The following is a 243793-nucleotide window of genomic DNA, read 5'->3' as shown; positions in this document are numbered from 1 at the left end:
CAATAAAAGCCTTGTCTGGAAGCACCTTTAATCTTTTGAGTTGAGCCTTAATACTTTCAGTTAAGCACACACACACATGTTCAGATAAAACTTGTATGTTAGTTTAAGTCATATACAAGAAGGTGAATGGAAAAGAAGGGCCTGGCTTCTTCCATTTTAGCAATGCTACAAACCGTACACAATGGATGTTCAGCTGAACTGAATGCAAGCACTTCTCTGCCCACTAGTGGAACTAAAAGTAAGCTCCACCAAAATATGATCTCAGTTCTTGGGAGGAGAGCAGTGACAAATCTCGATAAAATAGTTAAGAGCAGAGACACCACACTGACAACAAAGGTCCGCATAGTTAAAGCAGTGGTATTCCCCGTAGTAACCTATGGCTGCGAGAGCTGGACCATAAGGAAAGCTGAGCGAAGGAAGATAGATGCTTTTGAACTGTGGTGTTGGAGGAAAATTCTGAGAGTGCCTTGGACTGCAAGAAGATGAAACCAGTCCATACTCCAGGAAATAAAGCCAGACTGCTCACTTGAGGGAATGGTATTAAAGGCAAAACTGAAGTACTTTGGCCACATAATGAGAAGACAGGATACCCTGGAGAAGAGGCTGATGCCAGGGAAAGTGGAAGGCAAAAGGAAGAGGGGCCGACCAAGGGCAAGATGGATGGATGATATTCTGGAGGTGACAGACTTGACCTTGGGGGAGCTAGGGGTGGCAACGGCCAACAGAAAGCTCTGGCGTGGGCTGGTCCATGAAGTCACGAAGAGTCGGAAGCGACTGAACAAATAAACAACAAAGATCTGTTCTCAAAAGTAGCAAAGCCTGCGGCAATATTCATATTATTCTGACGTGCTGTGCATTTCTGATCTGACTCATGCCTTCCTCCTTGCTTATGACTCTAGCCAAACTTTGGGAGTGGCTGGAATGTCGTTGCACAGCATATTTGTAGCCTACAAATGCTTTGATTTCCCGTTAGTTTGCCTTGCTTGTCTTTAGTATGTGCAGAAGCCCTTGTAAACTCATTGCCATTCATCTTGCACATGTGGGGCCTGCTGGCGCAGCATTGGAAAGTTATTGAGCCACAGTCTGTGTCCAAATCTAATTTTTGGCTGCTTTCTCCATGTAGCATTCTTTCCCTTAAAGATACATATGGAGTCACCTTCAGTTTTCAGAAATCAGAGGAATTAAAACAAAAACATGCAATGATCACAATGTCGAGCAATGTGAAAAAATTCCTAGCAGACTATCTCGCTACCACAAAAAAGTGATAGCTGTTAGCTTAGATGTCTTTAAAACTGGATTATAGACATTCATGGAGGATAGATCTGTCAACAGCTGTTACGATGGTTAAATAGAATCTCCAGTTTTTCGAAGCAGTAGGCCACTGATTGCTGGTTGCTTCATTGTGAACAGCAGGGGCGTGCTGTTCTTATCTCTGGACTTCCATAGGGCATCTCATTGGTAACACAATGTTGAACTAGAAGAGTCTTTTGTCTAACCAAGTAAAGATCTTATGTACCCTCAGCACTTCTGCTTTTCTCAGTCTACTCAGCTTCTTACAGCCCCCCCCCCCCCCGCCCAGAACAAAAATCATTGTCGTTTCTGGATACAGGTGGAGACTGATGATGGTCATCACTTGTGTCTGAGTAAGATTGTCTTCCAGAGTTAGAGACTGTAACGGTGGGTCCTCAGATGACTGGCTCCACACAGCCTCACACAGTGAGGACGCAGGTTCCCAGATGGAGGACAGTCGCGATGAAAGTTTGCTTTACATGCTTAGCTCTTTTGTCCCTTTCACCCTGTCTTCGCTCTTCTTCAAAATCCATAGCACCTTTGGTAATGCCAATTTGAGGTGCTTGCAAGGCCAGATCTTCCTGGCTTTTGATGTTCATTTTATTTATTTATTTATTTTTACAATATTTATATACCGTTTCCCATTCAAAATTTCGGAGTGGTGTACAAGATAAAATTCAATAAAAACAGAACAAAACACCTTAAAATAGATTTTTAAAAGCAAAATGAAAGGTTTATATTTCTTCAAGTTAACTTTGAGGATGTCTTTAAACATCTTGTGCTGTCCTCCAAGGTTAAATTTTCCACTCTTAAGTTACACTTACAGGGCTCCATACTGATGATGTGGAATTACAGCTGAGAGTGATTTTCCCAAGGCTGCACAAGGAGCGCTTGGCAGTGGTGGGATATGGATCAAATTGCTCCAAGACAGAGTCCAATGCCTCCCCACCCACCCAAGTGGACCAGCCTAAAACTTGCTAAAATCTTAATGGTGTCAGAGAGCCTTCTGTGCAATTATTACACCTAGATAATAATTTTGTAAGGGCTTGGTTCTAGTTCACTTCCTTGTTTGCTGCTCAATGTATGTAAGAAGTGGGAGCTCCTGGCATCGCCCTTCTTATAAATCACACACTCACACCCATGAGCTTTGCTCTTAATAGACTTCCAGAGAAGGTGTAAACATAAGAATGTGAAAGAAAATTGCCTTAGGTATTCATCCCATGCCAGGAATAAATCATAGCTGCCTGTATTCAACAAAGTGTGTACTGAAGCTACATGTGTAATTAAAAACAACTACCTAGGGCAATCCTAGTTCAGCACAATCACTTTCTTTGGTAGTCTTGGTGAAACCCTTAAATTCAAGGGACAGAGACAGATAGTGGGATAAGAAGTCATCAGGACAGTGGAGGCTGGTGGCTCCAATTTCATTGGGGCTGTGAATCCACTCTGGGTTTCAGTCAGAACATTAAAGGAGCTATCCATTGCTGGCAACCAATCTTTAAAGTAGTTTCAGCACCTTGGATAGCTTCTTCCCCACTGAAATCGGAGCCACCAGCCTCCACTGCACCAGGAGGGGCCCAACTGCAATGAATAGTCAGAAGGCAGGACTAGAACCAGAAGATTTCAGCTAAACATTAAGAAAAAGTTCCTAACAGTGAGAGCTGTTTGGCAGTGGAGCAGACAGCCTTGGGTTCTCTTTTCCTGGAGATATCTTAAACAGAGGTTGGAAGGCCCTCTGTCAGGGATGCTGTAGGCGCGTGCTGCATTGCAGAGCCTGCACTGAGCAAGGGGGTGGACTAGACAACCTCCGTGCTCCTAGCTCCATGATTCTATGATGAAACAAATGATTATTATCTTTCTGGTCTTCTGATCAAGATTCTCAGATTACAGATAAGAGAGGCAGGTTTTGTGCAGCTGCTAGAGCTTGCTGCAAACTTTTAGTGAAATAGTGCTATTCCTCTAGGATAAAAGCTCCATCACATCTAGGTAGAAATGTGTGGTTCCCTTCACTTCTCTGTCGTCACTCCAACGCCACTTCCTGAAAACAGGAAGTAACGAGGCCCAATCAGTCCAGCAGGAGAGAGCAGCAACCGGACTTTTTTTTGGGGGGGGGGCGTTGCGGCGCAAGGAAGGGCAGAAAGGGCAGAAGACACGCGAGAGGTAGACGACGTCATGGGCGTGGGTGGCCAGTAACAAGCGTGCAGTAAAACGCTCGTCGGATGGAGCTTTAATACTCAGGTCATGTTAAGGTTTTGTTTTGTTTTTAGTTTCTGTATTATATACATTGCGTATAACTACATGGACATGTAAGGTGCTGCTCAATGATTGTAATGAAATCTATCTATCTATCTATCTATCTATCTATCTATCTATCATCTATCTATCTATCTATCTATCCATCCATCCATCTAGGTATCCACTAGGATATCAGGAATTAGATGCAGCGAGTGGGTGGGCTAGTGAAAGAGGTATGGAGTGTTCCATGAGCATTCCCACATGGAAGGGCACAGCATAGAAACCAAGCAGGCTGTCAAGGGAGGGATGACTTTGATTGGTAGCTCTAGGACCCCTCTGTCTGAAAGCATCCCAGGAGGCTAGCAAGAGCAATCCTTCACTGCAAGGCACAACCATTCACATATTTACCTGTAACAGATTAACCCATGAAGTCCCCACCACAATGAGCCACAGGTTCACAGCAGGTGCATTATAAGAAAACACATGCACAGCAAATGGATTCAGTTCAGAACATGTCAGGGAAGGCTGCTTCCAGGCGAGGCTTCTATTGTGCCATCACCCTGCCTCGTTTTACTAGAAATCCCTTTGCCATCATCTTTCACTTGTAGCCCTCCCATGTTTTCCTATTACTTCTTCCATCTTTTTACTTATTGTAGAATCATAGAATCATAGAATAGTAGAGTTGGAAGGGACCTATAAGGTCATTGAGTCCAATCCCCCAATCAGTGCAGGAATCTACCCTAAAGCATTCCTGACAGATGGTTGTCCAGTTGCCTCTTGAATGCTTCTAGTGTGGGAGAGCCCACAACCTCCCTAGGTAATTGGTTCCATTGTCATACTGCTCTAACAGTGAGGAAGTTTTTCCTGATGTCCAGCCAGAATCTGGCTTCTTATAACTTGAGCCCATTATTCCGGTCTTGCACTCTGGAATGATTGAGAAGAGATCCTGGCCCTCCTCTATGTGACAACCTTTCAAGTATTTGAAGAGTGCTATCATGTCCCCCCCTCAATCTTCTCTTAACAGAAATAGCTACATCATGCCTTCTGACTATTAGCACCAGGACCTCTCTGTCTGGATGCAGTCTACCTGAAGTCAATTTATAATTCCAGATCTGATTGTTCATCAGTTTGTTTCTTAGATAGGCCTAGTGTGGATAGAGCACTAACAGAAAAAAAGAAAGAAAGGGCTGATATAGAATCATGACAGAATACTTTTAAAAAGTGTGTATGGGTGATGAGGGCTGGAATTTACTTTCAACCATGTGTCTAAACATTGTTTTTAACCCACGGTAGCTCTGAATAGGGGCTGCATCGGTTGTATGACACCACTGCCAATTCAGAGCCACCATGAGGCAAAGAAGCAAAATTGCACAGGAAAAGAAGTTGGGGCCTTCCCCAGCTTTTCCTGCAGAAGTGAGGTCAACACAGCTCTTCCACCGTCTTTCCTTGCTCTGGCGCTGTGCCGGGAGCATTCCCACATGGAAGGCAACCTTGGATTGGTCGCCAGAAGCCAGGCGAAGGGGAGGGGGTAGGCCTGGCAAGCTTAATGGCCACTGGAAAGCCCGCGCTGCATCCCTCCATCAAGATTGCTTGCTGCCACCCCACAGCAGTGATACCACGGGGTTGGGTGGCAAAGTGGCCTCAATTTGGCGCCATGAAGGTGGCCCCCTGGTCACTCGGATAAGGAAGCAAACAAAATCTTGCTTGTATAACAAAGGAACCAATTACCTAGGGAGGCAGTGGGCGTTTCCACACTAGAGGCATTCAAGATGCAGCTGGACAGACATCTGTCAGGGATGCTTTAAAGGTGGATTCCTGCATTGAACAGGGGGTTGGACTCAATGATCTTATAGGCCCCTTTAAACTCTACTATTGTATGATTGGAATGAAACATAAACTGAATCCCATGTCACCCACTTATTCTATCAACAGATAAAGTGGAAAAGAGAGGGGAAATTCAGATCGCAGACTGTGGAAAATGTTGTTTATGGTACTCAAGCAGAAATCGCACAGCTTCCAAACAAATGTATTTAGGGTTGTTTAGGAATTTAGGGATGTGGTGAATATATTGCCGTTAGCACACTGCTTACCTGACATGGGGGTGGTGGAACTTATAGAGGGAATATGGGATTGATTGAAAAGAGAAATGGGACTCCAAGGGACACTGAGCACATTTTTCTCGAGGAGGGTGAAATAGTTGCTGTTTCCTCTGCAAGTTGGGGACGCAGAGTGTTTGGTGCTTGCCCACATCCTACAAACTGGTTATTATTGGCTATTGTATGACTTACGGGTGGGGTCTGGGTAGCCAAACCTGCTTGGTGAGTCCCTAGCCTGACTCACTGAAGAGACAGGTGGAGCCCTGCCTGGGCAGCAGCCATCACACCTGGTCAGTGCTGCGCTGAGCCAAGTCCTGGCAGCACCATGGCCCTGAGCGTGAGCGTCAAGAGGGTCACCCAGCTGCCGGGGACCGGGGAGAGGCAGGTGCAAGTCAGCTTCCGAGGTGCGGAGTATGGGGAAGTGGGAGAAAGGAGGGGGAGGGGGAGGGGGTGGCCTAGGACTGTGTTTACTTTAGGCTAAGACGATGCTTGAAAATGCAGCATTCTAACGGATGATTTCCTAACAGTTAATAGCATGGATTATGCATGCCTAGGGCTACCATATCCCTTCCTTTCCTTTCTCAGTTTCTGTACCTAAAAAGACCAGATCTGTTATCTCAACTCTTTTCCTATTCATTCTGTCCTGGAATCTTGAAGAAACCTCTGAAACTGAGGGCTGCTTTGTACACGACAAAGACAGCACTTCCTTTAAGGAGACTGCATGCATCTGTGTGTATATTATCCCGTGCGACAAACACACTTTATATCTACTTCACTGCTGTGAAAACTGGCCACCCATCAGAGATTCCCAGAAAGCATTCATTCAGTGAAATAGTCAGATGTATTTTTTTCATATCTGATATAAACAGATATAATTCCCCTCATATGGATGTGATTAGCTAAATAGGGAATTGGTCATCTTTAAGGAAGAGAAATCTTTCTCCTCTGTTTCCCTACTCCAGCCCCTCAGAATGGAAGCACCTCTTCCATTTTACAGCCTCTTGGGAACCACTAGCTCTGCTTTTAATTCTAACTATAGCTACTCAATACCAGCGACAAGATATGGAGGCAGAATCCAGAATCTTGGGGGTGCTTCCAGATGGGGAACTCTAAGCATTATCAGTTAAAAAGCATTTTGCCTGTACTCTGTCTAACAACAGAGATTTTCTGGTAAGAAAAAAGATGGAAGTGGTGTGAAAACAAATGAAAGGCAATGATGTCTGGACCAGCCCACTCACTCTGTAAAATTCTGTGTTTAAGGCAGGGTGGTTGCACAATAAAAGCCTCACCTGGAAGCACCCTGGATACTCACTCACCAGGGAGTAAGTTCAATAGAACTCAATCAGATTTACTTCTGAGCACACACTTATAGGGTTGGAGTGTGAATCACTTGAATGGCCAGCCACAGGATTTTGAGGGCCCCTTGGGCAAGACATCTTCTCTCAGTGAATCTACCTTCTCACCATCATTGTCACCAGCTCTTATTGCTCTTCTTCCTCTGTGAGCATCATCAGATGAGCGTTTTATTGCACGTTTGTTACAGGCACTCACAATTTTTTTGTGAGTCCTTTCGACAATGCTATCTGCCTCCTACGTGCCTCCCACCCCTTCTGCTCATTTTCCCATTGCAAAAAAAGACCCGGAAAATCCAACTTTTTCAGCTGTAACAAAATGTCCCACCATTTGCTGCTGTGTGCAGAAGAAGCAGAGGGATAAAAACGCCCACTGAATGGGCCACATGGTCATTGACTACTTCCTCTTTCTTCCCTGTGTAAAGAAAGAGGAAGTATTGTGGGACAGAAGCGGGGGGGGAGGGACGATAAGGAAATGCAATTTTCCGCCTGTCTGATGACGCTCTTTGCTGCCACTTGCTTGCTTGACAGGCATGGAGCTAGTGAGCAAGAAGGCAGTGGCTTCTACTGCTCCATCTTCTCACCACCAGAGCAAGAGGCAGGTGAACAAGCAGGTTGTAGTAGTGAAAAGGAGGAACAACTCCATGGGACTCCTCTCAGTGGGACCCTGCTGAGGCATGGGCCCTCAGCAGATACCTGACCATGCTTACCCTTGATGACAAGAGCATTTGGCACTGGAATGAAAGCAAGTTGTAGAAAGCTGTAGAAACCAATACTGCATCTCGATAATTAAATGGAAATCAGTTTAACTGATATCAGTGAGACGTAGGGAATTCTTAACACACCCTACTTTTCCTACGAGATTACATCTGTGTAGGAAAAACATAGATATATGAAGTAACTTTTTCACTAAGTTTGCTTAGGCTTCCAGGATGACTCAGGACATTTACCCATGGTTCCGGCCCATGCTTCCACCTCAGAAACATTCAACTTCTCTATTCAAAGCAAAAATTCTCTCATAGGCTTTTTGTCAGCCAATCATTTCCTCTTTGGTCTTTATTCAAGTCCAGTAGTTGTTGACTCAGTGACTGATAACAGTCTGGCATCCATTTCATGCATTCTGCTGCAATTAAACCTTTGCTAGATAAGATATTTATTCCCATCCCCTGTTAGAAAGAGATGGTGAATTATCAGGGCAGGATCTACACTACTGCTTTATAATGGTTTATAACAGTATTGACAACTGTTTGGGCCCATGACACATTCCATATACCATTTTCAAACTGCTTTCAAAGTGTTATATCCTGCTTGGTGTAGAACTTACATCTTAATTACAATCATCTCCATGGTAGGCTTTGTTCCTTTTCAAGGGCCAGTCAAATCTCTCTCAGAACCCAGGAATAGGAATTGTTTTTTGTCTAAAACCATAGTAAGGTCATATATCTCACCTAGCAATGTGTCTCTCTCCTCCTGATACTCCCAGAAACTCCCAATATTCCCAACCTCTTCCTGTGGTTGTCCAAATTTTGAACATCTGTGACATACAACAGCTTTTAACACTAAGCAGATGCTTCCTCTCCACAATGTTTCTGCTGAGGGATAATTCCCCCTATGTTACAGGGAAGTTATCTGTGTACAAGAATCTAGTACTACAGTACTAGCTCCAACCATCAAATTCTGACTGGAGTTTTGCTTTCACTTCTGGGAGAAGCTCCTTAAATTCCCTTTATTAGCTATTAATTTATCTTACAAGTATTGTGTCTAGAAAAATAAACTAAAATATTTTGTCATCTGTAATGAGGACACCAACATTGCAGTGTGATGTAATAGCTGGACCCAACCACAATGCTTAAAAGGTGGCCATGGGCCAGTGAGTAACCATCTTTCAGGCCCAATCTCCCTCACAGGGTTGGGGTGAGTATAAAAAGCAAAAGGCCATGTACACTGCCCTCATGAAAGAGCATAATATTAATAGTAGTAGTTGTGGTAATATTTAATAACAACAACAATGGCAGGACTGTGTCTGAGGAACCACCAATGAGTGTCTCTTCAGACAATTGATCACCAAAAGACTCTTTAGATAGCAACTGGCTAAAGTTTCATTGTTTGCTAGGCCTCCGAGAACATTCTTTCCTGAGGTCCTGTTTGGAGCTAGATTTCTTTCTATAAGAAGATGCGCATTTTGCACAACAGTGATGGTGTAATATGTTGTTAGAACCCATTGACTTTATTGAACGGTTAATCTTATGAGTTTTCCCTGCATAGCAGCATGGATGTAGAATCTCCTTTATCAAGGCATATATGACGGCTTTACAAGGTTACTCAGGTCCAAGGCAATGCATCATCAGGAAAGTGTTTCAATACATGGTGCCTTAGCAAAATCCGTTGGCTGTCTACTATCCATACACATCTTGTTAGTAGCACTATGTTAAGAGGAGAGCCAAGCAACATCTTAAAAATATGAGAGAGTCACAATTTCAGTCAAGTTAGGATCAGTCTCATATTACTCCAATTCAGGGTGGACAATGACCAGAGGTTGGGAGGGGGGCATTGGCCACCCTGAATGGACTGTACTTTTCCCTTGTCAGTGGAAGTGGTGGCCGCCAAACTCCACAATTTTGCAGGGAAACAAGGTGGGCAGAGAGCACATCCCTTGTTCCCAATCAGAACTGGGCTTCTAACAGCCTGCCAAACAGCATTATGCAGAGAAACAGGTTGTGCAAAGGAACCATCCCAGTTTCTAACACTTTCTCTGCAGAACCAGTGTTCCTGCAGCGTGTGTGCCCTGTTTCAGAACAGAATCTCAGTTTCTGCTGCCTGCCAAAGACCTGTTTGGCAAGCTGTTGGGACCCAATTCTGCTGATAAACAAGCTGTATGTTTCTCATGAGCCTCGTTTCCTAGCAGAATTGCTGTAATTTTGGTGGCAATGGCAGTGCTGGAGGAGACTAGGGGGCACCCAAATGGCTATGGTAGGCTGCCTGTTGCCCATCTCTGCTTTAATTTGATAAGATTGGATGTTTTAGGAATTCCTCCTAATGTTATGTTATTTGCTAGGCCACTGAAAACATTCTTTCCTGAAATCCTATTTGGAGCTAGATTTCTTTCAATAGGAAGATTTGCTTTTTGTTTACTGCATTCTTGGAGGATGTGTATTCCCTGACAGAAGATGTATACACACTGTCTAGAATGACAGAGAAACTCTGTATTTTGTTCCAAGGTTTTACTCAGAAGACAAAGAAGATACACTGTGGCCAGGAAGCAGTCTTTGGAGAGGTAAGGAGGACTTATCTCTTCCAGCAGGCCTACCCAGATGAATTTTAAGATGTCTGATTGTTATTTTCATATTGTATCAGTTGTATATGTTTTTTAATCATTTTTATGCATTTTATGGTATTTTTGTATTTGATGTTGTTCCCCGCTTTGATCCAGAGGGAGAGGTAGGTAAGAAATCGTCATCATCATCATCATCATCATCATCATCATCATCATCATCATCATCATCTCAAGGAGTGAGATTTCTAATGTGGCTCATGCGCATAAGTTCCTGAGAGTTTAGAAACAAGCATCTCCTCTTCACACTTTATGTGTTTACCGCAGCATATCAAATGCATGCTTACCTTTGAGTAAACCCTATTGAACAGAGAGAGACTTACTAAAATGGGGTTTACTCAAAGGTAAGCATGCATGGGATTTTAGTATGACTTGGATGAAAATGCAGTTGAAATCAATGGGATTTACTCTTGGGTAAGGGAACCAGCAGATCTCTATTTTATAAATTTGGAGATGCACAGCTTTGCATGATCAAAGGAAAGGAAAATCAATCCTTTGCACTGGTGGACTTTCAGGAAAAGGGTTTAAGGAAAAAAAATTAAAAATCAAGGGATGAACGGATCTGATTCAAATTTGGCATGGCTAAAGCCCGCTTTAAGAGCTATCACCATGCCAAGTTTGATCCCTTTATCTTTAAAACTTACATAGATGTAAGCATTTTGATTACCTTGGAGCAAAGGAGGGGACCTGACCACCTTTACAAAAGAAATTAGTTAAAATGATTGTTCATCTGCCCACCCTTTGAAATGAGCAAAGCAAACCTTCACTCCTCCTCCCCTGTAAACCTTTCCCAACTGGCGGGGTGGGAGATTTCACCGGGAACTTTCCCCCACTTTTTTTTTTAACTGAGTATATGACATGAAGAACTGAGGAATGGCCTCTTCGGAAGCTTTAGGCATTAATTCTCTTGTTCACTTCCACTTTTAGCTCTTTCGCTGGCCACATTATGGAAAGCTCATTATGGAAGAGATGTTGATCGTTAAAGTTTACAACTGCAGTAAGGTATTCAGTAACAGGTAGGTTCATATTTCTTTCAAGGGGGTAATGAAAGGCACTAGGCAGGCATTTGCTTAGTGAGACAGTAGCGCCTGGTTAATATCATCAGCAATGTATGATACTGAAACCAACACATACCTGCATTGGGAAAGTCATTGCTGTACTTGGCCTCAGGCAAATTGCATTCTTTCTGACTTGATGGCCTTGTAGTGGATCAATTGAATGGAGCTAAAATACGCACCCTTAACTTGCACAGTAGCAGAACTAAATTCTGGTAATTTGACTGTCAGAGTATTGCAAGCTATCTAAACCAGAGCTGGATTAAGGGACATCAAGCAGCTGCCTATACGCCACCAGGTCCATGCTGCATTCCTCCTAAATCCCACGATTTTGCTCATGTGGGGAGGCATCTGGTAATCCCTATGCCAGGTTGGAGTGTGCGGTGTCTGGTGATCACCCAGATACTGGAGCCACTACCATCCTCTTCCTGGCTTCTGGCAACCAGTCAGCAGTTGCCATCCACACGGATCACTGCCCCCCCCCCCGATCTACCACAGAGCGACATCAGAGAGTGGAAGAGCTGCGGTGCCTTTGCTCCCAACAAAACAGTTGGGATAAGTAGCTGACTTTTTAGCAGCACAGCTTTGCAGAAAACCCCCATGGTGGCTGTGAATGTATGGCTGCAGCATATAACTGATGCAGCACCGATTCGCAGCAATGGCAGGGCTTTGAACATGTGTAGACAGCCTCCAAGATCCTAAACTGATCTCACCCACAGAGATCATACGTACATGTTTTGTGGAAAGACATAAGTCATCAAGGTTGCAGGAGGGGGAAAGGCAGGTATGTAAGTGCCCACTGAACTGGTGAGAAATATCACCACCAAGCAAGAGTGGACCAGCAATTGCAAGGCAACCCAATCTTGCAGGAGTAATAGATCCTATTAAGGTTGTAAGCACTACTTTTGTCTTTGTATATACTAGCCTTCCCCAACCTGGTAACCTTGAGACATTTTGGACTTCAATTCCCATCAGCCCCTGGCAGCACATCAATTTTATTAGGAATGCTGGGATTTGTAGTCCAAAACATCTAGAGGGCTCCATATTGGGGAAGGCTGGTATATATACCATCTACCATTGTATGGCAAAAAGGATGCATTCCTAGGAGACCCACTATATGCAGAAAAGGAGGAGAAGGACTTAGGAGCTACTCTAATTCTTTCCCCTCCATGCTTAACCCCAAAGGCTCTTAGCAAACACTCAGACGTTTTAAAAGTTCCAAACCAGTATGAGAATCATGGGAAGAGGTGGGTGAAAGCCCTGGAGGAACACTGGGATAGGAGTGTGAGGCTCAGTTACTTTGGACCTGTTAAAGATATTTTCATGATCTCTTGGCTGATGATACCAGTCATATGTGCATCCATAGAATCTTGTGGCACCTTAAAGACTAATACATGTGTCCCTACACATGAAGGAGGGCAGGCTTTCTTTGCCTTTGAAATGTGCAGAATTACCAGCCCATACTTTCATGTTGGTATTTGCGTGTCATCCCTCTTGAATTGCCAAGTATAGTCTATTACTCTATTCCAACATTGCTTATTGTTTGCTTATAGATTGCTTGGTACCTTAGTTATCAGCCTTCAGCACTTGGTAACATCTGGACGACTAAATATCAGAGAGGCTCTTGTTGACAAAAACCACAGCATCACTGGAGTAAGTAATTTGACTATCATCATAAGGCTGGGTTACTTGAAAAGCACCAAAGACGGACAAAAGGCACTTGAGACCACAGGCAGGCCTTTCAAGGCTGTAACTAACTTGATATAGCTGGTTCTCTTGTATAATTTATGTGTATTTAAGTTTCTTCTCTCCTGGATAGAAATCCAACAGAATCTATGGGAGATCTTTTCTACAGAGCTAAGATCCTCCATTAAGAGCATGCATAGATTCTGGTTTTCAATAACCTCAAGTCCATTATTATATTTATTACTTCTTTTAATCTCACCCTTCCTCCAAAGGGCTCAGAATTCAAACCTGGCTCCCCCTCTCCACATTTTAAATTCACAACAGTCCTGTGAGTTGGGTTACATTGAAAATATTAGGGATTAATTGTGGTAAATCTTGGAAGGCCTCTGTGTTTTTCTAGCCTTCACCTAGCTGCCCAATGTATAGTTTCATAGGATGGTGGACGCAAACAGGAGAACATGTGATAATTTGAGATTGTACTATTTCAGGCTGTGGATGGGGAATTACATCCCTGACACACACACCCTGCCCAATATTAAAAACTCCCCATACATAGAAAACTAAATGTCCAGATCCAGAAGAAAGATTTGAGCCCAGCCTTTCCCCTGACACTCTAGTTTTCAAAGTAAACGCTTTTCCCCTCATAGGCCAGCATGCATCTCAAGGCAGAAATGGCATCGTTCAGGAGACAGTGTAGTATGTAATGAGCTACTTGTGTCACTGTTGCATCTCAGCCAATTTAGTCTGGCCCTTGAACACCTCAGGATGCAGCCAACTTAGTGGCTGTCTTGACAACGATGCATTGGCGCCATGAGCCCCCAAAACCCCACGCTTGTGCTCCTGCAGGGTTGTCCCCATGGCAAAGAGTGAGTGCGAGGTTTGCATCATTCAGAGGAGGAGGTGGAGCTGCCGCTTTCCTGTTTGCTGCTCCACACTCTGCTGCACCACCGCACACCACCATGCATCGCCGCATGAGCGCCGCTGCATGTCCCTCCCCATTTCCCCCCCACCTTACTTTGTGGGGCTTGCCTTGCCAAGAATTTCCTTCTCCCCACACTGGAGGAAGCACAAAGGCGTTCCAGCAGCCATTTGGCTCGCTGGCCGGCCCCCTCCCCCCCATCTGGGCAGATGGTGACCAATCCGGGGTTGCCATCTGCCCGGCCACGCCTCCACCATGACTCTGGAGCGGCGACAGATGGCAGATGCGCTGTCATCACCTTGTTCCAGAGAAAACAGTCAGGGTAAATCCCCGACTTTTTTTTTATTTCAGAGCTTCGGGCGAAAGCCCTGGGATGGCTCTGCAGTGGCTTTTGCATTGTACAAACAACACAGCGCCACTGCGGAGCAACCCAGGGCTTTCCCCATGTATAGACAGCCCCTAGCATAGAGCTCCAGCAATGCACTTCCGAAGAGCCTCCATTAATTTTACTCACTATTATTTGCTCCCTCTTCGCTTTCTTTTGTAAGTGATAATTATGTTCTCTGCTGTTTTAAGTCACAAGTATGTATGCATATACTGTAATAACTGCAGGGCCAAAAAAAACCCTCCCAAGGCAGCTTATTCAAATTGCTGTGGCCTTCCTAACCTTTGCCCTTCCTATGTAGATATATGTTGAACTAGATCTGCGATACCAGCCTCCTGATGGCGCCGCAGGGACATGGGTTGAGGAAGATTTTCTCTATCAGATGAAAGACAGGTACTGAGAAAGATGCTGGGGGAAAATGGCTGTATTAGCTTTTAAAATGGAGCAGCTAGGTAATGTTAGACTTAGGGGTGTAACCTTATGCATATTTAGACAGGAAAAAAACTCCAGAATTTCCAGCATTCCCCAGCCAGTCATAGATTGCACCCCTAATGGTCTTACCTAGTGCAGGGAGTGGGGTGGGGGAAGCCCTTTAGATGGTTATCTGTACTGCTTCAGTTGTGAAGCATACAACTGACACGTCTCTTCCCCCGCCCCCACTCCCATCACTCCAAGGCCGTTCCATGCTTTAAAACTGCTTCTAGGTTTCTGCTATGTCAAAACAATAACAATAACAAAAACCCTGATTAAACAACGATAGGATGACTATATTTTGGAAACCAAAAAGGAGGACAACATGTCTGGCCCCCAGGGGGCGTGCCCACCTGAACATAGCCTTGGTCACATATCTGATTTTACAGCACACAATCAAGGCAAATCTGCTCTGGGCCGGATCTACACTAGTCTTATACCGTTGCTAGTGTCCCTTTCTAACATGGTTCTCTGTATCAGTTCTCTGTACCTGTAACGTTACTGCAGGGCACATTGTTAAATCCTTTCGTTGTTCTCCCTCCCTCTTCTCTGAGAGCTGCTGGGTTTGCTCTGCCCACTGCCTGCCTCATTCCTAGCCAGCAGTGCAGGGCAATAGTCATAAACACACACAAACTCCCTCTCTCCCAAAACATCTTAACACAAGTTCCAGGGAATTGCCTGAGTGCATAGGAGCCAGCCACTTTGTTGAAGCTAAGTAGGGTTGGGTCTGGTCAGGGTTGGGATGGGAGATCAAATTGAAAAGTTTTAGCAGCAGCTGTATTTAAGCCCCGCCGGGCATGAGTTTTGGACTGGGACCAAGAGACCCTTGTTAATTTTCCTGCACGGAGCTACAGCGATCCTTTGAGCGCTCCTCAGCTCCTTTGCAAAGAGGGGGGAAATGTTTTTAAAAAATCATAAAAAATCAACCGATGACCCAATTTGATTCAAATTTTAAGGCAGGATGCATGGGAGTACTTCACAATTAAAGCAGATTCTAAGGTGGAAAACTTCTGAGTCCTTTGCAGGCAATTGTCAGTGATTGCACAGTATAATGCTGGTGTGATTTATCTGCTGTAGCAGATAAGATAGCAAATGGGGCGAAGGAAGGAGAACAGGAAGTGGGCGGAGCAAACCCAGCAGCTCTGAGAAAGGGAGAGGAGAATTACCAGTAGGATGAGGCACATGAATCTGTAGCCACGCTGGAACTAAGAAATAGAACCTGTAAGTACGACTCATTTACAACGTTGGAGACCCAGGGTCACGTAATGCTATGCGTCACAGTAACCCATTCAAAACGTTAGAATAACACCAGTGTAGATTCCCACCAACATAACATCTTAACATCATTGAAATAAAACAACAACAACTCTGGGCATGTACAGATTTCCATTTTAAACCCACCTAAATCAGAGCACCATGATGACTGCAGGAATAAAAAGGACTTTGCTTTTGTACCTGCTGTTCTCTGAGTGGACATTTGGGGAGCGCATGGGCTGCAAGGGCCCAGGAATTTGACACCAAGAGCCAACCCTAGCTGCACCACTGGCTACAAGACCTCTTGCTGTTTTTAGTGTCTAAAATGTTCAGTTAGAAATCTCAAGCAACAATTCTCCCATAGCTATGTTTGCAGGATGTTATTTTCACAGCAGTAAATTTTAAGGCATTTCTTCCTGCTTAGAACATTGAAAAGTGAAGTTTTCAAATTTGTTTGAAAGACGTGGACTGAGAGCTGGGATTTTGATGAACACTGTTATGCTGTATAATTGGAGCTTCTATTGAAATGGTACCCAGCAGGGTGTTGGATAAAGCCCTCTGAAATTGTCGCTTTTTGAGGCCATACAGAGAAATGAAAACCTCTAGTATCAGAGCAGAAATGTGAGATTAGCAAGAGGATTTCAGCACATGCAGAGCTCATGCAAGAGCAAACTAGGATGACTAAACCTTGGATAATATGATCTTGCTGCGTGAAAGAGAAATGGTCATGGTAACAGATAATAATAAGAAGCAATGACACCATAGCAACATCTCTGAACTTGCTGTGAACTTAATCAGGGTTTCTGATGACAGGGTGATGCTGATGGTAGAAAACCAAGAGAAGGTGTGCAATCTCTCTATGATGAGAGGCATTCACCAGTCTGGCTTGCTTCCCCCTAGCTCTTTTTTGGCAGAGTGATATCCCTCACTCAGCTAGTGCTCTTTCCAGCCAAGTATTTTATTGTACACTCACCCTGCCTCGTTCAGATATTTTTATACGGGATCCAAATGATGACGTCTTCGATTTGCAGCCCTAATGTTTTTCTGCACACCTTCTTCCATCTTTTTTTCTTTCCAGAAAAAAAAAATCTTTTAAGGGAGAAAGGACAGAATAGCTGTACAATGCCATTTGTATAGTAGCGCTAGGAGCCCTCTGTTTGGACAGAATCAAACCCAGAGTGTCATCAGGCGAGCATTTTATCACATAAAAGCCACTCACCGTTTTTCACAGGTCCTTTTGTTGATGACGTCCGCCTCCAATATGTGTCTTCCGCTCCTTCTGGTCTTCTGTCTGTCACAAAATAGACCCCAGTAAATCCAACTTTTTTGGGGGAAGAGAAACATACCGCTATTTCCTGTTATGTGCAGGATAAGCATCGTGAAAGAACAACACCCACTGAATGGGACACATGGTCTTTGAAGCTGCTCATCACAGAAGCACAATTCAAAGTGATTTGAGGGAAACAGGATTTCCCCCCATCTGACAACAAAACCCTTGCATTTCGGTGCTTTCTATGTTGTCTTCCCATCCTTTAAATTATGTGATTGGTGGGTGGGCTTTTTTTTAGAAAACATATCAATATATTAAGGCGGTGCATAACCATAGTTTTAATTCTGCTTCCAGCAATTGCAGAAGAGCATCACCTCAGCAGGGCTAGGGCCTGAGTAGAGAAAGGGCAGTATCCAATGGTAGTTCCTATGTAGACTAGACCCATTCACTTCAATGGATCTTCTCTATGTAGGAATACCATTGAATACCAAAGGATCCCAGAAAGGTTAAAAGGGATACCAACAGCAAATTGGGTAGAGAGCTACTTTCTATAGCAGCATGCGTTTGGTTTGCATTATTTCTGTTTTATTTCTGTTTATTACAGTTCAGAAGTTATAATCCGCAACCCTGGATTTGAGGATCTGGAGTAAGTTGCTTGTTCTATTTTCATCTTACAGCCTTGGGCCATAAGTTCCTGCTCTTACTAGGAAATACGTTTGAAGGATCAAATTCAGATGTTTCTGGATTGGTGTAATGTTACAAGTTGTGGCATTGCATTTGCATTATGAGTCAACTTGGGATCTTATACCAGCATTGCACTAGCATACAACACTGCAGTGTTGGTGACTACATATTTACTGGGGCTTCAACAGAGGAAACCAATGGTAGCATTGTTTCTTTACTTTGGATGTCATGTTGTGTTGTTTTAATGATAGGTTGCTTGAAATTGCTTGTGTATTTTGTATGCTGCTTATCGTTGGTTTGAGATTCTGTTCTTTTCTTTGAAGGATAATAAGGCTGTAGTCCTGTGTACATTTTTATACTGTGTGCTTTTTATACTGTATTTTGTATTTGTGTTTTTAGACTGTTGGTTGTTTCATTATGGTTTCAATTTTTGTGAACCGCCCAGAGAGCTTTGGCTATTGGGCAGTATAAAAATGTAATAAATAAATAAATAAATAAATAATAAATAATAAATAAATACATTTGCCTATTGGGTAAGCCACACTGTACTCAGTGAGGCTTATTCCTGAGCAAACATGTATAGGTTTGCACTATTAAGGTAGTGTCTATCCAGAGTTAAGCCCTTCTCACTGGTTTCAGCGGGAGAGAGAAGTACATACTTAATTCTCTTGCACTAAAACCAGTGATTTGCAGTGCAATCCTATGCAGGTTTACTTAGAAGTAAGTCCCATTGAGTTCAATGAGACTTACGACTGGGTAAGTGTGTACAGCCGATGTGGGGGTCGGCTATACACACTTACTATACGGCTATACGCACTTTCCAACCAGCAGTGGGTTTCACTCCTGCCACTGCCCTGCTGCTGAAATTTGGTGGCACGGCAGCAGCAAACACCCACTCCCTGGCCTCTTTGCCATCAAAATTGGGCAGCAAACCATTATGGATCCTTAAAGAGGACAAATTTAGCTTGAAAACAAGCTAATAACTTTGTCCTTTTAAAGGATCTGTAGTGGTTTTGCTGCCAAATTTAGGCAGGAACTGGCTGGGTTTTTTTTGGCTCTTGCACAGTACAGCAAGGGGCAATTTCTTCAGCGCGGTGGTGGTGGCTGCAGAAGAGGACAGGGGGCCACATGGTGCCCACTCCTTGTGTTTAATATTGCAGACTAAAATGAACTTTGGTTGCATTGTGGTGAGGATGATGATGATAAAATACTAACAATAAAAAGGAAAGAAAGGAAAACCACAGACAGTGCTGATCATGTTAAGTGATGTACATCTGCCTCTTTTCAAATACGAGGAAGGCAAGATTTGAAAAGCTTCAGAGGCTATGATAGGACTCCGATACAGGATCGCACACCATGTGTGCCTTCATGTTCCCTTTGTGTGTGTAACAAGAGCACGTGGGTGTTGCAGGGCTGCTGATGTGAAACGAGCTGCCGACCTGGATAGGAAGGCTGCGGTGCTTGGCAGGAAGCTTGTGAAAGGCTTGGAGACGGACGATGATGAGGACGATTATTATGACGTGTCTGACATGGAGTTCTCTGGCATTGTCTTCAGCCCTGTGAAGAGGTAGCTTTCTGAATTCCCTTTCATACACAAAAGTGTATTTTTCACATCATAGCTAGCTTAGCATTTCAGTGAGCAGCACTCCGATACCTCATCACAAAAAGAACGGAATGTATAGCAAAGCTCACCTTTCAAAATGTTGGGTGCCTGTGGGGTGTGCCTGGAGGATGATATATTGCTTGGACTACTGTGACACATCATGCCAAAGAGATGTTTTGAGAACCTTTCATGAGGTGCCAACAAGGTTAGCTCCTTTGGAGGTTTTGTTTGGCTTTTATAAGCTTCCTAATAAAGGCCACCACTTTGGATGGCTTCAAAGGGGGGTTGGACAAATTCAGGGAGGATAAAACTAACAATGGCTACTAGTCCTGATGGCTATACGGATGCTACCTCCAGTATCAGAGGCAGTATGGCTATGTACATCAGTTGCTGGGAAACATGGGCAAGAGGATGCTGTTGCACTTGTGACCTGCTTGTGGATTTCCCATGGGCAGCTGGTTGGCTCCCGTATGAACAGAAAGCTGGGGGGTGTCTTCACAGAGCCATGTTGGTGCTGCGTCCCTCAGAAACCCCGCACTTTGCCTTCCCCAGGGTGGCGTCAGGTAATCTGAACACCAAGGAGGGAGTGCAGAGTTTTTGGGGGGCCATCTGGGGACTAGAGCCTCCCCCGCCCTCTTCCTGGTGAAAGGCGACCAATTGCAGCTCGCCTTCCACAGGCACCGCCCAGCCACACGTCTGCTGTGACTCCGGAGCGAGGCTTTGGGGCTGTTTTGACATTGGCTCCAGAGAAAAACGTCAGGGTAAGTCCATGACTTTGTTTCTCTGCAGCTTTGGCAGAAACCCCAGGGTGGGTGTGCTATTGCAGCTGCATCCTATAATCGATGCTGTGCCACCACACAAACACACCATGGCTTTCTGAGCATTTAGATAGCCCCCTGGACTAGATGGACCCTTGGTCTGATGCAGCATGGCTCTTCTTATGTTCTTTTATTCTAATTTTTGCAGTGTTTCCCTTGCTAAGGTTGTCGATCCAATGTCTTCTGCTTGCCAGTAACAATAAACTGGCATAATCTAAGATCATTGTCACTGTGTGTGTGTGTGTGTGTGTGTGTATGGGTTTATTATTCTGCTCTTCCTCCAAAGAGCAAAGACCCTTGGTATACATCATCCCCACACATTTATCCTCACAACAACTCTGTTAGTCAAGTTGGCTGGAAACATGGTTACCCAGAGTGCTTAAGTGGTGTTCACAAATGACACATTCCAGACAAAAACTGTTCTTAGCATCATTTGTAAAATCATCCTGTTACTTACAGCTACCTCCCATTGCCACAAAGTGTTTGGTCTTGAAACCGATTGGGAACAGAGTCTCCTTTCTTAGTTTTTGTGAGAATTTATAGCTATTACTATTCATCCTTGAAGATACACTTTTGAGTATATAGAGAGGCAGGTTGCATTTCAAAAAATGAAATAATAATTTAAAGAAAATAACATTGCTAAGTTATTTAAATTACTACCTTTTTTCCCTGTGACAGCCGTTCTAGAGTCTTCTCCAAATGGGACTTGTATGCTGCTCCCAGACCACAAAACTTCCAGGTGATTTCTTGCCAGTCTTACTGTAAACCATTTAAGGGAATTTGCAGATTAGCATATGATTTCCAGGACTTGGGAAGACATAGTTTTCCTAACCACTCTTCTGTCCTTCAAGTCTCAGGACCTATTCCAGGAAAGATTAAAAGAAAATTCCTGTAGCCCTATCATGGACTTCTTGTGAAAAAGAAGTCTATGATAGCTTGAGATTTGGTACCAAAGCAACTGAAGCAAGCAGTCCAACTATTTTCTCATGTCTCTTGTTTAATTACCTCTTCCATATTGATGACACTTTCAGATTGATTCTAGGAAATGTATTATCTCTACAGATTGGCATCAACATAATTGAAGCCCAGAAGTTGGTTGGGGTGAACATTGACCCTTATGTCATTGTGAAAATTGGAGATGAGAAGAGACGCACAGCAACACAGAAATCAACCAACTGCCCTTTTTACAATGAGGTACGCAATGTACAAACAAGGCTACCCAACTCCATCACTCAGAGCTTCTAGTCTTGTGTCATGACTGTCATTATGTAGTTGACAGCGGGCTGAAAAGGTCTCTGAATCTCAGAGGATTCTCCATCCCTGCTACTTCATTTATTATAAAATGAATTAACATGCAGACCATATATAAATCAATCGCACACTAAATTTATTGTTCTGTGTGCAGCTGCTGAGAAGATGCTATGTGCCAGAATTTACCAGTCCATTTAGGCCAAGTGCATATGAAGCAAATGCCTTGTGTGCATGATCATCAGATATGATTATCAACATATGGGTTGACCTTTTATTCCTACTGGAAAATGCCCTCCCTGGTAGAAATGTTGCAACATGTGGAGAACCCCTACGCATACACAGCTCTTCAGGGAAAGCATCTTATGTATTGTGGGGTGCATGATATCACTCCAGGAACCCACTGCTAAGAGTTCCCCCCTTTTTTCTTGCAGTATTTTACATTTGAATTCCATGAGCCAAGAGATGTTTTATTCCACAGACTCATAGAGATTTCTGTAAGTATATTAGCCACTATTGCTCACCCTTGTGACAAGAGGGCCAAAATAAGCCAATTGCACAGCAACATCAAAATGTACCCTTCCTCTGTGAAATGTGTCTTAATTTCAAATACTATGGTTTAAATTCATCATTTTTGCCATTTCCCATATCCTTTTGAATTGCTCATCCATTTTTGTGGCAATGATCAGATTCTGCTCACCTTTTTACTGCTGTATGTCATTCAATACTGAGGCAGTGGTTTGTATTACTGCACAGGTCTTTCATTCCAAGAAGATCGCATTCCTAGGTACGCTCATTGGGATATTCAAGATTGATCTAGAGACTGTTTACAGCCAGCCAGGTACAGTATTTGGAAGCTGCTCTTGCTAAGCATTGCATCTTGATTCCCTTTCTTATCACTTTGCATTGTTTGCTTTGGGTCTGTGACATGGGCTCCCTCTGCATGTGAGTTGGATCTGACGTCCCTTCGCCTCTTTCAAACCTTTTCTTTCATGATCACTGTCAAGTAACAAACGAGAAAATTTAAAAATAGGTTTCCTCCAGTGCTCATGATCTCAATTCTTTCAACAAGCCTTTTAGTCAAGAATTTGAGCTGGGAAAATTTAGTCCCATCTGGCCAATTTCTTCAGGGGCAATTTGAGTCCTATTCTCAGGGATGCCCCCAAATATGTTGTGGCCTGCTGTGGAGCCCTGACCAGTCAAGGTACATACCCAAGGCTGATCAAGTCATTTTGGTACCTGAGGCAGAAAATCTCACAAGTATTTCTGCCCCTCCCTGGAAGTAAAAATACAATAGGAATATGTTTAATAACTAATAATTTGCTGCCCTTTCATGACACCCAAAATTAGCTTTCTGAGGCAGCTGTCACACACTATCTAAAGGTTGGGCTTGCCAAGTGAAATGCCTGGGTTGACATTCCTACCGTGCCATGGAAATCCTTTAGTAAATGTTCATATTCACTGTGACCATAACTTGTCCTACTGTCAATCTGCAGAGCTCTGATGGTTTCAGGGTTGCAAGACTGATTTATGCTTGCTAAATATTTGTCGTTTGACTGCATAATGGTACTGCAGCTCTATTGGCTACTCTCTCGCTCCATTTTAAGGACAGTGCTGTGCTCTAGGGCTTCGTTCAATTTCTAGGGCAGTGGTTTTTTGTCATGTGAATTAAACCCATAGAAGGTGAACTAGACATTCTCTCTTTATGTCTTTAGACCACAGATTCTACCAGAAGTGGGCTGTGATTAATGACCCAAAGGACACCAGAGCAGGAGTTAAAGGCTTTGTGAAATGTAACATTTCTGTCCTTGCACGGGGGGACGTCATGAGTTCTGTTCCCACTGCTTCCAGTAGTCAAAATGAAGACATTGAAAAGTAAGTGTGTGGTATGGAGATATGTGGCATGCAGAGCAACAGCAAGGCTGGGCCTCAGTACCAAAACCCAGGGCCCTGCACCCCAGGGCCCCCCAAATGACCATTCAGAGAGCAGCAGGTGATGGGGGCAGTAACATGCAGGCCTTGCCCTCATCTAAATTTTGTATACTTTTTATTGTTCGCTGTTTTTTACTTTTGTAAACCGGCCAGAGAACTTCAGCTATGGGGCGGTATATAAATTTAATAAATAAATAAAATATATGACTTCGATAATGCTGCGCCCGGCAGCATGAGCCAGGGCGCAGCCACTTTACTCTCCTTCCCAGTGTCTACATGGGAAGGAGCACAGTTGAGGGTTTCTAGGTGCCGCATCCATGCCCGCCTGCCCGAGTGCTCAGGAGGCTGGTCCGGGGGCGCCTGGGAGCATCCGTGCTGGTTGGTGGGGATTTTAATGGAAAAATGGGGCTGACCTGGGTTTTTTTTTGGGGGGGGGGGTTAGCTGTAAATCCCTCCCTGGCGGGATTTCCAACGCCCCCTTTAAATTTTATTTATTTTTCCTTCACAAGGCTCCACAGAGGCGCGGAGCCTTGTTCCAATCTAAAAAAGTCGGGTTAAATCCCCGACATATTTAGTGCGGAGCAGGATTGATTCGGAGTGGCAGCTGCATCATGTAGATCATGTGCTGCCATTCTGAAGTGATCCAGGAGCAAAGCGCCCGTGTGGGCAAGCCCCTGGATCAGAGTAATTTCTCCACTATGTACTTCTTGCTAGTTGTGCCTTGTTAGTTCAAGATCAGAGAACTGATGGAATGAGCCATTGTACTGATACATTCACATCTTTTTCTGTGCCTCATGTCTTTCAGTTTTGGTTGAACTTGGTTTGCTTAGAGATGTGCTCACTATTTAGTACTCAAATATCTTCCTTTTAGGAACCTGCTGCTACCTAAAAGAGTTCCAGCAGAGAGGCCTTGGGCCAAATTCTGCATCAAAATTTACAAAGCAGACGGTTTGCCCAGCATGAGTGCAGGAATCTTGGGTGGCTTTTCTAAGATTGTGGGTGAGAAGAAAGTCTTCATTGATCCATACGTCCAAATTGCTTTTTCTGGACAGCAGGTAAGCTTAAGTCTGGGCATCTGAATTCTGTGAGATCACACAACAGTCCGATTTATCTATTAAACATGAAAAATTGCTTTTCTAATGTATCAGGAAAAAGAAAGCGCATGTACTGACAGCATATACCAAGAGGCATCTAGTGGGAAGCAGGATGCTGAATGAGATAGGCATGGCCAGATCAGCAGGCTCTTTTTATGTTCTTAGGTTACATCTTGTGCTATTGAGTTCAACTCTGCATTGCGAAAAGTCCTTACTTTTGTCTGTCCGGAGCCAATTTCAAATCAACTTCATTGGGTGATACAAATGTTGGTATTATGAAAGAGGGTGAATTCATAATTTTATAAACTTTGATAATTTCCCCCCTCCCAGATTCTATTTTCTAAATCATAAAGCCCCAATCTAGTGGCAGTGACAGCAGCAGTTTAGCATAAAGAATTCTGTTAGCATGAATACTAACCTGTAAAGACCTTCTCATTAAGGTGAGGAAGAATATGATGAATCCAGAGCGCTGTAACCACAATAAACATTAGAATCCAACAAATATGCAGATGAGATAGTGACTGGATTCACACGGCATGACAACCCATCATGGGTAACCAGTTGTGGTGGGTTGTCATATTGTCCGAACTCAGAGCATTTTCTGCATGGTGGCTTATTTTTTGGTAATTTATAATCATTTTTCTTGTCAATGCCTTTGTCTGTTATCTATGCCACTTGGCAGCTTCCTTTGACAGCTGAGATATATAAGGAAATTGACCAGGCAAAACTCCACTTATCAGACAGCCATAAGTGTGCACTTCCGCACTTGTGAAAGAACAACAACAATAATAATAACCTCAATTGCGCGTTTTTGAGCAACCCCCCCCCCAAAAAACCCAGGAACAAAATAGGGTAGCGATCAGAGTGGAGAAGGGAAGACAAGATGCATTTTGTCACAAGGTCTCCTAGGACATGTGCCAGAGCCAGCTGGAGAACTGAGGGGTAAGGAGGGAAAGAAAAGCCCACGGCTGACATGCGTATTGTGGGTTGTTTCATGAACAACCTGCCCACTGTGGTGTATTCACAGGGTGATTTAGTGTGACGTGTGAATCTGGCCATTTGGTACAGTTCCTACCCTTGGTTTTAAACTGAAATCTTTGCATAATATTCATTTCTTTTTCTGGTTTAGGGAGAAACATCAGTTGAAAGTGGCACCACAGAACCAGTATGGAATGAACAGATCAGCTTCATTGAGATGTTTCCTCCTCTTGTCAGAAAAATGAAAGTCCAAATGTTGGATGATGCAAACATTGGAGATGTTGCGCTTGCTACACACTTCATTGATCTGCAACAAATATCTGACCCCGGAAGAAATGGTGAGTCCCTCAGAGCTCTGTTGGTACTGATGGGCACCCACTCTGATGGTTACATCCACAGCCAGTCATGTTAATTTCTATGTAGTTGCAACATGCCAACATCTGTATATCTTTGAGGGTCATGAAGGACCTTTTTGCCCTTCTCCATGTGGAAGGGGGAGGGGGATATAAAAGTGGAATTCCTAACTGGATTCCAGTAAATTCAGGAATGTGTCTTTTCCCACAGGCTTTAATCCCACCTTTGGCCCAACTTGGTTGAATTTATACGGGTCACCCCAGAATTCGGCCTTGCGGGATGTACATAAAGATCTCAATGAAGGCCTGGGTGAAGGCATATTCTATCGTGGGCGCCTACTCATGGCCATTAGTGTGGAGATTTTCACTGCCACTCAAGCAGCAGAGAAAAAGCCTGTGGAAGTTCTCAAAGGTGCCCTAAGCAAGCTCAAGCTAAAGAAGAAGAGTAAAAAGGCCAAGGAGAAATCCAAAACCTCTGTCAAAGAGCATCAGCAAAGCCAAGCTGAGATGGGCATCCCTGAAGAGGCTGAGCAGCCAAGTGAGGTGACTGTGGAGGTAGAGGAAGTCCATCCTCTCCCAGAGGTGAGTCTCATCTTTAGATAGATATGATATCAGAAAGGTTGGAAAGAGTTAGAGCACCTTGCTGTAGGAGGGCACCAGGTTTAGGAAGGCTGATCTAGCAGATAACGTTTCCCTCTTTCCATCAGATGCTGGAAAGGCAGGGCGACATCTTCCTTAGATTCTGTGAAGGGAATAGAAGAGTTGGATACATCTGTGCTTTAGCAAAAGCCATCCAACACTTTGCAGTATTTAGAGTGTTTGTTTCTAGTAGAAATACTAAGCAGGTGGAGATTATGGTTATAACCCAGCAAGGTATACAGACTTATTCCAAAGAGTTCTGCTCTGTGGCATCACTGTGAAAAGAACATATGAAATTAATAAATCACCATGCTCATGTGGTAGTTCCTTCCCTTGCTGGCCTGGCTGCAGATCTAATAGCATGGCATGAAAGCCATAAATGCAATAGACTGTTGATCTAACACTCTGAGGAAGCCATTTCAAACTATAGGGTCAGTTTGTAGGTACGAGAAAACTATTTTACACAAACAATGTCTTATTTGGATCAGTTCCCTTTGAACTATTTGTAGTGGCTTTCCCCAGCAGAGATGTGGTATGAGCAGAGAGTGAAGGTCATGGAGAACATGACTAACTTTTATACTAAGGGGCAAGCTGCAGGTTAAGGTGCTTACAAATAGAGGACTCCAAGCACTACCAAGCAAAAGGCATTGGTTTGGATTGCATGAAATGCTAACCCATGGTTTGTTGCCCTACCCAGGGTTTATCTGACATATGATCAAGCAAACTATGGTTTGTTTTCTTATTCCATGGGTTGTTTGTTTCCCTCCACTTTCTCCTGCTCCCTCCCTGAATGCCTTCTGACTTTGTGGCACTGTAGCTATAAAGAGGTTGGGCAATACTAGAGTGACCAGATACAAAAGAGAGCAGGGCTCCTGCAGCTTTAACTGTTGTGATGAAGAGGGAATTTTACCAGGTGCTGCATGCATATAAATGTCACCTGCTGAAATTCCCTCCTTTCCATATGGTCACCCTAATTTAACCCATTGTGGATTATTGTGTTGTGTGGCGGTCACCGTGGGTTATTTTGTCTGGCTGCAGAGCTGTGCAACAGCAGTCAGAACAACTGCTGCTCTGCTTTTCACTTGCTCACTGATTAGGAACATATTAAAAGGACCAATCCAGCAGTGTAGAAGAGGCAGGCTATGAGGTTTGGTCCCAATCCTGCAAGCCCCTGTGGTTTTCTAGGCATCTCTCTCTGTTTGGTGCACTCAGGAGTTCTGCTCCTCTGGAGTAAATGCACAGGGATATGACAGTGGTGAGAGGCTGTGTGTGGAGTTTGGTCCCAATCCTGCAGCCCCCAAGGTTTTTTAGCCAGTTTCCCCTTTTGGGGGCACTCAGGATTTTCCCTCCTTGGTTAGTTATTGTGCAGGGGTTTGATGGTGGATCAGGTGCCTCCTAATTGAGAGAATCTGTGTATGAAGTTTTGTCCCAATCCTGCAAGCGTCCAGCACTTCAGAGATAAAACAGCGCCACTGCTTGGGCAGGAGAACTGCAGTTTATTAGCTCACTTGAGTAGTGTGGGATCATGGGCTATTTTTTTTTTAAAAAAATAAGCTACTGTGAGTAGTTTGTTAACCCATTGTGGGCTATCATGATGTCCGAACATGTCCACTGTGTGGATGACACATCCCCAGCTGAGCCACTGGCTAGAGCACTCCCAGCTTAGTCGGGACAGCTTTGCTGCACGCAAGCTTCTTCCAGTGGGAAGGTTCAGCAGAAAATACCATTTGCACTTGGATTTATTTCTGAATTAGTATTCTGAATTATGATTTGCAGGAGAAATGACTGGACAATCCTGGCCTTACTGAACCCTTTTCCTTTTTCTTCAGAATGCCCTGGGAGTGAAAGAAGAATTCCTTCTCTTTGCCTCCTTCTTTGAGGTGACAATGATGGACCCATCAATAGGTACCAAACCTGTGAAGTTTGAGATCTCCATAGGTATGCATGGCGTGATATTTAAGTTCACTTTAACTTAAAACAGTTTCTTCTGAATAGGCTTCTCTTTTCCCTCTTTTCTATCACACATCCTACTTTCTCATCCTCTCTTACACCTTCATCTAAATATTTATCCCTTTGTGACTGCCTCATATGCTATTCCTCCTCTCCCCTTATCATGCATTCTCAAGTTGCAGCTGCACAGCATAGCATATGTTATATCCCTGTTGCCCCCCACCATCACTGCTGCTCTTCAAGCAGCTGGAAAAGTGAAAGCTCCTTAAATGTCCATGCAGGTGTTTTAGAAAAAGGGAACTTGCTGCATGGATCCAAACCACAGATTGTATTGGAGCATGAAGATTGTGAGGACAAGTTGTTAATACTCCAAAGATGTTTGAGTGGCAGGTTTAGGATGATCAAAGAAAAGGTTTCATAGAGCTATAAATATCAAATGACCACAATAACAAAGGAACATGTTTATCTTTAAGGGAATTATGGTAAAGCCAAAGAGGTTGCAACCAAGGCTTCCAAGAAAGATGAGAAGGGAGAAAAGAGTGAAGAGAAGCAGCCTTTGCTGGAACCAAGTTCAGATGATGAGCTGGATATTGAAGTCACACCACCAAGTACCCCTTTGCTTGATAAGTCTATGATTGTGAACCAAAGACCTGAACCCACCGAATATGATGGGTAATTACTCTTCTTTCCACTTGTATCATCATATTTTCATTCAGTCATTAATTCATTAATTCATTCATATCACTAATTAGAAGCATAGATTTAGAAGGAAACCAAAGGTCATCTAGTATAGCACCATGTCCTAAAGAATCCCAACAAATGCCTGTCCAAGTTATAAATATAGGGCAGTATCTAATACAACACTACCAATAATGTAAATTATGTTGTGCTAGCATAAACAGCCTCTGGTGCAGTGGTTCCCAAAGTGGGCGGTACTGCCCCCTTGGGGGAGGTGGGATTGCATAGGGGGGCGTTAAGAGGCAAAGGGGCGGCAGGGGGGTGCTCGAGGTGGGTTTTTCCGTACCAGGGGTTTTGGTTACAGAAGGAAATTTTTGATCGCTATCCTGCACTATGGAGAGTGGTTCAGAAGCTCCTGGTTGCATTTCCAACATCATATTTGGTGGAATGTGGTTTTAGTGTGGTCTGCCTACTTCTCTCCAAGCAAAGAAATCGACTCCAGATCACTAAACGTGGTGATTTAAGACTCATGTGAAGCGACTTTAAACCAGACATTGGGAAACTGGTATCCCTTCATCACATTAAGAATTTGCAGAATAGTGAGGTCCTCTACCCTAGTTACTAAATGGGATATCTAACATTCTTGCTAAATGACTATCAGACTTTGACAAGATGATATCACTGGATCAAGTTCACCAATTATGTTTAATTGAATAAACTAAAAAAATGTAATTGGATTTTGAAGAAATATTCAATTAGTTGCTACATTTTGAATTTTATTGTTATTATCTTCCTTAGTGGGTCATTGAAAACCGCTATTCTGAATAATGATTTTTATAGTGTAGGGTAGGGGGCGTGGGGCATGAGTTTGTTGAACCAAGGGGGCGGTCACCTGAAAATGTTTGGGAACCACTGCTCTAGTGCAATGCCGATAGTGCTTGCTGGTGCCTGGAAAAGCTGTTACACCAGCAAGTGCTATTGGTGTTGCGCCGAAGGCTGTTTGTGCTAGCGCAACCTAAACACATAGGCTAACTTCAATAAATCTTTTCCCATACAAATAATATTTTTTAAGATTATCTTAGGTTCTGCCCCTGCCTTCGGCTTGTTTTCTCACTCCCGCAAAATACATACATACATTTTCAGCTCAATCCTATTCATGTCTCCTTGGAAGTAAGTCCCATTGTGTTCAATATGACTTACTCCCAGGTAAGCATACATAGTTTTGCAGCCTTAGAATCCCTTTGAGCATATTCTGAGCCTAGGAATTTGTTCTCAGTGCCCAGAGCTGAACTGAGCTCAAGGCTCCTTTACCCAAATGTCCACTCCTGGTTGCCCCAAATTTTCTTTATTTTAGCAGCATATTTTAGGTGGGAAAATAACTTGTTGCAGTGTAGGCTGGTGTCTCCAATTTTGGTGGGGCTGTGATTCCATTCTGGGTTTTAGTCCGAACTAACAAAAACTCTAAAGGTGCTGAACCTGTTCTGGGGATAGGGTTCAACACTTTTAGAGTTCTGGCTGGTTCTGACTAAAACCCAGAATGGAATTTACAGCCCCACCAAGATCGGAGCCACCAGCCTCCACTGACGTTGCTGTTTAATCAGAAACCCTTGGGAATGAATCCACTCTAAATCATGCAGAGATCTACCAGTAGATCCCAGTCTAACATCTGCCCACTCGGACTGATATTGTGCCAGTCAGTATAAACCTGGCATGCAGACTGATGTTAGCCGTTAGTACAAGCTGTAAACCTTCTCTGCCTGCTGCTCTTAGCTCTTACAGCTGCCTGCCCATGCTGCATGAGAAGCCCTGTGTGTATATTTGGAGCTACTGGGAAGACTATACTTGGAGGCTCTGTAATTCCAACTGGATTGTCAAAATAGCAGAGCGTTTGGTAAAGTATTGCTCTGCCTGTGAAGATTCTGCCAAGCCCTGCTGTTTTTTCTCACCCATGCTTTGCCTGGAACATGCATAATTATTTGGGCAGAGCACAAGCGTGATTGGGATTAGGAAACTCTTCTTGATTTCTTCACACAATGCCATCCTTATGGCTTAATCATTTAGGCTAATCATTTAGGTGGAGGGGACATAAATATTATTTACACATCTTTGGAGCTCCTTCCTCTGGAATGTACGTTTTGCCCCATCAACAGCAATTCTTAAACAGACTTTTTTGGGTTCTGTTTTGTTTCTGTTTTTATTAAACTCTGTGGATTTTAGGCTAGTTTGGTATTTTAGCTACGGCTGTTGTGAACTGTTATAGTTCTTGATTTATTTTAATTGTATTTTAACTAGATGTGCTTGAGAAATTTAGCCTTTCTGAATTCTGATCAGTGGTGCAGTGTGCAGGCACTCATCATGACATTCCCCATAGTCACCCCACCCCCAAAAGTGAGTCCAACGTTGCAGGCAGCTGTGTTGATCCATATCAACAAACCAGTTCTAGAAGTTTTCATCTCACTAAGGCACAGGTCTTTTATAAAACTATTGACCTTGTTCAGATGACACTCTAAGCCATGGTGATTAAGCATTTTGAGCTAAACATTGCAGCTTAGCGTATCACATGAACCATTCCTAACCATGGTGGCTACATAACCATGGTTTAAACACGCTCACTAATCATTTTCTGCAAAAGGGTTAGCGGCCTAACCACGGCTTAGCGTGTCATCTGAACAGGCCCAGTGGATCTTAATTGCCTGTCCTTGAAGACCGAGTCACCCCCAAAGACTTTACAGCACAACAAGGAACAGTATATTATTGCTGGGAAAATTCATCCCGCCCCCGCCCGCGACTACTGTCAGGATTGCAGCTAAGCTCAGAGGCAATAGGGGAATTATCAAAGGGGTGGCAGATGTCATCAGCATGGCTGCTAATAAAAAAGGGATGGTACTGCGTCCTTCAGATTTAGCACATTTTAAAAATCTGTATTTTAGGATAAAATCTGTTTAGAAATGTGTATTTTTGAAATAAATACATTTCGAAATGCATATTTTGAGAGAACATAATTCAGGAATATGTATTTACACACATATTCATAAACTGATTTTCCTGTAGATTTTTAAAATGTTGCACATTAATGCAGAAATGGGACTGAACAGATTTATAAATGTACACATGTGAAATTGACACAGAGAGGAAATAGACCTAGCCATCCGTCCCTGCTTTTAAGTGTATATTACAGTCTAACCAACCTTGTGACCTCCAGATGTTTTGAAACACATCTCCCAGCATTTCTCACCAATGGTCATGCTGGCTGGGGCTGATGGGAGTTGAAATCTAAAACATCTTTTGGGTACGGAATTGGGGAAGGCTAGTATACAGTATTATGTAATTATTTTTGTAAGCTGCTTTATAAGTTTTTGCTCTGAAATGCAACACATAAAAATAAACAAATTAGTAAATAAATAAGTGCTGCAAGAGCACAGCAGAAGTTGCTTCTGATCTCAACATTGCATTTGTTGCAACAGGAACATGGACTGGAAGATGTAGAGAAGCTCTTGAGGAGACCAAAGTCAAAAGCAGATGAGAGGCTTCGACAGGTTCTGGAGGAGTTTGTAGCTGGATGTAGGTTAGTGCATCCCAGCTTTCTTTTAATTCAACCATATGAATGCCTCACAGTTCCCCTTTAGTCCCTTCGGCCTCAGCCACACACATTGGCAACAGACATGAATACGGCATGGCCAAAGGCTTGAAAAAGATTATCCCTGCATCCAAATCCAGATGTTGTGACTGACTCAGACCCACTTATAGTTAACAAGTTCTGAAAACAGGGGTGAGAGTTCCCTGTAAACAAACAGTGATGTCATGTGAAACTTTGTGAATGTGCTGAGTGAAGGCTTGAACAGCCTTCTCCAACCTGGTGGAAAGCATGCCCAGAGACTGAAAACTGGAAGTTGCAGCCCAACACATCTGAAGGGCACCAGTTTGGGGCAACCTGCACTAGAATATATTAATGTCAAGTTACACCTGTCTCTGGGCATGCTTTCCAGACAATGATGCATGCGTAGCTAGCATAGGAATGTATGTATAATACATCACCTTTGAATACTATTTATGGAAAATGAGACAAGTGCTGGTTTCCTAAAGGGAAAGATTTGTCTCCCAGTGACCATGGGTTCTTTCGGATCAGAAAGCTCTATCAAGGCTTCCCAGGCAGACTCTGCAACAAAATACTAGAGAGATTTTGTTAGAAATAAATGCCAGTCTAATCCTTAAGTTATAACTGCTTCCTGTTTGAAAAAAATAAGTGGTGTTGCAGTAAAGAGAAAAAAAGAGTGAAATAGCAAAAGGAAAATATGAAATATGAGAGAAATCGAAAGAGGTATTATTCACCTCTGAACTTTGAGGGGATCTTTCTAGATCTCCATGTCTGGAGCTAGATCCTGGCCCCATAAAATAAAAAAATTGTCTATGCTGGAAGATGCTTTCTTGATTTTCAAAAGGAAAAAAAAGATTGATTTTAAGTTTTTCTGGATTTTACAAAATATTTTGGAAACAAATAAATACACTGGGTGGAGTGGATGAATGCATGGTAAGAGGTAGGCTAAGATGTCTCACAATAGTATTAAACAGAAGCAAGGAGAACAATTGCTGGACATATGCCTTGAGAAAATTGGACCAGCTGTCCATATAAATATATTTTTGGCACTCTGTACAATATACTGAAAGTTCAGAGTGGGGAAGGGAATGCAGAACACTGATCCACTGTTGGGCAGAAGAAGGGGAATGACTTCCCTCCAATATTGAAGCACAAGACACTTGACTGCTCCCTGAGTTGGTATGATCCATGCCAGTTCCTTTCTTGTTGATGTGATAGAAGATACATTTTTGTAAGATGACGAGGCCTTGACGTCTGCCCATCTTTTCAGCTTGTGTGATACATGGCTGTTGTCAAGAGCTCAGAACTCACATCCTCTTGAATTGCAGGCAGTATTCTCTGAATGCGGATAAAAAGCCAATGACCCGTCCAAACAACCTTGATCGATGCCGGATGAAATCTCTTCCACAAAATATTGTGAGTCGTGTGATCAGGTTGTGTCCTGTGTGTGTTATGGTTCTAGACAGATGGGATGTTTGGCTCTGCTCTTGAGGAGCAAGAGGGAATTAGAATGCTCAGTGAGACAGCAAACCTCCATAAAGCTGTATGTAAATGTGGAACCCCAATGTACTGTCAGGTTCAATGGTGTTCTGAGTTTCCTGGGTCTATATGCCAATGCCTATGACTTTGCAAGGTCATTTGTCAGCTGGACCAAGATGACCAGTTGACATCCCATTCATGTATTGATGAACCTCCCATGGGGAAACCTTTCTCGCACTTAATTATTACTTGCAGCTGTTGAAAAGGATGTCCCAAGGGAGAACTAATACATCACAATACATCAGGTGGTCAGGCAATGGGACAATGGTTGCTAGCATCACACTTGAAAACATAGTCATATGTCTCTCTACCCATAAAAGTTCCTACCAGTGGAAGTGAGGAAGTACTGCCAAAGGAGCATGAACACTATAGTTTATATCCTCCATGCTTTATCCTCCCTCTCTCCGTATTTTGTCTCCTTTTTTTTTAATACTATTTTTATTGATTTTCAAGTAAGGACAAATACAATAAATACACAGAGTAAAAGAAAACACTCAACAACAATACAAATGTTCCCACAGCACCACTATAAAAAAGCATGGGTGTTCATACCTTCAATAAGCACTTAGTAAATATAGAAATCTTAAACAAATCTATACTTTGTGGTACAGAAAAAGATGCAGGTTAAGTTAGAACCTCTGACCAAAAGGATTCCTGAGTCATGTCTCCTTTAACCCTTGTTATGTGTGCATGGCCTCCCTCCCTCCCTTCTCCTCTCAGTTTGCCTTATTTCTTCTTGCTAGGGCTGGCCCTACCATTAGGCAGAGTGAGAAGGTTTCCTTAAGTGACTGATCCTTGTGGCAGGGAGAAGCAGAAGCAGCAGCAAGGTCCCTTTTAAGTTAGCTAGCTCATCACAGGTGTGGAGGAGGAGGATGTCTCACTGCCAGTGTTGAAGTAAGATTCAATTGTCAGACTGGTTGGATGCTGTACATGGAAAAAAAGAACTGCTTTGTCATTCACTTCAGGCAGTAAAAGGCCTTCGGCCAGCCCTGTTCCTTACTATATCCTGCCTTAGCTATTCCATCCCTCTTTTTCCCCCTTCCTATACTATTCTCCCCTTACTGTTTCAACTCCCAAGGTCAAATGTACTCTGAGCCAAACGTTCCCCAAATTATAGTCATTCTTCTCACTTCCGACAACAAAAATTCACATTGCTATAGAGGTCCATCAGCTGAGCGTTTTATCGCTACTGCCCACTAATGGATGTGTGTGTGTCCTTTAGGCGATGACGGCTGCCTCCCGCACGGCTCTTGCTCCTTCCACTCATTTTTCCATTGCAAAATAGACCCCTTTTAATCTGACTTCTTTTTTTTAAAAAAAATGGAATTGCTACAATCTCCTGCTGTGCGCAGGAAAAGTGGTGCAATAAAAATGGCCCCTGAATGAGCCACGTGGTCTTTGTTTATTTCCTCTTCCCCCTCTGGGCAGAAACAGAAAGTAATGAGGGACAAAAGCAGGATGGAGAAGTGACAGTAAGGAAACATGATTTTTCCCCTGTGTGATGACCCTCATAAACTACTAGGAACTGGAGCTTTTCTGCTATGGGACATTTGCAGAGAGGGAGGAGGCAAAGAGGGGATTTGCCTTGAGAAAAGCCAGTGGATGAGAAACTCTGGTCCCCTGTGAGCTTAAATACCTGAGCAAAAGATGTGTGTTTTTTGTTTGTGTTCAGATCCTATATGCAAAACAGGGGCTCCGGATAAGACGGCGACTGACTCGTGCCAACGTTAAGGAAAAAGTAAATGAGACAAAGATAATTTTGTCAAAGCTGCGCTTCCTGGCTAAAGAGGTATATGATGAAATTGTACAAGTGAGGGCACAACCAGGGTTGGGAACCCATATCATGAGATAGCAAGGCCAGGGCTGGGTAATTCAAGTAACTCAAAAGGAAACATTGCATGAAGTTTTGTTGCTCTAACATCATCTAGTAATTCCCTCTGTTTATGTTTTTTTTTAAAAAGTTTATAGTCCTTATGGTAGTGGAGAAAAATATGAAAGTGCATCATGAATTGCAGTTGTTGCTTTACAAATCAGAAGGTATCTGGATGGTGCATGAAATGATCAGGAGTTTGAAATAAGTACCCATTACTGTCCCATGAATCTCACCTTCCTTCCCTTCCATTATCTCAGTCCCTAGCAAAAAGCTCAATCCTTCCTCCCCACAGATATGCCAAAAATAATATTGGCACAATAAAAGTTTGTGCTACTTTCAACAAGTCAAAAATCATTTGATGTTGGTTTTCTGTCTAATTTCTTTCAGCCCCAATGTACTATCCCTGATGTCTTAATTTGGATGTTCAGCAACAACAAGCGGGTAGCATATGCAAGGGTCCCTGCCCAGAACATCCTTTACGCAGTGGTAGAAGAAGAGAAAGGCAAGGATTGTGCCAAGTTCCAGACTGTCTTTCTAAAGGTAGGTATTCCCTTTTGCTCATGACTATTTAAAGCTACGGGTGGGGCGAGGTGGATGGAATGTTAGCTGACATGTGGGAGAAAAGCAAAGAATTTCTTCCACGGTTTTTAGTACAGTTAACCATTCTTGGCCTCAATGTTGTGCAACTGAAAATACTATTTGGGACTTAAAGGTTCCAGGGTCACGCTCTGGGGAGATCTTTGCAAAGCTGGAAATCTATATGTGGCTTGGGATAACTAAATACGTGAAGAACAGCACTGCAGAGCTACCAGAGGAGTTCAAACCAATGTATGAGACAGCACAGCAGACTGCAAAGATCCCATCATACCTCCCGCCCAGTCGACTCAACAGGGATGGTAAGCTGATTGCTTTGTCCCGGTGTTCTGGGAGCCTTAGAAGTAAAAGGGATCATGACTTGAAACCAGTATAGACTGGAAAACTGCAATGTCTCTGGTTCTGTATATAAGTACATCTAAACCATTCCCTGATACATTTTTCATTCTCTCTGTCCTGCTAGTCCAGTATCAGACCTGGGATGGGCTCAGGGGAGACTTTCAGATGGAAAGTTCCTAGCACAGTGGCCAAACAGCTGTTGACCAGGGACCCACAAGCAGGACATGGTGCTACAGCACCCTCCCACCCATGTTCCTCAGCAACTGGTGTACATAGGCATACTGTCTCTGATACAGGAGGTAGCACATAGCCATCATGACTAGTAGTCATTGACAGCCTTCTCCTCCCGGAATTTGTCTAATCCCCATTTAAAGCCATCCAAATTGGTGGCCATCACCACATCTTGTGGCAGGGAATTCCATAGTTTAACTATGCACTGTATGAAGAAGTACAGCCGCCTCTGAAGGTTGGCAGGCCTACTATTTCCCTACACTGGGATTGATTGACCCAACCATATCCAACTCAGACACAGGATATAATTACTCACCCTAGCATAGGCAGAATGGAAGGAGACAAGGCCAGAGCAATACATCATGCAGAGACAGGGGTGGAGCTCTTTGGACAGGCACTTTAGGCTCACAAGAAACAGTTTTTCAAATGTGTTTATTTAACAGGGCAGTTTAGCACTTTCCTTGCAACTGTCTAGTGAGCACAGTCTGTAAAATTTATCGTCTGCTTTAATAGAATATGAAAGCTCCCCAAGAAGATAATTAAAAAAAGAAGATGATAAAGGAAATAAGGAGAAGAGCTGGCAAAAGTCAGAGATATCTATTCCCTTCACAAATAAAAGCTGTGCTGCAGCTATATAGCTGTGTTCAGCTGAGGTAGCTTTGCTTGGGCTACGTTTTTAAGGGTGGCTTCATTCTGCATGAACTCTCACCAGCCCTCTGGCATCAGAGAGCTTTGGCTATTGGGCGGTATAAAAATGTAATAAATAAATAAAAAATAAATAAATAAATAAATAAACTCGCTTACAAAGGGCTGGATGGCAGGGCAGGTCATTTGGCTCCCCACCCTGAAACTGTTCCCCACTTCTGGTTTATGCCATAATAAATTTGTTAGGCATTCAATATGCCACAAGACTCTGTCATTTTTGCCTCTACCTTTCTGGAATATGTTGAACGGAGGAGCTGGCCAGAATCAGTGTAGTCCAGTGGGCCAGAGTGTTGCTGACCTCACAGAGCCTGAAAAGATTGACTGGGTTATCTATCACATACGGGACTGTTTTCTTATTTATTCATTTATTACATTTCTATACCACCCAATAGCCAAAGCTCTCTTGGGAAGTTGATGTCTGTGTCTCATTTTTTCAGACTTCAGTTACTTTCAGCTGCGAGCTCATTTGTACCAAGCTCGGGGGATTCTCCCAGCGGATGAAAATGGCCTTTCTGACCCCTTTGCACGAGTGGTCTTTTCAACACAGTGCCAGACTACACAGGTAAGTTTATTTGTAGCAGAGTTGTGAGTAAGCACTTTTGATGCCCCAGTTGAATGTTGAGAGACAGTGCCCTTCCCAGCCTCATAAGCCCCACTGAATCCTGGGATGAGCTGCTCTTGTTTTAACTGTTTTAACTGCATCTATTGCTTTTAAATTATATATTGTTTTAACTTGGATTATGGTTTAATTTGTTTTTAACTGTATATTTATTGTTTTATACTGTATGTTTTTATCTGTACACCGCCCTGAGATCTTAGTGATATAGGGCAGGATATAAATATTTTAAATAAATAAATAAATATTTTCCTTTGACTTTAACCCCCACCAAAGTAGCCTTAGGTGACTGAGTTTAAGGCGGGAAAGTTTGCTGCTAAGGGGCTGCTTAGCTGTTTCCTCTGCAGTTTTTTCCCCACTCAAACTTACACACACACACACACACACACACACGTTTTTCCATATTTGGAAGGAAAACATACAGATACCCATATATTTTTCTGGGTGGTAGCAATCATTTGGGGAGTGATTTTTAGTGGTAAAATTGTGAAAAGGGAAAGGGCTAATCAGTCATCCCCCTTTGCTTAAAGTCACAACCTCCTGCTTTTGGTTTTGGAAAAAAAGGTGGAAGAAAGATGGACACATCTCTGCATTCCATATATCCAGTTTAGTCCTAAAGTAGCGGTTTCAAACAGCTGTGCTGGGTATCAACAACTTTGTTCTCTGTTAATTCAGATTTTAGAAGAGACACTCAGCCCAATGTGGAATGAATTACTTCTGTATGACCAGCTCATTATTGATGGAAAGAAAGAGGACTTGAAGACAGAGACTCCAATTGCTGTCATCAACATCTTTGACTACAATAAATTTGTAAGTTAGACAATACAAGCAGTTACCTGATTTGTGTGGCTATAATTTTCTCTTTGTGATGGGATAACTCGTCAGATGTCAGGAACTCAGAGTTCTATTATCCTAAGCAGTTTGGGAACCACCTGCAGATTGAAGGAGTTACATAGATGGCATAATGCCAGGCCTGGCGCCAGGTAATGCATGTTGGAGCAAAAACTCCCAGCTTCAGTTATAAGCTGATGGGATCTGAGGTAGCAGTGACAGACCAAGAAAAAGATCTTGGGGTTGTGGTGGTCAGTACAATTAAAACGTTGACCCAAGCCCCGTCTTTATGGTGGCGCTTTGGCACCATGAGGCGCCTTGCTCCCGCACTTGCATTCCTTCCTGGCATCTGCACGAGAAGGAACACAAGTGCTAACTTTCCCGGTCTTTAAAAGTAAAAATAAAATAAAATGGGGGGGGGAGGAAAGGGGCCATTTCTCCCCCCTTTTTATTTTATTGTATTGTCTGTAGCCCTGTTCCTCCCCCCCATTTTTTTTTTTTTACTTTTACAGGTGTGGGTCTTTGATCCCCATGTATTGTCCAGAAGCTTTCATGGGAAAAGAAAATGGGAGTACCTAGAAGCTCTCACTTTGCTTTGAAGGGATCCCAGCTGCCCATAAGAAAGTGTGTGTGTGTGTGTGTTTAAAAGGAGTCAGGGCGCTTTGTCAGCAACCAAGAAAGGTGTCCAAGGGTGCACTGGTACCCATAGGCGCCATGTTGTCTGCCCCTGGCCTATCTAGTCCAGCATTCTATTCCCACAGTAGCCAACTAGATGCCTAGGGGAAGCCCGCAAGCAGGGCTTGAATGCAGTAACACCTTCCTTCTTGTGCTCCCCAGCAAGTGGTACTGAGAGGCATACTGCCTCTAATACTGGGTGTGATATATACCACAATGAGTAGTACTCATTGATATCCTTATCACCCATAAGCCTTTCTAGGCAGTGCTCAGCTGTGTGAATAATCAGCATAAGGCTTTAATAAGCACAGGCAAGCATAGAGAGGCAGGAGCTCGGCCTACTTGTGACAGAGGGTGTTGTGGTCTCAGTGAAATGCCCCTGCATGGTCTGATAACAAGATGGGATTCTGAAATAACATCTTTGTACCTCGTGGCTGTGTCTTCTTCTCCATAGGGATCACCAGAGTTCCTTGGTCGAGCCTTTGCTACACCTCAGGTGAAGCTGGTAGATGAGCCATACAGCAAACCTTCTCTCCAGTTTTTTGACATTTATAAAGGGCATAAAGCAGCTGGTGAATTAATTGCTGTCTTTGAGCTGATTGAACTGGATTATAGTGGCTACTTAGAGGTAAGTAGACTCAAGGAGATACTTGGCAGCTTGAATAGGCTGAGAATATCCCTACTGGGCACTGGATGCGTGGTAAATAGTGTATATCCAAGTCATACTAAACTCCAATGCCTGCTTAAACCCCAGTGAACAGACAGACTGAGTAAACAGAAGTAAGACCTCAGAAGTCAGCATAGGGTTGCAGAGCACTTCTTTCCAGTTCGCTGTTTTAGGGGGGATCTACACTACTGCTTTTAAAGCGCTTTGAAAACGTTTTGAAACCTGTATATGCAGTGTGTCCTGGGCCCCAACAGTTGTCAAAACTGTTATAAAGCGCTTTAAAGCGGTAGTGTAGATCCCCCCACAGACTTTAAAACAAAGCTTCTGAGTGACCACACTATTAAAAGTCAGTTCTACATGTGTTTACTCAGAGGTAAGTCTCTCTCTGTTCAATGGGGATTGCTCAAAGGTAAGCATGCATTGGATTTTAGTATGACTTGGATATAAATGCAGTTGAAATCAAAGGGATTTACTCTTGAGTAAGGGAACTAGCAGATCTCTATTTTATGAACTGAAGATGCACAGCTTCTCATTATCAAAGTAAAGGAAATTTGATCCTTTACAAATGCAAACAGGTGGGATTTTGCATTGGTGGAGTATCAGGGAAATGGTTTAAGGGGAGGGAATGTAAAAAATTCCTAAAAAATCAAAGGATAAACCAATCTGATTCATCCTTGGCATGCCAAAAGCTCTACTTAAGAGCCGTGAAGGCCCCAAATTTCATCTCTTTATCTTTAAAAATGAGGGAGCTGTGGGCAAAGAGGTTGAGTTTGAAGCAATAAAAGGTCCATTCATTCAAACATTGGACACAGAGTGCTGGTGGAGGAGAACTGCCCCACCCTCCCCTTTCATCAGCAAGACTCCATTCAAAGCACACGCCCCCAACAAAGGAACAAGCGAGGGGACAGTACTACTTGGAGGCTTATGGGCGCGTTAAAGTCACTTGGGGGAAATAATCTAGACTATCCTCACACCAAAATAATATGCAAAACAAAGGAAAAGAGGTGAAATGGGTGCAGGACAGGGACAATGTCATGTGAGTCCTGCACTGCAAAACCAGATCCCAGGCATGGAAAGAGTGTGTTAAACCACTGGTGGGATGGTGCTCCACATCTCAGTCTTTGGCCAGTGTATGCAGCCCCTTTACTCCTCCCTTGGTGTGAACTGGCAAACAACCAGGAAGTGTTCAATGAAGTATAGTTTCTTTTTTTATCCCCATCAGGAAACTATGGTTAACAGCTTTGAAACAATCCAGGATATTAAGCCATAGTTTGAAGTTGGTTTAATATCCTGGGTTGTTCTGAAGTGGTTAACTATAGCTTCCTGGTTCTCATAAAATGGGAAACTACAATTAATTGAAGACTTCTCTGTTTGTTTGCCAGCTCAAGTGAAGGGACGATTTAAGAGGCTGCATGCATGTGCAAAACGCTTGTTCATATCTCACTTTATTAAATCAAGATACCTTCTTTTAAACTGCTATGTAGCCTGACTATTGTCTTCTACCCAGCCATCAGTGCCTAATGATGTAGATCCCAAGGAACCGGAATATTTGGGGGACCCCCGTTCTGGACGATTCATTATTCCTGATGGAATCCGACCAGTCCTTAAGGAATTTCGCATAGAGGTAAAATTCTTCCCCCCTTTCCTTCTTTCTGAAGATATTTTAGCAAAGGAATTGTTTAATTTAATAATTGTTTACCTATTCAAGAAGACCAGCCAGGGGCGGGGAGAGATGTATTTTCAGTGTTTGGCATTAATATCAGCCTTAGTCAAGGTCTTTGTGCAGATATTATGACAAATGTGTTAATAGGTTTGAGAGTAAAATTTCCATGCAAGTCTGATTGTGCCCTTGCAGCACAATATGGATATTTAAAATGTAGGAATGTTTATTTAAAAACAAGGAAGCTATAGATTAAGATGCCTGTTCTGAAACTTTTTGCACCTTTTCAATTTCCCCCCCCATTTGGTTAAAGGGTGAAAAGTGGTGGGGGGAGTCTAGGTTGTAAGGAACTCCTCTGGAAAGATTATGTTGGAGCTGGGAGGTAATTCGTAATCTTTTAGAATTGTAGATTCATCACTTGATTGAGTATTCTGGAAGGAATACAAAACCAAAGTCTAGATTCTTGCCCCAAGGTAGAGTTATCCATACATTCACCATCTAGATTAAACCACAGTAATGTAGGCCATGTGCTTCAAACATAAATTAGAAATGAGTAGGTGAATGTTGTACTTGCTTTTTAATCTGGGAAGCAGCTATGAGTTGGCACTGGGGAAGGCATTTCAATGGTGTTTGAGGATAGAATTTTAGAGAAAGAGAATGTCAGTACCTGTTCTCAGTTCCCGGGAAGAGCTGACACTTTTTCCCTTTCTTTCTTAGATCTTGTTTTGGGGCCTGAGAGATCTGAAGCGTGTGAACTTGTTTGAAGTTGACCAGCCACAGGTGATCATTGAATGCGCTGGGAAGAAAGTAGAATCAGAAGTGATGACAACTTACAAAGAGAACCCAAATTTCAATGAACTTGTCAAATTCGTTAATGTGGTGAGTAGAAATTGGGATACAGATTCCAAAGCTTAGGATCTGCAAGCTTTTCCTTGGGATAACTTCAAAAGCAGAGTTGGACAGCAGTAATCCAGGAGCTACCATTGTCCCATTTGCTCTCCACACATACACATTTCTGTTAAACGATGTTCTCATCACTGAGGACTTTGAGGTTTCCATATGATTGATTATTGGTGGAAATGGCTGAGAAATGATCTGCTTGTTGTTGAATGGCAGGTAAGTAGTCTAGAGCAGAGTTGAAGACTTCTGCTATTGTACCTGTGGAAGCTTCTATCATGAAGCAGGCTGTTGCCTATGAAAGCTCATGTCATAATAAACCACCTCTAGTCTTTGAGGTGTTACAATGCTTTTCTAAAATCTGTTTTGTGACACTTAATTGGCTTTTTCACAGGAGCTTCCAGAGCAGGTGTATTTACACCCACCTCTAAGTATTTTCGTGGTTGAGAAGAGAGCCTTTGGACGCTCCGTCATGGTGGGAACTCACATAGTTTCCCATATTATGAAATTTGCTCCTAAAGAGCTGGATGAGTTGGAAGAGGAAACAGATAGCCCATCCAAGAGTGAGTCTTTACAATCTGATTTCTTTTAGGGCACCTTCCTAGGAGGTGGGATAGTGTGTCAACATCTGCTGAGTATGGCTCCTTTCACATTCTATTAGACCTACTCCACTGCCAGAAATCATATTCAATTTCTTGGCATCACTAAGCCAGGAGGTCAAAGAAAGCTATGCCCCAAAATGTTCAGGAAACCTACATCCAGGCAGCATAGTTCGAAAGAAATATGTTGCAAGACAAAACACTTCCAGTAATGAGGTTGCAGGGACATCCTAGGCTTTTGTGTTTTGGAACCCAGACTCACTTCTGCCTTGTACTTAGGTTCTTGGGAAAGTTAGTTTTCTTTTAGTCTCTTCAGTTGTCCTTCTGAGGGATGGGTATTTTGTGACTGGCCATGCCCGTTATGGTAGCCATTTTGTGAATGGGAAGAGCCCCCTCATGGCAGCCGCTTCCATCATTCCAAATATGCCCACTGGCCCAAAGAGGTTGGCAACCCAAAGGGAATTTTAAGATGGGTCTGGCCAATGGTCTATCTGAATGCAACGTCCTTTCTCTTTGCCACCTAGTTTATAAAAATGTTCTGGATAGATGACATAACTGGTTAGTAAAGTTGAAATGATGCAAGAAACTAAAGAACATATTCCTATTACATACATGATTTGTTCTGTTTTCTTTCAGAACGCAAAGCCTCAGCTCGCCCCAACATCTCCCAGTCAGTGATGAATCTCGGTGCAGCTGCTGGGCACACTGTGATAAACATTGGGGCAGCTGCTGGCAAGACTGTAATAAATATTGGTGCCGTTGCTGGTGACATAGGTAGCAAAGTAAATCCTCTTAAGCTTGTAAAGGTGAGTGCAGCAAAGATTAAGATATTCACTGATTCTGCTATTTAAGGCATTTGTGGCTCATAGGAAATATCTTCCTAGTTCCATCCTGCAGAAATGAGATTTCCACAAATCATTGAGAAATCTTATTTATTTATTTATTTATTTATTACATTTTTATACCGCCCAATAGCCGAAGCTCTCTGGGCGGTTCACAAAAAGCTCTCTGGGCGGTTCACAAAAATCTTAGTATGTTCACTGGTGGGGTTTTTTACTAAGTAGTACAACGGGAAAGAGAAATGGAGGGATATAAGCGGGGATATCAATATGAATGGATGACAGTAGCACAGATCCTCATAGATTTAAGTAAGGTTCCTAGGGAAGGCTGTCCATCACTTACCTTTCCCACCACAAATGGGGGAAGGCAGAGAAAGTATTTCGCTATTGCTTTATCTAGCACTAGGCATGGGGGTGAAGGAGTGAGACTTCATGCTACACATGTGCCTGTGGTTTCCCAGTCTTTCATCTGCTCCATGCAAAGAGTTTTTGTCTTTTCCCTCTTTGGGGAAAGAGCCCTGTAGCAGCTGTGGATGGTAATATTGATTAGGGAATTTCTGCCATGTTTCCTACACTTATAATCCTTACAGCTCATTCATTTAGGAATTGGTGATGTGATTAATTCTCTATCCACTATCTACACTATAGGGTTTCTTATTAGATGTGTTTTAGCCAGTCTTGTTAAAATATAAAATTAAAAATGGTTGCTCTTTTAACAAAAATATACAACTTTTCATTAAAATCAGGCTCCTTGCTAGAGGAATGGTATTTATTTAAAATATTTGTAGGCTGCCTTTTAGGGTCAAACCTTCGTAACGCAGCAGGATGCTGTTGGAAGCAGGATGCTGGGCTAGCCCCACCTTCCCCAATCTAGAGGGAACCATGTTGGGGAAGGCTGGGCTGGAGTGGATTTTGGGTCCAGTCCAGGTGAGCTCTTCTGATGTTCCCACATGCCCTTGATGGGTTGAGATACTTTGTCATTTACCCTCAGGAGCCTTTGAAGAAACTCCCTCTTGATAAACTGATGCCAAAGGAGGAAGAATTTGAGGAGGAGAAGCCTGAGAAGGAAGAACTGGATTGGTGGTCTAAGTACTATGAATCATTAAAGGAATTAAATAACCAGGTAATTGATTGGTATTCTATGATGATGTATTGTATTGTATTGAGATGGAGGAGAGTCGTCTCCAATTCTACTGGAAACAAGGTGCTCTCCAACTCTGTTGGGAACAAAGTCCTCTCCATCTCTATTGGAAACTCAAAGACCTTTCCAGCTCTTTTGGATCACAAGGCTCTTTCCAGCTCTATTGATTGGTTTTAAGGTTGGGCTTTGGATAATAGAAGGACTGCTAAAGCCACCCTCCCCTAGTCTGGTGCCCTCCAGATATTTTTGACTATAGCTCCCATTAGCCCCACCCAGCATGACCAGTGCTTTGGGATAGTGTGAGTCATAGTCCAAAACACCTGGAAAACACTAGGTTGGGAAAGGCTGGCTTAAGTGGGCAAATGTTCCAAAGAGTTCTGGCTCTGTCAGGGAAAATACTGTCCAAGTACATTTCCTTTTGTTACAGAGTTTTCTCTATATAACCTGGATTCTTCTGGAAGCAAAGAGTCCCTCGGGAATCAGAGCTTTACTTCTCTGCTCCCTGTGAGAGATGATGCCATATAGAAGCTGCAAATTTTGTTCCCGAGGCTTTCTAAGCTCCACCCGATGAGCGTTTTATTACACGCTCATTACTTGGCACTCATAGAGTTTGCTCAGGTCCTTCCGCCCCTTCTGGCCTTCCTTGCGTGACAAAAACCCCACTCATTAAGTCTGATGCAGATGTATTTTTAAACACGGAATTGCTGCTCTTTCCTGCTGTGTGCAGAAGCAGCAGCGCCATTAGAACAGTGGACTCAATGGGCATCGTGCTCGTTGAGTACTTCCTCTTCTTGAAAGAGGAAGTAACTTGAGGAAGGAAAACATGGGCTGAGAAGCGAGGTAGGGAGCATGTTAACCCCTGGTGTGATGGAGCTTAGAGTTGCAGTTGAGAGAGACTGGGACAAGATTATGGTGGAGTGGAGAGCTAAGTTGGAGCTCTGGAGGCAACTTTCAGGTGCACCAGACCCCTCCTAGAAACCTATTGGGGAACAGAAATCTTCTGAAGTGTTAATGCTGAGATTCCCCATCTATGCTCAACCTGTATATATGTATAAATAAACCATATAGCACAAAAATGCCATAAGCCTCCAGTACTTCATTCCAAGCAAATTGAAACCCAAAGTAATGCTTGCACCCCTCAAGTGTTCAGTTTGAGGAATTGGAGTCTGAGGGCGTAACAGTATTCACAATATGGGGCTAAGATAGGGAACCCCAACCTTTTCTTGGTCAGTGCTCACATTTGGAATGTTGAGAGTGTGTTGTGGGTGCTCTCACAAAATGGCTGACATAAGGGACTTGCCCATTCATACAATGGCTACTAGTGACTGGGATGGCCAGTCACAAACACTCATTTCCCAGAAGGCAAACTAAAATAAACGTAACTTCTCCAAGTATCTAAGTACATGGTAATGGTGGGGGCTGAGCTCCAAGATGTCAAACGGTTCTTTTATGCCAATTAAAGATGGCACTGAGGGCAGCATTTCATTTAGCAATATGCCAGCCTCCCAGTTAAAAAATAAAATAAAGAAATAAAATATTTTAATTTTAATTTTTGTGAACCACCCAGAGAGCTTCGGCTATTGGGCGGTATAAAAATGTAATAAATAAATAAATAAATAAATAAAAATCAGGAGGGGCACCACGTTGGAGACCCCAGGGATAAGATGTGAAGCAAATGCCTGCAGTATAGAGAACTGCAAAGGACAGATAGTAGGAAAGAAGCATATCCACTCAGAAGATATGTACAATAACTGCATCTGATTAATCTATGATGTTCTAAAACAAACCATGATCCTTTAAAAATGGCATTAATTCAAGAAAGTCCTTCTGCATTTATTTTGCTGCAACCATACTGTTTACTTAGCAATAATTTGTGAGGAAGGCAGAAATAAAAGGAATAATAATGGCATGCTGTTCTGCTTGCAGAGCCTCCTTCGTTGATTTCTTCTAGTTACCCTTGAGTTTTATGCTCTGTGTATATTCTTTTCTCTCTAAGATAACTGGCTACTTTTAAAAATCAATGGTGAGCCTTAATATGACACTGCCAGCTATTTTATTGATTTTTGGTGCTATGTGCTTTCAGATGTATTTATATCTAGATCCTTGTAGAAATTCATTTGCTGGATTATTAACCTGTCAGGAAGCATGTTGACTTAACTTAGACTATTTATTTTCTTGGCTCACACAACTCCATACAACTATTTTTGCCCTTGAATAGTTCTAACCAGGCTTCATAATAGAGATAGATCCATTCCCTATCCCCAAAATGCACATTCCTATGCAAAGTATCTTAGCCTGCTATTCTATAACTGCTTACCTGAGAGTAAGCCTCACTGAACTCGATGTGCCTTACTTTTGAATATACATGTATAGAATTTCAGTGTGTTATTAAGACTATGGAAACTTTTTGTTGTTATTGTTATTATTATTATTATTTACTGAGCACCTAAAATATAGGCACTGTCCAGAACAATACCCAACTAGGCTTCTAATCTAGTATAGAAACAAAATCATAATACAAAATAATTAGAAACTGGAAGAAGGGAAAGAGACTACTGAAATGTTCTACCTATTCTTATTATTACACAATTAGTATTTTCTGTCTAGTTATTTTTAGCATTTTGCTGCAAAATACATCCAGCACTTGTAGTAGAAGATTTGTTAAAATAGTGGAATAGTAGAAACTGATTGACATCTGTCACAGTGTGATTAATGGTCATTCTCTTATACAGACTCTTAGTGATGATGAAGAGGATGACCCAAATGATCCAGGTGAGTTCTTCATACTGTACAAATTACCAGAACAAAAACTTTCCAGATCATCTGGTGTTCAAAAAACATAGCTCAGCCTTCCTCAACTGGTTTGGCCTGCGACTCCCATCAGCCACGCTGGCTCAGGATGATGAGGTTGTAGTCCAACACAACTGGAGGACCCCAGATTGGGGGCCTATCTATTCTTAGAGCTATGGGATAGACCCTTTCTAGAATCCATTTCCTTTATGGGGGGCTATCTATATGTGGAGAAAGCTCCGCGGTGGGTACGAATCTGCGCTTCGTCAGTTATATGATGCAGCTGCAGATTTGCAGCCACTGTGGGGCTTTCCTGCAAAGCTGTGTATTGAAAAAGTTGGGGCTTACCCCAGCTTTTTCGGTGGGAGTGAGGTCAGTATGGCTCTTCCAGGGCCAATCCGTGTGTGGGGCGGTCCTGGTGGGAGGTGACCAGTGATTGATTGCCTTCCACCAGGAAGAGGGCAGGGGTACCCGGATGACCGCTGTAAACCCCATGCTTCCTCCTTACCTGACACCACCCCAGCTAAGAAAAACCACAGGGTGGGGGCGGAGCTTGGCAGCCATGGCGGTGGCAGGTTTCTTCTGAGGCTCTGAGCGGCGTTGCCGGAAAAAGCAATTATCTATTTTTTAATGGGCATAAATCTTTGAGCAAACGACAGGAAATGATTATAAAAGCTATCGGAGCTGGAAAGTGTTGAGAAGAGCCGATGGGATGAGGTGAGCTTGACGGAATGTCTTTATAAACTGCAGAGGCGAAACCGAAAGTAACATGATTGATGTCGCAGTTTGAAAAGAAAGAACTTATGCTTGTTAGACGTTGATCTGATTTACAGCGATCCTCACTTCTCATCCTTTATCTTAAGTTGGAAAGATTGAAATACTGGCTTTGAAGTTGTTTGCTGTAATCTTTGTAAAGTGGAAAGTGGAAGCTGTTTGCGGTGTGCCGAGAAGGGGGGGGGGGTGAAGGGGAAGAAACAGCATTCTGTGAGGGAGATGTGGGATTTTGAGAAACTGTGAATGATTGGATCTGATCCCCTCTAGTGAATGCTGTTGTGAACTGAATATATTTCCTCCCCCTCGGGAAGAAGGTGGTGTGTTTGGCACATAGAAGAGAAGCCAGTAAAAGTTGCTAAGGAAGTGGGGGCTCTAAGATTTATGCCCTACTCAGAAGGGTCCTATGTCCAACATTAAAAAAAAGATTAAGAAGTGGGAAAAGTTGAATATACAAAAAAAGAAACCTTCAAATCATAATTTAACCCACCTCTCCCACCTGGAAGATACAGCCCCTGGAACAGACCAGGAAGACGAAGTTATAGACCCAGTTTCTTTGGATACAGTACCAAATAAAGAAAAGAATATGGCTGAAGGGGGAAAAGCAATGGACAGCAACTTTCCCTCCCTAGCAGAAATTAAGGCAGTTATTGTAGAGAATAATATCATCATTTTAAAAAAAAGGATCTGCAAATGAATGAATTTAGACAACAAATGCGTGTTCTTTCGGATAAGGTCTTCAAAGATTGTTTAGTTCCAAAAATAATGGAACTTTATAATAGGATATTATCAGGAGAGAAGATACCTGAATCATGGGAACATTCAGTGATAATTCTGATCCCAAAACCAGATAAAGATTTGACTAATCCCGATTCTTATAGACCTATTTCTTTAATAAATCAGGATGCTAAAATTTTTACATCTATTATGGCCAAACGGCTAAATAAATTTTTGGCAGAATATATAGGAGCAGATCAATGTGGGTTTGTGGTAGGAAGGCATATGCATAATTTAGTGGGTAGAGTTTTAAATGTAATAAATGTAATAAAAAAAGCAAATATTAAGGCAGGTATTATGGCATTAGATATTTTTAAAGCTTTTGATTGTGTGAGCTGGCAGGCACTAAAGAGTATTATAGATAAATTGGGATTTGGAAATAAATTTAAAAATGTAATAGAACAGCTATATTCCCAAAATACGGCGGTAGTGGTGGTAAATGACGGACTTACTGAAAAGATACGACTAGCCAGAGGAACAAGACAAGGATGTCCGCTCTCACCGGTCCTGTTTGTAATGGTTATGGAAGTTTTGGCGAAGGCACTAAGGGAGGATGAAGAGTTAGAAGGAATTGGAGAGGTAAGGGAAATAAAGTTAAACATGTTTGCGGATGACACTTTATTGACCATTAAGAATCCATTAAGAAAATTAGAAAGAATTAAATATCAGTTGAGGGAATTTGAGGAAATTACAGGGTTAAAAATAAATTGGTCTAAATCAGAGATGATGTTGTTTAACTATACCAAGAAGGAAGAAAAGGATTGGGAATTTAAGGGAATGGAATTGAAAGTTAAGAATGAGATTAAATATTTGGGAATTAAAATTACAAAAAATTTAGAGAATCTTGAAAAGGAAAATTTAACGAGGTTAAAGAAAGAGGTATTAGAGAAATTGGAGAAATATAAAAGATTAAATTTATCTTGGTTCGGAAGAATAGCCTTAATAAAAATGAAGATATTAGCTAAAATTAATTTTGTATTTAGAATGTTACCTATAAAAATATCAGAAACCGAGATAAAAAGTTGGCAAAATATTATTAATAAATATTGTAATGGAGAAAAGAGCAAGAGTGAATAAAAATAATTGGTACCTAAGCCAAAAAAAGGGGGGAATGGGTCTCCCAAACATAAAATTATACTACGTAGCAAATAGATTAAGACATGTTGTAGAAGCAATTATGGGAGTAGGAGATTTATATTGGATGGAAGAAAAAACCATAAATAAGGTAGAGATGAATTTGGAGAATGTTTTTTTTAAAGACGGAGGAAGAAAGTGGGTTGGAAGTATAGATAATCCACTCCTGAGGACTCAATGGGAAATTTGGAGTAAATTTAAAGGGAAGCTGCTTCCGAGCAACTCTCCCTTAGCACCGATAATAATGTTAAAGAATTTCCCAGAGGATCTAAAGGGTAGATTATGTAAAATATTAAAAGAGAAAAATAAAATAAGATTAAAGGATTGGGTAAGAGATATTAAAACAAGAGAGGATATGGAAAATTTGTTAAAGGAGAAGAAGCTATCTTGGTTAGAATATGGTCAATTAGAGCAATGGAATAAAAAGTGGATTAAAGATAATAGAATGTGCAGAAAGATGACGAGGTTTGAAGAATTAGTAGTAAGTAAGGAGGAAGGGAAAGGAGGGAGTATAGTTTCAAAAGGATTAATGAGTGAAATATATAAAATATTGTTAGAGAAGGAGTTTAGAGAGAATACAGAGAAAATGGTTTGGGAATCAGATTTGAAGATACAAATAGGGCGACAGAGCTGGGAGGGACTATGGAAACAAAGAGTGTTGAGAAGTTTATCAGTAAGAATAAAGGAGAATTATTTTAAAATCCTATGGAGGTGGTACCTAACCCCGGTTAGATTGAATAAGATAAGTGATCAACATTCAGCAAATTGTTGGAGAGGTTGTGGGGAAAAAGGAACGTATTTACATATGTGGTGGCAATGCAAATATGTACAAAGATTATGGAAGATGGTGTTCTCAGAAATTGAAGAAATAGTGGGAATGAAAATAGAACAAACACCAAAAATAGCATTGCTGTCACTATTTGAAGATATAAAGTGTGGAAAAGGAACTATAGAGCTGATATCGAATTTGTTGGTTGCAGCACGACTGATGGTAGCTAGGAACTGGAAGGTCCAAGGGGAATATTCTATTGAGGAATGGTACAAAGAAGTATGGGATATAGCCATTAATGATAAACTGACATGTAATATTAAGTGGAGAAAAGGCGTAACTAAAATAAATGAGTTCGAAGGAATTTGGAAACAGTTCCTAGTGTTTGTGTTTACTAAGGGAAGTGGGAAACCACCAGCAGAAGAAACGATTAGATTTTGGACTCAAGAATGATCCCGAGGTGGGGGGTGCACTTTTATGTTAAGAACGAAGATGTTGTAGTATGATAAGGTATATGTAATAGTTTTTGATATTTGTACTCAACAATCATTCAATATGTATGCAGCAGATATTTGATGTTTTTTTTTCTTATTGTGTTTTGTTTCAGTTATATTTTGGTAATGTTTATCTATGTTTATATAGTGTTGAAAATGAATAAAAATTTAAAAAAAAAAAAGAAAAAAAAGAAAAACCACAGGGTTTGGGGGGAAGGCAGTGCCAACTCAGCCTCGTGAAAACAGGACTGAGGAGAGAGACAGAGGGTGTTATCAGACGAGCATTTATTGCATGCTCGTTGCTGGGCACTCACGGATTTTTGCGGGTCCCTCTCATGACATTGTCTACATCCCGCGTGCCTCCTGCCCTTTCTAGCCTTCTTTGTGCAACAAAAAAATACCCCTGTAAGAACTTGCTGCTATCTCGTGCTGTGTGTAAGAGAAGCAGCATGATCAAAATGGCCCATAGAATGGCCCACGTGCATGTTGTTTACTTCATCTTTGAAATGGGAGAAACACGTGGGCAGAGAAGTGACAGTAAGGAAACGTAATTTCCCCCGTGTGATGACACTCAGAGAGACTAAGGCAGGATCTACACTACTGTTTTTAAACCGTTTATAACAGTAGTGACAACTGTTGGGGTCCAGGTCACACTCCATATATAGTTTTCAAACCGTTTTCAAAGTGTCATATCCTGCTTGGTGTAGACCTGGCTTGGTGCAGAACTGGCGTCATACAGAATGTAAATGTACAGAATCAACACATATTATAACCATACATGCTATCCATGCTTGTTTCACAACAACATCAGTTCAGTCTTTCAAAACCTTCTCTCTTTCTCCCCACCCCACCCCACTTTCATAGCAACTCTGTTAGCCAAATCCAAACTGCTTCGTTCAGATTTCATCATACACATAGGGCTGGTTCACACATTATCCACTTAATAAGCCTCATGCAGATAGACAGCTCCAGGTTTCTGCAATATCCCCTTGTTCTGACAGTTTATACAAATGCCTAGCAAAGAGAAAATGGCTGCCAGGGTGGCCAGCAAGGACAGTCATGGTTGAGCAGATGCTGAGGGCCCACACCCAAGCAGGGGTTCACTGACAAGAGCTGCCTGGGCTTGCTCCTCCTCTTCATCACTGCACCCTGCTTGTTCAAGGGCCTCTTGATCTGGCCCAGAAAACAGTGGTGGTGAGGAGTAGGAGCAGTAGATGCCACCACCTACTTGCTAACTGGTTCTCTGCCTGTGAAGCAAGCAAGCAGTAGTAATGATAAGAGAAAGGATGAGAATCAATAGCAGCTGGTGTTAATGGTGGTGAGGAGAAAGGAATGGGGCCCTTTCAGGGTGTCTTGCTCAAGCACATTCAAAAACCTGTAGCTGGCACTAATCGCTGCTGTGCATTCACCATCACTACAGTCTTGCTTTTTGATGCTAGAGGAGGTCACTGACATGGCTGCTTTACATCCTTGTTCACTTTTGCATCATCCACTTTCCCCACTGCTCCCAATGGCAAGCAAGAACGGCTGACACTAAAGAGGACAAAGAAGAAAAACAAGCAGTTCATTGACTTGACTGGCGGTTATTAAATGCCATTATAGGCAGAAGCTTTACAAGCTGAGCAGAACTCCCCATTAATATCTCAATATTTTATTTAGATGGAGGAAATTTCAACGTTGCTTCTCTTGATGTGGAAGTGGAAGAAGAAGTGGTTGTTGAAGCTGAGCCAGTCCGTCCCAAAAGGAAACTTATAGCCACATTAAAGGTAAGTCTTCAAAGGTGAAAGTTATACATAAGTTATACATAGTTATAAGTTATACATAAGTTATACATAGATAAGTCATATTGCCACATTTCAATGCCACGTCTCCGCATTTCATATTATGCATATCATTTTCTAATTTTGCAAATCTAGTACATTAATTTGGGCAGTTCCATATTGCCATATCTCACCTCCACACCACACACAACATTGCATATTAGAATTGTTGTTTTTAAATGGATACTGTTGCTTTTATATTGTTTTTTTATGTTTTTGATGGTTTTTAAATTTTGTATACTTTTAATGTTTACCATTTTTAATTGTTGTAAACCGCCCAGAGAGCTTCGGCTGTGGGATGGTATATAAATGTAATAAAATAAATAAATAAATAAATAAATAAATAAATCACTTTCTAATTTTGTAGAACAAGTAAATTAATTTGGGCATTTTCATCTAATTATTTTGGATGAGCAAACCGAATTTCATGAAAATCCAGATTTAAATGGAATTACCCCAGAAACCATCTCTGTGTAGATGGGCCTCAAGAGTAGATTTTTGTGTGACAGGACTATGAGCTCGGTTCTGGTACTGAAAACAAATTCCTGGGCTGATCATGTGTTCAGAGGTACCCTTGTTTTTTAATTCTAAGAGTAAAGGCCCAATCCTATGCATGGTTAGAAAGAAAAAGGTCCTACAACTCCCAGCATTCCCTAGCTAACATGGATGTTTTTCCTGTCTAAACATGCATAGGATCATGCCCTAAGTCTCCCCCCCTGCCCCGGCCACTATTTTTCACATGGCTCCAGTTGGTGGACATTGGGATTCTAGTAAAATTGTGCACTGCCCAGAGAGCTTCAACTGATGGGCAGTATAAAAATGTAATAAATAAAATAATTTTTTAAAAAATGTAGAACCTGCAAACCTGACGTTTCGCTTGGAAAAAAGACTAAGTGGAGACATGATAGAGTGTACAAAATTATGCATGGTGTGGAGAAAGTGAATAGGGAGACATTTTCCTCCTCTCTCTTAATACTAGAACCCGAGGTCATCCTATGAAGTTGATGGGTGGGAGATTCAAGACAGATAAAAAGAAAGACTTCTTCACATCATGCATAGCTAAACTATGGAATTCGCTACCACAAGATGTTGTGATGGCCACCAATTTGGATGACTTTAAAAGGGGGTGGCTAAATTCCTGTTGGAGAAGGGTTTATGCTACCTCCAGTATCAGAGGCAGTAAGCCTATATTAACCAGTTGCCGGGGAGCACGGGTGGGAGGTGCTATTGCACCATGTCCTGCTTGTGGATCCCTAATTGACAGCTGTTTGGCCACTGTGTGAACAGAGTGCTGGACTAGATGGACCCTTAATCTGCTCCAGCATGGCTTCTCATATGCTCTTATGAGGTCTGCCTGCTCCTGCTTTATTATACGTAGTTCTCTGTATGTTTACGTTTCAGTGTGCTAGTATATTTATATCCCACTGTACAGCCTGAGAGTATTGTTTTAATTTTTGTGAACCGCCCAGAGAGCTTCGGCTATTGGGCGGTATAAAAATGTAATAAATAAATAAATAAATAAATAAATATTTCACTGTCTACTGAAGTAAAACTGCTACTGCTGAGGCTGAGCAGATACTGCAGAGAGAGAATGAGAGAGGGGAGTTCTTTAGATTAATGGGAAATCATATTTCCTTACGGGGGCTTTGCTTCCTGTTTCTCTTGTGTAATCATATGGGGCAGTATTACACAGCTGGAGAGGGATGACCACGTGGTCTTTAATGGAAAACATCCCTTTCTCTTGCTGATCATAGCCCTGAACGGGACAGCGCCCCCTAGTGGGTAGCTTGTAGTGCAACTTCCCTTGTATTTGGTAGGAAATCCCAAGATATTTCAACAGAATCAGGATATCACTTTAAAAACAAAACAAAACCGGAGTTACTGGGGGAAGGCGTGGAGGATGTGCAGGACGTTGCCAACATCTTCTAAAGGACCTGTGAACTTCCATGAGCGGCCAGTCATGGGCGTACCTTATTTCACTCACGTGAAGAAGCTCAGAGAAGCAGAGAGCTGCATGTGAAGACATCAGGAGCTGCCAGTAGCCCTTGGGCCTTGCAGTGAAGAACATCCACTTTAGGGAATAGTCCTTTGGATGTAGAACTTTTCTCTTCTGCACTGGTTCATATTAGCAGCTGATACGTCAAGGAAGCTCTAAAGCCACCATGCCTCTCATTTCAGATCTACAGTTCAGAGCTGGAAAATGAGTTTGACAATTTTGAGGATTGGCTCTGTATTTTTCCACTTCAGCGTGGGAAAGCAAATGAGGATGAAGATGGAAATGAGGAGGAGAATTTTGTGGGGAAATACAAGGTAATGAGTACTTTGAATCATATGAATTTTGACTTGCCAGTACCATAGAACATTTACAGCAAATTTTTTTAAAAAAGAATTAAAAACTGTTTTACATAATCTCTTGCACTGTTGCCACAGAAGAGTATAATATTGTAAGGGCACAATCCTATGCATATTTAGACCAAGAAAGGTCCTACATCTCCCAGCATTCCCCAGCCAGGATGGGAAACATAGGGCTTTTTTTCTGTCCAAACATTAAACCAAATGTTTAATGAAGGAGTAGGAGAACTCCATGCTTTAATTAATCTGGTTTCTGGCTGTGAGAACAAGATACGGTTAAAGTCATTTCACAATTAATTAAAATGTGTCAAATCATTTTCTGAGCATGCCTTTTCTAATACAAATTAATGGTTGTGAAAATAGAAACAAGGAAACAATTTATTCCAGATTAATTAATATAGAAAAGAGTATGTGATTTTACAATAACATTGTGTTAATTGCCAACTGTTTAGTTTTTGTTACTGGACAAAAGACTGAAATTCCAAATCTCTCTTTGGATGTTATATTTATTTTGGAACAAAGCCCTAAGAAATCAATGTTTCACAGTGCAGTCTTATACATGTCACTTCAGAAGTGAGCCTCATTGAGATCAGTGGGGCTTACCTCTAAGTAAGTAGGTATAAGATTGTAGCCTCAGTGACATGACCCAGTTATTTTTCAGACGCATAATGATCATTTAGGGCATTTTATTTGTAGACCTGAAAGAAGCAGCTTAGACTCTAAACTTTAGAACTACGCCTATTTTGAGATTTCCTTAAGGTAGAAAGTAAGTAGATAACACCTGCTAATATTTTCTAGGGACCATGTCATGAGATACTATGGTGAACAATTAGTTATCAGTCCTATTCAGACTTTATTATTCCCATGAAGTAGAGATGATGGGTTGAATCCAGAATTAGTCATGCTTAGACTAGACTCATTGAAATCAGTGGGACAAGGCCAACATGTCCCATTAATTTCAGTGGGACTAGTCTAACCATGACTAATTCTGGATCCAACCTGAAGTCCGAAGTACCTTCAGAAAATTTTGCTCTCAAATTCAAACATTCAGATTTCAATCAAGGTGCCTACCTTAGAGCTATCTAAATCACAAAGGGATACAAGAGGCTCCTGACTATAGAAGTTAACCTTTTTATGAGGGGCCAAGAGGAAACATGTTACTTTAGGGCAGGAGCCTTTGCTATGGGGTGGTATATAAATGTAATAAATAAATAAATGGCTTTGTTGTATCCCTGTTGCTATTTGGCATGAGAAACGCCTGAATTCTCTCTAGAATCAAGAAACTGGACCAAAGATATGTAAGATTATCTAAACTCTCTTGAGAATGTGACTACTAGTTTGAGATGAGCTAAAAAAAATCCTGCTAATATAGGGGGAAATTAAGATTGCTTCTGACATGTGTAGGTAGGGCTATTCAGAATATCGTTCAAGTAGAAAGGAAGGCATGGATTGCCACATTCTTGTGTAATCCTTTTATTGCAGGGTTCATTCTATGTATACAGAGCTGAGGAGGCAGGCGCAGAACACAAGATCTCCCAAGGAATCCCCAGAAACAGACCTATTAAGGTCCTTGTCCGAATCTATATTGTTAAAGTAAGTATTTTTTACTGACTTCCATGAGCCTTTAACCGTTTTCTGCGGTTACCAACACATGAATTCATAGCTATCCCATCAATGTAGACCTCTGACAATTGGGATTCTACTATCTCTATTGGCATCTTCTTTGAGCTATAGAAGGCTGATCTCCAAAGTATGTCATTGAAATGATAGAGATTCTATCCTTTCAATTCAAGTTGCTACTTATTGATCTCCTAATAACTGTGCTTTCATGAGTTAGAGATATTATTATAGAAGGAGCATCTTGAACTCCCGGACTCCTGTCTGCCTTCCAACAGTTTGTGACTGTTTGTGCTACAAATTGTGTGTGAGAGGATTCCCATTCTGAGAAGCAAGTTGGATTCTAAAAGGTTCTATATTTCACAGTGTCATCATTTATCCCAATACATCATAAGTCCATAAATGTAGAATTTATTCTTTCCCACTTTAGAATGCTGTAGTCCCATTGATGTTTCCTTGTCTTTGTTTTGGGGAAACAAGGGATTGGCTTACCTCTCAGCATCTAACAGTTCCATGTACTTGGGAAAAGTACCCCCCTCACACACACACACACAATCCTCCTTGGATTGCCTAGTGACTCTTAGGATTTTTTGCTTGTCCTGCAGCCTGAACTTTAGCGTCCTTGCTGGAGGTTTCTGAAACTATTGGTACTGCAGTCCCTTAACTGTGATGGATGTTGTTGTCTCTTCTCTTGCTTGGGTCTGATTGGTAGGAATTAATTTGTTGTTGAAGGGGAAAGTAGCTAATGTTTGAATGGCCCTGTTTCATGGGGTTGTAACTGGTGGCCTTTGGTTCCTTTGTAGTTCTATGATTTTATAATTGCTGATGTTTTGCTCATGCAACACCTAAATATAAGCATCATGTCAATTATTCTTCAGCAGTAGTAGTTATTCATGATGGTGCTTCCAGACAAATTTGTGGAATGCTTCTTCCTGCAGCTGCTATATGGCCCTGGGTCCTATCAACTATACAGTCTCATGTTATGTATTTTAGGCAACTAACCTGACTCCGGCAGACCCAAATGGCAAGGCAGATCCCTACCTTGTGGTTAGAATCGGGCAACAACAGAAAGACACCAAGGAACGATATATCCCAAAGCAGCTCAATCCAGTTTTTGGAGAGTAAGGATGTTATTTTATCTTGTATCAGAGTGACGTCTTCTTCACAATGCTTCTTGCAGACCATGCCTTATCTGTAGGTGACCCTGGGCAGCTGCATAAGGTCATCTATTTCAGAAGACACCCACACCCACAAGCACACATTGTAGATGCAAAAGGAAGGAATTTGTATTACTAACACCAACTAAGTGTACATATATGTGCTCTTTTGGAATGGCAGTGGAACAAAGAAGGGCAACGGGCTTGTTATTGAGTGTCTTTTTTACACAGTATGACCTTTGACAATTGGAGGGATCTTTTAAACATTGAGCACTGAGCCTGACACCTTAAAGGATAAGGGAATTTGTCGATTAAAGATACAGCTGCTTAACCAAGAAGTAATTTATTGAAAGGAATTAAAACATAAATTCAAAGGCAGGAGTCAGCAAGTACATAGAAAATTGCCTTATACTAAGTCAGCCCATTGGTCCATCTAGGTAGCCCAGTTCTGTTGACACTGACTGGCAGTGGCTTTCCAGGGGGCTGTCTATGCACAAGGAATGCCCCGCGGTGACTGTGAATCTGTGCTGAGTCAGTTATATGACGCAGACACAGCTTCACAGCCACTGTGGGGCTTTTCTGTGAAGCTGAGCAGTGAAAAAGTTGGGGATGTAGCTCCGGTGCCAATCCAGGGGCAGTCCCTGGTGTAAGGCGACTGGCGATTGGCCACCTTCTACCAGGAAGAGTGGGGGGGAAGCTCCAATACCAGGATGGCTGCTGGAAACCCTGCACTCCTTGGCTTTGGGTTTTGGAGGGAGGCAGTATTAACTCTGCGCCATGAAGGCAGCCCCCATGTTTTCAGGCAGGGATTTTTCCAGGCGTACCTGGAGATGCCAGGGATTGAACCTGGAACCCTGTGCATGCAAAGCATGTGCTCTACTACCAAGCTACAGCCCTTCCCACAGATTGAAGATAACAAGAGGATTCCTCTTACCACCTAATCCCAAAGCCCACAGTAGTCTCCAGGCCAGGGGATAGTGATTGGGGAGGGGGAGGTTCCTGGGAGAGAAATGAAGCTTCTTTGGGTCAAAAGAGTTGTAGTTATTGGGCTCTCAGGGTATGCCACATATCTGAGTTTAATTATTAATACTCAAACCATGGCTAAAAAAAGAGAGTCTAGCCTCAACTGGTACATCAAATCTAATATGAAGTATTTTCTAGTCTGGAAGTAAACTGGAATGACTATTCTCCTTCCAGATCAAGCAGGAAGGGGGAAAAAATAACAGGACACTGAATGCATTTGCCTGTTGACTGTTCTAGGGCTGGTATTCGGAGCATATTTGTAATTGTGCAAGTGATCTCCAGGGAGGGGAAGAGGTTAAGGGATTAGGCCCGGAGAACAATGTGCATACTAGAGAGGGGTGATGCCCTCATGCCATGTACACAGCTCTGTTTTGAGTGATGGGTAAAGACTTTTCCTGTGCTTTCCCCCAAACTGAAAGGGAGCCTCCTTTTCCAAAATTGGCAGAATATTAGGGCATTTCGCAACAGGCTGAAGCTCTCGGGGGCTGCATTCCAGTGGTGGGTAAGGCTGAAGGCAAAATGGGTGGGGTCAAACATATGAAGAATACCAACATATTTTAGCTTAAAGCGCTCATTGGCAGTAACTGAGCCCTTGGAGTAGAATCTCAACCTTTTAGAATGGGGTGAGGGGTAGGGACTATACGAAAGAATGGGTGGGGAACAGGTTAGGGGAAGGTGTTGGAACAAGGAGAAAGAGGCCATGGCCTCCTGGGGGGACCCCCAGAGAGCTGAATTTGGTACCAAGATTTGAAGTTCTCCAACGATTGCTGTCTAGAACCTGCTTTCATATGCTCTTTAGTTGCCCATTGAGATATCCTCTCTCTCTCTCTCTCTCTCTCTCTTTTTCTCATTCAGAGTGTTGGAGCTGAGCATCTCTTTCCCCATAGAATCAGAACTCACTATATCGATTTTTGACCACGATTTGGTTGGATCTGATGACTTAATTGGGGAGACAAAGATTGACTTGGAGAACCGATTCTACAGCAATCACAGAGCCAATTGTGGGGTGGCCTCGCAGTATGACACGTATGTACCAGAGAGTTTGGGTTGGCAAGGCAGTGGTGAATCCCTGTTGGCACTTCATTAGTATTTTTGTGTTATTATTTTGCAGAGTCTTGCCCTATTGAGTGGCCTGCAAGGGAGCCTTTTAATCAGCCTCCCACCATGGGGAATAATACCCAATGCGCTTGGCTCTACAGGAATGCCAGCACGAAGATGAAATAAACTAGCTTGTTGTCCAAGTCTACATCAATTAAAATGTAATAAGTCTGAACTTGTTCGTTCCTTACAGAGAAGGCTACAACATGTGGCGAGATGCTTTCAAACCCTCACATATTTTGGAGAGTTTGTGCAAAAAGAATGCACTACCCTCAGCTGAGTACAGGCGGGAGGAAGTCAAAGTAAACAACAAGATTTTTAAGATCCCTCCGGAGGCTTTTCCTGAAGGTACTGGTCCATGCTTTGGCGTGTAATGGTTGTTTCAACAACAAATGCTTCTGGAGACTGAACATCTCTTTCCATCAGATCCTGATGGTCATTTAATCAGGGCCTTGTAATTTTCTTGAAAATGTTCCGATCTGAACTAGGCTTAATTCATGCCATTTTCTGTTCGGTTTACAATTCAGGGATTTGCTTTCCTGGCTTTTCTGCTGCAGCAAGCAAATGCTAACCTAGATGAGAGTTTATTCTTTTAAAAACAAATTAAATAGTTCTACGTTTTTGCCTGCATTCTATTTTGTCTCATGCACTAAACGCTTCTATTTCTAGGAGTATAAAAACAGAGTAATTATTTCTAAATCAAGTGTGTTGCTGTAAATTTGACTTCAGTCTTTTTTCTGCATCCTACAATCCCCAATGATCTGCCAGACACAACATGCCACCCCTCCATGGAGATATATATTTAAGAGGAAGAAAACCCATATGCATGTCCATCTATTCCTGGTAGCTTTCTAGAATATCTCCAAAAAAATGTTTTGATACTGTATTGGAATGCCTTGATACTGTAAGCTTTCAAATATTTGAACTGGTTTTTCCTGATGATAGGATTGATTCACTTCTTGTTCTTAACATTCAGTCCAATCACTATTAACATAATAATATTCTGATTTACTTGACCAGCAAATGATCAAAAGGTTGAGTTATAAATAGGTTGAAAGAAGCTGGCCAATTTTCTTGCTGCTTTCAGCCCTTCTGTATTTGACCTCCCTCCTGCTGCACATATTTTTGCATGCATTGATAATGTGGCTATCAAAGGGCTGCGCTCTAATAGCTACATTAGGGCATGCCAGATGTGATCGTTTAACAGCAGACATGTCCTCCTGCCGTATCACAATCTGCTTTTGAAAGTCTCCTGAGTATCAAAATGACTTTGGCATGTGGCATAGGAGGCTGTTGTTCAAGAAATACCAACCTAAACTGCCCTTAGTTGATATAACTAGTTGTACACTTCTCTGGATCCCAACCAGCCCAGAGCATTTCTATACCAGGGAAGATACCACAATTTACCACAGCTTTCTGCTTCTGTTTTTGTCTCACGATCACCACGTGTGCCCTTTACACATACACTTCCATTCCGCCTCCCTGCTTTCCCCTTTAACCAGGAGTTCTATATCTTTCATTTATATAGCCACAAGATGGTGCCAGTCTGCTTCTTCTTATAGATTTCCATTTTACATGCTGAAACGGAAAGGGGATTTTTTTGTTAGTAGTTTCCCCCCTCCCCCGTTTCAAATTAAGGTAAGGAAATCCTTCTAAAGAACAAGAGAGGCACTGGATGTTTACAGCATCATGTAATAAACCAAGAAACATCTGTGAGTGGCCAGTCATGGGCATGCTATAAATTGCTCATTTAGAGAAGCCCTGAATCTCCCTGCTTCGGACCCCCACGGTGTCTTCAATGAAGTAATGAAAGCCTTCTCTAGTCTACCTTGTTGCAAACTTTCAAAAGAGAGAGCTCAGTTCATTAGACTGGTAAAGTCAATGTTACAAGGGTGGCTGGTGGTCATATTGCTCCTCTGTTAATCCTAGACATTTGTGTATTGTTCTTTATCGATTAATGATCTTAATAGGTTAATGATGTACTGATTCTGACTGTCTTAAAGATGTCCAACTGATTGTGTTACATTCTAGAAGCCTTGGTAAAAGACAAGAAAGAAAATGATGATGAAAGCTGGTCTGCTTATGATGAGCACAAGGCTTTGTATGTTCTTCAGCACTGGGATGAAATGCCTGAGTATGGGTACAAATTAGTACCAGAACATGTAGAAGTTCGATCCCTTCACAATCCAGAGAGCCCTGGTCTCCTACAGGTGAGACCAGAATGTTGCTTTCCTCATAGTACAGCATGTTTTGGTTTTGAAAGGTAGTTGTTATACAGTAGGAGTGGGGAACCTGTGACTCTCCAGATGTTGTTGGACTCCAGTTCCCATCAGCCCCAGCCAACATACCAATGGGCAGGGGTGATGGGACTTGTAGTCCAACCCCATCTGGAGGACCACAGGTTCCTCATACCTCTCATACAAGCATTTGTTTTCTTTTGTAGCCTACGAGCTGCTATACAGCAACATCTGCATAGAATTACATGCAAGGGGTTTTGCTCTAGCACAACCACAGCAGCATGGGTTGATGCCATTATATTGGCCACAGCAACAAACACATCTCTGCCATATACAGTACAGTGCATGGAACAAACCCATTATACAGTACAGAAACAGAAAGGATGATGTGGCCAGAGAGAGAGGACGGGGCCCAACTGTCAGAGTGCTAATGCTCTGAACCCTCATCTTACGCACAGCCTGGAGAGCTGTGTAAATAAACATGATATCACGGGGGGGGAGGGGACTATAAATCTCAAGTGACCTTCTAAGGAAAGGGAACATTGGGTAAGGGCTGGAACCCTTAGAACCATTCACCATTTGGAAGTGCAGTGCATCCACATAACAATATGAACAATTATGGGATTAATGCTGATGTCTCTATGTGGCAATTGGTGTTGCCCTCCTATGTTGCTTTATTAAAATGAATGGAGAGAATCTCAAACCTTCAAGAGGCATAACCATATTAGTGACTTGGTTGTTTAAGCCATGGCGGGATGTGGTATGTAAGGAAAATAGAAGGCTGTGGTTTGGAAACAACAACAGTATAACAAGAGTGATAACACTCAAACCACAAGGGTATCAAAATAGCTTTCATAAATGAATATTTCAGAACTTTTACAAATGTACAAAATACAAGCACATCAACAATATTTAACAGAGCCTGCAGTATCAACATCCAATATACATAGGTGAACTATTCACATGAAGTGTCTTTTATATAAACAGTAGTCCGGTACTATTTTGCTGTTTTGAGGGTTCTTCTTCAGTATAACGCTGAAACATAATTCAAAAACACCATACTCAGCATTTATAAGCAATAACATATTACTATGGAATGCAAACAAAGCAGAAAGTATTGGCCTCACCCACTAAGTTTACAGAAGGAGCCACGGCTACAATAGAAAGAAACCCACCAGGGTTTATCTAAAGAAAAAAATAATGAAAATTTATCATTATAAACCATTCACAATCTCAGTAAATGATGCACAGCCATGCTGTAAAAACTATCTAAGCTTACCACCATATCATTCTCGTTTCCTCAAGCCGACAGTAGGCTCTCAGTCCTTTAGAGGGTTTTCAAAAACGCTCCCAGATCTTATAGTATAGTTTATGTGATTTAATTTGCTAATAAATCATCCTAAGGGAGGAAAGCTGTGAGCTCTAAAGTAGCATTTAGTCCGAGAGGTTGAATGCAATTAAGACGATGTATCCATTCAGCTTCCCTTTGGAGAAGTTCCTTGTTCAAATCACGATAATTATACTGAAGGGGAAAGATTCTGTCAATAACAAAAAACTGGAAATGGTTATAACGATGATGGTACTCAATAAAATGTTGAACTAATGGTGCCTCCGTTGTCCCATTTCTAAGTTTTGAACGATGTTCAATAATTCGTGCCCGTACACTCCTCATAGTGGTATGTGCCATGCAAGATTTGTATATTCAATGCCTAGCCATGGCCTGACATATCGTACGAATGTGGGGACCATGGAAGAGTTAAACAATCCTCACATTACCCAACAACAGACCATGGGTTTAACCCTCATGTAATTCATGGGTCCCAGATTCACACAACACAACAAGTTGCGGCTGGGTGTTGAATATTCCAAATGGCTGCTGGCCCTCACTGCAGCCCACTAACCCTTAAATAAGCCATGGTGGGATGTCCAGTCATGCAAGCCATCCCAGGCCAGATCTACACCTTGTGTCAAACTATTACAATCCCATCATGTTAACGCTATATCCCTCTTGTGCATTTATACCTTGTAGGTAGGACACACAGTGACATTTGTTGTATTTGGGATAACGTGGAATAAAAAGCAGGAAATAACGCTATGAAAGCAGTTTATGGAATGTGTAATGTGCCCCATCAGTGCTGTTCAATACCTTTATAAAGCAATAGTGTAGATCTGGCCCAGATCCGTTGCAACAAAAACAACGAAGGATATTGTAGCAACTTAAAGGCTAACAAATTTTTTCCGCTCTGTGTTTCTATGGACACTGTTCACTTCATGAGATGTATGGACAGTGTCCATGAAAGCTTATGCCAGAAAAAAATTGTTAAGTCTTTAAGGTGCCACAAAACTCTTTGTTGCTTTTTCAAAATACCTTGGTTAATTTCCTTTCCCCAGGGATCTCTCCACATGTGGATTGATATGTTTCCAAATGATGTCCCTGCACCCCCTCCTGTTAACATCAAACCACGACTTCCAATCAGGTAAAGACTTCTGTGAACAGGAATTTATTTATTTATTTATTTATTTATTTATTTATTACATTTTTATACTGCCCAATAGCCGAAGTTCTCTGGGCGTTTTACAAAAATTAAACCATAATAAAACAACCAACAGGTTAAAAAAACAAATACAAAATACAGTATCAAAAGCACAACCAGGAATGGGAGCCAGTTTCTCAATCTTTATTTATATTTTGTCTCTATTGCCTGGGAGATCACACCAAAATTTGGATGCTCTTTATGGTGCAATTATGGTTTTAAAAATATCGAATGATCCATCCCAGGACTTACAAAGAAAGACATTATGTTTTAACCATCTCTTGGCTTTTCCATTTCTTTCTAGTTACGAGCTGCGTGTCATTATCTGGAATACAGATGATGTGGTCCTTGATGACGTCAATCCAATAACAGGAGAAATTTCCAGTGACATCTATGTAAAAAGGTGCCTTTGCTGAGACAGGTTGAGACATTCAGAAATAGAAACACTTTTAGTGGAAGTCAAACATTATGAGGATTTCCTTGTTAGACCAGACCAACTTTTCCCAACCTGGCACCCTCCAGATATGTTGGACTGCAACTCTCATACTCCCCAGCCAGCATGACACTGAGAATGATGGTAGTTGAAGTCAAGCACATTTGAAAGGCTCCAGGTTGGGAAAGGTCTATCTAGTCAAGTATCCTGTTTCCAACACAGTGGCTAGCTAGTTAACTGAGAAGCTTACTAGAGGGCCATGAATGCAATGGTCCTTCTCAGTTGTTTTGTGCCAAAGATCTGGTATTCATGGGTATACTATTTGATGTATTATCTAATCTTTTGTTGCATCATCCTTTTCGTAACCCTTTGTACAACCCCATTGTAGTTCTCATCCAAATCCCCTGCCCTATGCAATTAATATAGTTTGGCCTTCCATCAATTTGTTGATTTTTCCTTTGTCCTTTTGTTTGGGGGTTGATCAGTTTAGCAGAAGCTGCATTTTTTACTGGGAGCTTCTGTACATGATTGATTTATTGCACACTGATGATTGGTCATCCATGGAAGTTTGTGGGTCTTTTACACAACCTCATCAACCTCCAGGACAACTCCTGTGCTTTTCATCTTTTTATCCCGCTTTCAAAAAGATCGGAAATAAGCTGAAATAAGTTAATAGTGCTTTATTGGCAGTGGGTAATGCCAGCGTAGCACTATAACTCAGCAACTAGTTAGCACTGTTTCATTGAACATAGAGCATTAGCAAGAAGGGAAGTTTTCAATTCCAAATCACCTGTTCACCATCTAAAGCTACCCATCGTAAACCCAGAAAGACTCTGGAAGAAGAAAGCACAGTAAGGGTGTGGGACTTTTGTTTAATGTTGAGAAGCTCTTAGTAGCAAACGTTATCCTATTGACTTGGCTTGCAGATTTTGTACCAATATGTCCTTTAGCTAAATATGAGAGGATGCACACATGCCTTCTTTGGGACGGGAATGATACACATGTCTGGAAACTATGCGAGTGTAGATCAGTGCTCTGTGTCTCCATTTTCTATAGCCAAATATTCAAACATCCTTATACTAAAACTTTGGTAGATGCTAATGAAGGTTCTTCTGCAGTTGGATCAAAGGGCTGGAGAAAGACAAGCAAGAAACAGATGTTCACTTTAACTCTTTGACTGGGGAAGGCAACTTCAACTGGAGATTTGTGTTCCGCTTTGACTACCTCCCAACAGAGAAAGAGATAACATACAAAAAGAAGGACTCCATCTTCTCTCTGGATGAATCTGAATTCCGGGAACCAGCAGTCCTTGTCCTTCAAGTCTGGGACTATGACAGGATTTCAGCAAATGACTTTTTAGGTATGTTTTTCCCCTCACTTTTTTAAGCAATTTAAAAAATGATTTTTAGACTTGAGAGCCCTTTATGGACAAGCAGGTTTGCAACAAATAGTGTAAACTATAGGAAGGAGGTAAAAACCTAGACCTAACCCTTCTAAAAAACAAAACAAAACCCTCTGCTTCTCTCCCCACCCCCTTTGAAATCTACTTTTTAGAGGCTTTTAGCACCAAAATTCTGTTACCTAAGGCTGCTAATCTGAACTGTGGCCATTGGCAGAGATAGAAAAAAAGAACAGTTTATTACTCTAATGCTGCTTCAGAGTACAAGCACCATAATGTCAGTTGTGCAGATGACTTGCAAGCACATCTTTCTTTGGTCAATCTGTTTTCACCCTAATTTATGCAGTATTTATATGCAACAAAGGCAATCTAGTTCATTTATGTCTAAAATCCCAGTATAGCTATTAAATCATTTGGGGGTGGGGTGGATTATAAAGTTGGCTCACCAGCAAGCCAACAAACATTAAAATGCTGCTCAAATGATTCTTTCATTCACTGTTCCATATTGTTTAGATTCAGTTCCAGGCCCCTTACTGATTAGGTTGCAAGGAAATGAAACAAAACAATATGGGATAATGAATACAATCGTACAGATTCATTGGAATGGCAAACTATATAAATGGAAAACAAATATGCAGCACCATCTAGTGGTTACAAAGATACTTCAGAGTCCTGAACTTCATTGATTTTGTTGGGGCTCTATTACACGGATTCAGAACAGAGTCTGCTGAGGTATCAACTACACTTAAATGATGCAAAGCTGCATTCCCTCTGGTGCCATCTTTAACACATTGCTTATTTCCCCTTTCTGTATCCTTGCATAATGCAAGGATTTAAAACAGCCTTCCACAACCTGGTGCACTCTGGATGTGCTGGTCCCTGGTTGGCTAGGGGATGCTGGGAGTTGTAGAGCATCTGGAGGGCAACAGGTCAGGAGAAGAATCAGTGCCAGCTGCAGGTTTTTGTGGGGGTCCTTGGGCAAGACACCCTCCATGGGCCCTCAGTGAGTTTGCCTTCTCACCACCATTGCCTCCAGCTGCTACTGCTACTCCTCCTCTTTCTCATCATTGCTGCCACCTGCTTGCTTGACAGGCAGAGCCAGTGAGCACCTGCTGCTCCACCTTCTCACCATCAGCATTGACTGGAACAGGAGAGGCAGGTGAACAAGCAGGTTGAAATGCTGTGGAGGAGAAGCAACTCCAAGGGGTTCTTGGCAATGGGCCCCTGCTGCTCCACCTTCTCACCATCATCACCATTCTCTGGGACAGAAGGAGAAGCAGGTGAACAAGCAGGTTAAATTATGGAACTCACTATCACAAGATGTAGTGATTGCCATCAATTTGGGTGGCTTTAAAAGGGGGTTGGATAAATTCTTGGAGACAAAGGCTATCAATAGTTACTAGCCCTGATGGTTGTGTGTTATCTCCAGTATTCAAGGCAGTAAGCCTGTGTGCACCAGTTGCTGGGGAACATGGGTGGGAGGGTGCTGTTTCACCATGTCCTGCTTGTTCATTCCTGGCGGATGGCTGGTTGGCCACTGTGTGAACATAGTGCTGGACTAGATGGACCCTTGGTCTGATCCAGCACGGCACTTCTTATATTCTTATCAATGCTGTGAAGGAGAAGCAACTCCAAGTGGTTCTTGTCAGTGGGCCCCTGCTGGGATGTGGGTCCTCAGCAGTTGTTCAATCATGCTTATCCTTGACACTGGCTCTGGGAAGGATGGTCTACAACAAGCTAATAGCAACAAATCACCTACTAACAAATTCAGAGTTAGAGGAAGTGTTTTTAACTAGATGTAACATGTACAATTCTGGAATAGCTGGGATATCAAGAACTTTAATAAGAGACAAGGACCCTGTTCAGATGACATGCAATGCTGCCCATAGTAAGTATTTTGGTGGTGAAGCATTTTGAGCTAGTCATTATGGCTTAGCATGTTGTGTGAACCATAGAATAGAATCATAGAATAGCAGAGTTGGAAGGGGCCTACAAGGCCATCTAGTCCAACCCCCTGCTCAATGCCATATCTAACCATGGTGGCTACATAATCACAGTGAAAACATGGTCACTAACCATTTGCAGTCACTAACCATTTGCTGCAACAGGGGTAGCGGCCTAACTATGAGGTTCATCCCATGTACATTTTTGTTCTGGTTTACCCTCGAATTATCCCATTTTGGTTATATATTGCTTTTATAGTGCTTATATAGCATATGAAAACTTGTAAACTTACACCTCTGCTGTAGCGCATTGGGGAGATCCATTGAGGTTCACTCACACATGTTGTTATCCCCACCCCCCCAGATCTTCTTTGTACCTCCTCCAGTTTATTGGTTGTTTGAAGTGGGGACAACTCCCCCTCTGACAACAGGGATTGGGATTTCCTTCTCTTGTTACTGAACACCAAAGTAGAATGTTAGGTAAGACTGCAGTCAACTCTTTTGCATGCTTACTCAGTAACTAAATCCCATTGAGTTCAACGGAATGCATTTCCAAATTAGAGCCCCTTGGATTGCAGTTTTAATTTTTGCAACTTTAAAAAGAAAAAAACACGGGGTGGGTGGCTGGGGGGTGGGGAGTGAAGCGAGGTAGGAAGTGGCCATCTCAACTCCCAGTGTACGGAGGAGGAGACTTCAAATGCAGCGCCAGGACCTCCAATGACAGAGAAATTGAGAGGGAAATCACAGTTAGTGAGAGGATTAAGCCATTCCTTCCTATGTGGGGACTCCCAATAAAAACTGGACCTCCCCCATTGTTAAAAAAAAGAAAAAGAAAAAAGTGGGGAGATGCAGGATCCTCCCCCATGGAGAATGTTTCCATCTCTGCTTCCCCCTGTTTGTGTCTCTTGCCATCCCCCACTCAGCTTCACATGCTCAAAGGAATGGAAGTAGGATCTGTGTCCTTTCCCCACCAACTCCGGTTCAAATAAGAATAAGAGCAAGGAGCCCCACTCCCATGGAGAGCAAAGGGGGGGTAGGGGAATGGGGCAAAGTAGGATGGAAAAGGGCACACACACACACACACACACACACACACACACACACACACACACACACACACACACACACACACACACACACAGAGATTCAGAAGTAGCCAAAGGACTTTGTTTGAAACTGACAAGACATTTTGGTGAAACTGACCAGCCTTGTCTTGCTTTGAAGAGTGCTCTTAGGGACCTATGGAACAACATGTTCCTTTGCAATGGTAAATGGTTAAAAACACATAGAGATCTAAAGAGTCTTCCCCCCCCCCCCCGCCACCTTCCTTTCCTCCCTGTCTGTCCTGTCTGCTTGTATATATGTGGGTGAGGATTGCTGCTGCTGCTTTTTGTTGTTCAACTGGGGGATTTAGACGCTCCTGTTTCCCTTCCAGGAGGGAGTGGGGGAGTTCAGAAGCAGGAGGAGGAAAGGATTTGAATTTGCACACCCCTCTCCTTCATCAGCAATACCGCTCCTTGAAAACACGTCCACAATACAGTACATTGAAAATGATGGATGAAAACACGTGTTGAAATTTGAGCAATGTGTTTTCACATGCCCGGAGGAACCAGACTTTCCCCGCACCAAAATATTTCACTGGGGTGGGGTGGGGGGAGAGAACCACAATCACAGCAGGACGTAGTCGACATCATCCGAGTCCTTCGCAGTTAAAGCAGACTATAATGTCAGCGTCATTTGAGTCTTTTGTGTAGATATTGCTGCAACAGCACAATATAAGGCTGGTAGGATAAAGCAAGTCAGCTTAGCATGTTGTCTGAACAGGCCCAAGTTGTTTTGTGATTGTCAGGACAGAGCTCCTCTCAGCAGTCTGAGAGGAGCTAGTACCCATGGGTCATGCCAGAAGCTAGGACCTAAAAGTTAGTAAGAACCAAAGGGCAAACCAGGAAGAAGGGACAACAAGCAAGCCAGGACTAAAGCATAACCAAGGATACAGGAACACGGCAGAACTCAGGAAGGCCTTGTTGTCTGAACAAGGCTCAACTTCAACAGGAAGTCCTCATGTATTCCTTCCTGTACAGGGGACTTCAATGGTCAGCCTGGGTGGGTGGAGTCAGACCAGAACCTGAAGGTGAGATATTTACCGAGAAGCTGCCATTTGCAACTCAGTGTTTAACCACATGGGGGAGTTATATACAGATCCAGAAGCTCCTGATACCTTGATGTGCAAATCCACCCTTGAGGATGGGGTTTGCGCAGGACCTGACTGTCAGGAATAGTTTTTCAACCCCACTCAGATATGAGGTGCTTTCAGACAGAAGGCTTGTAGCACTACCAATCAAAAGACATCGTGGAGCTCTTGCCTCTTTTCCTTCTTAGTGGATTGTTTGTAGAAAGAAAGGAAGCAGCAGCTGGAAGACATGGGAGGGTTAAAAATGAAAGACATTGTAACATTCAATGAAAGAGGCAAAGTGACTGCACAATAATAGCCTTGTTTGGAAGCACCCTTTGAATACAGGCTTCCCTGTGTTTGAGCTTCCTAGCAGCTTGTAGAAAAGGAACTAGGAAAAGCCTGCTGATAAGTTGGTCAGTTGTTCCTGGGCTATGCCTTGAATCTGCTTTCTGACTCATTGTTTCCTTTGCCTTGTCTTTCCCTGATTTCCCCCAAACACTACCCAGTTCTGATTGCACATTCTGTGTCAGTTGGCCTTTGCTTCCCCCGATCCATGCTGCCGTGATGCTTGTGTCTCTGCTTCCTGCCACAGACTAACTGATGCCTTTTGGTTCACAAGGAGTTCTTCCTCCAAGCCAGATTGACAATGACCTCAGACTTTTCATGCTTTCCACTTGTGCAAATGGCTTGGCTTGTTTAATGAGTTACCTCAAGCAAGCCTATCTATCCTGTAAACACTTTCCTGCAGTGCATTTTCTCACTACTTGTATGGGGATGGTGGGTGAAGGCTCCCGTCTTGAGCAGGGAAGGGTTGAACTAGTTGATTGGTGGGTGGGTCCAGTCCAATGGTCTAGTCCAATGGTGATTCCTATAATAATGCTGGATTGTATACATTGTTTCATACCCTAATACAGGGGTGATGAACCTCAAGGACCCAGGTGGTTGAAATCTGAACCACCTGGGTCCCAGTCCAGACCTTTGAGTTCTCTAGGGTGGCCACACACCTTTCTCCTAGGCCCACCTGCTTTCTTGCAACCATGGATCATTTGGTGGTTCTCTGGCTTGGGTGTGGGTGGGTGTGTCCCCCCCCCCCCCATTCTTAAGTTGAACTATCTCTCCTAAGGCTTAATTACTGGCAGTAAGAACTTTAATCTAAATATGCTGGTATTTTGGCTCCACCTCTTTTGCTTTTCGCCCTGGCTCCCACTGGAATACAGCCCCTGAGAACTTCTCTGAAATTTAATTATTCCCTTGGGCTGAAAGAGGTTCGATATCCCTGCCTAACAGCAGCAAGCAAAATTCCTGCAATTCTCTATGGATTAAAAAGCCAAGTTTCAGCCGTCTTGGGAATTGCCTATTATCCTATATAAATGGCCAGTGTCTGAGATTCTCTCTTCTTTGCTGTGTTTCCAGGGGCCATTGAGTTAAAGTTAAATGACATGGTAAGAGCTGCCAAGAGTTCAGAGCAGTGCACCATCAAGATGGCCAAGGAGAAGGCCATGCCTCGCTTTTCCATCTTTCGAAACAAGCGGATGAAAGGCTGGTGGCCGTTCATCAAACTTAAAGGTCAGGAAGACATTGAAAGGGAAGAGAGGGAGGCTAAGCAGAAGAAGAAGAAAAAGAAGAAGAAGAAGTGGAGGAGCTCAGTAAAGCCAGAAGATGTTGAGTTTTCAGATCCCAGTGGAAACATTTTCATCCTAACAGTAAGATAATATACAGTTGTAGGGAAGGGTGACCTGAAAGACTTGTGGGCACAAGCACAGCCATTCTGAAGGGAGGGAACCCTTACTGGGCAGGTGGCCTCCTGATGGACTGAGGTCTTCAAGAGAAGCCCAGTCCCATATCTGAGGAGAGGGTGGTAGAAATGAGGGATACGGCAATTGTTTCTCATTAGCCGTGGTGCTTTCTTTTGGAATTCCCTCTCAAAGGAAACTTGCCAGGTCAGTTCTATCATCAGCTTTCAAACATTAGTTTAAAATAATGCCATTCTAGTAGGTATTTTGTGACAAGAGGAAAGTGGTTCGTGTTTTTTTAAAACTGCACTAATAGTATTTTACCTGTTGCTGTGTGTTCTTTTTTAGTTTTAGTAGGTAATAAGTATTGTTTTAATTGCAAACTTTAAAAAAATACTGTTTTTATTAGTTTTGTTGTGATCTAATAAGATCTCCAGGTTCCCCAGATGGCCATACCCCCTTTCCCAAACTCCAGTCATTTGGTGTTTTACCAACATTTGCGCGAGATTTTCCCATTCTAAAAGGATGAAATGCATTTCCTAAATCTTAGAGCTTCTCAACACAGGGCTTATATTGTGTGATCAAGATTGGTTGCTTATGGACATTTGCTGGTTGTTTAAACCACATTGTTAACCTCCAGGACCCCTCCTGCGGTTTATGGTTTTTATCCCACTTTCAAAAAGATCAGAAATAATGCGATAAGAGGTGTTAAGTTGATCTATTGGCTGTGTGAAATAACGGCATTGCACTATAATCACAGCATCATCTAGAGGCTGTAAAACAAAACATATAGAAACATATAGAACTTGCTGAGAAAGGACTTTCCTCGATTCAAGCCACATGTCCACCCATGTAAAGGAGCCAATCTTAATCCCACAAAGAATCCGGAAGCAAAAAGCCCCTGTAAGAATGAGGGATTTCAGCCTCATCTGATGAACCCCTTAGTTACGGGCAATAAGAGCTTTAAGCTAAAATATGCTGGTTTTCTTGATAATTTTGGCCTGACCCCTTTTTCCTTTGGCAATGTCTACACATTTTGTAAGAAGGATAAATCCAGAGATTGACGTTTCCCTTTTTCTTGATAGTGAATTTGATTATTTTACAGTTAGTTTGCTTTCAATTGCTATGTAAGTAAGCTGGGTTCCTCAGAAACAGGCTGTATGAGAGAGGAATTTTGCTCCATCTGGGATCTGTTCATTTGCATTGGTCAAGCTGGTGTTTTCTTTAAACAAACTCTTGCAATATGTCTGACACTTTTGTATGGTGTGTTTCTCTCCAGGGAAAAGTGGAAGCTGAATTCCAGCTACTGACCATAGAGGAGGCTGAGAAGACCCCAGTTGGTCTGGGGCGGAAAGAGCCAGAACCGCTGGAGAAACCCAAGTAAGTGCCAATAGGTTTGGAAATGGTCCAACTATGCTTCCAACCTGCTCTGCTCTGCCATCAACATGGTGCCACTGAAAAAATGTGGTGGGTTTAAGCTCCTTAGAATCATACTATTTGTGTCCATGAGGAGACAGTTGATCAGAGGATTGGGATGATCTGATGCAGTGTAGCCCAGTTGCACACAGAGGTCCTGATGCTTTGCTCTGTGCTGTGTCCAATTGTTTTGAGTATTACCTTGCACCCAGATGACTGCTCCTTGCACCAGAAGATGTAGGAAAAGAGGCAACAAGCATGCACCCTACATTTACTAAGAATCAACATATGCCCTTTAAAATCACAGTCCTGCTGCAGTTGCCCAGTTTACGACCCACAAATATTAATTCACAATAATGTGAATAAAATGGGATGCACTAATTTCGTTAGAACATACTCTTTTAACTGGTGATATGATTCAGTACAAAGAATCATTTGCTTCTCAGGTGTTCAGGTACAAGCAGAGAATGTTAGATTAGACCAATTCATGGAGGATAAGGATACCAAGGGTTACTAGTCATGATGTCTATATATTACCGCCAGCAGAGATACAGAACAACTGAGGGCCAAAGTCCATTACAGAGAAGATCTTGGGGGGCACATTATACACATGATGGGTGGGGCCAAAGGGAAAGGAGGTGAAGCCAACATTTCATACTAGGGTATTTTGGCTCAAAGCTTTTTCTGCCTGTAATTAAGCCTTAGGAGAGACATTTCCACCTTTTAGAATGGGGAAAACCTCACAAAAGCTGGGAAACCATAGAACAAGTGTGTGTGTGTGGGGGGGTGTCAGTGGGAACCACCTGATGATGTGGGGTAGGGGAATCCTGGAGGGGGATGGATTGGGACCCATTAGGGCTGGATTTGGCCGCTGGGCCTGAGGTTCAACACCCCTGACTTCCAGGATTGGAGATAGGAAGGCTCTGAATACCAGTTGCTGGGGGAAAACAGGGAGATTGAGCCATTGCCCTCATGTCTTGCTCGTGGGCTTCCCATAGTCATTTGGTTGGCTGTTGTGGGAAACTGGATGCTAGGTAGGACTTTGGTCTGATTCATCAGGACTCTTCTTGTGTTTTTAATAGAATACAGTTGTTCAGGGGTGTAAGCTGATCTGTCTTGATTGTGTTATTTAGTATTTGACTATTTTTAGTTTGTGGGTGGTTAACAGTGTGCTACTTTGCTGTTACACTGCTGTCCCAACTCACATTGAATTTCCCCCCTTCTTTCCTCTCTAGCCGTCCAAAAACATCCTTCAACTGGTTTGTGAACCCCATGAAAACGTTTGTCTTTTTCATTTGGAAACGGTACAAGAAGTACATAATTGCATTGCTAATTATTGTAATTGTGACCATATTCTTGGTTCTCATTCTCTACACAATGCCTGGATACATCAGTGAGAAGATAATCAATGGCTAAGCATGCTCTCTCCTCTCTTGCTCCCCACAACTCCCCTCTGAATTGTGACTTGATAAAGAAAGATAACAGTGACTTCTGTACTAAAGATATTGAGAGACATGTGCAGGTGGCTGATTGTGCCTGGAGCACTTTGAAAAGGCATCTGTCAGTGAAAAGAAGAAACTGCCCATATCTCAGCAGCAGTCAGACTACCTGCTCACATCTGTGATGTGAGGACAATAGCTTCTGAAAGAACTTTGAATTATTTGTCTTGCCTATTGGTCACTCAGAAGATGCATTCATATGGAGCTGGCTCTGTGGCATTTTTAAAATAATCTCAAGCACAAAAGAGGGGAGGCCACTGATAGCAATGAGTGTAGAAGCACTGAAACCCAGCTGTATGGAAAAGGATTCACAATTTCATGCCACTGCTATCTGCATTCCCAAATCATTGCTGTGGTAGAAAAAAATTAAATGCAACAATGGATTTAACTGTTAAGCAACATCAACTCTTAATATTATCCACTATCCAGCAAGATGGTGATCAGACAAATTAAGACTTTTTAATAGGTAAAACAACATATGCCAATCATTCAGTTACTATTTTGCTGTTTTACAAATAGTCATTCAGGCAGACCAATTTTAGCCATGCGAAAGAACTTCAGAAGGTGGGTTAAAAATTGGGAAGGAATGGACAACTCCAATTTCCAAGTAGATTGGGCCATGGTGCTGAATGGCAGCAGAGTCAGGATATTGACCTAGTTCAGGTCTGTAAACCTGTGACTCATTGAGCTAAACATAGTCCACAGCTCTCTCTGTTGCCCCACTCAGGTTCTGCTTGGATTTGGAAAAATAGTGGAGGGAGAAAGCACCTGGCAGGCCACAATACATGACTGGCTGAACTGTGAATGGCTTGACAAATCACAAGTTGGCAAGATCCCACACAGCTTGTATTGATAATAAAGCAGTGTGACACAAAACCATTTTTTCCCCTCTAGTGCAAGGGTGGGCAACCGCCTGACCATTTTTGCAGCCCTGGTCACCACCACCATCACCTCAGAAGCACCAACAAAATAAAATAGGCGGGCTGCCATCAAAATCTGCAAGCAAAAATCATGTTACTTTAAAACAAGGCAGGTGGGGAGTGTACAGCTTGGTTTCAAGCAAAATCACAAAATTTTGCTTGAAATCAAGGTGTATGCTCTCCACGTACCTTGATTTAAAGTCAAATTTCCCCCTTTTTGCTACTGCTGTAAAATTGGTGGCAGTTCAGAGGGGAGGGAACCCACAGAACCACAGAAATTATCCACCCCTGCTCTAGAGCAATACTCATGCAAGTGGCTAAATGGTATGATAAGAAACATACAAGTTATACAGATTGGGAGGACTGGGCCTGTATTGTTATTTATTCCACTTGGTGGAGGAGGGCAGCTGGAGTGTTAGAAGAGTAATCTCAGGTTCATGCAATCAAATAATATTTATTTAAAATGTTCACAAATTGGGATGATGGAGGGTAGGGTTATGTTACTCTTCAATTTCACAAGCTCTATTTAATACGAGTCTGTGATCTTCGTGCAATCTCAGTACATGAAATAATGGATTAGAACTAGCTTGTGAAAGTATAACATTCCCTCGTAACAAGATATTACACTTTAAAAAATATGCGGCATCTTGAGAACAAAAAACTGTGTTATCTGCACGTCCTTAATACATGTGACAATTGTCCTTCCAAACTTGATTTTTGATGTGCCTATAGATTAGAATCTGAATTAGTTTTACTGAATCCTTTGAACGTAACTTGTCTTCTATGCACTTTTTAATAAATAACACTGCCACTTTACAAATTAACAGTTTCAGGTGTTGATATTCCTACAGATATATTTCCTGATACAACCAGAGTGATTCACATGTAGAAGCAGGTTTCCAGCTGAAGACCTGCTCTGCTCCATCATAACAGGCTGGTGTATGTGTGTATGTATGTGTGAGAGGTTTAATACCCAGCAACCTTCCTGTGCCCCCAATACAGTAGATGAAGGAGTGCACTATCAGTGCTGTGACGCACTTCTAACTGTAGACTTACTCAATGCAAAGGAAACATGTGATTCCTAATCCTTTGCTTCTTTGTAATGCTGTTGCAGGCTCGGTGGTCATTTGTAAAAAAAGACTCAGTAGTTAGCAGATTGCACTTAATCTTTCCCCATGTCCAGGCAAATGGCCTGGGGCTATTTGTAGGAGGGGTTACATACCCTTCCCCCACACACACCTACTGGTTTCCCCCTCCAAGTATCCACCCCACCCCTTATGCCACCTTCGCCTTGTCTTGGCAAAAGCAGATTTGGAAAACATGAAAATGACGCAGAAATTTGTGTGGCAAGTGATGTCATGGGGTCAAGTACATCTTGATACGGTCCATGTTTTTATGTGTGATGGCATTGCTTTAAGGAAAGCAGAAAGAAATATGTCACAATCAACCTGGAATTCAGAAGTATTAAAAAAAAGACCCTTGTGTCTTCATTAGTAACTGCCTGCATCTTCAAGGGAGTTGACAGCAGGTGACCTAGGCTATTATTGCTGGAGACACCTAGTTGCACTAATATTTTACTATATGGATCATTTCTTCCTTGAAGTACATTTTAGGGAATTGCAAGTTACACATTTTTTAAAGCTCAAAATTGCCTGGGCAGGCTGAGTAGAGCAATTTGCACTACCTACATAGACAAGCCCTATGTGCATAAACCTGCCCAATGATCCAACTATGTACATTCACACTGAGGCTTGGCTGTAGACAATGGATTTTGTGGTGTGTTCTAGGTGGAAGCCCTAACCGTATCTGTTTAAAGCCATCAGATAGAGACTCACAATTTACAGATTTAATTTAGGATTCCTTTCTAAGGAATTATGGCTGGCTGGGGAATGCTGGAAGTTTTAAGACTTATTTCTGTCCATACGTGCATGGGATTGCACCCTAAACATATGCTGCATAAGCAATGTGAAGCCAACACTGCATTAGATAAAATGAAGTAATCAGGGCAGATCTGAACATAGAATATCTAAGGAAATTATTTGTCAATGTCCCGGCTGCAAACAGAAGCAGGAAATGGCATCTTGGAACAACAACAAGAAGAAGAAGTGGGGTGAACCCTGAACATTGGGAAATCTGGAGCTGAGTCAAAATGTACATGTTCCTTGAATCCTCAAAAATCAACATTTTGTGCAACTCTGTCAGCTGTGATTAGTGTGCAGGTTTTGGACAAAAAAATAGACAAAGTTTTTAGGGGCCAGTTGAAAGCACTCAGAAAAAAATACTTCCCCGTAATATGCAAAGTTAAAATAAAACTGGAAAGTCTTTCAGCTCAGCTGTAGCGAGAGCTCTTTTTATTCAATAAAATGACTGTGAAGGCACTTCTTTATTTTCTCTTTCTCTCTCTCTACAAATTCAATTGGAGATGAGTTACTCTGTACACTTCCACCAGCTCAGCTAATGTCAATGTGGTTTCCTGGCTTTGGGGTATTGTGGTAGATTCTGTTAGGAAATATGTTTATGTGTTTGGAAATAGGTCCTTTTCTATTGTTGCCTAATTGCATTCTTCTGTCTGCATATGTGGCCCAATGCAACATACCCATGACTTTAATTCTCAGTATGTAGGTTGCTGAGGATTTTGAGACCAGAGATGGAGCGAGATAATTATACAGCCTGCACTTAATGGTTGTGTGTGTAATTTAGATTGCCATGTGTATTATTTCAGTTGTAAGACACACAACTAACATTTCTCAGCCCCCACCCCCGAATTCTATGATTTACAATTGCTTTGACATTCTTGATATAGTAGAACAGGAAAAGCAAAAATTGTTTGCCAATCCTGAATTAAAAAAACAAACAAGCCATAAAATCTGAGCATGCCGATTTTGCATTTTGAATTCACATAAATCATTGCATAAATTCACATAAATCATTGCATTATCATGACCACAGGAATATATGTTTTCAAGTAAAAATAATGAAATTAGCATCTGTAACCATGCGCATGCTTGGACAGCCATCCCTGACTATAAAATGTTTTTAAAAATAATAAAGGGCCCTGTTGGGCCCTGGCATATCTATCCCGGCTCAGGTACTGATGCCAGCCTTGGTCCAGATCTACCCAAGCAGGATCTAACACTGTGAAAGTGGTTTGAAAACAGTATATGGAATATGTCATGGGCCCCAACAGTTGTCAGTGCACTTATAAAGCAGTAGGATAGATCCTGCCTCGGTGATGAGGCTGGGCTTGTTTGCTGCAGCCCCCATCTCCTGTCACTCTGGGTTGTCATTTCGGCCTGCACTGGGCTGCAAGGCCCTGGACTTCAGCTCTAAGGCTCAGCTCCAACTGAACCACTGTCTGAGGTAATCTTGATTACTCAGTAGTATGACTCTTCACAAGCTAAATAACCAACAGAATACCGGCCTGTTTAGAACTGTAACGCCTCACATAAAACTCCTGTGGCTGTGGCTGAGAGACACCTCTTGAGATTCAGTGCTGGGTATACAAGTAAATATATATATATAACACCTGGTCTTTGGCTAATTGATATTAAGGAAATTGACGGAAGCAATGAGACAGTGTGATTGTATCTGTTTTACCTTTGCATGCCATTTGATCCTTAAAATGGGGATCCCCGCCAATATTTCAAGCATGTACTTTTGTTTTGTTTTGTTCTTAAATAGAAAGTAGTGAGAAAGTAGTCAGTGTGAGGTTGAGAGCTTTCACAGGGGCTGTGTGTGTGTATCTTGGGCAGGAAAGCAGGAGGATGACAGGACAGTTCTGCGCGTCTCAGGGATATGAAGGGACAGTCCTGGGTTCGCTGCTGCTCTGCCTTTCAGATGTTTGTGGCCTCCTCAGCTACCCTTAGCTGCTTCCTCTCAATCCTGTTCCCCTTTTTCTGCGGCCTGACAATCCGGCGCAGCAGCTCTGCTGGACAGACCAGTGCTGTGCTTTAGCAGGCAGGATGGCTGAGCTAATCTCTGTCCAGGACTTCATCTCCCAGACCCAAGAGGATCTGAGCTCTCCGACCACTTCATCCTTTACCAGCCACATGGGCAAATGCAGGAGCACTGTTGGCAGCCTGGAGGAGGTAAGAGGGGAGCAGGGAAGGAAGCGGTGGTGGCTAGGTTTAAGCTGGAGGGAGCAGGATTTGGAACCCCATGAAGAAAATTTGCTGCTGAATCTTCCTTGGTCTGTGTACAGAAAGCCAGGAGCATTTCCCTCACAGCCCCAACAAACCAGGCAGCAAATTTTTATTTATTTATTTATTTATTTAAGCATTTGTGCCTCACTTTAAGGATTTGTGCCTCACTTTTCCTTCAAAAGAGGAAGCTCAAAGCAGCTGACATATCTATAATATTCAATAGAAAGCAACAAATTACCTTAATAAGAACTTGAAAACCCCACTAGTATGTATAATATTAAGAACAAATAGAAACACACATGACAAAAATCCCTTCATCCACTGAAATCAATTGGAAATTTCCCAAGTAAATTGGTAGTATGCAGTTGCCTTCTGAATGACTGAAGGATCACGCCCTAAGAGAAGGTAGTAGCTGTGGGGACAGTCCCATAGCTGTATTACCAATAAGAGGCCCAATTCTTTGCCTTGACAGATTTCACCACATCGGCAGAAGGAACCTAGAGCAGGGTCCCTTCTATGGGTGGAGAATTCACCTGGGTAAAGGCATTCCCTAAGACATGCTGATAAGCTCTTTCAGTATAGTGAGCTATGAACTGCAATTCATTTTTTAATGAGTCTCATCCTTGTACAGCTACTTAGAGCACAATCCTATGCATGTTTAGAGGGAGACCTTGTTGGCTGGGGAATGTTGGGAGTTTTAGAGGTTCCCCCCGCCACAACTTGAGCATGCATAGGATTGCATCTTTAGTGATTTATCTTCGGGCCTTCAGCAACTCTGCCCTTAGTACAGCCTTCTCCATCCTCCAAATGTTTTGGACTTCAACTCTCATCAGTTTCAGCTGGCATGGCCAATGGTTGGGAATGCTGGAAGTTACAGTCCAAAATGTGCCCATGTGGAGAGCACCTATTTGGGAAAGTTTACTGTAGTAGCTGTCCTAGTGGGCAAGTTTAAGGATGCAATTCTGTACCCATTTAACTGGGAGTAAGCCACATTGAAATCAACGGAACTTCTGAGAATGTTTGTATAAAACTGCACTGTCAGCATTTTTTTTTAAAAAAAGGGCCACTGTCATCTGTGAGATGTGCCCATTTGTTTTGCTCTGATACTAATACAAATAGCTCTTGATACATCACTGTGGTCTCTTTCAAAATGCAAAATGTCTTGCAGCTACCTTTGCAGGACAGTTGGAGGCATAATCTAATTTTCCTTTGACTGTAACTTTAAAGTACCCCTTCCCTTCCCACCTTCTCATTTCCTCTTTTGAAATCTGTTGCAAATCTTTGGTTTCCAAATTTCCAAATACTGGACTCACTGGGCAGATTTGCGCTATCATAGAGAGAAAATACACTATAGTGGCTTATTCCCCCCCCCCCCTTTGCATGCTGGTCACAAGCCATCTAATTAGCATGATTACTCTCACCGGTGGCAGGTTGTTGTGATGTTCAAACCTGGTGAGGGTGAGTAATGGGAGTGGTTTACAAACCACTCTGAAAACTCACCTTGGCTTATTTTCCCTTCGTGAACATGCGAACCCAAGATGGATCCAGAAGCTGGGATGTGCTTGATCAAGCTTTGCACAATACAGTTTAACTGACCTAAAATAGAGTAAAAGTCCCTTAGGACAGGATGTAAAAGTAAAATTAAAGCTAGAAACAGGAAACCATTTAGAAATATTAATAGTTTCGAGGGTAAAAAGAAAAGCTTGTAACCTCAGGAAACGGAAATGTTGCAGGAATTCAAACAGTAAATGTGAGAGGCAGTAATAGTCGAAGCATTATCTGGAAGTTGAAGAAAGCACATTCAGACTGTTATGTGATGATAACAGGGATGCAGTAGGAGCCTTGAAACTACTTGATATCTTATATAAGAATATGGTAGTGTAAGGCTTATTATTTGAGATCTACTAGACTAATTTTGCTCGTTTTGGTTTTAAACAGAAGCTTGAGCAGTGTAGACACACAGAAAATTTTGAAAGTTCAAAAAAGTTCAAAGCTGGAGCTTTAATAGCCAAATAGTATGTTTCCTACCATGACCAGGTGCTTGAGGCAGTTGGGGAACTACAGTTCCCATGTAGCTCTGTGTCATGCAGGCATGAAGGGAGAAAAACCCAAAGGTGGTTACAGAGGGAAGACCTTGGGCTTTGCCAGTTGAGCTCGCTCTTCAAGTGGCCATATTGGTGGCAGGGATAGTGGTGGAGGTGGTGGGAAACACTCTGAAGTGGTGGCAATGGAGGAAAAGAAGTAGCTTTTGAAAAAAACGGGGTTTAAAAAGTGGGGGAAGAGGGAAGAAGGTGGGCTTGAGGTCTGAAGGGAAGAAGCAAATGTTGTTCAGTGGCGACAGGTGTGAGGAAGTGAAGGCCAAAAGTCCTTCGTTGCATTGAAAGAAATTAATCTTCATACAGCTTCTGCAAGATTGACATAGTGGGAGTCAAGGAACAGTATGTTTTGCCCTCAGATTACTAGCACCCACGATAACATGGGCTTTACACTAGTATATGTGGAAAGCATCCAACCTGTATTTGTTTTTTTAATACTGCTTGACAACCAGGAAGTAGAGGGATCAACCTTAATAACAGTACCACGGAAAGTGCTGCAGTAACCTGAAGAAGACGTAGAGATTTGGGGGTGTTTCTGGATAACAACAACAACACATTTGTGGTTGTTTCTAACACTATTCTAATGCTGGCTCTATTCTCTGCTAGGACAAAAATTGAAGACCTCGATGGAGATCACCGTTCTTCCCAGTTAGTAGTGGTTAGCTTTCCCAAACCTGGTGACCCCCTGCAGTTGTTTTGGACAAGAGTTCCAGCATTCTCGTCCAATGGCCATTCTGGGCTGGGTCTGATGGGAGTTGGTCCAAAATACCTGGAGGACCCTAGGTTGGGGAAGGCTGGTGTAGGCTCCAGCTCCCTGGGCTAAGACTCTAATTGCCATGTTCCTAGAGCAGCTCAGGTTCCTTTTTCAACCCTCCCTGATGCCCCTGAAATTCACCCATCCACCCTTTCCACTACCACTGCAGCTGCTCCTATTCTGTGGAGGGAGACGTTCTTTCTTTCAAATGGGCATGTGTGGACATCAGAGCTGATGCTTGCTGTCAGATTTTCATTTTAAAGAAACAAATGGACAGTTTCCCTCCTCCTCTGCAGTGTGTGTGTGTGTGTGTGTGTGTGTTGGAGGGGTATTACGGTGTCCCAACACTCAGCCTATTCAGTTACGTTGCTGGGGAATTGCGAAACATGTCCCAAGAAGCACATCCATTGCAATAATGTGCTCTGTAAAATGTTGCGGTGTGAATTGACAAAGACAGAGACTGCTTCTGTTCCCCATATTTCTCACTAAACACTACTAAAGAATGAACAGATCGTGCAGGGAAATGCTTCAGCAGGTGCTACCTATTTTTCTGGAGGCTGTTGGCTCTGATAATAATAATAATGTTGTTTGGACTTTACACTGTTAGTTTTACCCTACCCTGTGCCTGTTTACTCTACCCAGTGCCTGTTTACATTCTCTTCCCCTCCTTATTACTTTACTATGATTTTATTAGATTGTAAGCCTATACGGCAGGGTCTTGCGATTTACTGTTTTACTCTGTACAGCACCATGTACATTGATGGTGCTATATAAATAATAATAATAATAATAATAATAATAATAATAATAATAATAATAATGTCAATGGGGCAGTGAATCCACTCCAGGTTTCATTCTGAACCAGTTAGAACTCTAAAGGAGCTATCCAAGTTGTGGACCATGGATAGTTCCCCTAGAGTTCTGACTGGTTCTGGCTGAAATCCAGAGGGGATTCACCACCCTGCTGACATCAGAGCCACCAGCTTCCATTGGTCCCTATGAGCCAAGGTATATGTGGTGCCAGAGATGTTTGAGCACATTTCGTAATGTTTTGATATCTACTTACAAGCAGCTACAGGGGGTCTCTGAATTTGATTGGACCAGTGGTCCTGGGAGTGGTGCTGAATTTGATTGGGCCAGTGGTGCTCTTCTCCTCCATACTATTTTCCCAGTGCTATTTGCCCCAGTGGTCAAAAATATGGATACTTGGAGGATGTGTAGCATGGCCCCAAATTGCATTCGGCATGCTAACCTGGATAGCTTATCAGTCTGTATATCTATATGTATACCTATTTACACAAATGTATATACCACTTTATTAACGAATACAAAAGTGGTGAACATATATAACAACTTCCACATAATCAAAAGTAACATATAATCCACCTTTCTTTTCCATATTTAACAGGTAAGATTATCTAATATTTAAGATATGCACTGTTTCCAGTTTACCTGGTCTACATTAATTCCAGTAATCAATAAAAGGTGTCCACCGTGTTTGAAAAATCTGTGCTGAGTTTATCTTCCCATACCATTACAGTTTAGAACTGGTGATTTTATTCATAATCATAATAGTCCAGATCTTTTTTCATTCATCAATTGTTATATAGGATATTTTCTAAGCTTTTGCCAGCATAATCCATGCTGTAGTTAACGTAGTTAACATGCACATAATTATCACAATATAATCTCTTGCAACATGATCCTTAAATTGGTTAATAGCAATTCAAACATGCTGCAGCAATCTCAGTCCTCTTGCCTGTAGTGAAGGAGCCTCAAGGATGTGTGTCACACACCATATCCTATATTGCCATTAGAATAAGCCATGGGTTTCAGGGTGGTTTGTGAACCATCCCAGCCACTGCATCCCTAGCTGGGTTCAGACATCATGACGACCTGCTCCCCCACCCCCAGGCACAGGTAATGATGCTAATTAGGCAGCTCGCAACTGGCATGCACAGGGAAGAAAAATAAGCCACTGTGGCTTATTTTCCCTCCATGATCATGTGGACCTAGCCACTGTGTAAAAATCATAGGTAGCTGTTTTGGTCTGTTAGACATCCTCCCACTCCCAACTAATACCTTTGTTAGGACCAACTTTGAGCTATGCAGAACTCAAAGTTCAGTCTAAATGTTAAGCAATATTTGTTTGTTTATTTTGCAGAACACATGTTTATGACCTCTTCTTTTTAAAAATGCTTTTAGGCCTTGGATTCAGATCGAACTGTTTTGCAAAAAATGAGGAAAGCAGTGAAAGCAGAGCACACAACTGGACAAGGTTAGAGCACAACCGGTTACAACAGGAAGGGGGATGTGGTATGCGGTGCCAGATTTAGAAGACTTGAAAAGTTCTCTTTACCTCTAAGTATTGCTTAGGAGTCACCCAATGGCTCTTTCTATGTGTGTCCACTTTTCTAAAAATGTCACTCATTGGAAGGCATACTTTGTATGCTGGTCTTCCCCAACATGCCGTCCAAATGGCCTTGAGTACAATTCCCACAATCCCCTGCCAGCATGGTCAGGCTGGGATGATGGGAGTGGTAGTGCAGACCATCTGTTGAGCCTTCTCCAGCATGGCATCCATGTAGAGTATTCTTTGAAGGGAGCCATGACAGCCAACCTTTTAAAAAACAAAAATGGCATACATGTCACGTGTGAATTGTTTCTGATAAATACTCTTAACTTTACCTAACAGTTACTTGTTTGGTAACAGTGGCTGAACATATGCTTTTTACAGAAAGTCCCAAGTTCAGACCATGGCTTCTCCAGGGAATGTGAAGAAAGACTCCCATCTGAAACTATCCAATGCCAATCAGTGTAGAGAATATTGAGCTCAATGGACCAATGGCCTCACTTGATATAGAGTGGCTTCCCTGAGCAATGAGAAATCCAGGGAGAGGATTACCGGGTTTAGTTTCATGTGGATGAGAAACAGTGGAGGCTGGTGGCTCCAATGTCAGTGGGGTGGTGAATCCACTCCAGGTTTCAGTCAGAACTGTAAAGGAGCTATCACATTTTGGATAGCTCCTTAAGTGTTTTGACTGAAATCTGAAGCAGACTGATCATCCCACTGATATCAGGGCCACCAGCCTCCACTGACAAGAGACCACTGGAAACTTGATAAAGCATGTTGATAACAACTGTTGTTTACACAAAAAGCAAAGGTGAATGTGTTGACCCATAAGAAAAAAAATCCTAACCCTATAGTAGGGCAATACTGTTATTAGGCCATCCAATATATCACAAACTAGTGAGCAAGCTTTCAAGTTCCCTAGAACTCTTTTTCAGGCTAAATGTTAAATAAAGTGGGGGTGGGGAGTGGAAGAGAAAAGCTGGCTGATGTTGAAGCAGATTCCATGGATTGGATCCAGATCAAGAGTTCCATCAAACAAAAGTTTTATTGCATGCTCGTTACTGGGCACTCATGGATTTTCATGGGTCCCTCTCAGGACGTTGTCTGCCTCTCACGTGCCTCCCACCCCTTCTAGCCTTCTTCATGCAACAAAAAAACACCCCAGTAAGTCAGAGTTATTTTTAAAGATGGAACTTGCCACTATCTCCTGCTGTGTGCAGAAGAAGCAGCGGGATCAAAACGTCCACCGACTGAGCCACATGCAAGTTGTTTACTTCCTCTTTCAAAAGAGGGAGTAATGAGGGACAAACACACAGGCGAAGAAGTGGCGGTAAGCAAACACGATTTTCTGAAATCAAAAGGACTTGACTGGTCAATGGTGCCATTGATTTCAGTGGGTCTACTGTAAGGATGACTAAGTCTGAATCCTATTCATGAAAACTGCTTTAGTATCAGTCAAGTCCCCCACTTGACCCCACCCCACCCCATAGACACACACTTTAACATTTAACTTTGACAAAGAATTCTAGGGAATTTGAAAGCTTGCTTGCTAATTTGTGACACTGGTTGGCCTAATAAAGGAAATGGAATTGTCCTACTATGAGTTTTGGAGTGTTTATTTACACTGATATTTTTGTGAACCGCCCAGGGAGCTTCAGCTATTGGGCGGTATAAAAATGCAATAAATAAATAAATGTGAGCAGAGTGCCTTGGAAACAAACAGATTCTGATCCCAGATCAGATTCCCAAAGAGAGAACCACACCCGAAGTTGCCCACTCCCAGCTCTGTATGTCTGCGACCTTTGTCCCTGCCCAAATTTAAATCACAGCTCCTCCCCCCTCACCACTTACCATCTGCAGATACATTTCCTATTGAGGATAAAGTCATTAGCTCCCATTGAGGAAACATCACCCTACACAATTCCCTATTAGTAAGAAATCCCCTTGACAACTCAACAAAACACAAGGAAGCAATCCATTCTGAATTGTGTGCTGTATAGCAGATCCTTTTATATTTCTGAAGCACCTTTAGGCTGCAATCTTATTCATGTGTACCTGTGAGTAAGTCCCATTGAACCAATGGGCCTTACTTCTGAGTAGACACATATAAGATTTAACTTTCAGCCTAAAAGGTCACTGATTTATAATTTGAGGGCATATTTTTGTTTGTCTTAGAAAGAGATGTACATTAATGCTTAAATAACATTCTATTTCTGCAGATCTCATTAGCCACTTAGAAGCTCATATTGCTGCCCAGGAGAAGTTTTCAGGAAACTATCACAACAACAGAGAGGAGAAACTGGCTGAAGCCTTTAGCACCTTTGCTTCATTCTCCCGGGATCTGCTAGATGCTGTCAGGAACCTGGTATAAAACTGTTTTCTCCCACTCACATATTTCTCTGAAAAATATGGTGGTGGGGATATAGCCAGGGGGAGGAGTAAAGGCCCTGGGAAAGTTCCAAAATATTTCCTTACCTTTATTTATCTAGCGGAATTTAGGTATGCAAATTCCTACCAATTCCTACCCATTCCATTTTGACAGGGTAAAATCATCATGCAGTGATTTTATGTGTATTTCTTTTACTTTAATTTGAACATTTATTTTCTCACCTTTCAGTTTAACATTTGATTTCCAAGGTGGGTTAAAATTAAAACCATCAGATCCTAAAATCACAAAAACAATCAAACATCAGGATAAAACAATTCCCAAACCCCGCTCCCCACAGAGGCTAAAAAGAGAGAGCAGCTAACAATAAATTGATTTCAGTTCATTAAAAATGGGAAGGACTTGATCTGGTGCCTAAAATCCAATAGCAGCAGTACTAGATGAGCAGCTACCAGTGTTTCAAAGCCAGGGTGCAGCAGCAGCAGCAGTTGCTGCTGCTGCTGCTGCTGCTACTACTACTACTACTACTGAAAAGGCTGTATCTCTGATTGATCTCTGGGGCAGAGCCTTCAATTGATGGCCTCATATTTATCTCAAGCGTTTCATAGGGTGAACATTCCTTGTGAACAGGACTAACAGTTTGTTTTAATCACACTACTTGGAATTCACTATCACAGTAAATGGCTTTAAAGGGGGTTAGGCAAATGTATGGATGGCAAGCCTATCAATGGCTATACTTCCAGTATCAGAGGCAATATGCCTACATACACCAGTTGCTGAGAAATTGAATGGGAGGTTACTGTTGCACTCAAGTCCTGCTTGTGGGTTTCCCATGGGCAGCTGGTTGGCCTCTGTGTGAATAGAATGCTGGTCTAGTTGGACCCTTGGTTTAACCCAGCATGGCTCTTCTTATGTTCTTAACCATTTTCATTGTAGTTGGTGAGCCTCTATCACAACATTAACTTTTCCCTGGACTCACTGATCAAAGGTGATTTGAAAGGGGTAAGTAAATGCCAAAAATGTTCTATTTCCTTCTTTAGTGATTACTGTGAAACTGTCTGAGATACATTACTTTTGCTTTCAAGATAATAACATCTCACTAAATGGAAGCCACGGCTAGTCTCCTTTCAGCTCTTGGCAGCATCTCAGATTCTTAGGAAAACTTGGTGTGTGTTTTTTCTGATCAAGTTTGTTCTCAACACAACGTTTGAGAGCAAGGAGGTGGGGCCATAGTGGAGGGGAAGAGCACCTGTTCTTCATGCAAGTGGTTCCAAGTTTAGTCCCAGGTAAAAGAATCAGGTAGCTAGTGCTGCCTCTGCCTGAGAGCTGCTGATTATTAGGTCTAATTCAGTATAAGGCAGCCAGTTTCTCTGGTTTAGTTACTTTCTACAGTGTAATTTGCTTTAGCCTGTTTATATCCTATTATGCCAATGTATTAAGGCTGTACTTTGAGTTGTTTCTAGTAAAATGCAATTGTTTAAAATGTCTTCTGTATGATCTTCTGCATTTCATCTTAATCTGTGCATATGTGCGAAGTTAGTGAGCATGAAAGCCTATTTTTGAAATTTAATAAATTTAGGTTTCAGGTTTCAGTCAGAAAGAGTCAGAACTCTAAAGGAGCTATCCAGGGTGCAAAGCAAATTGGATAGCCATTTTAGAGTTCTGACTGAAACCTAGACTGTATTCCCTACCCGACTGACATCGGAGCCACCAGCCTCCACTGGAAATAGACAACAAATATAGGATGTATTAAGAATTGTTTGTCTTTTAATAGGACTTTAAAAAGCCTATTGAGAAAGCCTGGAAAGACTATGAGAGCAAACTGTAAGTTGGCCTGATGATAATACTCTCTTTCCTATTATGCAAGCCTATGGCAGCCTTCCTTTGAGTTGTTTCTAGCAAAATACGGTTGCGCACAGCTGTTAATAAACACCTGTCTGTCTTTTTTCTCTGTTTGAGTGCAAAGATAGAGAAAGAAAAGCGGGAGCTGGCAAAACAGTATGGAATGGTGCGAGCGGAGGTTGTGGGAGGGGAGATTGCTGAGGAGATGGAAAAGGAGCGAAGGATGTTCCAGTTACACATGTGTGAGGTGAGGCAGATGGATAAGTGCTTCTTTCCACACGATGATTTCCAGTGCGAATAGCACATTCTGTTCGAGAAAGCTGCATGGATGGATGGTTACACAAGATGGTATACAGGCAGCCCACTTCCCTATATGGAAGAGAGATCCTTACCAGAAAGTAATTTATATATCTCTTTTGAAAAGTTGCAGAAGCAACTTGCCTCGTGTAACAAAAAAGAAGCACCCCTCAATTCGAGTTCACAAGCAAGACACTTGTAAGCCAAGCAGATTCGAAGAACTTCGCTATTAAGAGCCTTGCTCTCAGTAATTAGTGGAAAGGAACAATGTTTCACAGATGATATTATTATGCCCCATTTGGATTCCCCCCCCCCCCGCTGCACAATCAAATGTTGGTTCCTGGTGTTGTCATGAAGAACATTTGTACACAACGAGGCTTGCGCTCAGCTAGGGTGGGCCCTAATATTAGGCAGAGTGGGGTTGCTGCCTCAGGTGATGGAAGCTGTGGGTTGGGGAGCAGTAGTAGCAAGGAGCTGGAGGACAGAACTGTGTAGATCAAGTAGCTTCCCTGTGCCCCCTAAGGTGCCATGCTGCCCTGAGAAGGACACTGTCCCATTGAAATAAGATTTACATACCAGTCTGATCCGCTTCTGAATGTGAAATGGGGAGGCATCATCTTGTCCTTCTCAGTCAGCAAAATGTCTTGGGCCAGCCTTAGGGTGTCTATGTGTCCTCTTTTGCAGAGGACATTCCTTTATTTGAAGGGGTCCTCTATTTGAAATGCTGTCCTGTCCAATTCCAGTTTAAAGTTAAATAATCATAAGAACTTTTGCCCATCAACAGTAGTATTTGGACAGCAGATTGAAAAGTTAGGCATACAGGTCACCTGGTAACAGTTAATTCCACTGTTAGGTATACAGGTCACCTGGTTACACGTTATGCAAATCACTGTCCTCTTTTTTTAGTGATGCTTTTCCTCTTTTTTTGGTAATTCATATGTGGCTACCCTAATGCTGGCACTGGAGGGAAGGAGTGGAGTGGGATTTTTTGTGGTTTCCTCCTTCCGCCTACAGCCCTCTGAGGAGTTGCTTTGGCAGTTTGGAGGACGCCCCACTCCCCGCCCAGAACAGAACAGGGAAATAGTGCTGGGGGCTGCCAAGGGAAAGGAGAATTGGCAAAAAACCACTGTTTCTAATTTGCTTGCATGTTGCCTCTGTTGCTGGGATATCACATTTCCCCAGCACTTAAAGCATAATGTTTTGTAGCTGAGGAAAATGCAATACTTCCCTCAGATGCATATATGCTTTGGTATTGTGCTTATAAAATGCAATGTGGTTATGTATGTATGAGAGGTACCTTAATATCATACTCACCTGTAGCACTTAAATGTGTTTGCTGCTAGTTATTAGAAAAGAAAACTCTTCTCACACTAGAAGTTGAAAAAATAAGGATTAGTTCATTTTAGTCAAGAATAAATTAAGAATCAATGTAAAATTGTGTAATATCTGCCTTTATTAGGATTTAAAAGACAAAAACGTAAAATGATTTTAAGTTATCCAAATACAAAGTATTGTGTTATCTTCGAAAAACAATTGGTTTGTTTTATAGTTTATGTAATAGATTAACTATGCCAATAATTAAAGGTATAGTTTACAATATATATATATATATATCTATATATATATATATATATATATATATATATATATATGCCATGTCCTAATTAGGTACATAACTGGGGAGAAGATTTGTATATGAAACAGAGAATTAATCACTGCAGAACATAAATCAGCTAAGAGCAGAGGAGGGATAAGCAAACAAACAAAAAGATAACTCAGCTAGTCAACTGTGTAACCTTTCTCTCCAGTATCTAATTAAAGTGAATGAGATTAAAACCAAAAAAGGAGTTGACTTGCTACAGAACAACATCAATCACTGCAACTCCCAGTTCAAGTAAGTGCCTTCAGTTTCCTGTATTCTCATTCCTCACAACTTTAATTAACAAGTGTCCTGAGCACCATATTTTATAGGTGAGCCTATTTTATGGTATCCATTTATTTTTTTCCATTTGTAGTATGTGTTATATATTTATTTATCTCTCACATTTCTATATTGCCCAATAGTTGGTTCTGATCTCCATCTATAGTGCACTTTTTTTTCCTTTTAAAACTTTAACATTCTTCTCCCCTCTATTGTAGGGCTTCCTTCCCTCCATCTCTGTTACGTTTGCAAGAATACTTACTATCTGTACAAGCCTTCAGAGAATTTCTGTTTCTGAACATTGTAGCCTCTATAAAATAATAATGATTGCTCCTTACTTTAGACCACTGCACTAGAGGGAACAGATATCTCAAAATCTCAAAAATTGTATAGGAGCGTAGAAATTGTAATATGAGTCAGATCAAAGGTCCAGTTTAGCTAAGTATCTGTCTGGCTCTCTACAAACTGCAGAATGAGGTGGTAGAATGCCAAGGGAGCAGAATGCATGGTACCACTCCTTGCCCTAATCTACACCAAGCAGGATATTGCACTATGAAAGCGGTATGAAAGCAGTATACAAAAGGCAGGAGCCACACCAAGCAGGATATAGCGGTATAAAAGCGGTATATGGTATGTGTCAATGGCCCCAACAGTTCTCAGTGCACTTCAATACTGCTATAAAGCATTAGTGTGGCTCCTGCCTTTTATATACCGCTTTCATAGTGCTATATCCTGCTTGGTGTAGATTAGGCCCATATTGCATGTGGGGGACACTATCTCTGAACACTTCCTTACATGAAAAAATAAACACTTCAAATAGAAAACTAGCATATTAGGGAATAAGGTTGTTTCCAGCCCTTTGTCTGCTGTGCAATATCTTTTCAACATAGGGGCCCATTCAAAAGTGTGATTTCCCACTTGCAATTTGAAATGACACAGTCCATTCCATTGCATGTGTAAGCTGAGCTTCTACATACAACTGATGCTAATAATTGAAGATGCCCAAAGCAAGGCATCAGCTATCTCCATGACTATCAGAGGTGAACAGGGAAGCATTATTTTCACCCAGTGACCATCACTGAATATAGAGATCTCAAAATTCATGTCTGAATTGGGGATATTATTTTCTGCTATTGTTCCACAGTATTTTTTCTGTTAGTTTTTTCCAGACATGTTTAAAGGCAACAGAGAAGCACAAACAGTTTATAGAAAATCTTACTCCTGAGCTTCAGACTGTGAGTATGCATTGGGCAATTCACCGGCCTCATTCGCACATCATGCAAAACCATGGTGTGGCATGACATGCACAAGCAGGAACAAGTCACAGTGAGTTTTGAGCTCAGATATGCCTCCCTTCTCTTCTCAAGCAGCCTAGAGGCATTGGGAAGTGTTCACTTCTGTTTTTAGTTGACCACAGTTTGCTGTGTTGTCTAGACACAGAACTGTGGTTAACATTAATTATAATTAGTTTAAATAAGCCAGCTTCAGAAACCATGTTTTAAACTTGGCTTGTTTGTAACTGATCATATTTAATGCTAACGAACACAGTACAACACTACATAAGCAAAAGCTTCCAAACTTCTCCTCCTGGCTGCATGGAACGGGAGGGGAGGATCACGTGAGTCTAAGGCTTGCTGCGACTTGTGCGTGTCATTTTGCAATATGTTTTAGTGTGGCATACAAACATGTCCACAATATAGGAGAGTGTGGAAAATTTTGGGAACAGGGGACAGTGGTAGTGAGTGTGTATACTTGTGTTTAAATGGTTTTAAATAATAGGGGTGTGATGCTTGCAGACATAGGAAGCTCTTAAGTGTAGAATGCAAACCAGGGGGGACGTAGCAGCAGGCATGAAACACTCCTTTGCTTGATGGAATGTTTGATGTGATGCCTTTCAGATGAAGGCAAAGCAGGAGGAGGAGAAGCAGCAGCTGTGCTCCCTTCGTGATCGGCTGAAAACGTCTCTGCAGCTGGAGCCTAAAGAGGTAAAACTAGTGAGGGAGAACCTTATTTTGCTTAAGGAAAGACAGAGATGCCCAGTGGCAGTGGTAAATTGTGCAGGGCAGGTGGTCATCATGACAGTCACCATAACCATGCCCCAAAGGAGAGGCTAAAATGCAGGTAGCTGTGTGGATCCATATCAATAAACCAGGAGGCGTCTATCTGCTTTGCTTGCTGATTCATGTCTGGGTAAGTGTCACAACACCTAGCGATCACTAGGAAAGGTGATAAGTGGGGAAGAGTAGACTAAGGGGAGACATGATAGCAGCCTTCAGATATCTTAAAGGTTGTCATGCAGAAGGTAGAGCAGACTTAGAGCTTCTCTACACACAGGAAAAATCCCATGCCTTAATGTGGCTTTCCTCCTCGTGGTAATCCCATCCCCACAACATGCTCCTTCACGTGTCTCTTTTTCTGGATGTTACCACATTATCTGTGGTTGTTGGTTTTTCAAATGCACAATTTCTAGGGGATAGTATGGGCGATGTCCTGGTTATTAATGATGTCATGTAATGGGCCCACAAACTTCTGTGAATGGCCAATCATGAGCATGCTATAAATCGCTTGTTTAGAGAAGCTCTTATTCTTTATTGCAGGGAAGCAGATTTTGGCTAAGCAATAGTATAAATTTCCTAACAGTGTGAGCAGTTTGGCAGTGAAACAAGACTGTCTTGGGAGGTGGTGGGTTTTCCTTGAGCTTGGATAATAGTATCAAATCTGCATGCTTCCAGACACGAGGTGGGGGTGAATACGGAAGGTCCTGTACCTTGATCAGTTCCTATTTCCTGCTCCCTCACCTTCCTCTTCCTTCAGCTCTGCAAACAAGCAAGGGTCATGAGGTCTCTGCAGAGAAGAAGCAACCAACCATATCTCATGCCTTCACTTACTTGCCCTCAGGTTTAAGGGGTTCTTGTAGTTAAATAGTGTTAGATAGCCTTCTCTGATGATGTGTACAAAAACACAAAGAAAGTAAATTGATTTGAACTTCATTTAAAATGGCTATATCCTGCATTTAAATAAATAAATAAATAAATAAATAAATAATTTTCTTCCAGTACTAAATGCTGTGTTGCCAAGTTTTCTTTATATGAGGCAACTCTGCTGTAAGTCACACCAGACTTTCCAACATGTCACTGGAGGTATTTAAATAGAGACTGGACAGCCATCTGTCAAGGATACTATAGCTCAGGGTTGGCTTACAACTCCCATGATCTCTCATCTTTGCTTGTGCTGGCTAGGACTGATGGGAGTTGTAGGCCAAAGCATCTGGGGGACCACAAGTTGCCCACTTCTGCTATAGCTACATCTTGCATTGCAGATCCTGTTTTGAGCAGAAGGTGGACTAGATGACCTCCAAGACCCTTCCAGTATTCATTGGCTGTTTGGAATAATGTTAAGGACATATTCTCATGGAACGTGGATTTTTACATCCCTGGTCATTGTTACACTTGTGAAAAACAATGACATGCTACCAATTGGCCTAATTGTTTTGTTTTCCAACAGGATTCCATTAAGAAACCATTGAGGTACAGCATGCACCAGCTGCAAGGAAATAAGCAATATGGCACAGAGAGATCTGGGAGCCTCTTTAAGAAGAGTGATGGGTAGGTGCAACTGCTTCAGCCCTGTCAATTACAATCATACTTTATGAGATTGAAACAACAAAACCAATGTGCTTAAAACAACAAAAACCATCAAAGATGATGAACTGAGCACTCAGGTCCTCCGGGGAGAACTTACTTCAGTCAACCAAAACTAGGCTGACAACTGTTACCCAGAGGACCTTTTCTTCAGTTGTCCCCAGACTGTGGAATGGCCTGCCGGAGGAGATTCGTCAACTTAACTCTCTCTCTCTCTGAGTTTAAGACAACTATAAAGACTAGCCTCTTCCAGCAGGCCTACCCAGATGAATGTTAAACCAAGAATTTTAAGATGTCTTGATTGTTCTTTTGATATTGTATTGGTTTTGTATGCTCTTTTAATTATTTTAGAGAAATCCCCCCCCCAAAAAAACAGGTGCATTTGCTCAACTGCATGGCATGCAACTGCCGAGTGCCACACAAGATCTTCTCCTGCCCTCCTCTGACAATCTCAGCAGAATATTGAACATCTGTCCTGCCCTCTGCCCCACCAGGCCTAAGGAGCACCAGCCACCACTACATAGAATGACACGCACCCTAATTTAACTAAGGATTCATGTCCACTTTGCACCGACTACCACTTCCCCTGCAACCCCATGTCCCATGTTCAAGAGACCACCATCCTTCCAGTGCGGCTTTCAGGGGAGCAGTGCTGCAGAGGTGGGATGGAGGGCAAAGGGAGGTGACAGGAAACTTCCCTTTCATGAACTTCCTTGAGTTAATTTATCTTAGGATCCAAGCCATAGTTATACTTCTCACATGCACACACCCTTTGCTTGATTTGGCCTAGTGAAGTGGTTGCAATTGGTATATTCCAAGTTGGTTCTCATAGCTATGATTTCCTCTTTTCAGTTTCATGTAAAAAGATACGTTGCTTTTAAATTTCAGGTTAAGAAGAGTCTGGCAGAAGAGAAAGTGCACAGTCAGGAATGGCTATCTCACCATCTCACACAGCACGGTATGCATCTCACTTTGTGACAGAACCTGGTTGGCGAAGATGGTTTAGATATGCTTCTTGGAAAACCAGTTAGTACAAGAAGTACTTCAGGTCGTAATTCTGTGCACACTTTCTTGGGAGTAGGCACCACTGGACACAGTGAGACTTTCTTCTGAATAAACATATGTAGGATTGTGCTGATAATGACATTCACATAAATATATTGATCCACAAAGAATCTGCTGATCAATAAAAAGGAGAGAGGGAGGAAAGTGAGAAAAAATGGCTATGGAATGCCTATTTCCTCATTCCATGCAAGCTCTACTCTTGCTTCTTAGGCAGAGACTATGAATTGGGAGAAAGGCCTGAAGGCTGAGCCTGCTGTATTGGAAATGGTAGAATCTCCATTTTCTGCTATGTTTGTCTATATAACACATCTCTTTCTAAAAGGACACAATAAAAAGCTAGAAACACAATATCACTGCCATTTATTTTATAAGGAAGAATAAGTACGGTCATTATATACTGTTGAAATGGACCTAATGAAACTAGTATCACAGATGACATTCCAGTATCAGAGGCAGTAAGCCTGTATATACCAGTTGCTTGGGAACATGGGTGGGACGGTGCTGTTGCACCCATGTCCTGCTTGTGGGTTCCTGGTTGATAGCTGGTTGACCACTGCGTGAAAAGAGTGCTGGACTAGATAGACCTTTGGTCTGATTGAGTCTGGCTCTTCTTATGAGTTCTAGTGACCTGAACCTCTTTTGTAAAGTGAAGTTGACAGCCCTACCTTATGGGACTTACTCCCATAAGACTCCATGGGACTTACTCCCAATTAAGTGTGCATAGGATAGCACACTTAAATAGTGTGCTTTAATCATTGGACACTATTGAAGTTGACTTTTGTTTGTTTGTTCACTTGTTTGTTTAAATCAACTAGTTGCATCGTCTTCCAGTCAAGCTGAATTTGCTCACTTGCCAAGTGAAGCCAAACGTGGATGACAGGAAGTGTTTTGATCTCATTTCACGTAAGTCTTGTCTAATTCATGTAAACCCTCATTTTCTTAGGAAGGGTTGGATAGAGTAGCTTGTCTCTATGGTGCTTGACAGGAGAAGGGTGAAAATGAGAGACTTATGTGCAGAGTTTGTGGGGACAGAGTGGGTCTTAAGCTTTGTCTTAAGGCTTCATCCCATGTACCTGCTTCCCTCAGATTATCCCCGTAGCGCTAAGTTTTCGTGGTTGCTGTTGTTTTTGCTACCGGGCAACAGCGATCCTTTGCATACCAGGAAGTGAGTTTAAGGGGGGGAATGTAAAAAATCATAAAAAATCAACGGATGACCCAATTCAATTCAAATTTGGTATGCTTAAAGCTCTCCCTAATATCTATTATTGTGCCAATTTTGGTATCTTTATCTTTAAAGCATTTGTTTAAAATCCTGCTCCTGTGCCCCAGCAGCGACTCGGAAGATACGCTCAAAAAGTAGGGGCTAAATACAGCGAATCTTTTTGCTTTATTGCACAATTAAGGCAGGATGCATGGGAGTACTTTACAATTAAAGCAGATTATAAGGTGAAAAACTTCTGAGTCCTTTGCATGCAATTCGCAGTGATTGCACAGTATGACGCTGGTGTGATAAAGCTCTTATTTGTGTTGTGATTTTGTGTCCTGGAATGTCATCTCTTCCTGGGTTGCCGTGACCAGTCACTGTCTTGCAGCCTAATCTACCCCACAAGGCTGTCATGAGGATAAAGTGATATAACTCCATGTACACTACCCTGAGTATCTGAGGAAGAGTAGGATACAAATGTGATCAATAATAATAAACCGATTTCCATTTTGCGAGACATTTAGATACCAGACTTATGAGAAGGAATCTTATTTTGTGTGGAATGTCTTATGTGGCTGGCAGGTCCAGTTACTATTTCATTCTTATTCAGCTACTGATCTTAAATTATTTCTATATTTGGGTATGTGGAAATATCTGTTCCTGTTCCATTATTTTCTATTCTGCTAATATTCAAATACAAACTTGCCTTATTCTGTTTGTCTCTTGATTTTTCAGATAACCGAACGTACCATTTCCTAGCAGAGGATGAACAAGAGTGTACTATGTAAGTATTAGGGAGGAGGAACAGAGGTAGTTCAGAGGCAGAAAGGATACATCTGGGAGAACTATTAGCCTTTTGGTGATGCTAATCTTTGGGATTCTCTCCCTTGAGAGGCTTGCCTAGCACCAACGCTGCTGTGTTTTTGGTGCCAGATGAAGAATTTTTTATTTGCCAAGAAGATATTATGATATAATTTTATTTTACTGGCATGAAGTCTTAGGCAGCTGTAACATCTGCTGCTGTTGCTAATGTTTTGAATTGTTCTGTTGTTTTAATTGTTTTTAATTAATAAGTTAAAGCATAAAAATGAGCAAAGGGGATCGGTGCTAACATCCACAGTGTATTGTCTTGTATCTCTATCCTTAAGGAAGTGACTTGCATGGGGTAGGTTATAGAGGAGAAGGCGGCTATCAATGGCTACTAGTCTTGATGGCTATTTGCTACCTCCAGTATCAGAGGCGGTAAGCCTATGTACACAAGTTGCTGGGGAACATGGGTGGGAGGATGCTGTTACATTTGTGTCTTGTTTGTGGTTTGACAGCTGGTTGGCCATTGTGTGAACAGAATGCTGGATTAGATGGACCCTTGGTCTGATCCAGCAGGGCTCTTCTTCTGTTCTTATGTCCTTAGACACCTTGCAGCTTTTATGTGCATTCATAGGCAGCAGTCCATACAGTCTGCTGTATAGACACCTGACCTAGGAGGGATGCTCTATTGAAAGGATAAAGAAATCCCGTTTACCTGACAACCATTTCCTCCTGCATTGCAGATGGGTCTCTGTCCTCAGCAATAGTAAAGAAGAAGCCCTAAACATGGCATTCAAACAATCACAAGAGAGGGAAGGGTGCAGCATGGAGGACTTGACTGGAGCGATCATCAAGGAAATAAAGCGAATGCCAGGAAATAGCATGTGCTGTGACTGCTCAGCGCCAGGTGCAAACAGAGATCTTAGCTACTTCCCACTCTGCTCCTTACCTCAAGTAGACATGCTCAGTAACCACACTGTAAAAATGGGAAATATGCATGACATACTTGGATCATCCTTTGCCTTATACTATTTGGATAACAATACCCATAATCTCCACCCAGCATGGTCAATGGTCAGGCATGATGAGTTGCAATCCAAAATATCTGGAGAGGACCAGGTTGGGAAAGGCTACTTTATACTTGCTTTAATTTAGGATTGGGACCCAAAGTGGTAGGAGCTCTGGCATGAACGGGCAGGATCTACTTGGCTTGCAGGATCTACTTTGATTTTTTATTAGAACCCAAGATCCACCGACATACACTGAGAATTAAAGTATTCTGAGCTCAGGAGTTTATTTTCATTACCGGAACTGTACTAAGTTCATAGCTCTTCCATACAAAACCCACTCCTGGTGACCCCAAGCATTCTTCATTTCAGCAGTAGGGAGTGGGAGCGTCATTTTGTTGCTGCTGCTGTTAATCAATTGGGAGGGGGCAGGCATCAAGGTCAGCATGTTTGGGCATCTGCTGAGGGCCCACATACCAGCAAAGGGCTCACTGACAACTGTCGCCATACCTCCTCCTCCTCTTCACCATTGCAACCTGCTGGTTCACTCTCCTCTGGCCCAGACAACAATGGTGACATGTAAGAGAAGCAGTAGATGCCACTGCCTGCATCCTCACGGGCTCTCTGACTGGCAAGCAAGCATGTGGTAAAAATTTGGAGGAGAAAAAGCAGAAGCAGGTAACAATACTTGTGAGAAAGCAGACTCACTGAAGGAGAAGGGTCTGTTAAGGGTATCTTACCCAAGGGCCCTCCAAAACTTGGAGCCGGCATTCCAGAGCTCTACCAGTCGATCTAGATTTCCTGTCTGTCTGCCCACCCCTGTGCTATGATATCCGATCTAAACATTTCCCAGTCTGTGAGCTAAGTGCTAGTCTTAGGGCCCAAGCTGGGAGTTGCAGGACTTTTTTTTCTGCGCATAGGATTATGCCCTTAAGAGGCCTTTGTCTGATGTCTTAGTGCTAGTCCTAGAAACCTTTAGTAACCATGGATACACCAGTAACTTCAGAAAGATGGTTTTATACTGTTAAGATCAATGAAATAGACTGCATGCCCATGAATGAAATGGAATATGTTAACAATGTATGGAATTGGAATGTCCAGCTGTTTTATGCAGAGACTAGGGTGATGATATGCCTCGATTAACATTGTCATTAAAAGTCTAAAAGTGCTCCAGGCAGAACCTTAATGAGCTCAAGTGTGCATTTTTGTTTCCATTTAGGAGAAAAACAACCCAAAGCACAAGTATTCAGCAAGAGAGGGACTAGGAGGAAAAGAGATTAAAGGGTCTGACAGGAATTTGCAGAGAGAGAAATCAGTAGTATGGTTTTGCTTGCATATGCACAGTTAACCTTTTCTCTCAGATAGTGGTGCCTGCTCTATAAGAGAGGCTGAGTGAATATTGCAGTGAATAGCCCCTTTCAGACATTCAGTTAATGCATGCAGATGGGGCTCAAGGACTTTTGCTATGACCCTGTCCCCCTGCTGTGTGTGTCTGAAAGAAGTTGATGTGGTGATCTTCAGCCTTTGCAGACCTGAGACCCATCATGGCCCAAATAGGTATTTTGGGGACCTATCTTAGGTCAGACTGTGACGCAATAGTGGGACCAAAAACTCCACTTGAAGACCAATGGACATGCATGTCTTGAAAAACATCCTTTCTTTCTCTCCAGGTGAACTCAAGTTGCCTTCTATTTGACTCATTTGGATTTTTTATGGCCTGTTTCTTTTCAATTTAATTCGGACTCTGTGAACACGAGGTTATCTCAGATATTCTGTATTTGAAGTTCAACTGGGCCGGATCTACAGCGTGTGTCAAATCATTACAAACGTGGAATAAAAAGCAGGAAATAACACTATGGAAGTGGTATATGGAATGTGGATTGTGCTCCAATAGTGCACTTCAATACCACTCTAAAGCAGTAGTGTAGATCTAGCCCTGGTAATTAATTTGTTACAGGTACATTAGGGATGCTAGGAGTTCCATGCTGTAATTGGCTCTCCTGCATTGATGAAAATCTTAGCCCAGCTAAGATTCATAGGTTATATTAACATGGCTGGATATAAGTTTGATTTTATTTTGTTCTTATGTTATTGAAGCTTTGAAGCCATTGGTGGCAGGAAAGCAGCCATCGGGGCTGCCTCAGGGTTGCTGGAAGAGGCTTGGCCTCTTCCCTATCCCGGCAGCCCTGACCTGACCACTGCTTTACCACTGATATTAGCAGCTGCTTCAGGGTCATTGGAGAAGGGAGGAAGTTACCTCAGTGACCCTGACCTGGACCAGATCTACACCAAGCAGGATATAAAACTTTGAAAACAGTTTGAAAATGGTATATGGAATGTGTCCTGGGCCTGAACAGTTGTCAACACCATTATAAACTGTTATAAAGCAGTAGTGTAGATCCTGCCCTGATTGCTGCTTTACCGCCACCATTAGTGCTGTTGTATTTCGCAGTGGTGGCAGTTCTCACAGTGGTGGCTAGGGGTCTTGGTGCACTGCACAACAGAGCTTGGGGTTCTGACTGCAGATCGTGGACCACAAGTTGAACACACCTGTTCTGTAGGAAAGGGAAACTGGGTAACAGTCCATCCCTTCCATTGCCATTTTTGGAAACACACGGAGGTGGTGAGATCATTTCATGAGGTAAATGTGTGATGATTACTTAACATATTGTCCATCCCCTTCAGCATGGTGACACTAACTGTGTAAACTCACTTCACAGATCCAGCATGGCTCTCCATTAATTTGGGAATCCTGATTTGCATTGAATGCTCTGGAATTCACCGAGAGATGGGTGTTCACCAGTCCCGTATCCAGTCACTAGCTTTGGACAAGTTGGCAACCTCAGAGCTTCTAGTAAGGATTCCACTTTATTCTGTACCACCACCTTCTATTCAAAGTTTATGATGCCATTTCCCCTTCCTGGCACAACTGATTCTTCTCCTTGCTAAGCTGGTTTTGGGTACAGTGTTTGTTGGACTTACCTCTCCTGCTAACCCAGTGTTTCTTTCCTGCCTTGTACAATTTGAGTTCCGCAAGGCATAATAACACAGATATTAATAATCACATGTTGCCATAGTTTAAATTTTTTCCTTCTCTAACTTTCCCTTTACTGTCCTTACACCCACCCAACACATGCTTCGTGCTGACATAAGTATGGTTTGCTTCACTGTTAATTTATATCTCATTTGTTTTGCAGTTGGCTAAGAACGTTGGAAACTCACAATTTAATGACATTGTAGAAGCCAATCTTCCCAGCTCGTCCGCAAAGCCTGCTATTGACAGTACAATGTAAAGGAACTTTCTGTTCTTTATCATAATGATCTAAGAAAGAGAGTGGGGGCACAAGCATGATAGTTATGACTCCTCAAGTCAGTTTTTTAAAAAACACAACTATTTGGTGGCACCTTTGAGACAATAAGATTTGTTAAGGAAAGAATTTTTGTAGAGCTTTTTTCATCAGACACATTGAAGTGGTTATATTGGGCAGAATCCTACTGTGTCATTCTGCTAGTGCAAATGATGTTGCACTAGTGGAAACGATCCTGAACTATGCAAGAGGAGAATCCGATTAAAGTTATATTTGCACAAGTAGAGTTGTGCAAATGTTGTGCAACCCAATGTGCAACTTGTTTCACAGCCAATTGTGCAACCTGGTGTGTGACTGCTTGTGCATTATGTTTGTGTGAGCTGTAGTGCAACCCATTGCAATGTGCAAGAAGACACACACCCATGTGCAACCTATTCTGCAAGCACAACACACAACTGCTTGCTCATTGGAAAGATTCAATGGAGCTCCTTGCAAAATGCATGGAGGTTACTCAAAAGCATAATAATAGAAGCTCAACTAAAATGTATTCCACAGGATAGGAAAGGTAGCACCAAGTCCAAGAGGTCACCAGCATGGTTAACAAGCAGTGTGAAGGAAGCTATTGTAGAAAAGAGGGCTTCCTTAAGAAAATGGAAGTCTTTGGCCTAGTGAGGAAAATAAAAAGGAGCACAAGCTGGCACAAAGGTGATGCAAGCAAACAGTAAGAGATTAAAAAAAAAGCATTTTGAAGAGCACATCACTAATAATATCAAGGCCAACAATAAAGAATTCTTGAAATATATCAGAAGCAGGAAACCAGGTAGGGAAGCAGTTAGACCATTGGATGACAACGGAGTTAAGGGAGTACTAAAGGAGGACAGGGAGATTGCAGAGAAGCTGAATGAATTCTTTGCATCAGTATTCACTGCAGAAGATACAGGACAGATGCCTGTCCCTGAACTGATGGTTTCAGGAAGGGAGTCTGAGGAACTAAGGCAAATAGTGGTGCCAAAAGATGAAGTTCTCAACCTTATCAACAAATTGAAAGCAAATAAATCACCAGGCCCAGATGGTATCCATCCTAGAGTTCTCAACTCAAATATAAAATTGTGGACCTTCTAACAAAAATATGCAACATGTCCCTAACCTCAGCCTCTGTACCAGAGGACTGGAAGATGGCCAATGTAACACCAATTTTTAAAAAGGGATCCAAGAGAGATCCGGGAAGTTACAGACTAGATAGCTTGACATCTGTTCCAGGTAAATTGGTTAGAAGCATTATTAAAGACAAAATTAGTAAGCATATAGAAGGGAAGGTACTGCTGAAGAAAAATCAACATGGCTTCCACAAAGGCAAGTCTTGTCTCAAGAATTCTTCTAGAATTCTTTGAGAGTGTCAACAAACATGTAGACAGGGGAGATCGGGTGGGCATTGTTTACTTGGACTTCCAAATGGCTTTTGATAAAGTCCCTCACCAGAGATTCATGAACAAACTTAGCAGTCATGGAAGAAGAGGAGAAGTCCTCTTATGGATCAGTAACTGGTTAAAGAACAGAAAGCAGAGAGTAGGAATAAATGGTAAATTCTCCCGAAAGAGGGAAGTAAATAGAGGGGTCCCTCAGGGATCGGTATTGGGACCAATTCTTTTCAACTTGTTCATAAATGATCTGGAATTAGGAGTGAGCCGTGAAGTGGTCAAGTTTGCCAGTGACACCAAATTATTTAAAGTAGTTAAAACACAAAGGGATTGTGAAGAACTCCAAAGGGATCTCTCCAAGCTGGGAGAGTGGACATCCAAATGGCAGATGTGGTTCAATGTAAGCAGGTGATGCACTTTGGGACAAAAAAACCCAACTTCAAGTACAACCTGATAGGATCTGAGCTGACAGTAACAAAACAAGAAAGAGATCTTGGAGTTGTGGTGGACAGCTCATTGAAAATGTCAACCCAGTGTGCTGCATCTATAAAGAAGGCAAAACACCATCTTAGGTATTGTAAGAAAAGGAATTGAGAATAGAACTGCCGGTATCATACTGCCTTTATACAAATCTATGGTGTGACCACACTTTGAATACTGTGTACAGTTCTGGTCACCACACTTAAAAAAAACATTATAGAACTGGGAAAAGTGCAGAAAAGGGCAACTAAAATAATTAAGGGACCAGAGCATCTCCACTATGAGGGAAAGTTACAACAGCTGGGATTGTTTAGCTTGGAAAAGAGGAGGCTAAGAGGAGACATGATAGAGGTGTTTAAAATTATGCATAGTGTGGAGAATGTGGATAGGGAGACATTTTTCTCCCATTCTCGAAATACTAGAACCCAGGGTCATCCCATGAAGCTGATTGGTGGGAGATTCAGGACAAATAAAAGGAAGTACTTCTTCATACAGTGCATAGTTAAATTATGGAACTCACTACCACCAGGTGTAGTGATGGCCACTAATTTGGATGGCTTTAAAAGGGGGTTGGATAAATTCCTGGAGGAGGAGGCTATCAATGGCTATTAGCCCTGATGCTTATGTGCTACCTCCAGTATCTTAGGTAGTAAGCCTGTGTGCACCAGTTGCTGGGGAACATGGATGGGAGGGTGCTGTTGCATCATGTCCTGCCTTGTTGGTCCCTGGTCGACAGCTGGTGGGCCACTGTGTGAACAGAATGCTGGGCTAGATGGACCCTCGGTCTGATCCAGCAGGGCACTGCTTATGTTCTTATGAGTTCCACTAATGCTATTTGAGTTTGTAGAATGACACCATTGAATACTACCTATTGTGAGACCTGGCAAGTCTAAAATATAAATAAATTTTAAAAATGACTGAGACTACTATACTTTTACTTTGATGTCATAAGGACATAAATAGAGCCCTGATGGATCTGACCAAAGAACCATCAAGTCCAACCTTCTGTTTTCTGCAGTAGCCAGCTAGTTGTTTCTGGGAAGTCCACAAGCAGGACCTGAGTGTGAAAGCACTCCTCATCTATGCAAGGCTCAACAATTACAAGGATGGAATCATTAGATATGTGGAAGAAGATTTGGACAGTAAGGCAGCGTGATTTCACAATAGGTAGATTATACCAGACTAATTTATAGGGGATATCTTGTTTTGCTTATAACACATTATAATCATATGGGTGATGTGGCTTTCCCCATAACTTTGTACAGAGTGAATGTGTAATAAAGATGTGGGTTCATACCTGAGGGATTATGCCTTAGAGCTTGTGTAGACACTGACTTCATAGAATCATAGAACAGTAGAGTTGGAAGGGGCCTATAAGGCTGTCGAGTCCAACCCCCTGCTCAATGCAGGAATCCACCCTAAAGCATCCCTGATTTCCTGCACTCCTGTTTCAGTGTAGATACCCAGGAAAATAGAGTTAGAGAAGAGTGTCAGGAAACAAAAGACCAGGTTGCCTATTTCTGCCTTATATGGAAAAGTGAAACTAAAAGCAGAAATGGACAGCATGGAAGAGAAGCCTGGACTAGTGTTGTTAGGATTGTTCTCCACTCTAGTTTGTGGTCTATAAGTTCTTGTTAACTATTTTCTCATTAGCAAAGAGATCCCCAGAGAGGTCCGTCTGGCGCCTACACTGTACTCCTTTTTATTTTCTCAGTATTTTAACACTTAATTTTAACTTAAATTTAAATTTTACTGTTCTAACTCTGTATTTTAATCTTATATCAATTTTGTTGCTTGGTTTTATCCTGGTTGTGCTTTTTATACTGTATTTTGTAATTGTGCTTTTAACATGTTGGTTGTTTTATTATGTTTTTAACGTTTGTGAAACGCCCAGAGAGCTTCGGCTATTGGGCGTTATAAAAATGTAATAAATAAATAAAATAAATAAATAGATCAATGCTGTCATCTGCTTTTCTGCCAGCTCCTCATCAAAGTGCTCCTTCTGATCTGCAGTTTTTTTTAACTGTGGCTACTTTCCCCTCTTATCTTTACAGGACTTTTCGGAAGGATTTCATCATTTCCAAGTATGTGGATAGGAAGTATGTTGCTCGGAGGAACACATGGAGCCCAGCTGCCAGGCTCAAGGAACTGCAGGATGCCATCAGAGGGAAGGATATATTTGTCTTGCTTCAGGCACATGCTGAAAAGGTGGATTTAAGTGAGCCTCTGTCAGACTTCAGCCAGGTGAGGCTACCTCCAGGAGTGGACAAATATGTACAAGGCCATCCCAAGACATTTTTCTGCCTGAGCAGCAAATGGTGGAAAGACGAAATACATCACCAACAAGGAGGATAAAAGAGGATGCATAGAATGTGCAACGAATGTGCATATGCATATATATATATATATATATATATATATATATATATATATGCAAATTTAGACAGAAATACTAGAATTTAAAAGCTTTCTCCCATGATTTCACCCCTTCTGCCAAGGAGGAAAAATGACTTATCTTTGAACAATACCTGGTCAGACAAGAGATTAGCAGCTGCTCATCAGAGATAAGAGGTTTTTCCTAAAGAGCAGAGGGAGGCCTACAGGGCCTGGAGAGGAACCTGCTGAGTGATTGGGGCAGTTTGCACAACACCACATACCACCAAGGGCTGTGGCTGCCATTTTGAATACCCAACCCCCACTTGGGGTTGCCATGTTGTGAGAACCCAGTGAGTGTGGGTTATGTGAAGGTTAAACAACCTTCGCATAACCCATGATCTGTTTTAGGACTGTTTAACTCTTGCATAACCCACCCATCCAAGATTTGCACGACAAGGGTCCCAGGGTGTGGGTGGGGTTTCATATGAAAATTGTCATTGGTTAAATAACCCATTAAGACTCATGATGTATTGTCCCAATCTGGTCATTTAGAACTTCCTTCTGAGCCTTGACTTGCTGACTTCTGAGCAGACATGCGGAGCCTTGCCCTGTGCGTAGACTTGATGCTTATGCTTTTTCTGAGTAGACATGCAGAGGAATGGTGTTTGGGACGCTATTTGAAAGTGCTGCTGAATGCTTCTTTCCTGATTACTTCTGAGTAGACACACTGAAGTTTGCCCTGCTTACTAGGAAGTAGACATGCTGCTCATGCTTACTTCTGAGTAGATATTCTTCCTAAAATAAATTGGTAACACAGGAATTTGGGTGGTGGTGGATATAAAACCCTACCTATTTTGTTTGTGACCCTCTGCCCACTTTTCCCTTTGACTCCACCAACCACTGGAATGTGGCCCTGAGAGCTTATCCAAAATGGAATCTAGCCTCTGGGCTGAAAAAAATTCCCCAGCCCTAATTTAAATAGAAATATAGTACATGTCATAGTGGGTGACTTGCGTGCCTGATCATCTGCTGTCCAGGTACTGTTGGTATGTAACTTCAGCACCCAGTTCTCACTTTCTGCGGTTCCTTTTATCTTTAAACCAGACTTGGACAGCCCTTCAAAAGAGGATGCCTTCAAACAGAGGACAGTCCTCAGTAAAGTAGAAGAAGTGGAAAGCATGCAGTGCACCACTACCAGCACCCCTTTTTAATGAAGCCTGCAAGAAGGCTTTGTTTCCTAAATCATGTGCTAAGGAGAATAAACAGCCTGGAGTCTTGAAGTAGTATAGCTTGGGTTATTTGTCTGTTTCTTCAAGGTCATTTACTGACATGAGGAGGAAACACTGTCATTTCCTCTTCCTTCGTTTGACTCAGGTCCCCCAGGGTTCATGTTTTCTTCTCACTCTATGTCACTGTGAGGAAGCCAAGAGCCTTTTGCTACAGCTGATTTTATATCTATTTCTCTCATTGCCTCCCATGCCTCCTTTTTTGTCTCCCATTTTGGATTATCTGTATTTGTAAAATTTAATGAACAAATTAATTAAATCATCCCCCCAATTTTTTTTTTTACTAGTGAATGTACAGAAATTTGAACATTTTTCTGTTCCAACATGTATAATAATTGCTAAATTGGAGGCAAGCTATGCCTTATGTGTAGTTCTTTTGTTCTGAGGTTTTTTTTAGTGTGTGTGTGTGTGTGTGTGTGTGTAGCAGGGGAGGCTCCTCAGTGTGGAGAATGCATAGGGAGGGGGAAATGGATTGCTTAGACCTGCCAGCCACTTATTTACTTCAAATTGCAGCTCCTGTATCTTTTCTCCTGTGGGTGGGGGAACAGACAAAATTGTGGTCCCTTTTACAGCTAGTACCTGTAGCTGTACTGTCAAGAAAAAAGAATGATAGAGCTATACCTTAACATATAGCTTATTCTACAGTTTATGAAAGGAATGATTATAGCAAAATATCAGTCAGGGCCTACATGAACTTTCCCCTGAATTTTTTCTTATTGGGTGTTTTCCCGGAGAAGAGATTTCCACATGTTAGTTCAGCATTGATTTTCAAGGAAGCATGTGTATGCATCTTTGCATAATTCCTTTGTTTCTTGTTTATAGGAACCCGGAGAGACACTTCTCCATATGGCGGTTCTAGTATGTGATCGAACTTCTTTACATATTGTGGATTTTCTGGTGCAGAACAGGTAAGTTGACTCCATAGCCCTGCTTGACAGCTTTAGGCAGGAGAGGCTAATGGCTCTGATGTCAGTGGGCCGGTGAATCCATTTTAGGTTTCAGTCAGAAATCTAAAGGCGCTATCCAAGGTGCGAAGGTATCTAAGGTGTGAAGCACCACCGTACTGACACCAAAGCCACCAAAGCCACTGGATTTAGGGTGCTTTCAGATGAGCCTTTTATTATGCAATCGCACTGCCTATTTCATGGAATTTTATAGGTGATCCAGATTGTTTTCAATTTGTAGCCCTCCTGGCTTTTCCCATAACTTCTATCTTTTCTCTTACTAGAAAATAAAATCCATTAAGGAAGGAATGATGGAATAGCTGCACAATGCATTTTGATTGGTAGCACTAGGAGCCTTCCATCTGGAAGAACTCCTGGTGAGGCAATACCCACTGTTGGGTTTTCTCACACCCAACCCCCCTCCCCCTGAGGCGGCTTCCAGATGAGACTTCCAGATTGTTCAATCACTGTGGCCATAGCTAGACCTAAGGTTTATCCCTGGATTGTCCAGGGGTCAAACCTGTTCATCTAGGTGACACACAGGGGATCCAGTGCTCAGGCAGGAGCGAAACCTGGATGATCCCAGGATAAACCTTAGGTCTAGCTGTGGCCTGTGCCTCATTTATGAAATTCATTGTCGCCTTCCATTTAACGGTGTCTGATGGGTTCTTGGCTGACAGCTCTGTCTGGCAGAGGAACCTTGATATGCTCCATATATTTCCTTTCAAAAAGGTGTCTGTATCCATCCTAAAAAAACCACATTTTAGAATGAAGGGCATCTTACCTTTTTGGTGGTACTTCTTAGAGCTCTCTTCTGTCACAACTCAGTGGTTTGTTTATAAAAGCACCCTCTTTGTTGCAGGATTTCATTCAATCTCTTCCCCCAAATTGCTTTACTATTACCAAATAAGAACCATTAGCTGAGGAAGATTTTCTGCACTGCTTTCTAGCTCTTGGGGATGGTTCACACATGCATGTATATCACTTGATGACTCGCAGCTGAATATGTGAACTGACTCTATGAAAAAGCATTGGTTTGGATCTACTTGCATCTCCTGAAAAGTCTCTCCAGAGGGTCTGGTGGCCCATCCTGAGCAGTGTGGGGTGGTGGGGTGTGAGGGCTGCCAAGGGAAGGGGGGAATCACCCCAAGTCAGGCTTAAACTCTAAGATAAGTTAACCTTAAGGAAGTTCATGGAAGAAACATATTCCACCTTTCCTTCCACTGGGAGCTCACTGGGTCCCATACCACATGGTTCAGGAGGGGAGATTTTCTAAAGAGCAAAGGTGGCTGCAGCAGAGAGGAGGTAATGGGAGACATCCCCTCTGTGATCCTTAAATTAACTTATCTTAGGGTCTAAGCCATTGAGTTTAAGTTCCATGAAAGCTCTACCTGTGGTGTTTGATCTATGATGCAACTTACCGTGAGGCTGCAGTCTTCCAGTGATGAACGTGTGTGTGTGTGTGTGTGTGTGTGTGTGTGTGTGTAAAAACTAGGGGTGAATGAATCCGTCAGTTTCAGTTTCTCTCACATTTGATGTTTTAAATCTCATATTCTTTCCATCCTAAATGTGAAGGAATTTGTGAATTTTGGTAAATTCTTATCAAAAATGAAATGAAATGAAAATTTCACCTTTACAGCACGGAAAGGGCCCTGTTGTTGTACCTTCTTGCCATAAATCTGTTAAAGATGAAGAGCCTGTCAGAAAAAAAGAAGTGGCAACCTTAATTAAGCAGTAACATTCAAACCCAGACTTTTGAAAGCTAAGCACTCAGAGTCCTGGAAACCTTCAGTTTCTTCCACTTTCCATTTTTTTTAAAAAAAAATCTCAAATTTTTATTATCCCAAATATGAAGCAATGTGTGAACTTTGGTAAATTCTTATCATATACCAACAATCAAAATTCTCATCCATTCCTAGTGTGAATCTGCCTCTTTTCCAGATTAAAAGTTATCCTATATGTGACATGTATAGGATATACATAGAAAATAAAATGCTGGAGAAAAGCAGAGTGATGTCAGCTGTTACTGCTGAATCTGTGGCAGTAATGGCCAGTTCCAGTCATTCCTGCCTGCCTGATAATTGTATAAAAAAAGATTTGTTACTCCTCTTTGGACCTTAATCCATTGCATAACCAACCATTGTTTACCTAAAGGCCACTGTATATTGCGATCCATGTACATTTATTTGGAGTGTAAATCTTAAGGTGAAGCATTACTAGTGTAATACCCACCAGCGGAATGAAGTTGCCTAAACATGGAAACTGTCAACATGCCTAATAATTGTATCTCATCCAGTGGGAGTCTTATGAAGCAGACATCCAAAGGAAATACCCCCCTTCATTACTGCAGCCTTCACAATAAGCCTGAATGCATAAAACTTCTTCTGCGAGCTAAAGCCAACATTTCAATCAGTAAGTGGTTACCAACCCCCAACCTCCCAAAATTGTTTTGAGTTAAAGGGGAAATGCCTAGTTACCTATCATCCTATTTCACTGTATCACTACAATACATTGTATAGTCCCTGATACTTTTCTTTCACCTCTTCCTTACTTTATTTTTAATCCTCTTCATTTAGCAGTGATGGGAATGTTCAGAACCATTGTTGTGGCTGTGATTATATCCCCTTAAGGTGGCGTACTTAAGCTTAGCCTGTTTCAGTACATTAATATTAATGGGAGTGAAATGGTTTAAATGCAAGTACTCTGATTTAATTGGTCTGTGGAGTGCTTTTAATTTTGTAGTCCTCAAGCCATTTAATTCAGAATAAATTAGTTGGAGGCCCACTAAAGGCGTTGAAACTACTCAAGAGAACAAACATTTGCATTTTGCAGAGATTGGATGTTCTACTTCAGTGCATTCAATGCCAACAAGCAAGACAGCTGCATTTGAACATCATGATAAACCCTGGTTTATGGTGACAAGATCGAGCCTCCCCTCCCCGTGGGCTTGTGTGCTCCCCCTTCCCTTTTTCTCCTCTGGTGCATCTGCAACGGGATGAAAAGCTTTGGCTTCTACTTTTGATTAACCATATGTTAGTGTTACATCTGAACCCTAAACTGCAGTTAATTTTAACTATGGTTTGTTTGAAACAAGATAAACAATTTTAATATTGGTTTATTTCAAACAAATCAGGATTAATCACAGTTTCTCATGTTGGGATGACACAGTAAGCTGTCTTAATAAAAATGAAAGTAAAAACTTCTGAACTCTTCCTTGTGAAGGGGAGAGGGAAGCATGTGAGCCCAGCGGGATGGCAAGGTTTTTTCCCATCACAATAAAGCATGGTTTAACACCAAACAAGGCCATTCTTTGCACTGTTTCTCCACTCATCTGAGCCTTTATGGCCGCCATAGTTTACAGCCATAGATATACTAAAGGTAAAGAGCCCTCGCAATTACTTTAAATCTCAGAAGGAGGATGTGTTTGCAGGTAAGTCCCAGTACCACTGGCAGCTCTGGATTGGGTGTGGGGGGTGAGGGGGCAGTGAGTGGTTGGTGTTGGGGTGACAGGGGCAGTGAGCAGGGAGTCAGGAGTCCAATGGATTCTCAGTCGACCTTGCTCCTGGCTTTCCTGGGTGCCGGCTGCGTGGGTGCTGGCACCCATAGTCGAATTGGGGCCATTTCAGAAGCTCCAAAGTGGCCTCCGAGGTGAGTCAGGGGGCACTGTGCACAGTCCTAATAGAAACCTGCTTTCACAAGTCAAACAGCACTTTTGAAACCGCCATACTGCTTAATAGTGCTAAGTGGGGAAAGAAGCATGTGTCCAAAGGGGGGGAGGGACAGCCCCATCCCTTGACCAGGTCACACCCCTAGGCATGCCAGTATACAGGATTTAATTCAGGGGAATGGGGCACATTGCAGTGGAACTTTGTGGGAGCCACAATTAGGGGGAAAAAGATGCACTAAAAAAACTTTGCAAAAATGTGCCTTTTTGAGAGGGAAGCTGCACAGTTGCTGTGGAGTGGCGATAACGTCGTGTGTCATGAATGACCCTGATGTGCTCTTGCTCCACACTAAATCACCCACGTAGATTGGGCCCAGATTCTTAGAATGTAATTCTGATGGCCTCTCTTCAAATGTAAGTCCCGAGTTACATCTGTTTCTCACCAGGATCCAAAGATAAACTTCAAAACGGAGATGTCAAAATGATTTCTTTTAGGAAAGTCGATTTTAATAAACTCAGAACTATGATAAGTAAGGTCCCATGGAAAATGACGCTAATGAAAAAAGAAGTCCAAGATGGGTGGGAGTTTTTTTAAAAAGGGGGTTTTAAAGGTACAATTACAAACAATTCCAAAAAGGAAAAAAGATAGAAGACAACGGAAGAAACCAATGTGGCTCCACAAAAAAGCTTAGAGATGACCTGAAAACAAAAAAGGACACATATAGGAAGTGGAAGGAAGGCCAGGCTACAAAAGAAGAGTACAGGCAGATAGCACAGAAGTGCAGGAATGACATCAGGAAGGCTAAAGCTGAGAAAGAGCTGAGTCTAATGAGGAATGCTGAAAGCAACAAAAAAAACTTTCTTCAGGTACATGAATAGTAAAAGACAGAGGAAAGAAATGGTGGTTCAGCTACTCAGTGAGGATGGGAAATTGTTAACAGATGACAAGAAAAGGCTGAAGTACTCAATTCCTACTTTGGCTCAGTCTTCTCCCAAAAGCAGGTCTATGACCACCAACCCTGGCAAAAATGAAGTACAAGCTGAAAGGGCAGGATTGAAGCTTGAGATTGATAAACAGGAACACCTAATTTCTTTGAATGAGTTCAAATCTTCAGGGCCCGATGAACTGCATCCTAGAGTAATAAAGGAGCTGGCAGAAGAACTCTCAGAACCACTGTCTATTACCTTTGCGAAATCATGGAAGACGGGTGAAGTTTCAGACAACTGGAGGACAGCTAATGTTGTCCCTATCTTCAAAAAGGGCAAAAAGAAGGAACCTGGGAACTACAGACCAGTTAGTCTGACATCAATCCTTGGACATTTTTTGGAGCAGATTATAAAGAAGTCAATCTGTAAACACTTTAAAAACAAAGTAGTGATTACTAGAAGCCAGTGTGGATTTGTCAAGAACAAATCCTGCCAGACTAATCTGATCTCAGTTTTTGATCGGGTAACTTCCCTTGTGGACTGTGGGAATACTGTGAGCATAATATATCTTGACTTCAGCAAAGCTTTTGACAAAGTACCCCATGACATTCTGATTAGCAAACTAGCTAAAAGTGGGCTAGATGGAACAGCTATTAGGTGGATTCACTAGAGTAATGGTCCCTTCTCAAACTGTGGGGAGGAGGTAACAAGTGGGGTACTGCATGGCTCAGTCCTGGGCCCAGTGCTCTTCAACATTTTTATTAAAGATTTAGATAAGGAGGTGCAGGGACTGCTTATCAAATTTGCAGATGACACAAAATTGAGTGGGAAAGCTAATACTCTGGAAGACAGAAACAAATTTCAAAGTGATCTTGAAATGAGCGTGGGCTCTCCCACACTAAAGGCATTTAAGAGACAGCTGGACAGCCATCTGTCAGGTATGCTTTAAGATAGATTCCTGCAATGAGCAGGAGGTTGGACTTGATGGCCTCCTTCCAACTCTACTATACTATGAGTGGGTGGAGCGCTGGGCTAAAAACAACAGAATGAAATTTAATAAAGACAAATGCCAAATTCTACAACTAGGAGAAATAAATCAAATGCACAATTACAAGATTGTGTACAAGACTGGACAACCATCTGTCAGGGATGCTTTAGGGTGGATTCCTGCCTTGAGCAGGGGGTTGGACTCGATGGCCTTGTAGGCCCCTTCCAACTCTGCTATTCTATGATTCTATAAGATGGGGATACTTGGCTCAGCAATACTACAAATTTATTTTTATTTATTTTATTTAATATTACATTTATATACCGCCCCATAGCTGAAGCTCTCTGGGCGGTTTACAACAGTTAAAAATGGTAAACATTAAAAAGTATACAAAATTTTAAAAAACATCAGAAACATAAAAACAACAGTATAAAAACAAATGAGAAGGATCTTGGAATTGTTGTAGATCACAAGCTGAATATGAGCCAACAGTGTGATGTGGCTGCAAAAAAAAGCAAATGCTATTTTGGGCTGCAGTAATAGAAGTATAGTTTCCAAATCATGTGAGGTACTGGCTCCCCTCTATTTGGCACTGGTTAGGCCTCATCTTGAGTATTGTATCCAGTTCTGGGCACCACACTTCAAGAAGGATGTAGACCAGCTGGAGGGGGTTCAGAGGAGGGCAATGAGGATGATCAGGGGTCTGGAAACAAAGCCCTATGAGGAGAGACTGAAAGAACTGTGTATGTTTAGCCTGGACAGGAGAAGGCTGGGGGGAGACATGATAGCACTCTTCAAATACTTGAAAGGTTGTCACACAGAGGAGGTCTAGGATCTCTTCTTGATCATCCCAGAGTGCAGGACACAGAATAATGGGCTTAAGTTACAGGAAGCCAGATTCTGTCTGGACATCAGGAAAAATTTCCTGACTATTTAGAGCAGTATGACAATGGACCCAATTACCTAAGGAGGTCATGGGCTCTCCGACACTAGAGGACTTCAAGATGCAACTGGAAAGCCATCTGTCAGGTATGCTTTAAGGTGGATTCCTGCATTGAGCAGGGGCTTGGACTCGATGGCCTCTTCCAACTCTACTATTCTGTGATTCTATGATTATATCAACTGAGTCAAATCTGTTAACAGTTATCCTCATTATTACTCATTTGGTGACAACTGATATTTTTCCACAGCCAATGAAGCTGGAGAGACAGTCCTCGACGTTGCTAGGCGAATGAATCATGGTGTGTGTGAAGATCTGGTAAGAAATCGGAGGATTCTCTCCACTTTCCAATTGTGAGATGGGGCCATAAAGCAGCTGGCTTTGTGGATTGTGAAGTTGTGTACTTATTTATCCATACATATATTTTATACACAAATATATTTTATGTTTTATACATAAACATATTTTATTGATGTCCGACTTTTAGTTGGTTTCTGGGATCCAGCTTTTGAGCGCCAAGCAAAATTAAAATATCTACGGCTTTGTACAGATATCTTTTCAGGGATTCAAATGATTGTGAAACTATCATTGTGTATTGTACACATATTAATTTTGTGGTCTCTGATCAAACCAGCTTTTCAGGTTTATATAGCAATTTAAGGCACAATCCCATGCATGTTTAGGCAAAAACACATTCTACAGCTTCCAGCATACCTCAGCTAGCATGGTTGCCTGGGGAATGCTGGGAGTTTTAGGACTTGTTTCTATCTAAGCATGCATAGGATTGTGCCCTTAAACTATTCCCTGTAAAAGCAGAAACGTATAACTGTTGTCGCTGGCTGTTGTATAAAGCTGATAAAGAGTAACACACACTCCCCCTCAACCCAGCCCCCCCCCCAAAAAAACCTGGAGAACACTTGAAAACATAACTTGTGAAAATTCACCTTTTTATCAGGAGATGCAGGAGTCAGTAGCAACAAAGTGAGCACTGCAAGACTTTTGTCCATCCTTGCAAAAGCTTCTGGACTCTACTGAGGGACATGTTTTTGTGTGCGTAAAGGAGGAAGTGACAGAAATCCGGTCACAAATCCGGTCTATCTTGGAGAGCAGATTTTCTTTTCTTGTTTAGTTTTGCCTTATTATATAGGCCTGCTCTGGAATAACCAGGCTTAAATCCAGAAATATTCATTGCCTGGCCGTGAATGCAACGAGTACTACTTTGCAGTCAGGGAGCAATTTATAATGTTGCGATTATAGCCCTGGAGATTCCTTCTCCTTCCCATTTCCCCACTGGAAGTCCTGTATATAAAAGAAAACAGGAAATACTGCAGCAGGTTTAAGGTTTGCCTTGGAATTTTCCCTACGAACTACAAATGTGAGCAGAGACGGGAGGTGTCTTTGTATTTCAGCTATTGCAGGCTCAAAATGACCAATTCAACATGCGGGCTCACGTGGAATATGAGTGGCGGCTGGGCCAAGAGGACATGTTTGAAAGTGATGATGATCTGGATGAAAAGGTAAGATCCTGGCACTCAGTGGAGGCTCGTGGAGGCTCCAATGTCAGTGGGGCTGTGAATCCACTCCAGGTTTCAGTCAGAACCAGTCAGAACTCTAAAGTTGTTGCTTGAATTGCTATTCATTCATTGTTTCCCATTTCTCAGTTGTGTTTAAGACTGCAGTCATATACCCAGTTACCCAAGGGAAAGCCCTGTTTAATTCAGTGGGACTTACTGATGAGTAGACATGCATTGGATTGTGCTTTAACTGAGTCAGAACAGAGTCACCATCTTTCCAACAGACTGGTGGCCCCTTAAAGTTGGGTGTCTGCTCTGGCAGGAATTACATGAAAATTGCAAAATTATAGCAATAGCCATTGGTTTTTCAGAATTGACAGGATCCCAAGAATAATTAACTATTCGGGGTTATTAACAAGAGTAATTTCAATCAATGGGCCTGTTCAACGACACTATGCCATGGTTAGGCCGCTAATCCTTTTCCAGCAAATGGTTAGTGAGCATGTTTAAACCATAGTTATGTAGCCACCATTGTTAGGAATGGTTCACATGACACTCTTAAGTCATAACGTTTAGGTCAAAATGCTTAACCACTGTGGCTTAGTGTGTCATCCGAACAGGGTCAGTATATTCCAAGGTTACAATCCTGCACAAAGTAAGATGTGCTTAAAGCAATTGATTTCAGTGGGCTGAAGCACACTTAATTCTGTGTCAGGTTGAAACCCATATGTTTTAACCCAGTGATTCTTCTTCACCAGGGAGGAATACCCTTTACCATACCCAAGACTACAATAGGTTTAAAAAAGAAAGAAAAAACCAGTTATATTTTTATATACGTTACTATGAACTAATCACAAATATATTATTACTAACATATCACAAATTTGAAAAATGATAAATATAAGAATGAAAAGGATTTAACTAGAAAAATCATATTACGAATAGAGAGCTCTATAATAAAACAACTATGAATGTTCATATCGATGTTATGTTCAACTTTCCAAAATTCAATAAAAGAACAGAATTCTAGGCATAAGTTCCATTGTGTTCAGTGGATCTTTTCCCCACTGTGTTAAATGGGGCTGCAGTCCTATGCATACTTATTAGGTAGTATGTCCCAGTGAAATCAGTGGGAGTTGTTTCTAAGTAAAGATTACAGCTTTAGACCACAATCCTATGCATATTTAGACAGAAAAAAGTCCTACAATTCCCAGTGCTGGCTGGGGAATGCTGGGAGTTGCAGGACTTTTTTCTGTCTAAACATTTATTTATTTATTTATTTATTTATTTATTTATTTATTTATTTATTACATTTTTATACTGCCCAATAGCTGAAGCTCTCTGGGCGGTTCACAAAAACATTAGTCATAAACATCTTGCCTGAAGAGAGAGGTTTGACAGCTTGTTTAAAAGGGCCAATGACCCTGATCTTTTGTGCAGATTGTAACATTTCTGATTCAAATCCAGAATAGAGAGGCATCAGGTTTCCAGAAACTAGGATCACACACTAGGTGTAATTGTTAGTCTCTAATTGACTTCACAAAGGTAAAGAAAGGGGGGGGAAATCCTCACAAAGTTGTTGTTCCCCTCATTTCTTCATTATCATGTGTTGTGTGCATCTTGTTTACACTATTAGCTGTGACAGCTAAAGGGAACTTGTGACTGCTAAAAGGAACCAGCAGCAGTACATCTTTGAATACCAGATATTGGTGACAAACAGTGCTGCCTATTGCCCTTCGTGATCCCCATGGTGGCTGCACAGTGGAGCTGCGTCGTTTAAACTCATGCGTTTCTCCCCTGAAACTGTGCACTTAAAAAGTTGCTGACTTACAGCAACTTTTCATTTACTCCAGGGTCACCATCATATATCAGTGGTGACCTCGCTTCACATCAAGACTGGGGATCAAGGCTTATGATAGGGCAGGGTGGATGCGTGGAAAGGCTGGGCAGAGGGAGGGCTTGATGAACTGAATGGTCTCCAGCACTGCCCAGAAAGCCTGTGCTCCCTTCTGCCGCAGGGATTTGCCGCTCCCATCCCTCAGCTGCAATGCTGTGGGGTTTTGAAGGAATGAGGGGCAAATCAACGCCATCAAGACACCCCTCTTCTTGCAAGGTTCCTAGTGGCTGGAGGCTGTTTGAAACAGAATACTGAGTTAGATGGAGCATTCATTTGATCCACAGGACTGTATCTGTCACTTTTTCTCTAGATAGGGTTTCCCACACTCCCTAAGCCCCTCTTCCCAGATTTACATTAATGTCTCCTGCATATTTTTTTGTTTCAGCTCAGTCCAGTAAAGAAAGATCGCTTTCATCGCCCTCAAAGCTGCTACAATCTGCCTGGAACATTGTCTCAGTCATGGAGAAATCCAGCTGACTTTTCCAAGGGAGCTAGTCCAGCATCTCAGGAGAAATGCCATGACACATATGCCATCCCACACGCCTCTAGGTCTGCTGCAGCAGCAGCATCCTCTCCTGTCTCTGCCTGTACAGGCCCACCGCTACCACCACGCAACACACCCAGAGGTTAGACAGTCCCATTCCATCCCCCCCCTTTGTATCTGTAATTTTATAGCTCTAAAACCACACCAGAATTTATTCCCAGGTTAGCTCATTCCCTTCTGTGCTATATAATTTTTTTCTAGCAGTCTAATTACTCCTTTCCCCCATTCTGCCTGGATAGATATGTTGGGAATATTCCTTTAATATTCAAGTCTGCACAATGTGTTAAGTGTAAACTAGGCCTTAATTTGTGATTAGGGGTTAGGCTTTGTGTTTCCTGCTTCTTTTGCGTGATTGTAATGTGCTGCATTACATGGGCAGAGAGGGCAACCACATGGTTTGAATTGCTGACCATGTGGTCTGTAATTGAAAACTTCCCTCCTCTTGCTGTTCATATCCTAGTGGGTGCCTTGAAGCACAACTTTGGCTGCACACCTTAGGAAATCCCATGATATTTCAAAAGAATTTGGATATCTAGGGATTTGTTTAGAGCAGGCTAACCAGGGGAAGGTGCAGGAGATTGACAATGTCATCTAAAGGACCCACAAACTTCTGTGAGTAACCAGTCACAAGTGTGCCATATATCGCTGGTTTAGAGATGCTCATTGTCTTACGAGTTGGATCCAACTCACTGGCAACCTGTTGCCCATCCTGGTTTAAAGAGTGGTGCGAATTCCATTCTGTGCACCCACTGCCATGGATTAAAAATTCAGCCCTGAAATTTGCTGATCAAATTTGCCAAGATGTGGGACTTGAATAAATAATTCATTTGTAGCCATAGCAACTACAGAACGTCTGAAATAATGATTGCCACCTGGGTCAAAGGAGGGGGCTGCTTCTGCAACAGCTACCCCCTTAGCCCAAGCCTGCTGCTGTTCTAGCACGTTCTGCTTTCAGCATTAGCTCTTCTTGAATTTGAGATGATAAAGACAAAAAGAGGACAGTACCAAGTACAAAAGAACAACAACAAAACTCAAAATGGTACTGACAAAGGTAGGGGACATTAATAAAATATTACGTTGCTCAGCACATTTGGGGTTGAAACCTCAGGGACACAAACATTCAGTATGCTGAGATAGTCTAGCAAAGCAATATCGATCAAGCAGAAATAAATTGGGTTATTTATTATTTATTTATTTTTAAAGAGTTCGATAAATTGTCCAGTACCATTTTGAGGCTATGTTCTTCTTTTGTATTTCAGGTTAGACATGATTATCTTCACAGTGCCACTTTGCCACTCCTTCAGAGTAAAACCCCGTAGTATCACTGCTGCAGAGTGGGGGTGGGAAATCCTCACAGCAGTGGGGAGCACAGGCCTTCCGGCAGCCATTTGGCTTGTCAGGCCCACACCCTGCCCCTCTTCTGGTGACCTATGAGCTATGCCCCCAGCTCGATGCCAAAGTGAAATCTCATGGTGGGAGTACCGTGGTGACCTCGCTTCAAAGGGAAAAGTTGGTTCAGTCCCTGATTTTTAAAATGTGGAGCTTTGGGGAAAAGCCCCGCAGTGGCTGCGAGTTGGCAGCTGTGTCCTGTAACTGATGCAGCACAATAAATAAGTTGTATAGTCAACCCCCAATTATTAGAGCGTTTGTTTACCGTCACTTCTCCGCCCATGCGTTTGTCCCTTATCACTCCTCTTTTGAAAGAGGAAGTAAACAACGTGCATGTGGCCCATTCAGTGGGCTATTTTGATCGTGCTGTTTCTCCTGTACACAGCAGGAGATAGCAGCAAGTTCCGTCTTTAAAAATAAGTTGGACTTATAAGGGTGTTTTTTGTGGCGCAAAGAAGGCTAGAAGGGGCGGGAGGTTCATGGGAGGCAGACGACATCGTGAGAGGGACCTGCAAAAATCTGTGAGTGCCCAGTAATGAGCGTGCAATAAAATGCTCATGTGATGGAGCTCGAAGTCTGTGTAAAGCAGCGTATTTTACCTGAAGATAAGGGCCTTTATCTACACATCTCATAATAGGTTGACCCCACTCTGCTTATCCTATTAATCCATGTCATTAATTTAACAAGAATGCTGTCCTTGTCTTTACTTGTAAGCCCCCAGCTTCCCTCCTCCACTGCCTCCATCCAGCCGGTCAGTGTTCCCTGCAGACACAGCACCAAGAAAGATCTTGCCTCCACCTCTGACAATTAGACATAAGCGGACCTCCTCAGAGCCTTCCCCCTACACACCGTTGAATGGCACCAGTCCAACTGAAGGTAAGGGAACTCACTGAATCCTGAGGAATGGTTTGAGCATGGACATGAAACACAAGAATACATGAAGCTGCTTTATACTGTTTCAGAACATTGGCCCATCTAGTTCAGTCCTGTTCACTCTTACAGTAGACAGCTCTCCAAAGTCTCAGAAAGAGGTCTTTTCAGACCTTGATAAGCTTGTAAAACCACCTGTTTTGCCCTATAGCTCCCATAATCCCTCAGCAACTGGCTCTGCTGTCTAGGTAGCTGTAGGCCAAAACATTTGGAGGGGCACAAGTCGCCCATCCCATTTTAACGGGAGATGCCAGGGATTGAACCTGGGATATTATGCAGGGAAATCTTCTTTGCTATATAACTTTCCAGCACGTATGGTCCTGGTATTTAGGGGGAGGCTGCATTTTTGTTTGAAATATCTTCCCCACTATTCACGTTATCTACTCTACTATTCTCGTATTCAGTGGGTTCCCATGACCTGCTCAAAACCATATTCTATATGGCAAGTACAATTGCAATGAATCTGGGGGAAGAGGTACATTTCTGTGGTAAAATGTGATATTAATGCTTAGAAAATTCAATATCCCCACAACTGAAGGGCAAGAAAAACATGAGTACTATGTGCAACACAGGAGAAACCAATGGATGTTTATTCCACACACACAAATTGGCTGTGCTGGAAGGACCTTAATGTAGTGCTTTGTGAACTTAATATATTGTAAATATTTTACATATTGTACACATGGAAATCCTCCTAAGCTTAGGAAAATTACATGAAAATGCTGTGATAATGTCTATGTTTCAAGTAATCATACGAAGGAGAAATCCAACAAGGACATTAAAGCCTGCTTATTCATCATTGGGAAAAACTATGCCAAGATGCCATTGTTTTGAAATCTGAACATTCAGCTCTGGGTATATGGGATCATTAGGAAAGGAATTGAAAATAAACCGTCAATATCATGGTGCTTTTATACATATCTGTGGTGTGACCACAACTTGGAATACTGTGCAAAGTTATAATCTCTGCACCAGAAAAAGGATACTGTAGAGCTGGAGAAAGTGCAGAAAAGGACAACTAAAATGATCAAGGGGTTGGAGCAACATCCCTATGAGGAAAGGCTAAACGTTGGGAGCTTTTTTTTAGCTTAGAAAAAAGGCAAGTTAAGGAGGGGATAAGTTAGAGGTGTGTGCACAGTGTAGAGGAAGTGGTTTGGCAGAAGATTTCCCCCCTCCCATGAAGCTGATTGGTGGGAGATTCAGGACAGATCAAAGGAAGTACTTCGTCACACAATGGATAGGTAAACTATGAAATTCGCTTCCAGAAAATGTAGTGATGATCACCAACTTGGACAGCTTGAAAATGAGGTTAAACAAATTTGTGAAGGATAAGGCTAACAATGTCTACTATTCATGATGGCTATATATTACCTTCAGTATCAGGAAGCATTTCAATGACCATCTTAACAAGTTGGAGAATTCACAAATTCAGTCACTGCAGCAATAAAAGCCATCTTGTGGGAGCTTCGCAGCATCACTACCATGTCAAAATGGCCATATGACTCACACTGTGACCGACTGTACACTGTATTCAGGATAGAATACTGGACTTGATAAGCCTTTGGTTTGATCCTGCTTGACTCTTCTTGTGTCCTATTGCTGGGAAACATGTAGATTTACCCTTCCCTTCAGTGTCTTTATTTTCAATCACCTGGAACATTTCACACAACTTTTTTTTTAATGTGATGATTATTTTATGACGGTTATAAGTTGAGATTTTGATGTCATAGAATATGTGAGTCATCATGTCTCAGAAGCCTGCAAAAAATAAATTGAACTGGGATATAGTGAGTTAGAATTTCCACTTGTCTGACCATTCAAGAGTTCAGTTTGCCTTGCTAAAATTCCCAGAAAATGCCACTTAAGTATGACTTTAGCACAGTAAGTATTTCCTTTAAGAGTGGCCAAGTATATCACCCCTATGGCTCTGTTATTCCATACACTGAGTCACTGTATATTTGAATCTTCTTTATGTGATAGGTAGCACTATCATCTCTCAGTAGCATTTCCAAATAATCCAGAATAGATAGGGAGGATGTATGTAGCCCTCCCTCTTACATTATAGCAAATAATCTACACCTGATGCCTCTGCATGTGGAGATAGTGGGAATTGAGCACACGTACCCTGAATGCAGAGTTTAGGCCGTCCCGCTAGGACTAATTCACATGACCCTTTTGACATGGTGGTGATGCTGTGAAGCTACCATGTTTTGACTTTTATTGTTGCAACGACTGCATTTGTGAGTGCTCCGACAAGTTGAAATGGTTCAGACGTGTCAAAACATTTACAAAACTAGCTATTATAGCAAACAGGAAACTTAACTCACAGTGACTTTGCTATGTCTCCAACTCATCAAAAGAATAGTTTCCTCATGAGCTTTTAGATACAGTACTCTGGCCTGATCTTTGCTTAGAAACAAAGAAGTAGCTTTGTCCCTGGGCATAATCAGATGGGGGGGGGGAATCATGTTTCCCTACCGTCACTATGGCCTCCTGCTGCTGTCCCACAATAGCGATGATCTCTTTACATGGGGTGAGAAAGAGGAATCAGCAACAACCACATGGCCCATTCAGTGGGCTTTTTTATTGCTCTACTTTTCCTGCACACAGCAGGAGATCGCGGGAAGTTTCACTTTAAAAAAATAAGTTGGTTTTTCTGGTTCTGTTTTTGCAACGGAAAAACACGTGGAAGGAGTGGGAGATGCACAGGAGGCGGACAGCATCGTCTAAAGTACCTGTGAAAAGCTGTGAGTGGGCAGTAATAAGCGTGCGATAAAACTCTCATCTGATGATGCTCTCTGTCTCCTATTAGACACCAGATCTTTTTCACTTCCAAGACGCTGCTCTCCAGAAGGAGCTTCTCCCAGGACTTTGAGGTAACAGCATGTGTGTCTCTGGTGATCTGTCTGCCATGCTCTGTTTTGAAATTGGATGGGCTCCCTCTTTCTGTACATCCTGCTCAAAAGCAGAGATCATGTGTTGTCATACATGATGCTGAAATCCATTCCTGTGCCAATTGGTTGGTAATGGGAATGTAAAACATGGTAAAACCTTTATTGGTTCAAATGCTTATTCACACAATGGCCTTCTGTTCGCAAACCGGGGGTGTGAGGGTCTAGGTGGCAACTGTTATTCAAACATTTCCAATAGGACATGTAGGGTTCTTCAAGGTGAATGAACTCATCTCTCTCTCCTATCCTTCTGTTCTTTCTTTTAGTTCTGAGTCTTCTGAAGCAATGCAGTCCTGGCAGCAAGGTAAGGCTGTTTATGCTAAACTTGCTATTCAGTTGAGGGTGGGGATTCACGTGTCTTTCTTCAAAGTAGGACTCGCACGGAAATAAAATTTTCTAGCACTCAACATTGCAAAATTTTATTGCTGGGAAAATGTCCTTGCAAATTCTTTCACAGTGGACTACAGGTGGATGAGCCTGTCAAGTTTAATTCTGTTCAGTTTCTCATTTTTCATCAATGAAGATTGTTCTGTCCTGTTTCTGCATCAGTTTGCAAATTTGTTTTTGGAAGATATGCATGAAAATCCATGCATATCTTTGTGTGCATTTATTGAAATGTATTCATTTTTGTGTTTTCCAAAATTAAACTATTTTTGTATGCACTTTTCTATATATACACCTTTTTTGCAGTGTCTGAAAAAGTCCTTCATTTTGTCTGTCCTGGATTTCCCACCATTCAGCTTTATTAGATGACCCTGGATTCTAGTGTTGTGAGAGGGGGGGAACTTTTCTCTCTCTCCACTTCCCCCCCCCACATCATGAACTATATTATATACTTCTATCATGTCACATCCTATTTACCCATTTTCTAAACTAAATGTCCCAGATGTTGTAACCTTTCCCCATAGGGGACTTGCTTCAGCCGCTTGATCATTTTGGATATCCCTTTCTGAAACTTTCCCAACTCTGTAATATGCCCTTATTGTATGAACTCTACGGTCAATACTGAGCCTTTCTATATGAGGCTTTTATTGTGTGTTCCTGATTTCTCACTCACCATAGTTTGTGGGTATTTTATACAAAATCACCATACTCCAGGACTCCTCTTGGGCTTTACAACCATTTTGGCAGGGGGGTTTCCTAACAAGTAAATACTTGTATATCTGAATGGCAGCATTAAACCACTGTATATTTCTGCAACTCCACTATATCACATCACCACCTAGTGGTTGTGTAATGGAACATATAGAAAGACAGAAAGAAAAACCCTGGGAGGGGGAGTCTCACGTAAGGACCTGATCTTAATCCTACAAGCCGTGGTAAAGGTGCAGGTTAAAAGCCTCATGTAAAAAATCCTACAGACTGGCATGAACTTTATCTAACTGGACAGTAACTTTCCTCTTCCTCAGAGCAGCAGCAATGAGGAAAAGCTTTTACCAGCTGTAGCAGGTGCTACACTTAAGGTGGTCGTGGGGAGGAGTAGGCAGGTGAGGTTTTCCCAGCAAACATTGTCTCTTCTGAAGGAGAAGATCCATTTCATGGGGACAACATATTGCATAATTAGCACTAACTCAGCGTAACATTTGTAATGGCATTTCTCTCCATTGTTTGTTGGACAGCCTCTGGAAGTATCCACAAAATGACAACACATCTGTTTGTATTTCAGCTTCCACGAACGAAACGAGGGCACCTTCTGAGCCAAACCAACACCCAAGGGAGAATCACTGGGATTCTTTCCACTCACAGGAACTATCAGATGATGTCCCACCACCACTGCCAACAAGGAGAAGTGTGGTGTGTTCTTGGTCTAGATTTTTATTTCCTAACTAAGTTCGTTTTAGTGAAATTGTTAATTTCAGTGTCCTATTTATTTTAGTGTGACATTAGCTAAGCATCGCCATTTCTGGACCTAAGTCACCTTTCTGCCTACTGTAGAAAGTCCAGAAGATGGAGTCCTAAATATATATATATATATATATATATATATATATATATATATATTAGTAAACAGATTATGTTTCTGAGGAACAGAAGGTGGTCAGTACAGTACTTTCAGCATGGAAATTGAGATCTCCATAATGAATTCCTACCCACCACTGCAGCTGGGCATATCATGAATCAGAACTCATTGTGTGCTAGGACAATCAGATAGTTTCCCTGTTCCTCTCAATGGCTGCCATTAATGGTTCAGAGGTGGGGAAATTAATTTTGTGATGGATCTATCTCACATGGTGAGGTGTGTGTCATAATACAAGTGGGATTTTGTTCTTTAATCATTGATGTAAATTGCCTTTAAAGGTACCATTTAGCTCTGCTAGCTAAGGGCACATGACAAGAGCAGCCAAAAAAATCACATCTAAACATGCCTTCAGTTCTGAGCATTTCCTTTTTTGCCTGAAGGTTTGCTCTTGCCTGTGCATGTGTAAGTGACTGAGCACTTCCACATGAACTACGTTCTCCATGTCTGCAAGCTTGACATTGCTTACTGGTATTGATTTTCAGAGGAATCCCCCTCTGCGCCGGGTCAGAGCTCTTTATGATTGTCAGGCTGACCATGAAGATGAGCTAACTTTCAAGGCTGGTGAGATCATTGTAGTAGATGGACAGGAAGATTCCAGTTGGTGGGTAAGTGACCATCTGAACTCTCTCCCGGATGATTACTGGGGATTCCTTAGCTCTGCACTAAACATTATCCCATCCCACAGGACTTGCTCCCAGTTTGAAGGTGCTCCCAGCGACAAGCCCCTCAACCCTGCCCATCTACCTGGCCCTGTCTGCCCAGTTGCTGATCGGCCAGTTGGCTTACACTTTTCTTTGCGCACATAGATGCGCCCATTTTCTCAGTGCACTGCCTGTAAGAGCTTTACAATTGTAACAAAAAAGTGTTACCCTTAACCTAACAGAATACAATAGACAACAAAGAAGTTAAGGAAGAAGATTAAAAATAACAATTTTATAGATTCAATAACAATGTTTAAAAATAATATATACAAAGCATTCTATCACGTGCAAAAATACAATCAATCCATCAGACAGTTCAACAAAGAATGCTCAGTAAAGTTGTTTCCATTGGCCAGACGCGTTTTGACGCAAGGTCTTCCTCAATGGCCTGTGAGCTATGGAACAAATGCAAATATAAATTCAAACATTTGTAAAGGCCAAGGTAAAGGCAAACGCTTGTTACTGTAATTTTTTAGACAAGCAGAATGTTTTTAAAATAAAATTAAAATTAATTAGACCTACCAAAGCTGGTTGGAGCCAATAGCTGTTTTTGTTGTTGTTATTGGGACTGACTTTACAGGTTTCAAATAGTAAAGGAAATAAATGAAATCAAGTGTAACGTCCCACTGTGTAGTTCCTGCACAATATTAAGAAAATAAACAGTTTTTTAAGTTTATATTTCCTTGTAATCATTTTATCCCAAGGACAAAAGGGGAAAAATATCCCAGAATATTTACCAATCATTTGCAGGAAGCCCATACAAAGTGTCTCCAACAACCTCTGCTCAAACACGGTATTGCTGTATCTTAGCTGAGCACTTCACAGAACGAGGTCAGGCAGAGTATGACAAGAGCCCCCAGAATTTCCAGGCACGTGTCTTCTGAAGGTGGAAACTTGTTACAAGCAGCGCACTGGGAGGCAGGCGTTTCTATGCACACAAAGAAGAGTAAGCCAGCTGGTGGTTCGCAATCGGGTAGGTGGGCAGAGAGAGGGAGGGAGGGAGGAATATGCAGGGGTAGCAGTGAGGGGTCCCTGTTTTGGGTGGAGACCTGCCTTGGGCCGGGCCTGTTTGTAGGGCTTGTGATCATTGTGCACATTAAAAAAAAAATGTTGCCTGCTAATATGACCTCTCCTTCTGGTGTTTTGTTTTGTTTTGTTTTGTTTTGCAGTGTGGCAGGATTGAAGGGGAGCCTCACCGGAAAGGTGTCTTCCCAGCAACATTTGTTTACATACTGCATGAATAGAAAGAAGGTGGACGAATGAAAGAACATGCTTATCATTTACTCAAACTATACCCCTCTCTACTTTAAGAGGGCCTCCTGCAGAGAGCAAGCACAAGACTTTTGAAGTGTACCTTTCACACCAACAAATCATCAGTCAACAGGACGGGGTACTGGGCCAGGAATCAGACTCATTGGCGCTGAAATGCCATAGCAGGGCACAATCCACATCCCATTCATTGGTAAAATTTCCATTGATCTGAATAGAAGAGGATTGTACCAAAGTGTGTTAGCTGTTTGATAAACACCTTGAGTGCCATTTTTTTCTTGGTAGAAATGTGAGGTACAAATCAAATAAATACAAAAATGAACTGGCCTCTTTCATAACCATTTGCAGAGGCCTAGGAGCCGCTTCTGTGTGATGCGATCTCTCAATGCTTTCAGGGTGTGGAGTGATCCAGGTGGAGAAACCCTTTTGATTGGACCTGTCTGAGTGATTGCTTCATTCCCACATACTCCCAAGTGGCATGAGATTGCACCGTGTGGGTCCTTGTGAATGATCCAAGTATACATTCTGGGAAGCTCCACCTCTTCTGAGATGATATCACTCCTGCTCCCTTTCACTGCAAAGGAAATTGAAGTGTCCCATTGGAGAGTGTCCTCAACAGTAGATGTATGGAGCTCCTTTTGTAACTTAGAATCATAAGACGAGAAGGCGACAAATTTCAACTTGCTCTAGGTATGCTTCACCCAAATATTAACCAATATAATCCATACTATTACATGCCAGAGGAAGACAAGGAATGAAACAAGGTATACCGTAAGAAGGCACCTGTTGAGCCTATAGGTCAAGATGGCAGAAACAAGTGAGTCAAGATGCAAAGCACAGGGAAACATTTCACCCTTCTTCCTTTCCCTCTTTCCTCTATTAACAAACAGTCAGATTTAGGGACATATTCTTTCTGAAATCCAACATAGCAAACAATCAGTCCCACGGAGTCCCCACTTCCACATCCTCTTCATGCAACAACCTAGTTCTAGCTATGCAATGTCTTGTTTGACCAATGGAGCTCCACCCTGCAAGAATTTGGATGTGGGGAAAGCGTCTACCTGACACTTGTGGCAGGTGGAGGGGGCCATAATTGAAATATCAAAAGGAAAAAGATCACAGAATATTTCAGGCTTTGCAAATGTGCCCAACTCTGCCATGAAACTAGTAAAATGATTGTTTGTTAAGCTAAACTAGAATGACACATATTTAATAATTAGAAGCCTTCCAAATCACCAAACTAGACTTATGACTCAACTACCACTTCTGATATATTTGTAGAATTAAACAGTATACCTTCCAGACCTCTTTCCAATCTAAACAGGAGTTTCTTTTATATCCGTTTGGTTTCATACCAATGATTTCAGTAATGAGAACTGAATTGCTCTGAATTTTTCTTTGTTGAATATATGATCAGAATTAAACACATTGTTCCAAATAAAGTCTTAACGGTGCTTTATAGAATGGTGTTTATATTTACCTAGGGGCTGTCTACATGGCACTGCTTTCACTGCTGATCCCCCCCACAAACCTGCAGTGTTACAATTGCGAAGCAACAACTATAGCGATATATGGGCAGGATTGCATGTGGAATATCCTGCCCCCAAACTTCGCAGGATCAGTTACATGGCCGTAATGTGCAGCATAGGGACTAAGAATGGGGCTCCCAAAGTATGTTTTTCTTCTGCTGCTCAACTCCATAGCAGTGAAAGGATGCCTCCAGGCCCCTGTCCAGCTTCGAATCAACAGGCGCCCACCGTCTCTCAGCTGTGCTCCTTCATAACTGTGAAGCTTTGAATCAACAGGCTTCACCCTCCTCGCTTGCATACTCATAAAGTGAAATGGAGGAGTTACTTCTGAGTAGACATGCATTGCGAATGACTGAACAGTAGCAGTACTAATACTATTCAATCTGTGGCTGTTCTTTTCCTCTCCTTACTCCCTGTAGGTGGGCTGTCTGAAGATGGTGTGTGGGGGAAGGAAATGAAGATGTTAACAAAGAATGGATCCTTCCCACTACTACTAATAATAGCAGAAGCTGCCTCGTCTTGGCCTTGAATGACTGAGAGCAGCATTAGCTGCTGCTGCAGTAGCAGCAGCAGCAACAATTCCATTAGTCACATCAGTCATTCGCATCACATAAAAAAATTATATGGAAAACCTTCAGAAATGGCCTACCAAAATATATCCACACAACATCCAGAAAGCAGTCATACTTAAAACATGTTCAATAGTCAGGAAATTTCTGAATTAGTAAAAGATAGCATGACTTGGCAAAGCCCATCATGTCCGTCTAGAAAAACTGTCACGAGTGAGAAAAGAGAGATGATAATAAATAAATAAAATAAATAGTTTAGAACAAGCGAGGGCCATTCTTGCATTTCTATTCCTCCCCTAGTTGTGACTGCAGAGAAGAGACAAAGGGGAGGGGGAGAGGTGTCTACAAAGCACGGATCTTTTGATCCTTCGCACATCCTGAGGCTCTGTTGACTCATCTCTACTTCAGAGAAAGCATGATTATCCAGCACTTAATATTTAAAGCAAGAGGCAGCGATTGAGTCCATCTTACCAGCAGAGCAGTTTTTAATGAAAAAGCAATGGCAAAGGAATTCTCCAAACCTTTCTGCTCCTGTACTTGCAATTGAAAGCAATGACTTACTTCCAGGTAGACATGGTTAGTCCTCTGTTCTCCCCATACTCCTGCCCCACATGACTTTCCTTTCCACCAATCAGTGCCCAAAGTAAGCCCACCGCCCTAAGTTGCATTCACCCCACCAATGACACATGCATAGAGAACCATGGTGATGGTTGAATAAAGTTAATATATGTGGCCAAAAGGCACTGTGAAAAAACACGGCTTCAGGACAGATAGCACGATGTGGCTGCAAATTGGCAGCTGCATCATCTAAACAAAGGTGCACAACTTCACTGCCACAATGGAGTAAATACCCCTGGTAGACATGTCCCACCTGACATACCCAAGAACTGCTGTTGATATTTTTGCATCTGCACTTAGGGATCTATTATTAAACCTCCCTTTCACTTGTTTTGTCTTCCACTCCACCCTGCCCCTTCTCCTTGTCTCCAGTTCATTGGTTGTAACATTGTCTCCAGTTCATTGGTTGTGAACCGCCCAGAGAGCTTCGGCTATTGGGCGGTATAAAAATGTAATAAATAAATAAATAAATAAATAAATAACATTGTGATGGGCGTAGGCTCCTTCCATCCCAAGCGCTGCCATTGTTTAGTGATTTACCAACATGGTGCTGGAGGAGAACCACCCTGCCTTCCCCTTTCAACAGCAAGCTCTCCCTTCAAAACACATGCCCCCAACAAAGGAAATAGCAAGAGGATGGCACTACATGGGGCTGAAGGGTGCTTTAATTCCGTTTGGGGAAAATAATCCAGACTTTCCCCGCTCCAGGAAAACACAAAAAAGGGAGGGGAAGAGGCGGGGTGTCTGCAGGACAGGCACAACGACATCGGAGTGCTGTGCTGCAAAACACGCTGGTGTGATGGAGTCCTAGGTCTATCTCTAGTGCCTTGTGTCCAAGGGCTGCTAACTGTTGATGGGCAACTCCAAGGCCCCTGCCTTCCCTTCTTATGGTTTATCTTTAAATGACTTGTACTTGTCAGTCCTCCAAAGTAGAGGTTGTCTTCAAACAGAGGACTGTTCTCTGCCAGCCCTTCAAATAGAGGGTTGTCCTTTGTAAAGTGGAGCATATGGCCACCCTTAATTCCACTCATGGGAAGTCTAGATCCAACCCATATTAAATCAATCAGCTAAAAATAATACCTTAAGATAACAGCAGTTTAAATACAGAAGCATGGTGGAATTCAGCATTGCCTCGGCAAACTGATAGTGTACCCTAAGATACATCTAACACTCCTCCACAGTAGTGTATTTCAAAGGAATATGACTAGTAGTAGGAAAGCTGCCTGTCAGGGATAGAGGTCCACCATTACTGATTTTCTACTGAGGAAATCCTGAAGTTTTCAAGGAACCCCAGTATCGCCCAGAATACAGTGTAAAAACTAAAGAGACAAACTGTGTGCCCACACTACAGCCAGACCACTGAGGACTTTCACCCAATCACATGAAAACCTGTAAAGATGACTTTAAAAACAGGAGAGAAGTTATTCTCAAGTGCCTGAAAAAACTAGTTTGAAACAGAGGAAGTATCAGTAAGATTTTTTTAAATATATGCAGAGGAAGAAGAGTAGCTACTAATGAAGAAAATACCTTTCCAAAATAGGCTGGGGCTTATTAAAGCATTTTCAGGCAGTTGAGAATATCTTCTCTCCTGGTTTTTTACATAATTCGTGCCTTTCCCACTTCTTGGTATATATTTTTTTCAACTACCATCTTAATCACATACCATCTGGTTGATGTGTCACATCGGCAAGCAGATACAGGAAGCTTCTGCTAAATGTGCTGCAGGGAGCATTTTCCTTTCTAGCACTTAAACGAGGCAGTTTGTGTCTAAAGTTTGTGTCCTGTATTTCATGCGGTCGGTATTGCTTTGTCAACTTCCCCTTGCAGGGTTCCTGTTCAAAATTAGCCACTTGCAGCCTACATGCACACAAGATTATAATTCTTCTTTATGATACTGAATGAAACAAAGAAAGGGCCTAACATTCACATAGGAAGAAAATTTCAGTTTGTCTGCATGTTTTCTCAATCCAAACAATTTGATCTCCAACACCTGAATAAAGGTAAGCATCTGGCAGCACTAACAAACCATCTTTCGGATCCTCTAGTTAGGGGACCATGTTTAATATAATGCCTGTCATCAGGCATAGTATGTCTTGTTTGTCTGAGACTGGGCTTTTCCTCATGAATTTTCTGATTTAATTCTGCTCTGTTGTGGCTTCTCGGGCTGCTGTAAATGTCACATTACGTCCCTGAGCAATGCTGTTTACACAGGGTGTTTTTGTGTGTGAGAAGTTCCCCTGAGATGCTCATTTGTTTTTTGAATACACTTGAATGTTGCTAATGCAGAATATAGAACGGAAGACAGGCTTTTAAAACCAAATGTTCATTCTGGCCAAGAACAGGTCTTATGGTTGCATTATGGAGCAATTTAAACAAAAGAAAGAAAATGTACATTTTAATGTGGTGCTTGGCTAAAGAGAACCAGCACTTTCACTTCACACACTACTCCTTCGCGATATGCTTTCATAATTACAGGACTGAGGACTTTTATACAGGGGCTGTCTTAGGTATAGAGCAGTAACCAGTTTGTATGGTGATTGTTGTTTGCAAAAAAGTAATGGTAGTAATTTGTCTTTGACTTAATATCAGACTCCAGGAACCAAAGACAATTAAATCAGCTTTATTGCAATGTAGCTGCAGACATTTGAGCAGCGTCTCCCCACAGGTTCTCCCCACAGGTTCATGCAATATGCTGGCCACACTGAAAAGTCCATGAGATGCCCTTAAACACTAACTAATGAGCTTGCTGAGGTACATCGGCAGGTTTTACTTCAGTCATGTTAACGAAGAAGGAAAAAGAGTAACTTTGGTCTAAGCTGAAAATGACTTTGCATTTAGTGCGTCTGGTTTTTTAAAATACAGTTCGCATCGGCAGGTGGTTCTTTTAAAAAATAATAAATACCAGCTGCAAGGAGGGGGAATTTAACCCTTTCCTCCAGTGTTACAGTTCTGAGATAAATTCCTCCTCTGATGGTATCTGCAGTGGCACCATCAGAGCCAGGCCTTGGGACAGAAGTCGTGACCCTCACAGCAGGGATGGCCACGAACACAGCAATCTCTTTTTCCAAATGAGTCGCTTGGGGGGGGGGGGAGAAACACCACTGTGTTTTAAGCAACTTCCCGCTCTGCAGTCACGAATGAGCAAGAGCTCACCCGAGCCCTGGGGACGGTGCTTCTCCCCATGAGGAGGAACAGAGCAGCAGCAGCAGCAGCAGCTGGCTTTTGCTATGTGTGGCCGGCTGCAACCCTATTTCCTTTGGAGCACCTATTGGGCAAGGCATTCCTGGTGAGCCTGCACAGTGTCAGTTTGCCAGCCCCGCTGCAGACCGATGTCTGGAGCATCGGTAGAACTGGGGGTTAGCGTGGAGCCCCTTTCCCCATAATGGAGATGGTGAGCTCCCTTTCCCCCATCAGGGGAAGGGGGAAAGGAGAGGGGGGAAGGAGGAGTGGCGTGGGTGGGGATCCGTGGCAGGAGGAGGAGGAGGGTATGTGGCCAGCAGAGGCTTAGATCTTGCTAGACAGCAGAAAAGGAGGAGCAGAAGGGGCAGCTGTGATTCCCCGCTGCCAAAACGTGTGTGAATGTTTGCTTAGAGAGTGCGAATGAAAGAGAAGCCCTGCCTGCCATGGACCTACACCCCCACTCTACCCACCCAACTATCCCACTTGCAGTCACCTTTCTCTCTGCCCAGGGGAGGCAAAGTGAGCCACCCACCAGTCAATGCATGTGCCTCATCCCCCACCTTTTCTTTCCCTCTGGGTATTTGTTTCTATGTTGTCTGGCACTTTCTTTTCCTCTTAGACAGCTGCAACCCCAGCCTGTGGGTGTATACGTAGAATAAGCGCCCGGCCCCCAAGAAATAAACACTAGCTAAGTTCAATTGAACCCTCTTGGTAAATATGCAAAAGATTGTGAAGTAATGAGAGCCTCTATGCATGTGCAGAGTGCCTTTCCTGCATACTTACATCTCAGTCCCACACACGTAATTCCATGATCACCACTAATGAACCAGGGAAGCTTATGTACATGGTTATGGATGCTTATATATATATTCCTTTTTGCACTAAAGCAGAGCATACTCCCAGGTAAGTATCTGTAGCTTCAGGGCAGCAGACACAAATCCCTTTTAATCCTTCTTTGATAATGGTGCTGTGATGAGTTAAAGGAAATGTCAAACTCTGCATATAGTAATTCTTTCTTTTTTATTAATCAAAGTTGCCAAAAAAAAAAAAAATGTTACGCCCTCCTCCCTCTAACATATCAAGAATGTAGCATTGTAAAATATGAAATGTGGGTGGGGAAAGGAAATGGGTGCATTCCTGCCTTTGTATGTTTTGTTTCTCTCCTGTCTCTTAGTTCCCCTATCTGTTTAGCCTGTGAAGGCTGAGGTTTGTTAGTTTTAAGCTTTATGCACTCACTAACTTTAGAACACATTTTGAACCCAGTGCGGCCTATTTCTGAGTAAAAATGCATGAGCATATTTACTCAGAAATATGCAAATATGCATAAATGTGTTTTATCTGTGGTGGTGCTGGGGTTCATTGTGTGGTTTGCATTTGAAGTAATACACAGGACTATCTAAAGAGCACATAAGACCATTTACATTCAGAGCCTAAAATTATCTGACTGCACCACTATTGCTTTGGGAGGCAGCCTTCTTTTCTCATGATAAATGTTTACACGGTTTGGAGCATGTTGAAGACATGATTCTAGCTACCCCTCCTGAAATACTATGTAAGCCATGGAAGTAGTTCCTGATAGGAGAACATTTTACTTAGCTAAGGCTTTGTAGTGAAATTCTCAGGGTATGTTGTACCAGCACACCCACCCACACACCCACACCCTGCTTTTTTTTGAATTTAGTCCCCACCCCCCATCCCATTTTCTTCCAGTTTGTCTTGTCTCTCTGCTGCTCTGATCTTCCTGGGTTTCTTGTCTATACATGCTATACATACTTCCTTGCCTTGGGACTGTTCTTTCCTTGAGACAGGACATGTTTGTGTGTGAGACTCACACACCCATATCTTTCCTGGAGTGTGAAAAGGTGGCAATCCCAGTCCCTATAGGATTAGGACAGTGCAACTTAGTTGCATTAAACTCAGATACGAATCACACACAGAAATAACAAGCATAGAAATCTGGCATCAACCACCTTATTTCCTGATATTCGTTTTGAAAAATATTTTATCACTGGACTTTTTAACCTACTGATTGGTGTCTGATAAATAATAGTTCCATCTTGCCACGGGCATTTCCTTCTGACATCACACCATCTGTGTGTTTCAGCTTTCTGGAGACATGATACCTTAATGGAAGTTCAAACCCACAGAACGTTGATGGGCTGACTTCATGGACAATGAATGGGACCCGGCTTCCTTCTGCTTTGGGGGTTTCTGATCTGCAAAATGTGCATATTTTTGGAGCAATGTCAACCCAAGAAGCAATCCAGTCATCATATGTGAACAGAAGACTTTTAGAGCCAAAGGTTCCATGTGAGCAATAAAGGTATACTGGACCACGATTGCTTTGCCTCCTGGAAAAGTTCCTAAGTATGAGATCTAAACCAAACTGACGGTTTGGTGAATGATGCTTAGCAAGAAAAAGCTGTGTAGCATTCTGGCCCTGTGCCTTCTCTTTTCCCTGTGGAAGATGTACAAGTCTCGGTATATGGGCTCTGGACAAGAGTTACTGGCAGATTCTGTCTTGGAGGGAAAAACTTGCAACTATAGAAAATGTGACCATCTTTTGGATGGGGACTGGTTTTGTGATCGCTTTGATCCCTCAATAAACCACTTGCTGACCCTTGAAAACCCGGAGCTCCCCCCAGAGGTTCTGCAGTGGTGGCTGGTAAGTATTGCATCACATTTGTGACAACATGTGGCCCTCCAGATGTTTTGGCCTACAACTCCTATCAGCCCTAGCCGACACAGCCAATAGGGAAAGATCATGGGAATTGTAGGCCAAAACATCTAAAGCAGGGGTCCCCAATGCAGTGTCCATTGCCACCTCCAATGGCACTCATGAAAGGATCCCCAATGTGACGCCTGCAGGCATCTGCGAAGTTTTACTTTATTTTTTTTTATTCCTGTTTTTTTTTAACATACCTACATGGATTTGTATGCAATGAATACATGTGAAATGCATACACCTTTCTAGCAACTATACATAGGCTTCAACAACAGTGGACAAAATATGCAAATAAGTATCCATTTGAAGGTGGCATTTTTGTGCCACCGTTCAAATACTGAAAGTGTTGTAAGGCCCTCAATCCATTACATTATAGGAGGTGAGTGTTCATTCTTCTAGTGTTGTAATGAGCTATCAAAAGGGCACAGAGAATCATTTTATGCTATTTAATTTGCATGAGGCAGGTAAATAATTTAAAAGAGGATATACATGAGTGAATATTAAAGACTGTTCCAGTACAAAATTTATCTGTGTAATAACCTCAGACATACAGGGCAAAAGAAGCAACTACTGGACATTGCCAAAACATATGTTTAAAAGGAGTATTAGCTGTATTGCACCATCAGGAATTAGCCAAATTAGACAATCCCTTATTAAAGAGATGTGGTGTTGTCCAACAGACACAAAACAAACATCTTTGTTGAATAAGACACTCATGCATAGATGCTACATGTAGATGTCAAAACAGCGATCCACTGATTAGGCATTTTCTGGTGGTGCCCATAGCAGTTTCTCAAATTTCCAAATGTGACCACAGCTCCAAAAAGTTGGGGGACCCCTGATCTAAAGGGCTACAAGGTGCCCACCCTGATCTATGGATCAGTGAGGGAAGAGTTGTGGCAGCAGTACCAGGAAAGTTTCACTTTAGGCCCCTCTAGCTTGTCTGTCCGTCGTTATTTACACATTGTCTTTCAACTCAAATAGGGCCTCCCAGGTAACTTACAATTCAAACTTAAAACAGTTTACAAATAATTAAAACACCAACAACACCAGAACTAAGAGCAGGAGATATTCTTTAAAACACAGTGTGGAGCTAATACATTCAAAATATTAAAAAGTCATATATAGCAAAAAAAAAAAGAAAAGAAAAAAGCATGAACAGCCCAATTAAAAAGGGTCCAGCCTAATTTCATTGGGGAGCAAATTTCACAGGTGGGGTGCTGCCACAGAGAATGGCCTATGTCCCCATTTCCCACCAAACTAACCCCTTCTGGTGGTGTGACATGCACAAGGGCGCCTGAGGAAGATCTTAAAACTATAAGCAGGGTCTTTCAGATATCCTACCCCCAAGCCATTTAGGGAAGCACCAGCAGCTTGAATTGTGCTGAGAAACAGATTGGAAGTCAGTGCAGGTAATACAAGTCCAGAGTCAAGAAAGCACATGCCAAAAATCAAGATGGCCACTGCATTTCGTACTAGTTGCAGTTTCTGAACACTCTACAAAAGCAGCCCCACAATTAGAGCATGTTGCACTAATTTAAAAGGGAGGTGATTAAGGGATGGGATACTGCGGCTGGATTTTTCTTCTCCAGGAAGGGGTACAACTGGCGCATTAGTTGAGACTGTGCAAAGGCACTCCAGGCAACATCAGCTACTGATCCTCCAGGAACCAGGTCCAGATGTTGCGAACCTGATCCTTTCGAGGAAGTGTCACCCCATCAAGAAGAAGCTGTACTTCCAATCCTAGATTAGCTTGACCAAAAGTACCGCTATCTTGTTTGGATTGAGCCTCAGTTTGTTAAACCACATTCAATCCATTATTGTGGATTGAGTAATGAACTGCTTAGGGATTTTATTATATTTAGTGGTATATAAATATCACAAATAAATAAAATACTGAGCTTCCGTACATGAGCAATTTATAGCACACTCATTATTGGCCACTCATGGAGGTTTGCAGGTCATTTACTTGATGCTGTCAACCTCCACAACATCCCTTGCACCTTCCCTCCTAATCTCGCTTTACAAAATTACAGATATAATGGAGTATTTAAAATAATTGCGGGATTAATTCCACCACTAGATGGCACTCCTTCATTGAACTTTATGGAACGTTGCCCAGAGAAGTTTCCCGTTACAAATCACATGGTCGCAATTGCTCACTGTTTAAAGAAGCCCATTGTGAACGTGGAAAGACTAAAAAGAAGAAAAAAAATCTTGATAAGGATGTAGTTTTTTCCCTTAATGTAGAGAGACCCACTGTTGTCCAGGCAGTGGTTTTGTCTTGGAAAGATACTATTGGAAAGCAGATTCCATTGCCCCCTAATGTCCTTTGTTTTGTTCTAGAGGTTGCAAAGATCAGAGAGTGGAAATCAAGTCCAGGAGATAATAGCACACCTGTTTGACATCCTTCCATCTGCTAGACTCCAGGAGATGGCCCAGTGCGGAACATGTGCTGTGGTGGGGAATTCAGGGAGGCTGAAAGGCTCTAAATATGGGGAAAAGATTGACTCTCATCATTTTGTGCTAAGGTAAGTGAAACAAAACATATATCATAGGGGCAGGCAAACGGGGGGCTCTCTGATCTCTTTTCAACTTTTTGCTCTGGCCCTCCCCACCACTGGCATGTGGCCCCCCAACAAATTACCCCTAAGGGAATGTGGTCCTTGACAGGAAAAAGTTGTCCCCTGGCAAAATACACCCTGCATTAGGCTTCGAACAGATCTTTGGTTACTGCTGAAACATGTTTTTGTGTGACAAGAACTTCTCTTAGCTGTTATATTATGATAGCTATTGTGTGAAGAAACAACTGGTTGATGTTTGTAACAGAGAGTGAGAGAAATGTGAGTTGGTTGAAAGCGCCTTGGGAAGCAGGACAACTCTCAGGGGACACGCTCTGATGCAGGGTAGCAGATTTGCTGTCTTGCGGTGGCGTCTTCTTCCAATTACCTTATATTCTGATACTGATTCAAGTCTTGTGCTCATGCTGCTGGTGATAAAACCACACAAGAGAAAGGTTTGCAGATTACCCCCCCCAAACCCCCCCCCACAAAACTTAAGGAGAAAAAAAAGCCTCCCCCAACAGCTCCATAATTAGCTAATAGTACAGAGACAACTGACAACCAGGTGGGAGGAGAGAACTCTGATTTAGATTCAAGGCCAGCCATGTTGGATTCAAACCCCAATTCTCCCCCTATGCTTGGCCTGGATATCTTACACAGACCATCTGATTTAGGGTGACCATATGAAAAGGAGGACAGGGCTCCTGTATCTTTAACAGTTGCACAGAAAAGGGAATTTCAGCAGGTGCTCTTTGTATATATGGAGAATCTGGTGAAATTCCCTCTTCATCACCACAGTTAAAGCTGCAGGAGTTATACTAGAGTGACCAGATTTAAAAGAGGGCAGGGCACCTGCACCTTTAACTGAGGTGATGAAGAGGGAATTTCACCAGGTTCTCCATATATACAAATGACACCTGCTGTAATTTCCTTTTCAATACGACTGTTAAAGATACAGGAGCCCTGTCCTCCTTTTCATATGGTCACTCTAATCTGATTGCCTCCCTTGTGCCCTCTTAGGATGAACACAGCACAGATTGCAGGCTTTGAGGAAGATGTCGGTAGAAGAACCACCCACCATTTCATGTACCCAGAGAGTGCTGTGAATCTCCGTCCTGGCGTCCATCTTGTGCTGGTTCCCTTCAAACCCAGAGATCTCCAGTGGTTAGCCAGTGCCTTTTCCACAGGAAACATCCAGCAGTGAGTACTTTGCCTAAGAAACTAAAGTATAAAAAGCTAGGCAGAAATACAGCGGTAACATGATTTAGTTATCATGTATAGGTCTCCATTTTCATTCTGTAATGGATTCAACAGCTGGATGCTTATTACATTCCCTACTACTTCAGGATCCTATTTCCTTAAAAAGTAATGGTGACTAGATGTCCCATAAGAGGAATCTGACTTGTTTCTGGGTGACTTTGAATTCAGTCTTTCATCTAGAGTACTGAATGTTCTCTGTGGGCAGTGCTGCAAATACATTCCCTCAATCACCTAGCCTTAAATGTGATCAAGATATCTGGAAATATGCCTGTAATAGCAGGGGTTGAACAGCAGGTCAGCCTTAGCATCAAGGAACACTTTGACTGCTTCCTTTCCAGGAGTGGGTTTCATGCAGCATACCCACAGTAGGATAAAGAGCGAATAGAGGGAAAAGACACCATTTGACTTTAGTGCAGGAACTAATTATAAAATGCTGAATGCTAAAATTGTCCATTCCTTTCACAGCACATACAAAAGAGTCAAACAGTTCATTGAAGCTGACAAAAGCAAGGTAAGGTGTGAATGCAGGCAACAGTACATCACTCCATTGCTTCAAACAGCGGCTATGCAACTCTTTTGTTGATCATTTATTTCTTGAATTTTAGTTAAAGGGGCAGCTTGCTTAGGCTGAGAAAAAGTTATGGAATAGCAGAAGTTTTTTTTTTTTAATGTTTCAAAAAAAATGGAACAGCTTTGTACATGTTAACATTCCAAAAGAACAAACAAAAAACAGTATAATTATGTATTTTTCCTTTTAAAACAATTCCTCAGGCTTTTCTCATCACATCATCTTTTGATGCCTCTGATGAAGTGGACTACAGTCCGCAAAAGCTGATGCCATAATAAATGTGTCAGTTTTTAAGGTGCCACAAGCCTCTCCATTGTTTTTGCTGCACCAGGCTAGCATGGCTACACTTTTGGAGAAAGAACATGTTAGCATCATTTGTGCAAGGGCCAATGAGAGTCCTAGCCCCATGGACTTGGCCATCATAGCCATGTCCCCTTGTTCAGTCCTCCCCCAGGATGCTACTCACTAGACTAACACCCCTTCATAAGATTATACTCATTGAGAGAGGAGTTACTCGCTCAGTTCACACAACATTTTTCTCTACTCAGTGGGAAAACTCTACTCAGTGGTGGAGTTTGTAGGGGGTACTCACCACACAACATGTTCCAACTCCTCCGTTGTGTGGGTGTGGCCTCCTGTGGAGTGGAATAAAAGTCAACGCAGCATTTGATTGACAGTTCCTCCACCCTCTCTCCTCCCTCAGTCCTCCCAATGGTATCCCATCAGTCATTGCTTCAAAAAACAACAACAATCCTAGCAGCTGTCCTAAAGCAACACTCCCTACTTTCTCCACTCTTGCCAGAGAACTCCATAGCCACTGGGAAACTCTACTCAACATTAAAGTCCACGGAGCCTCCAAACAACATGGAACAAATTGGTGGGAGTTGAATTGCAACAACACCTGGAAGGCCACCTATTACCCATCCTTGCCTTAGGCCTTAATAGAGGCATATCAAACTTTGGCTGCTAGCTAGGGTTGATGGGAGTTGTAGTAGAACAACATCTGGCAGAACACATATTGTCCAAGGGGTGCATCTGAGCTTTAGGGTTACACCATTTCTCTCTTATTAGCTGTGCTCCTGGCAGGTAGAACAATTGGAGGCCCTCAAATTGTTCTACTTGCCACAAACGTAGCTAATGAGAGAGAGAGACAGATGGTGGTAACACCCAAATTGAAGGAGGTTTTATGACAGCATCTAAGAATCTTTCACTTTTTTCTTCTCCTGAGGTCCTAGTGCTAAGCCCTGCCTTCCTGAAATATATCTGGGATAAATGGACCGAGCATCATGGAAGGTATCCATCCACTGGATTCATTGCACTGATTTTTGCCATCCATATGTGTTCACAGGTATGTATGGTGTTAGCCAGATCCCCATAGAGGCTGTTCTACTGAACTGAATGGCATTTGGAAGCAAGTTCTTGTTTTGGCCCCTCCCTTGAGCGGTTTCCAAAACAGTTCTTATCACAAATGATTTGGTGACAGATTGTAAACTGGAAACATGGAAAGCACACAGGGAGAGTCCCTCAGAAAACAAGGTACCTTCCCTCCTCTTTGAAATTAGATAGCGTATTGTGCAGATTACATAAGGCCACTACTGAAGTTATACAGAATCCATTGTCTTGATGCAAAATAAGCAAGAAAAAATCAATCCACAAATATTCACAAAATAACCTTCCCCTGCCCAAAGCTTGATTTTCCATTTGACATAAACCAGATTTGCTTTAACATTTCTAAAGAAAATTTGAGTCTCACTCCCTTTCAGTTGTGGCACATTGGTTGCAGAATGCCTTCCCCAGAGAGCCTCACCTGGCACTTATATTGTGTTTTGGGGGGCACCATTCTCCCAGGCATTTCAGTCCTTCATTTTTTGTTGTTTCTAAATCCATTATCGTATTTTTAGGTCTTTGCACTGCTGCTGGTTTTTACTTTGGTTTTGTTATTGATTTACACCTTTAAAACGTTTAGATTGTTTTATCATGTTGTTGTATTTTATGGTTTTAACTGTTATGAACTGACCACAGAGCTTCAGCTGTTGGGCTCTAATAAATAAATACACCACCAAAATGCCATACAGCCCCAAACTGATTTGACACTGGAGGAAGGATACCTATTAACAGATCATTCAGTAAACACTGGCTTGTATGCGCTGGATGTATTTCATGTTTTAAGATGCTTGCAGAAATCAATCTCACCTCTGTTGATCTTTCCATAATCCTGTTTGACAGGTCTCTGCATTTGGCTTTGGTGCGGACAGCAATGGAAACTGGCACCACTACTGGGAAGAGAACCGTTTTGCTGGAGCATTCCGCAAGACTGGGGTGCATGATGACATTTTTGAACTAGGACTCATTGAAAGACTTGCAATGGAAGGCAAAGTGTCATTTTACAAATAGCTTGCCCCAGTGCCTCACAGACTTCATACTATCTGCCTGCACTTTATTCTTTTAGTTGCAGGTAGCGGGGATCACTTGTATACAAATCACGTTGGATTAGATTAGATTACAACAGAGAGAGCACTCTGGAAACTATATTGCAATCCATACGAGGATTCAATTTTCAAGTTGTCAGCGGGTGAGAACTACAGCTCTATTTTTTAAAAAGGAGTACATGGTGTATATGGGCTCATGAAGCAAGTTTCCTTATATGTCAGAAATCCTGCCTGATCTATAGAAGAAAATATGTCCTTAATAAAGTTGTTCAATACAAATTCTGACTTCAGGTGGTTTCTTCATTTGCTACTGATACTTTGTGGCCAATACATAACAGAGATTACATATTAACCTTGTATTTCAGAGGGGCAAGGCTGTAATTGTATGCCCACTAATTTAGGATATTTGTGATTTACACCTGAGAAACCATGTACTGGTGTGTATTGCTGGGCTGTTGTTTTGTATTACAGAAAAACAGAGTGCACAATTTTATAACTTTAACCAAGGAAGAATGTGACTAATTAATCTTGTACTTAACAAGTTATAGTTAACATGGTTACACTACAATGATATGAAAGAACAAGGCAAGCTAGGTACAAAACAAACGATTTGTTTAATAAAAAGAGATGACAACTGTTGCAGGAAACATACTTAAAAAGAATGCTTGTATTTCCATAAAGGAACATCTATCAGACCAGGTCTGGCATAAGGACAGTCCAAGGGGCCATCTAGTCCAGCATTCTGTTCACAGAGACCATTCGGAAGACACTTTAAACCATGGCTTTAACCATAGTGGTTGAGCCAGAAAGCCAGGCTGTGTTCAGAAGACACCTTAAACCATGGCTTTTAACCACGGTGAATAAGGCTTTTTGCTTTATTCACCATGGTTAAAGCTGTGGTTTAAGTTGTCTTCTGAAGACAGCCTGGCTTTCTGGCTTAACCACTATGGTTAAAGCCATGGTTTAAGGAGTCTTCTGAATGGGGCCACAGAATGCCAACCAGCTGCCCATGGGAAACCCACAAACAGGACATTAGTGCAACAGCAACTTCCTGCTCATGTTCCCCATACTGCCTCCAATACTGGAGGCAATATATAGCCATCAGGACTAGTAGTCATTGATAGCCTTATCCTCCATGAAGTTGTCCAATCTCCTTTTAAAGCCATCCAAACATCTTGTGATAGTGAAGTCCATAGTTTAAATATGCATTTTTAAAAATCTATCTTGAATTTCCCACCAATCAGCTTCATGGGTTAGCTCTGGGTTCTAGTTGTAAGAGAAAGGTTGAAAAATGTTCCCCACTTCCTCCATACCAGCACGCAAAAACTGGGCTTGACCACTGAGCTAGGGCCTTACATTTTTATTGGACCCAAGCCGTTTTGGCTTAGGTCATTAAGTCAGCAGGCCAGGTCATTTCCTATTCCTTGACAAAAATTACTATGATATACCCTTTCCCCTCTTTTCTTGACTTCTTTTCATTATTCACTATCATCTCAATACCTATAGAGCATAACACCTATTGTGAGATATATGCAACTTGTGTAATAAATTCTTACTCTGCCATTTGGAATTGCCATAGGGAAATTGATAGCAAAGCCCAAATAAAAGTCACTGATCCATCTATTTTCCAGTTTCGAGGGCAACTCAAAGCTGACACCAAGTGAACCGCCCAGAGAGCTCCGGCTATTGGGTGGTATAGAAATGTAATACATAAATAAATAAATAAATAAATAAATAAAATAGTGAGCCTCTGAACAATACCTAGTGGGCCATGATTAACCCCTTCCAGGCAAGAGTAATTAACTGAACCCTCAGTTCCATTATCCTTAATGCATCCTTTCCAACAGACTCCCATACAGGAAGAGACGAATAGGGAGGACAGATTAAAGATAAGACAAAGTTCAGCTGCCCAGTAGCACTGCAGCCAGCTAAGTAACTATGAATACAACAGTTCATATTGTAATTTATTACTTCCTTGGTAAGAGTTTTAACTTGAAATATGCCACTGTGCCTTTGAAGTTGAACAATAAAAGTTCTCTCGACAGCTGATGTTGTGATCTTTCTTTTTTTTTTAAGTATAATTTAAGGAGTAATTGCTTGTTTTATCTATGGGAACAGACTTCTAAAAAGCTGGTACAAATTTAGTGTACCTGAAAGTGGTTGCTAGGGTATGCATGTTAGAGCAGCAATTTCCGAACAGTGTCTAGAAGGCAAAGAAATTAAATTTCATAAACTAACAAGCAGCCCTAAATTAGGGTGAAATTTCAAACATCTTAAGAACATAAAAAGTCATGCTAGATCAGAGTAAGAGTCCACCTAGTTCAGCATTCTGTTCACCCACTGGCCAACCAGCTGCCCATGGAAAACCCACATGTACATTGATGGTGCTATATAAATAAATAATAATAATAATAAGTAGAGCATGAGTGCAACAGCACCCTCCCACCCATGTTTCCCTGCAACTGGTGCACATAGGCATACTCCCTCTGATACTGGAGGTAAGACTCCTTTTTAAAACCCTGGATAACTGCTGCTAGTCAGCACAGACAACAACTTAGAAGGACTAATTGTCAGACTCAATATAATGCCATTTCCTAAATTCTTAGCTAAAACTTCTTTCTTGTTGGCATGATCACTTAAAACCCACTCACATGAAAAGCTTCCTCCTCTATCCATCTGAAAATGGAATCCAGATTTTAAAACGAAAATTAATGAGGACACTTAATAGGATCAATCGTGTTGGGCAGAAAAAACATTAGTATCTACTTGTCTGAGGCACGTATGTGTTATACCTTAGTCTCTGTGCTTTCCCACACATGGGTCGTTTGGAGGGCCAAAAGCCAGTATATAAACAATTTAAGAAATAAAAGAAATTTCACAAAGAATTGGGCCATATATTTCCTACACCAATGTCCTCAATACTAGTACAGTACCATAGTAAGGTTTAGGGGTTGGGAATCATCTGATAGCAGCATTTACACATTACTACCATGACATGAAAGCAGCGAATGGGGCAGTATGTACATTAGTTCTAAATCTTATAGCTAACAGTGTATGTTAATTCAACAGATGATGAACCTGTTTGTAGCCATAACTGTTATATTGGCCTTACCTCACTCAGGTTTAATGCAGGGCATCCAGCTACTAGAACAACTTCCCTCTAACAGAGTAGTTGCAGAAGACCTGGCGTGGGGATTAAAGTATAAATTGACATATTGTTATGGAATGGGTCAAATACAGGGTATCTTTTTCAGATATTAGGACCAATTTAGACCACAGAAAACATTAGACAGGAAGCATTGAATATTATAGACATCTGAGTTATGCAATGTGAGTTATTTTAAGTTTAAATTCTGTAAACATACTTGTAAATCCTGATCACTGTCAATGCCTCTTTATATGATATTGTATGTATAATTTTGTATTTCATTATAATATCTAAAAAAATTTACAGGGCATGGTGGTATTACTATTTTATCCTGTAATGCTTGTAATAACAGGTGATCCTGCAATCACCTATGTAACTATCCTTAATATAAACACAAAATTATTGAAAATACTATCAGACATTCCAGTCAGTATTAATGTTGTTAAAAGGAGAAGATTCTACATCGCCTTAATAATCCAGCCAACTTTCCATTTGTTTCTTTTTGGCAGAACACTTCTGCCTTGCTTCTTTTCTACATTCAGCATATGCTAGGTGGAATAAGTGTCTATATAAATGTCTATAGCAGCCTTTCCTAACCTGGTCTCCTTCAGATGTTTTGAACTTCAACTCCCATCAATAGCAGCCAGCATGGCCAATACCAAGGACTGCTGAAAGTTGCAGTCCAAAACATTTGGAGGACACCAGCTTGGGGAAGGCTGCTCTATCAGGCAGACCCACTCACCCCTTTTTGGGTGTACTTCTCAAGAGTATTTTCAGCCCCATACAAATTATTTCAACACAGGATTTCTGATCCATCTCCTCAACCATGAGCTACCACACAAGATGCTGCCGTAAGACGTAAACTCTGTTAGTTAAATAGTAACGGCAAAACCACAACTCAGCCAACTGTGTTATGAGACATTAAGAGGGAAGAAACACAGCACTGGAAGGAATTAAAATACTGGCCAAGAGTAAAACAGGAGTATGTATATTGCTCTGGAATGTGAACCAGCTGAATGGAAATTACTGAATATTTATTGATTTTCCATTGTATTTGTTTTGCATCGTTTTGATCTTGTACACCACCTTGCGAGGGGTCTATCCTTAGAGGCACACTAAAAATAATATTAAAGAATACAACGTCTTTTCACACTGTACTTCAACAGGTTCATAATATGCTTTATGCCTGAGTTGTACTTTATGTTCTTGTACTTTACGTTTTCGGTACACAGTGTTGAAGTCTAGAGAACAACCAGTCACAGATGCGGAGGTACATTTGAGAAGCAGGAGCACTGAGTGCAAAATACATTTAATGTATATATTGTATGACAGGCTTCCTTAATCTCATGCTCTTCAGATGTTTTGGACTACAACCCCCCAGGATTCCTGTTCATTGGTCATGCTGGTGGGAGTTGGAAGTTTGAAACATCTGGAGGGCGCCAGGTTGGGGAAGGCTGCTATGATGTATCAACAGAACTGGGAAGTGAGCAACCTGCTAGGGGAAAATATCTTGGATGTATCACTGCTTGATACATAGGGTGAAGAGTAAGTAAAAAGAAAACAAATATTAGATGACTTTATTAAAACTTTTTCCTGAGAATTTGTTCCAAACACACATTCTAAGGGTATCACTGGGTACAAATTAAATAGAAAATATTAGTTTTCCACATGTAAAAGGTCTTCTTTTCCATATTCTGGAGGTCTCTGCTCTTTCAGAGTCTAGAAATTGAGAGATATGCCAACAGACAAGACAAATACCAAAATCTATGGTATACAGAACTCTTTTTAAATTTCACAAAAATGGATGCTTAAATTAATGCCCTGTTTCCCTTCTCCCAAGACTGGAAACTATTGTCAGTCTCTCTTCAGAATTCCAGGCATCTTCTCTTGGCACACTGAAATCGGACATCGACTTTAGAGTTGGTTTTTTTTTAATGCCTTCAAGTTTGTTAAAGAGGATTGCAGCTACTAACTTATGTTGTTTTCCCAAGCTCTATTTTCTTCTGAATGACCCGAGCTGAATGATAGATCAAAGAGTCAATGAGTCCTGCCACTGTAAGGAGAAAAAAGAAGGGTCGGTTTAGATGTTCCATCTAGAATCACCACAACATCAAAGAAATTCCATCTGCACTCTTCCAAAAAGCAAGTCTGCACCTCAGAGGCGATGGCTAAGCTAGTGAAAGCATGAGAGAGATACTGCACTTTCTGAAAAACTGAACAGGCCAAATATATTCCCAGGAGACACCTTTTGATGAGCTCCAGCACAACTGAATGGTGCTTAATTAATAAAAAAATCCCTTTTTAAAAAAATCATGAGATTTCTTTAACATTTATTTGTACCACTACTGATGATTCTGCCATTTTTGTAAATTATATGAGGATTTCTTTTTTAAAGTTCTCGGTTTTGAAACAGCACCTGGGAAGTATGTATTGATCAAAACATTTGCAAGCTAAACTTTAGATTCAAGATGGGCAAGAAGAAAAGTTCAAGTCTTCAAAACACAAATCTAATACCTGTAAATACTCCTCCAATAATGGCACAAACTCCTGTGAGAAAATGTGTAAAGGACCTACATGGGGGGGGAAATGCTCAGATTACTATGCAACATTTACATTTTGAATGAAACATTTCAAAATTGAAAATAATATTAAAAAAACAAGACCAAGAAGAGAATAACCAGTGATATTAGTACCACTTGACTAAGTCTAATGAACGCTTTAGTACCTGGTTGAACCAAAATGGTCCAGAAGACTACTCTTGTCTCCTCCATAATCTAGCTGCCTCAAAAGGAAGCCTTCACGAAGCACCCTTTACAACCTATTTGTATGAATCACTTGATGGACACATGAAACACAGGTTTTTTTAGCAGGCATGGAGAACCGTTGGCCTGCAGGGGCTTGGCGTCTGGCCCACCAGCTTCTTCCCCAGGCCCTTTCCTGACAGGGAAACGCTCTTGTCTCTGATCAGCAGCTGAATGATCCAGTCCTGCTTCCTTGTGAGTGGTCATGCTGCTCACGCTTACTTCTGAGTGGACATGCAGAGGCTTGGTATTTGAAGTGCTGCTGACTGATTCAGTGCTGTGTACTTCTCAGCAGGCTTAAAGGTGGTAAGAATAACAGTCTGGCCCTACTCACTGCCTTTGGCCTCACCCACAAATGGAATACAGTCCTCAAAACCTTTCCCAGATTGGAATTCAGCACCTGGACTGAAAAAGGGTCCTCCCACCCCCACCCGTTTTATTGCCAAGTTTTAAAATAAATAAAATTTCATTTTGACAGTTCTGCTTTATGTTCAGGTTCATGTGAAAACATCTCACCTATGTTTCTCTGTTAGTTTCACCATCATTGGAGAAAGCTCATAGAGCACAAATACACCAGGTAGACCCTGGTCTCCAATTAGCCCATTAGCTATTTTCTCATGCCGTGTTACTGAAAACTGATTTGTCCTCACCACCTGGGAAACATGAGCATGGAAAACAATGTAATTAAAAGAGTAAGAGCAAGATACAAAGATGGTTATAGGGCCTTTGGAATATCTGTGTTAAATTAACCCTCTCTGCATTCTCCCCCAACCAGAAACAATGTTAAGTATACAATGCCAGGTTCACTCACACTCACTTAACACCCACACCCATGCCCTATCCAGCTCCTACAAGCCGCTGCACAGCACTTATCCCCCCACAATTCATATGCACCTTCTTTTCACAACTCTCTCTCTAGCCTGGGGAAACTGGGTCCACAGCAAATGACTCACAACCTAATTCTTCCCTTCTGGAAATCCCAGTGTAGTCACGGTCCATATTTTGGCAAATTCTGTGCCATCACTATTTTTAGGCTTATTATCAGTAAGATAGGCAAAATTGCTTGCAATTCCCTACACTCCGTTTGCTGCTGCCCCAAATAAGAGACAATGCAATACAGATAGCACTGTCATATCTAAAATAAATAAAAAATAAACAGCTCTCACCTCACCATCAACTGTCATATATACCGTGGGGACCACTTTTACAAAGTACTGGAACATCATGGAAGCTAAAAATCAAAATAAAAGTGTTAACAAGCAAAGACAACAGAGGCTAGGATCCAAAGAGCTACTTTGGGGACAGCAAAGGTCTTGGGCGTGCCCCTAATGGGATTCTTTACTTTTCCGCCTTCGAAAGGCAGACCTTCATCCCCTACTACAAACTGTTTTTGAAATTCCTCTCAGTGTCAAGATGATCACCATGCAACATACTCCAAAAGCTCCCTTCAATATGCAGAACTAATCACATGGTTCTTTGTATCCAGGCCAAAATAAACCACAAAATGAGTTGTTTTAAATAGTTAACATCTTAAGTGCTTGCACCCAAAAAACGGAATAGAGAAACCTGGTTAGTACCCATGTAGCTTGAGGAGAGATGCTTGGGAAAGGCAAAAAGGAGCACATCCCTCTGCATTTTCCCCCACCCACACTTCTCTTTCCAGCAAAGTGTGGGGGGGGGGGGGAGGGAAGAGAGGAAAAGCACTAGAATGCAAGAGGAAGAGATGACTTCATTGTGCATCTCTCTCTGGCACCCCTACACAAATTTTGCCTTTCTCAAGGAAAGAGACCTCTTCCTTGTGTGCTCTTCCCTCCCAGCCTTTTTCTGCTGTTTTCGGACTGAGAAGAAAACAAAATGGGAGAAGAGCAAGCGAGAAACAGAGACATACATGAGGCAGGAAGCCTTCTTTCTTGTGCCCATCTTCTCCCTCTTTGTTTTTCTTTTGAAGAGGCTGGCAAAGACACAGGTAGCTTATACCAAATCAGACCATTGGTTCATCTAGCCTTGTCAATGCTGATTTGCAGCAGCTCACAATTCTTTCCTAGTCCTACCTGGAGAAGCTGAGGATTGAACCTGAGCTATGGCTCCTCCATGTAAAGGGGGTCAGTGAGAATAGCAGCATGTGATAAAGGGTTCTATACATATATACCATCTCCTTCCCCACCACTTCATATTTCTGAGGTAAAAGTGGCTCAAAAGACTGAAAGGGAATGGGGAAAAAAGAACACAATTCTCTTGCGCATACATCCCTTTCTCTGTGATAGAAGAAGACCAAGAGAGAGGGAAAACTTGTTGATAATCGAGGTGCCAGATGGCATCCTTTCCAAGGTTGTATGGGAGGGTGGACAGTTGTCCAGCTCTATATTATAATAAATGTGATTATTTTGGTAAAGACATATCTATATAACTTGTGGGCCATTATCACAAATGTGATAGTCTTGGCTTATGGGGAACTATTTAACACAGGAGTTTTACAGCCTTAGTTTCAGGCCAGTACCTTGCTGTGCTGTGACAACTGTCCCATCAAGCGGGTTCACAATGCCAGGATAATCCTTTCCAAATGAAAGGTGGTTGATAAAATGAGTCATGTTAATCTGGAAAAAGAAAAGCACAACATGTTCAAGCAGCTGCAGAAGGCTGGGGACTAAGCCTATTTTTAAAATGCAGGTTATCTTTCACTGATGGAACACATGACTCCCTTTCACCTGTTGCCAGAAGCAGGACTTCAACAGATGTGAATGCACGCATGTGCCCAACTGAGCCAGGCTTCTCTCTTTCTTTAGTGTGGAGCCAGAGCCACTTTAGCAGCTGTGTCAGCTTATATAAGGCAAGTCCAGATAATGTTGTTTGCCTTCTGTCCAATTTCATAAAGATACTTACCTGAGGGCAGAAGCTGCACTAGAAATACACTCCTCTCCCTGCAATTATGTATCTCTTCTCCCTCTGGGAGCAACAGAATGAGAGGAGTTGTTTGCGTCCAGTGGCAGATGTACGATTACCAAAGAGGACAAGAATTCTGACAAACGATACTTTCTTTTTAAAAAAGGAGGGGGGTCTAAGGCTTAGCGACCCACTGGAGTTTGGGGGCATTAGCGTACAATGAATTCTGTGTCCTTCTTTTAAAGATACGTTTTATGTCAAATATTGCTTTCTGGGTTTTTGCCTTCTGTTTACTCAGTTAGAGAGGGCATATAAGCATCTAACAAATTATTTGCATTGACACTTGGCCCCCACTCCCTTCAGATGTGAACAAAAGGCTCATACCCAATATGTCTCCCCCAAGATACTTACATTGTCAAGTCCAAAGCTTTGCAGATCATGAACTGTAAGAGACAGACAGGTTAGATACCTTTATTAAACCTTGTATGTAAAATCCCATATTTTAAAAAAGCAAAAAAACTGAGTTTTCACAATATTTCCAAGTAAATGACACATTCTTTCTTGCATAAAGTGAAAATATCTTCTCAACTCCTATTCCACACTCTAATAATGCCTGCAAGGATTAATCCCCTCCACCAACACCAGTTCTTTCTCACTATGTCCCACTAAACTATTTTTCCAAGTCTCTGCTCTTTTAGGATATCGCTTCTCAATCTGCAGACACACCTTAATTTCTGAATGCATTCAGGGCAGGCCTAAAATAAACTTTCCCAAAATATCCCAGTTTGGTTGTAATAACTCTTTAAGAGTGACCACTTCAGAGAGCAAGTTCTTAATCCACTGAAATGTCATTTAACATTATGTCAAGTGACTTAAAGAAAAAACCCACAATACATTATAAATGAAGGATTTGATCAAGGCAATATACCAGTAAATGTCGGAACCAACACAAGCTACTAACATTTTGAGAATCTAGGACAGATATAGGATCTTCTACTCTGAGGTTTACAACTAACTGAGATCTGCTTTCTGTGTGCATGCAGTGACCATGACATTCGTGCTGTTTAGAACATAACACATGACTAGCTGAAAAACACAAGTTTGTCACATACACATGCACTTTTAATTTTTTTTAACATGGAAACTGTTTTAAATACAGATTTTTAAGCTGTCCTCAAGAATCTACAAAAGCTTCCCAAACTAGGTGGTCTGTGTCTCACCATTTGTAAGCTAAGATTAAATTTACATTTCTAGAGCACCTTTGGCAGGCATGACCGCACTTGAATTGAAAAAGTCAAAGAGGTCTCCCAATCAATATTACAGTAGTTGTCAATATGACAGTAATCTAAATATTGTTCATTACTTTTATGGCTAGTACCTCTGGTTCATTTTTCTCCCCCAGGAGGTCTGATCAGCTTGGCGTTCACCTTTATGCTTATAAACGGTTCCGTATTAAACAAAGTAAGTCCTAAAGTTCTGGTTGCTTTTGTAAATAGGGATCAATTCTCACTGAAAACAATGGAACTTTAAACATGAAATGCTGCAGTGCAACTCCTTCTTCACTAAAAGCGTGCTAAATAGACTCTAAAAAGATCTTTGGAAGATGTCCTCTTAGAATGCATACTTTTTAAAAAATCCCATTGTGACTAAGAATGAATTCTTGCTACTAAAATCTGGTCTTGGTATCCGTGTTGATACAATTCTGAACACTAGGCTTCTGAGAAATTCCTGCCTTTACAGCCTTCTCTGTATAACCAAGGCTTCACTGAAGCCTGATTACTGCCCACGCTTGTATTCTCCGTATTAAGTATTACTCTATGCAAGTGCACTACAGGATATATTATTAGCATTTAGGATTTGGTTTTGACATCCAAAATATTTTGTAAGCAGTTAGAAGCCTGAACCATAGTACGTTCTATCTGTTAACACATCCTACAACCTCTTTTTTCCAGAAATCTATGCACTTCTATAGAATTATACAAACATACTGTAGATGAGGGTTATAAAGAAGGAACCCTGAACAGTACAACACAACCAGGTTTAGGGAGAGGATCTGAGAACATGTAACTTTACCTTGGTAGAGAACCCATTGTGTAGTGAACCTCAATCCATAATTTGTGAAATTGCAACAGGATTTGAGTTTTGGTTGGACATGGCCTGTTAACTAAGCACTCAGTGCAAATGACCATTTTTAAAAATGTAAGCTGGTGGTCTCGCTCTACTTGTTATAATACAAAATAAGAGCTCTTCAGGACAATAGACTGTCTTATCCATGAACTTGACATTAACAGTAGTCTGAGATCAAAGTACAAGCACTACAAAACTAACATACATTTTCTTTGGAAAATAATTGTTTTGTCTACTCCAACTATGCATGAGCAACTGCTCGAACAGCTTTTAAAGCTAACCTAGATACCATCATCATTTTAGCTGCCTAAGCTGTAATTACTAATTACCCTACTCAGCAACTGCTTGAGGTGCAAAAGTATTAAAAGTATATATGTTCTTAGCTCATCTTATTCATCTAAACACATTATATTTTGCTTCTCACTTTAAGTGCTCCACTTAAAGTGAGAAGCCAAAGGTTTGCAACCTTGATTAAGAGAAGTTCAGCTAATAAAATTACTTTTAAAATCTTAGAAGTGTACTCCCAAGTGCTTCAAATTATTATTGCGTTATAAGCTCTGTTCTCACCTTCAAAACCATGTTCACTGAACATGTAGAAAAGGGAGTGGGATTACATCCAATACTCCCAAACTTTGACCTCTTGTGTGTTCTGCAGAAGCTGAAAAAGGTGTCTACACACACACCTACCTGTAAATACATGTGATTGGGAATCCTGCATGATTGGGATGTGGGGTGAGTGGTGGGCTTAATCTTGCATACTCTACTACATGTTCGGAGAACGCAGTTTTAAAGATGAGAAGAGGATTATAATCAAGATTATCTGAAATCTTAAAAAATAAACAACAACCTATAGATGCATAAAACCCATTTGCAGTCCCTTGACTGAAAACTGATAGCCCCAGTTCTGTCAAGCACCAAGGTAGCACCAAGTTTCAAATGGAGAAATCAATTTAATTATGGACAGTACAGAATTAGTAAGGAAAAGTCGGCAACACTTACTCTCAACAGCGTGCACTGCAAAAATGAGCAGGGTTAAGAAAAGAAAGAGAGAAATATTCAGAGTTCCACACTGTGCAGGAAGGATGCAAAAACAAAGGTAATATTTTTAATTAAATGTTGCTTTCAGGAAGCCTTGGTTATTTTGCCTACAACGCTCTGGGCCTGGAACACTTGGTTCACTGAATTGCACATAAACCTCTATGTAGATATTTGGCTGAAGGAGCTAAAGGGACACTGTGTGACCCAATACAGATGAAACAGTGGCTTGTCCATTCAGCTGCTGAAGGGCTGCAACTATAAGCCCAAAGCAGAAACTAGCAATGCTTTATTAATATATCTGTATACCCATCCGAGGCTGAGCCATTCCCACTCTAGGTTTGCTGGTGTGAGTGTGAGGTGGTAGGACCTTATAAAACACAGAACTCAAATTCCATCTTGGAACAAAGGTTAGAGGATGTGAAACATTAGGAATTAGTCATAATCTGTTTTAGCCAAATATCTCCTAATCTCCACCTTTTGCCTAACCAATGTTTCCTTTCATAGTGGAACAGTTTGCACTGTCAAAGGCCCTTCACAACCAACACAATGTCCAGGTCAAGTCTTGACATTTACAGCACAGGAAGTCTACCAAGGAAATCTTTAGCTTTAGGAATACACACCTCTGATCAATTGTCTGTCTCTCAAATGCAAAAAAACTAACATACATTTAACTGCTCTAAAATCACAGGTATGTGGGGAATCTATACATATACACACAGAATAAGTGTTGCAAATTATGCACTTTATCAGAATTTGTTAAGTTTTCACAATGTATTCTAAGAGGAACACGTGATCTTTTCTTCTATGATTGATTTTTGGCAGGTAATAGTGTAAAGAAACAGGACTAAGAGGTAGATTAACAATTGGGGAGTTGAGGTGATATCGAGAGCCAGGGAGCTGAGTAATCACTGGAGACACCATTCGGATCCATTCGGCCTTTAGCAAACACTTATCTTACCCTCTTAAGCTTCTCTCCATCGCTTTGAATATTAATGTACTTGGCTGCAAGCCTCCACATGCTTAGGCTACTTAAAGGCCACTGAAGTCAAACAGGGCTTAGCAGCCTAATAGAGCATAGGATTGTATCCTTTGTGTTTAAATGACAGTAGAGATGCCAGCATCCAATACTAGAAAGCAAAGGTCACCAACAGGAGAGCTGTTTTTGTAGGGAAGTGAGATGTATAGCTAATATTGGTTTAATTACGTTTAGAATGAATCATTTCTTACAAGAAAAAATTAACATACTGCACTGGAAAAAAAATTGAATGCTTCTGACCCATAAGACTCTTTACGTCTTATGGGTCAGAAGCACCAAAATTTATGTTAATTCTCATGTTGATTGGATAATGCTCTAAGTAAACAATTCAGGACATCAACTGGTGCCAGTGGCTCTCAAGTGCAGCTGGAGCACTTAAAGATGAGATCATATTGGTGAAGGCAACAGCCTCTCTACATTAGATATGTCCATCTTTTTCAAGCTTCCTATAGAAGTTACAACACAAAATATGAAGAGGACTCTGAACGCAAATGTTACAGCAGTTCCATGGAAATAATAATAATAATTTGTTACCCGCCTCTCCCTCTGGATCGAGGTGGGGTACAACATGAATGCAAACATCATATAATTAATTAAAACATTCATGTACAGTATGAATGTAAATGTACAGTAAATTCTTATTTGTCCCATGATACGACATCATTGCCAAAACAAAATAAAGGTCCAATATCACAATATCATTAATGAGGACTAATTCAAGAGACTTGGAAGAGGCCGGCAGGAAAGAATATACATTCTGGGTTTTATGTGGAGCAGGAAGAAATACCTTATGTAATCAGTCAAAAATATAAACTAACAAAACTAAACTCTGTGACAATGGATGGATCCATGGAGTGAAATAAAAGAGAGTTGTGGCAATAATCTGGAAGCATTACAAAATGTGGAATTTCAGAAGAGCAATGGCATTTTTTCTCAGGGGGAAAAATGCAAAAGACAAAATCTTGAATCTTTTTGTGAAAATCTCAAACGAGAGGAGGATAGGATGGAAGACTCTACAATTCCACCTAAACAGGGGAAACAAGTTGGATGGATTTCATTAGGATTGTGATTTTGTGGAGTAAAATTAATGGCAGGATACCGTAAACAAGATTGCAGAAAGATAAGAATTTTAAATCTGATTGAAGACTGACATTTAGCAGTAGCAAAATATAATTATGAGTTTCTAGCAACAAGGTAAACAATAGAACTCACTGTTAGCACATTTCCATCTAACTATGGAATAGCCTTTGTGAACTCCATAGTAAAATATAGATGTCAAGAGGGGGAAGGGGCAGAAGGAAAAATCCCCTGATGAACCAACACAAAGATCCCATTTGAGAGCATAAAGAAGAAAAAAAAAGACCTGCCTTCCTTTCATTTCAATATGACAAGGAACAGAAAAGACTCAGCAGGTCAGAGAAGCATAAGGAGTGTGATTCTGTAGTACTGTCACAAAGAGGCTTTGGCAAGAGATAATTCACAGTGGTGCCAGGAGTGACAACTAAAAATGGAGAGCATCCAGCACAGAATTGGAAGGGAAACCTTTAGATGGCAGTTGCATACAGTGATCCAGTTTGCACAGTCACTGTGGTTTAAACAAGCCATGGATTATTTTCCCCTCAAACAAGTCTTGCTGCCTGGATTTGGATGACATGACAAGCAGTGCCTAGGTGGTTAACATCCAGCATACACTGGGCCTTAAGCAACCCACCCCTGCTTGTTTAAGACACAGTGATTGTGAGAACCAGGCCAGTATGTTCAAACTATCAAATAGATCCATGGGCTTTGTGAATTTTGAAAGAGCTACAGAAGCCAAAGTACTACTTTCCTGAAGCAGTTTAGACTCGATCTATCCTAACATTTAGGTCACCATCGAACAGACTGGATCTACATATTCAAGCAGGACATCCATATTGTCATATGTGACAAGGAAAATAGCCCAGTTGGCTCATAGAACTATACCATAGTCTGCAATAAAAACATTGTGAATCTGAGGATCACTAGTTCACAGTCCTAATGGAGAGGAGCCAAATTAGGTAGCCAACAAAATTTGATGCTTTAGATTACTGTATGCAAGTTTAATTTTCAGTCTTAAAGTAAGCTATTTGTTTTGAAATATTTTGTAATATGTGCAAGTATATTGATGGTTGTAAGCCACTTTAAGATGCTTGGCTGAGAGCAGCTTATAAATATATTTTACTTTTTAAAAACAATATTATTTAACTTGCCAAAACAACCCCTGCAAAAGCAACCAGATTATTAACATAGTTTTAATTGTTTTAAAATTCTAGTCTTAACACTTCCAGGACAGACGAAGCTATTGACAAGAACAAATTTAAAGAAGAAAAGCAGGTTCACACATAATGCTGACCCATGGTTTATTCAACCCATGGTTTGTTGTCCTACTCAGGCTTTGTCTAGCAGGTGATTGAACAAATTGTGGTTTGTTTTCTCTATGTCTGAGTTGTTACCCTCCCCTTTTGCCCACTCAATCCTTATTTCCCAAAAACCCTTTGCAGATTTGTAGCACTGGCAAATAGAATGGCTGATGGTTTTTTACTGTTGTAGCCCCACCGCCTCTACGGTCTGGCAAAACAACCCACTGTTCTGGGTTTACATGTAACCACCAACCATGATTTAAATAACCCAGAGTTTACAATCCTATAATAAATTACGGGTTCTCTTTCTGGGTTGCTTCTGTTTAACAACCCATCGTTTGTTAGCATGGTTGCATTTGCGTATCACAATGATCCAAAACACAACAACTCATGGGTTAAATAAACCATGAGTTAGCTTTATGAGATGTTAGTACTTTTCCCCTCATGTGTACAGCAACGCCGCCATTTTCAACAATGCTCCCAAAATATTTCCCTTCTGCCAGTTCTTTCTCATTCCAGTAGTTGTATGTCAGCTATACCTGAAGTGCATCATGACAGTTACAGTATTTCAAAAGAAAGGAGACATTACAAGAAGCCATACAGAAAAATGCAAACTACTTTACCATGAACATGAGACTGCTGAAAGCTTTTTCCTGGTGCAAAGTGAAAATTGCCAGCTACCTGTAAAAGACAGGCACATTTTATTAAACTGCCCAGCTCTCCATACTAGGTTGAAACAACTTTAAAAAGTGAGCCTTTAAAAGCACAATCCTATGTAGGTTTAGACAAGAAAACCCCCTACAACTCCCAACATTCTGCAGCCAGCATGGCTGGCTGGGTAATGCTGGGTGCTGCAGGACTTTTTTTTCTCTGTATACATGCATAGGATTGCATGTTAAATTAACTCTTCAAGGTACCTGAAAATCTTCATATACACCTAAGGGGGGAGCATCTACAGTTCTAAGTGAACCAACCTCATTTGCACTTCCGGGACTGGCTATGAGTCATCCTCCAGACTGTGCACTTCTGAAATTTGTGATGCAGTTTTCGGCACAAAGATTGCGTATAAAATGCTTATAATAGGGAAAACTACATTAAAAAAATACAAATGTTTGTGCTTTTAAAAATTGTGCACACTGATGGAGAAACTGGGCAGAAAGGACTGGGTGCAAGTGAAACTGACATGGGCTAGCCATAGACTGATTTGTCCAACCCTACATACATTTTTCAACCAAGAGGCATCGAAACAGGAGTATCTAATGTCCTAAGCATACAAATACAATTGTCTTTCTCTTCAGAAGAACAGCTTCATTCAAACTGACAAGAGAACATTCAGAGCCTTTAGTATGAGAATTACTATCCCAACCATTTGTAAGCCATGAGTTAGTGAACAGAAGATACAGAAATGATATATTTCTGTATCTTAGAAATGATATAGGAGTACCTGATATATCTGTATCCTATAAATGATATAGGCAGTTTCAACACCCCCTCAATTATAAATGCAAATTGCTTGTCCACAATGACCACTGGTAAGAGACAAGGATGCTCAGATTGAACAGCCAGAGTCCCAAATGTATATTTCCATACTCCCTGAGCTTAGAGTAGGGCTTGGGGAAAAGCAGAAGGTAGCCTTCCACAGCAGCAGCAGCAGCACCGTCTCCCTCTCTCTCCCTCTCTCTCTTCACCTCTGCTACATTTAAATTTTACATGCACTTCTCACTGAAGTAGATCAACGCACAAAAACATTATGTTTCTCTGAATTGCAAGTAATGCTTTTAAAGTGCAAACTCAAATCTTTGGCAAACGTTATGTAATGTTTGGTTATGTATAAATAACCCAACATTATTATTTTTATTCAAAAGTGTAAAGAAAGATGTATGCACATATGTAAGATACCTTAACATCGTCCCTTACTTTCTGTAAAAATGGACAATAAAACCAGACCAATTACTCCTGAAAAGTTCAAACCGCAAGTGCTCCAAGGAATACACAGAAATTTTAGGAAATTCAAAACGCGAGTATCTGGCAGTATTCTTATTTTATAATCAGAGAATGACAAAGTAGATGTGAAAAAAATGTTACCAAATACAGCAAAGTACCATTTACCAATCTCTCACTTATTCTTAGAGGATCCCAGATATAGACTTGGTTTGCATGATTGGGGAAGGAAAATAAGCCATCATAGTTTATTTTCTCGCCCTGCGAGTGCTGGTCATTCACAGCATCATTACCATAATTACCATTGCTTAGTGCAGTTTGCCATTGAGGGCTTGAGACAGGTGGGACACCGAGAACCCATAGTTTGTTCTAGGGTTGCAGGGTGGTTTGAAACCCAACTTCTCTGACCACCCTCGCCAGGTTCGAATGACACAACAAACTGCGTCAAGTGAGGGTAACTACAGTAATGATGGGGCATGCAACCAGCAGGAAAATAAGCTATGGTGGGTTATTTTCCTTCCCCAATCATGCAAACCTGGCTGCACTGTTATCCCACCTTATTTTATTCTATTCTTATTTTGAATGTTGTGTAAGGACGAACATTTGCAACAACGAACATAGATGACTGAATAAAATATTTAAATTAATCCATGATGAATAGGGCTGGGTTGCGCCTTATCACATACACACAGACTCATCAGAGAAAATGTTCAAGCCAGGTCTCTCCATGCTGTGCCCCTTTTCTTCTTGCTGAAAGTTTCTCCCCAACACTTCTCTTCTTCTTTTTTTTTTAACACACAGGACACATTCAAAAATGTGGTGCCCTTCATCTTGGCTGAAGTGATGCACCCACTTCTAGATTACCACCTCAATTTGTTACATCTGAAAATCCGGCCTTAAGAATCCCTTCCATGCACCCTAATCTCCCTGCTATAAAGCATCCAGTATTTGGTTCCTCCTTACAGTGCCTCAACACTAGCTAGCCTGCCTATAAAGATTTTAATCACACAACAGAAGCTAGTGCCAAAGACTTCTGACACATCCTCTGTAGGGATGATGTTTTGGCAGCCATGAGAAATCTCAACATCATGAACTCTCTAATTTACAGGAAATCTGGACAAAGACCTCAAGTAAACATTTCCTATTTCTACTATTATATTTCCTATTACATTTATTATGTAATCTCTAAGATTACATAAATTGCAGCATGGGTTGAGGAGACAAAACAATGCAGTAGACCAGGGGTGATGAATTTGTGGTCCTCCAGATGCTGGCGGATTACAACTCTGACCATCCCTGACAACTGGCCATGCCATCTGAGGTTGATGGGAGCTGAAGTCCAACAACATCTGGAGGGGCAGAGGTTCCTCATCTCTGTGGTAGACTATAGTATGTAAAAGCATACTCTACACACAGTTCATACATTCTCCTGAGGGCTAAATAAAGTGCACAAATGCAGATTCTAACAATTATCAATGGACTTAAGTCACAATATTAATTTTCCAACCTATATGGTGCTTAATACCAATATGCGCTCCTGCAATAACGCAAAAAGCTGAAGCTCAGAAGTCTGCATGAGACAAGCTGCATGAGAGTTTTCTCGTTTACTTTGCTTCTTGGTCACATTTGGCAGTAGGGATTTCATACATCTGACACAGGAAAGTGATAAAATGGCTGCACTCACTTTGTTGACCTCTAGGAATCCATACACTTTACAGCCCTCGTTTTTCTGCTCCTGCATTTTCTGGCTAAAACCTTCTCTCTTGCATTGTTCGATGGTGTCTGGGTTCTTGAAGGCCCAGCCTCGCCGCCTATAGGCTTCTCGCACATCGTCACAACTATTACAGCACCTGCAAAAAAGAATGCCCAGCTCATTCAGCAAAAATGGTCCACTGTGACGTGCAGCAACCGTAAAAAGCCTGAGAATATTTTCTTACTAAAAAGGAAGGAAGTTCTACCTAAAGATCAATATTCCCATCTGGAATGGGAGTAACCTGGGACAGCACTGCCAGTTGCCTCCTACAGATCCCTCAGAACTTCAGGCAACTCACAGCTGGGAGAGGGATAAGGATACTGACCCAGGCAACAGACCAGCGAGAGTGACCCTCTTCTCAGGAACAACAAAAAGCAATTGCTGGGGAGGGATAGTTCTGAGGGTACTGCCCCTATTATGTAAACCAATAAGTAGCTGGTGGAAGACATTAGATTCTGGGATAGCCTTGAGCCAAGGTAAGTGGCCCACAAGGGTCTTCCCATCCCACAACTTGCTTCATGGGCCTGACCTAGCACGAATTAAGCCTTATTGGAGAAGACAAACTAGAATTCCTAAAATATCTTCAGTCAAGTGCTTTCCTCAGCTCTAACCTGTTTGCTGCTTGTCATTGAAGCAGTGCATCCTACAATTCTAGGGCAACCCAGGTAAGATCCAGGCCTATGGGGACGGCAGTTTCTCTGCCTACTCCTGGTCAGAGACACAGACTGAGACAATTTCCATTCCAGGGAAGGCAGCAGACTACGGCATATGCTGACTCATAGGGACAAAGGTTTCCACATTAAGCCTGGAAAGGATCCATGCAAATATAGACAAAACCACAGAATGATTTTAAGTTACTGTTGCAACTATCAGTTTCTACAAGTGAGAAAGCTCCTCTAAGTAACTTTCATAAATAAAATAATGCAGGGAAAACTTACACACATCAGGCATGTGCCAATCTTTCCATCATTATGACTTGGAAGCAACTTACAGGGGTTTTCCCATCAGTAAAATAGACAAGTTAATCCGATGCAGTGTTAGATATGCTTCAGCCCATCGATATAAAACACCAAACACATCCTGCCTGTTACCATCTGAAGGACAGGGAGTTAAGGAAATCCATACTGTCCATTTATCCTAATTAACTATGAGGATCTCAGTATCACCCTCAACTGTCCTCCAAGACAGCAGAATGGGAGAGAACAGAGTCCCTTACTACAAGTGATCATAAGCCCTCTCCTTGCTAGCAGGTTCAAGAGATGCTACACTATGCAGTCTCCTCCCCAACCCCACCTCTTTGCCTCCAGGTCATACTGAGGGAAGCAAGGCATACTTGATGTCCTCAGACTCTGCTCCATAGCAGCTTTCACAGCGATCGGGATCTAAAGAGTTTGGATCAAATACTGTCTCCTCTTCTTTTCCTAATTCTGAAATAAAGACAGAGAAAATACTTGTTACCAGCAATAGACAGACTAAGCATGGATCAATGCAAAACACTCCCAAGCATTGTTAGCATTGTTAACACTTCCGCTATCAGTACCAAATGTCTGACCCTGGTGCAGACAGAGTGCCAGTTTGGGTCACTTTAACTACCTTTAAATCAGATGCTATAGAATTTAAACCTAGTATTAGCATCTTGACTTGCAATACTGCTCCCACAGTGGAACAGTGAATCTATTCTACCATGTCTTTCTGCCTCTGGAGTCACATGCTTGCCATCTTTATCCAAGCGCTGTTTGAAGAGGTTGTGTTCAACATCTAGCTGTTGTTCTCCAGCCACATCCATTGCATCAATGCTCAAATCTGAAAAAACAACAAGGACAGATCATAGCAGACTTCTTGAGATCTCAAATGGTTCTTTAAAGCTGTTAACTACATAAAATAACCTTGCCTGGTCCCCTTCAGATGATTTTGGACTTCAATTTCCATCAGCCCTGGCCACCATGGTCAATTGTCAGGAGTGCTGGGAGTTGTAGTCCAAATATCTAGGGGGGGGATCAGGTTGAGGAAGGCTGATATACACACTGGGCTATCAAAGAATACAGTGCAGAATACAGAATCTTTCTAAGGGTTAAGAAGATTGATTGTAGTTAAAGAGGATTTAACAAGTGGATCTAAAACCACTGCAGACCCTAAAACTGTTAGCCGGGCATAGCAGGGAAGGGCCCATAACAAGTAGAGCATATTCTTGCCCAGGATCAATCCCTAATGAAAAGAATCTTGAAAAGACCTCTGTCCAAGACTTTACAGTACCCCTACAATACTGGACTGACTATGTAAAAGACAGATTAATGCATTTTCTTTCTCTCAGACAAACATGAATGTGTGTGCCTTTTCAGGTGTCTGTGTCTTCTACAATCTCTGAGTAGCTCTTTGTAGGTTGAACAAGATGACATGTGAAAACAGACCCTTGGGTGTTAAGGAACTAAATGACCAAGTAGTCTGAGTTTGCATGTCATGTGGCACAATCTACGAAGGAGCCGATTGTGGGTTGTGTAAACCGGAAGAGGTGGGTGCACCACAGGCAGCGTGCTTGCTTATGCACAATAATCCATTGTTTTTTAAGCCAATGTATTATTGTTACATGTGAACTGTCCCTCAAGTGAAGCGATTTCCCCAATTTTACTTTCTGCTTAGCCCACCGCTTAAGTCTAAAACCCGAGAAAAATACCTCCTTCTACCACTTCAAAACTGCTGTTTTGCAACTGGTTTCACTCTCATTTTCTCTCTGCAGAGAAGTTTCAGATAGTCGCTCCCTATGAAATGCCAAGCAGTGCCCACTTTTCACGATTAAATATAACCAAAAAGCCAAGCTTTACAACATATACTCACAGGCACATGGCATATGTGGAAAAACAACATCAATGTTTATCCGCAGCTTGTCTCCCCTTGATTTGTCAACATATAATTCTGGGTGAACCTATGAATGAAGTAAACAAACAAAAAAAATCAGGAATTGTTTTACAGTCTCATTTTCCTGCATTTGTAGGTACGTTTGCTTCTAAGCATCCCACATTTAGAGACCCGAAGAGGGAGAGAAATTCCATTTGATGTCAGAGAAATTCAAATTTAAAAGTTCTCATAAATAAAGACTACAGTCTACATCAGTTACCTAAGAAGATTTTAGGGTGCAATCCTACGCATGATTAGAGAGAGAGAAAAGTCCTAAAATTGTTTCCTTAATGTGACTTTAGCTGAAGAGCACTATCACAGTCAGGATCCAGTGAGTGGGTTACAGTTTAGCTTTTCTTGCCTCTTTCAGTATATCTCAAATGAAAAGATAGAAATATCCTAGAGGCACAACAATCATTGCTAGATACTTCTGTGGGTAGAAGAAAGAACACTATGATCATATTGGCCTCTTCTGATTAGGCAAATATAATTAAAGGATGACCAGAGGATCCTAATGAGTAGGCAAGGGAAATACAAAGGGACAACAACAGCACCTTACGATTCCAATTGCATTAATTTTAATCCATGAGAAAGGCATAAAAGCTTCACCTGTGTATGCTATGTCAGACGTAGGATGTTCTCCAAGTCTGTCATATCCCATTATGGAATATAAAGCTTCATATAAAAGGCTTTCCAAACAACTTTTCCATAAATTCTATTTTAAATTTTTATTCCACCCTTCCTCCAAAGAACCAAGGTTCCTTCTTCACAGCCACCCTGCGAAGTAGACTAGGCTGAAAGACAGTGACTAGCCCACAGCTTCCCAACGAGCTTCATGGCTGAACAGGGAGTTGGCCCTGGATCTTCTCAGTACTAGGCTGACACTCTGTCTGCAACTACTGAAGCGTCTAGCATCAGAAATAAAGACAAAGCAAGATTTGTGTATGGAACTGCATTTACCTCCTTTGTGAGATAGTACTGGAGCTCTGAGAAGAATAGTAAGAACATGATGAGTCCACTGACTACAGTCACTGCACATAGAGAAAGTAAAGTAAAAGTTACATGTAGTCATATTTAGCAACTTATACACATCTTTACTGACATTTATGGAATCAGTACTGGGCTAGATGGACCAATGGACTGTCTACATCAGCCCTCCTGATGTTTTTGACTGTAATTGCCAGCATTCTGATCCTTGGCCATGCTGGCTGGGGCTGATGGTAGATGAGATCCAAGGCATCTGGAGGGCACCAGGTTGAGTAAGGCACCAGGTTGGAGAAGGCTGGTTTACACTGACAGACAGTAGCTCCCCAGGCTTTCCAACAGGTCTTTTCCAGACCTACAAGGAGACACCAGGGGTCGAACCTGGACTCTGCAGGCACAAGCATGTGATCTATCACCGAGTTATGATCCCCCCACTAACAGTTTTCAAAGTGTCATGGTTGACAAGCTTCTCTGAAAGATAGCTTTAATCCCACCTCTCAACTATGGGCCCAACCTGGATGGGGAGCAGGTGCCTGCAATTTCTATTGGAAAATAGTGATTCATTTCCTTTATGGATCACAATGGTCCAATAGAAATTGCAGGGGCCGTGATCTAGACCCAGCCCATAGCAAGGGGAAGGGGTTAAAACCTCAACTGCCCACACACTAAATTCCAAATGCAGATTGGGGCTTCTGTACCTACTCAAGAGTAAAAATTAAAAGCAGACATACAGTTGTGTGAAAAAGGAAGTACACCCTCTTGGAATTGTATGATTTTACATATCAGGACATAATAACAATCATCTGTTCCTTAGCAGGTCTAAAAATTAGGTAAATACAACCTCAGATGAACAACAACACATGACATATTACACGTGTCATGATTTATTTAACAGACATGAAGCCAAAATGGAGAAGCCATGTGTGAAAAAGTAAGTACACCCTTACTGCTTCCATAGGAATTAAGATGCTAATCAAATGCCCGTGATTAATTGATCATCAGCAAGTATGACCACCTCTATAAAAGCCAAAGTTTTTTCAGTTTGCTGGTCTGGAGCATCCAAGTGTGTGTAAACACAATGCCAAGGAGGAAAGACATCAGCAATGATCTTAGAGAAGCAATTGCTGCTGTCCATCAATCTGGGAAGGGTTATAAGGCCATTTCCAAACAATTTAAAGTCCATCATTCTACAGTGAGAAAGATTATTCAAAAGTGGAAAACATTCAAGACTGTTGCCAATCTTCCCAGGAGAAAACGTCCCAGCAAAATCACCCTAAGGTCAGACCGTGCAATGCTCAGAGAAACTGCAAAAAACCCAAGAGTTACATCTCAGACTCTACAGGCCTCAGTAAGCATGTTAAATGTTAAAGTTCATGACAGTACAATCAGAAAAAGACTGAATAAGTATGGTTTGTTTGAAGGGTTGCCAGGAGAAAGCCTCTTCTCTCTAAAAAGAACGTGGCAGCACGGCTTAGGTTTACAAAGTTGCATCTGAACAAACCACAAGACTTCTGGAACAATGTCCTTTGGACAGACGAGACTAAAGTGGAGATGTTTGGCCATAATGCACAGCGCCACATTTGGCGAAAACCAAACACAGCATATCAGCACAAACACCCCATACCAACTGTCAAGCACGGTGGTGGAGGGATGATGATTTGGGCTTGTTTTGCAGCCACAGGACTTGGGAACCTTCCAGTCATTGAGTCGACCATGAACTCCTCTGTATACCAAAGTATTCCAGAGTCAAATGTGAGGCCATCTGTCCGACAGCTAAAGCTTGGCCGAAATTGGGTCATGCAACAGGACAATGATCCCAAGCACACCAGCAAATCTACAACAGAATGGCTAAAAAAGAAAAGAATCAAGGTGTTGCAATGGCCCAGTCAAAGTCCAGACCTCAACCCGATTGAAATGCTGTGGCGGGACCTTAAGAGAGCTGTGCTTAAACAAATGCCCTCAAACCTCAATGAACTGAAGTAACGTTGTAAAGAAGAGTGGGCCAAAATTCCTCCACAATGATGTGAGAGACTGATAAAGTCATACAGAAAACGATTACTTCAAGTTATTGCTGCTAAAAGTGGTTCTACAAGCTATGGAAGCAGTAAGGGTGTACTTACTTTTTCACACATGGCTTCTCCATTTTGGCTTTATTTCTGTTAAATAAATCATGATACGGTGTAATATGTCATGTGTTGTTGTTCATCCGAGGTTGTATTTACCTAATTTTTAGACCTGCTAAGGAACAGATGATTGTTATTATGTCTTGATATGTAAAATCATACAATTGCAAGAGGGTTACTTTCTTTTTCACACGACTGTAGCTACTTACTATGCTGTTAAGTAATGTCTGCTTTGGCTCTAACTGTATTGCAGAAAAGGGACTAACTAGTCCATAAAAATGAACTTGGGACATGTGCCATATTGGGACACCACCACCTGCTGCAGGAAAAACAGGAAATTGAAATATTTTTCCCTTGAGAATTTGGAAAACCTTCCAATAAATGTTACAGTCAACACTAAGTTTGGGGAGTGATGAACCAAACTTAGTGAGAACATGGTTAAATAAAGCTGTCTGGATTGTTATATAAAATCATCTGATCTCTTCACACATATTTTTTCCCTACACAAATATGAGTTCCATGTAAGAAAAATGTACAGTGTGTGAAAACTGTTTTCCACTTGCAGCGGAAAATAAGATGCAAGATGGAAAGCAATGGCCATGTGACACTTTCTACTGCAGGCACATATGGCAAAATACACATGCTTGTTTTTCCAGATACAATACTGCACACTGTACATACTTCTCCCTTTCACACTTCCATATCACACTCCCTTTCACACTTCCATATCACAGTTGGCAAATAAATTCTTTCTATATATAATCTACTATGCAATCAAAATTCATCAAGAAGTACAGTGAGCAGTTGTGATTCTCAGGAAAAAAGTTCTACAACTCAGCATTCTCCAGACAATTTTTAGGTATTTTATGTTTTGGTTAGAAGTGACAGCTTCAAAAACACAGCCATTGCACAAATGTGATCAGCTACATTATGCATTCTTAAAACTCATTTTTCTAAAGAAAAGTTCCTGTTGCTGAATAAAACACAACTGCTAAATAAATGAGAAGTTTATGAACAAATCTAGACGTGCTGGGCTTGACGAATCCAAGGCTGGAGTTAAAATTGCAGGAAGAAACATTAACAATCTCAGATATGCAGATGACACCACTTTGATGGCTGAAAGCGAGGAGGAGCTGAGGAGCCTTATGACAAAGGTGAAAGAAGAAAGTGCAAAAGCCGGGTTGCAGTTAAACCTCAAAAAAACCAAGATTATGGCAACTAGCTTGATTGATAACTGGCAAATAGAGGGAGAAAACGTGGAGGCAGTGACAGACTTTGTATTTCTGGGCGCAAAGATTACTGCAGACGCTGACTGCAGCCAGGAAATCAGAAGACGTTTACTTCTTGGGAGGAGAGCAATGACAAATCTTGATAAAATAGTTAAGAGCAGAGACACCACACTGACAACAAAGGTCCACATAGTTAAAGCAATGGTATTCCCCGTAGTAACCTATGGGTGCGAGAGCTGGACCATAAGGAAAGCTGAGCGAAGGAAGATAGACGCTTTTGAACTGTGGTGTTGGAGGAAAATTCTGAGAGTGCCTTGGACTGCAAGAAGATCAAACCAGTCCATACTCCAGGAAATAAAGCCAGACTGCTCACTTGAGGGAATGGTATTAAAGGCAAAACTGAAGTACTTTGGCCACATAATGAGAAGACAGGACACCCTGGAGAAGAGGCTGATGCTAGGGAAAGTGGAAGGCAAAAGGAAGAGGGGCCGACCAAGGGCAAGATGGATGGATGATATTCTGGAGGTGACAGACTTGACCTTGGGGGAGCTAGGGGGAGCAACGGCCGACAGAAAGCTCTGGCGTGGGCTGGTCCATGAAGTCACGAAGAGTCGGAAACGACTGAACGAATAAACAACAAAAAAGCTAAACCAGAATATTCATTACAGTTTTTTTAAGTTTTCCCTGAGGCATCTGTTTTTCTCTCGTATTTAAAGTACAGGGGCCATTTAACTAGCTTCATTATCGCCACTTTGATTTCAGCACGTGAAAGTTTTATTTCTAAAAGGATCCAGAGACTAGACGTTACTAGCAGAGATCACAATGCTCTATTAATACCGCAAGCCATTAAAACTGCTTAAGCCTTCTCGATCTGGCTGCTATTAAAAGGTAAGATATTAGGCTAAATAGAGAACTGGATATATTTTTTTAAAAAGCCATATTGGCTCTAGTTAGTTATTTGCACTCATCTAAATGTCATTACTCACTTTCCTATACAGAAAGAGGCATTCTTTGCCAAACAGTCTTTTGGTTATTAAAATGTAATTGACTTTTCACATACTGAAGTGATAAGTGCATGAGAAGAATGCAGGATAAAGTTTTCATCTGTGCTTCTTTACTGAAGTAAACTGTTAGTTTTAGTCCAATGTTAGCATCTACTTGGAATACAACTCAGCCCTAAAAAGGTGGAGAATGCAAAATTGCATAGACTTACAGTACAGTCCTGTGCATTTTTAATCTGAAATTTCCTATTTGTCTAAAGGGCCTTACTCCAAATAAGTGTACCTAGGACTGTGCCCTTAGTTGATGGATATACGTGGAAGAAGGAATACTACCCAACGCAGTTTCTACTTAAAATACTAAACCAGAAGGCTTTTGAAACAGACCACTGTCTAGAGTTTCATTTCATTTATATTTCGATACTGCCCCATAGAGATGACTTAAGTCATGTCTATAGACTTGAAAATCAATTTTCTTTCAACTTTGTCTGATCATCGGTGTAACAAAACTAGAGCAATAACGATATTGCTCCGTTTACGTTTTTAAATTACTTATAGGAGTGGCCCATTCACAAGCACAACCCGTTCAGCACCGTCTTGATGCTGCCGTCATCGAGAAGATTTACACGTGTGAATTAAGCCACTGCAGCGAAAGGCACCACAGACAGAGAGACCACATCATCTCAAACACGACGCTTTTCAGCGCGGGGAGACGGTTTTGCTGAGAGTCATGAAAAACAAAGCGACGGTCGTATATGCACGTGTGAACCCAGCTCATTCCCCGAGACCAACATGACACGGTCTAAAAACTGCATGTAAGAAGCTCGTCCATAACGCGTGCGAGTAGAATCATCAGGTAACCTGCCTATGGCTACCACAAAACCTCCACCCGGTAGGGACCCTCCCACGAGGAAGACGCTGCCAGCCGGTCCAGAACGAGCCCCCCGGCCGCCGCCGCCCCCGCAGCGCAGCCCCCGAGGCCCTCACCGAGCGCGCCGCCGCAGGTCTTGACCCGAAAATCCTCCAGCGTCTTGGGGAACGCATCGAACCGCTTCAGCCTCCAAAGCGACTCCATGACGGACACTCCCCGCCCCCCTCCACCGCCAACCCGGAAGCAACCGTCGGCTTCCGGATCCTAGCCCCGCCCTCTACTTTATTTTAGATAGACGACCATACATCTAGGTCATATATTGGAATGGTAAAAATGGTAGATTGAGTTACAGAGCCAGTTTCCGGGTTCAAGAAGACCTTTTTTTTTTTTTTTTTGGCGCACAGAGAGGCAATAAGAGGTTACCTTTGGAAAACAGTGAAGATCCTCTGGATTTTAGCGCAGCTGTGCTAGGACAATAAATAGCCTTCCCCAACGTAGCGCCTCTGCATGTTTCAGAGTGCATTTTGCATCATCCTTTAACGTTGGTCACGATGGCTGGGGATTGTATTACACATTTCGGGTGGTAAATGTCTGTAATTCCAGGGTGGGCTGGGGGAGGGTATGAGAGTGTTTTGTGGCAACCAAGTGATATTGGCTACTGTTATTATCCTTACTTTACATGGGCTAAATTTAGAACAACCTTGCCGCATAGTCCTCTGTTAACAGTGCAGGTTAGAGGTCGGGCAGATGTTGAGAGAGGTACAACAGCCCTACCATATAGTCCAGTGTTATAAGTGTACTAAGCAACATCTACTATATTATACCAACTTTTTCTACAACAATCAGGATGATTAAATAGTGCTTTAACAATCCCAATGACTCCATCTAGTCACTACCTCTCAGATATTTTTTTTTAAATTAACAAACTTGGCCAGAAGATTCATCTGCTATATGGAAGATATGGCAACACTTGTACTACTATTTTATTCCATTTCATAACCAGCCCTTTTTGGGTGGGTGAACAATTTTAAAATACAATAAAACATCCCATAATGGAATACATTAAAATTATCTTATACTCATTGAAGCCCAGGCCATTTAAAGCCAATATGTAAGAAAAGCCATGTTGGATCAGGTCAAAGGCCTATCTAGTCCAGCATTCTTATTATTAATAATGTATTAGTTTTAAATGTTTTGATTATATGTATTTTATGGCATTTACATTTATGTTGTACCCCGCCTCAATCCGGAGGGAGAGCCGGGTAACAACTTCTTCTTCTTCTTCTTCTTCTTCTTCTTCTTCTTCTTCTTCTCCTTCTTCTCCTTCTTCTCCTTCTTCTCCTTCTTCTCCTCCTTCTCCTTCTCCTTCTCCTTCTTCTTCTTCTTCTTCTTCCCACAATGGCCAACCAGATATCGTTGGAAAGCCCACAAGTAGAGGAGTCAGGTTCCCCAGCACCTGGCATTGAGAGACATACTGCCTCTGATACCGGATGCAATATATAGCCATTATGACCAATAACCATGGATAGCCTTATCCTTGGTGTACACAGGTATACTAGAGTTATTCAGGTTTCAGTACCCTCTTCTACCATCTCTACATTAGATTTCTGAGTAGTGGGTAGATACATCCGCAGTACTCTCTTCCATCCCCCATCAATTCAGATAGTAAACGTAACTAACTATGTTTGACTTGCAGCTATTCTGAAAGTACAAGTGGTGGCATTGTGAGATTAAAGAAAACATTCTAAGAAACATTCTTAAGTTTTTAAAATGAGACTGTTATATAACCATACTGAATGACTTTGAATACATAATAGTGATGCTAACAAAAAATGGAACATCTAAGCTTAGTAAGAATAATAGAGAGAGCGCCTTCTCCGCTATCAACCTGCCTGGTCACTGAGGTCATCCGAGGGCATGCTCCTGGTGGTTCCACATAGACCTATCCTCCAATTGGAGTCCACCAGAGGAAGAGCCTTCAGTGTGGTGGCCCCCCTCCTATAGAATTCCCTGCCTCTGGAGATCAGGCAGGGGCCAACTTTGCATTCCTTTCGGCGCCTCCTGAAAACGTCATTATTCCAGGAAGCCTTTCCTTAATGTCTAGCCACGGTTTACTGTACATTTTGCTTCTTTTAAAATCTATTTTAAAGTGTTTTATTCTGTTTTTATTTTATTTTATCTTGTACACTGCTCCAAAATTTTCAATGTGGAGCAGTATATAAATATTGTAAGTAAATAAATAAACAGGTGCTCTGCTCATGAGCAGCTGAGGGATATATCTGACTGGCCATAGATGGAGGAAACTCAGAGCTGAACTTGACAGAGTAGCCACCAGGATATGAGGGAAAATCTATTATAGAGAAGACTTACTTCAGCGGGGGTTGGGTGGGGTCTTTTGTTTTTGCAGCAGAGGCATGTTCGAGCATGTTCTTATACTGATGTCAGGGCTAGAGTCAACAGAGAAAATACAACTTCCTAATTAAATTAAATAGAAGCTAAGAAGACAGGAATTGAAAATTTGAGACAAGTTAAAACAAATATATTATAAATATTAAGAAAACTTTTTAGTACAAAAATATTATAAAAATAAGTTTGGAGACATTTTACAGTAAGTTGCTGGGCAGCAGTTTAGAACAGGATAAGACATCAAAACTGAAAGAAATGTCTTATTACTCAATAATAATATTTAGGAATTCAACAATTTCGGTTGAGACCACTCCCTTCTGTCCTGAGTCTCTGCAAAAAACTGGCTAGAAGTAATGTTAATAAGCTCAGTCTCTCTCAGGACTCAAGTTCTGTAATGAACTTCTATTCTTCCCACCAGAAATTCAATAGTTATAAGCAGTTCTCTTTTGCTATCATTCTTGTGACCTGGCTCAGAATTTTCTTCTGTGACAAAAGCTCCACAGTGCACATCTTCAGCCATTTACTATTCAAGCTAACAGCTGCTCTTGTTATTTCACAGCTTGTATTCACATGAGCTTAATTGGTTCTGAATAGTATGGAATTATACCCCAAAGGTTAAAAGTTGGCAGGATGGGTCCTAGAAGTCAAGGGCTAGTTAATTGAGGGCAATGCTCCGGAACACAAATCATTAAAAAAGACAGCGCTAGTTGCAATTCAATATGGTGGAAATTTACACTGACTGAAAAAGCTGCTGTTAATTGCAGATTTAGTGCTCTGACTTCTGCAGAGTTTCTGGATCCTGCTACCTCCTTGAGACCTTTTGCTGGGCTGTTTTGGGTGTTGAGCTTATTGGGTGTTTTCCAGACAAGAGGCCATCCCAGCCTGCCGCTGCCAATGACAAGCTGTGGTTCAGGGTTTCATCGAGCTTCCGGGTCTCCGATTCCAGAATAGTAGCCTCAGGTTCCCTGGCCACAGCAGCTAAAGAATCTGAGAGCTCTTGATGTAAACCTGAAAGCTCTCGGTTTGTCTTGGCACAGGAGTTAATATAATTCTGTTTCTGCTTCCGTTCTAGTGATAGCTGCTTTTGTAGAACAGAAACCTAAAGAGGGAAAAGATGACATCAAGAAGATCTTATTTTCTAGGCTTCTGGTTCTCAGCGAGAAACACCTTCAGACTCATACAAAGTGTAGTCTCTATCTTCCAGTGTATTATTTGTCATTTTTAACACTTTCCAATGTTTGTACAGTAAATTAGGGTGCAATCCCAAGGATTATGCCTCCATTAGAAGGAAGCCTCCAAACCTGGAGGCTTCTGAATATCCAGTGCCCTGCTGGGCTGCTGCCAGTAGGGTAGGAGGAGTGATGGAGGTGATTTTCACCTCTCTATCCTCTATTTGTTTTGTTTTTCTCTGGACAGGCCTCTGAGCTTCCAGGGCTGGGGCTGGAGAGGCCAAAGGATTTTTCACAGCCTGTCCTTCCTCTCCTCTGCCTCCAACAGCCCCTTTCTAACCTCTATGAAGTCCTCTGAGGCTGCTTTTGTAACCTAGGAATGGAGGCACTGCAGTTCCTTCTATGGCTGCTGCATGGAAGCATGGAGAAGGAACAGATTTTGGAATATCTTGCACACATATAGAAACACTCAAGGAAAAAAAAACTAGAGTGACATGATCAACAATGAATTGAGAAGTATAAGAGGGACAGTAAGATATATATATATATATATATATATATATATATATTTAAAGGCACACAACTCTCCCCTTTAAAGACTTACCTGGAAACTATTGATTATAAGATGCCTCAGGCTGAAATCCTATATACACTTACATGGGAGTAAGTTCCACTGAACTCCATGGGATTTACTTCCCAGTAGACGTAGATAGGATTGCACTGACAGTGAACCTCTGTAAGAGCTCAGCCAGTATGGAGATGCACTTCTTTAGAGGTGGAGGAAGCAGACGACAGTTGTAAGAGCTTCAATGTGCTCCAGATGTGAACCACTCACCTGTTTTTGTAACTCTGCCAGCTGCTTATGGAGAATCTGGGTTTCTTCCTAGACAGGATTGGGGGAGGACAAGATTCAATCACTCCTTATTTTCAAGAAGCCCACTACTTAGGAAGAAAAAAACATCTGTATGCCTTAAACCTTCCTCCCATTTATTCAAGGACAACCCAAGGCTGCGATTTGTGTATGTCACTTAAATCCAATTTAGTAATAACAGCATGGTAATATCTAGAAGAGGTGTGCACAAAGTATGGGCTGCAGACAGCCCGCCAGAACAACCCCCCACCCTCGCACCAAAAATACCAGCATGGCACTGCCTGGGGTTTCCTGGGCTAACACTCTCTGAGAAGAGGTTGGAGGTAAGAGAAGGGATTCCCTTGCTAGCATTAGTGTTAGCTATGAAAAAGCCTAGGGTTTCCATGGCAAGCTCTTGCAAGGGAATCGCTTCTTTATCTCTGATGAGAAACTGGAGATAAGGAAAGTGTTTCCTTTGCTAACGCTAGTGCCAGCAAGAGAAAGTGCAGGCTTGTGTGTGTGTTTGTGTGAACGCACACTTGTGTGGCACCTTAGCTCTGCCTGATGTGGCCTTCAGGGCCACAAAGAAGATGAAATATTATGGATGTGTTTAAGTGATTTCAGAATATGCAAATATTCAGACCTTGGCAAAGGATGGGATCTTTTGTGCGCCAGAGTCAGCCTGGGAGTCTCCAAAACTCAGAGAAAAGTCTCCACGGCTCCTTTTCAGTCTCCTCCGTTCTCGTTCTACCTGCAGTCAAGAAGGGGGGGGGGAGAGAATACCAAAAGGGCAGATGATAACAGTGGGCTCAGGACCAAAGGATAGAAGTATAAAAATGCTTTCCAGCTGTGAAAGTGACCCACTCCAAGTACCGGAGCAGAGTAGGCTGAATAGGGCACCTCTGAAAGAGTGTGTGAGAAAAGCGAAGAAGTACCAGCCTATGAAATAATTAAAGGAAGACAAATTTGCACTGGAAGAATGCAAGAAGCAGGCACTGTTATAGTGGGCCAGTTTGCACAATCAAATAACTGAACAACCGGCCATAGGTTATTTGAGGTTTGCTTTCCTTCAAGCAAGCCAAGCCGTATTGGGGCAGTTAATTAAGCTAATGGAGCCCAGCACATGCTACCAATTTAAACAAGCCACCTGGTAATTAAATAAGCCACGATGGCTTGTTTTGATCATGCAAACCGGGTCACTGACTAGGGTGACCATATGAAAAGGAGGACAGGGCTCCTGTATCTTTAACAGTTGTATTGAAAAGGGAATTTCAGCAGGTGTCATTTGTATATATGGGGAACCTGGTGAAATTTCCTCTTCATCACAACAGTTAAAGCTGCAGGTGCCCTGCCCTCTTTTAAATCTGGGCACTCTAGTATAACTCCTGCACCTTTAACTGTTGGGATGAAGACAGAATTTCATCAGGTTCCCCATATATACAAATGACACCTGCTGAAATTCCCTTTTCTATGCAACTGTTAAAGATACAGGAGCCCTGTCCTCCTTTTCATATGGTCACCCTACGGGTCACTATCTATAAGAATGCAAAATGAATGATTACAGGCATGATGTAATACTAAGGAATGGGGAAGGAAAGAAAATAATGCTGATTTTGTTTTTTTAGGGTTTTCCCTTAGAAGGAATCTCACCTGCTCCAGTGCATCTCTAAGCCGGGTATTGCGCTGCTCTAGACCACATTTATCATTCTCCAGCCTGGCAACGGCCTGCTGAAGAAGCTGGAGGCGCCTGTACAAGCATCGTCTTTCAGTCAACCATGTCAGCTCTCCCTCTTTTCTCATAGCCTGCATGATGCAGAAAACAGTGCTGGGTGAGCAGGGACCACAAAAGGTAAGGAAACAAGAGGTTGGAAGCAGTACATGTAGATAGCTACCAGAATTAATGGAGATTTTGCTCCATGGGAAGTCCACTGTCCTTCCTTCTTCTGAAGAGGTTTCCCTGTTTCCACTACAGTTGCTGCAGGAAATTTTAGAACCAGGTAATTGCCCCCCTAAGCTAGACATTGAAAGACATACTCAGAAATGCCCACTTTTACATCACAGTTTGATAGTGCTCTATTCTAGTATCCTTCCCATCTGTCCTTTTATCTCACCTCTCCAGCCTCTTGATGCCTTATCTCTGGCATATTATTTTCTGTGGACAGCAGGTCTACTTCACATGCCAGAGTTTTAGTACTACGTCTCTCTTCCTCCAGAACTCTGAAAGCTGAATCCAACTGTTCCTGTGGAACAACAAGCAATACTATTCACTCACATAAGTGCCGGAGTATTCACCCAAACTCCACAAACAGAGAAGTTATGACTACAGAGAACTTTATGCATACGTGAATTATGTGTAAATGACAGTGTCAACCTCACAGTCACTTAGGGTTTTTTTCTTCCTCTCCTGCTTCATTTTATTATTCATATCCTAGAGGCCAGTTAAATCCCATTTTAAACCAGCTTCACACAATGAAGTGGGATATTTCTGAAGTCAACACCAGGACAGGTATAACTTTACCATGACATAATATAATCTTATGGCATAAGTGATTTTTACAGTATGCTGACTAATTTTTATTTATTATTTATATCTTTATTTATTACATTTTTATACCGCCCAATAGCCGAAACTCTCTGGGCGGATCACAAAAATTAAAATCATGAAAAGCATAAAAACAACCAACAATCTAAAAACACAAATACAAAATACAATATAAAAAGCACAAAATATATTAAATTTTTGTCATATCATAGCAACATGCAGGCTTTTAAAAACAGAAACACCAAGGTGCTTACCTGAAGATGAATCCTGTCCCTGTCCCTTTCCGAAACCATATTCTGTACAATTGCCATTTCCTCCCTCAGGGCTCTCAGGGCCTCTTCGCTCTTGGCTAGAGACAGACCCAACTTCTGGGCTCTCTCTCTCCATTCAATCTCTCCACTCTCAGTCTGCTTCAAAACAGCTGTCACACGATCCAATTCCTGTCTCTTTATTCTGTTCTCATCTTCCAAGAGTTGATTTTTTTCCTTTTGCCATTCCAGTCGTTGGTCTTTTTCCTGAAGAGCTTTGCTATTGTCTGTCTTTTCTTCTTTCCACATGAGAAGTTTTTGTATATGGCTCTGTAAACTGTCCTCTTCGCTATCTTGAAGCCTCAGGGTTGAAATTACTTCCTTCAGCTGTTGACTGTAGGTTAGCAATTCCTTCTCTTTGCCCCTGACCCTCTCTTCCAGCTGTTCAACTTTGCCTCTCTGCCATTCAGACTCCTCATTTTTTTTCTTAAGCACATATTGGAGATGCTGTATGTTCTCCTGAAGCGCCTTAATCTCATCTTCCATTTTCTTTTGCCCTCTCTCATATTGAGTTTTCATCTCTTTCTCTCTTTCTTTTTGTCCTTCTTCTAGAAATCCCTCTTTTTCTCTAGGAAGTTTTTCGTCCTCTTTTATCTGCTCATGTTTATGTTGGGGCTTCTGGAGGTCTCTCTCATTCTCTAGGTCTCGCTTTTTAATTATTCCTTCCAAATGACTTGCCTGATTCCGGCATGCCTGTAATTCTGCTAGTGTGACTTCTATTTTAACATGGTATGAGCTAATTTGCTTTGCCTGCTGGAGAAGCTCTTCTTCCTTCTCTGTCAGTAATTGGTTAAGCCTAGCCAGATCTTGCTGTAGGCTTGCAACTCGGTTCTGTTCCTGCTCCTTCTGCTGTGAGAGTTCCTTGATATGCGCCTGTAATGATTCTGTCTCTTTGCCCCTGTCTTGAAGAGAAGACCTGGTGAATTCCAGTTTCTCCAAGACAGATTTGGTCTGTGCCATTGCTTTTTCCTCTTGTTGCTGAAGTTGCCGGTTCTCCTCCTTTAAGGACTCAAGTTGCCTCTCTCCATTCCTCAAAGCTTGTTTTGCTTCCTGAAGATTAGTTTGCATTTCTCTCACTACCCTTTCTTTCTCCTCCTCAAGTTCTTCTTTCTGCTTTTTCATTTCTTGCTCCTTCCCCCTTAGCACCATTTTGAGCTGTTCCAAGATATTAAAAGTGGTTTCCTGAAGTTTTTCTTCCTTGACTGGTTTTATTTGCTCTTTCTGAAACTCTGCACCACCATCTCCCTCCTTTAGAACTGTGGTGCTGAATTGGACATCTCCAAGCAGAGCTCTTATCTGCCTCTCCAATTCTTCTTCATGTTTTCTTAGGAACTCCAGGTCTGAATTCTTTTCTTTCAAAGATTGCTGTGTTGTTGCTGTAAGTTCACGAAGAGCCTTTAGTTCCGTTTCCATTTCTCCTTCCATCTCTCTTACTTGCTGCTTTTGTGTCTCAAGCTCTTGATCTCTCTGGGTCAGGGTGAATGCCGCCTGTTTTAGTTTCTCATGCAGTTCACAGAGTTGCTCCTCCCCCTGAACCTCCCGTTGCTGTAAACTCGCTATCTGTTCCCCCTGAGATTCTACCTCTCTTTCTTTGTCCCGCAAAATTGCCTTCATGTGTTCTAGGCTTGTGTGAAGAGACTTTTCACGTTTTTCCCTCTGTTCTTCCCGCTCTTGAAGTAGCTGTTTTTGAGATGTGAGTTCCCAATCTTTTTCACTCAGCAGTATTTTCAACTCACTGAGATCTTTCAGCAAAGCCCCAATTTGGGATGACTCATTCTCCTCCAGAAACTGGATTTTTTCCTCCTTGATTTGAGTTTCCTTGATTTTTTCCTCTAGATTCACAGTCAGGCTTTCCATGATAGTTTTTTGGTTTTGCGTCAGCTCCTCCAGTTTTTGGATCTTTTCTTGTTGAGATTTCACAGTTTGAAGCTTCTCTTCTAGATCTAGACTTAGTTTCTCTAGAACAGCCTTCTTCATTTTATTCTCCTTTCTCAGTTCTTCTAGCTCTCTTTTTTGAGATTCAGTTTCTTGACCTTGCTTTTCTAGATCTTTAGTGAGATGTTCTACAGCAGCATTTTGCACTTCTCTGTGCCTCTCCAGATCCCTAATTTGTTGTAGCTGGGACCTTATTTCTTCACCTCTCTTTTCTAGCGTAGTGGTTAGACAATCCAGTTTTTCTTGTAAAGCTCTTCCCATGCCTGCTTCTTGTTGAAAAGCCTCTACTTCCTCATGTTTAATTCTGAGTGTTGAGAGAGTAGTTTGAAGCTCTTGCTCCAGGGACTGATTCATCTTTTCCATGGCATTTGCACGAATCTCAGAAGTTCTGATGGATTCCCGAAAAAGGTCCAGCTCCCATGCCATTTTTTCCTTAGCCATTTGTAGTGTGTCCCGTTCATTCTGAAACACAAAAGCAATGACTCAAAAATAGAGTCTCTGTAATTGCCCCATGCAGAAGTGGACTGCAGTTGACTTCTAAGCAGCAGCTGATGTTCACCAAACCATCTCTACTTTTTCCTCCTTAACTATTCCATATGTTTATTAATATGAAACATAGTTATTGCAAATATAAGCACTGCATAAAAACAAACTGGTCACCATTCTTTTTTTAACTAAAATGTCTGCAAAAGCAGTATCACTCTCAAACATAGACAAATTATCTGGTCATAACTTCTGAAATGTTCACTAGAGGGCAGCTAATATTTGTTCTGGATGAAGAGATTTTTTTGAACCAGAACAGAGAAATAGATGGAGCAAGCAATTCCCCTTTAGTGCTCTTAAAAGTCTAATTAAAAATTAGAAGTCTCTTTGAATTTGACTATTTTTGCCAGTACTTTCTTCTTTGTAGCCTTCATTAGTATTTGTGATTGCCCCACATTAATCACTCATAAAACTTATCCAGTGTCAACAGTGCAAGCTGGAAATGTGAAATGACGCAAGTGGCAGAATCCTGCCTTGATAACCCTGAAATGGCCGGGGGGGCGGGGCGGCTAACCTTGGCTGCTTTCACAGATAAGGGAAATCCGTAATAGTGACTCACTGCATACAAGAGTACATGCCCTATTATTATTATTATTATTATTATTACTTATTTATATAGCACCATCAATGTACATGGTTTTAATCTCCTCTAGGCGCCCATCTTTTACTTATTTATTATATTTATATCTCACCTTTCCTCCAAGGAACTCAGTATGGTCAGTATGGTATACATGGTTCTTCCCCACTCCACCCCGCCTCTATTTTATTCTCACAACAACCCTATATTGTAGGCTAGACTCAGAGCCAATGACTGGCCCAAGGTCACCTAATAAGATTTATAGCAGAGTGTAGTTTGAACCTCAACATCCCCAGCCCAAGTCTGACACCAACCACTACGCTATCAGTCTTCTTCTCTTCCTCCTCCTTTTATTGGACTGCTTTCTCTCACATCTACCTGCTTGTCCACTGAGATAGTTACACGAGGCTTTTCTCCGGGTGCCGTTGCCATTAGAAGTGTGGCTGGTGGAGACTGGACTGTTGCTGTTGTAGTTTATGATGCAATCCTATCGGGATTCTCTGAACTCAGGGGCTGATGGGAATCCTATGCAGAGTGGGATTCTCCCCACTTTGTGTTTTCACCCTTCTAACTAAGGCTCTGTGGAGGCAGAGGGATGGAGGCGAGGGAAGCCTGGCAACAGCTCGTATTCCCACTTTCCCAGTCCCCTCCCCACCCACAGAACTGCCTCATTCCCCTTCCCTAGAAGGTTGCCTGTGCTGCCTCGGAGAGGTCGCCAGCACAATTCTCTCTGCGCCGGCTACAACGCTGAGGGGGTGAGGAGCTCAGACTCCTGGGTCCGAGGTGGGAATGCTGTCTCCAACCTCTGATTCAGGAAACTGAAGTATCCTATGACTCTCAAGATTCTGTCACAGGGCCACAGGATTGCTCTCTTGTATGCTTTCTTATTTTCCTCATGTTTCACTGTATTTATTGTTTCTCAATGCTTCGTTAGCTGCCCTAGGATCAGACCCACGGGTCAAATCCTCACCGACTATCGTTTGGTAGTTTCCCGGCTTTTGAACATCCCACCTCCTGCTCCCCATGCTAAATTGTTGAATTGCTTCTCTGTAAGTTAATGGCAGTAAGAGCTTTGAGCTAAAATATGCTGGCATTTTTGGGGGGCCCTGTTGGCCTTTGGCTCCATCCACCACTTGAAATTGAATCCAGATCTCAGGCTTAAAGAGGTTGGGCACCCCTGCCCTACGGACTAAACAAACACTTTGGGGGGCATTGGTAATTACGCAAATAAATCAAGAAAGTCCCTAATTAGATGCCATGTAACAAGCAGGACAGTAGTCTTCTCTATCAGATATTCTCAAGGGCCAGCCTCACCGATGCATCCTTCCTTTGTTTCTCTGCACTTTCAAGAGTCTTCTCCAAAGCAGTCACCTTCCCACGCAAAGCCACATTCTCTTCTTTGAAGGCAATGACCTCTGTCTTCAAGGCAGACTCTAGGGAGCCCCGTTTGCCTTCTGCCATATTTTTTTCTGAAATGGAGAAGATATGAAGGAGTGAAAGAAACAATGACTCCTGTACTGTGAAAAAAGGAAAGTGGACATCTATGATAATGTCTAGAGAAAAATGGCTCCAAAATGAGCTACTGGCTCCTGCAATTGAAACTACCTTTTGAAACTGTTTTTTTCAAAAATTCATCGCAGATGTCTGGTTTTAACCAATCAGTCTCCTGCCCCTGCTGGATTCCTGGTTTGTTCCCCCTTATAGTACACCCAATTCCTGCCACATAATTTGTCTCAAAGCCCTAATAGACCTTGCATAGAAAGGTTCATGGTTATCCTATTTGTACCTTCCAGGCTTTGGTTCAGCCACTTTTGCAGTTCTTGGGCTTTGGCACTAAGACGGTCCCTTTCTGTTTCATTTTCAACGAGTTCTTGCTTCAGTTTCTCAGAATTCTTCCTCATCTCATCCTGTGAGAAAAGCAAGGGCTACAATGTATGCTACAGATGTCCAATGGAGAGCATATATAAAAAGGGCGGAAGGACCAGCCACCTCGTGGGACAATGAAACAACAAATCCATTTTTTCAGGGCCAAACTACATAATAGACAGAGTTCTATGTGTAAGGGTGTCCAGCATGTTTTTAAAACAGAAAGGAGTTGCTGGAGGCTGCAGTACTGAGTGGAGGCAGTGTGGGTGGTTGGAGTGGGTGCTTAGCGCTTTTCTTGCCAGCTGTTTTTTCTTCTCAAAAATTGCCACACGACTCCTCGCATCCCTCACTATGAATATCTTGGCAACGGCTGATGGGAGTTGTAGGCCAAAACAGCACAAGTTGCCCACTCCTCTAATACACAGAGTTGCAAGCAACTTAGTGTGACTGAGCCTTCCTAACTGCCTTTAACTTTGCTTTGACGATTTCTGTGTGTTTGAAAACCTTGCTGGCTTTCCATTTAAACACCTACAACTGGGAGCAACTTAACATGCCAAGAGAGGACAGTGGCACGCTTACTTTTTTAAAAAAAAAAAAAGAAGGTGGGGGAGAATTACCCGCTCTAGCCGAGCCTGCCACAGATTCTGCCGCAGGTCCTGAATAGCTTCTGCCACTCTCTCCACTGTAAGCTCTGCGGGAAAGTCCTTAAGCTGAGACAGAGCTGGTCCCATCTCGTTCTCCTGTTCTGGAAAAATAAGCCTCCTCTGTAAGAGCATCTAGCCAAAGGGTTATGGATAGGAGAGAGACAAGGAAAATCTAGAAGGAGCTTTCACTGAAGGCCAGACTCGATGCTATAAGAGAAATGGAGCTGCCACTGCTCCACGTTGCTTGGCTCTTTTTTTCTTGTAACATCTATCACAAGGTGAGGGTGAGGAGATGGGAGAGATCCACAGCACAAGGACATCATGCCATACATGAGCTGTATTAGATGTTCCAAGAACAAGAAAGTAAAGAAAGGCAGGGCGGCAACAGTTCCTTGTCTCTTGTAACTTCTACTTTGGCCCTGAATTACCTGCAAAGTAATGATTTCGTCATCACAGCCAGTGCATTAGCCACACAATCCACAAGGTGTCAGTGCTTCCCCACAGACAACAATAATCCAAGATCCCAATAGCAAATGTTTGTAGCTAGACCTAGGAATCATGGAATCATAGAACAGTAGAGTTGGAAGAGGCCTATGAGGCTATCACGTCCAACCTCCTGCTCAATGCAGGAATCCACCTGACAGATGGATGTCCCACTGTATCTTGAATACCTCTAGTGTGGGAGAGGCCACGACCTCCCTAGGTCATGGGTTCCATTGTCGTACTGCTCTAACAGCCAGGGCGTTTTTCCTGATGTCCAGCTGTAATCTGGCTTCCTGTCACTTCAGCCCATTATTCTATGTCCTGCACTTCCCGGCCCTCTCATCCTGCCGAGAATTATGGGTCGTATCCAATGGGTTCCATCTAATGTTCGTCTAACAAGTCCCATTCATTTCAATGGGTCATAGAATCACAGAATAGCAGAGTTGGAAGGGGCCTACAAGGCCATCGAGTCCAACCCCCTGCTCAATGCAGGAATTCACCCTAAAGCATACCTGACAGTATGCTTTAGGGTGGTACTCTCGGAAGGATACAACCCTCTGTTTGATCATAAGCAATATTCCATGTAAAAGTTATTATATTCCCACCCATCCCTGCTATGCATTATAAATCTTTCACCAAGTTCACCATCCCAACCTTGTCTTTCTGTTTTTATTTATTTACTTTAAAAAAACCTCTAAACAATCCTTCATCCAAATGAATGCCAGGGTGGCGTGCAATAATAAAAAATGAAATATAATAAAAACAATATCTGTCATACAAATAATTAAACTGAGAGGCAACTGAATTACAAAACTGTAGAGCAGACAAAAACAATAAAACCAAGTTAAATGCCTGGAGAAATAAAAATGTATTGACTTGGGACTGAAACGACGGTAGGGATTCGCCCCGAGAAGCAGTTCAGCTCAAGAGCCAACATCACTATAGATTTCATTGCTCTTCCCAACAGGGCTCAGAAACTCAACAAAGGACTTCATTAAAGGACACAGTTGGTTTCCCTTCTACACAAAACTTGTGCCATCCTGTAACAAGATGATGGGTGACTTATGTCCAGCAAATGAACCTCAAGACTTGCACTAGCAGAAAAAGTCCAAGAGTGGGTGCTTTTACACTACACTTGTGAAAAAATGAGTGCAAGAAGAATCAAAGTATTGTATCTGACACTTGCACAAGGATGAAAATGGGGTTTCCGCAAGTAGTAGAAGTTCCGCTTTAGCAGGGGGTGACACCACCGGATGCAACCCTTTGTACTAACAGTTGGCTCTGCCTCCACTTGGCATCCTCCTATTCTTTCCCCTTGACTATTCCAATCAACAGTTTCAGGAAAGATCAATTCTACCCTGTCTATCTGAGATAGCCAATGACTTGATAGGTGCCACATATTTGCAAGGGGTGCTTGACCAGCAGTTTATATCCTGAACAGGGCGTATAAACACATATAAGGGGGGGTTACAGGGTCACATACGCTTGCACTGTGTCCAACATCTCCACCCTTGCTAGGTTGAGCAGCAAGATCAGAAAGAGGGTTCTATTCATGCTCACTCTCCATGTGATCCTGTTTTATAAGGGTCCCCAGCTGCACAGGGGGTTCTACTCATGTACAAGTAAACTAGAGTAGAATGGAACATTTAGCATGAAGGTTCCTTCTGGTTTGGTGTGATGGAGACATCCAACAGTGGGTTAATATCCCCTACTGCACAGGAGAAGCAAGGATCTGTGACCTAGATTTTTGTTATATTTGTATTTATTACACTTATATCACGCCTTTCTTCCATTAAGAAACTCAAGGTGGCTACATGTGGTTCCCATGTGGCCTCCCCTCCAAGCACTGACCAGTCCCAGACCTGCTTAGCTTCAGCACAGTGGCTGCCTCATGTGCCTTCACGCCATGCTCTGGGATTTTTGTTCTAAGCTCAGTGCCAGCTTCTCCGGTATGTGCCTGAGCTTGAGACAGAGCCTAACCGAAAGAGTCCTTAGCTGTGTTGAAAAATAGGAAGGAAAGAGAGACCAGTGGGATTTCCCCCCCCCCCTACAAGAAGTGGACCTGGCACAAGTTGGAGTGATAAGGTGAGAAAGACTTGGCCGTGTATAACTCAGCCACCTCTCAGAATAGCGTGTGGCTTGGATGTCTCCATCATACCAAACCAGAAGGAATCGTCACAGTAAGTGCCCAACATTCCTTTCTCTGTTTGGCGTGGGGGAGGCATCCAACAGTGCCCTAGCTAATCTGATGCCTGGAGTGGGGGGAAAGGAAAACAGTTGCCAAGACTATGATGTGGAGGGAACAAGTTGTAGCACCCTCCTCCCAAAGTCAGGCTGTGTGGATGCAAAAATATGTGATCTGTAATGTCTGGCAGAGGCATTTGATTGTAGTCCACATACAGATCTCTGCAGCAAGAGTATTAGTGATGAATGCTGAAGTGGCCACTGCTCTTCGCATGAACTGGGCTTTAGAAAGGAACAAGGTGTCTTCCACCGTATTAACTTTAAGGAATCTTGCTGTTCCTTCATCCCATATGAAGCTGGGTTAGGGTGAAAGGCTATGTGCTATTTCAATAGATCAGAATAGAAAAGAAGTGCCTAGGAGCAAAAATCTACTCCCGCCGTTGCAGGATTCCGGCTCTTGCACACAGCCAACGATCTGCTTGCGAAGGGCCTAACGCAAGCCCACTCGCTTCACAGCCTCACCTGTGCTAAGGGACAATGAGCTCCAAACGCTTGCGTCTCCTTGCCCACTGTGCTCCAAGTTTGCTTCAGGGCTGTTGCATAGCATGTACTGGAGAACGGAGCGCAGCTTGGTCAGCTGGGACTGCGCTTCCCAACGGGCTGAACGAGTGCGCTGACATTCCGACGCCAATGCGTCGGCCCGGCTCTCTGTGTTGCACAGGCTCAGGCGCAGCTGAGACACTTCAGCCTCCAGCCTCTGTACGGAGTCCTTCGCACGTCGCTCACTAGCACAGGATTCTTCCAGGTCTTGGGCGAGCTGCTCCTTATGAGCTACCAGGGCTGCTTCCTTCTCTGCCATCATTTGCTTGAGTGACTGCATCTGTGGGGGAAGGATATAGTTTGCAAGGAAAAGATTGAATCAATGTGTTTGTTAAAGGGACTGGGCATCATAGCCCACTATGAACATAAATGGCTCCACTATAGATGTGCTACTGTACATATATGGCTTTACTGTTTTTATAAATAAAACAGTGGGCTGGAGAAGAACAGCAAGCATGACACCACAGTTAAGCAATGCCGTGGTAGCAGCAAAAACCGATCAAGCAGCTGGCTGCCTCCCTCACTTGGACTCAGCATCCACAGCAGTGATGCTGAACCTGCAGTCCATGGTGCAAGTCCATCCAGCCTGGGGGAGCCAAGTCCAACCTTCCTCGGGTCCCAATCTGGCCCTCCGGGATTCCCCACAAGAAGCCCCTTTCCCCCAACTGCCCATTGTTTGGGGGCTTCCTGGTTTTGGCAGTTTTCCCCCATTCTAATATATTGGAATGCCTATTTTAAGGCTTAGCTACTGCCAGTAAGAGCTTTAAGCTAAACTAGGCTGGTATTTTTGGTGTTTGGGCCCGCCCCTTTTTGCCGTTGCTCCGCCCCTTTAGCTTTCAGCTCCCGCCCACCACTGGAATGCAGCCCCCAAGAGTTTCTTCGAAATGGAATTTGGCCCTTGAGCTGAACGGGATTCAATAACCCCGATGTACAGTAAAAAGAAAGTGACACAAGCGAGACCAATTAGTCACACAACGCAAAAAGAAGAAAAAAAGGGTCCAATGTATTATGGAGACCAAAATGTGTTGGGGTGGCATATATGCCCTGTGAATTGGGGCAGAGGGGGTGTTGGCAGTCGGGCAGAGAAATAGAAAAAGGTATTGCAACCCGTGTTGATTCTTTGTGAGCAATACCTGGCTATTGAGCTCCGGCACCTCTTTTCTCTGCTCAGCAAGCAGATGCTCTGCTTGCTGCAGGGCGGCTCGCAGTTGGGCGATTTCACCCTGGTGAGCACCATTGCTGTGTTGCAGGTTCTTGAACCTGATCTCCTTCTCCTCCAACAAGACAGCCAGGCTGAAATAGAAAAAAAGCGGAGCTTCAATTGGACCATGAAGTAACAGCCAAAGGTCTCAATTATGGCATATAGGCAGCGAACTCACACGTGTGGAAAAGTTGTGGCACTCACACAAGAAACTTAAGAAAATAAGACGAGCTGGATCAGACCGAGGGTCCACCTAGTCCAGCATTCTGTTCACACAGTGGCCAACAAGCCCCCAAAGCAGGACATGAGGGCAACAGCACCCTCCCACCCATAAAACCTGACAGCTGATGTCCATGGGCTTACTGCCTCTGCTACTGGAGGTAGCTAACAGCCATCAAAACTAGTAGCCATTGATAGCCTTCTCCTCCAGGAATTTGTCTAACCCCCTTTTTAAAGCAATTCAAATTGGTGGCCATCATTATGTATTGTGGTAGCTAATTCCATAATTCGACTATGCGCTGTGCGAAGAAGTCCTTCCTTTTATCTGTCCTGAACCTCCCACCAATCAGCTTCATGGGATGCCTCCAGGTTTCAGTATTATTTAATTTTTGTGAACCGCCCGGAGAGCTTCAGCTGTTGGGCAGTATAAAAATGTAATGAAATAAATAAATAAATAAATAAATATGAGAGAGGGAGAAAAATGTCTCCTTATCCACATTCTCCACACCATGCATAATTTTGTACACCTGACAAAATGACAGCATCAAGTGCAATGGGAATGCCAAAAGCAGACGTTCACTCAGGGGGGGACACAATGACCCAAGATGACCTCTGAGGAAACATGAAAAATCTGGGTCTTCATTCTAGAAGCTTGTGGGAAAATATAGCAAGCCTTCAAAAGACACTTGTGGGAAAGCTCATGCAGTCACTGTCTGGCAGCTGGATCATTGACGGGATCTTTTGCAGACTGGTCAGACGAATCAGAGAATATATAGACAAAGCATATGATAAAGGTGTACAAAATCATGCATGGTATGGAGAACGTGGATAGGGAGACATTTTCCTCCCTCTCTCAAAATACTAGAACCCGGGGTCATCCCATGAAGCTGATTGGTGGGAGATTCAGGACAGATTAAAAGGAAGTACTTCTTCACACAGCGCAAGTTAAATTATGGAATTCACTACCACAAGATGTGTGATGGCCACCAATCTGGATGGCTTTAAAAGGGGGTTGGATAAATTCCTGGAGGCAAAGGCTATCAATGGCTACTAGCCCTGATGGTTGTGTGCTATCTCCAGTATTCGAGGCAATAAGCCTGTGGCAATAAGTTGCTGGGGAATATGGGTGGGAGGGTGCTGTTGCACCATGTCCTGCTTGTTCATCCCTGGCCAATGGCTGGTGGGCCACTGTGTGAACAGAGTACTGGACTAGATGGACCCTTGGTCTGATCCAGCATGGCACTTCTTATGTTCTAAAGCACTCTGGGAGATCCTTTCTGTGCTACAAAATTCCAAAGCAAGTGATCTGGAGCAAATAGCCTCCTGCAAGAAAAGGTTTCCACAAGTAAACGTTTTGGAAATTTCTGCCTCCCTGCATAATTGTTCAGATTATAGACCTGGGGGTGGGGGGAGGAGATACACGGAGTTGTGCTCACCGGGCTCGTTCCTGCTCCAGAGCCTGCACTGCTACCTTCAGCTCTGCATTCTGACCTTCCACCTCCTTCCACTGGCTCTGCTCTTTCTTCAGCTTCTGCAGCGCCGTATTCTGATGTTCTACCTCCTTCCGCTTTGTCTGCAGCGCCACGTTCTGACTTTCCAGCTCCTCTCGTTGGCTATGGAGAAGGGCCTGCAGTTCGGCATTCTGACGCTCGGCTTGCTCCTTCCAGCTCTGCAATTCAGAACAGCGCCGTTGTGCCTCCTCCCAGCGGCTCTGCAGCGCTGCGCTCTCACGCTCTGCCGCTTCTTGCTGCCTCTGCAGTTGCGCATTCCAACGCTCCGCCTCCTCTTTCTGGTGCCGCAGCTCTCCGTTCTGCAGCTCCGCCTCCCTGGCTTGGTTTTGCAACCATATGTTTTGACGTTCTGCCTCTTCCCACTGTCTCTGGAGGGCCGAATGGCGCTCTGAATTCTGACGCTCTGCCTCCTCCCACCGGCTCTGCTCCCTTTCCAGAGCTTGAAGCGAGGCACGCTTGTGCTCTACCTCTTCCTGCATTCCCTGCAGTTCCCTGTTCAGGTGTTTTTCTTCCTCCCATTGACTCTGCTGCAGAGCACGCAGTTCTGCGTTCCTGAGCACCATCTCTTCTTTCTGGCTCCGCAACTCCGTGTTCTGCTGGACCATCTCCTCGCGCTGCTTCCTCTCCACTTCCAGCATCTTCTGGAGTTGTGCTGCTTCCAGCACCTTCTGTTTTGACAGTTCTTGTGCTTCTCCCAACCACTGCTGTGCCTCCTGGCTAATCAGCTGGCAAGAATCTTTAGCTGCCAGTAGCTGGGACTCCAACTCTTGGACCTGGAAATGGGCAGGAGAACAGCACAGAGGCTGAAGTTACATACATGTGGGGAGGCGACTATAGAGATTCAAAGATCTCATTGCAAGACACACAGTCTCACACCAGCTTGAAATCTCTTTTGAGAGTACAGGGTCGTTTTGTTTGCCTGATCATGTTAGAAATTGCCCCAGTTTGAGTAAAATGGAGGGAAAGAAGCTTGGTGAAAGGGGAGATATTTTCCAGCATCTGGTGTGTTGCTACACAGCATCAAACATCTGGCTTTCCTTAAAACATTGCATAAAACCTTTTCCAAAACGGCTCCATATATAATGGCCTTTTGGTTTCCGAATACATAGAGTGTTTTTCCACAATGGTTTGGGAAAAGTCTCCACTGCACAGTTTTAGCCCACAAATAGCTTCCCATTACTGCTTGATCAGGCAGTTTGTAAAATGCCACATGTCTGGCCCTAGACAAAAGACCAGAAGATAATTTCATTACTGGCATGATAGTTTTAAGCCAAATCACCTGACTTTGCAAATTGTCTTGTTGTTGAAGGAGGAAGTTGATTTCTTCTTTGAGAGATTTTATTTCCTCCCTGTAGTGCTTTTCCAGTGTTTCCACTGTGCTCTGGGCATCCTTCAGCTCAGCTTCCAGACCTTGTACAGTATCCTGCCAAAGAAAAAAGAAGTAGTAAATTCAGGTACTTCTTCACTATATTTTCAGTATACATCCATACTTTTCTTTATTAATGCATTTGTTTCTATAATGTATTAGATTTGCCTTACACCCTTCTTATAATAGGCCTCTAGCTGTCTTGTGTGCATCTATCTTGTGCATCTATCAGTCTGAAGAGAACATAGATGTAGTGGGCATAATGGTGGAAGGGAGAGAACCAGTGGGATACAGTCATCTCTGGATACAAACTCTATAAGGAGGCCAAGAAAGGCCATGTTGGGGACCATGTCACTCTGTACATCAAAGAGCATAGCGTCAAGCAAATCAGAAACCTCAAAAAGGGGTCCCCAAAATGGGGACAACACAGGGCATAATTAAGGGCTGTACCCTAAAAAGGAAATGGGGCTCGTGTTGACCATACAATAAAAGATATAATTTCTGTGCACTACTGTGATAAAAGACAGAACAGTAAGAAGATCGCTTTTGGATATAATGTCCTCAAATTAACTAGTGATGAAAAATTGGAGGGAGAACAGAGGACACATCCAAAAAACTCCGTTTATTATTTTACCTAAAACTATCTGGATAAACTGTTGTATTAAAATTTCATAAAAGTCTGAGATATAGATAGGCTTGTACTGAAGAGTCCAACTGAGTTCCGTGAGACTTACTCACAAGGAAATGTGTATAGGATTGCAGCCTTCATTACCAAATGTAAGCTGAGATTTGATCAATGCAAATGAAATACACTTTTAAGATTTCCTACAAGCAGTTCTGCATTAGCATTAGGAGCCCCTCTCCTATTTGTAACCCTTAACAAGCACTTGTTCTTTAAAAATGGGGCAACTGAATCATCAAAAACTACTTGCACTACTTTGTTCTGGATTCTCAGTAGGCTTCATCATCTTTTCCAGTCTCCTACCTGCTCCTTCTCTTGGTACTTCTTTGTTTCCTGATGGAGATACTCCAACTGCTGGCAAGTACTAGCCAGCTCCTTCTTTGTTTGGAGAAATTCCTCTAGTAAGGATTTCCTTTCACTCTCTTCTTCTAGCAGCATCTGTACAGGTAGAGATTAGGAAACAGAGAATGTCAGCCTGCTAACAGAAATGAACTTGGAATCCCATCAAATGCATGCAGCACTTTAGAGAGACAGACTTCCACTTCGCTGTGAATCATCACAAATGTCTATCAATGTGCTAGTTTGTAAATCATGATGACAAATCGTTAATTAATCTACGATTTTCTGGGATTCATGCTGAGCACGAGCCACTTCCGTTTTCTGTGAACAACCTCTGAATGGCCTGATGGGAGGTTGAGAGCATGACTTGTGAACTCAGACTGTGGCATGGCTTAGGGCAGCGGTTCTCAACCTGTGGGGCGCAACCCCCTTGGGGGTCGAACGACCCTTTCACAGGGGTCGCCTAAGACCATCGGAAAACACATATTTCCGATGGTCATTTATTTGTAATTAGAAATAAATATTTCACAATATATAATTACATATTGTTTTTGTGATTAATCACTATGCTTTAATTATGTTCAATTTGTAACAATGAAAATACGTCCTGCATATCAGATATTTACATTACGATTCATAACAGTAGCAAAATTACAGTTATGAAGTAGCAACGAAAATAATTTTATGGTTGGGGGTCACCACAACATGAGGAACTGTATTAAAGGGTCGCGGCATTAGGAAGGTTGAGAACCATTGGCTTAGGGGCTAAACAAACCAGTGGTTAAGTCAATCAAACATGTGTTAATTGCTGGATTATTTAGCCCCTAGATAATCCATCTGTCCAGGTTCACATGTCATGCTCACAGCATCTGATCAAGCCAATCAAAGGTTGTTTACAGAAAATAGAAGCAGCTTGCAGGCCATCTGGGCAGCCTTGGAAGGCCCGGATTGGGACCCCAGGATAGCCAGATTGGGCCACTAGGCTGAAGGTTTTCCACCTCTGCCTTAAGACAATAAAAAACAAGACGATTAAAAAATAGATTAAAACAGCTACATAATTTCAAACAGCTACATAATTTCAAGTTATAAAGTGGCATGTTTACACCCTTTCTAAAAGCCAGGAGAGTGGGGGCCAATCGTTTGGGAGTGACACAGGAGAAAGTCCTTCCAAGTATACCTGACAAATGGGCCATTTTATTTTTACTTCATCCTCATAAAGTAGGGTATGGCTGAGAGAGAGAGAGAGACTGGCTCAAGGTCACCCCAGTAAGGCTTTGTGTTTTTTTGTATGATGGGGTAAAAACAAAACCACTGAATATTGTATGAACAGGTATTATTCAGATTGGATCAATATAGTATCAGTGCTTCAGCAATGTGTTGAATAAGCAAGTATATATTATTACTTGGACAACCTGTCTCAGATAAACTCTTAAATATCTTTTAAAAAGCTGTTAGATCAAGCCCGATATAAAATATGGAAAATGCTAAAATGTTAACTGTTAAATATTGTAAAAAATAATTAGCATGAGCACAGGACTGCAGCCGTAATGTTTTGAATATTATGGGGGTGCATTAGGCATACTATTTTTATCATAATTTTATTTTGATCACAGTGAAGTTTTGAATTCCCCCAACACAAAGATTCTTTTATTATACTAAGATACTAAGAAAAGAAATTCAGAACAAAGGAAAAGTTCTATATATGGGATAGAAAGTTTTGTGTGTGTGTGTTTTTTTAAAAAAACAGGAGAGATGACGACCAACTTAAAAGGTATGCAGTTACTGGAATTTCACAGTGTTCATGAATTTTGGACTTCCTTTTCTACATGATTGTGGCAGTGTCAAATAAAACAAATCAGAAAAAAGGATGGTGATCAAATGGCATAGAATACCAGGGTCACAGGTAATATTCTCAAAGAGCAAAGCACCTCTTGTTTGGCATTTCTAGCCATGACGAGCTCAGCTTCCATCTCCTGCTGTAGCTCCAGGAGCTTCCTCTCATAGACAGCCTCCATCTCTTCTTTCTCCTTGACCATGCGCTCCAACACCCGCTCCAGTTCTATATGGTGACGTTGTCGTTCACCTTCCTGGTAACGTATCAGCCAATTTCAAGAAGTGAGGAGACAGGCTCATCTTTACTCAAGTCGTCTTTCTCGCTTAGCAGGGTTATTAGTGTTGCCTCTGGGATTCAAACCCTTCTCTGGAGGACTCATCACCTATGGCAACCGTTGGACCTCCACATGTTTTGCCCTACAACTCCTATGGCCCTTCACCCCTGGCTACACTGGCTAGGGTTGATGGGAGTTGTAAGCCAAAACATCTGGAGTGCCACAAACTGCCCATCTCTGACCTATGGGTTCTACACACAGGCTTCCTCCTAGTCACTGAGCTATGGAAACAGCCAACTGTTTTATTGGAATGTCAATCTTCCTTTCCCAGCAAAAGGGTGATTATTTGCAGACTGATAGGTGTTTGAATGACCTGGAAGTCCAAATACTATCTGAGGGAAGCCCACATGCTTGTTGCTGCTCTCCTAACACAAGGCTATGCTAGAAGTACAGTGAGCTCTTCCAAGCAGCACACTTGAGCTTTGTGTGCAGGAGGGAATATGGATGATATCATCATGGCGTTTCTATTATGCTGCTTCCATGCATGGCTAACGTGAAGGCGTCATGAGCAACACCGAGATGGAGACTGAGGGGTGTTGACAGAGTTGCTAGCAACTCTAAGAGCGTGGCCATCATTGTTGCTACATTATCACCCCACTCCACCGACCCCAGATGGCTACTGTTATGTGTTTGATATTGGGAGAGCCTAGAATGCCAATATCTGGACCGCCGCAAGGTCTGATGTAGCGGCAGCCATTTTAGTTGGACCACGGGGTTTTCCTGACTTGAACATAAAAGTATATCATGTAGGGATGTCCGTCGTTTGCAAATCCAATCCTCTTAGGGCTCAATGAATTCCCATTGCCCGCCCTATAAACCAAGCCTGTGCTTCACCCAGAATTTGCTGGGAGCTGTGCAACTTTCTGTGCACAAAAAACAAATCAGCACAGGAAAATCTGCAAGCCGGCCTGGCTCAATGCGAGCCAAAGTCTGGGGGGAGGGGAGGGCAAGCTGATGAAGCTCAGCAAGCTCCAGCCCGCCTCCAGACAGATTCCTCTGGCATCCCTAATGGCAACAGACAGAAGATTTGGAGCTAGAGTAAATATGCAACTATAATGTGAATACCTAACTTGCACATTTTAGTTTGATTTTCAAAGAAAAAATATTGAAAACTTTGATAACGTGGGGAAAAAATAGAATCAAAAACTTTCCCAAACAGAAGGTGACTATACAGTCGCTTACCAATTCCTGAAAGATTGTGTCCATTTCCTCTTTCTGTACAATTTGACGATGGTTGAGGGCTTCTTGGTATTTCTGCTCTGCCTGTGCGAGCTGCTGTGCTTTTTCTTCCTTTTGTTGTTCAACTTTTAACTTCTCCGCTTCCAGTTCAACGCGAAGGCATTTCACCTCTCCTGGAAGAATACGCAGAGAGAGAGAGCAAGAGTCTGAGTACGAATCTCTGTGGATTTATACCTCATCTGACCACTGACCTTTTGCCCCATTAAGAGAGAAAGCCACAGTCAGACCACCTGCTCAAGGAAATCCCTGGAAATGTCTCACCTTGTATCACTTCTTTAGCCTGACTGACTGCCTGAACTTTCATTTCCAGTTGACCGGTGGTAACTTCCAGTTGAGAAACCTGCTGCTGGGCTTGAAAGAGGCTTGATTCCAGAAGGGCCTTTGTTGAGCTACAAGTTACACATAAAGAATTAGTGCTTATCTTGAATCTTTTGCTCCTGGAAAAGGAGGATCTAATCCCAGCAAAGCCAGCTTTAACCTAGACGTAGTATCAGAATTGTTGCATTGCATCAGCCCAGTTAGAAGTCTTAAGAACATAAGAAATGCCATGCTGGATCAGACCAAGAGTCCATCTAGTCCAGCACTATGTTCACACAGTGGCCAACCAGCCATCGGCCAGGGATAAACAAGCAAGACATGGTACAACAGCACCCTCCCACCCATGTTCCCCAACAACTGGTTCACACAGGCTTACTGCCTTGAATACTGGAGATAGCACACAACCATCAGGGCTAGTAGCTATTGATAGCCTTTGCCTCCAGGAATTTATCCAACCCCCTTTTAAAGCCATCCAAATTGGTAGCCATCACTACATCTTGTGGTAGTGAGTTCCATAATTTAACTATGCGCTGTGTGAAGAAGTACTTCCTTTTATTTGTCCTGGATCTCCCACCAATCAGCTTCATGGGATGACCCCGGGTTCTAGGATTTTGAGAGAGGGAGAAAAATGTCAACCCATAGTTTTTTAACCGTGGGCTGTTTGTGAACACGGGCGGGCGGGCGGGTGGGGGGGGGGAGGCAGAGGCAAACGAACATGCTGGCTCCTGCCCACTCGCCTACTTCCGCTATGCCAAACAATCCAGGAACGCCTCTTCTGGGTTGTGTGTCATTAGGGAGAAACAAACCAGAGTGTTAATCCAAGAACAATCTGAGTTAAAACTTTGGGTTGTTTCTCCCTCAACAATTCAGAGTTCCAGATTCAGATGTTAAGTCAAAGAATCCAAGAACCTCTGTTGTTTAGCAAAGCAGAAGTGGTTGAGCGGTCAGGAGACAGCATGCTCGCTCACTCCAGCAACTAACCAACAACCCACAGTTTATTTGATCATGTGAACCAGAGTCTAAAAACTACAGACAACAAAAATCACAGACCAGTTTCAGTGAGTATCTGTTTGTCAACCTGACAATATCAAGATTTGGAAGAACAGAAATACTTTTAAATGCAAGTTCTGTATATTTATGGAAAACAGACCCATCAAACTATGTGCAGGAATTGAAACATGGCTGGATTTGAACATTTTACATGCTACACATTTGTTGAGTTGCTTTCTGCAAGTGCAGAACTACCTCTGCCACCTAGACATAAAGACCCTTCTTCTCTCAAAAACCACAGCAGCTGAGATTGCATAGAATTACGATTCAAATAGGCCAGGCCTTTCTCCCACCAGCGACTTACCTGAACTCTGCCATCTGTTCTGTAAGTGTCAACCTTTCCCTCTCAACAGCCCTAAGTTGAACTTCCAACGCAGCTTTCTCATGCATTAACAATTCCTTTTCTCTGGACACCTTGGCCAGGGCCTCTCCAAGACGACTTGACTCCTGATGTGCACGTTCCAAATTGGTACTAGATGTTTCATGCTGGTGATTAGCCTAGAAAGCAGAAAGAGAAAGTCATGGTCTAGCAGAAACTAAATGAGCTGTTGTACATTACGCACGTTAGACTAAGGTTGTAATCCTATACCAGGTTTCCTGGGAGCCAGCCTCAATGAACTCAGTGGGACTTACTTTTAAGTAGACATGTACAAGATTTCCTTATACAGGACCTTGTTCAGCTCTTTTGGCCTTAAAATATAAGAACTTTGTAGAATCACTGCTATTTAGCATTTCTGCAGAAAAACCTGGAAATCGACTACCCCGACCCCACAATTGAAAAGCACTTCCTGAAATTGTTTTTTTAGTCCTTGATGCCCTACTGAAGAAAATGTTGAATATTCTTGGACTTTTTCTATTATTATTAAAGACTATCCCTTCAATGAAGCTCTAATCCTTAAAACAGATAACAGGAATTTGTAGATCAACTAACCTTTAGTATGTTAAACTGTTAGTTTATTGCTGCCTTAATAAAAATAATCACAATTTGGCAAAGAACCTAAGACTGCACTCAGAATTATTGCAAGTAATATATGAATAAAGCATGGCTACCACATTATTCTCACTAACCTGATTAAACAAACAGCTAGGCGTATTATATTTTTAAAGTGCTGGTTCAGGTGCTGTGTGGGCAGAAAATCCATTCAAAAACACCCAAAGGTGAATTTATTTAGAGCAGTTTATAACACATTCAATTCCAAGTAATGCTTCTAGCAGAATTCCATAATCCAGCCGCACTGAAATCAACCTTAGGACCACAATAATGCTGCCGTCAAATATCCATACAGAATAGCTCAAGTCTGCCTCTAAGACTCACCTGGCTCAACTGCTCATACGTCTCTGTCTGTTCATCTCGCAGTCCTCGTAACTCATCCTGCAATCTTTCCTGCAACTCCTCAGCCTCACGCAGTGTCTGCTCCAGCTGAAATTTCTCTGCCCGTAGCTCCTCGTTTGTTTTTCCAGTCTCATGGAGCTGTTTCTGTGAAGCAGTCCTTATTCTCTCCAGGCAACCCACGTTGTCCAAGAGAGTCTGGTTTTCCTGCTCCAGCTGCATCCAAGGAAATGTCAACAACCGGTGAAGAACACTGGCTTATTCTGAGCAGCCCTGCCGCCCCCATTCTGAAGAAGACACAAGCTTCATGTTGGCACTCTCCTTACATCCACACTGAGGGCTGCTCAGCTTAAAAATAGTTCCTCTGGGAGATTCTTCTTACCTTCAAGATAAGTTGATTCAACTCTACTTTGTCCATCGCTAGAGCTTCATTAAGGGCACTCATCTTTGCAGCCACATCATGAAGATCAGCAGTTTCAGCCTTCAGCTTATTGTATGTGCTGGTTAACTTTGCGAGGGACTGCTCAGCCTTTGGGAGCAAAACACATCAAAAAACAAACACCTACCAATAACTATGTGACGAGCTTCTGGTCAGTGGCCTGCATCGAATAACAACCGAGGCAAGTTCTTGCAGACAATGGCTGCATTCAGACGTAACAATAAGATATGGCTGGTCACTACAGGAACAAGCCTACGCAAGCCTCAAGCTTGCATGCTTCCTTCCTCTCCTCTCTTCCTCCAGTGTGACTATGAGGAGATAGAAAGTCCTCAGTTTCATTTTCAATTAACTAGGTTTCAGCATTAAGTGCAAACTTTAAACTGTGATTAATCTTAATTACGGTTTATCGAAACAAACAGGTTTCATAAACCAAGTTTTGAAGCTGGCTTGTTTCTTTAAGCCATACTTAAAGACTATCCCCAGTTTACCTGGGTTTGGTCAAAACAACAAGCTAAGGCCTGAAGCATCCTTTCTCTCCCAGAGGGAAAAGAGCAGCTGGGGCTGGGGGAGATTTTGAGGAGAAAGAGTTAAACACCCTCCCCCCAGCTGTTTCTCCACTTGTAGATTCCCAAGGCTACTTTTAACATCTAGTTTTCCCCACATATACTTAAGCTGTCTAGCCAGAGCCTATGCAGAAGTGTATATATTTGTGTGCATGTATGAACATATTAGGGTGTCAAGTTACTGAGCTCAGCCCTAGCAAATGCTGCTGCAGTGAGAGACTGCAGGGTACGTGACTACAGATTCTCCATAGTTGCCCTCCTCAGGCTTTATGGAGCCACAAAAAACAGGACAAGATGCATGACGGTTGAGCAACATGGAAACTTGGCAGGTGGGGTGCAGAGTGTAAGGGTAAGGTGAGGGTTAAACTGGACCTTGGGGCTGGCATGTCTTTTAATTTATGAATTTTATGGTTCCATAAGAAGGGAGATAAGAACCAGGCAGCTGTATGGGGGAGAAGACTGGAGCCAAGCTGATTGTAACTGTCCGCTTGTCCTTGAGTGATTAACCATCCCGGGCAGAGGCGTGAAGACATTCTGCGCATCAAAGCTGAAGGGAGGGGGGAAGGAGTGAAAAGAATAGTATAAAGACCTCCCGGTGAAAGGAACAGGGGGTGTCGGCTGAGATCGGTCTGGGATGACGTATGAATTGCAGTTGTAGTTTTTAGCTTGCGTGCTCTGGGTTCTTACACATTTATGCATGCTTTTATAGTTTTATTCTGCTAATCCCATGTATTCCTACCCTTTTCCTAATAAATGGTCTTAAACCTCATTTTGTATGAGCCGTGAGTGTCTGTGCCTGGGGATCCGTGCTAAATCCAGTCAAGAAGCCAGCAGGGTGCTGGGCGCTCTTCCTTTACACAGAGAACATTGGTTTTATAGCCAATGTTCTGCCTCTGCCCCTGCCTAGAATAGGACAAGACAGTATCAGAATTTCTGCAAACCCCACTGCAACCTCCCTGCAACTTGATGCCTTCCAGATGTATTAGACCACATCTCCCATCATACCCAGCCAGCACGGCCACCAAGTTGGGGAAGGCTGCACTACTGTTATCTCCACATGCCACCACAATGAAGTATTTAAGAAAAATGCTGGTGTCCACCTATGATGGTTGTCCTGTTTAAATCCAAGAGTAGGTTTGGCTCTCACTAGGGAAACAGACGTACCTGTTCCAGTGCTGAAGCACATTCGTGTTTTTCTTGCTTCACCAGTTCTCCATCAAGTCGCGATTTTTCCAGGGCTTCTCGCATCGCTACCAGCTCGCTCTTTAATAAGGAATGCTTTTCTTCAAGGGCGTTGCGATCTTCCTGACTGAATGGGGGGAAATACTTTTTTAAAAAAGAAAGAAAGAAGGGGGACTAAATGCAGAACTGAAGCAGTGGTATGTCATTCATCCACTGCTGTAGTAAAAGCCCCTGTACAGATCTGTAAATAGTTTTTGCAAATTTCACAACTGCTATCAAGAGCACACCTATTCATAGCCCTAAGTGAAATTGACAAAGCTCACTGCACAGCTGCCTTTTCTACACACACACACCTTTAAAACTATCTTCATACAACAGGGAAGCAGATTTGCCATGGGTATGATTGTGAACAAGTCTAACAATCTGCCACTATCTCTCCTGATCAAATAAGGCGAGATTACACCAGACAGCTGATGTAGCACAGTGGCTAAGAGACTGAGCTACGAATCAAGGAGTCCCTGATTCAAATTATGACCCTGCCATGAACTCAATAGGTCACCTTAGGTAAGCCATTCTCTCTCAGCCTCAGTCCTCCCTGTCTGCAATATGGGGGATAATAATACTGACTTCGTTTACAAGGTTGTTGTAAAGACATGTGAGTGCTTTGTACACTTGAAAGTGCTATGCAAATGCTAAGTATTATTACTACTTTCACCTTGGAGCTACACAGCAAGTGAGCACATAGCCACCAAAGACTTTTTAAATTCAGGGACACCCCCTTGAAGAGTCCCTCCTATTATCTCTGATCTGAGGGCCTGGGGGGGGGGAAGCAATTCAGCCACCCCCTCAAACTAGTTCTGCACCCCTCTTTCAAACACAACAACAAAGTGGTGACCCAAAACAGGGGTAAAGTAGTAGTTGTGGTGTTCATCACTACTGATGGCGCAGAGCAGCAATGGATGCACTATCTGGGAGGAGAACTGTGTTTTCCCAGGAGCGAAGTTGTGCTCTTTGAGAAAAGGGAGCTTAAAAGAAAGGCAAAGGCTGACATGTATTCTCTCTCCCGCATCATCCTTTCCAACTCCTGATGCTGTTCTTCTTTCTCCCCGTCCACCATGTCTCCTTTAAGCTGTAGCTCAGTGTTGCTTCGCCGTAAGTCCCGGGCCTCCTGTTCCAAAACTTCCAGCTGCTGTTGCAATTCTTTCTCGGATTTTTCCAGGGTCACAAGGTCACTGTGAAATAGCAGTCTCCAGTTAGAGGAAAAAACATAACAAGAAAAGTACACGGAAAAGTTTCATTTGCTCTTGTCCTGATAATATTGACTAAGTGGTCTTTTTCATCTGGGCAGTTGAAGAGAATGCAAGAAAATGAGGATGCCATCTCCACACTGAAAGCTTCATCACACCTGAACGTTTGCCCTTGTATTATCCCCCTCCGTTTACTTAGTGTTTGTAGCCTTACATTTCATTCATCTTCACACCTCTCCTCGGAATCACTGTTTCCCCACCCCGCAGATCTCATTTGTACCTCCACTTACAATCTATTGGTTGTTTGCAGACACCTCGCCCTGACACGCCCCCTCCCTTTCATCAGCAATGCCGCCCGCCCTCAGAACATCGGATTGAGTACGATGGGATGGAAATATACGTAGAGGGTTGAGCGCATTGCTGGAAAAAACATTCCTTCCCTGCACTAGGAAACCTCGCAAAGAGGGGAGAAGAGGCGAGAGATCAGGGCAGGCCCTGGACGGCGTCATCTGAGTCCTTCGTATGCAACACACCGTGACAGCTGGCTATAATGCTGGTGTGATGGAGCTCTGAGAGACAGAATGACTTACGATTACTGCCTCTCTCTTACCTGGGAAGCAAAGTGCCACTAGACAAATTTGTTCATTTTTTAATACTACATTGACACTGCTTAAGATCCCAACATCTCTAAGCAGTAAATTCACTGTTTTTATATTTGTTTCATGCTGCAAGAACAATAAAAACAATATTTAAAACAACACAAGAACAATAATAAAACAGAGCAATGGCATAATCCATTGCAAGTCAGGGAAAACCTGTGTAAACAAATATGTCTTCAAAAGGCATTTCAAGCTTGCCACGCTTTCTGCCGCGTGAAAAACGCATGGGAGGGTTTTCCAGAGGGTGGGTGCCACTGCCAAGGAGGCCTTGCTACATGCTATTACTTTGTGATAATCTATCAGTTGTGCAGCAACCAATAAGGCCTCCTTGGAAGATACTGGGGGATTTGTTTGCAAATAAACTATCCGTAAAGAGAGAGAGAAAGTTTAAATGAGAGGCTGACCTGCAACAAGACAAAGGGGTATGATACAGTCCACAACAGAAGTCTCGAAAACAGCCTTCCCCAACTGTCCTCCAGATGTGTTTGACTACAACTTCCATCACACCCAGCCAATATAGGCAACAGCCATGCTGGCTGGGGATTATGGGAATTGTAGTGCAGTACTTTGGGAGAAAGTTGCTTTAAATGAGGGGGAAAGTGTGCACATGGCTGACCTGCGGTAAGTCTCCACAGTGGACTGGAGACGCTGGAGTTGGCCCATGAGGGTGTCGCGCTCCCCTTCTAGCTGCTCAAGCCTTTGTCTTAGGAAGCTGCAGTGCTGTTCCTGCTGCTCTTGTTGCTTTGCCAGAGAGCTGACAGAATTTTGACTGCCCAGGAGCTGCTGCCTCAGGTGCTGCGAAAAAAACAATAAAAGGCAGCACCTTTAGGGGGGAAAAAGTGAGACTGAAGAGTGGAGATGTGACATTTCTGGAAATTTTGAAGCCATGGGGAAAAAAATGGGTTTTTTCCAGGGGGTTTTGGAATAAAACAGACATTTTTGGAAAAACTGAAATAATACAATACTAGCACTTTTTACAGATTGAAAGTCATTTTCTTACTTTAGGAATATAAAATGTAATGGTATGTCTAAGTTTGTTTGGCATAAAATTATTACATTTGGTATATTAAAAGTACAGTCTATTCAAGCAATTATTACAAACTGAATTTATTTATTTTTTAAAATACCTTTTTGGTAACAAATGGAGCTACAAGCAGCTGAACTGTAAGGAACCTCTTTGGTTTTGCCAGTTTATGAGCAGGCAAAAAATAATTTTAAAAAACCCACCAGCAACAGAGGAAACCATCAACATTAGTAACAAAGAAAAATCTTTATTTTATTTATTTATTCATTACATTTATTTATGTCTCCGTTGATCCTCCACAGTGTCAAGCAGACATAAAGCACCCATTCCCATAAAAAGAATTGAGAAAAAGGGGGGACCAAAATTCAATGAATATGCATGAAATTTAATCAGACTCATTTTCTGAGCTAAAGTTTCAGGCTCTGCTTCAATGGCAGTGCCCCCTAGAGGCAGAAATACATCGTGCTCTTGCATTTAAGAGTTGTAGTCTCAGTTCGCAACCAAGGACTTGCTTGTCCTCGGGGCACAGAAATTGTAATAATCTAATACTGTACATAATTTTTAGAAATCATTTGGAGAAGTAAATATCTGAACACCTTGTCTTAAACATTTTATTCATCATGCTAAAATAAAACATCCCATAATCCATTTTTTTCAGAAAAAAACAAAAAAGGCTTCAGAAAAAAATGGGGGGAAACCCTGTTTTTCCCTGATTTTTTTCTGGGGTTTTTCCAGGCTTTCACATCTCTACTGAAGAGTTATTGTGCACAGGCAGAGCTAGTGCAGAGCCAGCTGGAGACTGACAGGTTATTATGTACAGGCAGAGAAAATTTGCGAGTTAGGACATAAGAAGCCTGCCGTGGGAAGAGAACACAATTACAAGCGAGGAAGGGGAATCACCAGAAAGCAATAACTGCCAGAAACAGCCTGAGGGGACTAGGGAAACAGATTCACTAGAGGAGGAAGGTGGTTGGAAATTAGAACATAAAACACAGAGAGAAGTTCCAGGGTGGGTGTAGAGATTTACTGTTGGCAGAAGCCTCATCTGCAAGAGCCTCCAAAGCCTTCTCACCTGCACTTCGTTGCTTCTCCTCGTCAGCCTGTCACGCACCAGAAGGAGAGGACCATCTGGGTCACCGGGCTTCAGCTGCAAGAGGCTGCAAGACTCAGCATAGCTCGCAGTTTGTGGGCTGCCCATTGTTGCATCGCTCTCATTGATGACTGCCTGAAATCCAAGACCAACGTTACTCTCCCAGTTCTGTGCACTCTCAAACCATCGCCTTTCACTACTTATTGTCTCTTATCCAGTCTCAGCTCTTAAGGAATTACAACGGTAAAAAGACCACACAGAAGATTATTTTCCGGTGGATGATGGTAAAGCCGTTGTGTTTCAAGGATAGGGAATGAAGGTGACAGGGCAGCGCACAACACAACATAACCCCCTTTTTAAAAAAACAACAACACATTAGCACCACACTGAGGAAGAATGGAAAGCAGGTTTTTGGAGGAAATGAATGGCTTCCTCAAAATTGTGTTCCAGGTCTTATGATATAACATTATTCCTCCACCACTAAACACCTGATAGGATAGGTCTTTGGGAGTACATTATGCTGGGGCATTAGTATGTGCTTTGGATTCCTTTTGTCTTTTGGGTGCCTGAGAATCCATATTTAAGAGATTATCGCTTTCATTAGAATCTCTAAGACTAAGAGCATCCCACTGAGTTTCCTCATCAATGCACCAAATTGGAATGCAAGAGCATGTAGAGAGAGGAGTTCTTGGTAGCTCTCCAGCAACTTTAGTCCTCTCATAACCTGAAGACTAAGCACATTTAGCTTTAGCTAATAGTTTTCATTTACTCCCATAAAGGGTCAGAGGGCTACATGTCGCCAAGATTTTATTTCAGCCCCTGCCCCTTATGTTCTTGTAGCATTAAGTATACTTGATCATGAGAAAGGTAGGTGGTAAAAACTGGAGAATGACATGAAAAACAACCTCTCATCATTCCTCTGTAAAAGTATGGAAAAGGGCAAGAAATGGCTACTGCAATTTTATTTCAAAAATGTGCAAAACCCAAGATTATAACAAAAATAACCTTGTTTTACTGAAAACTAGGATTTAATTTGTGCCAGGCCTGAGCAGTGCTCAGCCTGAGCAGTGATTTTCAGTGCCAGAGTTTAACCTTGAAATACATGAACAGATGAATGTGCCCCTAAACAGAATGCATAAAACCTCTGTCTGAAGTTCGGAACATCTGGTTACACCAAGTCTGCCTTCAATTTCTTAAAATAATCATAAGAATTTCTACAGAAGAACCATGAAGAAAGATCCCACTTGAGTTATTTCTTGTATCACATGTTGAAGGGAAAGGATTTCTTCATTGACATCCTTGCTCAGTGATTGTTCATATTCAATCTCCAAACGATTCGCCTCCTAGAAAAAGAATAAGGAGTTACATCTTCCTTCCAGAATTCCCATTAACCCAGACATATCACATGTTTTTAGGGCATGGATTTAGCAGGAATACTAAATGACATCATAACAATGGAGTATCTCCATGTGCCCAGTCAGACAGAATTAATATGCCAAATGAAAACTGCTCGTGAAAGAAAAAGCTCTGTCCATAGAGCAGACATTCAGCAGACAGAAGCAGTGGAGATATTTAAAACATTAACAAAATGCCTTTCTTAACTATCAGGCACTTTCTGAGCAAGCAATTTTTTACAAGATAAATAGACATTTGTTTTCCCATTTCTTGGGCACAGTCTGCATATTTTTCCTCACAGGAATCCTTCTGCTATGACACTACCAATGAACCCAAAGCCACACAACTCTCATATACATTTCTTAATACTTGCACCTGTGAAACGTTTTGAACTTCTTCTGAAAGGTGTTTTTGTTTTGTTTTTTAAATTGAGGCGATGTGCTCCTGTACTATAGTACTCCTGTCACATTTGATCCACTGTGTGGTATTTAAATGAACAGAGATGGCCCTGGGACGATCCCGGGATAAATCTTAGGTCTAGCTAAGGCCTGAGTTATGAATTAGCGAGTCCCCTGTTCAAAACATTCCTCTGACAAACTCATTAGGTGTTATTGAGCTAACCACCTCCCCTCAATCTGTCAGTCTGTCGTAGGTGAATAATAATACAACTCTACCTTATGGTATTGTCAAATTTACAACACGACACTGTAAGGGGAGCACTTTGAAGTACCACTCTGAAGCACTTTGGAGCACCAATGCTAGGTGTTATTATAATCGTAACAATCAGCAAGTTTCTTGTCACACTGTCTGTTTTTGGCATCAGAGTGACCAAGTAAGCAGAAACTGCAAGTTCCTGGACCCCTCTGTTCAAGTATTCTTAGTATCTATCACAAAAAGTGTATGGAGTGAGCCCCTCCACTTTCTGTTTCTAACAGGAGAATGAAGAGGTTCTCCAGGAAAGCCACTGGATTAAGTTCTCAGACATTTTGCTAACACACCAGGGTCGCCACAGTGTCTCTGAGAATCTTCACTGTCTTCCCCTTCTCTTCGCTCTCTTTTTGAGACTGTTCAAGCAAGGCAGTCAGTTCCATCACCCTGAGAAAATAAGAGCAGCGGTTAGAGCACACCACGTTCTTCAGTGACACCCCCCAAGCCAAGATTTTATGGGGCTACGTCTCCTTCCCCCATGCCCAGGGGAACAGATCTTGTCATGACACAGCCATGCTGGCTGGGGCTGATGGTAATTGGAGTCCAAGAGAGGGCAAGAGATTCTCCGCCACTGCTATAAGGGTACCAAAGCAGAGATTTTATATGCAAGCTCATATCTATAGGAACTTCCACATACAACCATCTAAGACCAAGTTCCAACTCCAACATATCACCAGTGCAGAACAAAGAGGCCAAGATGACAAACAGAAGCTCTCTCTTCATGCTCTCTTAAATAAAGAAAAAAACTCCAGTCCCCAAACCACTTAAACTAGAGTAAACTAGATTAAAATATAGCCCTGGTGTATAAAAACATATTTTTGTCCTCTTTACCCTGCATCCTATTACTCATATACACATTTGTTTTTTTCCAGAAGTTCACCATTCAAGATTTTATTTTTTTTTGGGGGGGGGGGGAGAGAAAATATGAACCATACTGATACTAATTATCTGGGTCAGTGCCAGGTCACTGACAGATTATAGTATCAGGTGCATCAGAGTATAAAGAAGTAGGCAGTTATGGGGTGATCTATCCTCCTTCATTCATCTAAAATGTCTGGCATAGAGCAGTATGAATACATTTTCCAGACATTCCGGTTATACAGATCTTCCTTTCACAACATCCTATGGTCACTGCTACTATTGACCACTTGTGCATTGTGCCCTTCTTTGTTCAAGAGAAAAAGAAAATAATCCTATTATTGTGTTGTATTGTCTCAGCAAGTCCAACTTTTCTCCCTATCACTAGTGTATTTAGATTTTGATTAGGTATAATAGAAATAATAGAAATAGAGAATTATAACAAAAAATGTCCTTTTTGATACAGTCTCGTTCATAACAGAAAGTCCAACCCAATCTTTAAAAAGCCACAATACAGTAAGTGAGATGAGGAGTCAGCATGCCTTTAAAAAGATACTTTACCTGCTTTGGAGATCCTCCTTTGCTAAGTCGCCTTTGACACGCAAGCTCACAATTGTTTGTGCTTGCTGGTACCTTTGTTTCTCCAGATCCATCTTCTCAGGCTTTGTATAAAGTTGTTGCTGCTGCTGCTGGCATCTCAGGACAGAGCTTCCCAAACTGCTGGTCTCCCAGAGTTTTGTATCAGAACTTAGACGGAAGCAACTGACGAGGATAGAGCCAGAGAGTCTCACTTGCTCGGCCTTTAGCTCAGACAGATCCCTGAAGGAGAAACAAATTATATTGGGCCAGACAGAAAAGTTTAATCTATAGCTTAGGCTTGGTGTGTGTAGTGGTTAGGGTGTCAGACTAGGGCTGGGTACATCCTAGCTGACAAAAAAGGCTAAATAAGTTTATTATTTATTTATTTCATTTATATACTGCCCCATAGCCAAAGCTCTGGGCTGTTTACAAAAGTTAAAAACAGTGAGCATTAAAAAGTATACAAAATTTATGTTTTCTCTTCCATACGGACCCTCTGGTGTTTTTAAAAACATTTCCCATATTCCAAACATTGATGTGGTTTTCCCCGTGTGGACTCTCTAATGCATTTGAAGCTGTTCTTTCTGGGGGAAATATTTGCCATAGTCAAAGCATTTATATGGTTTCTCCCCTGTGTGGACTCTCTGGTATATTCGAAGAGCTCCATATATATCAAATACGTAACAAATTTTAATATAAAAACTAATTATTTCATACAAAGTTTAATACAACAGATTAGCAGTCCAACAGTTTAGCATACATACACAGTTGCAATACTGATTTCCCCCAAAAGGGCTATAGACATATACAATGCCTATATCTAAACGCGTTTCGACCAAAGTGGTCCTCATCAGTGGAAAAATATATAAACAATAATTACAGCCTTTGTTAAAACAACATTTTCATGGCATTAAATTGTCTACATGGAACCAGTAAATATTAACTATACAGATTCTGTAATCCTCATCATACAGTTGGTATCTGAATGCAAATAAAATTGGGGCACGGGACGGGACAAGAGCATTCCCTCCAACATCTAAGGATGAATAATTCCTTGTGTCTATAGCAGCCATTTACTGTACCACAAAAAATAACCAGGACTGTGCTGGCACACCAGCCAACACCTTCCGGGGGGTTCATATTCAACGAATACAAGAATCTGTTCCCCTTCACCTGTCAGTTGCTGTCTTCATTTCCAGAAAATAGCGGCGTAAGGTCACCACTTGCCGCCATATGCCAAGGATACGATCGTGCTCTGCCTGCCTATAGCTCTCAAAGGACTGTATATGTAAAGACAAAAGCAAACAATAACTTAGCTTCCCTGTTCTAGCCCACAAGAGTCCATTCAGTGCATGTGGAGGCATGATCACATTTTGAACTATAGAAAAGAAACAGCCGTCCCACTTGACTTAGGTTATAATCCTAAACACACTTACCTGGGAATAAGACCAACTGAATACAATTGGGCTTACTTTTGAATAGACATATATAGGACTGCATTGTTAAGGTAACAGATTTCTTCAGTGCCCCAGTACAGATTATTGCAATTTGACTTCTTCAATCTTCAGAATTCATATAAGGAAATACGAAAATCCATACAGCATTCTCCAGATGATTAAAGGTATTAAAGACCTATCTTTAATCAAGCAGGTTTTTTCTCCCATAGAGTAAGCCTAGCTTTCCCCTTTGTCCTGCCCACCACCTTCACAACACTTTTGGCAGGCGTACTTATTAGCAGTTCAAACCCTGATTTGGGGCACAACTCTATCCATGCTTAGACAGAAAAAAAGTCCTACAGATTCCAGCATTCCCCAGCCAGCATGCATAGGATTGTGCCCTTAAGTAGTTTTTCTGGCTCCTCCCCACAATCTTCAGGCAGGCTGTCCAGCTACAAAACCATTCTGAGGATGGTGGGAGGAGAAGAGGTGGGCTTGTGACATGCTAAATGCTAGGCAATCAGTGGACAGCTTCTGCTGCAAACTGGTGGAACCAGTTACACCTGAACTCAATAGTTGAGAGCTGTATACCATGGAAGAAAGCTCTTCTACAGTGGCTTCGCTAACCCTGAATTAATCTCTATACTATGTTTACTTATTGCTGGCAGCCAATGCCTACCAAAGCAGAAACATGATGATTTGTGCCTGCTTGGAACACAAGGTTGTCCAACTAGAAACTCATCCACCATTATTATCATCATCACCACCACCACCATCATCATATCATTATTACTGAGGCATTGCTACCTCCCGTTCTTTGCGCCATTCACTTTCTTTGTACTCCAGCTCATCCCTGGCTCTTGTCCAATCAGCTACCAGTTTGTTGACATCCTCTCGGAGAGCCCCATTTACTTCGTTGGCCTGGTCCAGGTGCTCCCGGAGCAAGATGTTCACCCCAGCCAAATTCTCACACCTGAAGTACAGCAGAAGAGCAATAGGTTAGCCAAATAATCATTATCCCGAGAAGATGAACTGGCAGCACTCCTTTTCCCAAATCTCCACTTGGATTAGACTTCTCAAAGAGTTCTTCCTTCACTCACCTCTGTTGCTCCTCTTCCAACTGGACCAGTGCTTTCTCTAGACTGTGGTCTTCTTTCCGATCCCACTGATGTGGATGTGATCCCTTTGGGAGAAAGATCATTTAATCCAAACATCATTTGTGTTCTGCCTCACCTTGCTAACTTCCCATGGATCAATAAGCCAGTGAACAGGTGAGGTTGGTCAATTTACCAGAAGATACGTCTTCTTGCTTTACAAGGCCATAAAGAAGAGTCACTACTTTCCTAATGGCATTAGTTAGTCCACACCAAATTTAATAAGGCAGATGAAATAGGTTGCATCAGAGAAAATTGACGGTTTAATATTTTTAATTTCAGCCTTGTATGTTTGATTTTTGGTTTGGTTAACAGACACTTCTATAGAAGTTGGAAATTAATACTAGGGATTTTTTATCATTAATTTTAGTTTGTTAGTTCCAGGTTATTAATCATTTTCCTGATCTATATTTAATTTGTTCATTTTTACTTATGTAATTTTCTGGATATTTTCTTTCTGCTATATTGTGAGTGAGCAAGGGTTTGCCAATTCTACTCTAAACCACGAAAGTGGAAACAATGTTCCACTCAGGTCTCATTCACATCAGGTTGGGGTTTTGGTTTGATTTTTTTGCTAGACACAATGCATGATGGTATTAGACCCACTGTGATACTGTCTAAATATCATCCTTCTCATTTCTTATGGAGCTATTCTTTTTGCCTGAGGATGCTTCCAGACAGATGGCCCCTGTCAAAAAGCACTGTGTAGCTATTTCCACCTTTCCTTCCTTAACAGATTTTTTTTTAGTGGTGGTAAGAAAAAAAATGGAAGAAGCTGTAGGAATACATGAGAGGGTTAGTGAAAGACGTCGTTGTCTGAACCTTTTGTAAATTCAGTGAATAAACCAATGTGATTACACAATAAAAGCCTCATCTGGAATAAGACAGGAAGTTGGGATTAGCCAAGTCTAGTACATTATTTGGTTCTGTATATCATGTTTCTCTATATAAAAAAATATAGGCATTATTTGTGATTTAAGAGCATATAGGTAAATAATCTCACTTCTTCTAACACTGGTCACAAAAGAGAAGTAGTTCATAACAAGGAATAACAGCCAGCTGTTTTCCTTGACAGGGCAAATATAATGTGTTCTTCAAGGCATCCTCATCACTTCTTTTAGCATGGCATCTCATCAGCACATCACTGTAAACAAACATGGCAGTCAACCTTCATTATAACTCACCCTGCTTGCTTCCAGACGTTGTTCTAATTCCTTGCACCAATTCCGATACTGCAATACCTGCAATAAATAGAAACAGTCCCTATATGCCTCTTGGTGCAGCACCTTTCATGGCATTTCTAACAGTTTTGACCAATTGGCCCTCTTTGTACTGTGAATTTGTGTATTCTATTGCCCATAAATATGGGCAGTATCCAGCACTGTTGCTGCACTCCCACTGTTTCTGTTGAGCCAGCTGAACCCACCACTAGCGCTTCTTAAAGCAGTATCAGAAAGTAATCCTTCTACTGCAAAGGCAACGTTGGATATTGCCCAATGACTAGGAGCGCTTTTCTTTTGCAGACAGGCTGAACACATATACAACACTTACGTGCATATTTAAAAATCCCAGCAGCAATAAGGCATGCACACATTAACATGTCAAGCATTGTACAGTTATACCATCTTTCCTTCCTTAATGGAATTCTTCTGTTAAGAAAAAATCCAAAGAAAAATCCAAAAGGAAGCAGTGGAAAAGTGCTACAAATGGAAAACAATGTCTGGAGTCCCCATAAAATTCCATGAACGATGATTACACAATAAAAGCCTCATCTAGAAGCAGCCAAGCACATTCAGAGGTTATATATATTTACTAGAGCAGCTTCAACAGGATGTATCAAGACGTGCCATAAGCACATAACAAACTACTTTTCAGAAAAACTGACAATATAACTAGAAAAAAAAGCTAACAACATTTTAAAGTTTCTGATTAAAGCACTCTTCAAATGAATAGTATTTACTAGTATAGCAGTATCCTTTATGAGCTAAGAACTATCCAAACTTATAGAAAAACAACCTGTGTCTTTGACAGTGGTTACATACATGGATATAATGTAAAGCAAATACACAAGTGGGAAAGACAAAGATTTTCAGAAAGAAAACTGATGGGGAAACAGATATTCAGCTACCTAGTGAGGTTGTGGGCTCTCCCACACTAGAGGCATTCAAGAGGCAGCTGGACAACCATCTGTCAGGGATGCTTTAGGGTGGATTCCTGCATTGAGCAGGGGGTTGGACTCGATGGCCTTGTAGGCCCCTTCCAACTCTGCTATTCTATGATTCTATTTTGGAGTTAGGCCGCTTGGCAAGACAGGAATAAAACTGTATGCCCAAGACCTGAATATTTAGAAGGACTATCCAAAATATTAGACTACATTTTTAGAAACTGGTTCTCAAGCAAGCACTTTGTTCCTCATGCTCTCTTATGCCTCCATCTACCAACAACTCACCATGATCAACCTTCACCTTCTTCTGGGTACTATTAAAATGTAAGGGGCTTTACCTTTGCTTGTAGCTTTTGTACAAGTACTGCCTGCCTGTGCTGTGCCTCCTGTGAACTCTGTAGTTTGTGACGATAGGATGACTGACTTTCCACCAGCTGTTGATGTAGCGCCACTAGTTGCTCATCTGGCAATACGTGAACTGTTGGTGTTTTCATGCTGTTTGCTGCTTGCTCTCCTTCCATCTGAAGGTCAAAGCAAATAGAAGACTGATTCTCATTAATCTAGTAGACAAAATGGTCCTGATTAGTCCTACTTCCTCAACAGAATGAATGATACCTACAGTAACAAAGATTCACACATGGCTATTCATTTTAATACTGAAAAATAATTATGCATTAAAATGAGATACACAGAATGGAAACTAATCTGTTTTGTTCCCAACAGAGCAATGAGAAAAGCTGTTACTTGGAGAGACTTTTAACTCTTAGTAAGCTTCCATTCTACAGAAAGAAAGAAAAGTAAATCACAATGTCTGAATCAATCCATGGTTTTTATCAAACATAGACTATGGCGGGGGGGGGGGGAAGGGGGGGGCTTTTTCTGGAATCCTACTCCCAGTTCAGAACATTGTTATTTTATATTTCCAGATACTGAACACAGAGCCATCAAAGTGAAAGCAAGACCATTGCTCAGCAGCAGCACTTTCAATTCTGATACACACAGCAACAAATCTAAATTCTATATTAATGTAGGTCATTTTAGGTCAACCCAAAGCTTGCAAAAACGTGCAAGCTTTCAAGGTCTCCAAATCTCTCAATCATGCAAGATGTTACAAAAAGCAAAGGAGGGGGGAGGAAGACAGAAAGAAAGAGTAAGGCTTTTCTGCCTTTCTTGCTTCCGGCAGTGCGAGGGAGCTGCACCATCATATCACCTGTGGGAGCCTTATTCAAATGTCTGCAGACCCTTCCTCTTTCCCGATTCCATCTCAAGCTTGTGACCATGCTAACGTTACTTCAACATCGATCCTGTCCCCGCAACCCCGCCTTTTGTAAGATCTTGCCTGATGAAGGGATCTTGAGTACCCGAAAGCTTGCACATTTTGGGTCACCCTTTGGTTGATCTAATAAGCTATTGCACTGATATGGATTTTGGAGCTTTTCTTATGGGCAAAACTTGGTCGGCTAACTTTGGTTTTTGGGTGACAAGTTTGTATTTCTGGGCCCACTAGTGTCCCTCCCCCGCCCCGGCAAAGATCCAAAGCAGCAAGATCTGAGGTGGCGGTGAACCTCTGATCGCTCGCCCTCATTCCCTCCCACTGTCAGTGTATGGTGCAACTCCCTTCTCCTCCTCACCTGGGAAACCTCTGCCGGGTGGGGAGGAGAGCTTGAGGCCTCAGGCCGCAAATCAGCGGCTCCCTCCCTTTCCTTCTCAGGAGCTCGCTTGCCTGAGCCACGGGAAAGAGCCCGCCCAGTCGTTTATGGGAAATGTCGTTCTCTCAAAGGCGGTTGCGATTGCAGTAACCTTCGCAAAGACTACATCACCCATGACCTACCGGGCTCTGCAGTGTGAGCCCAGGCAGCCCTTCCCTGCCGCCGATTGGCTTAGAGGGAGAAGAGGAGGAGAAATTATTGCACAGGCGCGGGAAAATAAAACATTCCGAGTACCTGCCGTTCTCTGCGTGGTGGCTTGCCGCTGCGTTGCTTGAGCGCTGGTTTCAGCAGGTAGGGGGATTTCGCAAGAGGGGGCAATGCTCCTCTAGGCAACCAGGTCACATCAGTAAGCCGCATCCTGGTCGGCCGATTCACCGGTCAGGCTCCAGGTGCCTGTAGACTTAGCAGGTTCTTAAGAGGCACATTAAGAGGGTTTGTATGCTTTTTCATGCATAGATAAGAGGGGGAGGGGGCAAGGGGGATCTTCTGGGGAAAATCTTTATGGAAGAAACAAGGGAGGGAGAAGAATTGCCTTGGAGGGAGGGGAAGATGAAGCTGGTGGACTCCACCCAGATGGCCTTGATCTGCCAACAGAAGGAGCAGTTCTTTTCTGCTAATAGAAAAATTGGAGAGAATCATTTTTCTGCTGCCCCTGAAACACCACCGCTCTGGGTATGTAAAGAGGCGAGAGAGAATCATGGGTTGGCTGGGCAGCTGGGGTGGTAGTAATTCCAATATTCTTGCAAAAAAGAAAGAGGAATTCTACTCCCCCTGGGCCCTGTTTTAAGGCAACAAACACTTCCATCCCATCTCCATTTTATATTTAGCCATGTGGGGGATGCTTCCCATTTAACAGTGGGGGTGAGAAGAGAAGTAGGTTTTCATACTTAAAGGGAATACTTTTGTTTTATTGAACTACAGGTGACAATCACCACAATGGCAAGATTTCTTGGGTGTGTGTGCGTGCTATGGTTGCTACTATGACCACCACTGGTGAAAGTTCCATTGGCAGCTCCTCTGGACTTAATGCAGACAATATGTTCCAGGACCAGAACTTCCAAGGCCTTGCCCTCTGATATTAATGTTCCTGATGAGAAAAGAGAGCCAGCAGGACGCCAGTATAAGGACACTTGGAAGAGAACCTTTGGCTCTTTTATGAAATGCAACATCTGTCGCACAGCAAATGAAATGAGTGCTCCTGTCCACAAAAGCTCAAGAGAGAGGGATGCATATGAAGCTTTTGTTCAGACAGTCTTCTCAAATTAGAACAGCTTTAGAAATATTCCATTAACCATTTTGTGATCAAGCAGCATGGTTTAGTGTGTTGTCTGAACCAGGCCATAGTGTGTTAGAGAGAGGGAGGGGTGGATGGATGGGTGTATGCATGTAAAGTAATCCTATTTAGTTCTCTCAGAAGTAAGTCCAATTGTAGCCTTACAGTGAAACACTATGCAAGCCTACTCAGAAATAAGCTCCATTAAGTTCAATGGAAGAGTAAATTTCATTGAATTCAATGGGATTTACTTGAAAAGACACATATAGGATTACACCACAATGCTTTTATTGTCTACTCTACTCTACCAATGGGAAGTGAATCAATACCTAGGTGAAGGTTAGAGGGTTTTTTAAAGTCTATATACATCTAATTAAACTAAGAAAAGGGCTTCTATCCAAACAGCACAGTTGCTAGATAGAAGTTAAGACACTAGGACTTGGACAGTTCATAGGATCATGCTCCATGGTGAGGCGCCATTATTTAGACAAAGACTGTGGTTGCAATCCTAAACACTTGTGTGAGAGTTAGCCCCTCTGAAGGCAATAGGGCCTACTTCTGAGTAATCCTGCAGAGGCTTTTAAAGGAATGATTTTGGTTAAGTGGAACCCTGTTTATCTTAAGACTCTGACCATGCAGACTTTATTACTTAAACATAAGTGTTTCCTCTTCCTCCCCCCCCCCAACTCCCTTTGTGCAACATTTTGTCTGCTGAAGAGATCTGGAGATTCTGAAAGCTTGCCCTCATAATTTTCTACTTTTTTGGTTCTGCCAGTGTATCAGACACAACAGGAGGGATGTATTCCTGCTCCCTCTGCACCCCCTGCACCCCCAATGCCCCTCAAACCTGCTCTGGAGAATTGTGGGAATGAGGGAACAATAGGGAAGTTCTGTTGCATGAGTGGAAGTCTGTTTGTGTGATGTTGAATTTGACCTATCTTTTTCTCACTCTAGGGATACCAGACAGAAGAACGGCTTTTGGTTACTCCTAAAGTGTCAGTGTGGACGCAACAAGAGTGAAGCACTCTGCAGTCAGCAAGAAAGAGGCAGTCATCAAAACTCCACAAACTCCATGTGGCAACAGGCCAGGGGCAAGAAAGCCTTTGAACTTTGCAAGCAAGAATGTTCAGGGAATGCAACAGGGGCTGCATTATAGCAGCTATAAGGGTGCAATCCTATGCGTGTTTAGATAAGAAAAAAAGTCCTACAATTCCCAGCATTTCCCATCCATCCATCCTGGGAGTTGTAGGACTTTTTTCTGTTTTAACATGCATAGGATTGCACCCTAACTTGGTCTTCCGGAAAAACCTGGAGCAGAGTTTTAGGAGAAGACATTTGCCCGTTCTGACTGGCATTGGCAAAGGTTCCCCTCCCCCCCTTTGGGGAATACTGCAGATCTGATTGAGGGTGCAGGGACACGGCCACATCATTTTCAGTTCCTCTCCTGTACTGCTCAGTTTTTTGTCTCCATGTTCAAAGCTGGTTCCCCAAGCCTGCCAAAGCCTCCAATCCTCCTCCTAGAACTCTTAATTCCTCTGCTGATTGATGAAATGTCCTGGGCCTTGCCAGAGAAGTAAAGGCAATGTTTAATTTTCAGGCTTATATGGAAAAATGTACTCTGCACTATTAGTCCTTCTCCTTAATTCTGTGAGAGGAGCAGGCTGCCACTTGCTGAGTGGAGAATGTTTTAGTATATTCTTGCTGGCTAGGAGAAATAACTTATGACTACAAAGCCTAAATATAATTTGTGGACCCTTACAGATATTAGATTGAAATCTATTACAACCTTTATTATTTATTTATTTTAGGCCGATTGATGCTCCCCCCAGGACCTGATGGCAGAAGCTCCCTGGCCTTGGTTGTTCCTCTTCTTAATTTATAATGAATGTATAATTAACTAGGATCAGCGATGAGCCTTATTTCCCACCCCCTGCCTTTCTGTCCCACCTATCATAGGGAGGAGTCAGCTCAGCTTGGCTTGGCTCCCCTTCTCGGCCCTTCCATCTCCAGGAATGATGGCCATTAAACCTGCATCCAAATTCCTCGGAGGTCACAGGCATTGGGGGAACAGACTGATCAAGACTGATTCCCTAGAATGGGGTTGTGCAGCTTTAGCCGTTCCCACTGCCTCTCACTGTGGTCCCAATCCACACCTGCAGCTTATATTGCCAAACAGTGTCCCATTAAAGCAAATGGACCACTATTTGGCAATGTATTTTTGCAGGTACGGGGTCCTCAATCTGAATTGGGACTGCAGTATGGGTTAAAGTCCCCGTAAAGTCACTCTAAGGTCCTGATCTAGATCAAGGCCCCTGCACCTACTCCAGAGTTAGAAAAGACATAGCTGCTAGCTATGCCTTTAAAGTTATGTGGGCTTTGAGTCCTAGTGTTCAAAGTTTGTACCGGGGTAGGTATGAAACAGTTATGGAGCCAGACCACCTGTCCTGCGAGGGAAGACCAGGCAAGATCATGCTTCACTTGTTTGCTTGTGAGCAGGCTGCCACTACCACTCCCTCATTGTTTCCAACACTCAAGTAGGAGGCACTCAGAAGGTGGAAAAAGTAACCTGAGAGGGAGAAAGTACTCTTCTCACATTTGCCAGATGAGCACCAGACTAAGGACCCACACATTGAAAATGGTTGTGTCAAAGGATGTATATTTTACTGAACTGAGTGCTGGATCCATGCCATCATGTACTGATGTCACTTTGGATACAGCAAATTCTGGATTAACCTTCACTGCCCTGGAGCCCTTTTACAAACATCTCCAAAAGTGAAATCCACAAATTGGGAAACAGTAGTTCCTGGTGCACCCCTGAGACCTTGCTTCTTTAGGAAGTTTTGTTCTGACCACATGCTCCATCCTGTGCCCCGACCTGAAATAGTTTGATAGCCTATGTGCTCTCTCCCCTTCATGAGGGCTCTGCAGAAATTGGAAAACCACAGCCCAATTGTAAACTTGGAAGGTAATCTGGATTGACTCAGTGGTGATATCCAGAGAGAGCCATCCTACAGTCCCTGAATCAGCATCCCAGGGGCTAGAGGATGGCTTAGAAAAGACCTTCCAAGGTTGGAATTGGTGCCCCAAACTTGGAAGGGTGAGTTGGAGATCCTACTCAAAGCTGGCATGGGGAGAACAGTGCTGGCCAGGATCTCTTCTCGAACATCCCAGAGTGCAGGACATGGAATAATGGGCTCAAGTTACAGGAAGCCAGATTCTGGCTGGACATCAGACAAAACTTCCTGACTGTTAGAGCAGTATGACAATGGAACCAATTACCTAGGGAGATTGTGGGCTCTCACACTAGAGGCATTCTAGAGGCAGCTGGAGAACCATCTGTCAGGGATGCTTTGAGGTAGATTCCTGCATTGAGCAGCGGATTGGACTCAATGGCCTTATGGACCCCTTCCAACTCTACTATTCTATGATTCTTATGCAAAGTAAAAAAAATTGATCTTGAAGGAGAAAAGGAGCAGTTCCAGTGAGCGGAGGGGTGGAGACCGCAGAGGCCAGGATATGATTTATCCTGAGCCGCCTCCTTTCTCCTTCCTTTCCCCTATAAAGCGCCCCTGCACAATAGTTAGGTGGAGCAAACTTCCTCTGTGTCGCTCTTCTGAATCATATTTAAGCATAAAATTCGGTATATTATGCGGAATTCAGTACCTGAGAACCTCAGCTTTGGTTTGTTGTTAAAACGCAGCTATATAGAGCTGATGGTTGTAAAGATAAGTTCTGAAGTTTTTGGGCACTCTGGCGACGTTTCAAAGTTAAGCAGGACTTGCCTTTAATCTCAACAGCATCCCTACCACAATTATCACCCTATGCTTCTACAGGTGATACTACTAGACGTCAGGCACTTCATGCATGAGCACATTTACCTGGGGATAATTTTAAGGTAAATTTATTTCTATTAAACTTGTTTCAAAATAAAGTTAATGGTGATATTAGTCTCCCATCCATGGCCAAAAGCTTCCAAGAGACTCCAGGGAACTCCTTCTGCCCTATATTATATCCTGAGAACTGATATCCATTTCAGTGTTTTATTTATAGTCTTCACACCTCAGGCTCAAATTCCTGAATAACTTCCTTCAAGACGTAAAATTTCTCACGGCGCACATCTCTATTCTGCTATGTAAGTTCTATCCACCCTCTGCTAGAACTGTTACTCCATCTCTAGATATTTTGTGGAATTCTTGTGTTTAATATGAAGCAACATTAATAAAATAACTTCTAAAGTTAGCACTTATTTCAGTAGAAAAAAACCCACATGGAACTGATCAGGAAAAAAAACTGACTAATGTTAACTTTGGCTGAAAGATTCAGAAGATTATTGCATGTGCTTCAGGTCTAGCAGAAGTTTTGTTGGATACATTCACACCCTGTGACTTCTGTAGACTGGTTGCAGCTTGTTTCTATAACATTCTGGCGCTGTAGCGGATGTCAAGTCACATGATGCTCTCTCCAAGTTTCCATGCCTTGGATTTTTGCACTCAGCCACTTGCTTCTTCAGATTCTTATGCTTCTGCTTGCATTAGGACACTAATGTTATTGATTTACAAGCTCAAGAAGCTGGAGACCTTGGACTCTGCTTTCCAGTGATTAGAAATGTCATTTGTTAGACATTGCCAGCCGCAACATCTGGTTTCTATTATTTAAAGGGACAGAAATTATTGGTAACCTCTTTGCCAAAGGAACCCACGGTATCCGTACCCCTGAGAGGCCCCTTTCTTCCTCAGGTCTCTTATAACACTCACAGAAGCCCACAGTATCCATACCCTTGAGGAGGCCCCACTTTGAGAACCTATTTCAGGAAATCAGTCAGTAGCCTTCTGATTCCTCGGTCACAAAGGGTTACCTCTCAACTGTGGCATCAAACTCCACAAGGGCCGCTTCAGTGACTCTATCCCTTGTTCTGACGGAGACCTCAGCAAGTGCTCATAGAAGCTGGGTGGTGGGCAGCATGAAAGCCAAGACGCAGTTCTTAAGGATCCTGCAGGAATCCTTGCCTTATCTTTACCACTGAGGATATGATGTGGCATTCTGATGCTGTTGCACAAAACCATCCTTTTCGAAGAAGACCGTTGGCCATTTGCATTTTTGTGATGGCTCAAGCCAGCCTTCTTCAATCTGCTATCCTTCAGATGTGGTGAACCACAACTCCTATTATCCCCAGCCAGGAATGATGAGAGTTCTAGTCCATCACATCTGGAAGGGAACAAGTTGGGAAAGTCTTTAGCTATATCGTGTGACAGCTTAGGTTAGCAAAGGGATTTTCCTCTCCAAAACTCTTAGCTATCCATGGGCTCTGAGGCACAATGATTTGTAGGTAGGAACCGTTTTTAGAACTGCTCCCTCCGGAGCACCTTTGCAGACTTAAGTACATTGCCTGCATATATTTGCTAAGCCTCTTGACACTGAAACACACAATTCTTTCTTCATTTTTCTGTTTACTTTAGTGAAGCTCAAGCGCTGCCACAGCTAAGGTTATGCCAGGATATTCCATATAGTGAGACATTCTAAAAGTTTGCAATCATTCTTGGGCGCCATAGCCTGCTGTGGCATATGTTTGGCATACATTCTAGGCAATCTCTCAGCCTCTACTTTCTCCTTCATATGTTTCACGGACAGCCACCACCGCAGACACGGAGGGTTTCTGTCCATGCTGTTAATAAAACGGAAAGCTATGATATAAACAGCTTTAGTGAGAAACCTATTCCCACTTAATGGAAGAGGGTAGAACTGCGCTGGTTTCCCAGGAACAAGCTTTGTTGCTGAGGAAACCCAGGGGAAAATAATTAACGTCTGGAGACTTGTTCCTAAGCATCAGAAAAGTACACAACCTCTGAAGGGGGTGGGTGAGAAACGGGAAATTGTTTCAAATTACATAGCTGGGTGGTAGAACAACTAGCAAAGCTCCTATCAGTGATATCATGGCCATCATATAGTGTTTTTTTGCTTCTTTTTAAATTTTGTTTTAACTGTTTTATTCTGTTTTTATTTTCATTTTACCTTGTACACCGCTCCGAAATTTTTTCAATGAGGAGCGGTATATAAATATTCTAAATAAATAAATAAAATAAATAAATATAGTGAGAATCTGTTATGCTATTATAATCTCTCTCCCCTCAGCAAGACCTGGGGGATAGTTGGCTAGACTGAGAATTGCTAAAAACCTAGCAATGTCAGTTAGCAATCAGCTGGTTTTCCAGCACTCAATAGCACTTGCAAGGGTGAAGTCACCTGGGCAGGACTGATTGGTGACAACTCTGATGTGAGAGTTCCCAGTGTTTGGGATGACTTACTAAAGGTGCAATCCTATGCATGTTTAGACAGGAAAAAAGCACTAAACTCACAGCATTCCCCAGCCAGCCATACAGTCTGGGGAAATGCTGGACATTGTTCACATTGGGAGGGCAGCAGATTGGGAAAGGCTGTACTAAGAATCCATTAGGTCACAGTGTGTCTGGAAACTAAGCATCATCACACCGGGAAATCGCATTTGCTTCTCCGCCTGCGTGTTTGTCCCTCATTACTTCCTCTTTTGAAAGAGGAAGTAAACAACTTGCACATGGCCCATTCAGTAGGCTGTTTTGATCCGGCTGCTTCTCCTGAACAGATCAGGAGACAGCAAGTTCCATCTTTAAAAATAAGTCGGATTTACATGGGTATTTTTTTGTAGCGGGAAGAAGGCTAGAAGGGGCGGGAGGCAGACAACGTCATGAGAGGGCCCCGCAAAAATCCATGAGTGCCCAGTAACGAGCATGCAATAAAATGCTCGTCTGATAGAGCTCGTAAAGCCAGCATTCCCATTCCAGAACAATTTGAAAGGGGAAAAGGAAACATTTGATAATCTTTATGCCTTTCAAATATTCTTTTTGTCATACAATACAGTCAATCTCTTTCACTGGAAAGATGGGAAGACGTTCAAGTTCAGGAGCTTCCAGTTCCAGATAGAGTGTTTTTCCAGGCGTACCAGTTCTGATTGCCTGCCATACCTAAATCCTGTGGAGATTTTGCCAATAACTGGAGCTGATCCCCGCTAGTTCAAATGGTAAACCAAAGAGCATTTGATTCCACATTTCCACCCCCACTCCTGCACTTCAGCACTCAAGCTGCTGTCTGGGGAATCCTCATAAGTGGTGCCAGCAGAAAAGAGCTACAGATATGATGCCTGAAATTTTGCACCACATTTTCAGTTGTTGACCTCTTTCTCAAATGGTAACTTGGCTGAAATCGTTCATGCCTCAAGACTGCCTTCTGTTGGAAAAGTTCTGCAAAAGTGGAGTGACAAAATCGTCAAGGATAATTTCATGTGGGAAATATAGTATTTTAAAATGTATTTTTCTAGTTGACTGTATTATTAAAGACTCCTCAGATAAATTCCATTATACAATACAAAGATGAATGTTTTGAATCTTCAAAGATTATCTTGACTTTTTACATTATTTTTTATTGTTTTACTTTCCTATGATAAAAAGTGCAATGTTTTGATGCAAGTATTTCAAAGCTGCATTTACACATTAGGAATTTCATATCTTACAACATTTCTGTACAAAAGACTCTTCTGTGTAGGGATTAATAAGTTATATGTGTGTATTTTAAGAACTAACAATCCTACATGTGTGAAAGTTGGCATGTATGGCCAATCCAAATTCAAATTATTTATTTTAAAATTACCTTTGTATCCCATGTTTCCTTGAAAGAGACATTCACAGTTTTAACTATTTTATCTTCACAGCAAATCAGTGAGGTAAGTTAGGACGTCAGGGTATGGCTGGCACAAAGTCACCCAATGATCTGAGCAAGGATTTGAACCTTGGTCTTCCCCGTATAATGCTCTACCCACTACATCAGCCTTCCCCAGTCTGATGGCTATGCTGGATGGGAATGATGGGAGTTGTAGTCCAACACATCTGGAAGTCACCAGGTTGAGGAAAACTGCCATATTAGCTCTTCACAGTGGTTTACATTAAAACATGTTTATCATACAAATATGGGTCCCAACTGGACATCAGTAAAGTGGAATGATACATTCTCAAAGCTTAACACTGCAATAGCCAACTGGCACACTGTGGTCCTCATCCAGTCCCCACTGGTATTTCCTGCAACATTTCTCATTTATCCTCACACCATCTTTCACTTGCAAGGTGCCACTTCTTACCTGGCAGGTAACCTCTCAATTGGAGCAGTGTTTGCCTGGTAAGATGCAGCACCTCGCATGCTGCTTTTGACCAGTCCCAGAATTGTCCTCTGTGTGATTTATTTTGGGGGATGGTGCTGGCTGGGCCAAAAGGACCATGAAAGAGTTGTGATCTGCTTTCCCCCCCCCCCCCCACTGCAGGGTGCTCCACATGTCAGGAACTGGGAGATTGCCCTGGAGGTCCAGCTTGATATGTTTCTCTATGAAAGGAATGGCTGATACAACTGGTGTATGTATCCTTATTGCCTCTAATGCTGGAGGTAACACAGGCTATAGCTAGACCTAAGATTTATTCCTGGATCATCCAGGGGTCAAACCTGTTCATCTAGGTGACACACAGGGGATCCAGTGCTCAGGCAGGGGCGAACCCTGGATGATCCCAGGATAAACCTTAGGTCTAGCTGTGGCCACAGAGTCATCAGGACTAGTAGCCATTGATAGTCTCCTCCTTCAACCCCCCTTTAAAGCCATCCAAATTGGTGGCCATCTCTAAATCTTGAATTCCATAGTTTTAACTATGCACTGTGTGAAGAAGTACTTCCTTTAGTCTGTCCTGAATCTCCCATCAATCAGCTTCATGGGATGACCCCAGGTTCTAGTATTTTGAGAGAGAGAGAAAACAGTCTCCCTTTCCACATAGTCCACAGTGGCCAACCAGAAGAAGACAAAACCCCTGAAACTTCAGGTCAAACATGAAGAGGAGGTAATCCTCTTGCTCCTACACTTCCACCACCCTCAGCCATCCAAAAGTCTCCTACTCCCTTGAATGGTTCCATTCCTTTTCTCTTGTGGCCCCATATGCCTGGAACTCTCTCCCAGAACTCTCCCTATGTCTGCCTTCCCCAAGTGGTGCTCCTCCAGATGTATTGGACTACAACTCCAATCACTTCAGACAGGTGATGGGAGTTGTAGTCCAACACACCTGGAGGGCACCAGCTTGGGGAAGGCAGACACCTGTAATGCCAGTGCCTTCTCTTTTTCTTTAAAATTGCTCTGCAAAGCTTTCCATGTAGAATTTAGCACAGTCCACTTAGACCTCACTTTCTACTGCTGTCTTCTCCAACCTGTTATCCACCAAGGCCAGATCTACACTAAGCAGGATATGACACTTCAAAAACAGTTAGAAAACTGTATATGGAGTGTGTCCTGGGCCCCAACAGTTGTCACTACTGTTATAAACCACTTTAAAACAGTAGTGTAGATCTTACTCAAGTATTCTGGACTACAGTTCTCAGCATTCTGGCCATTGGCCATGCTGACTGGGGCTGAAGTGAACTGAAGCCCAAAACATCTGGAAGGTACTGAGCTGGGGAAGGCTGCTCTATTGAAACTAATCCTGAGTTCATGCAACAGAGCTGAATGCATATTCTTCTCCTCCCTGTTACTTTTGTCTCCACCTTTACCCCCTCTCTCTATAGCCTCTACTTTAAAGTCTCTGGAGCACAAAAAAATGCATGCTGTATTGAAATGATAGTAAAATCTTCATATGAAAATATGGTAAAATTGGGGGTTCCTTTTTAAATTTCATGCACCTCATACTTCAAGATGGCCCTATCAATGGCTATCATAATATGAAATGTTTGGGGAAAGACTGCTCCCCTCGAAAATACGCTGTGCTGAGACTTTGGATAGTTCTTTGGGCTCTCCTTTAGGCTTTTCTTTCTCCTCACTGTGTTCTTTGTGAAACTGCTGAAGCTACCTGTTCTTTAATGTCTATAGAACTGTTCAGTCCTTAAACTGCTGTGTCAGCACACACAAAAAAGCTATATAGCTCATTAGTGGTTTGAGGACTGCAGTTTCTGTTTGTACGATGGAGATCATGCTGCTTGCTCATGCTATTTAAGTATTGCTAGTAAGAAAATTAATGCTTGATGCATATTGTTTAAACATTTCTGCTTCTGGTCATGGTCAAAACCAATTGCTTGCAGGAAAAATAACATTTCAGCCCTAAATTTTAAGAGATCAAATGACAATTCCTCCGCACACAAATTAACACCTGCATCCTTTTTTAAAAAAATCTGAGCTGATTGGGCCAATGGTAAAGCCTTTTTTATATAAAAGCAATTCAATTTTCTGAAATATACAGGAGAAATATTCTATTTTTATGGATTAATAAACTTGACTGCCTGTGACAATACTGTGAGGTATATACAGCAGCTGAGACAAAGGCCTTAGCTAGACTAAGGTTTATCCCAGGATCGTCCCTGCCTGCTCCTGGGATATCCTGTGTGTCATTTACATGAACAGGGATGACCCTGGGACAATCCCGGGATAAATCTTAGGTCTAGTTAAGGCCTTAGTGACAAATGTACTTCTGTGCCTTTAATCATTCTAATAAGAGCTTTGGGGCAGGCAATTTTGATCAGAGGCAGAGGAGGCTGATGGCTCTGGTGTTAATGGGGCAGTGAATCCATGCCAGGTTTCAGTCAGAACTCTAAAGGAGCTATCCAGGGCACTTCACACCTTTTTAGCTCATTTAGAGTTTTGATTGAAACCCAGGGAAGATTCACCACCCCACTAACATCAGAGCGACCAGCCTCCACTGATAGAGAAGGGTTGGGGTGGTATCACACAGAGAGAAAAAGGTATGAGTACTGCATACTCCACCCAAATTTGGCTCTGGCTCTACCCATTAGCTGAGAGCCTCGGTTTCCTTTCCTTTTCTTTTTTAACTGTGTGTTAATGACCCTTCTTAGGGAAAAAAATCCCCACTCTTAATCTGTGAAGTGATTGAAAACATTGCCACTTGTGCAGGATGCATACATAGCAGCTATTTATTCATTTTCATCATGTTTTTGTAATCCTCCATGAGCCCATTAAAAGTGGGGTGAGGTGGGATGTGTCCAGAACCAAGCAACGACTACATGCTTGTCTCCCACAGGTTCCTGTCTGGCCAATGAGGAACCAGCATGGGCTCATGCACCTCATCTGTCTGCACAAGGACTGGTAACTCTGAAACCGCTTATGCATTTCCTCCTGTTAGGGTGCTTCCAGACAGAAGGCTCCTAGCCATAGCAGTCAGAACACATTGTGCAATTGGTCCATCTTTTTCTCCTTAAGAGATCTTTTTGTGTTAATGAACGAGATGGAAGGCGCGGTAAGAAAACACAGGAGGGTCACAAGTAGAAGACAATGTAATCTGGACCCCTTCCTTCCATAAACCTCTGTAAAAGAGGCAGAAACACTCATTTGGAAGCACCCCTAGAGCCATCCGGACATGCCATTAGAATCCATCGGTCATTAATAGGGCTCAGGGATTATTACAAGTCTTCAGAGCCATAATGACGTCTGAACACTTCAGCAGGTGGTGGTGATTGAATAGTGCACAAGTGGTCAAGGAGCCTCTGCCACACTCTCGATGTGGGGTCACTTTTTGCTGGGGAGCATGTGCAACGCTTAGGAATCAGACTGCTCTTCTTCAAGCAGAAGATCTTGAACAAGAGTTCTGTGAAATACATTCGTCCAATTAAAGGTGCTGCCTTGCCAAAGTTTTGAAGAGCTCCATCAGACAGGGAGAAATCATGGTTCCCTGCCGTTACTTCTCCACCCCTGTTCTTGTCCCACAATACTTCCTCTTTCTTCCTGGAGAAGAAAGAGGAAGTAAACAAAGACCATGTGGCCCATTCAGGGGCCGTTATCTTGCCGCTTTTCCTGCACACAACAGGAAATGGTGGTACATTCTGTTTCCAAAAAAAGTGGGTTTTGGAGCTTCTATTTTGTCACGGGAAGAAGGGAAGAAGAAGGAGGCAGATATTGTCATCTAAAGGATGCACGAAAAACCATGAGTGTTATTATTATTATTTATTTATATAGCACTAATGCTATAGCAATAATGAGCATGCAATAAAACACTCCTATGATGAATCCCATATTCTCTTCACCAGAATCAACCCAGCAAGAAGGTCCTGTGTCACATGTAGAGATGTTTATGATAGCTAGTACCTAGTACATTTCCAGCACATTACTATTCTTGTTTTGCATGGATTAACACTCTGTTTAGCTTTTTAATAAAATATCACATCCACACTAAATGATTTAGACAATCAGAATTCACAATGTGGTGGTGCTGTGGGTTCTTGGTGCTTTCACTTCACAAGAGCTCTAAGTTCCTGCAGGGGACACTGCTGCATAACTTTGAGTCATCCAGGAGCTGATAAAGGAAGCCAGTGAAGAAGTTAAATAACGGAATCCAAAATGCTTTATACAACAGAAATTCTCCCTGGTTAGGCATCAGATGAGATTTTGCTTATTTTCTTAAAGTCTGCTTTAAACATGTCATAATAAATCTCTTAAAATGCTTATTAAAGAATAGTTAATTTTGTTAATGCTCTTGTTCGTTCCCAACCTTTCATCAACAACTGATAGAATTAAATTGCTTTTTAGAAAGACCAGGTTCTGTATCCAGAACATTGTAAAATATATTTGCTAAGGAGAGCATACTTTAAAATGTTTATTTTCAACTGACTTCTACTGTTTATCTAATACAACTTTGTTCTGTTCAGAATGAGAAGTTCATTTAAGGCTAAAATAAGTAACATGTTGCCACTTTAAATTGCATATATTCTATAGAGTTTTGGTCCTACAGAGTTGTTTTACATGAAGCAGAGTATGAGTCATGCTAATGGAAAGGGCAAAGAAGACTTTTTAAAAGAAATATATCACACTTAAATTAGTTTAGACAGCATGACATCAGAGAGTAATTAAATAGGTTTTTGTTGGAATTCCACTTCCAATTCCTGAGTTCAGGTTTGTAAAAGATTTCTGAGCACCTGCAGTTTTCTGTGTGTGAAATATTTTCTCTGGAAGGGATTCAAAACTTTTTTTTAAAAAAACCTTTTAACACAGAGGCAGCATTACGCCATTCTTCCTTCTTGGAAAAAAAAACCCCTCTCTGATTTAAACAAGAGTCCTTCAAGTTTTTAGTCACTTTTACAGAAGAAAGGGGGGTGGTAAACTTTCTCTTTTCAAGAACAAGCTGCTAGCAGAAACCAGGAGAAGACCGAACTGAATTAGAGTTTCCACTATGGGACTGGATACAAATATTAAACAAGTAGATTTAAAGTGTTTTAAGCTGAAAATAAAACTCTTTCTGCTGACTTTGGTTTTTCATTTCTTTCATGTTTTCTTATGCCAAACTGGAGGAACCTTTTCTGATTTTTTCTTTGGTGGCATTCAAAGGAAGACCAGAGGATGAAAATCCTGAACTTTCTTACTTTACTGCTTTGGCACTTTAGGTGGTTTTACCCTGTTCTCATTTCCTTAGTACTGAGTCCTGCTGAAGCGAGTCACGGTAATCCAGGATCCAAATTAGGATTGTCAAAAGTAGATGGAAAAGAGAGGAATCCCTTGCCAAGGGCAGGTACCTTTAGAACGGGAAGCCATGGATATAGTGCTGGGAATTCAAAGTCTAGGACGAAAAGTAATACTGCTCAAGCTGGAGCTCTCTTGGCAAAGGTTGATGACTCAAAGAAGACTCTCTCTAAGCCAGGGAGCACAGACAAAAAGGTAGGACATTCTTCAAATAGACAATCAGGAATAAGGACTGTGACCCCAAAGGTTCAGAACTTTGGCCTCAAGGCCCCACTGAAGAAAACTGGCACTGGGAATTCAGATGTCAGCGCCTACAAAACCAAAAAGACTAAAGAACCTATTGCCCAAAGGGAGTCTAAAGAGGCATTCAGACATCCTGCCATCACGCCACATGAATACATGCTCTCCTTATACAGGACACTTTCTGATGCCGAGCGGAAAGGTGTTAATGGAAGTGTAAAATTGGAGACGGGACTGGCCAACACAATTACAAGCTTCATAGACAAGGGGCAAGGTAAGAAAATGTAATGTTTGCCTAGGTATTCATGCATATTAAATGCACATCTGAAATTCCATGAGAAGACTTCTGTATTTACAGAAAAATGCAAAGCTTGGCTAACTAAAGGCATTTCCAGCCTTACAAAGTAGATTTAAAGAGCATTTCTAGCTTCAGATTTGGGTATTTGTAGACGGACCAAACAAAATGCTTGTGCCTTTACCCTAATGCTATATTAAGACTATGTTAGATTATCCAAGGAATAATGATTACAAGCATGCTTGGCAAATTTGGCTTGGATCACTCACTGATCATTTATTCCATTTAATAGAATGGGGTTTAGGAGGCATGTAAAGAAATGTAAAGCTTGCAGAAGAAATGCAACCCTACTTTTTCTGAAGGAAGTACCATGCTGATGGAGTCTTTGGACAGCAGTGTGTGTGTGTGTGTGTGTGTGTGTGTGTGTGTGTGTTCATATTTATTAGCCTTAATAGGAAGATAGAAGGTATGGCTCTGGTTCTTCAGGTCTGAATAAGAAGATGTGATAAAGCTAGTTTCTTTGTAAGTGGTACATCTTAAAGCCCATTTGTCTTCAAACACTTAACAGTTGCCAAGTGGTTTTCTGATATATATTTTCAAGACCAACCTATGCTTAAATCCTTCTATCAGTGTGTGTTATCATGAGTAAAAGAATAGCACAAGCTCAATTAGCAGTCTGGTATCTTGATGCCAAATACATTTGATTGGAAGTTAAGTCCCATTGATTAATCTTAATACAGTGTCTGAAAAGATCGGACTCAGATACGAAACAGAAATATTTCCATGTCTGAGTTAGAAGTGCTGAAAATGTTTTTTCTAGTACACCTCCATGGAGTATAAACTCATAGCGGTTCCATAGTGACATTTTATAACTCACAAGGCTGTAAACTTATAGTGGACATTGTATATTATTGAGAGAAATTAGGAACTGACACAACTTTCTGTTTGAAATACATAAATCTCTCCCTTTTTCTCTCTGTAGATGATCGAGCTCCAGCTGTTAAAAAGCAGAAATATATTTTTGATATCAGTGCATTAGAAAAAGATGGCTTACTAGGGGCAGAACTGCGTATTTTAAGGAAAAAACCTTCTGACACCTGGAAGCCTCATTCTCATGGGAAAACATGTCAAGTGAAACTATTCAGTTGCTCCACAAGCAGGCAAGCATCCATTCTCTTGGATTCTCGGACAGTCAACTTCTTAGATACAGCAAAATGGGAGGTGTTTGACATTTGGAAACTTTTTAGGAATTTTAAAAACTCTGCTAACTTGTGTTTCGAACTGGAGGCTTTTGAAAGGGGGAGGCCTGTTGATTTAAGGACTGTGGGATTCAATAGAACAGGGAGGCAAGTCAATGAAAAGGCTCTCTTCTTAGTATTTGGTAGGACAAAGAAAAGGGACTTGTTCTTCAATGAAATAAAAGCCAGATCTGGCCAGGATGACAAAACTGTTTATGAATACCTATTCAATCAAAGGAGGAAGAGAAGGGCTCCTCTAGCAACTCGACAAGGAAAGAGGCCCAACAAGAACCTCAAGGCAAGGTGTAGCAAAAAAGCACTCCATGTGAATTTTAAGGATATGGGCTGGGACGACTGGATAATAGCCCCTCTTGAGTATGAAGCTTATCATTGTGAAGGACTTTGTGAATTTCCTCTTCGGTCTCATCTGGAACCTACCAATCATGCTGTTATCCAAACGTTAATGAATTCGATGGATCCAGAGTCCACACCTCCAACTTGTTGTGTTCCAACCAGGCTGAGTCCTATTAGCATTCTGTTCATCGACTCTGCTAATAATGTAGTCTACAAACAATATGAAGACATGGTCGTGGAGTCATGTGGCTGTAGGTAGCAGCGCAGCCATTCACATTACTGACTGTACAAAGCCTTTTCCAGCATTTGATAAAAGAAAAAGAAAACTAACCCTCTAATTTTATAGATCAGAATGACGCTCAAAGTTGTTTGTGCTGACAACAGCTATAGTGCCATCTTACTGCTGCGTCTCAGTTGCAACCTTCAACCTCAGGCATGTAGGATTGGGTAAAAGAACAGACTCTGTTGTGGCTGAAATTCTTTATGATGCCACATACTTAACTTGTTCCCAGCCATACTTCAGTGGTGCCTCAACCATGCCCCTTGTCTTAACAGTGCTGTGCCACATCTGGAGATATTTGCTGCTGCCAGTGTAACAGCTATGAAATGCAATATCCTAGATCAGCTCATGATGCTAAGACAGAGGTCACATTGTTGCATCAGTGAAGCAGCTTTTGCACCGCACCTTAAACACTTGTACAAGTCAAAGATCAGGCTATATGTTTTCTAATAGCTAGAATAGAAAGATAAGCAACATGGAAAATGGACTGAAATGTTATTGCTTTTGTATCTGTAGTTTGGATACATTGTATTACTAATTTATTACTCTCAGGCTCAGTGCTTCCCCAAGACATTTTGTTGCCTGAAGTAGAGCACCAAGTGGTGTCCCCACCCACTTCCGAGATTATGGCTAACACTTTAAAAAGTCTTGCTGTATCATTCAGACATTAATTTGTGCCTTCATCTGTCTCCCAAAATCCCACAGACTGATGCTGCTCCTTCACCTTGCTCCATGGTAAGGCTGGCCCAGACTCACTCAAAATAAGATCCTTAGTACAAGAATTCTTCTTCAAAGGACGTTTAGATTTTCACATCACACAGTTTTTTTTGAAACTCCAAAGACACTGGCAAATCCAGTGTGTACGTTTTCATTTTCTCCTTCTCTTCCTGTTTTTAAAGCCTAATCTTCTGTGTACATCATCATCATATGTACTCATTTCATGTTTGAAGAAATCCTGATATCTCTACAAAACACAGCATTTAAATAAATCAGTTTATCATAGTTTTCTGCAACATTTCAGATTAATTCTTAAAACTGTATATTTGCAACACACTCATTTAATAGAATGCTGATTTTGTTTTAAAGTGTACACATTATACATGGATTTAAAGAACTGCAGGCAAATCTATTTCTTTCAATGTATATTGTATTTCAACTGCATATCTTTCTTAAATATCCATCTTTTTAATGTTATGTTCAATCTGTTTTATTATTCTGCTTATAATTCATGCTGCTCTCTAGTGCTTGTAGAAAAATAACAGCTTAAGATGTACTAAATTATTGACAGTGTTAAGTGTATCTAGATGTCATAGTAACAATAAAAATAATTTTATTAAAACATTTTGATTTGTGTGTTTTGTTCAACTAATAAAAAAGCAAGAGAACATTGAAGTGAGGAAGGCTGTTTTTTTATGAGCCTTCTATTTATATTTATACCTTTGATTATCATTAGTTGTATTGTCTCCTCAGTAGTCTCTGAAAATACCATAGAGAAAGCACAATTAGTTGAAAAGACTTTATTGGCAAAATAAACAATGACTCTGCCACAAACCCACACTGGCCTGGTTCAGACAACACGCTAAACCATGCTGCTTAACCACCTTTAACCATTTTGTGGTTAAGCAGCATGGTTTAGCGTGTTGTCTGAACCATGCCATAGAGTTGTATGCTTAAGCCAATTGATTTCATTGGCCTTATGCATGCTCAACTCAAAGTTCTATTGTATCTTTACTTTTTTTTAATGGTACTATTGTAATATCAGTTCTTGCAACTATTTTTGTATGCTCCTACTTATAAAGCCAGGTAACCAGGTATCATAAGTCCTATATAGAGATATGGAAAATCCATGACAACATTAATTGTAAAAAAAATCAAAACTTCAATTGTAAAAAGAAAAATCAAACCAGATTGAGAATTTGAAGCACTATGATATGGAGATAAGTTCCACTGAAATCAATAAGATTTATGGCAGAGCAATCCTTTATTTATTTATTTATTACATTTCTATACCGCCCAATAGCCGAAGTTCTCTGGGCGGTTTACTCCAATTATGCTCCAGAAAAGATACACGTGTGGAACAGCCACTGTATCCTATGTGTGCTCAGCCTGGGAGAGAAAAAACATAGAGCTCGAAAACACAAAAATAGCTTTAAAATTGTGTGCATGCCCACATCAGCACTGGAAACTGCTAGTGCCCATTAAGCCCTGGTGATAATTTATTTATTAAAACATTTGTATCCTGCCGTTTATCACTTCTTCACACAGCGCATAGTTACATTATGGAATTCACTACAAAAAGATGTAGTGATGTCTACCAATCTGAATAGCTTTAAAAGGGGGTTGGATAAATTCCTGGAGGAGAAGGCTATCAAGGGCTACTAGCCCTGATGGTTATGCGCTACCTCCAGTGTCCGAGGCAGTAAGCCTGTGTGCACCAGTTGCTGAGGAACATGGGTGGGAGGATGCTGCAGCACCATGTCCTGCTTTGTTGGTCCCTGGTCGACAGCTGGTTGGCCACTGTGTGAACAGAGTGCTGGACTAAATGGACCCTCAGTCTGATCCAGTCTGAAGCAGGGCACTTCTTATCTTCGTAAGTACTTGGATCTCAGGGCGGTGTACAGATAAAATCAGAACAATGCTCACATGCTACCCATACATGGAGGCTGCCAATAAATGATGGGGTCACACCCAATGGGGTAGTGGAGTAAGGGCTCACAGGGTTGAAGCCCTCTGGCTTTTTTATTGGCAGGGATGCGGACATCACCTGCACTCTACCCCACCCAATCAGGCTTCCCTGTTCCTTCTGTGTTTTGTTGCCACCCTCACAGGAGCTGGGGGTGGAGTTGATTTTTCCCAGTAACAATATATTGATGTGTGCTATCCCTGTTATAAAGCAACGTATTTTGCAGTAGCCTGGTGTTGAATGGGCAATTAAGTCCCATTCACTTTACATAAGACCTGCTTCTAGTGGAGAGGAAAACTGCTAGAACTGGTTTGCTGATGTGAATCAGCACAGCCCCCAGAATTTTTGGAATGTCCTTCAGGGTGTGTCAGTGGGGCCTGTCATGATGAGCGCTTGTCTGCATTTCAAAACTTACCACTACACCACTGGATGCAGCTCGTGCACAGCAGTCCCAGAGTGCTCCCAGTCTGTCAGCCCCAGTGCCACAGCCAGCCTGAACTTTGCTACTGCAAGTCTCCAGGCATCCGTACAGGCAGGGGTTCAACTTCTCTTATGCTCCTCACAAAGCACCATTTTGTAGTACCACACACACAACGAGGGAAGGAGAGGTTACACAACATAGCACTCATTTAGCTCCCTTGGTGGGATGCCTGCAGAGAAAACACACAGCCCTCCTGGGACAAGGATTCAAGACCCACCCAGCAAGGGGAAGACTCTTCTGACTGCCAAAAGGAGGGCCTGGATCATACAACAAAGGCAGCCACAGCCCCACACTGACAGCAGGAGCACATCCAATGGCTAACTGCATAGGGCATGGGGTTGGGAATTCTCTCCCCATGGCTCCTGCACCTTGGACAGTGGTTCAACAGATAACAGGGCAGTAGCAGGTGCCGCTGTGGGTGCAGTGCACCTTATGGCTCCGATTCCGACGTGCTAGGAATGCCTTCACAGCTTGCAAAGGCCAAGAGCTGGGATCATCCTGGTCACAGTTGGTGGGCACAGAGTAGATCTTGAAGCTGTAGGAGAGTGGCATGTGGAGGGCAAGGGGAGACAGAGAGCAATAGGCAAAAGCTGGAGCACATAGTCCCTGAGCCTGGATTCATAGGAGGGAGGGAGTGGTACCAGCTGAATGCTCAGCCAGTGCTCCCATGGGGGAGTGGAAAACTGAAGTGACTGTGACTACATGTACCTCTTCTCCCTTAGGGCATTGCAGCGGAATTCTTTTTGGGCAGAGATGGCTTGTTCTGCTCCATGCATCTGAAGTGCAATCCTGAAAGACAAAAGTCCTCATAAGTGTTGGGCAGAGTGACTAGCCTTTGCCAACCAGGACCTTACCTGCATGTGGGAATTAATGCCTCCCCTGTGCATAGGGGACACTGCTGGAGCAGTGGGGGGTTGGGGTTGGGAGGGGAGAGTGTTAGAGCAATATAGTTCAGACAAGACACAGTCAACACATATATACTGGTGGTGCTGTGCTGTGATTTGGTGTTGAGTTGCACCATATCCTATGCTCTGTCACAGCAAAAAGAGCAGGGAAGTTGTCAACTTGGGGTGGCTTTTAAGATACTTTTGTTTCCCATCTATTGAAGTGAATGGCAGGGAAATGGCTTGTGCCAGGTGTGGGAATGGAGTAAAGTCATGCAGTCAACAGGGGCTTGGTTATGGCCTGGGAGGAGTATATTATTATTATTATTATTATTATTATTATTATTATTATTATTATTATTTATATAGCACCATCAATGTACATGGTGCTGTACAGAGTAAAACAGTAAATAGCAAGACCCTGCCGCATAGGCTTACATTCAAATAAAATCATAATAAAACAATAAGGAGGGGAAGAGAATGCAAACAGGCACAGGGTAGGGTAAACAGGCACTGGGTAGGGTAAAACTAACAGTATAAAGTCAGAACAAAATCAAGTTTTAAAAGCTTTAGGAAAAAGAAAAGTTTTTAGCTGAGCTTTAAAAGCTGCAGTTGAACTTGTAGTTCTCAAATGTTCTGGAAGAGTGTTCCAGGCGTAAGGGGCAGCAGAAGAAAATGGACGAAGCCGAGCAAGGGAAGTAGAGACCCTTGGGCAGGCGAGAAACATGGCATCAGAGGAGCGAAGAGCACAAGCGGGGCAATAGTGTGAGATGAGAGAGGAGAGATAGGAAGGAGCTAGACCGTGAAAAGCTTTGAAGGTCAACAGGAGAAGTTTATATTGGATTCTGAAGTGAATTGGAAGCCAATGAAGAGATTTCAGAAGTGGAGTTACATGGTCAGAGCGGCAAGCCAAGAAGATGATCTTAGCAGCAGAGTGGTGAACAGAAACCAACGGACTGATGTGAGAAGAAGGAAGGCCAGAGAGAAGAAGGTTGCAGTAGTCCAACCGAGAAATAACCAATGCATGAACAAGAGTCTTGGCAGAAGAGACAGACAAAAATGATCGAATCCTGGCAATATTATACAGGAAAAAACGACAGGATTTAGCTACTGCCTCAATATGAGGAATAAAGGAGAGCGAGGAATCAAATATAATAGGATTCAGTATAAATTCAGTATAAATGTTCTGTGCTGCCCATATCCTTCCCACAACTCTGTCATCTTGTAGCAATTTATCACAGCCTGGAGTGTTCTGCCAGTGTATCTAAAGGTTTTTGTTGGTCTATCTGTTGTGGGGCTGTGCATCTTCCATTCTGCTGGCATAGCAGCCAAATCCTATGTCCCCTCAAGGTTTCAAGTATGGGATTGCACCGTTAATATGGTTAGAATCAGGATCTAATATAAAAATCTCAAAAATAATAAAGTCCAGTTATAAATAAATAATGTTCAATATCTTCTCAGAAGACTGTTTCCTTCCATTACCTGAACTCAACTAGGTAGAAATAGGGAAAGTTTGGGAGAATATCAAGTAACGGGTTACAGTTGCCTGATTTTGAAGGCTGTCTAAGAACCACTGTGTACTGTGGTAGCAGTAGCTTCTGGTGATTTGAGACCATTACTTCAGCAGAGGCTTCACCTTCTTCCTGAAGAAAAATCACATCAAATTCAAAAAGTAGCAGTTGAATCTCAGATGTTTCATTGCTTCGCTGCCATTGTCCTTTATAACCAAGATGTATGTGAAGACCAGAATGTAGTGATGGCCATCAACTTGGATGGCTTTAAAAAGGGGATTAGATAAATTCCTGGAGGTTAAATATATAGAAAGAACAATTCAGGAGAAAGTGGTCATGTTAATCCATCCATAAATAGCTCTTGTACCCTCAACTAACTGTTATCCATTAATACTACATGAAAAAACACCAAAGAACAGGGAACGCTTGGCTTATGTCCAGACATGACATAGTTAAGCCAGTTGGGCTTCCTTATTTTTGAGATAACAGTAAATTTGGATTCACTCAGCTGGTAAATGAAGGGGGCAAGGTCACATGCTCCCACAATTTTTTCCCCAACACCCAAGAAAGCAATACCATGAAGTAAATGGGCTTTGAAAATGAAAGTGTTGCCCCGTTGCCCCCAGCACCATCAGCAGAAGAGTGAAGAGGGTTGACTGATTCTAGGGCCTATCTCTGGGGGCAAAACAAGACATGTAATGAAATGGCCAGTGGGCTAAAAGGTCCACACCTCCCTAAGGTATCTTGTCTCATGCTTCTGAAATATTGCCATAGTGAGAACCTAAAGGATCTGTACACAACTGTTATTAGAGAATGATGAATGCACAATAAATGCTTCATGTAAAAAAGCCCTGTATGTAGCATTATATCTGATATTAAGAGAGTGAATGGAGAAAACAATTCAGTTTTCATTATTCAGGGCACCTAGTGAACCTGATTGTGCAAAATTAACTGTGCAATCCTTTGTGTGTCTGCTTAGAAAGAAGCCCCTGAGTTCAACAGGACTTCCAGGTACGTGTACATAGTATTTCTTCTCATAATACATCATGACACTATGGAATTCATACTACACTAGCCACTAGCACAAATGACCTTTTAAAAAAAATAATTAAAAAGTTCTGAGAAATTCATGGAAAATTATCTACCGGTAACTGATAGCACCGCTTCCATGCTGAAAAGTATACTATAGACTAACAGATTCAGGAAACAAATAAGAAATGGGCATCACCAGCTTCCCCTGCATGTGAACTTCCTTAACAGTTTCCAAAAACAGAAAGCTTGGCCCGATCCAAGATGTGATTTACATGTTTTAATATAATCTGAATTCCCAGATTGAACAAACCCTAATTGTAAATTTCGTTTATGATACCATATGGCTGTGCAACCTTAGACATGTTTACCTGTATGTTCTGTTTAATTGCATGGATACATTTATGACTGTGTTTGCCAGCAAAGCCAATATCTAGAAGCATGAGAAAGTATATATAGAAAAAAATAGAATGCGGTGTAAGACTCCACAACGATTGTTTGATCAGCTATCAGATTCCAATAAAGAGTGTGAAGACTGGCGTCCCAAATTATTCTTACTGCCAACTGCCCTGCTTTCCACTGGGGAATTGGCATTAGCTGAATGGTAAAAAATGAGAAGGAACATGAGTGGTAAAATAATACAGGTTAAAAGTTCAGCTTTCCACCTTTATGATGGCAGATTTCTTTCTCTCTCTCACACAGAGAATGCTTCATTTGTATTTACTTTCTAGGGTCATTATCTGTCCCTAGTGAGTCTTTGTAAAGGTCCAAATTTCAAATAAACAGTACACTATGAGACAGGTATGTGTCAGTAATTTTTGTTGCATTTGGCTAAAATATGAGAACTAAGCCGAATAGGTAAACATAAAAGTATGCCATTTAAAACAATGCATTCCCATTAGTGTTTGAATATGTGCCTAAACTCCATGTACACTTTTACATGGTTATGTCATTTCCTGTATAAAATGTGCTTGTTTATACAGCAGCTATATGAAAGGTGCAGTAACCCAGTATGTGGGCTATTTGAAGCTGCTCTTAAGAAACATAAAAACCCCTTGACCCTTGTATAATAAAAGGTGTTAAAAGATACTGCTTTTACAACATCTTAACCAAGCCTGATAAGATTTTTTTAAAATTTTAATTTTTACTCTATGGTTCTGGTTAACTTTATTTTAGGGATGATTAATGTCATATAGTAAAGTTTTTTTTTTTTACAGGCTAGACATAATATTATATACCTAGTAGATTTTAGCAATTGTTAAAGAATTGAACATTTGACTTAATTGAAAGGCACCCTTATCCAAAGGGACCATAAAAATGTAGAAGTGCAAAGAGAGATTTTTGCTACTGCAAGTAAGGCTGTGTACA

General features: G+C 42.1%; 6 protein-coding genes across 10 annotated transcripts; 4 read left to right on the top strand and 2 right to left on the bottom strand.

Annotated features, from left to right (window-relative positions):
• The first annotated feature begins 5946 nt into the window (after positions 1 to 5946).
• On the top strand, positions 5947 to 77454 carry LOC134411013 (fer-1-like protein 4). Its single transcript, XM_063144588.1, has 45 exons — positions 5947 to 6025; positions 10192 to 10247; positions 11232 to 11320; positions 12913 to 13012; positions 14651 to 14742; positions 17949 to 17990; positions 19440 to 19595; positions 21128 to 21188; positions 21512 to 21643; positions 22132 to 22194; positions 22454 to 22538; positions 23413 to 23572; positions 24501 to 24684; positions 25853 to 26039; positions 26266 to 26636; positions 28523 to 28631; positions 29117 to 29315; positions 31092 to 31212; positions 32786 to 32886; positions 34245 to 34332; positions 36128 to 36244; positions 36716 to 36868; positions 37041 to 37224; positions 38635 to 38759; positions 39489 to 39623; positions 40774 to 40947; positions 42494 to 42610; positions 43364 to 43525; positions 43938 to 44106; positions 44779 to 44948; positions 45973 to 46104; positions 48855 to 48894; positions 54517 to 54623; positions 56856 to 56987; positions 58512 to 58622; positions 59640 to 59767; positions 61682 to 61852; positions 62118 to 62272; positions 63956 to 64134; positions 66553 to 66638; positions 67000 to 67098; positions 68247 to 68488; positions 74057 to 74346; positions 75656 to 75756; positions 77028 to 77454. Exons 1-45 carry the CDS (start codon positions 5947 to 5949, stop codon positions 77206 to 77208), a joined length of 6135 nt encoding a protein of 2044 aa, XP_063000658.1. The 3' UTR covers positions 77209 to 77454.
• Positions 77455 to 82121: 4667 nt separating this feature from the next.
• Positions 82122 to 132691, top strand: LOC134411023 (arf-GAP with SH3 domain, ANK repeat and PH domain-containing protein 2-like). The gene is made up of 28 exons (XM_063144600.1): positions 82122 to 82299; positions 87409 to 87481; positions 89776 to 89921; positions 90879 to 90944; positions 91717 to 91766; positions 91902 to 92031; positions 93890 to 93975; positions 95162 to 95237; positions 95901 to 95987; positions 97507 to 97607; positions 98532 to 98601; positions 99524 to 99611; positions 100648 to 100696; positions 101463 to 101626; positions 104447 to 104580; positions 104924 to 105015; positions 108987 to 109176; positions 111417 to 111502; positions 113835 to 113950; positions 118308 to 118375; positions 119467 to 119574; positions 121854 to 122094; positions 124116 to 124277; positions 127144 to 127207; positions 127549 to 127586; positions 128949 to 129076; positions 129785 to 129907; positions 131173 to 132691. The coding sequence occupies exons 1-28, from the start codon at positions 82174 to 82176 to the stop codon at positions 131245 to 131247; spliced, it is 2937 nt and encodes a 978-aa protein (XP_063000670.1). The 5' UTR covers positions 82122 to 82173; the 3' UTR covers positions 131248 to 132691.
• Positions 132692 to 135713: 3022 nt separating this feature from the next.
• LOC134411001 (CMP-N-acetylneuraminate-beta-galactosamide-alpha-2,3-sialyltransferase 2-like) lies at positions 135714 to 146990 on the top strand. Of its 3 annotated transcripts, none has more exons than XM_063144566.1 (7): positions 135714 to 135988; positions 139273 to 139833; positions 142240 to 142424; positions 143475 to 143654; positions 144180 to 144225; positions 145511 to 145630; positions 146509 to 146990. In XM_063144566.1, exons 2-7 carry the CDS (start codon positions 139570 to 139572, stop codon positions 146674 to 146676), a joined length of 963 nt encoding a protein of 320 aa, XP_063000636.1. In that variant the 5' UTR covers positions 135714 to 135988; positions 139273 to 139569; the 3' UTR covers positions 146677 to 146990. The 3 variants fall into 3 exon arrangements, with proteins under 3 accessions (XP_063000636.1, XP_063000627.1, XP_063000645.1); XM_063144557.1 differs by lacking the exon at positions 135714 to 135988 and adding an exon at positions 137179 to 137379; XM_063144575.1 differs by lacking the exon at positions 135714 to 135988 and adding an exon at positions 138644 to 138791.
• A 4431-nt stretch (positions 146991 to 151421) lies between these two features.
• Positions 151422 to 175130, bottom strand: ERGIC3 (ERGIC and golgi 3). Of its 3 annotated transcripts, none has more exons than XM_063144524.1 (14): positions 175027 to 175130; positions 169666 to 169736; positions 168646 to 168733; positions 167497 to 167616; positions 167147 to 167240; positions 165745 to 165910; positions 162743 to 162800; positions 158667 to 158681; positions 155952 to 155983; positions 155158 to 155254; positions 153827 to 153891; positions 153177 to 153313; positions 152374 to 152429; positions 151422 to 151912 (listed from the first exon to the last, which is right to left on the bottom strand). In XM_063144524.1, exons 1-14 carry the CDS (start codon positions 175112 to 175114, stop codon positions 151833 to 151835), a joined length of 1167 nt encoding a protein of 388 aa, XP_063000594.1. In that variant the 5' UTR covers positions 175115 to 175130; the 3' UTR covers positions 151422 to 151832. The 3 variants fall into 3 exon arrangements, with proteins under 3 accessions (XP_063000594.1, XP_063000614.1, XP_063000603.1); XM_063144544.1 differs by having other exon boundaries at positions 167530 to 167616; XM_063144533.1 differs by lacking the exon at positions 158667 to 158681.
• A 2297-nt stretch (positions 175131 to 177427) lies between these two features.
• CEP250 (centrosomal protein 250) lies at positions 177428 to 218643 on the bottom strand. The gene is made up of 33 exons (XM_063144491.1): positions 218570 to 218643; positions 217277 to 217459; positions 215959 to 216015; positions 214721 to 214803; positions 214428 to 214593; positions 213358 to 213464; positions 212167 to 212424; positions 211038 to 211134; positions 209889 to 209987; positions 208627 to 208779; positions 207147 to 207325; positions 205674 to 205856; positions 204607 to 204751; positions 202823 to 202969; positions 202426 to 202656; positions 201415 to 201608; positions 200004 to 200131; positions 199686 to 199855; positions 198264 to 198422; positions 196300 to 196434; positions 195228 to 195371; positions 193874 to 194721; positions 192151 to 192310; positions 190940 to 191297; positions 187724 to 187851; positions 187027 to 187147; positions 186555 to 186709; positions 182132 to 184582; positions 181447 to 181575; positions 180986 to 181138; positions 179979 to 180086; positions 179321 to 179368; positions 177428 to 178415 (listed from the first exon to the last, which is right to left on the bottom strand). The coding sequence occupies exons 2-33, from the start codon at positions 217457 to 217459 to the stop codon at positions 178119 to 178121; spliced, it is 7974 nt and encodes a 2657-aa protein (XP_063000561.1). The 5' UTR covers positions 218570 to 218643; the 3' UTR covers positions 177428 to 178118.
• Positions 218644 to 233310: 14667 nt separating this feature from the next.
• Positions 233311 to 235816, top strand: GDF5 (growth differentiation factor 5). The gene is made up of 2 exons (XM_063119843.1): positions 233311 to 233944; positions 234948 to 235816. The coding sequence occupies exons 1-2, from the start codon at positions 233311 to 233313 to the stop codon at positions 235814 to 235816; spliced, it is 1503 nt and encodes a 500-aa protein (XP_062975913.1).
• The last annotated feature ends 7977 nt before the right edge of the window (positions 235817 to 243793 follow it).

This window comes from Elgaria multicarinata, chromosome 1 (assembly GCF_023053635.1).
Source record: "Elgaria multicarinata webbii isolate HBS135686 ecotype San Diego chromosome 1, rElgMul1.1.pri, whole genome shotgun sequence".
In the NCBI taxonomy this organism is placed as follows: Eukaryota; Metazoa; Chordata; class Lepidosauria; order Squamata; family Anguidae; genus Elgaria; species Elgaria multicarinata.
Note: the sequence above shows the minus strand (reverse complement) of the source record. Positions and strands in the feature narration are given on the sequence as shown.

Bases quoted from the DNA above. Each gene is read 5' to 3' on its own strand.
- LOC134411013 (XM_063144588.1), top strand. From the start codon at position 5,947: ATGGCCCTGAGCGTGAGCGTCAAGAGGGTCACCCAGCTGCCGGGGACC. The intron at 48,895-54,516 runs GTGAGTTCTTCA...TATTTTATTTAG, and splicing joins GGATGACCCAAATGATCCAG to ATGGAGGAAATTTCAACGTT. The intron at 62,273-63,955 runs GTACTGGTCCAT...GTTACATTCTAG, and splicing joins TCCGGAGGCTTTTCCTGAAG to AAGCCTTGGTAAAAGACAAG.
- LOC134411023 (XM_063144600.1), top strand. From the start codon at position 82,174: ATGGCTGAGCTAATCTCTGTCCAGGACTTCATCTCCCAGACCCAAGAG. The intron at 87,482-89,775 runs GTTAGAGCACAA...CTATTTCTGCAG, and splicing joins AGAGCACACAACTGGACAAG to ATCTCATTAGCCACTTAGAA. The intron at 101,627-104,446 runs GTGCAAACAGAG...CTCACTTCACAG, and splicing joins CTGTGACTGCTCAGCGCCAG to ATCCAGCATGGCTCTCCATT.
- LOC134411001 (XM_063144566.1), top strand. From the start codon at position 139,570: ATGATGCTTAGCAAGAAAAAGCTGTGTAGCATTCTGGCCCTGTGCCTT. The intron at 144,226-145,510 runs GTAAGGTGTGAA...TCTTCTCCTGAG, and splicing joins TTGAAGCTGACAAAAGCAAG to GTCCTAGTGCTAAGCCCTGC. The intron at 145,631-146,508 runs GTATGTATGGTG...CCTGTTTGACAG, and splicing joins CCATCCATATGTGTTCACAG to GTCTCTGCATTTGGCTTTGG.
- ERGIC3 (XM_063144524.1), bottom strand. From the start codon at position 175,114: ATGGAGTCGCTTTGGAGGCTGAAGCGGTTCGATGCGTTCCCCAAGACG. The intron at 169,737-175,026 runs GTGAGGGCCTCG...CTCTATGTGCAG, and splicing joins GACCTGCGGCGGCGCGCTCG to TGACTGTAGTCAGTGGACTC. The intron at 153,892-155,157 runs GTACTGGCCTGA...TTTGATTTTTAG, and splicing joins AGTTGTCACAGCACAGCAAG to CTTCCATGATGTTCCAGTAC.
- CEP250 (XM_063144491.1), bottom strand. From the start codon at position 217,459: ATGGAAGGAGAGCAAGCAGCAAACAGCATGAAAACACCAACAGTTCAC. The intron at 208,780-209,888 runs GTGGGATCTTTC...CTTGGATTTCAG, and splicing joins TGATACAAGAAATAACTCAA to GCAGTCATCAATGAGAGCGA. The intron at 180,087-180,985 runs GTGAGATTCCTT...TCTTGACTGCAG, and splicing joins TTAGAGATGCACTGGAGCAG to GTAGAACGAGAACGGAGGAG.
- GDF5 (XM_063119843.1), top strand. From the start codon at position 233,311: ATGAAAATCCTGAACTTTCTTACTTTACTGCTTTGGCACTTTAGGTGG. The intron at 233,945-234,947 runs GTAAGAAAATGT...TTCTCTCTGTAG, and splicing joins CTTCATAGACAAGGGGCAAG to ATGATCGAGCTCCAGCTGTT.